The sequence below is a fragment of the Microcaecilia unicolor genome, chromosome 8 (genome assembly GCF_901765095.1).
Source record: "Microcaecilia unicolor chromosome 8, aMicUni1.1, whole genome shotgun sequence".
Classification (NCBI taxonomy): domain Eukaryota; kingdom Metazoa; phylum Chordata; class Amphibia; order Gymnophiona; family Siphonopidae; genus Microcaecilia; species Microcaecilia unicolor.
In genome coordinates, this window is record NC_044038.1 from 164,890,693 (window position 1) to 165,119,520 (window position 228,828).

General features: G+C 44.0%; 1 protein-coding gene across 3 annotated transcripts; it reads right to left on the minus strand.

Moving 5' to 3' along the window:
* Positions 1 to 305: 305 nt before the first annotated feature.
* CNOT6 (CCR4-NOT transcription complex subunit 6) lies at positions 306 to 119,749 on the minus strand. 3 transcript variants are annotated; one of them, XM_030210959.1, is made up of 12 exons: positions 119,345 to 119,749; positions 95,439 to 95,552; positions 65,210 to 65,396; positions 46,494 to 46,579; positions 40,566 to 40,655; positions 40,400 to 40,468; positions 30,791 to 30,948; positions 21,818 to 21,972; positions 18,910 to 19,064; positions 16,937 to 17,167; positions 15,723 to 15,925; positions 306 to 4,263 (listed from the first exon to the last, which is right to left on the minus strand). In XM_030210959.1, the coding sequence occupies exons 1-12, from the start codon at positions 119,406 to 119,408 to the stop codon at positions 4,051 to 4,053; spliced, it is 1,725 nt and encodes a 574-aa protein (XP_030066819.1). In that variant the 5' UTR covers positions 119,409 to 119,749; the 3' UTR covers positions 306 to 4,050. The 3 variants fall into 3 exon arrangements, with proteins under 3 accessions (XP_030066819.1, XP_030066818.1, XP_030066820.1); XM_030210958.1 differs by having other exon boundaries at positions 40,551 to 40,655; XM_030210960.1 differs by lacking the exons at positions 95,439 to 95,552; positions 119,345 to 119,749 and adding exons at positions 77,173 to 77,177; positions 81,799 to 81,802 and having other exon boundaries at positions 40,551 to 40,655.
* Between the last annotated feature and the right edge of the window lie 109,079 nt (positions 119,750 to 228,828).

Here is a 228,828-nt window from a genome sequence, read left to right on the forward strand (position 1 = left end):
CATGGGAATTGGTAGTGTGGCTTTGTAAAAGAAGCCCTCAGATCATCAGCCATCCAGGGACAGGGAAATGCCCAGTGTACTTGAATGTAATTCATTTTGAGCTACTACTGAAAAAGGTGTGAGCAAAATCCAAATGAATAAAGAATATGAAAACACTGCTTCATCCAAAAATATGCAAATCATTTCAAATGTGAACATCTTACCATAGTCTATTGGACCAAAGTAGCAATTACATCACTATATCAATAGTTGCACATGAAAAAATTTTTTTGTATACACAGAGGAAAAATAAAGATCAACTGGACTGGTTTCAAACAGATATTGAATTTATTGGTCTGCTATGAATAGGAAAATACATTGGTAAAGAAAAAAAATCCTGTATATAAATAGACTAGCTATTTCAAATTTAACCAAGAAGTTCCATGGAAAGAACATTAAAAGCCCTTGTTTACCATCAGACTGTTTTCAGGTTCCCACTTATTGTATTGAAGAGCTGCCTTTAGATAAATGCAACATTCTTTGAGCTTAGTGCAGATAATGTGCTGGTTTTTGTACATGAATGGTAAACAAGAGTTAGTCCAGTGCGTTCACATCATACATAATAAGTACTCTGAATAAAGGCTAGATACTCTATTTGAGACACTAATTTAAAAAAACAAACAAAAAAACAAGACACCTATTATATCTTCTATTAAAAAAGGTAACTGAAAAAATAGCAGTATTAACAGGAATTAAAAATACTGTTGCAGTCTGGTTCAGAAAAGCTTCCAAACTGAGCAGTTAATTGAAATAAGTTCATTTACAATGTGTAAGATTTAAAGCTCAAAACAGCTTCACAATCTGATCTCTCTGCCCATTTTGCTCTGACATTTTCAGTCTACTTCTGCATATGGTCATGGTACCAAGAAAACAGAAACCCTTTTATTTCATATTCAAAGTCTGTAACTTAGATGTATGCTGAAAATTTGTTTAAATAAGCAGAAAAACACACACTGCATTTGGGAACATGTAAAACCATAAAAAGGTTATGACATCTAATGGGAAAAACATTTGTCAAACAGATCTGATATTATGCCCCATTTGTTGGTTCTTATAATAAAAATGATGATGATGATAATAATTTTAAAAGATGTCAATCACAATTCATAAAATTGAAAAATATTTCAACCCCCCACATTTTGAGAAAAGTGTGCCACAGAACAAGTTATAAGAACATTTAGGGGATGTAAAAATAACTGCCACTGGGGTGGCAAACTGAGAAGCACGAAGCTTGCAGTATTTTGCAAAGGTAATTAATGCCTCAAAGTAACTAACAACCCTAAATTTTACTCTTCAAATGTTTGTGTGTGCACGCTTACAATAAGAAATCTGACTATACATTAGGTCACAGCACACTTAATAAATAATTGTATTCTTTGCAATTTATGAAAAACAGGCAAGTTATGGTACAGAATACTTAAAGCAAAAATCCACACATAAAATAGGTGGGTTTTTTTTATTGCAAGTTTGTCAAAAATGTATGGTTTAAGTTATATTTTGGGTTAGCTTCATATTACAAAACATAAAATTTTCTTTTAAAAGGCAGGTAGTGTCTTGCAAAATTATAGCCTCATGTTTATTTTGGTGTCTTTCCACTGTGAGTTCTGAAATATGTATATTCACTGTGCCTGGATCCCACAGCTTTCCAACTGGCAATGTTTCCATGACCCCATTTCTTTTACCAAAAAAAATGGAAAAATTACAAATGAGCCACATGGATTTATCTTATGTACAGTCCAGGCAAGAACAGTAAAAGATTTTACCATGCTGCTACAAATGCAAATATTACTCAAATTCATAACAAAACCAGGCAAAAACATAGGTAAAGCTCAAACCTTAAGAGTCTAACAAGTGCACTCAAACATCTATTTAACTATATTGTTCTCCAGCTAATAGGAATAAAATAGTGCTTCACCCTCTTCTCATGAAAAATAATAATTAAAAAACCCCAGCCCAACACCTTTCTGGATGTTTTCATAATCCAGACAACAAAACAGTTTAATCGGTTTGACAAAGCTAACTTATCACTGAAAATTGTCATGATGCACAGTACCAGCACATTAAGGAAAACATTAGTAAACATATTTTATTCACACTTCACAAAATGAACTATGCTTCTACATCAATACTACCAGTATTTCAATGTACCGATTATAAACTGGACACATTTGGTATCTGCACAAACTAAACAGAAAAAAAAAGTCAGGTCCCAGACAAGGATTCAAGATCAAGAAATTTTCTTCTGAACTTTAAAACACACAAACTTTTTTTTTTGCCAGTATGAATTCTGTTTGCAATTTTACTTTTATTTAAATTTAAAAACAGTATTGTTTTTAAACACATCTAAGTGCTGACAAAAATTTAATTTTCATAAAATTTCAAGTCATTATTTGCAACGACCCATTCTATGTATAAAAAAAATCATTTATGACATTCAGAATGTTTATCTTAATACTCAGTTTCCTTTTGCTTCCCTGCCTGCAGATGAAACAAAAGCAGCTACAATAAGGAACATTGCCACTTCACGGATATCTAAAAGTATACTGCTATAGGATCAGAGTATACAAAGTACACCAAGAAAAAAAAACCACAACGATTTTTTTTTAGTTGGCTTTGTAACATTCTATTAATGGCACTATGATCAAACTAGAGGGTTTAATAGAACTTCAGTTTTGCTTGACACATTAAAACAGGACTTGGTCACTTTAAAATGATCTGAAGAATTGTCTAAGGGACCATTATTGAAAAACTAATCTATTTTAATTTGCACCGCTTCATAACAAAATATTGTTAAGATTCAAGGAATGTTTCCCTCCTAGAGGCTGAATAAACAGACTTGAAACAAAAATCGATTTCACATGATAGTAGCATTTCGTAGTGAAAGACGGCGGCACTGGGCAATAATACACAGAAGCAGTGCTTGGACACGAACAGTTAAGAGCCGAGTATCCACTGTCCCAAAAATGTTATATTCAATGTTTTCACAAAGAAAAGAAATGCCACAGCTTATACAAAAGTATCTGCATAAAATTTCCACAAATATAAACAGTATAAAAAAAAAAACACCACACACAAATACAATAAAAGACGATGCTTAGGTTTTTTCCACATGCACAGGCAGTGCTATTTGAGAACAAAGTAAGCACAATGAAAACCAGATTCGATGCGATTTAAAAGCAGTTATTCCCTGTAAATCATCAAACCTGTGAAATGACTATGGTCTTGATAGCAGGGTCAAGCAAAAATGGTAAATAGAAATTGAAAAATTTCAACCACTGGCAAGGTAAGGTGTGCGTCTGTCTTTAGAGAAAGACAGTTTGGGGAGTTTAACAACTGATTTAAAAATGTGATGTTCTCAATTTAAAAGAAAGCAGTACAAAAGGGCTCATACACCCCAAACAGTGCAAATCATCAGCAGAAAAAAACCCAAGCAACTTCTTTCATAAGCTGGCCTTTACAATACATGAAACAGATAAAAATTTAGCCTTGAGTTTACGATACAATCATTTCATTTCCCGAATGTGATTTTTTAAAGTACAAAATCTCATAAATCAGTTCTTTTGTGGTTCATATACAATCCATAAAAGGCTAAATTCTAATTCTATACTTTACAAACAAGTCTGAAAAAGCAGGGAGTGAAGTACAGAAGCATGTCTCTTACTACTGGCCTCAAAATAGTGCTACAGATCTTCTGTGCAAAGAGAAAATAGCTGTTATAATAATTCCTCCGCTTCAAGGCATGAAATTATTACATCTGATAGAAGAAACAGGAAGTTTAATTGTAACAATTCCAGAATGCTACACATGCACCCATCTTAACAATATAAAGCATGTTTGGGGCTCAGAATTTTATTGTCTGTTGATAGCACCTGGCTTTCACTGTGTCTTTATCAAATAATTAAATTCACAATTAAGAAAAGATTCCCTGTTGGCCCTCTCTCACTTCTCTATATTCATATTTTACAAAATTTACAGAGTTGATGAAGGAACATCCCCTCCAGCTATAATCTACTACCTCCTGCTCGGTAGATGGATGCCATTCACAAGAGGCAAGAAAGGCAAAACAAGTTCCAGTTGTGAAAAGAGAGAGAAGTGGTCCGAAGGAATGAGTGGATGTGGACAGCCGCTTACGTTGTTTTCCACTAGCCAGTGATGATCCAATGGTCCAAGAGTAGCTAATACATTCAACTGGGGTTTAGAATAGAAGATGTAGTCTATTATGCCCTAAAAATAAAGAAAGAAAGTATGAAGCCGGTCATTAGTGGGGGGATTCTATGAATGGTGCGCAAAATTTGGCACCAGAAAAAAAAAAAAAAAAGAGCCAAGCACGTGTCCATTACAGAATAATGCTCAGCATCGATTCCTGTGCCCAACTCTGGGCACCAGACTTTTGCCTGCTGAAACCTGGTGTAAATCCCGACACCCAAGTTGGCCACAGATTCCATGAATTCTAAATTACTGCACCCAATTTTTTTGGAATGCCCCTGACCTACCCATGTCTCCCTTTTTAGGTTATGAGCTATGGGATTTGGGCACCCAGCATTATAAAATAGTGTGCAGCCAGATGCGTATACAAATCCCAATTGGTGCCAATTGACGTCATTAATTGGTTATCAACCAATTATTGTTCATTAATGGCTCATTATCCAATTCACCTGCATGTGTATCTTGGATTGGCGTCCAAATTTGGGCAACATATATAGAATCCAGGGATTAGTGTCTAGCCTGTATTTCAGGTATTAAACATGAATTATTTCCCCACATTCTTGTTAGTTTTAAACATATTCCCTCCAATTTTCCCTCTGCTAGTACAGTGGCAACTGTATATTTCAGCTGTGTTATATGTTTTGTATAATCAGTTTATACACAGTTATGCGTCAACAAAACCAAGAAACACATGCTCCCTTTCTTAGGAGGAGCAGCAGAACAACTAGATCTTATTTCTTTTTTGGTTGGTGATCAAAGCAATGGCCAAAATAGGCAAAAAGATATAGAAGAAAGGTTCTAGAAGGAAGGATAATCAAATTTAAGGAAAATATTTCTTTACAGAAAGGGTAATGGACATATGGGTCAGTCTGCCAACGAAGGAGGCAACATAAAAAAAATAAATAAACAAATATAGTGCTCATCCAGCCTGTCTTCTGTTTGTTTCACATTCCCTTCCCATCCCATGCATTCTTCAGTTGGTACTCTCACCTGTCATTATGTTCTATGTTTCAGGAAAAAATGTTATGTCATTCCTTGATGAATCTTTTCAACACTGAGCTAAACCTTTATAGTTGTGGCTCAAGCTGGAACTGTGTGATCTGTAGTAGAGCAGAAACTAGTATGTGTACTACTGCAGCTGTGAAGCACAGCTGTAAGCCTGTGCTTTGTTGTGCTATCACTAACATTTAGATTGAAATTGTGCATCCCAGGCATTCCTCCCTGGTGTATTGTAACCCCTGATGCAGCCCATACATGGGTAAAACGCAGACCACGCCAGATATTTTTAAATAAAGGCACCATTTTATAAACTGGATTTGGATCTTCTGTTTTGCATCTGCTCTACTGAGGATCTGTGTGGCCACTTTGTGGACTCCAAAAAGGCAGTGGTTCAGATTTTGAATAGACTATCAAGTCAGAAACTAAAGCTCAACAGTGTCTGTGAATGTTTAGTACACAGGAGCTCATTTTCAAACCACAGACTTAAAAAGCAGACTTACAAAGTTACATAGAGGGGCATAATCGAACGGGGCACCCAAGTTGTCATGAGGGCATCCTCGCAGGATGGCCCCGTAAAGGGGTGGGGCAACCCGTATTATCGAAACAAGATGGGCATCAATCTTTCGTTTCGATAATACGGTCGGGGACACCCAAATCATGAAATTTAGGTCGACCTTAGAGATGGTCGTCCTTAGGTCATTTTTGAGATGGGCGATTTCGGTTTTTGCCGATAATGGAAACCGAGGACGCGCATCTCTAACACAACCAAATCTAAGCTATTTGGTCGTGGGAGGAGCCAGCATTCGTAGTGCACTGGTCCCCCTGACATGCCAGGACACCAACCGGGAACCCTAGGGGGCACTGCAGTGGACTTCACAAATTGCTCCCAGCTGCGTATCTCCCTTACCCTTCGGTGCTGAGCCCTCCAACCCTCACCCCCCAAAACCCACTCACTGTCACGTCTGTGGCCGTGACCACCCCTCAGACTTACCTCATTTCTGGGGGCCAGCAGCTCTGCTGGCTTCTGTCTGTCTTTGTGTTAGTCTTGTCTCTGGCTCTGTGTGCTGATTACTTCACTAGACCTCACCTGTGTGTGCTATGCCTCTCTGGAAAGCCAGCATCTAAGATGGCTGCCACCGGCTCTGTGCCAGCTTCCAAGATGGCTCCTGCCTGTCTTTCCTGTGAGCTCACTTCCTATGTGTGTCAAGCCTCTCTTTGGGGTCAGTGTACTTCCTGCTTTTGTCCTGCTGCTGGTGACTCATCAGTGAGAGCCTTCATACGGAAGGGCTGTGCTTGCAGACAGGGCCTTTGCATAACTGTTATGCTCTTAGGCCAGGTCAGGTTAGTAAGTGTCTGCTGCACTACTGCTTAGCCTCTCTCTGGGTTCCAGCCCAGTTTCTTTCTGTGTCTTTGTCTCTGTTGTCCTTCCGTGGGGGGTCTTCCCTGCCACTGTCTGTCTGTGGGCTGCGGGTCCTTCCTGGCTTACCCTGTGTTTGGGGTGAAGCCTCTGTTCCTGGCTTACCCTGTGTTTGGGGTGAAGCCTCTGCTCCAGGCTTACCCTGTGTTGGAGTGAAGCCTCTGTTCCTGGCTTACCCTGGGTTGGGGTGAGGCCTTTGTCCGGGTTTGTCTGTATGCGAAGCCTCAGCCTTTGTGGGTTCCCCAGTCAGTGTGTGGAACGGCTGTGGCTTCAGACCCTTGACCTGTTCTTCCTGGTTACTCTGTTTGCTGTGCTGCCTGCCCAAGACTCTTGGCCTGTTATTCCTGGTTTGCTCTCTTTACCCTGAACCCTGCCTTGCCTACCCTGCTTGTATATCCTGAGGGTATATCCTGAATCCTGTATCTGTCTGGCTAGTGTGTTTTCCTGGGTGATTATTCCTGTATCCTGTCTTCATCTAGCTAGAGGGGGTACCCTGTGGGTATTCCCAGATCCCCTTTCTGCCTAGTGTGTTGCTGCCCTAGTCCTTGCTCCTGCTAGCTTCTGTTCGCCTTGTGTTCCTTGGTCTGTCTTCTGGGTCTTGCTAGTGGCTGTGCAGCAGCACACTGTCTGAGTCTAGTTCCGTGCCCTGTCGCCCTCGTGTATCCCAGACCCAGGGTGGGTCCTCTGGATTCTCAATTCCTGCCTTATCCTGCAAGTCCTGCCGGCCGCCTGCACCGGAGCTCAACTCCGGAGAAACAGTGGCTAGGTGCAGGTGAAGCTGTTCCTGTCTCATCTGTTCTGGTTGCCTGCCTTGTACTACTCCAGTCCAGAGTTCCAGTACTGCTCTTCTGTGTTTCCAGTCCCGAGGTGGTCTTGCCTGCCACTGCCGCTCCTCGGCAGTGGCCCAAGGGCTCACAAACTCAGTCCTGTCTCGAGGACCTGACAAAATGCCAAGGCCCTCGAGAACGCAACACTCGCCACAACTGTACACCACTACCATAGCCCTAAGGGGGGGGGGCAACCTACATGTGGGTACAGTGGGGGGGGGGGGTTTTTGGGGGGGGGGGGGGGTTGGAGGGCTCAACATTTACCACCACAAGTGTAACAGGTAGGGGGGGGGCCTGGGTCCACGTGCCTGAAGTGCACTGCACCCACTAAAAACTGACCTCCAGGGACCTGCATACTGCTGTGATGGAGCTGGGTATGACATTTGAGGCTGGCATAGAGGCTGAAAAAAATGTTTTAAAATTTTTTTTTTAGGGTGGGAGTGGGTTGGTGACCACTGGGGGAGTAAGGGAAGGTCATCCCAGATTCCCTCCGGTGGTCATCTGGTCAGTTTGGGCACCTTTTCAAGGCTTGGTCGTGAAAAAAAAATGGACCAAGTCTGTCAAATGCTCGTCAGGGATGCCCTTCTTTTTGCCATTATCGGCCGAGGACGCCCATCTCTAAATCGCGCCCCAGTCCCGCCTTCGGTACGGTGCCAACACGCCCCCGTGAATTTTGGTCATCCCCGCAACGGAAAGCAGTTGAGGACGCCCAAAATCGGCTTTCCATTATGCCGATTTGGGCGACCCTGAGAGAAGGACGCCCATCTCCCGATTTGTGTCGGAAGATGGGCATCCTTCTCTTTCGAAAATTCACCTGCTAGTAACCTATATAACTTTGTAAGTCTATGTGCATTGAAAACGAGCCTCTGTGTACTTCATTTTACTAGTATATTTTGTTATTCACATTTGTTTTAAACTCAAAAATACTTGGGGAAGGAGTGGGGGGAAGCATGAACTAAATGAAGGTTTATGTATTGGCTTATTTTAGGGAGTGAAGGCTTCCACAAGTAATGGGAATGAAAAGTAAAAAGAAAATCCTCAAAATACTGCCTGCAGACTTCAAATCTATACTGTTTTAACCGTGCTTCTGTTTTGCCCCAGGGTTGAAATTGCTGTTTACGACGAGCAATATATGGGACTTACAAAAAGGATATATAGTACTGCCACCTTGAACAATGTCAGTTTTAGAACCTTTGAGTAAATTTGTGGACATTTTTTGAAACCAATGGCGCAAAAGGTGAAGTCTTATCTTCAGGATACCAGTCATTTATTGCAGGAGCTGCAAGGGGTCGGTTTATCTCTATGCAGCATTTTTGAATCATTGGATGTTGCATCTCTCTATACAATGACTCAAGAGGAGGCTTTAAAGATCATTTATACTACATTAAATGAAGGGGTGGGCAACCAAAGGATTTCTACTGAATTTTTGTGCAGAGTTGGTTATTCAAAAATTATTTTTGGTATCATGGACAATTTTATGAACTATGGGGAGTGGCCATGGCCCCCTCTGAAGCAACACTGTATGTTGCCCAGTTTGAAGAGCGATATGTGTATCCGTCCCATTAGTTTTAACAAGTTCCATTTTAGAAACGTTTCCTGGAACATATTTTCTTTATCTGGGAAGAAACATATAGTCTTAGTCAGCTTTCAACCACCGCAAAAACTAACAACACATACAGTTTACCAGCAGTTATGATAAGACCAGTATGGCTTGCTTAGATGTGCATATTTATAGAAGTAGGAATATATTACTGACCACGCTTTTTAGAAAATCGGTGGATAGAAACACTTTTCTCCATTTCAACAGTTTTCATTCTTATAAACCAGTTCAGCTTGCCCATTAGTCAATTCTTAAGATTACGACGGATATGATCTACTGATGAGCTTTCATGAGCATGCATATGAATTATGGCAGAGATTTGCTGATAGGGGTTTCTCTAGATCAGTTTTAAGGAAGGCATTTTTGTGTGCCAAGTTTGTTCAGAGGGATACACTTTTATAGTATAAATCATCTTTTACAGAGGATCGGCTAGCGGCGGCATTTCTGTTCACTGTGCACAAGAGCCTCGGTAGTTTCACTACTTTATAAATATTGGCCTCTTATTTTTACATATTGCTTTCTAAGAGTCTCCATTAATACCTTATAAACGTGGTAGCAATGTGGAGGAAATTCATACCTATAAAAGGCTTGATTACATGATGATTCTGAGTTGGTCGGTCACACCAAGTGTGGACTGTGTCAATCGTGTGACTTGAAAATTGAAGGGATGGACTGGGTGGACATTAATGCTGGATATAAAATAATAGTGCAAATACCACACGTGAATCAAATATTGTCTATTTAATACAGAATCCTTGCAAATTACTGTACGTGAGGCATTCACATCACCCAGTGACAGAGCGTTTGAATGAATATAAATCAAGAATAAAGGGGTTTTGTCAACCTCCCTAGTGGCCCACTGGCTTGAGAAGAAGCACCTGATTACGGATACAATATGGAGGATAACTGATAAAATCGAGATGGAGTGGCAGGGTGGCAACTCTGGTTAACTGTTAAACTATAAACACAGATATGGGGTTTTTTTTTGTTCAAGTCAGTAACCCCAACAGGCCTGAATTTGGAGCTTGAATGGGCATATTTACTGTGATTGGTGCCCATCAGCTATTTAAAAGAGTTTCACACCAGCGCCATTTTCAGCGGTATATTCAAACACTGTGAAGGCAGCACTAGCAACGTAATACATTAATTGTATTTATGGGATGCAGACTTTAGAACATAAGAGTAGCCATACTGGGTCAGACCAACGGTCCATCTAGTCCAGTATCCTGTTTCCAACAGTGGCCAAGCTAGGTCACAAGTACCTGGCAGAAACCTAATTCATGACATTTCATGCTACAAATCCCAGGGCAAGCAGTAGCTTCTCCATGTCTGTTTCACTGAACTTGAGCTTTGTTTATATATATATATATATATATATATATATATATATATATATATATATATATATATATACACACACACACTAGTAAAAAAGGCCCGTTTCTGACACATATGAAACGGGCGCTAGCAAGGTTGTCCTCGGAGTGTGTATGTTTGGGAGAGTGTATGTGAGAGACAGTGTGTGGGTGTGAGAGAGAGTGAAAGTGCGTGTGTGTGTAAGAGAGAGAGTCTGGGTGCGAGTGTGTCTGTGAGAGATTGTATGTGTGAGAATGAGAGTGTGTGCAAGTGCTTATGTGAGAGTGTGATTGTGATTGTGTTTCACACAGATTCAGTGTGTGCGTGAGAGTGTGTGTGATACTCAGATGCTCTGTGAGACTGATTGTATGAAACCAAGCGAGTGTGTGACAGACACAGAGAGTGAATGTGATACACTGTGAGACAGAGTGTGTGAGAGAGACAGAAAGACATTGTCTGTGAGAGAGAATGTGTGTATGTGACAGAGATACCACCCTCCCCCTCCCTCTCTGGTGTCAGGCCCCCCCCCCTCTATCTTTCTGGTGTTTGAGATTCCCGCCACTGCACCCAAGCAATTGGTGTGCGAGATTGAGTGTGTGTGGGGGGGGGGGGGGTGGGGGGGTTCAGGAAGCGCTGCCAGATGAGATAGTGAGTGAGTGTGTGTGTATGGGGTTTCAGGAAGCGCTACCAGATGAGAGAGAGTATGTGTGTGTTTGGGGGATGTGTTGTGGTGTCAGCTTTGAAGAAGAGGGGTGTGGGGGGGGGGGGGGGGGTTCAGGAAGCGCTGCCAGATGAGTGAGTGTGTGTGTGGGGATGGGCGGTTTATCAAGCACTGTCAGATGAGTGTGTGTGTATTTGGGGCATGGGTTCAGGAAGCACTTGCAGAAGAGTGTGTGTGTGTGTGTGTGGGGGGAGGGTTGAGGTAGCGGGGCCAAATGAGAGTGAGTAGGTGTGTGTGGGGGGGAGGGGGGAGGGGTTTAGGAACGGCTGCCAGATTAGTGAGTGTGTGTGTGTGGGTGGGCAGGGGTTTCAGGAAGCGCTGCCAGATGAGAAAGTGAGTGTGTGTACGGGGTTTCAGGATGTGCTGCCAGATGTGAGAGAGTGGTTTGGGGGGGGGGGGGGGGGGGGTTCAGGAAGCGCTTCCAGAGTGTGAGAGAGAGAGAGAGAGAGAGAGAGAGAGAGTGTGTGTGTGTGTTTGGGTTTTCAGCAGGGAAGAAGAGAGGTGTGGGGGGTATGGAAGCGCTGGCAGTTGAGTGAGTGTGTGTGTGAGGGTGTGTTTATTGTGCGTTTCCACATGAGAGTGAGAGTGTGTGTGGTGGGGTTCAGGAAGCACTGCCAGATGAGAGTGTGTGTGTGTGTTGGGGGGGGGGGGGGGTTCAGGAAGTGTTGCAAAATGAGAGTATGAGTGTGTGTGGGGGGGGGGGGGGGGGTTGCAGGAAGCGTTGCCAGATGAGTGAGTGTGTGTGTGTGTGTGGGGGCAGGGATTCCAGGAAGTGCTGCCAGATAAGAGAATGAGTGTGTGTGTTTTGGGGGGGTGTGGGCGTTGAGGAAGTGTGGCCAAATGAGAGTGAGTGAGTGTGTGTGTGGGGGGGGGGGGGGGGCAGGAACGGTTGCTAGATGAGTGAGTGTGTGTAGGCGGGGGGGGGGGGGGGCAGGGTTTTCTGTAAGCGCTGGCAGATGAGAGAGTGAGTGTGTGTGTGGTGGTGGGGGGTTTGCCAGATGAGTGAGTGTGTGTGTGGGGGGGGGGGGGGGGGCAGGGATTTCAGGAAGTGCTGCCAGATGAGAGATGAGTGTGTGTGTGTGTTGTGGGGGGTGCGTTGAGGAACTGTGGCCAATTGAGAGTGGGTGTTTATTTTTTTTTTGGGTGGTGGGTTCTGGAATCGCTGGCAGATGAGTGATTGATTGTGTGTGGGGGGTGGGGGCTGGGGTTTCATGGAGCGGTGCCAGTTGTGAGGGTGTGTGTGTGTGTGTTTTATATTTCATTTGGGGGGAGGGGATTGTAGTGTGATGAAGATGGAAGGAAGCGGAGGCTGCTTTCAGGGGTTGTTTGTTGTGTGCCGTCTCTGCTTCCTCCGCGTGACGCACCCGCCGCCACTGCACGTTGCCCCCCCCCCCCCATCCCACCCTACCGTGTCGTAGTTTTGCTGGCGGGGTACCCAAAATCCCGCCAGCAGAAGTCCTTTGTTGTGTGCTGTGCTGAGTCCCGCTTGATCTTCAGCATTGCTAGCCTGTGCAGGATGGGGTTATGTGCGGTCCTGCACGTGCAGGACGTTAGACACACAGAAGCCCTGCCTGCAGAGGCTAGTAATGCTGAAGATCACGCCTGAGTTTGAAGACAGGATGTGTTCATGCGGGGTTTCGGGTTTCCCGGCGGCAAAGCTACACGTCGGTGGGTGGGTGGGTAGGGGTGGGTGTTGTGGGCCTTATTTTTTTTCCCAGGTTTTTCGTGGGTGGCTTGGGGTGGGAGGGGCGGCGCGGGGGTGGGTGTTGCACCAGCAGCATGTGTAAGGGTTTTTTTTGTTTGTTTTTTGGGGTTTGTCGTGGGTGGCTTTGTCGTTGGGGGGGGGGGGGGGGGGTTTGTTGCACATCCTGGGGGAGGAGTTACTGCTCCCCCTGCTTGGTTGTGTTTCTTTCGTTGACTTGTACTATTTTCATACGCTCCCTGAACATTCTTGTTGCCAAGGTTCTGAACTCAGAGCAGAACGTTAAAGGGTTTGTTTGAAGTCATGACGTTTGATGCAAGGGCGGGGCACAGAGTCATAGTGGAATGGCTTCACCACCACTAAGTTATGAACCCTTTATCGTTGTGCTGTGAGTTCAGAACCTTTGCCCTCAGAACGTTCAGGGTGCGTTTTATTATAGTAGATATTTTTTTTTTTTAGGACCTTCCCTGATGCAGAGTCAAAACATGGCCCATGATTGTTCCTTTTACAGTCAAGTAAAAGATAAGTTGATCTTTTGAAGACTTAAAGTGTCTACTTACATTGGGTTAAAAAATGATGCATATAATCTTACAACTTTTAATTGGAGCCAATGAAAAATAAGGCAAGCCATGTGAAACGAGTGATCAGTGAGGCTTCTGTAGTTCTGAAAGAGCTAAACTGGATATAGACGTTGGGATGCTTTATACTATATAGGCATAGATGTGTAAAGTAATCTGAGAAAGCTGAACAATATAAGCATATAAATTTCTTGCAATAATTTTCAAAGTTAAAGTACATGCATAAGTTCTGAAAGTTTATCAGTACACATACTATGTGTGTGTGTCTATGCAGTTAGGAGATTACCTGCTTAATTAACAGCAAGTCAAGAGGACTGAGGAGTAGAAAGACAACTTAAATTTCTCAACTCAATTCTCTGCTATTTTAGTGGCATATGCTGTACGATTTGTACTTTTCTAACTGTTCATTTACCTTTGATTTTGACCTTTTTAGGGGAAAATGTGGCACTGAAGGGTAACTAAAGAAAACAAAATGGAAACATCGTTGGGACTCTTCACTGACAATCTGATGGATTTCCTTCAATCTGTGACCAGAATTTTAAATTAAAAACAGACTGGATTCCTGATTTTTAAACTTGTTAGCAAACTACAGAAGTCGTCCTTAGAAAAACAGAGGCCTACAATGTGGAGAACCTGCGAAGACATATTTTAGGCTGTAAAATAAAGGTAACAAATATGACTGAAGGTTAAATTATACACTGCTCCTACTGTCTGGCTCAAGCTGGACCCACACCCTCTTAAAAAGCCATTTCATCCCCTATTTACTAAAGTGTGTTAGGGTTTTACAGTTAACATGGTTTACTGTCAAAACTAAATATGGTAACTGCAAAAGCCTTCTGGTGCATTTCCAGCCATTTCCCATTAAATTAATGCCAAGAAAGAATTTTTTTTTTTTTTTTTTTTTTTTTTTTTAAGTGTTAAGAGCATTGCAGTAATGTGATGAAGTTAGTTACACGTATTCAAATGGCATTAAGTGCACATTATCTGCTGTGTTAGCTGCTAACGTCTTATAACTTACTAGCCGTTAAGCCCGTTAAAACGAGCGAGATTTGTGTTTTGCAAAATGTAATAATTCTCACCTCCATCCATCCATGTGCAGCAAACCTCCTCTCTCCCCTGCCCTCCCCTCCCCATGTCCAGCAACCCTGCTCTCTCCCCTGCCCTCCCCCCCATGTCCAGCAGCCATCCTGTATCCCCTGGCCTTCCCCCCCGCCCAGCAACCATCCTCTCTCCCCTGCCCTCCCCCCATGTCCAGCAGCCCTCCTCTCTCCCCTGGCCTCACCCCGTCCACCGATCCTCCCCCCCATATCCAGCAACCCTCCTCTTTCCCTTGGATCTCCCCCGTCCACCAACCCTGCCCTCCCCCCATGTCCAGCAACCCTCCTCTCTGCCCTGCTCTCACCCCATGTCCAGCAACCATTCCCTCTTCCCCCATGTCCAGCTACCCTCCTCGCCGCCGCTCCCTCCCCCCTCCGTGCCGGGCCCCCTGCACTGACCTGACAGCGCTTCTCACCTCCATGTGAAAGCTCTGCTGCTGCCTGCAGCGCTTCCACACGGAGGTGGCTGAGAGGCGCTCAGCTGTCAGGTCAGTGCAGGGGACGGGAGCGGCGGCAGGGATGGGGGGGGGAGGTTGGTGCTCGTGATGTTCGTTTCCAGGCTCCAGCGGCAGCGTCAGACTCCGTTTCCCTCTCTGTTCCGCCCTCTGACGTCATCACGTCTTGACGCGAGGGTGGGACAGAGAGGGAAGTCTCTACTGCGCATTTGCAGGTGAGTTGGTCACTTGCCATTTATATGTTTGATTGCTCATGAACTGTATAAGGCAATGTCTCCACCCATTCTACAGTACCTGTTAGTGCGCGCGCCGTTAACGGTTATCATGCCGCAAAGCTGTTAATCCTGCCGTCAAGCTTATTGTTAATGTGGTAGTTAGAATGCACTCACAGCTAATGCAGCTTTGTAAGGAGAGCTCTTCTTATTGTGTTTATATTTAAGTTTTACTGCATCATATTGGATCCAGGTGAGTCCTAAATAAAACTGTGTACACTACAGCTAGTGAGCAAGCCAGTCTCTGGCTGGCAATCACACCACCACATTCACCTAACTTTCAGATTGGCACACACTAGTTTTTTGGTCTACACAGCAAAGCTTGTGGCTTGTGTGTCAAATCAGCTGAATGCTTCAACATATCAAAAGAACCAGCAAGCTCTTGATAACAAATTAGGTGCTATGGGACTGTGTTTAGAAAATGCACTGAAACTTGAAAATAATATTGCCTACCTTAAAATCAAAGGTGTAGTTTGTGTAAGGCATTAGGCCATTCTCATAGGCACTCTTTAGGTTGAAACCATGAGTAATCCTTCCATTGGTGGGTCCATTTTTTCCACCACAGCTGAAGTTAGTAAGACTTTCGTTATACCGTAGTTCTTTAAAATCTTTGTGGTTTGTTTCAACTCCACCAGTACTCAGGTACTCAACAACACCTGTTTTGAAAGAGAGCCAGGGACATAAAACCAGACAAACTATATCCCATAACATTTTTAGTTTAAAAAAAAAAAAAAAAAAAAATGTATATTTCATACAGTACAACTCAAAAACCGATAGTAAAGAAAACGGCCTAAAAAATGTTAGAATTTAAATTTCCTGCTCTTCCACTGGTAAAATTTTAATAGTGATTTAAGAATGTCACATGTGAAATAATATTTAGCACATTTCAAAAGGTTGCAGTCGCTGTGTGGAAAAGGCCAAGTCATTCAACTTGCATTCTGACCATCTATAATGGGCTCTTGGCACTTTAATACAGCAAAAAGTAGCCTAACTGCTTTCATGTGTTTCACAGGTCCCTGAAGAATACAATACTATCATTACATGAAAGTACTTCAATTCTAGTCACTAGAATTCTAGTCCCTCTGCATTACAGTACAGACAAGAGCCTTGAAACTCTGGCCAAGGCTCTTATGCCTTATGGATCAAGCTTAGAGCACCGAAATGTAGTAGGGAGATAGGAAAAAAAATTGTTTCTTTAGCAGCTACAGTATGGAGACAGGCAACAGCAAGGTGAGGAGACCAGGTGGCAGGATCCTAGGCCCATTAATTGCCAGAGAGAGAGAGAAGGCTGGGGGAAGAATTAAAGACTGAATGTGAGATCCGATTCCAGACCATGGAGGAAGGTGAAGCAAAACCACAATTGCCCATTTACTTCATCTATCAACGCAGAATGGAAGTTGTTGGCACCCTAAGGGACTGTTTACTAAACTCTCTCCCCATAGACAGAGAATGGCAAAATGGGGATAGAGCCTTTGTAAATCAGTTTCTAAAAGAGCTGCTCCCCCCCCCCCCCAAAAAAAAACCAAACAAACCCAAAACACACACAAAAAAAAAATTCTTCAGTGGGAGAGGCAGGAGGTTTTAGCAGTTGGCTCCTAAATTTGAGGCCTGACATAATTGCCCATGAATCCTGATCAAAAAGTCACAATTAGCCCAATTGTTAGCACCTGAATCTGGCAGAGAGTTGAGATCAGCACACAGTACAAGTGGAATGGCTCCATATTCTCCTGACACTCCAGGCTTGAACAAACGTGAGGCTTTATCAATGATGTTTTTCACTTCAGACAGGAACATCATAGTCTGGACCAGTTTCACATCAGAATACTCAGGATCCCAGTGCATATGTGCATTAGCCACAAGTATAAGTTGCTTCTCTGTCCCATGATATGGCTTCTCAGCTGCAAATGAAAACATTAAACGGTAAAACATTAAGAAGTACTACGTCTTATAAGTGCTAGAAGATAATGCCTTTCAAACATATAGTAGTAAAAGTGCCTTGAAAACAGCTATTTCCATTTTTTTTTTTCAAACCTCTAAAAAAGGTTAAGTGCTACTTTACGAGCAAAAAACATCCACAAATATGAAGTTGGTTCAAACGAACAAATCAAGATACTATAGACCTGCTCTTCTGGGCCTCCAGCTCAACTGGAACCAGTGCTGAAATCTGAAGTCATGAGAATTAATTCACCACTACACACTTTAAAATTCCCAACCAGCTCAGTCCAGACACTACAGCAACAGACTTTGCCAACCTGCAATAAATCTGTTCTGAGTTGAAATTTTTTTTGAATTAGAAATGATATGGAATGGTCAACCTAATCTCTTGAGAGAAACGCAAAGATCTTCAGATGAATAAAATGAGATCATTCCATTTTGCTTCAAATTTGACATATCTAATTTATTTCCTCCTACCTATAAAATATTAGTTTTATCTAGGTTGAGTTTCAACACATTAAGAAGCATCTAAGTATAGATTTCATCAAACATCCTAGTCAAAGTGAGTATTTCTTGTATGGTCTCTTGACAGGAAACAAATTTGTAATATCATCTGCATAAGAACAGTATCACCTCAAAAGAGTTAAGTATCCTATACAGTCTGAGACATATGTTAAACAAAAGGAGAAACTGGGGAGCCTTGAGGAACTCCCCTCGACATCTTTCATGGTTCAGATGTTCATTTGTTCCATATAACTGTATGGTTCTATGCTGTAAAATACCTATGAACCACCTCAAGACTTCAACCAGTAATACCAAAAGCACTTAATCTACCTACAATTACTTCATGACTAACCAAATCAAAAGCCACTGACATATCTAATTGCATAATCAGAGTCTGCATTAATTTATCCAGATTCCATCTTAAATTTGTCATCAAGGCTAGCAAGACTGTTTCAGTACTGTAATTACAACAAAATACTGATTGCACTAAATCAAGGACTTGATGTTGAAGGAGATATTCTTGTAACTGTAGCTTTGCCACTGCCTCAACTAACTTTGCTTAAAAAAAAAAAAAGAATGCTGGCCACTGGTCTACAATTTGAACAGGTAGAGTCAAAGGTTTGGTGTGACGACTCCACAACCCTGGCTGGTGCTTATCTATCGGAAAGACCATTTCTAAATATTTGTGATTATTTATCCACTATCAGTCTACAAATGGAAAACGTTGAAGACTGACATAACTCTACCTAGGAGTAGCTGACCTGCAGAGGTCCCCACCCCCACCCCAAAAGCAAATCAGAAAAATCATACATGAAGTCACAAAACTCTCTTGCTGAGAAGATTTTGTGTGTCAACCATCAGAAAAAGACTGAACGGTAATGGTATCATTGCTTCTCAGGGAGGTGTCACAGTGAAATTTTCTGGGAAATAAATATTTTTTTTTGTCAGTTGTTTATTCAATGGGGTTCTCTTATCTTACCAGTTTTTAAGATACGATCTAATCATGTGCTAAAAACTCAAACCATTCTGAGGCATTCAAAAAATTTAACATCACTGTATGTGTGTAAGGATGCTCAAAAGTTCAAGGCCATAATGCTCCTAAATTTCCATCTTGAGGTAAAGGAAACAGAGATGCCTCTGGAAAAAAAATCTGATCTAAGATTAATTTCAAAGTTCAAAACCAACAGAAAATGCAGCTTACATGATATTTCTATCAATTCCTTCCGAACCTCTAGCAACACTGCAACTCCAATGTTATCCTTCGTCATTACTCTGTTCAACATAGCTTCAGACCCTTCAGAATTCGCCATAGCTAACTGGTTGAATTCGACAGTGTGTTTCTGCACCAATGTGAACCTTAAAAGAATAAAGTGAAATTATTTTCTGTTTAAGATACATATTTTTTGCATGTCTATATGGGAAGAGATATCAGGACAGAGATTAATATCTGCCTGATGGCAGTAATCCATTGAGCACTTCCCTGACACAGCTAGAAGTGAAACATGTGGCCCTTGTTGGGGTTATTTGAATGACTTTTGGATTATGTTGGACTGAGTTCTGAGCTGTTTAAGCTGCTGCCAAATTCATTTTGAGGATTAGATGCTCAGGCTGCACATCAGGTTGTAGAAGTGAAACCTTCTACAATAGGTAAGTGCTAATTTGTGCGATACAAGTAAAGCAAATATAATTTTTTTTCATTTTGTGGACTCAAAACAAGTACAAACAGTGAAATCAAAATTGAGAAGTTTGTGTTTGAACTCTTTTTTTCTCCCTTAATTTGAGTCTCCCCCCCCCCCCCCCCCCCCCACTTTGAGTTTTTCTCCCCTAATTTGAGTAGTTTTTCTGGCTTCAGGCTCTCTCTCTCTGAGGAGAGGGGGGGGGGGGGGAAGAGGGAAACACTTGGATCACTGATATGAAAAGGTGCCTCAATTTTTAGCCTTGTGAGAGAATACAGGCATTAAGGGGCTTTGATGTCCATAATCCCCCAAATTTCAATAGTTTTTGATAATTCTGCTTGTTTTGAAGGTAGTGTGTAAGGTTCACTTTACTACAACTTTAGTTATTTTGGAAGTAGGTAACTAATTACCTCATGATGCCACACTGAGACAAGCAATGATCTCTACTCATCATTAAAACACTTACATGCTGATCAACAATTCTATCATTGCAGCAAATGGGCTGAGTCACCAGCTAATTATGTCAGAAGCAAAGATAACAGCAGACTGAATTCAATAATCGGCCAGGGCCTTTTAAAAAAAAACAAGCAAAATACAAGTGTAAATCCAATAATGTTCAGGTGGCATTCCTCCCACCCCATTTTGCTTCACAATGTGCATCTTCAGCAGCTCTGTAGTATGACTGCTGGATCAAGCTGCAGCTACGCCTCTCTGAAGCTGCATTAGCCAGGCGTGGAATAGAGGCTGACTGCGGTTAATTTTCAGATCTGGATCCAGAACTATCACCCCCCCCCCCCCATCTCCTCAAAGTTGAAGCATGTACTGCCATTTTTGTAGCTATGGAGAAGGGGTAGTTAGTATACAAGTGAGATCACTCACATATGCCCCACAAAGCTTTCTAGGCTCTGGGAAGTGATGTCTGGACTGGCGCCATCATGTGATGTCAATTATGTACTACTATTACTTATCATTTTATTCAAAACAAACAGTATTTGTGTGGCCAATTATCTTGCTGTCCACAGAAAAACCCATTACAGGTAAGGAATCTCACTTTACTGCACATTGAAATAATGTAGTAGATAAATGTAGACTTCCAGTAATATGTCTAAACCTCTCAGCTACATTAACTGCTTTCAGCTATGCCTATACAGGTGGCGATAACTTGAAAAGCAGTTCAACTCAGTCCTCGGGGCACACTACTACTACTTATTTGTATAGCGCTACTAGCCAGTCGGGGTTTTCAGGGTATCTCCATGAAAACCTCTCTGTTTTACCTGAATAAGGAAACTGTTTGGGCATTCAGAGCAGTTAGTAAAGATTTTTTTTTGTTCAGCAACACACAATTTGATAATTACCATTGCAAAGCAATGCTGATGTTGGAGAACTTACAGTTTAGCAGTACAGATAAAAGAAGCACATTTTGACACATTACCTATGTATATGTTCCACCTCTGCTTATATCCTATGCCAGTGATGGTGAACCTTTCAGAGACCGAGTGCCCAAACAGCAACCCAAAATCTAATTATTTATCGCAAAGTGCCAATAGGGCAATTTAACCTGAATAACAGAACTTTAAAAGCATTTGGCATGCTTTTGAATAATTATTGTGATTTTTGCTGTTGAATGCATGCTGATAACTCCCTTCCCCTCCATCCATGTGCATCTCCTTCCTGTCTTCCCTTCCCTCCATCCATCCATGTCCAGCAACCCTCCTCTCTCCCCTGCCCTCCCCCCATGTCCAGCAACCCTCCTCTCCCCTGCCCTCCCCTCCATCCATCCATACCCAGCGATTCTCTTCTCTCCCCTGCTCTCCCATCCATGTCCTTCATGTTAATCTTTTTTATTACTTCTGTTGAAGCGGTCGCGTCTTTGAAAGCTTGCCCCTCTCTAGCTTTCCCCTTGTGAGTTCGTTCCCTCAGAGTCAGTCCCGGCCTCACGGAAATGATGTCAGAAGGTGGGACTGACTGAGGGAACAAACTCACGAAGGGAAGGCTAGAGACAGGCAGGGCTTTCAAAGAAGCGGCCACTTCAACGGAGGTAATCAGCGCCGGCGGGGAGAACATGCGAGGGGATGTTGGGTGGGCGGGCCTGGAGGGAAAGTGGCTGGGCCTGGGCCCGTCCAGGCCCCCCGTGGCTATGCCCCTGGCAACGACGTGCGTGCCCTCTCTGGCACGCGTGCCATAGGTTCGCCATCACTGTCCTATGCTGTCATGTTAAGATGTTTTAACATGTATTGTGTTGGCATTGTAAGCAGCATTTTATGTCATAATACATACTGTTAGCTGAATATTTTTATTGCAGTAGTTGTGTATTGTTCATTTCCGGATTTTATTTTTGTAAATCGTACACCCCCTTTAATTTCTTCAAGGTGGTGGTAAATAGTCCTAATAAAATAAACAAAATAAGATGAAAAAGATCTATTGGGCGCTTACTTTTCTGTCTTGAAGAATATTGCACAGCCATCAACATGCTTTCTTTCCTGTTCCGACATTGTCCGAGCTCTAGACTTTGGACTGAAGAATCCATCATATCCACGTTCTTTCAGTTCTGCCAGAAAAAAGCTGTAGTATTGTTCGGTTTCAACTTCCTGGAAAATAAGAGCACAACAGATCAAATTGTTAGGGTGTGCTTGTCCTTCTACATCTCTGTGGATTTGCTATGCATGATCACCACCACTGTCAGCAGCAAATTGGTTGGGTTATAGGGAGTTGAAGCCTGTAGGTACCAGCACAGTTATCCTATTGTTCATTATTTTATTAGGTTGTGTTATCTCTCCTTATATTTGTTGATAGTACCTGGCCAGTTCCAACTAGCACCTTTCCTCTCCAGTTACAGAAAATTGTTGGACAAAATAGATAAAGAAAGCACAACCTATGTTCTCCTTATTCCCCCCCCCCCCCCCTCTCTCTTTCTGGAAATACAGAAGTAGAAGTAGGAGCTGGCTGCACCACTGCAACTCGCTAACCTTGTTCCTCTCGCTGTCCTTTCTATCTGCCTCAAGTGTGCTCAATGTCCATCACCAGTGCTAGTAGTACTCATGTTCATTCTGAAGGATGAACTCTAGTGGTAATACTGCAATGCAATACTAAGGACCACAAGCACCATTTTCAAAACTGGAGCCAGAAGGCACAGTAATAGAGGGGTTCCGCTCCTGCTTTGTTCCACTAGTCTAACAGGAAATCCCTAGGGTGTGTCAAGGACTTGTGTAGGGGTGGAGACGGGGTTTGAATTCCACTGCCATGGCTCCTGATCTCTTAGGGTTTGCACCAGGGCCTGTGTGGTAAATGATGGGCAGACACTGAACATGCATTACCACATAAGTTTTGCGCTTACTGAGCCTAAGGTTTTGCAGTTAAAATGTGGTAAATGCAAAAAGACAACCCCCCCCCCCCAAAAAAAAAAAAAAAAACACTTTAGTAAACTGGATTCTAAATGAAGGAAGATGTAAAGGAACCACCCATGCCAGAAATTACTTTAAAAGGAACAGTCTGGAGGAACTGAAACAAATTTCAGTGAACCTGGAATATGTACTAGAAGAACTAAAAAATGAAACTACATACCAAATATTTGTAATCTGTAACCTATCACTAAAATAGTGTACAGTACCTGAAAACGGGAGTGTGACCACTGTAATGACAGTTCTTAAAAAGGGCTCCAAGGGGGTTATCTGGGAAACTACAGACTGGTGAGACTGATGTCAGTGCTAGGTAAAATGGTAGAAACTATTATAAATAACAAAATTACTAAACACAGACATGGTGTAATGGGACAGAGTCAGCACAGATTTAGCCGAGGGAAGTCTTGACTCATCAATCTACTTGATTTTTTTTTTGATTGTGTGAACATACAGATAAATGTTGATATCTGGATTTTCAGAAAGCATTTCCCTCATATAAGACTCCTGAGGAAATTAAAAGGCCATGGGAAGGGATACAATGTGCTATTGTGGATTAGGAACTAAGGTTTTAAGATTTTATCTGATAAACTGCCTTCTATCAACAGTTATCATGGCAGTGTACATACAGTAAAATTAAAGGATAGGATAAAGCAGTACAAAATAATAATACAAACGGGGAAAAAAGTGAGGGGGAAAAACATGAGGATAGGATTAACAATCCAAGTAAAAAATAATAGTTCAAAATTTCAGCTAACCGTTAAAAACAGAGGAATGGGGGGGGGGGGGGGGGGGGTTTAGTTAAAACAGAAAACAGGCATTACGATTAACCTATTTTCTCAATAGAGTAAGGTAAATAGTGGAGTACCCCAGGGATCTGTACCAGGGCCAATGCTTTTAACATATTTATAAATGATCTAAAAATGAGAACAACTAGCAAAGTAATCACATTTGCAGATGACACAAATGATTCAAAATTGCTGAAATTGTATGTGGAGTCAGAGAAACTGCAGGACTAACTTACAAAACTTGGCCTCCAAACAGAAGATGAAATCTAACGTAGACAAGCGCAAGTGATGCACACAGGGAAGAATAACCCAGAAGCAACAAGATGCTAGGTTCCACATTAGGAAATACCATCGAGGAAAAGGATCTAGGTGTCATCATAAACAATATGTTGAAATCTGCTCAGAGTGCAGCAGAGGCCAAAAAAGCAAACAACATTGGGAATTATTAGGAAATGAATAGAGAATAAAACTAAGACCATCATATTGCCTCTATATCACTCTATGGTGTGACATCTTCAGTACTGTGTGCAATTCTGGTCACCACCTCTCAAAAAAAAAAAATAGCAGAATTAGGAAAAAGTTCAAAGAAGGGCGTCCAAAATGATTAAGGGAATGAAACTCCTCTCAGAGGAGAGGCTTAAGAGGTTAGGGTTGTTCAGCTTGGAGGAGTGGCCTAGTGGTTAGGGTGGTGGACCTTGGTCCTGGGGAACTGAGGATCTGAGTTCGATTCCCACTTCAGGCACAGGCAGCTCCTTGTGACTCTGGGCAAGTCACTTAACCCTCCATTGCCCCATGTAAGCTGCATTGAGCCTGCCATGAGTGGGAAAGCGCGGGGTACAAATGTAACAAAAAAAAACAAACAAAAAAAACAACCATGGTAGCATTTTTAGTTTTTAGAAATCAGCTCGGTGCATGGGGCAATGGAGGGTTAAGTGACTTGCCCAGAGTCACAAGGAGCTGCCTGTGCCTGAAGTGGGAATTGAACTCAGTTCCTCAGTTCCCCGGGACCAAAGTCCACCACCCTAACCACTAGGCCACTCCTCCTTTAGTTTGCAATCCCATGTCAGTTTGAGAGAGCTGTACAGAACTGCAAATCTATATCTTGGGCTAAATAGCCTACTGCAAATCCCACTACATAGATTTGGTTATAAAGAGTTTGGTCAGTTTCAATTTATACAGAATACAGTAGCCTATACTGTGTTAGCATAAAATTATCTGATCATAGTACAGCAGCATTACACCGATTAGATTGGTAACCAATGGAGCTAGGAATAGTTTCAAATCCATGACTTACAAAATTTTTGTGCAATACAGAACAGACTTACAATAAAACGTTAGAGTCTGCTCTTCACAAGATAGGTTTGCTTTGATTCTGGGACTTGAAGTAACCTTACCGAGTATAATAAAAGAGTACTTTACTCTGAGGTTGTAGAATTTCCCTTCCCAGGCAGCACTGATTTTGTAGGGATTATTTATTTAGAACAAACATGTGAAAGTCTGATTATTTTGAGCTAGGCACTGCATGATCTAACTGGTATGTATTTGAATTGGCCAGAGCTCACTATACTTTTCAAGGGCAAGTACCTTTTGTTAGCAGTTTTTATTTTTTGTTTATGAATATTTGTATTTGAATTATGTGCTTCTTTCCACTATTCCAGAACAACAAAAAAAAAAATATATATATATATATACATAGAAAAGAAATGTCAGTCTTAGAGCTTGAATTATGATATATGTTAAGCTTGTTGTTAATTAGGATTATTAGTTTGTTACTAATTATTGTATGCTTGATTTGCCGTGCTTTCCTATCAATTATTGGATTTCCTAGATGTTATTATGAGTGTTTTTATATGTTTTAAATATTTTTTCTTTTATGTAAACCGTTCTGTTTTGCTAGCAATAAGTAACGGTATAGTAAATAAACGATATAAACCTGGAGAGCAGGTATCAGGTCACCATTAATGCAACATCCAACTTTGTACTTTCTCTCTCTTCTCCATTCTCCCATCTTTCTCCTTTTTTTCATTTTTCTTCCTGTCTCTTTCCTATCACATTTGTCGTTTCTTTCTACATTTTACTAATGGCAATTACTGTAAACCGCCTAGAAAGTATGCTCATAGGCAGTATATCAAGAAATAAACTTGAATTATCAGCCAGCAGGTGGAGACAGAGAACTGAAAACTGACCTGAGACATTCTCTTTCATCCAGTCCAGCTCCTCAGTATTCAAGTAGACATACAGTAAGGAGAAACTCCGAATAAACACAACCAACTTAATGTGTGGACCTCTCTCATCTCTGGATAACTTGTAGAGAAAAAAGAAATATGCAGGAAGCACCATGCGGTGATAGTCGTCATTTCACCCATTACTTCGCACTGACTAAACATCTCAGAAACATTGGATGGGCCTCTGGAATAGTGGGAAGGACTAATGGAAAGAAATATCAGGTAAGATCTAATTTCTCCTTCCATTGTGTAGCTTCCCATTGTTCCAGAACCTGTGGGCCATTCAAAAGCAATCCCTAGAGTGGGTGGGATCCTGGCACCACTGTCCTAAGGGCCCAAGCTCCAAAAGTGGTTGAGTGTGCCATAACGTCCACTCTGTAGTGCTTGGCAAAGTTAGCAGCGTCAACCACGTCACCACCTTGCAAATATCCCCACTGTTGACAGTAAGGGAGTCTCTGCCCCAAATGTTGCTGTACGCCTCGTAGAATGAGTCTGCAAGGCCTGAGGGGCCAGCTTCCACGCAAGCAAATAAGCCGACGCAATAGTCTCCTTCAGCCATCTAGCAATTGTAGGCTTGGAAACCAAGAGGACAATCTTCTGCTTACCAAAAAGCACAAACAGTCTGTGGGATTTAGCAAAACTCATTCGTGATGTCCAGATATCTAATGAGGACTATGCACATCGAGAAGCTTCAAGGAAGAATACTGTGCCTCTTTGATCCTCTCTGTGAAAGGACGACGGAAGCTTCACAGATTGGTTGAGATGAAATACAGATACCACATTCGTAAGAAAGGAAGGAAGGAATCAAGCACAGGGAGACCCCTGCCTCCAAAAAGTGGAGAAAGGGATCCCAATTAGAGAGCCTGCAGCTCTGAAATCTTACATGCCCATGCAACCGCCACCAAGAATGCTGTCCTTAGCATAAGATCTTTCAAAGAGGCCTTCCGGAGTGACTCAAAAGGAGGCTTCTGAAGAGACCAAAGAACTAAATTAAGGTTCCACTCTGGCGTACAAAAGGGAGGCCCACAAGCGATCCTCTCCCTGCAAGAAATCAAGTGATGTCTGAGTGAGTCACAAGAGACGTCTTCTGTAATTGGCCCCCCAAAACAGGCCAAAGCCGCAACCTGAACTTGAGAATCCAGCACCAATCCTTTCTGAAGACCTGTCTGGAGAAACACTAGGATGTGCATGATCTGACAGGAGGAGAGAGAAATCCTGCGCTCAGCACACCAGCTCTCGAACGTCCTCCACATTCTCAGAAATAAGGAGAACCCAGGTCCTCTTTATAACTTCAATATTTTCGGGTCATCTCGTTCCTCTGAATAGACCGAAGCCACATCGGATAAGGAGGGAGAAGCACAGACAGATCTCCAGGACTGGACAGATGAGGCTAAACGAGATCTCTCAGGAGCCAGATGGACAGCAGGGTGAGAAACTGAAGCATCTTTAAGCAACTCTGACTGTCCCTACTTCAATAAATAAGCCTGGTGTAACAGCAATAGAAACTCCGGAGAAAACAAAGATCCTGATATAGCTAAATGCTCTGTTGGGCCATGAGATTGTAAAATGGCAGCAGTACTAAATTGCCGGCCTGCCCTGTTGGAAAGCCACAACTCCCCGGCAAATTCGGATGCTGCGCCAAATCCAAAGATGTGCTGCCGCCGACCGTTTTTCTCATATCTCATGGAATTCCCAGCTTGCCTGCTCTACAACTACTACTACTAATAATTGACATTTCTAAAGCGCTACTAGGGTTACGCAGCGCTGTACAATTTAAACATGAAAGGACAGTCCCTGCTCAAGGAGCTTACAATCTCAAAGACAGGTGTACAATCTAAAAGACAGGTGTACAATCTAAAGACAAGTGTACAGTCAAAGGACTGTCTCTCCGGGAGTTGCCATTCACCCTGACTGGCACAAACACAGCACATGTCCCAAACAGTAAGTCAGAATCCCTTCCCTGCACCAAACAGAACTTGCAGCCCTCCAAACGGTTTCGAGTTCAACTTTTAGTTGGACTTACCACTGCTGGCTGTTCCCCACAAGCTCATGATTTCCACAAAAGTGTTACCCCAGCTGAGAAAGAATCAGGACCGATACTCTGTCCTACACTCTCCAGTAAACCTCTTTCCTGCTTTTTCTTTTTTTAAGGTTGATGTGCTGGAAAAGGAGAGCTCCACAGGAAACAGGGGAGAGGTGAAGGGAGGGAAGAAGTAAATTTGCAAGGCACCAGACAGGGATCTGAAGACCTCCAGATAAGACGATGCAGACTTAAGCCACCCACAAAGCTCAACTGGGAACCAGCTGACCAACAGGATTAGGAGCAAATCACTCAGAGCCAGAGGCCCATCCACCTGCAGAAGATAGAAAATCCTGAGAAACTGGACTGGGTGCGAAGAGAGATGTCTCAGCTCAGTTTTCAGTTCTCTATCTCCACCTGCTGGTTCATGTATACAACTATCCCACGGGTTCTGGAATAGTAGGAAGCTACATAATAGAAATTGTTTTTGTTATATTGCAAAACTTTCCAAACCTCTGTGGGACCCCAGTCAGGTTTTCATGAACATGCTCGAGATAAATATGCATACAATGGAGCCTACACATTCAAATCTCTCATATGCTTATTAGGTACCAACTCCCCCCCCCCCCCCTTTTATTTTTTTTGCTTTGTATGGTGCTTCGAGCATCTTCCTGACTTTAGAAGTTGGAAAACTTGTTTTGAGACTTTCACTGTAGAATTTATGTAGCAGGTCCTATATATCATTGGGGTAGATCTTGTTGTCCTTGATCTCATCATGGGTGTATGGCCTTCAAAATTGAACATTCAAGGTGTTGACTCCTTAGGGACTTATGCTAAGGAAATATTTTCTTTTCTCCTGTTGATATAGTTGCTTAGGCAGCTAAGCACATCATTACACTTCCCTGTTGCATTATTGTACTATCATCCATAAATTCATCTGAAATGATTAAGCATTATTTTCATGTTCAATAGTTTGCAGTTATTGCTCTAAATAAGCTGTTAGTGGAATTCAGCAACCCTAAAATGATCTTGCAATCTTTAGCACAGTAGCTCATTTTTAAAAGTACACTATTCTTCCAGGTTTTTTAAAGTTCCTGTTTATTTTTTTTTTCATGCCTTCTAGCATGTCTACTTACAGATTTTTTTGTCACCTGCAAGTATATTTTTCCTTCAAGTTCTTCATGATACAAATAGAGATAGTGAAGAGAACCCCCCTAGTATTGTTACACCTCCAGAATGATCTTCACTGTTGCAGCCCTCTGAATTCAGTTGCTCAACCACTTTCTCACTGAAGTCACAACTTTGTTCCAAAGAATTACCATGCAGCTTCTTTAACATACATAAGTAGCACATAGTGCTCTTTTTTAAATTACACTATAAAATAACAAAAGCTATAGTTCTTCAAACACCCCAGGCTCCCTACCTATACCAACCGTTAACAAAACAAACAAGCTAAGTCTCTTACAGAAGCATGCATGATAAATACAAGGATTAATCTACAGCTTGCATAAGGTCAACAACCTTTTTTGTTGTTTTTTTTTTTTAATTTGTCACTGTAGATGGTCTTGCCTTCTTTTGGATTTGTTGTTTTACATTATCTTTGCTTGTCTAAGTGAAAAGGATATCAATGCCACACTTCAGCTTCTACAATCTGTGACTGGCTGTGGATTTTGACTGTAAAAACATAAGGAGAACGTTGATGCCATTTTGTTCTAATGCAGAAATGAAGCGTATCACCAGATGATGGAATCAGCATGTTTAAGTATCTCTGATGCAGATCAAAATATATGTCGAATACACTGCAGTATTGAAAAGGATACAGCAAATACTTAAGATAAGTGAACTGGTTGAGCCCCTTTTTTTACATTTAAGATAAGTGAATTGTGATACTTCCATGATATGGGCTGAAATACTGTGCAACATTTATATCTGGCTGAAGTTTTCAATTAACATGCATCATAGAAAAGAACATATCGGATAGACCAGGGGTGGACAACCACAATCTGAGGGCTACAACCCAGTCATTATTTTTTTAAAGAGTTCCTCAATCAATATGCATGAGATTGATTTGCATACAATGGAAGCAGTACATGCAAATCAATCTCATTGTGAAAATCTTGAACTCGACTAGGTTGTGGCCCTTGAGAGCCACAACAACATGGTAACTGTAAACCAATGGTAGTGCTAAACTCATTTGGTTGTATGCCAGGTGTGAAGGTCCTTTATATTTGTTTTAATTAAAAGTATTTAGAAGGGGAGATATTTGGATGACACTTTAGGGAGCTGCATAGTTTGGATGTTTTCCAAAACATTAAAAATATGCCACACTATAACTACCGTACTGGAATGAAACTTACTTTGAGCTACGAACTAAATAAAAAATATATCTTGGCAGGAAATAGTTTATTTTCTTTCATAACCATCCTTGTAGAGTTCTCCAACAGTTACTTTTACACAGTCAAATGCATTTTAAAATTTCAATTGAGAAAAATAAAATAACTGCATGTTACTGCAACAGGGTTGGGCTTCCTAATACAACTGATAACTGTGCACAGCAAATTTCAGATGAAATCAACAGAACAGAGAAAATAGTACAGAAACACTCAATTTTATTTATGATTGTTTACTTGACTAAGGAAAGTAACAGACTCATTACATATAATTGGGTCTAGAAAATGAGTACTCATCTATAAACTGTAGAATAATTCACTGATAGCTTTACATAATAGTTTAAATAAATTTTCTGTACTGTTGAGAGAGGTAACAGAACTTCAGTCTAATATGTTCATAAGAACCTCAATCTCATCAGAATCTACTGTATGTAAAATACATGTCATGAAAGATGTGTGAAAGGTTAAGTACAGTCCTCCTGTACTTGAGCGATACAGTTATGGAGGCACATATTGCTTGATCATCCTCTGATGCATCTTAGGATAAATTTAAAAACCCCCACAAAAACCTTAACTCCCTATTCTTACCTGAAGGCTTACAATGTCGGCATTGCAGCTCAAGATTTCTTGCATGATGGCTTTTTTTCTATACTCCCAGTTCAAAGCCCAGGACGGACAGTAGCCGTATAACTGACGAGTGGCATACTTATCACAAAGCACGTTGTAACACATGACAGAAAATAAGGCTGCAGAACAACAATTTTAATTAAACAATGATAAACTAAAGAATGTAATTTGTATTTAGCATAATGGTTTTAAATATCTGTTTTATTTGCTTGAAACAAAGCATGACATAACAGATGCAAAAATACCTTGCACATCATACTTCTTAAAATTAATCAAACTGCAGTTTTAAGATTCAAATATTCAGCACATCACAGAACACCAGAAGATTAGTGGATTAGGAAAGTAAATATAAAACATTTCAAAAGTCAGTTAGTGGAAAATTAAAAAAAAAAAAAAGGATCTAAGGGATATATTAGGCACACTAGTAGTGTATTTTTAAAGGCTACTAACTCCTCTTGTTTTTTTGAAAAATATATAATCCAAATGAAAATTCTCCTTTAACGAAACCTAGCAATACTACCTTGAGGTTATAACCTTAAAATATCTCCCTAGACAACTACGAAGTAGATTTTTTTTTTTTTAATGAAATGCATTATAAAAAGGTCACACGAAGCAAGTTACATGTGAGCTGCAACCGAGTAAAGAAAATTAAAAAAATATTTTCACTCTAAGGATTTCCCAAAATTTTTAAAAACTGCATATAAAAGACCTTCTGATTCCCCAAGTAAGACCTTCTCCTACAATCCTTGAACTGGTAGACTGGTGGCATCTTAATTTCTCTCTCTTTGGCTGGCCAGAATGTCAAGGGTGGGGCAAATTACATCCAAAGCCCAAACCAGCCAATGGTATCAAGCAGAACAGAACCCCTGATGCTTCTTTAAAAGATGCCCACTGTTCGATCCACCAATGTTAACCTCTTGATTAACATGCAAAAGAGACTATGATCCCTAGCTTTGCATGTGCCCTGCTTATGTCATCATTAGCAAAGGCTCAATGTCCCAGACATTTCAGACCTTTGCTGATTATATCAGAAGAGGGTCAGCAAAGCCAGGAAAGTTGTGACGCTATGGGTTATTTGCCCTGCTTTGAGATGCCAAAGCCCTGAGCAGTTGCAGTCTGAACAGAGATTTTTGTTTGAATTGTAATTTGGGTTGGATGTGCATTCATTTTTCTTTTTAAATTAGCCTGAAACCATTATTTATTTATTTGTTGCATTTGTACCCCACATTTTCCCACCTCTTTGCAGGCTCAATGTGGCTTACATAGTACCGTGAGGTATTAGCCACATAATGAAACCATTATGTGCTCATGTCCCCTAGTCTTTGTACATTTAGAAAAAGTAAACAAATTGATTAGCATTTACCTGTTCCACTTCACTATCATATTTCTCCTCAGCCATCTTTTCTCCAAATAGAAGAGCCCCAGTCTCCTTAGCCATTCTCTGAAAGTCGTTCCATCTCCTTAATCATTTTAGTCACCCTTCTCTATCCTTTCTAATTATGCTCTGGAACCAGCGCAATCAGAAGGACTAGCAGGCGAGAACCGATGAGTAAAAACAAAACGGTGTAACACAGTACACCAGATTATAGGACAGGCCAGGAAGCGAAGTGAAGAGAAAAAGGATAAAGACCCTTGAGATGCAGGAGTTGGCAGTTGAACCTCTACCTGTGTAGGGTTCTAAGAAAGACTACTTATGCTGACACCTGACACCTATAACACAAAGTAAATATGAATAAGGTCATAAACCGCACAAAGGTACTATAAATTGATGATATGGCAAAAAAAACTAAAACAAAACCAAAACATGCCAGAGCATGTCCACCCAACAAAGATAAGAAGGCCTTCTCCTCAGAAAACATATAGAAGAAAAACTTTGTGCAGAGGTGTCGCCAGTAAATGACTATTCTAACAGACAGAATGCCTAAAATAAGTGCAGCATGTTTCAGCTTGCAGTTTTCAATCTAACTGAAGATAACCTTAAATACACATCCTCTACAGAGCAACAGCAGAAGCTCAAAAGCTACAGAAACGTGAAAAAATAGGAAAGAGAATTACTTAGGCAGAACCAAGGGCAATTCTACAGAGAATTGGGGAAGGAATATTAGAGCAGTAGAAGCACACCCAGTTTGTCATGCCTCATTTCACTTCTGTTTTGTTTGCATGTAACCCACCAAGTACTCTTATTAATTCTTTGGGCTATGGATTTAACTTTATTCCTAAAGATGGCTGCAATCCAGAGGTTACATCACCTTGCAGATGACCTGAAGCTCTATATAGAAACATAACGGCAGATAAGGAACAAATGGCCCGTCCAGTCTGCCCATCCTCAGTAACCACCAACACCTCCTAAGAGATCTCATGTGCCTGTTTCACGTTTTCTTAAATTCTAACACAGTCCTGGTCTCCACGACCTTCATCGGGAGGCCATGCCACGCTTTGATTTTCTAACATCATTTCTTGCATTTCTAAGATTCAATTGTGGGCTGACAGATTTTGGCTGAAGCTTAATTCTTCCAAGACCAGGCTTTTATGGTTTGGAACACAAATTCCATCTTTTCCACCTTCTGTCTCACTTGAGAAAAATATTTCTCTTCCTTTTGAGGGTACGTCAAAGGTTTTGGGAGTAATTCTGGACTCCCTTCTCACCTTTCAACCACAAGTTAATAGTGTAGTACAAAAAAAGTTTGTTTGTTTTTTGTTTTTTTTAAACTTAGGCAATTGAAATCTGTAGAAGCACTTTTTGAACAACGTCATTTTGTGATCTTAACCCAATATATTATGTTGTCCTACCTGGATTATTGTAGTTCATTGTATGTTGGCATTTCTATAGGTTTGCAAACTCCAAACTCCCTCCTCAAAGTGCCCTCCGCTCCCCCCCCCCCCCTCACTCTCTCCTCAATCACTGGCTACTTCCGCGATAAAGTGCAGAAGATCAACCTCGAATTCACCACCAAACCATCTCCTCCTCTTCATCCTATAGCCCACTCCCTCAACCAACCAACCCATGCCTCCTTCTCCTCTTTTCCTGATATCACCGAAAAGGAAACCGCCCATCTTCTTTCCTCCTTGAAATGCACTACCTGTTCCTCAGACCCCCATCCCCACCAACTTAACACCATCTCTCCTACTGTCACCCCCCCCCCCATCTGTCATATCCTCAACCCCTCTCTCTCCACTGCAACTGTCCCTGACACCTTCAAGCATGCTATAGTCACACCACTCCTCAAAAAACCATCACCTGACCCTACCTGTCCCTCCAACTACCGCCCTATTTCCCTTCTACCCTTCCTCTCCAAGATTCTTGAACACACCGTTCACAGCCGTTGCCTTGATTTTCTCTCCTCTCATGCCATCCTCGATCCGCTTCAATCCGGCTTTCGCCCCCTACACGCGACAGAAACGGCACTATCTAAAGTCTGCAATGACCTGTTCCTTGCCAAATCCAAAGGTCACTACTCCATCCTCATCCACCTCGACCTATCCGCAACTTTTGACACTGTCAATCACAATTTACTTCTTGCCACACTGTCCTCATTTGGGTTCCAGGGCTCTGTCCTCTCCTGGTTCTCCTCTTATCTCTCCCACCGTACCTTCAGAGTACATTCTCATGGCTCTTCCTCCAGCCCCATCCTGCTCTCTGTTGGAGCTCCTCAAGGATCTGTCCTTGGACCCCTTCTTTTTTCAATCTACACCTCTTCCCTGGGCTCCCTGATCTCATCTCATGGTTTCCAGTATCATCTTTATGCTGATGACACCCAGCTTTAACTCTCCACACCAGACATCACTGTGGAAACCCAGGCCAAAGTATTGGCCTGCTTGTCCGACATTGCTGCCTGGATGTCCAACCGCCACCTGAAGCTGAACATGGCCAAGACCGAGCTTACTGTCTTCCTACCCAAACCCACTTCTCCTCTCCCTCCACTCTCTATCTCAGTTGACAACACCCTCATCGTCCCCGTCTCATCTGCACACAACCTCGGAGTCATCTTCGACTCCTCCCTCTCCCTCTCTGCGCATATCCAGCAGATAGCCAAGACCTGTCACTTCTTCCTCTACAACATTAGCAAAATCCGCCCTTTCCTCTCTGAGCACACCACCCGAACTCTCATCCACTCTCTCATTACCTCTCACCTTGACTACTGCAACCTACTCCTCACTGGCCTCCCACTTAGCCATCTATCCCCCATTCAGTCCGTTCAGAACTCTGCTGCACGTCTTATCTTCCGCCTGGACCGATATACTCACATCACCCCTCTCCTCAAATCACTTCACTGGCTTCCGATCAGGTACCGCATACAGTTCAAGCTTCTCCTACTAACCTACAAATGCACTCGATCAGCAGCCTCTCCTTAACTCTCTACCCTCATCTCCCCTTACGTTCCTACCCGTAACCTCCGCTCTCAAGACAAATCCCTCCTTTCAGTACCCTTCTCCACCACCGCCAACTCCAGGCTCCGCCCTTTCTGCCTCGCCTCACCCCATGCTTGGAATAAACTCCCTGAGCCCATACGCCAGGCCCCCTCCCTGCCCATCTTCAAATCCCTACTCAAAGCCCACCTCTTCAATGTCGCCTTTGGCACCTAACCACCTCACCTCTACTCAAGAAATCTCGACTGCCCCAACTTGTCATTTCGTCCATTAGATTGTAAGTTCCTTTGAGCAGGGACTGTCCTTTTTTGTTAAACTGTACATAAGTAATGCCATACTGGGAAAAGACCAAGAGGCTTATTTTCAAAGCACTTAGCCTCCCAAAGTTCCATAGAAACCTATGGAACTTAGCCTCCCAAAGTGCTTTGAAAACATGCCTCTATGGGTCCATCGAGCCCAGCATCTTGTCCATGACAGCAGCCAATCCAGGCCAAGGGCACCTGGCAAGCTTCCCAAATGTACAAACATTCTATACATGTTATTCCTGGAATTTTGGATTTTTCCAAGTCCGTTTAGTAGCGGTTTATGGACTTGTCCTTTAGAAAACTGTCCAACCCCTTTTTAAACTCTGCTAAGCTAACCGCCTTCACCACATTCTCCGGCAATGAATTCCAGAGTTTAATTACACGTTGGGTGAAGAAAAGTTTTCTCCGATTTGTTTTAAATTTACTACACTGTAGTTTAATCGTATGCCCCCTAGTCCTAGTATTTTTGGAAAGCGTGAACAGACACTTCACATCCACCTGTTCCACTCCACTCATTATTTTATATACACCTCTATCTTGTCTCCCCCTCAGCCGTCTTCTCCAAGCTGAATAGCCCTAGCCTCCTTAGTCTTTCTTCATAGGGAAGTCGTCCCATCCCCGCTATCATTTTAGTCGCCCTTCGCTGCACCTTTTCCAATTCTACTATATCTTTCTTGAGATGCGGCGACCAGAATTGAACACAATACTCAAGGTGCGGTCGCACCATGGAGGATACAACGGCATTATAACATCCTCACACCTGTTTTCCATACCTTTCCTAATAATACCCAATATTCTATTCGCTTTCCTAGCCGCAGCAGCACACTGAGCAGAAGGTTTCAGTGTGTTATCGACGACGACACCCAGATCCCTTTCTTGGTCCGTAACTCCTAACATGGAACCTTGCATGATGTAGCTATAATTCGGGTTCTTTTTTCCAACATGCATCACCTTGCACTTGCTCACATTAAACGTCATCTGCCATTTAGCTGCCCAGTCTCGTAAGGTCCTCTTGTAATTTTTCACAATCCTGTCGCGAGTTAACTACTTTGAATAACTTTGTGTCATCAGCAAATTTAATTACCTTGATAGTTACTCCCATCTCTAAATCATTTATAAATATATTAAAAAGCAGCGGTCCTAGCACAGACCCCTGAGGAACCCCACTAACTACCCTTCTCCATTGTGAATACTGCCCATTTAACCCCACTCTCTGTTTCCTATCCTTCAACCAGTTTTTAATCCACAATAGGACATTTCCTCCTATCCCATGACCCTCCAATTTCCTCTGTAGCCTTTCATGAGGTACCTTGTCAAACGCCTTTTAAAAATCCAGATACACAATATCAACCGGCTCCCCTTTGTCCACGTTTGTTTACTCCTTCAAAGAATTGAAGTAAATTGGTCAGGCAAGATTTCCCCACACAAAAGCCGTGCTGACTCGGTCTCAGTAATCCATGTCCTCGGATGTGCTCTGTAATTTTGTTTTTAATAATAGCCTCTACCATTTTCCCCGGCACAGACGTCAGACTCACCGGTCTATAATTTCCCGGATCTCCCCTGGAGCCTTTTTTAAAAATGGGCGTTACATTGGCCACCCTCCAATCTTCCGGTACCACGCTCGATTTTAAGGATAAGTTGCATATCACTAGCAGTAGCTCCGCAAGCTCATTTTTCAGTTCTATCAGTACTCTAGGATGAATACCATCCGGTCCAGGAGATTTGCTACTCTTCAGTTTGCCGAACTGCCCCGTTACGTCCTCCAGGTTTACCGTGAAGTCAGTAAGTTTCTCCGACTCGTCCGCTTGAAATACTATTTCCGACACCGGTATCCCACCCAAATCTTCCTCGGTGAAGACTGAAGCAAAGAATTCATTCAGTCTCTCCGCTACGTCTTTGTCTTCCTTGATCGCCCCTTTTACCCCTCGGTCATCCAGTGGCCCAACCGATTCTTTTGCCGGCTTCCTGCTTTTAATATACCAAAAAAAATTTTACTATGTTTTTTTGCCTCTAATGCTATCTTTTTTTCGTAATCCCTCGGCCTTCTTTATCTGCGCCTTGCATTTGCTTTGACACTCCTTATGCTGCTTCTTGTTATTTTCAGACGGTTCCTTCTTCCATTTTCTGAAGGCGTTTCTTTTAGCCCTAATAGCTTCCTTCACCTCACTTTTCAACCAGGCCGGCTGTCTTTTGGAGTTCCGTCTTTCTTTTCTAATTAGCGGAATATGTATGGCCTGGGCCTGCAGGATGGTATTTTTGGACAGCGTCCACGCCTGTTGTACAGTTTTTACTCTCAGTTGCCCCCCTAAGTTTTTTTTTTTTACCGTTCTTCTCATTTTATCATAGTCTCCTTTTTTAAAGTTAAATGCTAACGTATTTGACTTTCTGTGTACATTTACTTCAAGGTCGATATCAAAACTGATCATATTATGGTCACTGTTATCAAGCAGCCCCAGTACCATAACGTCCCTCACCAGATCATGCGCTCCACTAAGGACCAAGTCTAGAATTTTTCCTTCTCTCGTCGGCTCCTGCACCAGTTGCTCCATAAAGCTGTCCTTGATTTCATCAAGGAATTGTATCTCTGTAGCGTGTCCCGATGTTACATTTACCCAGTCTATATTTGGATAATTGAAGTCACCCATTATTATCACATTGCCCATTTTGTTCGCGTCTCCGATTTCTTTTATCATTTCTGTGTCTACCTGCTCATCCTGGCGAGGCGGACGGTAGTACACTCCTATCACCGTTTTTTTCCCTTTTATACATGGAATTTCAACCCACAATGATTCAAAGGTGTGATTTGTGTCCTGCTGAATTTGTAATCTGAGTCAAGGCTCTCGTTAATATACAATGCTACCCCTCCACCAGTCCGGTCCACCCTATCACTACGATATACTTTGTACCCCGGTATGACAGCGTCCCACTGGTTATCCTCCTTCCACCGGGTCTCAGTAATGCCTATTATATCCAATTTTTCGTTTAGTGCAATATATTCCAACTCTCCCATCTTATTTCTTAGACTCCTAGCATTTGCATATAGACATTTCAGAGTATGTTTGTTGTTCTTATTTGCATGACGCTTAGTACCTGACACTACTGATTTGACATCTTTTGTCTGATCCTTAGTTGTATTTAAGGGCACCTGGTCTACCACGGTGTGTTGTGCAACCTCAAAGCGCTGCGTAACCCTAGTAGCGCTCTAGAAATGTCAAGTAGTAGTAGTAGTAGTAAGGTTGCAGCTAGTTCAGAACACAGCTGCTTGTATGATTTTTAAAGAAATCAAAATTTGATCATGTGTCACCACTTCTGAGAGAATTGCATTGGCTTCCAGTGAATAGGAAAATAGATTTTAAAGTTTCTTGCTTTGTGTTTAAAATTTTTTGAGAAGACATTCCAGAACAGCTTATAAGTCCAGTTTCCTTCTCTATGGGTAAGTTTTCTGTCAGATGTTCAAGGATTTTTAAGTTCATGTACCCTTCTTTCAAAGGTGTCTAGTCTAAAAAAGGTGGTTGAACAATCCTTTTCATATAAGGCGATGTGTCTATTTGGAATGCTCTTCCTGAGGCCATTACACTTCTTGTTTCTTATTTTACATTCAGAAAATGCTTAAAGACGTATTTTTTTCACCAATAATTGAAGCCTTTTTGCTATTTTTATTCTTTATTTCTTTTTTTATTTTTATTAATTGTATTTCTTTGTAATATGTTGTAAAACAATTCAAACCTTTTTTAAGGGTATAAGTGGTATATAACATCAATGAATGATGTGCCTGTGCAACTACTCCTTTCGAACTCCAAGAGGCAGCTCTTTTTGGTACAATGAAAAAAGTGTTGAGACAAGTATTAGCAGTGAATCTGAAAGTCTGAGATAAGGCTCATTCCTTCATGATATTCATAAAATTAATCCATTTGGAGGCACTACCCCCACAAGAGGAAACAGTACCCTAATGTCACAGAGGTGCATGCTGGCATACATGCCAATAACAGCAGAGAGATGGCAAGGATTATAGTAAGTAAGCATGCTGATCTCAATGGTTAGAAGTAATTCCTCAGAGAAATAAAAACCCAAAATGTATCTTCTACCTAGGCAAGAAGCATAATATGTGAAAATCCTTACTGATTGTTATGATGGCGGTCTACCTTTTCCTTGTTTAAGTGAAAAATGTTACCTAGGTTTATATTAGGGCTATACCGAATATTTATATTCAATTAGATTCGGCCCCAAATAGATTATTATGGAAGAGTAGTCTAATGGTTAGTGCAGTGGACTGAGATCCTGGGGAACTGGGTTCAATTCCCACTGCAACTCCCTGTGACCATGCGCAACTCACTTAACCCTCAAGGCCCCAGGTACAAAAACTTAAGATTATGAGCCCAGCTGCATAGACGTACAGCACTGCGTACATCTAGTAGCACTATAGAAATGATTAGTAGTCGTATTATTCATATTCAGTGATTTAAATTCAAATACGAATACTCCAGGGCTCTACTGTGCTAAATCCTACTGAAATAAACACTTGATCTCTGATTTCACTTTACATCTATCATCACTTGTTATATTAAAGCTAAATACTCATTCGTATTTGGTATATGGCCAAATAATATTTTCAATTATTCGCATTTGGCTGAATAGTAAAATATGCTTTTCGGTACAGCTCTAGTTTATATTTAGTTGGGTTTATAATTGGGTTTATAACTGAGTATACATGGTACTATTACACTGCTGCAGAGAACTAGAAATCTTAAAAATACCCAAGACTCAATTTTTTTTTCAGCTACCAGTTCTACAGCTACCACTGCTGACACAGTATTTTTCTGTGTGTACATATTCTCAAATCAAAGTATCAACAGCCACATCAACCAAAGAAGAAAATTTGTGACATCCTGTTACATACCTATTGGCCTTGTCCGGTCAGGCTCTTGTAACATAATCCAAGATCTTGGAGGTGGCTGTTCAGATGAAACTGAAATATTTAACATAAAAATGTAATTCTCCTTTCTTTTAAGTGTACAAACAAACAAAATTTCAAGTAGATTGTCACTTACTTCTTTTTGCAGTACCTGCTAAATTATCAAGCAAATAATTCAGTAGCCTTCGAGTTCCATCTGGCTCCTGATACAGTTCCAATATATCATGTGCAAGGGGATTTCCTAGGAGCATATCAGTCATGTCACACAAAACAAAAAATGGTACTAACTGCAATCATTGCTAGGAGGACGACACTAAGAGATTAAGTTTACTTTTAACATTTTCTATATGTCAAATTTCAAGACAGAAGATGGATTAATAGAAATTGTGGTGGCAAAGAAATTTGCTAAGGTCTAAATAATTTGTTTTGTTTTAACCATTGCAACTTTATTTTTATACTTTCGTAAATCTTTTACTAGTTTTAACTATAAGACAGACATTGAGTATGGATTTTAATTTTACCCACAAAAAGATGTGACCCAAAGGGAAATTAGATTATGCTAATACAGGGGTTCAAAATAGATATTATGGATACAGTTTTAACTTGGATAATCAGTATTTTTATATTCTGCAATCTGAGTGAACCTCCTCAAAATTGTGTGATCTTAGTATTTTAACACAGGGACTAACAAATCTCCAGGCTGCCATAACAGAAATTTCTACCTGGCACCTGGGATTTTCATGCCTCAGTTTGTGGCAGCCGTTAAGAGTAGGATCATCATCCTTTTTTCACCTTGCTGCTCTGCGCAAATCTGAGTTGCACTATGCAGAAACTCTCACACTTAACTTGCAAAGCATGAGAGTCAGAGACCAAAGTGAGTTTATTTTCACAGTTATTTGCACAGTTTAAAATAAAATCAAATCTGAAGGTGAATGAGAAAAAAAAAAGGAAGGGAGAAACAAAGTACTGCAGATCAACTAAAGGCCTAAGTGAAGAGCAGAACCTTTAATCTGAGATAGGAGATCTCTAAGCGAAGGGAAGAGAGTTACAGAGAGAGGGGACCCAGGAAATTGAAAGATGATTTGTGTGAAATTATTAAACAAAATACTGGAAGAGAGGGCACCACAAGGAGATTTGTACCATAAGAGCGAAGTGGGCACGATGAACTGTAGGGGAGAATAACTGAATGGCGATAAGAAGCAAAGAGGAGGTGTGATTTGAAAACAAGACAGAAAATTTTAAATTTGATCTGTGCAGATATGGGAAGTCAGTGTTCGGCATGCAAAAGTGGGAAAACATGATTGAAGCGGTGAGCAGCAAAGTTTTACAGCAGCAGACTGAATTAGTTGAAAGCGCATAATAGTGTAAAGGGGGAGACCGGCATAAAGAATTGTAGTAATCCAACCATGATATGAGACAGACAGAAGTGCTTGAAGGAGTGAGAGACCAAAGTAGGGGTGGAGAAAGCGGACACGATGGAGAGAAAAGAATGAAGAGCATATAAGGGAATCAATTTGAAACTTGAATGCAAGCTTAGAATCAAATGTGACACCTAGGATCTTAACAGCATCAGAATAAGGGAGGAGGTGGCCATAAAGAGAGGGATGAGGCGGAAGGTCAACACCAGGATTAGTAAAGGAGATGGACTCACACTTAGAAGTGTTAAGAGCTGGTTCTGTTTAAGCAGGGAGAAGTGACAGACAGTGTTAACAGTGGAGAGTGCTACAGTAGGGTCAATCACCTGATAAAGGACCTGGATGTAATCTGCATAGCAGAATGGTAGACACCCTTAATCCTGTGTCAGAGTTAGAAGGGGAGAGAGGAAGACATTAAAAAGGGAGGGGGCCAGGGTGGATCCCTGGGGGGGCGACACCCCAAATGACCAAAGAGGCAGCAGATAAATGTGAAAGAGTTGTAAGGAAAAACCAGAGAGATAAATCAGTGAACCAATCAAAAATGAGGCCAGTTACTCCTAGGGAATGAAGTCGGGACAGGAGAAGAGTGGTTTATCATATCAAACGCAGAGGAAAGATCTAGTGAGATGACTATGACAGAGCAGTATTGGTCAAGCGCTGAGTGGACAGTGTTGTAAAAATAAAAATAAAAAATAGAAGAAGGGCATCAGTGCTGTGATGATGGAGACAATCTTGGTAAGGGTGAAGTACATTGGTAATTTCCAGGAAGTTGTCAAGCTGAGCAAAGACTATCTTTTCCAGAAATTTGGAGAAAAAGAAGGGTGTTAGAAATGGGGCGGATGTTGGAGGAAAAGGGGCTTCGGCAAAGGGCAAAAAGGGTGTGTTTCCAAAAGGGTGAGATTTGAGCTACAGAAAGACTGAATTACAGCAAAGGAAACAGAACTGGAGCAAGGAAGGAGAAAACACGCTTTACTAAGTGATCGAGCCAAGGATCAAGATGTGAAGAAGGTGATGTGATGGATGGAAGACTGAAAGAGGACCATGAAGCAGAAAGAGTCATAGTGGATGAGGGAGGTACAGAGTCAGTGGGGAGACAAACAGGCTGATGAGAAGGCGAAGGTGGTAAAAAGGGGTAAGGGGGGCAAGGAAGGAGCAGCAAGAGAAGAAGGTGGTGGAGTGAACAGGCTGACACAGATTCTCAAGTCTGGCAAGCCAAGAGGCAGCAAGGTCATCCAATGAAAGCACAGTAGGGTCATAAGAAGAGGGGCTAGTTCAGACAGTATGTGGTGGACGATTTGCGGCCGACTGATGGCCGTAGTGATACGTTTAGAAAAGTACTCTCATTTGGCCTGAGTGGTGTATAATCCTCCTTATACTGCCATGTTGTGTGGTTATGGCCTGTATAAAGAATCAGCTGGATCTCAGGGCTCAGCTGGAGCTGGATACCAAGGCTTAGCAGGCTATCCATATGATGGGCCAGCAGGCTCCCAGGTTTTCCTAACCTTGTGTTCCTGCAGTTGTACTATGCTTTCTTAGGATATGGGATATGCATGTTACATGTCAAGGTGACACAAGGAAGGAGCTGGGGCCCCTGCAGTCCATGTATGGCAGATATAATTGGATGTAACCTTGAGACTGAGGACCATGTGAGCTCAGGATGTTGCTATGGAAATATGTGCTCGGAGTGGAAGAGACACCAGGTGTTTCATGATATGTACTAGCTGGTTTCATGGTCTTTTGCTATGAGCACAGCCATGCTGATAAGAACTAAGTTAGTGGTCACATGTGCATATAAGAGGAGAGGATGATATAATGTAGGAAATGTCCATATATGTATACATATAAAGAATAACAGAACATTACAGGAATATCCATATATGATCATAAGTTAGTTTGGGAGAAGTCACATGATTTCTGGGAAGGCAGAACTTGTAACAGTATTTATGTGATGTCCTGGAGATGTTAGCTGAGCAGTCCTTGTCTTTCAGGGTGCGCACCTGACTGACAACCTGCTCCAGAGAGAAAACAATTATTTTGTATATTGGCTCTGTGAGATATAAATAAAGATATGGCTGATTGCACCTAACTGAGTCTAAGTTTTCTCTCTTATTTTTTTACAGCCTATGAGGCTGTAATGCTTCCCCCCTCCCTATCAGGGCTAGGAGATGGGAGAAAACACAGTGGAAATACGAAATTTCTTAAGAGCTGAACGAAAAAGCTGGAGTGCAGCGACAGTCTGGTGTTTACGCCAGAGTTTCTCAGCACAATGCAGATAACGCCGGAGGCGGAGCCCGGCAGAGAACCAGGAAGCCGAGGCATGAAGAGGAAGGGGGAAGAAGGGGGTATTCAATCATCTAGAAGAATGCAAAGAGAGGAGTCCAGGGCAGACATCTGATCAGTAAGGAGCATGGAAGGAGAGTAAGGGGCAATGGAAAGGACGAGTTCTGACAACTGGGTAAGGGCATGGTCAGTGCCTGCGAGTAAAGGAACGTGACTGAGGGGGGAGGGGAAGAAGACGAGAATGGAGAAGATCAAGAGAAAAGGAAATCAAGCGATGGCTAGTCCAGGGAACAGTGAGGGAGGTGAGAGCGTTAGCTAAAATACTAAGCTGTGGAGTAGGTAAACATAGGTAAAATTAGTCCTTAACTGATAATTTTCTTTCCACCGGAGACGTTTGATTCCCTCACACCACAGCCAGGATTATAAACTGGCATGAACCCACTGCACTAATGTGAGCAGGCTGTGAGGCAGGAGAGGGAGCCAGAGCAAATCTCAGTCAAGTTACCTGAAGGCACACTAGGAGGGGACCAATGGGGGGAGGAAGGGAGGGACCTGGCACCACAAGGCTTACACCTAAGACCCTAAGCCTGGGCCGCCTCAACCCCCAAAACTCTACCAGACCTGGGAGACCAGGCTAGGAGTCAAGCAATCCAGAGATGCAAGGTTAAGACCATCCACCTGCTAGATAGAGCGAATACTGAGGTTAAGGTGGCTGCACAAGACCACATAGAAATTCAGAAGTTTACTTCCCTATCTCCACCTGCTGGCAGGAGGACATAACCCACAAGTATCTGGATTGATCTGTAGGATGCTATGGAAAAGTCAAGTGTGTTACCAGCATAGTGAGTTCTGAAGGATACATGTTGGGTCAGAACAGCAGCCAAGGTAAAGGAAAGAAAGAAAGGAAGGAAGCAGAGTGGTCAGAGGGGGGGGCAAATTGAAGTCTCCAAGAAATAAAAAAAAAAGAGGAGAAAATATAGTACTGAATTCAGAAGTACGAGACATGAGATTGAGGGAAACATGCAGAGAAGCAGGCCACAACGCCACCATGGTGGGCAGGATGAGGGAAATAGAGTGCGTGGATATCCAGAGGATTCAAGGAGAGAGGCAGTGTCATCTGGACATGGACATCCAGAGGATTCAAGGAGAGAGGCAGTGTCATCTGGACATGGACATCCAGAGGATTCAAGGAGAGAGGCAGTGTCATCTGGACGGAGCCAGGTTTCGGTCACACAAAACATATCAAGATCCACAGTAAGGGAGCACTTGTGATGAAGAGAACGCGCAATGATGAGGCCAATGCACAGAGAGACAATGCCTGAGGGAGGGAGAGGACAGTGGGTGGGAAGAGGGACCAAGAAAAGAAAGAAAGGCCGAGGGTGGAAAGGAACAGGTCTGCGAAAGCCAATATGTACCAGAATAGTCTGGGTTGTGAGGGAAGCCCCTTGAGGGCTGTCGGTGGATAGATGAGCCATAGCAGGGCGTGGGAGCAGGCAGAGAATGGAAGAGACAATAAAAAGGAGGAGCGGCATGGGGTATGCCAGGAGGTCCCCAAGGATGCACCCCAAGGAGTGTACAAAGAGAACAACCTGCTCCTTGTTATGTGTGCCCCCAGCGCAAGAACCTTGGCAATGAGATCCAGAAATAGCGCCACCTTGTTTGTTATGCAGGGAGGAATTACCATAGGAGATGGCAGCTGAGAGGACAGTGAGAGATCTGCACAGTTCAGACTCACACAGAGCTGCATGGTGCAGGGAGGAGGAAGTTCCTGTGGTGGCTGTAACAGAGAGGAGGTAGTTCCTGATCTGCTGACAGCAGAGTGAGGATCAGTGGGGGTATTGGGAGAAAGGGGCGAGCCTGACTGGCTTGCTGGTGCAAGGATAAGGGCTGGGGGAGATGGCTGATTGGCTTGATGGGTGGTAAGAGCTAGCTCTTAGATGGTGGTTAATTTAATGAAATAGGGAGATGGTGTGGAGGAACTGGCTAAGGGAGGTGCTGCTGGCTTTGTATCCTGCCAGTGGCCTGGAGGGCTGCATTATGGGCCTGATTTACTAAACTGTCTTTTCCTTTAGACACAGAATGAGAAAGCAGTCGTAATAAATCATGGTCTAAAAAGAGCTGTGGAAGACCTCAGAAGAAATAACCATCCTCTCCCAGCTTGGGAGGGAGGAAAGTCTCAGCCACTGGCTCATAATTTTTTGGGCTAATTTCTAAATCCAAAGAAAATTTACAAAGGCCTGCTGCATCGCTACTCACAATACAATGTTATCAAACGACTCTATATACAAAACACAACCTCAACCCACAAATATTAGAAGTTGCCGAGAATGGCAAGAACATGCAGCATAGAAATTTTTAATAAATATAAAAAATATAAAGCATACCTTTTAGACCTAATGTTTGTAGCTGGAACAGCTTTCCCAGTTCAAAAGGAATAACTCGTAATAGGTTGTTATTTAAATGGAGTTCCCTATTAATAAAATAAAAATCATGACATGAGAAAAACAGATTTACATGAACTTGCTGTACTGATCCTATTTTCACCATTTCATATGTGCTGCATTGATACTCAATTCTATAGTAGTCAAATTTAAAATTTGAGGTTCTTAATAAATATCATTTATGACTGCATTGGTAACATTCTTAAAATGTACAGGACTCCACATGTTGGAATTTTGCATTTGGAGTCTTTTTTTTTTTTTAACATTCCATTAGTTTATGCTTTACAACCACTGAAACATATGCTTACTATACCTTTGTAGTAGCAGCGTTTGTTCTGCTAAAACCCCTTTAGGAAGATTTACGAGTTCAGCATTTCTGTCTTTAGACAGGTTAAAGGCTTTCCCTTTCTCATCCATGCATCACTTGGTTGTCATCCCTTTCTGGATGTAATTCTGATTTTCTTTTTTGGCTTAAGTGGCCCCAAATGTTCAAGAGCTGTTTTTGTTATCTTTAATGTGAATTTGATATCATCTTGTTTTATTGGGATTTTGTGTTTGTGATTATGAATGTAAATTTTACCTCAGTAAGAATGGTTGACATTACGTGCATTAACTTTAAATACCACAAAATTTCCTAAAATGTAACTGACAAGCTTGATGATCTTCCAGAATCACAGTATTCTAATGTAAAAATATGATCAAGAGATGCTAAACTTTAGAATGCCTGATAAGAGTCAGAGTTTATATATATTTATAAGCTTTACAAAAGATTGACTAAAAGTACTAATATCTTGGTTCAAAAGGAGTTCTAATTGCACAATTAACCCCCCTATCAATTAAAAAAACAACCAAAATACAAAACAAACCACCACACACACAGCATCTCCTTGCTTTCTGAAGCTTGGCAATGATCAATTAAACATGTCACCTTGGAAGTCAGAACACAGTATCGTTAAAATGCATAGATTAACTTAAACTGTTCATCTTCTATAAAAGCAATCTTATTGTTCCAGGTTTCACATTAAGCAGCACAATATGCCTGAATTAATGATCTACTGCATACGTTATACAGCTAGTGCTGCATGGAGTAAGTACTCCCATCTGGATAGTAACACTACTACCTACAACAGTGTTTCCCAAGTCTGGCCTGGAGAACCCCTTGGCCAGTCAGGTTTTCAGGATATCCACAATGAATATGCATGAAAAATGTACATACAATGGACGTAGTGTATGCAAATAAATCTCATGCATATTCATTGTGGATATCCTGAAAACCTGACTGGCAAGGGGGTACTCCAGGACCAATTTGGGAAACATGACCTACAAAAAGTCACTGGAGAACAGTTAGGAACCAGTCCCAGTTCTTATGAAACAGGAGAGTAAATCTTGTGAACTTTTGTTTTGTTATTGCTTCATTTACTTTTAATCTTATGTTTTCACAAGATGTGATCTTGGGCAAGTCACTTAAACCCTCCTCTGCCTCAGGTACAAATTAAAGGGTCCTTTCACTATGGTAAGCTACTGGATTTAGCACACTAACAATTAGTGTATGCTAAATGCCATGCAGCCCATTATATTCCTATAGGATGCATGGCATTTAGCACATCTTAATAAAAGGACCCCTTAAGATTGTGAGCCCTCCAGGGACAAAGTGCTTACTGTATTTGAATGTAAACTGATTTGATAGCTTTCTGGCTTACAGGCAGTATAAAAATAAATAAATTAAAACAAAGAATTGGTTCACACCATATCCCTCCAGACATTGTCCTCCACTTCCACTCTTCCTCTGTAGCTCAATGGTGACCTCACCCAGCCCCAGCAGCCATTACTGCATTTAATGGTGTCCACTCAGTTTCTTTCCAGCTGTGCAAAAAGTCATATTTTCTTATAGATTTACAGAAAATTGAAGCTTAAAGCATATGTGAATTCCAAAATAATGTTTTTATGATCTACAAACTGACCATAGTAGGAACATAAGTGTTGCCATACTGAGACAGACTGAAGGTCTATTAAGCCCAGTATCCTGTTTCCAACAGTGGCCAATCCAGGTTACAAGAACCTGGCAAGATCTCAAAACAGTAAAACAGATTTTATGTTGCTTATCCTAGAAATAAGCAGTGGATTAGTGGATTTTCCTCAACGGACTTTTCTTTTAGGAAGTTATCCAAACCTTTTTTAAACCCTGCTAAGCTAATTGCTTTTACCACATTCTCTGGCAACAAATTCCACAGTTTGATTAGTAAGCTCGACTCAGGAGAGAGACCTTGGGGGGGTTGGTCTCAGAGGATCTGAAGGTGAAGAAACAATAGGACAAGGCCATGGCCAGAAGGATGCTAGGCTGCGTAGAGAGGGGCATAACCAGCAAAGAAAAGCTACGAAAATGGTATGGGATTTGCTTTGCAAACCGTACTAGGAGAGACTTGCTGACCTATACCTTGGAGGAAAGGAGAAACAGGGGTGATATGATACAGACGTTCAAATATTTGAAAGGTATTAATCCGCAAACTAACCTTTTCCGGAGACGGGAAGGCGGTAGAACTAGAATTGAGGTTGAAGGGGGGTAGACTCAGGACTAATGTCGGGAAGTATTTTTTCACGGACAGGGTGGTGGATATATGGAATGCCCTCCCGCGGGAGGATGGTGGAGATGAAAACGGTAATGGAATTCAAACATGCGTGGGATGAACACAAAGGAATCCTGTTTAGAAGGAATGGTTCCGTGGAATCTTAGCAGAGATTGGGTGGCGACGCTGGTAATTGGAAACAAAACGGGAGCTGGGCAGACTTCTACGGTCTACGCACTGATCGTGACTGAAGAGACAGGGATGGGCTGGAGTGTAAATTTTAAGGGGCTTCGATGTTAGCTTCAGAACTTAGTACAAGAACAGTACTGGGCAGACTTCTATGGTCTGTGCCCTGAGAAAGGTAAGGACAAATCAAACTTGGGTATACATATAAAGTATCACAAACCATGTAAAATGAGTTTACCTTGTTGGGCAGACTGGATGGACCGTACAGGTCTTTATCTGCCATCATTTACTATATGTTGAATGAAGAAATATTTTCTCTGATTTGTTTTAAAATTTACTAAATCGAAATCAGTCATTGTACAGCAACAGCTAAACAAGTTTTGAACACTTTCTAATAAGTCAAAAATGTATAATGCAGAAAAAAAAAAATCCATTCAAGTGCAATTAAATAGCACACTGGCATTCCTTCGAATGAAGTAACATTATAAAAAGTGAAAGGTTGAGATGCAGTTACTATATGTGAACCTCAATTGTGTACAGGTCATCTAAGTCTGAAAAGAGATGTCCAAGTTGGGATGTTCACAGTTTGCACCATGTTTTACAAAAGACTTGCTAAATTGGGCGCCTTGTGTAAAATACGTATAATCAATCCTGAAACCTCACCACACTCATACCTCTACTCACAAAAAAAAAAAATGTATACCATATGTTTTTTGTTATTATATATTGCCCTTTAGCTCCTCGTTGTTTCCTTCCAATGTTTCAACGTTCTTTTCCATTGATATATTCCTTAACGATACTTTGATTTTGTCTCGTATAACTCTTCACAATGTAATTCATAACCGAATTGTAACAAAATGTATTTCCATCATTCATAATGTATTGTAAGCCACACTGAGCCCGCAAAAAGGTGGGAAAATGTGGGATAGAAATGCAATAAAGTAAATAAATAAAGTTGTGGAAAAACATGCATGTATTTGGTAAGTACAGAAATAAGTGATTTTACGAAACACATACCCCCTTCAAAAAATGGTTTCACTTGAGTCTTTGAACATGTAAGCATTGGCATTTACGCATGTAAGCAGTGGATTTTGCTAAACTGCCCATCCAAAAGGGAACCAAATGAAGAGCCAAAGTCCAAAATAATTCATATACAATTTTAAGGTCTTCCTAAACCACACCCAGAATACACCCCCTTCAAAACTGGTGTATGTCAGATGCATACACGTGCAAAGTTTACTTTTAAATAGGCATTAAGCACGATTTTAAAAAAATGATACCTTTATTGGACAAACTTAATACATTTTTTTGACTAACTTTTAAAGGCAATACCACCATCTTCAGGTCAGATATGAGAAAAAGATGACAAATATCAGAATATTTAAGAGAAACAAAAAAGCACTCCACTGACAGTCTCAGATAGAAAGGTAGGAGTTGAGGATGGGGGTGAGAAACAAAGAGAGATGTATGGGTGATCAGAAGATGACAAAGCTGTATAATTTTATGGTTTATAATGCGATAGGAAATCCAGATTTTTGTTAGGTCCTTTCAGGTGGGTGTCACAATATGTCATCATTTTAACGTCAAAGGTCTTACATTCCTGGACTATTCTGAAATTGCCCTTTAGTATTCTGATGCAGTGTTCTGCTCTTGCAAAGTGCTCTCCCACTGAGGTGTCACCCTGGTTAGTTTTGTGGTGGCTAATGTGGTGCATGGGTAAGTTAATTCTTATCTTAAGCAACTGGCCTGTCTAGAAACCAGTTTTGCTGGAAGGTCTAAAATGTTTACCTGTCTACAGTGGAATACTTACAGTGAACTCCAAAATAGCGGTTTAATTTCCTTCCAATGTATTTCACTGGAGAATAAATTAGTTGCTATGATCAATCTTCTTAATGCCAAGCCTAACCACTGAGCAAAAGCTCAATAAAAACAGCACTATAATCAGAGAACACTATACTCTGCCTTTATCTACAAACGCATGAAGAACTGAACCATAAAAAGAAAGGTAAAATTATGTATCATACCTGATAATTTTCTTTCCATTAATCATAGCTGATCAATCCATAGACTGGTGGGTTGTGTCCATCTACCAGCAGGTGGAGATAGAGAGCAAACTTTTGCCTCCCTATATGTGGTCATGTGCTGCCGGAAACTCCTCAGTATGTCGATATCAAAGCTCCATCCGCAGGACTCAGCACTTAGAGAATTACACCCACAAAGGGACACTCTGCCCAGCTCACCACCGCCGAAACGGGGGAGGGGAATTAACCCAGCTCATCCCCACACAAGTGGGGGAGGGGAATCCGTCCAGCTCATCCCCGCGGAGCGGGGGAGGGACACCACACCCGCCGATGCGGGGGGATCTGGCTTATCCTGCAACCGCAACCGCGGGAGGAGCTGACTGACCCTAACACCGCCGAAGCGGGAGGGGTACAAAGCTGCCCCACAGCCGCACGAAGCGGGAGGGAGTGCCGGCAGAATTTAAGTCTCAATCCAGCCCCGTAAAACGGAGGGGAGAGGAATGCAGCAGCTCACTGTAACACAAACTCGTCTCAACTCTTGAAGAATCCAAGTGAAAAAACTTGAACACGAAGTCCTCCTGAAGTAACTGAAGACTAAACTTGAACCTAAAAATTCAACCAGAATATAAACAGTACAGATATCTGGGAGGGGCTATGGATTGATCAGCTATGATTAATGGAAAAAAAATTATCAGGTATGATACATAATTTTACCTTCCATATCATCAAGCTGATCAATCCATAGACTTGTGGGATGTACCGAAGCAGTACTCACCCAGGGCGGGACATTGAAATCCCTGACCTCAACACTGAAGCTCCAAACCGGGCCTCCGCCCGTGCCGCCACAGTCAAGCGGTAATGCTTGGAGAATGTATGGGCCGATGCCCAAGTTGCCGCCTTGCATATCTCCTCCAAGGAGACGGACCCGGCCTCTGCCATCGAGGCCGCCTGAGCTCTAGTGGAGTGAGCCTTCAGCTGGATAGGTGGCACCTTCTCTGCGGCCACATAAGCCGCTGCAATGGCTTCCTTGACCCATCTTGCCACTGTAGGCTTAGCAGCCTGCAGACCCTTACGAGGACCTGCAAACAGGACAAACAGATGATCCGATTTCCGGAAATCATTGGTCACTTCCAAGTATCTGATGATGACTCGTCTCACATCCAGATATTTAAGAGCAGAGTATTCCTCTGGGTAGTCCTCCCTACGAAAGGAAGGGAGACAGAGCTGCTGATTCACATGGAAGCGAGAAACAATCTTGGGCAGGAAGGAAGGCACTGTGCGAATAGTCACTCCTGCCTCAGTGAACTGCAGAAAAGGCTCTCGACATGAGAGCGCCTGGAGCTCGGAAACTCTTCTGGCTGAAGTGATAGCCACCAAAAAGACTGCTTTCAACGTCAGGTCTTTCAGAGATGCCCTCGACAAGGGTTCAAAAGGCGGCTTCTGTAATGCTCTTAGCACCAGATTGAGATTCCACGCAGGCACCACCGAGTGCAGAGGAGGGCGCAGGTGATTAACTCCCTTGAGAAAACGCACCACATCTGGCTGCGAAGCCAGGGAAGCACCCTTCAGGCGGCCCCTGAAGCAAGCCAGGGCCGCTACCTGGACTTTAACGGAACTGAGCGACAGGCCTTTCTCCAGACCTTCTTGCAGGAATGCCAACACTGAAGAAATTGGAGCAGTGAATGGAGAAAATGAGCCTGCTTCACACCACGCTGCAAAGGTACGCCAAACCCTGGCGTAAGCAGTAGAAGTAGAGCGCTTCCTCGCTCTCAGCATAGTGGCGATGACCTTGTCTGAGAAACCCTTCTTCCTCAGACGCTGCCGCTCAATAGCCAGGCCGTAAGACCAAAGGGGGAGGGATCCTCCATCACCACGGGACCCTGATGCAACAGGTCCTGCTCCACTGGCAGCCGCAGAGGATCGTCGACTGAGAGCCTGATCAAGTCCGCATACCAGGGACGTCTGGGCCAATCCGGACCCACCAGGATTATCCGGCCTGGATGCTTTGCCACCCGGTCTAGCACCCTGCCCAGCATGGGCCAGGGCGGGAACACATAGAGAAGCTCTTGTGTCGGCCACTGTTGGAGAAGAGCATCTACTCCCAGGGATCGAGGGTCCGTCCTCTGCTGAAAAAGTGCGGCACTTGGCAATTGGCCGATGACGCCATCAGATCTAGGCTCGGCTGGCCCCAGCGCTTCGTGATGTCCAAGAACGCCTGAGCAGATAGCTGCCACTCTCCGGGCTCCAAGGTATGGCGACTGAGAAAGTCCGCCTTGACATTCATGACTCCGGCAATGTGGGCCGCTGACAGCTGTTCCAGGTTCGCTTCCGCCCACTGGCATAGACTCATAGCCTCCTTGGCTAGAGGGGCGCTCTTGGTACCTCCCTGGCGGTTGACATAGGCCACAGCCGTGGCATTGTCCGACAGGACCCGTACTGGCTTCAACGCCAGTACCGGGATGAACTCCAAAAGCGCCAACCGAATGGCTCTGAGTTCCAGGAGGTTGATAGACCACTTTGCCTCTGCAGGAGACCAGAGCCCCTGCGCTGTCCTTCCCAAGCAGTGGGCTCCCCAGCCCGACAAAGAGGCATCTGTCGTGACAACAATCCACTCCGGGGTCACCAGAGGCATTCCTGCAGACAACCTGTCTGTCTGCATCCACCAGCTCAGCGCCTTGCGCACTGCTGGGTCCAAGGGAAGGCGCACAGCATAATCCTCCGACATCGGAGTCCAGCGCTGCAGCAGAGAGTGTTGTAGTGGTCTCATATGAGCCCTGGCCCAGGGCACTACTTCCATCGTGGCCGTCATAGAGCCCAACAGCTGCACATAGTCCCAAGCCCGAAGAGGAGAGGCTACTAGGAACTGGTCCACCTGAGCCTGAAGTTTGACAATCCGATTGTCTGGCAGGAACACTCTGCCCACTTGGGTGTCGAATCGAACTCCCAGATACTCCAGGGACTGAGTCGGGCGCAGCTGGCTTTTTTCCCCAGTTGATGATCCACCCCAGGGAGCTCAAAAGAGCAACCACCCGGTTCACAGCTTTGCCGCACTCTGCATAAGAGGGGGCTCGGATCAACCAGTCGTCCAGATAAGGATGGACTTGTACTCCTTCCTTCCTCAGGAAGGCCGCGATGACCACCATGACTTTGGAGAAGGTCCGCGGAGCAGTAGCCAACCCGAACGGGAGGGCTCTGAACTGGAAGTGTCGGCCCAGGACTGCAAAACGCAGAAAGCGTTGATGGGGAGGCCAGATGGGAATATGCAAGTACGCTTCCTTGATGTCCAAGGATGCCAGGTACTCCCCTGCCTTCACTGCCGCTATAACAGAGCGGAGAGTCTCCATGCGAAAGTGCCGAACTTTCAAGGCCCGATTGACCCCTTTGAGGTCGAGGATAGGCCGTACAGAACCTCCTTTCTTTGGTACCACAAAGTAAATGGAGTAACGTCCCTTGCCAAGCTGATTTTCTGGCACCGGAACGACCGCACCCAGGCGGATCAGATTGTCCAAGGTCTGCTGCACTGCCACAGCTTTGACCGGAGACTTGCAGGGAGAGAGTACAAACCCGTCTCTTAAGGGTCGGCAGAACTCTAGCTTGTAGCCGTCTTTGATGACTTCCAGCACCCAAGCGTCTGAAGTTATTGTGGTCCACTCGCCCAGAAACGAGGACAGCCGTCCTCCAATCTGCACTGGGGTGTGGACCCAGGCCCCGTCATTGGGTACGAGACCCTGGGGGAGGACAGGAGGGAGCACCTCCGGGACGGCGGTCTCTGCGAAAGGAATGCTGCTTGGGGGAGAAGTTCCTCTTGAAGGAAGAGGAGGCAGAAGAGCCCGACTTGCCCGGGTGGTACCGACGGGCTTCCTGAAACCGTCCTCTGGAGGTACCGGGACGAGTACTAGCCCGAGCCCTGACCTCTGGTAACTTCTTGCCCTTAGACGTGCCGAGATCGGTCACAATTTTGTCCAGCTCGACCCCAAAGAGCAGCTTGCCTTTAAAAGGCAATTTCGCTAGGCGGGATTTAGAGGCGTGGTCAGCAGACCAATGCTTCAGCCAAAGCCACCGCCGCGCAGAGATTGTCTGAGCCATGCCTTTAGCTGAGGCCCTCAAGACATCATACAGCAAGTCTGCCAAATAGGCCAAGCCCGATTCCAGGGCCGGCCAATCAGCCCTCAAGGAATGATCCGAGGGGGAAGCCCGCTGCACCAAAGTCAGGCACGCCCTGGCCACATAGGAGCCGCAAACTGAGGCCTGCAAACTTAAAGCAGCCGCCTCAAAGGACGACCTTAAGGCCGCCTCCAATCTTCTGTCTTGGGCGTCCTTTAGGGCCGTGCCACCTTCCACCGGCAACGCCGTTTTCTTAGTCACCGCAGTGATTAAAGAATCCACGGTAGGCCACAGATAGGCCTCACGTTCACTTTCAGGCAAAGGATAGAGGCGGGACATAGCCCTAGCCACTTTAAGGCTCGCTTCCGGAACATCCCATTGAGCCGAAATTAAGGTGTGCATGGCATCATGCACGTGGAAGGTTCTAGGCGGGCGCTTCGTCCCCAGCATAATGGCAGAGCCAACAGGGGCTGAGGGAGAGACGTCCTCCGGAGAGGAAATCTTCAAAATGCCCATGGCCTGCACTAACAGGTTGGGCAAATCCTCTGAGCTAAAGAGCCGCGCTGCAGAGGGGTCATCCGCTCCATCCGAGCGGGGATCCGTCTCCTCCAAGGAATCCGCAAAGGACCGTTGGGAGAACTCAGATACGCTGCCCTCATCTACATCGGAGGAGACAAAGTCCTCCAAGGCCTGGGAATCAACCCGAGGGCGTTTACCTCCGGGGGCCTCAACCTCTTTGCCAGACGAGGGAGCAGGGGCAGCGTTTTGCATAAGGAAGGCCTGATGCAGCAGCAAAACAAACTCGGGGGAGAAACCCCCCAGACTGTGCACTTCCGCAGCCTGGGCTACAGCCCTAGACGCACCCTCAACCGGCGCTCGCAAGAGCGGGGGAGAGACATGCTGCGCATCCAAGATGGCGTCCGGCGCGACACTCCGCGAAGGAGCCGCGCGGGAAGAACGGCGCTTAACTTTAGCCGCTTCTGTGCCGTCGCCCAAATTAAGGGCGTTCATGGCATCAATGTCTCCCACCTCAAGGGCGGCCCAAGAAGAAGCTGTCCGAGCCGCGTGGCCGACCAATATGGCGGAGGCGAGCCGCGGGGGATGGGCGTTTATGGCGGGAAAAACCGCCACACCGGAGGAAGGACCGGGACACTCATCGGTCACGAAACTGTCACCCAACAAGGGCGAATCAGACTAAGACCCCCGCATCCCCTCTGGAAGCGCACACGCGATCCGGGGAGCGACTCTTTGCGCCCTCGCCCTCCGACGCCATGGGCCACGTGGAGACCAATCGGGGAACCCCCTGCCCGCTATAAAAGGTAAAAATTACCTGCTGTCCGCTCCGAGCTGTAACGACCTGGTGTCCCAGTGAGTAGCTGCAATAAACGTTTAAATAAAAGTCGAAATAAACGCCTTTAAGGACGTTCAAAATTTTTTTTTTTTTTTAAACGGAGCCAGCGGGAGGGGGGAGAAAAGGAGGGACCTGGCGCCATCAGGTTTGCACTTGCTCAAGAAGAGCCCTCAACCCCAGGCACTCAACAAAACCTAAAAATTAGGCTTGGAGGCCTTAGCAGAGCTGCTGCTGTGTGTGACCACCACCTGCTGAGATAGAGAACATACTGAGGAGTTTCCGGCAGCACATGACCACATATAGGGAGGCAAAAGTTTGCTCTCTATCTCCACCTGCTGGTAGATGGACACAACCCACCAGTCTATGGATTGATCAGCTTGATGATATGGAAGATGTGATTTAAAAATAATGCATACACTTTACTTGGTGCAATTCTTAAGTTGCTGACATATATTTAACAGAAACCATACCGCTTATAAAGTCTCAAATACATTTTCACTATAACAGAGAAATTCTCTATATTAAAAAAAAGGGTTGTACTGTATCCTTTCTACTTTAGCATAAGCCCCTGCATAAATGTATACAAGTTTTCTGGTATCACCTCCAAGAAGCCTAAATATGCAGATGTGTATGCTGCAAGTGAAGGAAAATTTTGTTATCTGCTGATTTTCTTTCCTTGAGTCATACCAGACCAGTCCAGATGAATGAGTCATGCCCCTCTACCAGCAGATGGAGAACAAATTCTTGCGAGCCTGAGCTCTGGGTGGGTGGGTGGGGGGGGGGGGGTGGGGGGGGAAAGACGAGAACCACAGTCTACAACACTGCTCACCCCACCCCACCCCCATCAAATTGAACAGATATCTTCTTCTTACCTTTTGTCAAGATCATGGTGCTGGCCTAGGGTTGCCAACTGGCCTGTATTCAGCTGACCCAGTCAGTTTTTCAAATTGACAGCACAGTACAGCTGCTCGCTGGTGATGACACTAGCCTGCCCTCAGTGCCCCAACGTAAATCCAACTTGGGAGTCAGTCAGGTCACTCGCCACTCACAGTCAGCTCAGCCTAGAGTAGACCCTCCCTCTTCTCTCCTCTCTCCCTTAAGTTCCTCCTTCTCCCTTGTCCCCTCCTCCCCGTAGGCTAATTTTTATTTATTTTACTTACAAGGCGCTCATTGCTTTAAATTCCAAGGTCCTTCCTCTTCTGGGCTCCAGCTAGCCATGGGACCTCAGCTAGTGGTCCTGTTGATGTAACTTCATTTCTGCAAATGCAGGCTTTATCAGCAGAGACAGCGAGCTAGCCAGTCAGCTAACCTGTGTCAATCATTGCCAGTCCAGACCTGCCACAGCACAGCCTGACACAGCCATGAGCCACAGTGAATCAGTGCCCGCAATGCAGACACAGACCAGCAATTGCTTGCTGCCACATCTCCAGGCTACTACTGTACTTCTGTGGAGCCATGCAGTGCCAATCCAAAAGGCACACTGGTGTAAAAAAAAAAAAAAAAAAAAAGTACAAAACTGCAAATAAATTGTTAATGCCGCAAGCCGTTTATAGTGTAGTGGGTACTGGCCATGCACTGCAGACTGAGGGGTGTTGTTGTTGAGGTCGGTTAGAGACAGTGCACAGTAAAGGTTGGAGGGTGGAACCAGGCTTCCTAAAAAATTGAAGTGCCTCCAATAAAGCACACCCTAGACGTCAAAAAACCCAGTGTTTCTAATAATAGTCCAGGCAATTATTAAAAATACAGTAGGTGCAATCTGGCTGATTTATGGGAAAATTGGTGGTGGGGGAAGACATGTTTTGTTTGATATCTCTGCAATGAACTTACTATCTTTTGCCTCTGAAATATTGGGGGATTACTAAATAATAATTATAATTTTAAAAAAAAAACTTAATGGATACTATTCTGGTATTCACAGCAGGTTACAACCAAACATACACAATTAAATTAAACACAATATGCATAGTGGATTACAACCAAACACATAAAATACTTCTAAAGGGGCTAAGCAGAAGTGCAATATACATCATGATGGGACACACTACCTAGATTACAGAAAGGCACTTATTTTTGAGCATACAGGGACTTACTTCCTTCTGCCACTGCAGGGCAGCATAGGTTCCCCATTGACTCCTCAGTCAGAAAACTGAAATCATCAGATTACAACAAGGGGTGCTCACCACACACCCTTGAAAACTGGCTAGCCCTGCCACTTGTCTTCAGTATGAATGTATAGCCAGGGATTGCTCAAATTCTCCTGTTCAAAGGCAAAAAGGTACAGTTATAGAGGCTTGAAAGTGTTGAGGTTTCTCGCCCTGATTCTTAAGAGAAAAGGCCTTTCCATCTAGGGAGGAAGGTAAGTTCTATACCCCAGGCTATACCTTCCCAGCAGGAGTCACCAATCCTCCTACTTTGAGCCTGACAAAACTCAAGCACCACAGCCTGCCCTGCCAATCCAGAGAAAACAGTCTTAGACCCAATCTGAGTCACCAGGACTAAACCAAAAGGAGAATCAGGCCTCCAGGAAAGCTACTGTAACAAGGCCAGAGAAACCTTTGCAGGAGGTCACCAAAGAACCTGGTTTATTTATTTATTTTATTGCATTTGTATCCCACATTTTCCCACCTATTTGCGGGCTTAGGGTTAGGGTTGGAAGGACAAACGCTACTCTTTTTTTGTTTGTTTTGTAAAGTAGGATTCTGCGCACTTCAGCCCAAGTCCAATAGGATCAAGGTTAGAGAATCCAGCCAAGCATGAGACAAAGCCAGTCGATCACTTTCATTCTCTCAAGCTCAGGAGGCATCTGCTCAGAGTACCAGAGGACTAATGGAGCCCTTGCAATACATGCCAAAGACAATACCAGACAAGAACCACCTGGAGCCTTTGGTAAGTCCCTTGCAACCTACACGTGCCTTCCTACTGAAGATCTAAACCCCAAAGGTGCACTAGAGAAAACATGACAGCCTGCTTCTGAACTATGGCCTTGAGGCCCACAGAGCCATCCAAATGACTCTCCAAACCATCCAAAGTCCCAGCCTCCTAGTCTCTGACAAGGACCACCGGCCTTGTGCCACTAGCCTCTGGAAGACTTCTCAAATCAGCCAGCCTGATGACTGCTGCTCTCCTATATCTACTGGGGACTTCCAGCTCTAAACCTGAGCTTAGCACTAGTCTATGGCCCCCAAACTACTCTGGCCTCCGCAGCCCAAGGAAGCCCGACACCCTACTCCATCCCCATGCCAACACACACCAAAAGAGAGGCTTCCAAAGCAGACTCAAATGTGCCCCTGTACATGGAGCCACCGACCGCAGAACCTGAAAATGGCCCTCACAACAGGATTCAATTTAGCCCTGAAAATGGCACAGTCTTTAAGGGCTGAAGTGGTCTGCAAAATAGTCCAACTCAGAGATAGGTCCCATTTGAACTCACTTCTCAAATTGCTGCCGCTACCACGGCATGAAGGCTCAAGAGCCACAGCCAAGCTGAAATGCCATGCCCTGCACTTTCACGGACACCCAACCTAGTAACATCTTGGCTAAAGTAACACAGGACCTAATAGCCAGCTTCCTCATCAAGCATAAGTTTCCCACCAAAGAAACTATGCATTCAGTTTATGCTCCTCATGCCAAGACAGAGAGGAACTACATCATCTATATGAAGGGAGGAGAAGACTAGTTGCCACCACTCCACTCACCCTTTGACAAAAAACACCTAACACCATTCTTTAAAAGAATCCTCTCCAGCGGTTGAAATGTAGTCGTCAACACAGCCAAATCCGGGCAAAGACAACAGCATTCTGAGCACTGTTCCTTCTAAGCTGAGTGGGAGTCCTCCACCTACAGTCATGCCAGAGGGGGGTGATATTTCACTCATTTTCATTAGTGAGGGACAGGCAAGCTCTGCCCCCCTCTAGTGACAAACATTTTATATTTAAGCACCCCCCCCCCCCCCAACTGGCAGCAACGCAGTTGAAGGACTCCTGCTCAGCTTAGAGGGAACATTTATTATGGGGACATGATGGAAATTCAACCATGTATCTTTGACTGAGAAACTTGTCAAATCCTGGAAGGCTGACATTATTCAGAACTCTCTGAAACTGGATAAAGTCCAAGGAGGGGCCCCTTAGCCCAACAATGGGTAATTTTGTAGTGTCATTAACAGTCACCAGGACACAACCTGTCTCAAACCAGTGCCCTCTGGGTTAGAAGCATTTGTCATCTGGGGAAGAACTATTTTGCCTCCTTATTACCAGAAAGCACAGTGGAACAAAGTAATGCAGCTTTGCTGAAAACTAGGTAGGCCAAGAAAATATCCCTTGTGTGGGTGAAAACAAGCTTTGAAGAAACCTGCCTTGCTGGATCCTGGCCTGGAGACCACAATGGCCCAATACTTAGATTTCTGAATAATCACAACAAGGACTATTTCACTGGCAAATTCCATAGACTAAAGCAGCTCTTCAAATTCTTATCTGTCATCACAATCTGGAGGTACCAGAGCCACCAGACCAATATCACCAACACAAATCCTCTGATGGAGACCTACATGAGATTGCACCAAGTCACTGCCTGGAACCCTAGACTCATCTCTAACTCAGTGACTGCTCTAAGAAATAAGGCCCTCCCTATGGCAGTAGGTCTATCAGTTAACCTGCACCTCCCAGTGCTGATACTGCTGGCTGCTTGCATTTCCTTCTCTTGATGGTGCTGCCATTTCAGGAAGGTGTCAAAACTACTCTCCCCTACAGAATGCTGTCATGGTTTGCCTGAAATGCCATTTCTTGGCGCAATCTGCTGCTATTATGCTGTTCTCAGCATGATCTGCTAGTGCTGCTGTTTGTAACAGCACTCCCAGCACAGCTCCCCAAAACAAGGTCTTCTAATCCAGTGCAGGAGATCCTTCTTCTGCCCACCGTGCTGAAGCTTCTTCACCTCCTACAACTAAACCTCTCCAAAATGCTTCAATGTACCTCATTAGTTTCCTCCTTCCCTCCCTCCAATTAAGTGTGTGTGTGTGGGGGGGGGGGGGGGGGTATATGGGAGCCCCAACGGCACATATGACAGCCAGTTCTTCCTCCAAAATTTAAAGCAGCAATAGGGATGTCTGGAGTGGGAAAGGGATCTGAACTCCCCCAAATATTTCCTTAGGGCATACGGAAAGGTAAGCTAGGATATTTCAACTGTTTAACCTCAACTGTGTACTCAGATCTTTAACTGGGCCCAGGAGCAAGTCCCAGATCAAATCTGATGCTGCTGACTGACCCATCTACAGTGGGGGAAATAAGTATTTGATCCCTTGCTGATTTTGTAAGTTTGCCCACTGACAAAGACATGAGCAGCCCATAATTGAAGGGTAGGTTATTGGTAACAGTGAGAGATAGCACATCACAAATTAAATCCGGAAAATCACATTGTGGAAAGTATATGAATTTATTTGCATTCTGCAGAGGGAAATAAGTATTTGATCCCCCACCAACCAGTAAGAGATCTGGCCCCTACAGACCAGGTAGATGCTCCAAATCAACTCGTTACCTGCATGACAGACAGCTGTCGGCAATGGTCACCTGTATGAAAGACACCTGTCCACAGACTCAGTGAATCAGTCAGACTCTAACCTCTACAAAATGGCCAAGAGCAAGGAGCTGTCTAAGGATGTCAGGGACAAGATCATACACCTGCACAAGGCTGGAATGGGCTACAAAACCATCAGTAAGACGCTGGGCGAGAAGGAGACAACTGTTGGTGCCATAGTAAGAAAATTGAAGAAGTACAAAATGACTGTCAATCGACAAAGATCTGGGGCTCCACGCAAAATCTCACCTCGTGGGGTATCCTTGATCATGAGGAAGGTTAGAAATCAGCCTACAACTACAAGGGGGGAACTTGTCAATGATCTCAAGGCAGCTGGGACCACTGTCACCATGAAAACCATTGGTAACACATTACGACATAACGGATTGCAATCCTGCAGTGCCCGCAAGGTCCCCCTGCTCCGGAAGGCACATGTGACGGCCCGTCTGAAGTTTGCCAGTGAACACCTGGATGATGCCGAGAATGATTGGGAGAAGGTGCTGTGGTCAGATGAGACAAAAATTGAGCTCTTTGGCATGAACTCAACTCGCCATGTTTGGAGGAAGAGAAATGCTGCCTATGACCCAAAGAACACCGTCCCCACTGTCAAGCATGGAGGTGGAAATGTTATGTTTTGGGGGTGTTTCTCTGCTAAGGGCACAGGACTACTTCACCGCATCAATGGGAGAATGGATGGGGCCATGTACCGTACAATTCTGAGTGACAACCTCCTTCCCTCCGCCAGGGCCTTAAAAATGGGTCGTGGCTGGGTCTTCCAGCACGACAATGACCCAAAACATACAGCCAAGGCAACAAAGGAGTGGCTCAGGAAGAAGCACATTAGGGTCATGGAGTGCCCTAGCCAGTCACCAGACCTTAATCCCATTGAAAACTTATGGAGGGAGCTGAAGCTGCGAGTTGCCAAGCGACAGCCCAGAACTCTTAATGATTTAGAGATGATCTGCAAAGAGGAGTGGACCAAAATTCCTCCTGACATGTGTGCAAACCTCATCATCAACTACAGAAGACGTCTGACCGCTGTGCTTGCCAACAAGGGTTTTGCCACCAAGTATTAGGTCTTGTTTGCCAGAGGGATTAAATACTTATTTCCCTCTGCAGAATGCAAATAAATTCATATACTTTCCACAATGTGATTTTCCGGATTTAATTTGTGATGTGCTATCTCTCACTGTTACCAATAACCTACCCTTCAATTATGGGCTGCTCATGTCTTTGTCAGTGGGCAAACTTACAAAATCAGCAAGGGATCAAATACTTATTTCCCCCACTGTATATCTGCTGGAGACAGAGAAACTGGCTGCATGGTGTCCTATAAGGGTTGAACTCAAAAGTTTATTCTCTACCTCCATCTGCTGGTAGAGAGGCACAACCCATTCATCTGGACTGGTCTGGAGGAAAATATGCAAAACTAAAATAATGATCATGCCATAGGGAATTTAGAAGATGGCACAAGGTACCTTAATATACAATATTTTACAGTTTAACAATGTGGAACATTTAATGTTCATGCATTAACAATTTTAAAAGATCAAGATGCAGAACTGGGGGTGTATATTACTTTTAGAAAAATATTTCTAACTAGAGTCAGGCTAACAGTAATTTTTTTTCCTATGTTCAATTCCCAGGCCTGGCAGGGGCTGGGGACAAAAAAAAGAAAGAACCCAGCAACTCCTCAAGAACAACTTAGACAGACTAGCTCACAGGAATGCTTCTACCAATTTCTATTGGGAACCATAGTCAGAATCCCTTCATTAGAGGGCCAACTACAGTAAGTGGGGGGTGGGGGAAATAATCACACCCATGATAGAACTGGAACAGAAGGAAGATGCTACAAAGTTTGGGGTGGAAATCAGGGGGCTGGAAAATAATCAAAACCACTGGATTTCATAAAAGGCACAATTTAACAGAAACAACCCTTTCAAATGTACTTAATTTTTTTTCTGCATGTAAAACCTGTTTTTTTTTTACATTGAAGAGGGCTTTTATATAAGTTGTACAACAGTATATGTGTTTAAAAAGTATGTGCATGGAAGCGAGCCTCCTTGTATGTCACCTCCAAGGCACAGTTTGGGCAGAGAGGAGGTGGAAGCATGATGTATGTTCATATTTTTTTTTAAATAGGCATGTACACACAAATTTGCAGCTTCTTTGGAGCTGGTGAAAATTTGTGGGTTAGCATGTATGCGTTGCTGGGGCTGGCTCTGGGTGCCTATTTTATAAAAGGCATGTTAGCATTGGCCTTGAATGGTTCCTTTTTGATTTCTTACATAGGCATCCTGTTATAAAATTACTCCTTAATACTGTTAAAAACATACCCTCTGGCACAAAATTATTTAGTGACCATACATACTAAAGAAACATTCTCAATAATTCCATAAGGAGAGTAAATAATAATATGGATACACACATACTTTGCAGGTGGGTTCAAATAGACAGGGTCTAAGTGGAATGTGGACATGAAGCACACTTGAACAAAAAGTTATAGAATATTATTATGTGTGTACTTCCACATCTAGGCATATTTACACCAGCTCCATGGCTTATATTAACACACACATGAATTTAACCAGTTATATTCAGATACTTATGTTTCTTGATAGAATAGGACCTAAATAGGTGCCCTCATATTTCATTTATTTAATTTCTTATGTGTATCCTACAAGCCTCAAACCTATTAGTGTACATTCAGGTACAGTGGATATTTTATTTATAGAATTGCTCTCTGTGTCTATGGGGAAAATGCTTAATACATCTGGCCCACAGTTAAAACAAAATGCAAGCTAACGTATCTTTAAAAAACAACAACAAAAATCACAATCAGAAGAAAAAGTGTAACACACATACCTGAGTGATACCATGTTCCCAAGCTCTGCTGGTAAACTGCGAATTTTATTAGAAGACAGGTCCAAATAGACTAAATTGTGAAGCTTGGCAATGTCCGGAGGAATGCGAGATAAGAAATTGTCACTAACATGCAATGCTGTCAAATGGGTCAATGACCATAGAGATGAACTTAAACTTCTAACTTTCCCTGAAAGATCAAAATGACAAACCGAAGCTGTAATTCAAAAAACAGTTCTTTATACATCTAAAGTTAATATGAAGCAGAAGACAGCAATTATGATCTGATTTTTGCACATTGTATGCTCATTGCGTTAAAGAAAAAAAGGAGTGTTCTGCAGTATAGTAACATAAAATAACATCTTTTATACAGAAATTACCAACGTGTAATATTAACGTGCTCTTAAAGTATGTTTGGACATGTTCAATTCTGCTCACCTATAGCAATAGTTTGTACAAGGTCCTTTACAAATTATAATTAAGCTTGATCCACCGCATTCTGCTTTCAAAAAAATTATAATTTTTTTTTAATGATCTTGCTAGAAATAATTACTATGCATCTTCTACAGCTAGTCAAACATATGCTCCACAATGTTTTGTTAGCATGCTTCAGATATCTCTCTGGAATAAGCTATCAGCGGTAATAGCTTAAAAATATACAAAAAGCTGCATATCAGTAGATATTCGTCATATGGCATGTTTCCTCTTGATGTAAAAAAGAGGCTCAAGAGTTGTCTGCAGGTAGATTTAGCTTTGTCCTATAGAAACTTAATTGTTTGCATAATTGTTTTTTGCACACTGCCATATTTCAAAGGCATGAGAATGCATAAACACAGCAATATCACCTAAATAAACTCAAAATAGCAGCACCAACTTACTTTTACCATTGTAGTCAACCCTGAAGAACTCTTATCATACTATCACAGCTAATGATTTATTTATTTGGATTTATTTACCGCCTTTTTGAAGTAATTTACTCAAGGCGGTGTACAGTAAGAATAAATCAAACATGGGCAATAGGCAATTACAGCAGTAAAAATATTCAAGTATTAATACAAAATATGGCATGGTATACTACTTTTCCTTTAATTGGGTACCTTGGTTTACTATATTCTATAACAACCTACCGGAGAAAGTACTACCACAAACCTCACGGGCTCATGAGTAGGCACCAGCCGGCTGGAGAAGATTGAATTTAATTCAGTTAAGTGCATTTTTTCATGGGACGGAAGGAAAATGTGGACAGACATGAGTAATAGAAAATGAAGGTATGGGGATAAGGGTTCTCCGTTTATACATTGTAGTTAGGATACTTTTATGTAAGATGTGAGAGTATGTGTAGATTCAGGTCAGCCAATGCAAACAAAGTAGTTTTTATTGGTAAAATACAAGTAGAATTTTTGAATATTAATTAAATCATGACCCATGATAAGAAATAACCCCACAGAATCCCTGGTATCCTTTATATAAAGGTTCTGTTTCACCAATCGGTGTTAGACCAGGGGTGGAGGTATTGAGGTCAGTTTGATAAATAAATAAATTGCAGCATTGGAGGTCCGGGTCAATACATACGTTAATCCTTGGGAATAGGTTGTTATAGAATATGGTATACTACTTGCAATGACAACACAATACATAATAGAACATTATAATTGGTAGTGAAGGGTAAGGCAAAGTTGTAACATATAGATGAATAAGAAAGTAGGAAGAATTAGAAAGTAAGGTGATTGATTTGAAGAAAGTTGCACGTGAGGTCACAGAGATGGTTAAATATTATCTCAGCTAGGGTAGGAGTGGATAAACATGTCCCGCTGCAGTATGTGCAGCCCGAGTCAATCCTTGTGTGTGTGAGTGAGACTAACAAGTTAGTTACTTCTTCCATTAAAGGCTTGGTTGAAGAGCCAAGCTTTCAGCTGCTTCCTGAAGTAAAGGTACTCTTGTGTTAAGCGGAGCCTTTCAGGCAATGCATTCCAGTGTGGGGGCTACTCCGGAGAAGGCTCGCTTGCGGGTATCACATCGTGTAATGACTTTTGGAGAGGGTGTAGTTAGTGAAAGTCCTTGGGAGGACCTTAGTGTCCTTGGCGGTGTGTGGAGAATCATCCTATACTCAGGGCCATTTCCTTTCAGGGCCTTGAAGATCAGAGTTTTAAATTTACCCCTGTATTGTACTGGTAGCCAATGAAGTTTTTGCAAAAATGGTGTGATGTGGTCACGTCGCTTGCAACCTTCTATGAGTCTTGCTGCTGCATTCTGAATCAACTGGAGCTGCTGCAGGCCTTTTGTAGTCAGACCATTGTATAGTGTATTGAAGTAAAGCGAAGATACATACCTGTAGCAGGTATTCTCAGAGGACAGCAGGCTGATTGTTCTCACGATTGGGTCGGCGTCCACGGCAGCCCACACAACGGAATTTTTCAAAGCAAAAAATCTTCAAAGCTTTGAGAGAACCTCCTGGCACGCGGGGTGTGCGCACTGCACATGCACAGCCGTCTTCCCGCCCATCGCGCGAGAGACCTGCTCAGTTATATCCAAAAGCAAGAATTGAAAGAACTCCTCCTCCTCCAAAGGGGAGGTGGGCGGGTTTGTAAGAACAATCAGCCTGCTGTCCTCGGAGAATACCTGCTACAGGTATGTATTTTCGCTTTCTCCGAGGACAAGCAGGCTGCTTGTTCTCATGATTGGGGTACCCCTAGCACCCAGGCTCACTCAAAACAACCAAGAAATGTCAATTGAGCCTCGCAACGGCGAGGACATAAGGATTGACCTACAAACCAGAACATTTAACTGAGAATGTAGCCTGGAACAGAATAAAAAATGGGCCTAGGGGGGTGGAGTTGGATTCTAAACCCCGAACAGATTCTGCAGTACCGACTGCCCAAACCGACTGTCGAGTCAGGTATCCTGCTGGAGGCAGTAGTGAGATGTGAATGTGTGGATTGATGACCACGTCGCAGCCTCGCAAATCTATTCTATAGTGGCTGACTTCAAGTGGGCCACCGACGCTGCCATGGCTCTAACACTATGAGTCGTGACATGACCCTCAAGATTCAGCCCAGCTTGGGCATAAGTGAAGGAAATGCAATCTGCTAGCCAACTGGAAATGGTGTGTTTCCCGACTGCGACTCCCCTTCTGTTGGGATCAAAAGAAACATTTGGGCAGACTGTCTAAGGGACTTGTTTGCTCCACATAAATGGCCACTGCTCTCTTGCAGTCCAAGCTGTGCAACTGAAGTTCAGCAGGGCGGGTATGAGGACGGGGAAAAAATGTTGGCAAGACAATTGACTGGTTCAGATGGAACTCCGACACCAAACTACTCTGTTGTGATGAAACTTGAGATAAGGAGCACGCACGACCAAGGCTTGGAGCTCACTGACTCTACGAGCTGAAGTAACAGCCACCAAGAAAATAACCTTCCAGGTCAAGTACTTCAGATAGCAGGAATTCAGTGGCTCAAAAGGAGGCTTCATGAGCAGGGTGAGAACGACGTTGAGATCCCATGACACTGGTGGAGGTTTGACAGGGGGCTTTGACAAAAGCAAACCTCTCATGAAGCGAACAACTAAAGGCTGTCCAGTGATAGGCTTACCCTCTACATGTTGATAAGCACTAATTGTGCTAAGATGAACTCTTATGGAGTTGGTCTTGAGACCAGACTCTGACAAGTGTAGAAGGTATTCAAGCAGGGTCTGTGTAGGACAAGAGCGAGGATCTAGGGCCTTGCTATCACACCAGACGGCAAACCTCCTCCATTTGAAAAAGTAGCACCTCCGTGGAATTTTTCCTGGAAGCAAGCAAAACCTGGGAGACCCTCAGAGAGACCCAAGGAAGTAAATTCTACGCTCTCAACATCCAGGCCGTGAGAGCCAGAGACTGGAGGTTGGGATGCAGAAGCGCCCCCTCGTTCTGAGTTATGAGGGTTGGAAAATAGTCCAATCTCCAGGGTTCCTTGGAGGACAACTCCAGAAGAAGAGAGAATCAAATCTGATGTGGCCAGAAGGGAGCAATCAAAATCATGGTTCCGCTGTCTTGCTTGAGTTTCAGCAAAGTCTTCCCCACCAGAGGTATGGGAGGATATGCATACAGAAGGCCTTCCCCCAATAAAGGAGAAAGGCATCTGACGCTAGTCTGTCGTGGGCCTGAAGTCTGGAACAGAACTGAGGGACTTTGTGATTGACCTGAGTGGCAAAAAGATCCACCGAGGGGGTGCTCCACTCTCGGAAGATCTTGCGTACGATGCCCGAGTTGAGCGACCACTCGTGAGGTTGCATTACCCTGTTCAATCTGTCAGCCAGACTGTTGTTTACGCCTGCCAGATAAGTGGCTTGGAGAAACATGCCGTAACGGCGAACCCAAAGCCACATCCTGACGGCTTCCCGACACAGGGGGCGAGATCCGGTGCCCTCCTGCTTGTTGATGTAGTACATGGCAACCTGATTGCCTGAATTTGGATAAGTTGGTTGGACAGCTGATCTCTGAAAGCCTTTAGAGCGTTCCAGACCGCTCGCAACTCCAGGAGATTGAGCTGAAGACCCTTTTCCTGGAGAGACCAAAGTCCTTGAGCGTGAAGCCCATCGACATGAGCTCCCCACCCCAGGAGGGATGCATCCGTTGTCAGCACTTTTTGTGGCTGAGGAATTTGAAATGGACGTCCCAAGGTCAAATTGGATTGAATTGTCCACCACAGAAGGGAATTGTGAAAATTGGCGGACAGCTGGATTGCATCCTCTAGATCCCCTGCAGCTTGATACCACTGAGAAGCTAGGGTCCATTGAGCTGATCTCATGTGAAGACGGGCCATGGGTGTCACATGGACTGTGGAGGCCATATGGCCTAGAAGTCTCAACATCTGCCGAGCTGTGATCTGCTGAGACGCCCTGGAAACTAGAGACAGAAGATTGTCTGCTCTCGCTTCTGGAAGATGGGCACGAGCCGTCTGTGAGTACAGAAGAGCTCCTATAAATTCCAGTTTCTGAGCAGTGAAAAGATGGGACTTGGGGTAATTTATTACAAACCCGAGTAGCTCCAGCAGTTGAATAGTCATCTGCATGGACTGCAGAGCTCCTGCCTCTGAGGTGTTCTTCACCAGCCAATCGTCGAGATAAGGGAACACATGCACTCCCAGTCTGCGTAGCGACGCTGCAACTACTGCCAGGCATTTTGTGAAGACCCTGGGCGCAGACGCCAGACCAAAGGGCAGCACACAATACTGGAAGTGCTGCGCTCCCAGACGGAATCGAAGATACCTCCTGTGAGCCGGAAGTATCGGGATGTGTGTATAAGCATCCTTAAGTCCAGGGAGCATAGTCAATTGTATTCCTGAATCATGGGAAGAAGGGTGCCCAGTGAAACCATCCTGAACTTTTGTGGCACTAGGAATTTGTTCAGGGCCCTCAGGTCAAGGACATCCCCCCTGTTTTCTTTTGCACAAGGAAGTATCTGGAATAGAATCCCAGCCCTTCTTGCCCTGGTGGAATGGGCTCGACTGCATTGGCGCTGAGAAGGGCGGAGAGTTCCTCTGCAAGTGCCTGCCTGTGCTGGAAGCTTAAGGACTGAGCTCCTGGTGGGCAATTTGGAGGTTTGGATATCAATTTGAGAGAGAATCCTAAACAGACTATTTGAAAAACCCACCGGTCGGAGGTTATGAGAGGCCACCTTTGGTGAAAAAATTTTAACCTCCCTCCGACTGGGAAGCCGTCCGGCACGGACACTTTTACAGCGGCTATGCTCAACTGGAACCAGTCAAAAGCCCGTCCCTTGCTTTTGCTGGAGAGCTGCAGGGGCCTGCCTTGGCGCACGCTGTTGATGAGAATGAGCATGATGGGGATGAGCCTGAGAAGGCTGTCGAGAAGGAGGATCGTACCTACGCTTGTTATAAGCATAGGGAGCATTCTTCCTTCCCCGGAAAAATAGTCTACCTGATGAGGTAGTAGCAGAAGGCGCCCGGTGGGAGAGATTGCCCATAGCAGTTTCCCGCTGAGTGATCTATCAACCACTTGTTCGACTTTCTCACCAAAAATATTATCCCCCCCCCCCCCCCCCCACAAGGAACATCCGCAATCCGCTGCTGGTCTCGATTGTCCAGGTCAGAGGCACGCAGCCATGAGAGTCTGTGCATCACTATAACTTGGGCAGCAGTTATGGATGCAACATCAAAAGAATCGTAAGCACCCCTGGACAGGAATTTACGACATGCCTTCTGCTGTCTGACCACCTCCTAAAAAGGCTAGGCCTGCTCCGGAGGGAGCTTATCAACCAAGTCCGCCAGTTGCTTCACTGTGTTCCTCAAGTGAATGCTCGTGTAGAGCTGGGTAAGACTGAATTTTGGCCACGAGCATAGAGGCCTGATACGCCTTTCTCCCAAAAAGAGTCCAGGGTTCTAGATTCTCTCCCCGGGGGCCGCCGAGGCGAAGTCTATAGAACTCCTGGCTCTCTTCAGAGCGGAATCCACAACCATAGTGTTGTGAGGTAACTGCGACTTCATCAGCTCAGGTTCTCCGTGAATCCGATATTGGGACTCTGCTTTCTTGGGAATGGTGGGATTACTTTGTGGTTTCATCCAGTTCCGCATAAGTGTCTCCTTGAGCACATTAAGCAAAGGAACCGTGGATGACTCCTTAGGTGGCAAAGGATAGTCATGGACCTCAAGCATCTCAGTCCTAGGCTCATCCTCACAGGGAAGGGAATAGCCACAGACATTTCCTGGACAAATGAAGAGAAAGAAAGGCTCTCCGGGGAGAAAGCTTTCTTTCTGGAAAAGGAGTAGGATCAGAGGGAAGACCACAAGACTCCTCAGAAGAGAAATACCTGGGATCTTTCCCTTCATCCCACGAGGCATCGTCATCGGTATCGGACAAGAGTTCCTTAACTGCAGTCTGAAACCGGGCCCCGTCTCAACGCCGAGGAGCCATGTCCTCAATGGCGATGTCGAGAAGTCGACTCCCATGCCGGCGGCGATGAAGCTCCCTTCAGCGATGTCGACGGGGAGTCGACCTGGGTGGCAGCCGAGGCCAATGCTGCAGCCAGCATCGGCGTAGGAGACTTCACCACAGGCGGATAGCCCGCTGCCACTTCCATCGACGGTACGGAGGGCGCAAGCACCCCCCGGTATCGGAGCAGACTGACACAGCAACTCTTCCAGAAGATCTGGAAGATTGGCTCGGATGCGCTCGTCCAGAGTCGCTGTAGAGTAAAGCTGCGGGGTTGGTGCAAGAATCGGCATCAGAACCTGTGGAGGTTGAGGAGGCGGTACCGGGCTGCCCGAAGACCGACACCTCTTGAATGGAGGGTGAGCATTCCTCCTGGCGTCGATGCTTCACGGGTGCCGAATCCTTCGATGGCCCGGAGCTCCCAGTACCGTGCTTGAAAGGAGACTGACGACGATGCGTGTTCACCTTCGCTCAATGGACGTCATCGATAGTCCTCGGTACCAACGAGGACGTGGAATCCACACACCTCCTCGGGGTTGGGTCCGAGAGTGGTTGGTCCCGGTGGGCCTGCACCACAGGAGTCAAGACAGGTGGACACCCACTCGACGGCTCACTGCTCCCAGCGTGATAGTCTCCAGACAGCCATTACCTGCGCTCCTGAAGTTGATGCCATCCCGGTGCTGATGTTGACGCCGAGGAACCGGACGAAGCTCCGAAAAGACGGTCCCGAAGAGCTTGTCTCGGCACCTGTGTCCGCTTTTTCAAGCTAAGACACAACTTACATGTGTCTGGGCGATGGTCAGTCCCAAGGCACTGAAGACACCATGCGTGGGGGTCGGTACCCGAGATAGTCCGGTTGCACCGAGTACACTTCTTGAAGCCGCTGGGAGTCCTCGATGACATGGACGGAAAAATAGCGACGGCGAGATCAAAATTCGCGATTGTGCCAAAAGACAGAGCACAAAAAAGAGAAACCGGGCACGCGGCAGAAGCAAAAGGAAACTTTAGAGGGCAAAAACTAAGAAGGTAAAGGATTCTTTTTTTTTTTTTTTTTAACTTTAAAAGGCAAGGTAGGATGAAAACTAAGATACTTGAAGAAAACCGGAGAAAAAACTCCGGAAAACGGTGGAAGGCTCTTTGAAGGGGACAGAAGAGACGCAAATCGCTGCCTCTCTTCACCGCAGAAAAAAGGTAACCGAGCTGGTCTCTCACATGACGGGCGGGAAGACGGCCGCGCATGAAAAGGTTCTCTCAAAGCTTTGAAGACTTTTTGCTTTGAAAAATTCTGTTGTGGGGGCCGCCGTGGACGCCGACCCAATCGTGAGAACAAGCAGCCTGCTTGTCCTCGGAGAATCCAGTCTTGATGTTACCATGGCATGCACAACTGGGATAAGAATGATCTTCTCAAAGTAAGGAGAGAGGCAGCGTATCTGTCGCAAATAGTAGAAGCAGCTCTTGAAGGCTGCTTGGATTTGGGGAATCAGATTAAGAGTTGAATCTAACTGTATTCCAAGGTTCCTGACTTGTGATTTGAGCGGGAGTTCATAATTCCCAAAAGGGATTTTGATGTCAGGTATGCATCCACGTATTAGGGACCCAGAGAAGCTTGGCTTTACTTGGGTTTAGGACTGACTGATTCGTCCAGTCCTTCCACTTATTCTGGTTTACATTACTAAGATTATACAATCTCAGTTGCCACTGGTAGAAGCAAGCCTGCTTAGAGGAGATTACTTATTAACAAAGTTAATTTTTGTTTTCTTTTTTGTTGGTTCTTTATCAGGGTGATGAGCATGGATGTTCCAGTACTTAAAATGGTCATCCTACCCATGTAGCCAAAAAGCTTTCTAATGTCTAGGCAGCTACCAAAATAAAGGAGACTGTTGCCTGAACATTTGGCCATCCAATTTCCCATTATTTTGCTGTATGGTACTTGGCCACCACCATTCTGCTAACATTGACCTAGTTGGTTTATGGGAGTTAGAGCTTCATGATTCCTATAGTGGCCTATAGTATTACTAGGTCATGCTTACATTTATCTGCCGTTTGTCTTCTCATCTTTTTGTACAGTGCCAGACCATCAACTCAATTTGTTTCTGAGAAGCAGTAGCTTACTAGCTCCAACTCAGCTCCCTGTGAGCCATCTGATATCAGTAGGTCATGCTCTCTGCCACAATTAGAAGCTGCTCAATGTTTATTAACATAAGGTGCCAGAACTATTGACAGTGGCCTTCCTGCCTTTCCTCAAACACAGATCTAACCTTTGGCGTGCCAGATTGCATATTGCTCCACAGCAGTCACTGCAAGGATATACAGTACAACTGAAGAGGAAATCCACTAAGCCTTTTAAATAAGAGGAAAAAAAATGTTTAACAAACTCTCTGATGCTTCTAGATGTACACCACCATATTATGGTACTACATAGTCTCACAGTATTTCATTGACTGCATGTCTCCTGACTTTGGGGACAGACACAATGGAATTCCTTCCTTCTGTGACTTGGTGGAAGAGGCTTCCAGCTGCACATGCTGAGTAGTAGAGACAACCTTTCCCGCTCATGAAATCTAAAATTCTACTTACATTCAGAGAGTAGTTTTATAACAGGTCACCTAACTTTTGCACAAATATATGTTAGACCATTTAACAGGAAATTAGGTACATGGGTTTCGTTTGAAAATTATTCTGCAGAAAAGTGCACCTATTACATTTACACCTCTTTAATATGTAAAAAATGTTCCAGCTTATTTTACTTATCCATCTATCCATCATTTGATATTTCAGCATTTAAAAATGCAAGATATGGTTTATGTTTTTTTAGGCTTGATAGTTTGCCTTTTCTAAGTACCAACGAGGTTTACAAAGTTTTCAATTAAAATCTTAGAAAAGGAAATACTTAGGAGTCCTTTTATTAAGGCACACTAGCAAGCAGCCAGCGCTGCGATTGGCATGTAGGTTTGCTGCGAGTTCCACCCACTTTCTAGTGCGGCTGAAAAATGGCCACGGTATAGGAAAATTAGGTTCTTACCATGATAATTTTCTTTCCTTTAGTCATAGCAGATGAAGCCATTATGTATGGGTTGTGTCCATCAACCAGCAGGGGGAGATATAGAGCACTCAATTTTTCACAGTGCCTCATGGCCAATTAGCTCCATTGCCTCTTCAGTATTTGAAGCTTCCAAAGCAGTATGGCAAACCGCAATGGGAATAACATGAACTTTCCTCACAGTGAACGATGGCCTATTAACAAGGGCATAAACTCCAAAAAAGGAGGGAATGAACTCATCCTCCTGGAGGGAATAAACTCGCCCTCCACTTTGTATAAACGGAGGGAATATTTGCATCCTCCTGGAGGGAATAAACTCCTCCTCCCAAAACATGAACTGGAGGGAATGAACTCATCCTCCTATAACTGTAACAAGAATCCTGAAGACTGTTTTCCGACTCCCCAAGGAAGGAATATAACTTCAGGAAACAAGAACAGCACCTAAAATCAGAATCACTGCAATACAGACAATCATACAGGGAGGGCTCATGGCTTCATCTGCTATGACTAAAGGAAAGAAAATTATCATGGTAAGAACCTAATTTTCCCTTCCTTGTCATCAAGCAGATGAAGCCATTACATATGGGATGTAACAAAGCAATCCCTAAATAGGGTGAGAACAAGCCACACCACGCGCTAGCACCTGTACTCCAAAACGCGCATCCCTCCTGGCAGCCACATCCAGCCTGTAATGTCGGGCGAAAGAGAGCTTAGAAGGCCATGTTGCAGCACTGCAAATCTCATGAAGAGATAGTGCTCCAGTTTCCGCCCAGGAAGAGGAAATCGCTCTTGTGGAATGTGCCTTAAAGGCTTCAGGCGGAGCCCAGCCAGACAGCAGATATGCTGAAAAGATAGCTTCTTTGAGCCAACGGGCAATTTTTTTTTTTTTTGTTACATTTGTACCCCGCGCTTTCCCACTCATGGCAGGCTCAATGCGGCAGGCAATGGGGGTTAAGTGACTTGCCCAGAGTCACAAGGAGCTGCCTGTGCCGGGAATCAAACTCAGTTCCTCAGTTCCCCAGGACCAAAGTCCACCACCCTAACCACTAGGCCACTCCTCCACCCTTTAGACGATGAAGACCCTCTGCGAGGACCTGCAAACAGCACAAAACGATGATCAGAGGTCCTGAAAGAATTTGTAATTCGCAGATTCTGCAACAGAGTCCTGCGCACATCCAAAAGGTGCAACTGCCCAAATGAACCTGGAAACTCCTCCTCAACAAAGGAGGGAAGAAAAACAGGCTGGTTTAGGTGAAACGCTGAAACCACCTTAGGCATGAAGGAAGGCACGGTTCGAACCGTGACCCCTGACTCAGAGAATTGCACAAAAGGGTCTCTACAGGACAGTGCCTGGAGCTCTGACACCTGTCTCGCCGAGGTAATGGCCACTAAATAGACGGCCTTCAATGTCAAATCTTTCTCTGAAGCGTGCCTAGCGGTTCAAAGGGAGCCCACTGAAGGGCCTTCAATACTAACCCCAGGTTCCAAGCTGGACAAGGTGCCCGCACGGGAGGTCGGAGCCGAAGCACCCCTCTAAGAAACCGTGCCACATCTGGATGAGCAGCTGAGGACACGCCTTCAACCTTGCCACGCAGGGAGGCCAATGCTGCCACTTGCACCCGCAGGGAATTATAGGCCAAGCCTTTGTGTACACCATCCTGCAAAAGTCCAGAATCGGCAAGACAGGAGCCCGCAACGGAGAAAGCGCTCTTGAAACACACCAGACTTCAAACTGGCGCCAAATCCTGGCATAAGCCATGGAAGTAGAGCGCTTACGTGCCTGCAGGAGTGGAAATTACCTTATTTGAGTAGCCTCTCTCTCTCAATTGCGCCCTCTCAATCGCCATGCCATAAGACCAAAGCAGCAGGCGTCCTCCATGGCCACCGGACCCTGTGACAACAGGTGCGGAACCAGAGGTAACGGAAAGGGAGCCTCCAATAGCATCTGTCGGAGGTCCGCATACCAACGCCTCCTGGGCCAATCTGGGGCGATGAGCACCACTTCTCCTGGATGCAGCCGAATCCGCAGGAACACTCACCCTATCAAGGGCCACGGAGGGAAGACATACAGCAAGCCCAGGGGCCAGGGTTGAGCCAAGGCATCCAACCCGGCAGAGCAAGGATCCCTCCGTCTGCTGAGGAAGCACGGGACTTTGGCATTGGAACTGGTCGCCATAAGATCCATCACGGGCTTGCCCCATTTGGCACATATCTGCAAGAATACATCGTCTGCTAGTTCCCACTCCGCTGGATCGATCTGATGCCTGCTTAGATAGTCGGCTTGCACGTTGCTCTGACCTGCAATGTGAGCTGCTGACAGGGACTGTAGATGCAGCTCGGCTCAGTGGCAAATTTGTTCGGCCTGCGCGGCTAGAGCTCTGCACTGAGTGCCGCCTTGTCGATTTATGTAGGCCACTGCTGTCGTGTTGTCAGACATCACTCGGACAGCCAATCCTTCCAGGGTCACTTGAAAGGCCAGAAGAGCCAGAAACACCGCTTTCAACTCCAGACGGTTGATAGACCACTCCAACTCCTCGGGCGTCCACAGACCCTGGGCATGCTTCCCCTGGCAATGTGCACCCCAGCCCTTCAGGCTGGCATCTGTCACCACTAGGCACCAATCGGGGAGCGCCAGCGGCATTCCCCGCCGCAATATGCTGTCTGAGAGCCACCACTCCATACTGAGGCGGGCCCGCAGGGAGCCAAGAAAGTCTGCACTGATAATCCTGACATACTGGAGACCATCGTTGAAGTAGAGAATACTGTAGAGGTCTCAGGTGCGCTCTCGCCCATGGCACCACTTCCAAGGTGGCCGACATCGATCCCAACAGCTGGACAATGTCCCAAGCTCGCAGGCGGGGCATCCTCAGGAGCAGACGGACCTGATTCTGAAGCTTGCACCGCCTTTGCTCGGGAAGAAACACATAGCCTGAGGCTGTGTCGAACCTGGCCCCCAAATATTCTAGAGATTGCAAGGGGGTCAGGTAACTTTTGGCTATATTGACGACCCAGCCCAGAGATTGAAGGACTGAAACCACTCTGGCTGTAGCTAGATGACTCTCTTTTTCTGAGTCTGCTCTGATGAGCCACTCGTCTAGGTACGGGTGAACCCGGATACCCTTTCGCCTGAGAAAGGCAGCTACTACCACCATTACCTTGGAGAAGGTTCGGGAAGCTGTGGCGAGGCCAAAAGGCAAGGCCCGAAACTCAAATGTTTTCCCAACACCACAAACTGTAGAAACTTCTGGTGCGGGGGTCAAATTGGTATGTGCAAGTAAGCTTCTTTCAGGTCCAGAGACGTGAGAAACTCTCCTGGCTATACCGCCGCAATGACGGAGCGCAGGGTTTCCATGTGAAAATGCCGCACTCTTAAGGACCTGTTTAGCTCTTTTAAGTCCAGGATCGGGCGAAAAGACCAGCCTTTTCGTGGCACCACAAAGTAAATGGAGTAGCGGCCTAGACCTTGTTCGGCGGGAGGCACCGGGGTCACAGCCCCTATCCGGCACAGACTGTGCAAAGGCTCCTCTACCGCTGCCCGTTTGGCGGCAGAACCGCATCGGGACTCCACAAACACATCTCTCACCAGGGCATCGAATTCTATTCGGTATCCGTCTCTGATCAGGTCCAAGACCCACTGATCTGCGGAGATTTTGGCCCACTCCTCGAAAAAGAGGGAAGTCTTCCTCCGATGACAGGAAATGAGGGGGGGGGGTGCACCATCATTGACAGGGTCACCCCTGAACTCCAGGCCTTGAACCGGCAGCTGCGGAATGTTTGCCCGAGCGAAAGGAGTTTCTCTGCTGAAAGCGGGCACGCGAAGTGAACCCAGCAGCACGCCCCGGGCGGTACCTTCTAGCTTGATGGAAGCGAGGTCTGTAAGAGGAGCGGACCGCCTGACCCTTGGAGGAAGGCTTCGGCATATCTTCGGGCAAGCGCTGAGGTTTGGAATCCCCCAGGCCTTTAACAATGTTTTCCAGCTCCTCACCAAACAGAAGGCCTTGAAAGGGCAACTTCACCAACCTTTGCTTAGAGGCCATGTCCACCGCCCAATGTCGTAGCCAAAGAGTGCGGTGAGTCGCCACTGCTACAGCCATTTGTTTAGCCGAAGCTCTGACCATATCATAAAGGGCGTCAGCCAAAAAGGACAAGGCCGACTCCATCCGCGGAGCCACTTCAGATAAGGTCTCCGCTCCATCACCGGTCTGTTCCACTGCCTGCTGTAACCAAGCCAGGCAGGCTCTAGCAGCATAACAACTGCATGCAGACGCCCGAACAGTGAGACCTGCCAAATCAAAGGACCGCTTCAGAGCTGAATCAAGCCTGCGGTCTTGAATATCCTTCAGGGCAACACCTCCTTCAACAGGGAGGGTAGTTCTCTTTGTCTTAGCCATGACTAGGGCATCCACTTTAGGCATTGCAAAGCAAGCCAAATGTTCCTCACTCAGAGGGTATAATTGCCCCATAGCCCTGGCAACCTTCAAAGGTCCCTCAGGGTCAGCCCATTGAGCCGAAAAGTGAATGATACATACCTGTAGCAGGTGTTCTCCAAGGACAGCAGGCTGATTGTTCTCACGACTGGGTGACGTCCGCGGCAGCCCCCACCAACCGGAAGAAGCTTCGCGGGCGGTCAGCACGCAGGGCACGCCCACCGCGCATGCGCGGCCGTCTTCCCGCCCGTGCGCGACCGTTCCCGCCAGTTGAATGACAAGCAAAATTATGAAAACGCAACTCCAAAGGGGAGGAGGGAGGGTAGGTGAGAACAATCAGCCTGCTGTCCTCGGAGAACACCTGCTACAGGTATGTATCATTCACTTTCTCCGAGGACAAGCAGGCTGCTTGTTCTCACGACTGGGGTATCCGTAGCTCTCAGGCTCACTCAAAACAAGAACCCAGGTCAATGGAACCTCGCAACGGCGAGGGTATAACAGAAAATTGACCTACGAAGAACAACTAACAGAGTGCAGCCTGACCAGAATAAATTCGGGTCCTGGAGGGTGGAGTTGGATTTAAACCCCAAACAGATTCTGCAGCACCGACTGCCCGAACCGACTGTCGCGTCGGGTATCCTGCTGGAGGCAGTAATGTGATGTGAATGTGTGGACAGATTACCACGTCGCAGCCTTGCAGATCTCTTCAATAGTGGCTGACTTCAAGTGGGCCACTGACGCTGCCATGGCTCTATGAGCTGTGACATGACCCTCAAGAGCCAGCCCAGCCTGGGCGTAAGTGAAGGAAATGCAATCTGCTAGCCAATTGGAGATGGTGCGTTTCCAGACAGCGACCCCTAGCCTGTTAGGGTCGAAAGAAACAAACAATTGGGCGGACTGTCTGTGGGGCTGTGTCCGCTCCAAGTAGAAGGCCAATGCTCTCTTGCAGTCCAATGTGTGCAACTGACGTTCAGCAGGGCGGGTATGCGGCCTGGGGAAGAATGTTGGCAAGACAATTGACTGGTTAAGATGGAACTCAGACACCACCTTCGGCAGGAACTTTGGGTGGGTGCGGAGCACTACTCTGTTGTGATGAAATTTGGTATATGGAGCATGAGCTACCAGGGCTTGAAGCTCACTGACCCTACGAGCTGAAGTAACTGCCACCAAGAAAATGACCTTCCAGGTCAAGTACTTCAGATGGCAGGTAGTCAGTGGCTCAAAAGGAGGTTTCATCAGCTGGGTGAGGACGACGTTAAGATCCCATGACACTGCAGGAGGCTTGATAGGGGGCTTTGACAAAAGCAAGCCTCTCATGAATCGAACGACTAAAGGCTCTCCAGAGATGGCTTTACCTTCCACACGATAATGGTAAGCACTAATCGCACTAAGGTGATTCCTTACGGAGTTGGTCTTGAGGCCAGACTCTGATAAGTGCAGAAGGTATTCAAGCAGGTTCTGTGCAGGGCAAGAACGAGGTTCTAGGGCCCTGCTCTCACACCAAACGACAAACCTCCTCCACTTGAAAAAGTAACTCTTTTTAGTGGAATCCTTCCTAGAGGCAAGCAAGACACGGGAGACACCCTCAGACAGACCCAACACAGCGAAGTCTACGCCCTCAACATCCAGGCCGTGAGAGCCAGAGACTGAAGGTTGTGGTGCAGCAACGCTCCGTCGTTCTGCGAAATGAGAGTCGGAAAATACTCCAATCTCCACGGTTCTTCTGAGGACAACTTCAGAAGAAGAGGGAACCAGATCTGACGGGGCCAAAAGGGCGCAATCAGAATCATGGTGCCGCGGTCTTGCTTGAGCTTCAGTAAGGTCTTCCCCACCAAAGGTATGGGAGGATAAGCATACAGGAGGCCGGTCCCCCAATGAAGGAGAAAGGCATCTGACGCTAGCCTGCCGTGTGCCTGAAGTCTGGAACAGAACAGAGGCAGCTTGTGGTTGGTCTGAGAGGCGAAAAGGTCCACCGAGGGGGTGCCCCACTCTCGGAAGATCTTGCGTACCACTCTGGAATGAAGCAACCACTCGTGCGGTTGCATGACTGCTCAGTCTGTCGGCCAGACTGTTGTTTACACCTGCCAGGTATGTGGCTTGGAGGAGCATGCCGAACTGGCAAGCCCAACGCCACATCCGGACGGCTTCCTGACACAAGGGGCGAGATCCGGTGCCCCCCCTGCTTGTTGGTGTAATACATTGCAAGCTGATTGTCTGTCCGAATTTGGATAATTTGGCAGGACAGCCGATCTCTGAAAGCCTTCAGTGCGTTCCAGATCGCTCGGAGCTCCAGGAGGTTGATCTGCAAATCCTTTTCCTGGAGGGACCACAGACCCTGGGTGTGGAGCCCATCGACATGAGCTCCCCACCCCAGGCGAGATGCATCCGTTGTCAGCACTTTCGTGGGTGAGGAATTTGGAATGCACGTCCCAGGGTCAAATTGGTCCGAATGGTCCACCAGAGCAGTGAAGTGCGGCAACTGGTGGAGAGGCGGATGACATCTTCTAGATTCCCGGTGGCTTGGAACCACTGGGAAGCTAGGGTCCATTGAGCCGATCTCATGTGAAGACGAGCCATGGGAGTCACATGAACTGTGGAGGCCATATGACCCAGAAGTCTCAACATCTGCCGAGCTGTGACCTGCTGGGACGCTCTGATCTGCGAAGCCAGGGACAGGAGGTTGTTGGCCCTTGCTTCAGGAAGGAAGGCCCGAGCCGTCTGGGTATTCAGCAGAGCTCCTATGAATTCCAGAGACTGTGTTGGCTGGAGATGGGACTTTGGGTAATTTATCACAAACCCCAGGAGCTCCAGAAGTTGAATAGTGCACTGCATAGACCGGAGGGCTCCCGCCTCCGAGGTGTTCTTGACCAGCCAATCGTCGAGATATGGGAACACGTGCACTCCCAGCTTGCGTAGATATGCCGCTACCATCACGAGGCATTTTGTAAACACTCGTGGGGCAGAGGCGAGCCCAAAGGGCAGCACACAATACTAAAAGTGCCGTGCGCCCAGGCGGAATCTGAGATACTGTCTGTGAGCTGGCAGTATCGGGATGTGAGTGTATGCGTCCTTTAAATCCAGGGAACATAGCCAATCGTTTTTCCGAATCATTGGCAGAAGGGTGCCCAAGGAGAGCATCCTGAACTTTTCTTTGACCAGGAATTTGTTCAGGCCTCTCAGGTCTAGGATGGGACGCATCCCCCCTGTTTTCTTTTCCACAAGGAAGTACCCTGCCCTTCCTGCCCGGGTGGTACGGGCTCGACCGCATTGGCGCTGAGAAGGGCGGAGAGTTCCTCTGCAAGTACCTGCTTGTGATGGGAGCTGAAGGATTGAGCTCCCGGAGGACAATTTGGTGGCAGGGAGGCCAAATTCAGGGCGTATCCGCACCGCACTATTTGGAGAACCCACTGGTCGGAGGTTATGAGAGGCCACCTTTGGTGAAAAAATTTTAACCTCCCTCCGACCGGCAGATCGTCCGGTACGGACACTTTGAGGGCGGCTATGTTCCCGTGGATCCAGTCAAAAGCCCGTCCCCGGCTTTTGCTGTGGAGGCGCAGGGGGCTGCTTAGGCGCACGCTGTTGACGAGAACGAGCGCGCTGGGGCTGTCCCTGTGCCTGACGAGGCCTTCGGGCCGGCTGGGTGTACCTACGCTTGGCAAAAGATTAGGGCACAGCCTGCCGGGCCCGGGAAAAACGTCCACCTGCTGAGGTGGGTGCTGAAGGCGCCCGGTGGGACAGCTTGTTGAGGGCGGTTTCCCGCTGATGCAGTTGGTCCACCAGCTGCTCGACCTTCTCACCAAAGATATTATCCCCCCGGCAAGGGACGTCGGCCAGTCTCTGCTGGGTGCGGTTGTCCAGGTCAGAGGCACGCAGCCATGAGAGCCTGCGCATCACTATACCTTGGGCCGCAGCACGAGATGCCATGTCACAGGTGTCATAGATACCCCTGGACAGGAACTTTCTGCACGCCTTCAGCTGCCTGACCACCTCCTGAAAAGGCCTGGACTGCTCCGGCGGGAGCTTATCAACCAGGTCCGCCAGTTGCTTCACATTGTTCCGCATGTGGATGCTCGTGTAGAGCTGGTAAGATTGGATGCGGGTCACGAGCATGGAAGATTGGTAGGCCTTCCTCCCAAACGAGTCCAGAGTGCGAGACTCCCGCCCCGGGGGCGCCTAGGCGGTATCCCTCGAACTCCGTGCCCTCTTGAGAGCAGAATCCACGACCGCCGAGTCATGAGGCAATTGGGGCCGCATTAACTCTGGATCCGAGTGAATCCTGTACTGGGACTCTGCTTTCTTGGGGATGGTGGGATTAGATAATGGTCGCATCCAGTTCCGAAGCAGTGTCTCCTTAAGGACATTGTGCAACGGCACCGTGGAGGACTCTCTAGGTGGTGATGGATAGTCGAGGACCTCGAGCATCTCAGCCCTCGGCTCATCCACAGAGACCACGGGGAAGGGAATGCAAATAGACATGTCCCTGACAAAGGAGGCAAAGGAGAGGCTCTCAGGAGGCGAGAGCTTCCTCTCTGGTGAAGGCGTGGGGTCAGAGGGAAGGCCCACAGACTCCTCTGAGGAGAAATATCTGGGGTCCTCCTCTTCCCCCCACGAGGCCTCTTCCTCGGTATCGGACATAAGCTCATGCAGCTGAGTCCTCAACCGGGCCCAGCTCGACGTCGAGGCACCGAGGCCTCTGTGTCGAGCGGTGGACTCCCGCGCCGGCGGGGACGTAGCTCCCTCCATCGACGTCGACGGGGACTCCACCTGCGTGGTGGTCAAGACCAGCGCCGCAAGCGGCGGCGGTGTCGAAGGCCTCGGCACCGGGCTAGAGCTCGCCGGCGCCACAGTCAACGGCGCCGAGGGCGCAAGCACCCCCGGCGCCGGCACAGCCTGGCGCATCAGCCCTTCCAGGATCCCCGGAACGATGGCTCGGAGGCACTCGTCCAGGCCCGCTGTCAGGAAAGAGGGGGGGGGGGCCAGTAGAGGCGTCGGTGCCGGAAGCTGCTCGGGTCCAGGAGACTGCACCGAAGTGCTGGGGCCCTGACGCGTCGGTACCTCCACTACCGAGGGGGACCTTTCCTCTCGACGCGGACGCTTCGGCGTCGATTCCTCTCCGGCACCGAGGTCCAGGCGCACCGATGGGGACCGATGACGGTGCTTCTTTTGTTTCTTGCGATGCCCGTCATCGGCGCCAGGTGGAACGGAGGAGGAGGAGGTCGATCCCCCTCGGTCTCGAGGGGCCGGGTCGGACAGGGTTCGGTCCCGAGGGCCATGAGCAGAGGGAGTGACCGGGGCCGATTGCCCACGCGGCCTCTCACCCCTACCGTCACTGGAGGACTGGCGGGCCGACGGGACCTGTACTCCTGGGGTCGATGCCATCTGTGCCGATTTCGCGGACACCGGTACCGGTACCGAAGAACCGGCCGTCGATACCGATGAGGTCGACGGGCTGGCGCAAGTTCCAAAAAGACGGTCCCGAAGAACTTGCCTCGTAACCTGAGTCCGTTTCCGGAGACCAAGACACAAAGAACACGACTTGATATTGTGCTCCGGCCCGAGGCACTGGAGGCACCAAGCGTGGGTGTCGGTCTGCGAGATAGGCCGGCCGCACCGACCACACTTCTTAAATCCACTCGGGACCTTCGAGGACATCGACGGAAAAATCGCGTCAGCGAAGTTAAAGTCGTCGATGGTGGCGGTAAATCACACCTCGAAAAATAAAGCGACCGCGCGGCCACAAGGCCGCAATGCGACGCCCCCGCTAGAAAACGAGGGAAAAATTCAGCGCGTTCTCTTCCTTTTTTTTTTTTTTTTTTAAGAAAGGGAAAAGGTTTGAAGCGCGCGGCAACAAAAAAACAAAAAATAAGCAAATTCGTGGACAACGCGACGGTTTTCCGGGGCTGACTAAGAGAGAGCGGCGACGCACGACTCTCTCCAGTGCGGAAAAGAAAAGACTGGCGGGAACGGTCGCGCACGGGCGGGAAGACGGCTGCGCATGCGCGGTGGGCGTGCCCTGCGTGCGGACCGCCCGCGAAGCTTCTTCCGGTTGGTGGGGGCTGCCGCAGACGTCACCCAGTCATGAGAACAAGCAGCCTGCTTGTCCTCGGAGAATAAGCTCTTGGATGGAGTCATGCAAAGGAAAAGCTCGAGCAGGCTTTCTGGTACTAGCCATTCTTGGATTAACAGAGGAGGCTGTGCCACTCCCAGGATCTTCAATCGAGAGGGCTTGTAAGGCATCTGAAATAAGTGCTGGCAGCTCCTCGCGGTGGAGAATCCTCACCGCAGACGGATCATCAAGCTCCTGTGGCAATTCTCCACCCGACTCTGGCTCCTCAGCCCAAGAAGTTCTGCCAGACCCCTCACAGCCCGACCACAGGGGGGGGGGGGGAGGGGGGCCACACTCAGAAGGGGAATTAGCCCTTCTGCGTTTATCAGGAGGATAAGAAACAGGCAAAGCCAACTCCAAAAGGCTAGGATCCACCGGGGGGCAGGCAGAGGGTCCGAAGAACCCTGTGGAAGAGCTCTTTTAAGCATGTACGCCCTATGCAGCATTAAAACAAAATCAGGGGAGAAAACCACTCCCTGACCGCCCAGATCCTGCCCAGGGCTATCAGCTCTATTATTAGCCTCACTCAGAGGACCCCCCCCCCCCCCCGGATTCAGGGCTCTCCGTCGAATGGAGGCCACGCCATGTGGAAAATCCAAAATGGCATCCGCTGCCAGCTCAGACCGCAAAAGATCGCTGCTCGCCATGCTCGGGCCGGCTCTACCGTCTGTACAGCACAAATTAAAGAGCCCCCCTGCTGATTTGTGCTTGCCACATTTAGAACAGCGCTTTACAGTCTCCTCAGCCATCGCCGAAAACGGCGGTAAAATTAAAAAATGGCAGTTCGCGCCAAAAACGCCCTGATCGAGGGCCCACCCCGGAGGAGTCAGAAAACACTCTTACCTCACTAGACCGAGTATCACAGCTCCAGTCCTGCAGAAGAATCTCAAGAAAAAAACCTCTTTTCCAAGACCGCTGCAGTAAAGCAAGACGCGACTTTAATTATATTTTTTTTTAACGCTGTGAGGAAAGCAGAGGCAAAAGAGGTAAATAAACACACTCCAGATGCTTAGATAAGTGGGAAAGGCAGGGAAAGGTGAACCAATGTGCCTGCATCCATTGAGTGGGAAAGGACAGGGAAAAGCAAGCTAATATGTCCACATCCACAGGGGCATAGGTAAGGCAGGGAAAGGGCTGACCTCTGTGCCTTCAAAGTGAAGCTGCTATAGCCTCTAACACCCCGGCTAACAACTGGCAAGCCAGGAGCCACCCCCAGGCAGATTTTTTTTTCCCAATTTAAAGTTTTATTCAACATTATAAGGATTATACAATACACATATTCGTGTAGCTTCTAGGCTACCATTTCTCATACAAAACAAAACCCACAACTTCAACCAATATCCAACATTATATTATTTTCATCCCCTTCCTCCCCACTCCCCCCCCCCCCCCCCTTGTCATGGCTCTCACTCCTGCTTTTCCTTATCAGTGGTCCATAGGCCTTTTAAATGAGACCATTCTGTTGCATCCGGTTTATACCTCCCGTTCCTCCGATCCGTCAACTTTTCTAATTCTAATGTCTGAGTCCTCATTTTCCAGTCTTGGCTAGAAGGTCCCATCTGCTGCTTCCAATGGGCAGCAATCTCCAACTTAGTTGAGGCCAAACAAATTCTTTTCACTCTCCTCTGCCATTTTTGCCCCCTTTTATTTCCCCAGCCCAAAAGACACCATTTTGGGTCCTTTGGAAATTGAGAGTCCAAGAGGAGTGTCATTTGAGTAACTACTTCATCCCAGAAGGGTTGCAGTGTTGGACAAGTCCACCAAATATGTATAAAACTTCCCCGTTCCGTTGCACATCTCCAGCAACGGTCAGAAGCTTTAGGGAACATATTTTTCACCCGATCCAGCGTATAATACCACCGGCTTAAAACCTTGTATGCATTCTCTTTTATTAGAATACAAACTGAGGCTTTTTTAACCTCCTGGCACACTCGCTCCCATTCTTTCAAACTCAGTTCACCATTCAGATCCCTTTCCCATGCTTTCATGTAATTTAGTCAACGTGTCCCCCCTAAGATATCTGTATATCTTAGAAATTCCCTTCTTCCCGTGCTTCGAAGTCACCCATAGATTTTCCATCGTTTCCCGTTCCCTTGGGTCAGATTGCAGCCACCCTTGGCCTCTCATGTAATGGCTAACCTGCATGTATGCATAGTAATCTTTCTTTGGGAGATCATACTTCCTTTGCAGCTTCCCAAATTCTCGTAAGTGCCCGTCTGATAAGAAATCTCGGAATGTCCGCAATCCCTTCTTATATCATCCTCGAAATACTCCCCCCTCCCGCCCTGCCGGAAACTCAGCCTCCTGGACAACACAGGCTAATGTGGAGGTATTAACCTCTCGTTTAAATTTACATTTCATGGCATCCCACATTCTAAGTGTACTACAAATGGGCTTGTTGCTTGTCGGTTGGGGGAAAACATCTTGCCGGAACCCCACAAACCTCCCTCTAGATTACATTGGGGTTCTAAATTCTGTTCTAGAATTGCCACCTGCGACTTTTGTTTCTTACTCCATTCTGCAATCATCTAACTGTGCCGCTTGATAATACCATGTGATATTTGGTAGCCCTCTCCCCCCCTCATCCACCCCCCTCCACATTATTTTTTTCGATAGTCTAGCCTGTTCCCCACCCCCCCTCCCCCCCCATATAAATTTTGAAATGTCTTTTTGCATTTTGTTCAGTGCTCCAGCTGGTATTTCCACTGGCAAGGTTTGAAAGAGGAACAACATCCTTGGGATTAAATTCATCTTGGCTACCGCTATTCTACCCCACCAAGATAACAGTCCATTTTTCCACCTACTTATATTTGTCCGGATTTCCCTAAACAGTGGTTCATAATTCAACCCATATAGACGTAGCAGATCCCTTGGGAGATGAATGCCCAAATATTTAAAACTGGTCTGTACCTTTTTAAAAGGGAAATCCCGCAACCTCTCTTCCAGCTCTTCTGCGGTACCTACTATTCCCATCAATTCAGATTTATCATAATTGACTTTAAACCCTGACACCTCACCAAAAGTTCTAATTTCACTACTAATATGGGTTAGTGTTTCTCCTGGATTTTTCACGTAAAAGAGGATATTGTCCGCGAACAAGGCTATCTTATGTTGCCTACCCCCTATGCTAATCCCTTCAATAAGCTCCAAGTCTCTAACCTTTTGCGCAAATGGCTCAATCGCCATAGCAAACAATAGAGGCGAAAGTGGGCAACCCTGCCGAGTACCCCTTTGTATACTCACAGATTGTGAGAATCCACCATTTACTTTTATCTGTGCTACCGGAGCACCATATAACCCCTTAAGCCATTTTAGAATACCCGGGCCGAATCCCATTTTCTCCAACACCTCCCATAGATAATTCCACTCAACTCAATCAAATGCTTTCTCCGCGTCGGTTGTTAAGAGCGCAGAAGATTCACCCCGCCGTTGGGCTTCTCAAATAATATTTAAGGACCTCCTAATATTGTCTGCTACTTGACGTTGTGGGATAAATCTGGACTGATCTTCATGAATCAACTGAGGCAATATTTTATCTGATCCGCAATAACTTTGGCCAAGATTTTGATATCCAGATTTATGAGGGAGATTGGTCTGTAGGAATCACAAAGCGTAGGGTCCCTCCCTGGCATAGGGATCACCGAGATCCCAGCCATATACATACTTGCCGGGAGCCTTCCAGATTTGAAACAGTCATTGCCTACCCGCACCGAGAGAGGACCTAGCACCTCCCCTAATAATTTGTAAAATTTTGCCGTATACCCATCTAATCCGGGTGCTTTCCCCCCTTTCATACCTTTGATGACGTGTTACTTCCTCTAAAGTTATGGGTTTATCTAGATGAACGTTTTGCATCTCAGTTAGTTGTTGAAGGCCCAGCCCTGTTAGATATTCTCGTATCTCAGCTACAGACACTGTGGTTTCTTTAGCATACAGTGGTGGAAATAAGTATTTGATCCCTTGCTGATTTTGTAAGTTTGCCCACTGACAAAGACATGAGCAGCCCATAATTGAAGGGTAGGTTATTGGTAACAGTGAGAGATAGCACATCACAAATTAAATCCGGAAAATCACATTGTGGAAAGTATATGAATTTATTTGCATTCTGCAGAGGGAAATAAGTATTTGATCCCCCACCAACCAGTAAGAGATCTGGCCCCTACAGACCAGGTAGATGCTCCAAATCAACTCGTTACCTGCATGACAGACAGCTGTCGGCAATGGTCACCTGTATGAAAGACACCTGTCCACAGACTCAGTGAATCAGTCAGACTCTAACCTCTACAAAATGGCCAAGAGCAAGGAGCTGTCTAAGGATGTCAGGGACAAGATCATACACCTGCACAAGGCTGGAATGGGCTACAAAACCATCTGTAAGACGCTGGGCGAGAAGGAGACAACTGTTGGTGCCATAGTAAGAAAATGGAAGAAGTACAAAATGACTGTCAATCGACAAAGATCTGGGGCTCCACGCAAAATCTCACCTCGTGGGGTATCCTTGATCATGAGGAAGGTTAGAAATCAGCCTACAACTACAAGGGGGGAACTTGTCAATGATCTCAAGGCAGCTGGGACCACTGTCACCACGAAAACCATTGGTAACACATTACGACATAACGGATTGCAATCCTGCAGTGCCCGCAAGGTCCCCCTGCTCCAGAAGGCACATGTGACGGCCCGTCTGAAGTTTGCCAGTGAACACCTGGATGATGCCGAGAGTGATTGGGAGAAGGTGCTGTGGTCAGATGAGACAAAAATTGAGCTCTTTGGCATGAACTCAACTCGCCGTGTTTGGAGGAAGAGAAATGCTGCCTATGACCCAAAGAACACCGTCCCCACTGTCAAGCATGGAGATGGAAATGTTATGTTTTGGGGGTGTTTCTCTGCTAAGGGCACAGGACTACTTCACCGCATCAATGGGAGAATGGATGGGGCCATGTACCGTACAATTCTGAGTGACAACCTCCTTCCCTCCGCCAGGGCCTTAAAAATGGGTCGTGGCTGGGTCTTCCAGCACGACAATGACCCAAAACATACAGCCAAGGCAACAAAGGAGTGGCTCAGGAAGAAGCACATTAGGGTCATGGAGTGGCCTAGCCAGTCACCAGACCTTAATCCCATTGAAAACTTATGGAGGGAGCTGAAGCTGCGAGTTGCCAAGCGACAGCCCAGAACTCTTAATGATTTAGAGATGATCTGCAAAGAGGAGTGGACCAAAATTCCTCCTGACATGTGTGCAAACCTCATCATCAACTACAGAAGACGTCTGACCGCTGTGCTTGCCAACAAGGGTTTTGCCATCAAGTATTAGGTCTTGTTTGCCAGAGGGATTAAATACTTATTTCCCTCTGCAGAATGCAAATAAATTCATATACTTTCCACAATGTGATTTTCCGGATTTAATTTGTGATGTGCTATCTCTCACTGTTACCAATAACCTACCCTTCAATTATGGGCTGCTCATGTCTTTGTCAGTGGGCAAACTTACAAAATCAGCAAGGGATCAAATACTTATTTCCACCACTGTATAAAGCTGAATAATATTGTGCAAACCTGTCCCTAATATCCTTATCTTGATGTAACATCTGATCTCCTCTGCCTTTTAATTTTGTAATCATATAGCTCACTCGCCGCTGACGTAACAAGCGTGTTGCATCCTCCCTGCTTTGTTACTGAATTCAAAAAATTTTTGCTTAATTAATTTTCTTTGAAATTCCATCTGTCTAAGTTGTATTTGCTGCAGCTCCCTCTACATTCCTTCAACTCCTGAAATATAGATTGTCCTCCCCCCCCCTTTGATGCTGGGCCTCCAAAGTGGCTAATCTCTGTCTCACTCTCAATTCTTGTACTTGTCTCTCTCTTTCCCTTTGGGTTCCCTTTTTAATCAAGTGCCCTCTCAACACATCTTTAAGCGCATCCCATAGGGTTCCTTCACCAACATCCCCCGTGTCATTATGGAGCAGGTAATCTTGTATCACCTCCTTTAAGTTCTCACAAGTTTCAGCCTCATCTAACAATGACTTATTCAGTCTCCAATATGTACTACACTTTGCCCTCCCTAATCCCTTCCAAGTGGTCCATACTGGAGCATGATCAGACATGTATATTCCCAATGGAAGAGTCCATCAACTCCCCCCACGTTGCGGGTACACCAGATCATGTCTATTCTCGTGTAAGTTTTTTGCGCATGTGAGTAGAAAGAGTAGGTGTGTTGCCCAGGGTGCTGAATCCTCCAGGGGTCAATAAGATCCAGATCTCTAAACAATCTTGTTAATTTAGCCTTATTCGCCCGTCTATTTCCTTGTGCCCCCTTCGAGTGATCTAAATCCGACACTGTCAGGTTAAAATCCCCACCTATAATTACATCCCCAGCTACAAACTGTATTGATTCCAACCTCAGTGCCTCAAAAAAGTCTCCTTGCTTCTCATTTGGCACATATATGTTCACAATTGTAATTGGTTGGTTATTTATGGTGCCTTTAATAGCTATACATCTCCCTTGGTTTTCCATATAAGTGTCTTCATGCACAAGTGGGACCCTTTCATTAATGTATATTACTAATCCCCCCTTCTTCCCTCCCCTGGGGTCAGCAAGAATAAAATTTTTGCCCAATTGCCTAAATTGAAGTAGTCATGTATCTTTCTTTTGAACATGTGTTTCCTGTAACATAACTATGTCCCACTGAAATTTTTGAATCTCCCGAACTATGATATTACGTTTCTCTGGCGTGTTAAGGCCATTGACATTCCATGAGCCTACAGTTGCCCCCCCCACCCCCCTGTGTTCCCCTGTAACTGGCCGCCACCCCTCGCTGCCAGCTCTGTCCCTAAGAAAGTGTCTCTCCGTTGGGGTCACTATCCCCTATTTGTTCCCCGTCCCCCTTATTACAATTCTCCAATCATACAGTGCAATTCCCCACACATTGACGCTTATTATAACAGTGCACATTTCTAAAATAGATAGCTTTTAAACTGTGTATTTATACCAACTTAAACACAGGCTCCCGCCCTCCCAGGTTGTCTGAGTTCAAGTGTCCCCCTCCAAATCTTCTCCACGCTCCTCTGTCACTGATCTCTTGTTGCTCCGTGGCCTGTGTGGTGTAATCCATCCATTGGAAGCCGTCGATGTCTCTTCTGCTCTCCCTTTAGGGGATGATACTTGTATCGCTGGTAGATCCATGCAGCTCATTGCAGCCAATATCTTCCACGCTCCCTCTGGTTTTTGCAGCTTCTGCGTTTGATTGCCCACCGTAACAATTAGCCCTCTTGGATATATCCAGCGGTAGCGCAAACCCATTTTTTGTAGGTAGCGTGTTATGTCTTTAAAGTCCTCTCTCTTTTGCAATGTGCGTTTCGCAAGATCCTGAAAAATTTGCACTTTCACATTTTGCCATAGGATCTCCCCCATTGCAAGCGCTTTTTTCCATAACTGTTCTTCAGTCTGGAAATCATGAAAGCAGACGATTATATCACGGGGGTAGTCTCCTCTTTGCGGTCCTAAGCTCCGATGTGCTCTATCAATTTTAATGTCCGCAAAAGTTTGTGATTCTTGATTCTCTCCTTCTTGGGAGAGGATGAAGCTGCTGATATCTTGTACTACTTTAACCACATCTTTGTATTGTCCCTCTTCAGGGATTCCTTTAATCCTCAGATTACAACGTCTGGACCAGTTCTCAAGGTCCTCTATCTGCTGTTCCAGCTCCAGTACTAGTTGTTTGTCTTTAAGCACACTTTTCTCTAGAGTCTGTAACTCTCCTGCTACAGTCTCCACATGTTCTTCAGCTTCTGCCACGTGGTTACCTATCTCTTTCACCTCGTCTCGAAGTTCTGTAACCGCTGCTTGTATGCTTTTCCTAGTGTTTATCATCTCCGCTTTCAATTCCTTGAACCAGCGGATTACTTCTCACTTTTCAACTTCCATCTCCCCAGTACTTAGCTCCTCTGGATCATATTCCGATTCTGTATCCTCCGGCGCCATTTTGTCTCCTCGTGGAGGCAGTGCTGGGCTAGCTCTATTCGCCGTTTTCGCCGATTCCGTCGCGAACTTAAACTTTGCCAGTTTTTTCTTCGCTGCCATTATCATTAGCGATTATACTCCGCTATATAATCAGGGTTGCACTTGCTTTTTATGGGGTATATTTCACTTTTTGCCTCACGATCCCGCTGAGCTCAGCTATTAAGCTTCCATCTGCAACGGTGACGTCACTTCCTCTCCCCCAGGCAGATTTTTGATGGAGCTCGAAGAAGCTGCAGCCACCCTGCTTGGGGAGATAGAGAATACTGAAGAGGCAGTGGAGCTAGCTGGCCATGAGGCACTGTGAAAAATTGAGTGCTATCTCCCCCTGCTGGTTGATGGACACAACCCATACATAATGGCTTCATCTGCTTGATGACAAGGAATTTATTTATTTTAATGGCTACATGCTAATTTCCTCATTAGTGTGTCTAGCACGACTTACCGCCAGGAGCTGCACTACCCAATTACTGCAGGCACGCCTACTCTCTGCCCCAACACACCTCCCATGACAAAAAATAAAAAATATATTTTTTACTGCAGGAATAGCGCACATTGTTGGCCAAACTACTGTGGGACGCCTCAGCACATCCTGCGGTAGTGCCCTTTTACCGCTTGGCAGGCCCTATTTAGGCCAACCGAGCCTTAGTAAAAGGGCCTCTTAGTTTGTTAATGTAGTGGGAGATTTAGCCTGCCATCACTAATGCTCAGCTCATCTCACCTGTCTCCTAAATATAGGAAGGTGTACGGGACCAGAGCACACATAAGACAAAGCAACACAGCAGTTGCAGGTGAAGGAAAAATACCTTAAATATGTTAGGTTAGGGGTCCTGTTCCATTCACAGGTAGGAGACAAAGGCAACATAAAACTAGTCCGTAAATGTAGATGTCCTCGTGTGGCCTGCTCCTGCAGAGCCACTGTGTACCTTACTACCTTCTCAGCAGAGCAACACACTACTTGTCCCTGGCCTAATTCCTCAAAGTTAGCAGTGCAGTCTCTAGCAATTACTCGGGTCAAAACTACAAAATCTGAAAGGCTTCAAGTGGAGCTGGACCTGTCTGACTACTACTACTACATCACTTCTATAGCGCTACAAGGCTATAGCAGATAGAGGCGTATGCCGTGGGGTGTCACTGCTTTCTTATGAAGGATTGCATACAATGGAGGTAGCGCATGCAAATTTCTCTCAAGGATACTTATTGTGGATATCCTGAAAACCTGACTGGCTGGGGTGTCTCCAGGACCAGGTTTGGGAACCACTGATACTTTCTGGACCATGCCCTCCTAGCTCCACCCTTGGGCAGGGCTGTAAGTTTTAAGGTGGCTCTGAGATTGTGAGTTAATGCTATCAAGGGAGAGGGGCAGCATCTTACAGACTCACTCACAGAAGCGTACAGGCGTGTAAATGCTAATTTCAATCCTGTCTCCTGGGCACACCTCTGCTCAGTTTGGATAACATTATGCACAGTCTGTACATGCACACTTTTACCTACAGATAATGTGAGCAAATTTTGAAAGAAGCAATTTCTACAAATTCACCTGTTATATGTACATGATAATTTTGAAAATTAAGCCCCTTATGTGCAGATAAGGGTCAACTGTTATGGAAATGTAATATATTTAAAGTTAATAAGATAAAATGGCCAAAATAAAATTCAATATGCATCACATTAACTATTATTCTAGAAAGGAATTCTTCCTTATTTAGTGGTCTTACCACTTATTTCAAGCTCAGCCCACTGTGATTTTTTCCCATTAGCTGCTTCTTCAGAGGACATAATTGTATACATTCTCCGTGGATCAGGGGGATCATACTTTTCTTTAGGCATTCCTGTTGACATTTTAAAAAAAAAAAATTATAACAGGCATTTAAATGTTAAACAGTTTCATAACCTTAAAAATTCTAAGCTACAGATTTTCTACTCTTAAAAACTGCTCATCTCAATCAGTAATTTATTTATTTGTTGCATTTGTATCCCACCTCTTTGCTATTAAGAGTCCAAAATCTGGAAAATAGAAGTCTCAAAGTCTTTGGGATTTCTAAATAGTTTTATAATATCCTGCTTAATTATACATCGTCACCAAAGGCATATTTATAAGACATTTCCTGTTTTTTGGACTGTGCTATAAAAACCAGGTGTCAGGTCTTTGAACTTTGCTTACCAGTATCCACCATCATCTGGAAAGAAATCTTTTGTAACATGATCACCAGCTAAATTTAGCAATACAACAAAATCATCATTCCCCGATTTGACTGTAGTGGACTAATGGGAAAAAAATCAAGTTATGAATCTTGGCCGTACAGCCATTTCTTAAATAAAAAAAAAAAAGAAAGATCTACCTTTTATCAGCTGCGGTAGAAGGGGGCATCGGCACGCGTCAAAAACACTTGCCGATGCCAGCGCAGGCCCCCTTTTGCAGCAGCTTGGTAAAAGGGGCCCTAAGTTTGGGACCTATTTATTAAAAAGGTATTCTCTAATCTCATGTCTATTGGAAAAATGCTTAGTAAATGGGGTCCCAAGAATTGTCTTTTAACCTTTTTTAATAAAAAGGACAGTTTTCAATAATATTAGCCACACTACAGGAAAAAGATATTTGCTTGTAAAACAGGTCTCATTTTAAGCAGTAATAATGCACAGTTGATGCCATTCTATGGAAAATGTGCTCCTGCATGGTTACAGCACAATCTTGGTACACGGTTGAAAATTAAGCATAATTTAAGAGACTTTCGTTTCTTTTAAAGAAATCAGAGCTGCAAATTCCTGCAGGACCCTAACATACAGCACAAACGTTCCTTGACAGCAACTTACATGATTGTACATGCCTCCCTAAAATGCACATTAAAATATATATATTTTTTTTTAATTAAATTTTCTTTTTTATACTGTACTGCATTTTGCCTTGCTCTTCTTTGTCTTAGCTCCTGCAAGTGCTGCAGGTGTCCCCATTTTTTTGAAGCTGAACTCCAATGTTCACTTTTTCTTCGGGTCCTTCAGCCAGTATATTCCATTCTGCGTCCACCCACGGCCAACACTCATTAATTGTTTAAGATTTATTTTGCTTCATTCTTGGTCTTGTACAATCATTTTGTTAATTTTATTTACTGCTTTATACTAATATGTATTTTGGGTTTTTTTTGTTTGATTATTTAAAATTTTTAAAAAAGACTTTAAGTAGGGTGCTATATAACTAAATTTTTAAATCTGTTTCTAGAGAATGACATGGGGAGGGGAACAGCAGTAACCACGGGGATGGGGACAGGGGACAAACTTTGATATTTGTCCCCGTGTCATTTTCTACTTTGAAGTTTGTTAATGAATTGGACTGTTATTTATGTTTAAGTGATGCCTACAAAGATATTTTGATTTTTTTTGGAAAAACAAGCAAACATACTGGCCACAACTAGCAAAATTTGCATGTGGGATCCTGTACATCCTGCTACCAGCACATTTTCTAAGAAGACAACTAGTATTCCAGGAAGGACTGTGGAAGACAGGAGAGCTAGACTGAATCCTGAGATTGTTGATGACTTATTTATCCACAGATTTAAAAAACATAACAGTGCTTTATAAGGCATATTTTTCCCCTCTAGGGCATATAGAATGGGTTGTATTTTATACCCATGGACATTTTAACAGTGTTAATTAGGATTCCTTGGTGTAGTAGAAATCACCTATTGTTGGGGTTGGAAGGGTAGAGGGTGGTGGGGGGAAGGAGGGTTATTATAGCTGCTCATTGTTATTATTGTTCTCTATTTGTAATTTATATACAACAGTTGCACAGCATATTGTTCCTTTTTATACTTTAATAAAAAGATTTAAATATAAAATCATAAGTGTTCAAGGCTTCTGCAGATGAGGACAGAGCCCATGGGGCAGGGACGGTGACAGAACCTGTGGGGGAAAGGCGGGGATGGGGACAAAGCCTGCAGGGACAGGGTGGGGATGGAGACAGAACCTGCAGGGATGGGGATCCCTGTGTCATTCTCTTAATAGTAGATGCACAATGCAGTTCTAAGAAAGCCTTTTCAAAAAATTCTTTTTATTACCAATACACAACAAACAATGCTGGTTGGTACAAAACTGCAACAATATATACCAAATTTGACTGGGAACATAGCAGCTGACCAACATTTTTTCTGCTTTAAAATAAAAAAAACAATACTACTCTATGAATTCATTTTAACATCTTCATTTTGAAGTCTGTACTGTTGAAATGCTAGTTTAGCAAGGTCAGAGGTGAAGTGGGGAATAAGCACAACTATACAAATTTTGTCATACTACCAATAAAATATTCTGCCTGTTTTTATAATTGCTATATATAGTTTCCTATAAACCTATTTTACTTGTATACTGTTTTGTGTTGTTCACAGAAGGCAGTCTGTAAATGTTACATAACTACTATTATCCATGTTAAATGTCATGCAAGATTCCAGGACAATAGAATCCATGGTGAGTAATCTAAAGTCATTTGGTTTGCACAGAACCTCGGACAACAACGATAACATATTATTATAAGTGCACAAAAATAGAAACTTAAGTATGGTCTTCAAATCCATGCACATAGGTTATCTGTGCACGCTGCTTCTGTTAAAATGTTTTGTTACAAGTGCAAACTACAGGCATTACACAAAAATGCATTTTTTTCTGTATTCACTCCTTCCATGGCTTCCCCCAGCAGCAAGTTAGCAGACATTTCAAACATCAGTGGCACCAACTCCCACTGTGCCTCTCACTGTCCAATAACAACAGTAGCAATGGTGCCACAAGTGCTTTTTCACACACTGTCTGGTAGTAGTAGCTTAAACTGCTATATGGATTCCTCCAATTGATGTGCAACCACGTATAAGAATAGATGAACGACTGAAGGCACCTCCCCCACCCCCAACAGGCGCTCTTGCTATAGTTAAAAAAAAAAAAAAAAGCACACTAAGGGCCCTGCTTACTAAGGTGTGCTAGCATTTTTAGCATGTGCTAAAAATTAGCGCTTGCTAACCATGTAGACACCCACAGGAATATTACAGGTATCTACATGGTTAGAGCGCACTAAAAACGCTAATGCACCTCTAGCACGACTTAGTAAACAGGGCCCTTAGGTTTTAACAATGAAGTTTAGTAGTCTTACATCAAAGTTCAATAAGACTGATCGTCAATAAAACAGATTTTGTTATATATGATTAACGTAGAAGTCTAAAACTAAATTTAAATCTCCTATATTAAATTTCAAGATGTATATCAACTATGGAAAATCTGAACACAGCTCAGTTCAACTAGATCTCACCAAACTTTTATCCATCAAAATTGACTACTGTTGCTTCAAATGACATTTCTGTTGCTGCTATCCCATGGAAGAAAATTAAATATAGGCTCAAGCAGAGTTACTATGTAGAGGTCTAAAGATAAATTCAGACAATAAGAAGCCTATGCAATAATGATAAAACAATCACATTAAATAATATTAAAGGGGGTCTGGACAGATTTCCTGAAGGAAAAGTCCATTGATCGTTATTAAATTTTGGGGTTTTGCCAGGTTCTTGGGGCCTGGATTGGCCACTGTCGGAGACAGAGTGCTGGGCTTGATGGACCTTTGGTCTTTTCCCAGTGTGGCAGTGCTTATGTACTTATTTGAATCATGCTATTGGCTGGAGAAGCAGATCATATTTATAGGTAAATTGTTACTCTTTTTCTACATGTAATGTGCCCTAAAACTTACCAAGCTGCAAATTATATCATTTGAAAGATATGAATTGCTTTGTAAAATGTATTCTATGTACACTTTCTACCATCATAGTATGTGATTTTAAAAATATATAAATTGTAGAAAATGTAAAGTTGGTTCAAATCTGGTCCCACTACTACTTCCTGGGTAAAGCCGTCCTTGGCAAGAGATCCAGTTGGAGCTTCCCTCCCTCTACCAGTTTTCATTCTGGGGGAGCTCCAGTTGGACAACAGCAAAAGTGGCCTATGCATGGATATATCTGCACCATGTCAGATGTTACAGTACCTCCCCATCCCCACCCCTCTTTTTTTTGCCAATAGCGCTTTTAAATAAGAACAGATTGCAGTGAATAGCAGCAGGGTATCCAGTGATCCATGTTTCTCCACTTATTCTAGTTGCATGGTAAAACACAAGCTTATCCCAAGGCATTCCTAAAGAAATTTTACCTGGCTACAGTGGTAATTTGCTAAACTATAGGCCTGTATCGGACCTCCTTTTTTGTTCAAAAATTGTGAAGAGGGCTGTTTTTCTTCAATCGTCTTCTTTCTTGGAGAAAACCAATGTACTACATCCTTGGTCAGTCAGGTTTCCTTGAAGCCCATAGTACTGAGACAGCCTTACTGTTTTTAACCAACAAAACTGCTTTTCCTTGATTTGCTACAGTTATATCTTACTTCTTTTAGAAATGTTTGCTAAATTTGACCTCAGTACTCATCATCAAAGGCCTTCAGAACTGGCTTTAGATTGGTTTAGTTCTTATCTGGACGCTATTACTGTGGATTGAAGGTACTCTCCTACCACACTAACGTTTAGAATCCCAGAGTTCTACAGTATATTGGCTCCAATTCTTTTACAACATTTTCCTACTCTTCTGGCCATTTTAATACTGTTTTGGTATCAGCTGTTAATCTATATGCAAAATATTTTCAATTAGCTGCTATGTAATTCCCAGGTCTACCCTATTACCAGTTTATGGGGCTTTTCCTCCAGGAGCTTGCCCAAACCTTTTTTTAAGCTCATATTAACTGTTTTTACCATGTCCTCCGGCAATAAGTTTCAGAGCTTGTGTGTTGAGTGAAAAAAAAAAACTCTCTCCTATTTCTTTTAAATGTGCAAGTGTGTTAACTTTATGGAGTGTCCTCTAGTCTTTGTAGTTTTTGAAACAGTAAACAACCGATTTGCATTTACCCATTTCACTCCAGAGTTTTATAGACATATCTCCCCTCAGCTGACGAGCCTTAACTTCATTAGCCTTTCCTCGTATAAAGAGTTGTTCTATCCCCTTAATCGTTTTGCTCGTCCCTTTCCAGTTCCACTATATAATCTTTTCAGAGATATGGCAACAGAACTGCACAATACTCAAGGTGTGCTCTCATCATGGTAGGATAAAGGAATTATGATATTCTTTGCTTTATTCTCTATTCCTGTCCTAATAATTCCTAACATTGTTTACTTTATTGGCCGCAGCCACACACTAAGCAGATTTCAACTTACTGTTAGCAACCTTATAGGCTTTCTAAGCTCCGTCTACTGAAACAGTTATGGTAGTATATAATGGCAAGAAACTCAGCAAATTCCCTATTAGTGATTTGTAAGGTCCTATCTGATTCTTTCCTTGTAGTTTGGGAACTCCTACAGTTATCCAACTTATGTTATAACCTATTCTATCAAGCAGAAACTTCTATGCAATACCACTCTGTATTCCACTTTACCATGTATGTGCCTTAATGCAATACCATTTGTAATTCTTTACCCGGTAATGGTGATTGCCATTACGGCATAATGAAAGCCACATTGAGCCTGCAAATTGGTGGGAAAATGTGGGATACAAATAATAATAACAAAGACTGGAAACAACTACAAATAAAATACAAATACACTATCAGACAAACTAAAAGGACATTACAAAACCAAAATAGGACCAAACTACAAGGATACACACAAACTCTTTTCACTAGTAAACAATCTCCTAAATACTACTACGGTGACCTCCAACAACACAGACACCCCATCAGCAACCAACTTTGTAAACTACTTCAACAAAAAAATCATAAAGCTCCGACTCATGATACCCACCAATATAACGGATTACACAAATATCCTTGAATGTTTAGACCCAAAACCCGGGGAATCCCCAGCAGATCGATCATGGACCAACTTTGAGATGCTCTCACCAAATGAAATCTCATACTGGTTCGGAAAATACGCCAAATCGCAATGTAAATTAGACATTTGACCTACTAGTCTGATAGGATCCGCACCCAAACAATTCAAAACAGACCTCACAAACCACGTAAAATCACAGGCTTCAAAATGGGCTCTTTCCCACATAAAAAGGAAACATCCTACTTACTCCTATGCCGAAAGATGCTAAGAAAAGCACAATGGATCTAACCAATTACCGCCCAGTAGCATCTATTCCACTTATAACCAAACTCACGGAGGACATAGTAACGAAACAACTTACTGAATACTTAACTAAACACTCAAAATCTACACAAGTCTCAATCAGGATTTCGGACAAATCACAGCACCGAAATTGTTCTAGTGTCTGCAATGAACTCATTCAAACAAATTGCAACTGGAAACAACATACTCCTCCTACAATTCGACATGTCCAGTGCCTTTGACATGGTTAATCATGGAATACTATTACATATACTAGAATACTTCGGAGTAGAAAGCACAGTTCTCAAATGGTTCAAAGGATTCCCGACCACAAGATCATACCAAGTCACAACGAACACGGACAGATCACCCCCATGGATACCTGAATGTGGAGTCCCCCAAGGATCCCCCCTCTCACCAACTCTATTCAACCTAATGATGATACCTTTAGCCAAACTTCTAGCCAATCAAAACCTCAACCCCTACATATACGCAGATGATGTCACAATTTACATCCCGTTCAAACATGACCTAAATGAAATTACCGACGAGATCAACCAAAGCTTCCAAATAATGCATACCTGGGCAGATGCATTCCAACTAAAACTTAACGCAGAAAAAACACAATGTCTTGTACTCACCTCACAACATAACACAAAAAAACTTCTCCACCATGATCACACCATACTGTTCTCTTCCTATCTCAAAAAAATTGAAAATTCTTGGAGTCACCATTGATCAAAACCTCACTCTTGATACCCACGTGAAGAACACGACGTAAAAGTTGTTTTACTCTATGTGGAAACTCAAGAGAGTAAAACCTTTCTTCCCGAGACACATCTTCCGCACCCTGGTACAGTCAATGGTAATAAGTCATCTGGACTACTGCAACGCACTGTACGCTGGCTGCAAAGAACAGACTATCAAAAAACTCCAAACAGCTCAAAACACTGCTGCTAAACTCATATTTGAAAAAAACAAATATGAAAGTGCAAAACCCCTAAGAGAGAAACTACACTGGCTCCCACTTAAGGAACGCATTGCGTTCAAGATCTGCACGATTGTACACAAAATCATTCACGCAGAGGCCCCAAGTTACATGCTAAACCTCATGGATATACCTCCCAGAAACGCCACAAAATCATCCCGCAAATTTCTCAACTTGCACTTCCCCAGCTGTAAAGGACTAAAGTACAAGCTGATGCATGCCACTACCTTCTCTTACATGAGCACGCAGCTATGGAATGCACTACCTACAGACCTGAAAACAAATCGACGAAACAACTATCTTTCGCAAATCTTTGAAGACATACTTCTTCAATAAAGCCTACACTGAGAACATATAACCTCACTATTCCACCTCACCAACCAACTCAGTTATGAAAGCCCACCTTCTACACCTACCCTAATTACTCCCTTCTTTCTTCCTTTATGTAATCTCTGCACATCACTAACTGTATCTGATATCCTGCAACGACAATGTAATAAAACTATGTAAGCCACATTGAGCCTGCAAATAGGTGGGAAAATGTGGGATACAAATGCAATAAAATAAATAATAAAATGAAGCATAAGCTGCAGAAAATGTGTAGTCTAACAATGAAGCATCATACAATATGAGACTAACAAGAAAATCTTAAGTTTAAAGGCTATACTGCTCTTCTACCAGTTAACAGCTATAAAGCTCTACACTTTTTAAAAATTTTTACATGCTCCACTGAAAGTCATCATTTCAAGAAAGCAAACAAATGGGTGATTTAAATTTAAAAGTGAAGAACATAAGAACTGCCACACTGGGTTAGATCAAAGGCCCATCAAGCCCAGTATCTTGTCTCCAACAGCAGCCTATCCACGTCACAAGGTACATGGCAGGATCTTAAAAAGTAGATACATGCTATACTGCTTACCCACAGAGATAAGCAGTGGCTTTCCCCAGGTCTACCGTAGTAATACTTTATGAATTTTTTCTCAAGGAATTTGTTCAAACCTTTTTTCAAAGTCAGTTATCAGTTTTTACCACATCACCAGGAGCAGCTCAAGGTGAGCCAGGTGAAACATTGGCTCAGGGTGAAAAAAAACTCAAGAGCACCAAAACTTGCCTCACCAGCTCAGCCTTCACAACAGTTAAGAGCATATTTTGCTCTCACTGCTGTGCATGCACTCTTTTCTGCACAGCCACCTGCATAGCTGTGGGTTTTAAATGCAGGAACAGGCACTTCCTGTTCTCATGTTTAAACCTGAGGTAGGGTCAGCAAGCAGTGCACAGCAGTGAGAACAAAGCAACATGTCTTGCTGCTGTGCAAAGCCGAGCCAATACCAGCAGCAGGACCTGGGTGCCAGAACAACAACAACTGGCTCAGGGCACTGCAACCCCTTACGCCAGTACTACAAAAAGAATTCCAGAGCCTATCCACCCTTTTAGTGAGAATGTTTTTTTCTCTCCTACTTGTTTTAAATATACTACACTGTAGCTTCATGGCATATCCCCCTACTTTTGGGCTCAAAGAGTAAACAATTTGTGTTTACCTGTTCCACTTTTATACACCTCTATCATATCCTCCCTCCCCCCCCCCCCCCCCCCCCCCCCCCCCAGTCTTCCCCAAGCTGAAGAGCCCTAACCTAACATTCTGATTATTCTAATTACTATTTTGGCTGCTACCACACACTGAGCTATTATTTGGGTTATTCTTACCCATGTGCATCAGTTTACTTTTGTCCACTTAATTCCATCTACCATTTGTATGCTCACTCTTCCAGTCTCAAGACCCTCCTAGAGTTTCTGCATGCAATTTAATATCTTTGAATAATTTTGTTGTATCTGCAGATCTGAAAATGGTAACAGAGAGCAAATTTATGTTAAAAAGCATTGGTCCTGATATGGATTTCTACGATATTCCACTATTTGCCATCTTCCACTGATAAAGTGGGCCAATCTTTTATGCAGTTGAAAATCTAACACAAACTTACTCAGCTTGGACTTCAAACTCCTAATGCCATAAGACTTTTGCAGGCACCCTAAGCCAGAGGTAGGCAACTCCGGTCCGAGAGCCGCAGGCAGGTCAGGTTTTCAGGATATCCACAATGAATATGCATGAGATAGATTTGCATACCATGGAGGCAGTGCTTGCAAATCTATCTCCTGCATATTCATTGTGGATATCCTGAAAACCTGACCTGCCTGCGGCTCTCGAGGACCGGGGTTGCCTACCCCTGCCCTAAGCAAATCATGAAGGGCATCGGACAAGAAGGCCAAGCCCATCTCAATCTTCACCACCTCCTAAGGAAAAATCTGCTGGAGACTGAGAATACTGAAACTTGCTAGGGCTGAGCTAGGCTCTTAGTGGTTCTCTCAAGAAACATTGTTCTCAGTCTTCACCTGCTGGAAGGCATGCCCTTCAGTTCTGCTGGGCTGGTCTAGAGGGAAACTATGGAATACATATTGAAAAACATGATTTCTCTATAGACTCCAAATAAGAAACTCCTTAAAAAATACAGATTCCTTCCACAATACCACAAGAGAAAAAGTATGCCCAATTCAGCGAGAATCATCCATGAGAGGTAGACAAACTCTTCATTAAATATTTCCACAAAGTGTAGAATTCAAACACCAAGAAGTCCATACTAGGGTATGCAAAAGCAAGATAACAGGAAAATGATAGCGCCAGTGCTAGAAAATAAAGTCCAAACCAAAAGGACTTCGGGATTACAGTTTATTGTCTATTGAAGGAATTAAAGTTTTAAAATCGAGACCAATGGCAAACTGCTCAAGGATTACTTTGTGTCCATCACCATCTCCGAATTCTATTTTTTCCATCTTGTGGCAACTCTTCTAGGATATGGTACAACACCAGTTCTTCCCAATAATACTCTTGCAAAGTTTAGCCATATTCTTTGCAATAACTATATTTCCTGAAACTACTTATGGAGCTTCAGTTTAGTCAAGACAAATAAGGCAGGGATTGTCTTATGTGTATCTGTAGAAAACCATGAATGTCTGTCAGCACTACAGAAATGAAAAATAGGAGACAAAATGACAGAGAAATGATAGATGCTGATGGCAGGGAGGTTAGTCAATTTGGAATCACTGCTACCCCTTTTCTTCTTCTTTTGGCCTTCATGAATGGGGGAAATGCAAGGGGTGGAAAGGTTTCTTACACAACAGTGACTTCTTTACCTATTCCTTGTATTCCTGGTGTTATAAACACCCTTTAAGGTCAATATGGAGGCAGGGCTGGTCTTTCAAGACTCAACAACAGCTTTCAGCTGGTTATTTCCAAGCCAGAATTTCTGCCCCAGCAAAATCCTTATGGTCCACTGAGATAACTTCTGTTTTTCTATTTGCTTGCAATGTGTTCTGGTTGTTGCATAAACTGTCCAGGAGTACTGGAGGTAGACTCCAGGGAGCCAAACTGTTTCTGGGACTCTGTGATAGCTGAAGGTTATCAGTGCAATGTACATACTTGGCAGTGTCACTGGAGGAGAGCACTCAACATGCTGAAGCCAGAGCAGCTGGACAGTAGAAGAGCACCTTTGGACCTGAGGGGGAGAATGATGCATACATCTATGGAGAATGGCAATATAATTCAAGTACTTCATTACATTTTTTTTTAACCTGGTAGATGTTCTTGGCCGATACTCAAGGAGGAAAGACTGATAAGGAAGTGGCCCCTAAAAGAAAAAATACTCAAGATAATCACTGGTAGAAGCCAGCCAAAAACAAAACCGCCACCCAAACCATCTGAAAACTTTTGGCAAAAACAAACTGCAGCCAAACTCATCGATTGATTTTCAAAGTCTAAACCAAAAACTCAAGTTTGGTTGTGTAAATGTGAATCAGCGAGGGCTACTGGTGATTGTCAGAACTTGCAGTCTGCATCCCTCTACTAAACCCACAGTATCCAAGCCAGAATATAATTAAAACAATGAAAGACTGTATTTTACTTCCAAGTAAAAAAAACAGCCTCCACACATTTGGACTGCAGCTAATAGAACTGAAATTAAAAGCCAGGATACTTTCATATTTGGCTGACTCTGTCCCACACAGAGTGACAGCTGACATCATGATTCCACAGAGAGGCTAAATCCTAAGGAGTTTATCAACTCAAATTTACAGATTTAAATTTCTGCTAAAAATTGGTATCAAAAGCATTTATTTAGAGCACTCTTTACCATATAAACTATTATGTAAAATCATAATTGCATTACTTGAAATCAAAGCAAAAAAAAAAAAAAAAAAATACAAAAAGTAGCCCCCCCCCTCCCCCCAGGACTACCTTATAATCCCTGGTGGTTTAGTGATATCGTCAGGGCAGAAGCGATGCCCAGTCACTCCAGCCATGTTGAGAGCAGAGCTGGGGGAGGGGGGAAGACATGGGCCAAAGAACAAATTTTCAGCTTCCATAGAAAATACATGGTAATTTTTGGCAAAAACTGAAAATTTGGTCAAAACATTAAAGTGACCTTTCAGCTGAAACCAGGCAGAAAGGATTTTTGGCTGGTTTTGGTGCCATAAACAAAAATGAAATTTGGTTGGCCTCTCATCTCTGGTGTGGAGGCGGTGGCCGTGATGGCAAAGGTTTTGGATCAGAACATTCAAATGCTCAATGCAATTTTTTCTTCTGTCAACAACTTGCAGTACAAAGTCTTAACAAAACAAAAACATACTGAGAGAATTTTAAAATACTTTGTGTGTTTTTCAAAATTTAAACTCTGTGATTGATATGTGGCATTACATCCTTATTCTGGAAATCTAAAGAATTGGATTAAAGATAAAAATCAAGATGTTTTATTTTGCCGGATTAGAATTCATTATTACTATTTAGATTTAGTTCATGCCTTTTCAGTAGTAGCTCAAGGCAAACTGCAGTATTTCACTGTTCCCAGAAGGCTTACAGTCTACATCATTGATGCTTGTGATCTTTTAGAGGTTTTGAAAAATTCCAATGATTTCTGTACTATCTATAGCTAGGTCTTTCTATATCCTAAAATAGACACCCAAAAGGCACAGCAGATCAAAATAGGGAGGTGAAGACATTCAGCTGAGTGTCCCTTCAGACACTGTCCTAAATAATGTGGGATGTATCTAACATTTTCAAGAGCCTTCTTACCTTGTCACCCTCTCCAAAGCTACCCTGGCTGTTGAAATAGCCTTTCATATAGATAAGGTAGGTAAGGAAATATTAGAAAACTCTTGTTGAAAGTACATTTTTTTTAACTTTAAAATGTACCAATGTTTCCAGACATGTCTAAAACCATTAAGATTCAGAGAAAAAGCTTAATCTATGTGAAATGAAGTTTCAGATATGGGAGCTGTTTCTTCTTCATGGTACTCTACTAAATGTCAGTTAAGATGCAGAAATTATGTTTATGATGCAAACAAAATAATGTTTTCTGTGCAAGCCAAAGACTGTGACCTGATTTAAATTGCTCAGTTTATTCCCCTCTTCTAGGAATTTTGCATGCTATTAACATGCTCCTTGTTTGTAGTACAATTTGGTGTGTATATAACTTATTTTACCCTTGTACAATGGCATAAATTATACCCAGGAAAACACAAATAAGAGTCTACACTCCGCAAACAAGGAAGCCAAAGAACAATGGGGAGTAGACGAAAATAGCTGGAGGTTCTTTATTAACAATTCTTCAATATGACTCGACACGGACTGCGTTTCAGCAACAGGCCATGCGTCAGGAGTCTATAGTTGTCACACAAGAAATACAGGTCTAGAAACAAACTAGACCTACATATGAACAAACCTTTCCAGGTAGAATAATCAGTCAAATACCGTTCAGAACCCATTTCTCAGCACCACTCCTTTAATGTATGCCGAGTCGCTTTAAGAGGCTTTGCAGTAATGTAGTGATAACCATGCATTAAATGCTTTTTGTGTCAGGGGCCATGGCAGATGTTTGGCAATTAAGATGCTGCATTTACCATGCACCGACTAGTTAACATGGGACTACTTACCATCTCCTATAGAAGATGCTAGGGAATAGAGTGTATAAAACGTCTAAAAAATTGGTGCCAAAACAAAATATGCTTAGGTGTATTCTATAAAGTACACCTAAAATTAAGCGCACTTTTCGGAATATGCCTAAAATTTCTGCGTGGTTTATATATTTAGTAGCGGGCAGTTACACAAGTTCTATAACCACATGCCTAGATTTTAGAAACGACCATGACCTGCCCGTTCCACACCCCCCTTTCAACTATGTGACTTTGAATTTACACACATCATGCTACACAATACACCAAGACAGCTGAGCGCACATATTCTAATGCCAAATAGTGCCAGTTGCGCAACTGGCATTTATCAGTACAGTGTCACGTTAGTGAGGATATGTGAGCCCTTGGGCCGCTGCCGAGGAGCGGCAGTGGCAGGAGAATCACCCCAAAACAAGAGACAAGGCAGAACACAGACAGTCTGATACAACCAGGACTGAAGCTGCAGCTGAAGTAGAGCAAGCTGGAACAGGCAGGGCAGGACACAGTAGAGGCTTCCAGGAAACCAAACAGAGTCTGGGGCAGGCAGCGAGCCGGAGAAGTAATCAGGATACCAGCAGAAGTCAGGGCAGGCAGCGAGCACGAGAAGTAATCAGGATACCAGCAGAAGTCAGGGCAGGCAGCGAGCAGAGAGTAGTCAGGGCACCAGCAGAAGTCAGGGCAGGCAGCGAGCAGAGAGTAGTCAGGGCACCAGCAGAAGTCAGGGCAGGCAGCGAGCAGAGAGTAGTCAGGGCAGGCAGCGAGCAGAGAGTAGTCAGGGCATCAGCAGAAGTCATGGCAGTCAGCGAGCAGAGAGTAGTCAGGGCACCAGCAGAAGTCAGGGCAGGCAGCGAGCAGAGAAGTAAACCAGGGAAACAAGCAGGGCCGGTCCACCACAGGATAAGGAGATCAGGAAGCACTGCAACAACTCTCACTGACGAGAAGTTCATCAGATGACCTCTGTTGCCAAGGCAAAGTAGAAAGTAGCCAGGTGGTTCATAAAGACAACTGACAAGGGAGTTCATCAGGTAAGGGTGCTGCTAAGTTCCAAAAGTCCCTAGCCAGTCTAGAAGGCTGGAAGATCCGGACCGGAATGACTTCTGGAACAGGGGAAACAACAACCAGACAGCCCGCTGCAGCCACCAGGTGGCAAAATGAATGAGCGCATGAGACATGGCCACAATCGTGACACACAGATTGGCTTGTTAACTAATTCAGTTGCGCTATATAGAATCTAGGGGTAAATGTTTCCACATCAGCAAGGAGTACTACGTGTTAATGTGAGTATTAAATGCACAGCCTGCAATACAAAACACTGGTACCTGCCTCAACAGATGCTATGTTACATTTGATGCTACGAGTGATGGTATATCAAGTTTTAATAAAATAATAGTTGTGTGTAAATATATATCTATATATATATATATATATATCTCCTTGGTACATCACCAAAACTGTACCTCAAGTGACTCTCCAATACCATAAAGACTGCAATTTTCTTTTTGTTTCAAATAGGTAAAAATGTATTTACTCTTGGAAGAAAATAAAAAAAGGGGCACTTGTTGGCCAGCCTCTACAACAAGTGCCCCGGCCGGGCGGAACGCCGGCCATCTTGGTGGGCCTGGCGCTCCGAGCATCACCTGGATCATCTGATGTGGAGCGCCGACCATCTTGGCAGGGCCGGTGCTCCGGCAATCGCCCCGACCTTCGCGTCCGAGAGTCAGATTTGCTACCTGCCCTGCCGTCCGGGAACACTGGGTTCTTCGCCCTGCCTCCTGCTCCACAGGATTGCAGCCTCGCAGCCAGACTCCTCCTCCTCCTCTGACAGACCAGCCAACAGGAGGCTTTGCTTGCCAGCTGATTCCTTTGCCCCTGATGGTGAGAGCTATTTCAGGAGCAACTCCTCTCCACTTCTTCGGCTTCTACTTTGGAAGGTTGTACTTAGTGCTCTTAAGTGACTCTCTGCCTGCTGCCTGACCATCGCCTGAATCTGGATTACTCTCTGCCTGCTGCCTGTCTCTATCGCCAGAACCCAGATTACTCTCGGCCTGCTGCCTGTCTCTGACCATCGCCTGAACCCAGATTACTCTCGGCCTGCGGCCGGTCTCAGACCCCTGCCTGCATCCAGAAGTCCAGTCGGCCGGCCGCACCTAGGGGCTCAACCCTTGGGGAATGGCGGTCACCACAGGAGAAGCCTCAGGGTTGCCCGGCTGTCCAGCAGAGCTCGAGTCCTACTCCTCTGTGCTCCGCTCGGCACAAGGACTCATGACCACGACAATAACAGTGCACATGCTTTCATGCCACCGAGGAAAGGATCACGCTCAGAAGCACAGGGTAGTTGGGAGTAGCAGATGCACATGTTGTATAGAAGGAGTAGAAGTGAGTCGACATTTTTACTCTTTTAAAAAGTACAAAGACTAGGACACACTCAATGAAGTTACATGGAAATACTTTTAAAACAAACAGGAGGAAATATTTTTTCACAACAAATAGTTAAGCTCTAGAACTCGCTACCGGAGGATGTGGTAACAATGGTTAGAGCATCTGGGTTAAAAAGAGATTTGGACGGATTCCTGGAGGAAGAGTCCATAGTCTGCTATTGATATAAACACGGGGAAGCTACTGCTTACCCTGGGATTGGTAGCATAGAATATTGCCACTATTTGGATTTCTGCCATGTACTTGTGTCCTGGATTGGCCACTGTTGGGAAAACAGGATATTGGGTTAGATGGACCAGTATGGCTGGCTACACTTATGTTTTCCCTCCCTCATCATTTCTAACAATTTCTTCTGCTAGTATGTGTATTATATGAGGGCAATGTTTCACAAGAGCTGAACCCATAAAAAAATAAAATTTACAGCTAAACAGTTATCAGTACATATTTATGGAGTTTTATCTGTCTGCTGGACCACTAAATACATGGCCCTAAACTCAAATGGATAAACACATGTGGTTGATCACCATTGCTTACCAGATTAATTTAAGCAGAGCCCCAAACACTAAGTTAAACAGAAATTTTTATATCAACTTATATAATATTAAATGCTGAGATTGGTAAATTGGGTATAAAATTTATAATGCAACATATGAATATTAATTCATTTAAGTTTTCTCTTTAGCTATATTATGGAACATGGGGCCCTTTTACTAAGCTGCGGTAAGTGCTAGTGCACGCTTACCACAGCTTAAAATAGCTTAATGCGGGACATGCTCAGGCATCCGACCAGTAAGTTTCAAATCAGAGCGTCCTAATCACACGCAAAAACAAAAGAAAAACATTTATATATATTTTTTGTTGCTGTTGTTGTTGGAGAGGGAGTGTCTTGTGTGGGACCAGGTATATTCTGTAACAATGCACATAGATTTTAGAAATGCCCATGACCTACCTATTCCAAGCCCATAGCCATAACCGCTTTTCAACAATCGCCTATGTTTACTAAGGTGCGCTATAGGCACATAAGCATGGTTAATGCACGTTAATGGTTAACGTGTGTTAAACACTAACATGCCCATAGAAATGTATAGGCGCTTTAGCGTTTAACGCACCCTAATTTTAAAGGCTCATTAAAAATGCCAGCGCACCTTAGTAAACATACTCCTTAGAATTTACGCACAGTTCTACATGTAAATTCTAATTAATGTGTGTCAATTGCTTAATTGGCAATCAGCAGCACTTATTGGCTTGTTAACCAATTGGGTTATGCACATTGTTATGGAATATGCTTCAATTTCCGCACACAAATCTTGGTGCGACATACAGAATCTGGGGGTAGTACTTATCTTTATTCCTTTTACATCTCTTCTTCATTTCTTTTATATTTAAAAGCCAAAGATAAGTCCTACACATACTATAATGCTTGATTGGAGTCATTTGGATCAGTGAAGATTATAAGTACACCCTGTTGCTATCAAGTTGTTTAAGGGGCTCAACGATACCATTCTGATGGATCCAACAACGTTATAATTCTTGTTAAAAATTAGATGGTCAACATTCGCGCATAGCCATTAATGTGAAAAACAGAAAATCGGCCATTTTCAGGCTGCAGTAAAAATGGCTTAGTGTGTGGGAAAAAAACATTTTCTTTTTAGTACCCTCCCTATGGGATTCCTAGAGATTTACATATAGAGGCATCTTACCACAAATTCAAATCTGCCCTAAAGACACTTGTTTAAAATTAGCCTTTCCAGATTACTTGTAGGCCTCTGTTATGCTGGGATCCTGTCTGCACTTCTGTATTACAGTCCTCCCTTTCCCTTTGTTATCTATGTCTTTTCCATAATTAATTGCCAATCCGAATTCCTATTCCTGTATTCCCAAGATGATTTAATAACATTTTTATTGTCATTAAAATATGCTTGTCCCCGAGATCCATTTAAAATTAGGATGTTTATGAGATTCTTAATATAGTTGCTATTTTGTAGTGCAACAAAAGCAGTCTGCATTACACACAAGTACAGTAGGTATTTTATATGACACTGAAACCCTGGGGGTCCCTCTTAATAAAGTGTGTTAAAGGGGCCCTTTTACTAATGCACGGTAAGCCTAATGCAGGCCTACCGCAGGATAGGCTGAGACGTCCTGAAGTAGTTTTGGAAGCAGGTTGCGCTACTCCTGCCGTAAAATTTAAAAAAAAAAACTTTTTGTCACAGGAGGCATGTCTGGGGGTGGAAAGTAGATATGCATGTGCTGATCGGGTAATGTGGGCACAATACTGCGCGCTACCTGATTAGGAGGACTGCGGAAGCCCTTACCACCTTCTAAATAAGCGACAGTAAAGGCTCCCACGATAATGGGGAAATTAGTGCATGGACATTAACCCCCCCCCCCCCCCCAAGACCATGGCATATTTCAGCCATGCTAGAAAGTGCCCAAAGTGCAAAGCAAACCCATGCACTAACCACAGCACCAGCCACTTTCTAGCATGTCTTAATAAAAGGACCCCTAAATATGCGGTAGCTACTAGCACACCACAAAGCCCTCTAACATCGTTGCATTTATGTAGTTATCAAATGTTAGACTGCTCATCGTGCTTTTTGTGCCGGGCAGGGCATGGTCATAGAAGGCTTTTTGTAGTTATGTAGTTATTGCATGTTAAACTGCTCATTGTGCTGGACAGGGCATGGTCATGGAAGGCTTTATGTAGTTAGATTGCTGTACTTAGCGTACACACATGTTTAGCATGGACCACTTAGTGCTTCCTAAATAGTAGGTGCTTAATGCCTCCAAATTAACTTCAACCTGTGTACTATGTGCTAACGAGCATTACAAAGTGGAAACTGCAGGTTACATCCAGGGCACACTCCCCACTAGATACTACATTATTTTTGCTCTTGGAACACACTAATTTCCTGCAATAGAGTGAGTTAGGTGCAAAAACCTAACGCACTTTAGTAAAAGGACATCTTATTGTTATAAAGAATACTAGCACTGAGTTTTATTAGTCTTGCACAGCTATGGCCTTACTGATCAGCATTTCAATTACCTTACACTTAACTTTATGAAATAATTAACAGCTGTTCCTTGAGCAACTATAGCTAACAGAAACAGTGACTATATTTACCAATACATAAAGACATTAAAATGTAATTTAAAGGACAAATGTTCTGAACTTTCCCTTTGAAACACTGGTAACATAGAGGCTCATTTTCAAAGCACTTAGCCTCCCAAAGTTCCATAGAAACCTATGGAACTTAGCCTCCCAAAGTGCTTTGAAAATATGCCTCATAGTAACATAGTAGATGACGGCAGAAAAAGACCTGCAAGGTCCATCCAGTCTGCCCAACAAGATAACTCATATGTGCTACTTTTTGTGTATACCCTACTTTGATTTGTACCTGTGCTCTTCAGGGCACAGACCGTATAAGTCTGCCCAGCACTATCCCCGCCTCCCAACCACCAGCCCGAATAGGAAAAAAAAGGTCTTAGCAAAATCAGGCCCAAAACAAATCTGTAAATACTGAATTCACCATAAATGATATAATACCACTATTTCCCATTAAAATTGATCTTAATTGTACATTTCCCTTTAAAATGAAAATAGTTCCATATGCATAGGACATTACCACTTTTCACTGTAAAGGCAGAATACCTCCTCCCCAGATCATACATCTGGTCCAATTTATTACTATTATTAACATTCCTGTCTTGCTTTGCTAACTAGCACAATGGTTTGCCACATTTTAAATAACTCTTAACTACATTTATATGTATGTGATTCTTAATATATCGCCTTTCTGTGGTACAACCAAAGTGGTTGACGTATTACATACACAGATACAGTAGAAATTTTGTGATATATGAACAGATTGATCTACCAAAGGGTTCCTTCCATTTAGCAATTATGGGAATAAGCTTACTACATAGGGCTTTAAATCATGCCACAGAAAAGCTCCCAAAAACAAACTATCAATATACAACATATCAAGCTGTTTAAGAGCCGAAGTATATTATTTTGATGGCTCCAACAATGTTATAATTCTTGTTAAAAACATACATAAAAACCTTCCTCTACCTCATGAACCCTATTCACAACATCTCTTTTTCATTCAAGCACCACAATTTCTCATAAAATATGTAGTAATCATTACCACCCAAATAGCAGATCAGAAATGTTTGGTGGTTTATGGTTTATTATCAGTATATGTGACAGATTACGTCAAAGTGGCACTATACTTATCAATTTACACAAACTCTACATCATGGTTGATGGACAGAGGGTGGTGATGAATGGAATTCGCTCGGAGGGGAAGGTGAGTAGTGGAGTGCCTCAGGGATCGGTGCTGGGACCGATTCTGTTCAATATAGTCTAACCGAAGGGTTAGAAGGTAAAGTTTGCCGTTTTGCAGACGATACTAAGATTTGTAACAGAGTGGACACCGAGGAGGGAGTGGAAAACATGAAAAAGGATCTGTGGAAACTAGAAGAATGGTCTAAGGTTTGGCAATTAAAATTCAATGCGAAGAAATGCAAAGTGATGCACTTAGGGAGTAGACATCCACGGGAGAAGTATGTGTTAGGCGGGGAGAGTCTGATAGTTACGGACAGGGAGAGGGATCTTGGGGTGATAGTATCTGAGGATCTGAAGGCGACGAAACAGTGTGACAAGGCGGTGGCCATAGCCAGAAGGTTGCTAGGCTGTATAGAGAGAGGTGTGACCAGCAGAAGAAAAGAGGTGTTGATGCCCCTGTATAAGTCGTTGGTGAAGCCCCACCTGGAGTATTGTCTTCAGTTCTGGAGGCCGTACCTTGCTAAGGATGTAAAAAAAATGGAAGCAGTGCAAAGAAAAGCTACGAGAATGGTATGGGATTTGCGTTAGAAGATGTATGAGGAGAGACTTGCGGACCTGAACATGTATACCCTGGAGGAAAGGAGAAACAGGGGCGATATGATACAGACGTTCAAATATTTGAAAGGTATTAATCCGCAAACGAACCTTTTCCGGAGATGGCAGGGTGGTAGAACGAGATGACATGATATGAGAGTGAAGGGGGACAGACTCAAGAAAAAGTCAGGAAGTATTTTTTCATAGAGAGAGTGGTAGATATTTGGAATGCCCTCCCCCGGGAGGTGGTGGAGATGAAAACGGTAGTGTGGGATAAACATAAATGAATCCTGTGCAGAAGGAATGGATCCTCAGAAGCTTAGCCGAGATTGGGAGGCGGGGCTGGTGTTTGGGTGGTGGGGCTAGTTCTGGGCAAGACTCCTATGGTCTGTGTCCTGAAAATGGCAGATACAAATCAAGGTAAGGTATACACAAGAAGTAGCACATATGAGTTTATCTTGCTGGGCAGACTAGATGGACCGTGCAGATCTTTTTCTGCCATCATCTACTATGTTACTATCATGCTTATTAAATTATTTTATGGGATTTTGTCTACTGGACAGCTAAAACTGGTGGAAATTCAGTTATGCAGCAAAACAGACACCAAACTTATGACTGATAAAAAGACTTCTGTAAACATGCCACATGGAAAATATGCTAACTATAAATAATCTCATTCAAAAATAAATCAGGGCTCAACAGAAGTACAAGGTAGAATTTTCCACAAAAACAAGCACCAGAAGTCACAGACTGACATTTGAGAAGGAAACAAAAAAGTGGGAGGGTACATTTTACAGTTAGGGCAGTGGATGTCTTAACAGCCTACCATCACTAATGGCAGTTGCAAAAACAGTGACAGAATTCAAGCACACTCAGGACAACCAGGGCTATTGAACTGTGGTACCACATTGTCATGCACTAGCACACATTAATGAGCACTATTTACCACAAATTCCATTTTATACAATAGGACCTATTTGGTATCTGAATTCAAAAGAGCTTGGGGCAAGTCCATAGGACCTCTAAGGGAGTGATAGGGAGAGTAGATGGGCAGACTGGATAGGCTATATGGTCTTTATCTGCCTACATGTTCTATTTATTAACAATGTGTGCTAACACAGTAGTATACTTTAGTAAATAAATCTAACACTTGGTGATATAGTCAAGGGACAAAGCAACTGGCTTACAAATCATACTATGTGCAGAACATAGTAACATATACATAGTAACATAGTAGATGACAGCAGAAAAAGACCTGCACGGTCCATCTAGTCTGCCCACGATAAACTCATGTGTATACCTTACCTTGATTTGTACCTGTCTTTTTCAGGGCACAGACCATATAAGTCTGTGCAGCAGTATTTCCCGCCTCCCAACCACCAGTCCCGCCTCCCATCACCGGCTCCGGCACAGACCCCGTATAAGTCTGCCCTCCCCCATCCTAGCCTCATGAGAAACATTACCCCTAGATAACTAATGTAGTGTCTTCTGCGTCAAAGCAAGCAGATGCTAGTGGGTAGGCTCAATGTATGACATGGTCCTTTATCTGCTAACTGCATTATTTAGTGTTCACAGCCTTCACAATTACTAGTTTTTAATCTCTATTAAGGATTTTCTTCCTTTCAGTTATATATTAATTCTGATTTCATTACAACCTTAAGCAAACAACTTTGATCCCACACATCAAACCAAGAAGCAAACAGACCAGCACAAAATGCTTGACTACTTTAAACATTTACAAACCATAGCAAATTATCATAGCATTCAACTCTGGAGAATATGTTTCACCAATGATGTAGACACAGGGCGGCCTTTGAGGCCTGGTTCTCCCAATTTGGGTTCAGGCCTCCCTAAATTGAGGCGCAATCTGCTGAATTGGCTAGCAGGGGTCCACAGGCCACACCAGCAAAAGCCCTCCTGCTCGCAAAGCCAGGTAGTTAGCACTTTTCCTGGACCGCTGCCAAGTAGATCGCCCTCCCCCCCTGCATATGCTTAGTTTTTGTGAAACTGAGCATGCATGAGGGAGACCCTCCAGGTACATACGCAAAAAACAAGCATGTGCAGGGTGCGGGCCTCCCTCATGCATGCCCAGTTTCATTTAAAAAACAAGCATGTGCACGGAGGGGGTGTTCAGCTGGAATGGCAGCCACCAACTGCCTGGCTTGACAAGGAGGGCTTCTGCTGGCAGGGCTTGGATAATCTAGCCAGTTTAGGAATGTGAATGTGGCAAAATTTTGCCCCCCCCCCCCCCACCTCCCCTTCCTATATCTGAGGTCTGCATACGTTTTCTGAGGCCTGCAAACTTTTAAAATAATTTAAAGTATTAATACTTAAAAAGAAAAAGGGAAAATAAGGCAATATAACATGTTGTACTATGTAAACCGCATTGAACCTGCTAATGAGTGGGAAAGTGCGGGGTATAAGCGTTACAAATAATAATAATATATATTTCTAATGGACCAACTTACTACATTTTTTACCAGCTTTCAGAAGGCTAAACCGCCTTCTCCATGTCAAAACAAGCTAGACAAAATATGTTAAGTTAGTCCAACTAAAGTTATCATCTTACTTTCCATGTTTGTTAACCTTTTATAGGATCTTGCCAGGTACTTGTAATCTGGATTGGGCTTAATGGACCTTCGGTCTGTCCCACTAAGGCAATACTTATGCACTTTATCCAAAATAATTTCATGCATTTATTATGTAACTGTAATTAACCTGTGATCTGAAAAGTGTAAATTGTCAGGACTAGAAGCACAGCATACTTTTAACTACTCGTTTCACGCCATAAAGTAGGGAATTTATTACCAAAACCTTAACTAGTGCGTCAATAGGCACTTTCCATACATAAAAACAAGTTAAACAAAACAAAGTTAATGTTGCATTGCCTAGTCACTAAAGTTTCCTTTTGTGGAATGGAAATCGTCAAACTGCAAGAGTCCAGCTATAGTCCATAAAATCCTCAAAACAAACATAAAAGGTAAACAAAAACATTTCCTTTCGTACATACACAACGTAGAACGAAAACCTGCTGCATCCACACATAGTTATCACAAACGAAACGTGCTCATACGCAAAAAGAACCTGCAGGGGGAGAGGAAGGGGCTCACCTCTGTCACCATAAACAAAACGACCCCAGCCCCGAGAGCTGCCCAACCCACTGGAAACAGGAAGGCGGAAGAGGCTGGAGCCATTCCCACCTCTTCAATACCTGTTTTTCTGAAGCGAAGCTCAAGCTCGGTCCCAAACAAACGTGAGAACTTCTTGTAAAGCATCTGAATCCGGGGCGGGACGAATCCGGTCGTCAGGCCGCCCGCTGCCACCTGACATCCAACTCCGGGTTCCCTGGTCGATTCCTGCGCTAATGGCGCGCTACCGTCCTCGCCAGCAAATTTTTAGCGTTCCCCTGTCTCTGCTATTATCTTTTTCACCGACCCAACCCGGAGCGCCCCGGCTCCAGTCGAAGATGGCTGCCGAATGAAGCCGCGCGCGCAACTCTCGCCGACTTCGTGCGCCTAGCGCGAGCCCGTAACCAAGCGAGCACTTCTTCTGTGTAGGTAGAAAGAGAGAGCGTGAGCGAGGAAGATTGGCCTCAAAGAGCTCAATAAACCTTCTTGATTGGCCTCCTCGGCTCGCGGTGGAGCACGTGACCAAGAGCAGGGCAATTTCCTGTTTTGATTGAGGAAGCTGGAAGTACTTCCTGTTTACCTGAGGGAAGCGTGCTGGGGCGGATAGTAAATGAGGAGGGTTTTAATGACAGAAGACGGCATGATGTCAAATGGGTGAAGCCAACCTCTCTCCCTCCCTGCTTAGCCGCCATCTTGGGAAGAACAAAACAAACTGTCAGCTGCTGTATCTACGACCACGTTATTACAGTTCATTGTTATTTTATTTCTGTTTTACTTAGACACATGCCGGCTTGTGCAGCATATGGATGTACACAGAGGAAGTATCACAACGGAATAACCTTTCACCGGTTAGAATAGTCCTAAATCGTAATCAGTGTGTCATTTCGAGGGACTGGTTAAAAGGCAATTTTTTTCACCTAGTAAAGGGCCACCAAAACAGACATCATGTTTTTATTTTTAACTACAAAGGTTGTTTTAAACCTTAATTAGGTTGAAACCTGGGAGTATTTACAAATCTTTTTTTTTCCTTGCCTAGATCAAAAGTGAAAAATGGTATGTGGGAACATTCTCCTTTTGTTTTGTGGAATGCAGTGGTATATTATAAAATGCAATTGATATTTTTTATAACTGCTATTTAAAAGAGAGGTACTGAATAATGAAGGAAGCACTACCTTCATGTATAAGTCCACAGTCTAAACAGGGCTGCCGAGAGGAGGGGCAAAATTCCCTGGGCCTGGTCTGCCTGCTTCAGGGTCTGTTCCCCCCTGCTCCTGCATGCCGCCCAGGACATGGATAATTGCATTAGCATGATATTGCATTAATGCAATCATCCGGGTCCTGACTTCCGGCACAGGCAGAAGCAAGCACACAGGAAGCGGCTTGCCGGCCCTCCCCCCCACCCTCGGAGGCAAAGACAGTAAGATAAAGGTGCGGGAACAGTGGTGTGAGTGAAGGGAGGGAGGCTTGCAGCAGTCCAGTTCTGCCCCGGGCCCGGCTATGTCTCTTGGTGGCCCTGAGTCTAAATGTTCCAGTTCTGTAACTGTTGTATATATTTATTTCTTCTTAAAGTCTGTTTGGATATAAATGCAAGCAGCACATTATTAGCTGCCAAGTTCATACAAAGTTCATTATTATCAGTGGAAAATAAATCTGTTGGCTGCCTGTTATGTGAATATTCCATCACTGTTTCATTATTTCTACCAAGTATTACACATTTGGGGTGTTTGCTTAAAACTTTAATGGTTTTAATTTGTTTATGCAGACTTCAAATGCGTGGTTGAACAATTAGGTATAAACTGTGTTGTTTCTGACTTTATTTGGTTTGGACTGCTTTGGATCCTACTGATCTGTGCATCTGCTGTCTGGAATTTTGGAAGATGGAAAACAGGAAATAAAAAATACATTTTGGATGTAATCTGATGAAGGTTTTGGGATGAGAGCAGGCATATAGGTAATACATTCTTTGCTTTTAGCTGTAGATATTTTATAGGAGAGTTAGATGTCATCCTAATTCTTTTTATTATTTCCAGGTCCACATCCTGATGCAGCTGGGGTATATTACCCTGTGAAACATGGTCTGTGTAGGTAGCGGATCTGGAGACCTGTTATAAAAGGTAAGTAATATAATATAAGCAGTGAGAAGAGTAACATGTTTAGATATTACAGAAACAGAGCCTGCATAGAGTTTTTTCAAGACCAATGAAGAGGCAGGCGAGTCATAAGCTGATAGCTCATGTGAAAAGAGTTGCCGCTGATGTCATTGATACACTTTTAAACATGAGCATTGAGCGTTTAAGTGCATTTACTACTATAGCTCTTGGAAATAGGTGTATTTGACCAACTTATTTGATTTAACTGCCTACAGTTAGGCACATTTACATCAGCTATTGAGCTAGCATAAGTTCTCGCAACTAAAGTTAAACTAAACTAAGCTTGAAAAACTTGGACCGGTGAAGAGGCAAGTGGAGATAAGAAAATTTCTGGCTCTTAACAGATGAGTCACCGCTGAGGTCCATAGTATAAGATATGCAAAATTGTCTTATTAAAAATATCAGTATGAAGACATCAGGCGCTGAGCTTTCCTTTAGATTTGTTGATCGTAACTAAAGTTAGGCATGTAAATGCAGACTTATGGTAGTATTTGTGTGCATAACTGCTGTTATAGAATTTGCAGTTAGCACACATTTATTTTTATTTATTTTATTTCTGCATTTATATCCCACATTTTCAAATTGATATTGTTTCAATGTGGCTTACAAACCAAACAGAGTAGTTACATTTGATAGGAAGATCTGTGTCGGTGATAGGACAGAGAGGTGGAATACAGATTAGAGATGAGAATCAAGTTTACAAGGATTTATCTGAGTAACAGGTCTGTTTGGGAGTTCCCCTGAGTCTTCATAGAAGAACTTTTTGTAAAAGAACGTTTTGAGATATTTTTGGAAGTTCAAGTAGTAGGATTTCGGGAGTGTGTTCCAATTCTGTGTGTATAGATATGTGACGCATCATCCCAGCACCTAACTTTAGGTGATCTATAGAGAATTACCCCAAAATGGGATTGTTGGAAGCACTGACTGCAGCTCAGGACTATACCTCCCAAGTGAACACCTTTCCCCTAGTCCAGCAACTGACCCATGTTTTAACTGTGAATACCCAGGACGCTTTTACAAGGAGTGCCCTTTTATGGAACACAATTATGGTTGTGGGAGGCAGGGGAGAGAGTCCAGTTGGTAATTCTGGTCCACTGGAGTTCCTTTGCTCGAGACTCTAAGAGGCTCGGGCAGCTCCCATATTTTATTCTGCACCACACTTGTGAAATCACAGCTCTGGTGTGATTCTCAGCCCATGCAGGTCCAGTGTATGGGGTGGTACTCACGCGTACCCTTGCAGCTGAATGAATAGAGAGGATTCAAAGTCAAATGAGAACGGCCATAGGTGAGAGACCTTCTGTTTTGACTAGTGGTGGCTCATGGTTGATTAGATGTTGAGATGCTGATTCAAAGACAGAATAATTAGATTCTTACTAGGGCAATATTCAAGGAAACAAAAGAACCCAAGTTCTTCCCTCCAGGTGAGATATTCCTGTAAAAGGCAGGTCCCAAAACTGGGAAGGAGCACTGATCTTGATCTGGTGGCCTAAGGATTCTTAGATACCATTCTCCTAGGAAATAATACTTGGTCTCCCAGGGATTGCTTTCCAGCCAACTCTTTGCTGGCTGTGTCAGGTGCCATTTAGTGATATGCTCACTGGCCTAGCAGAAACCATCCCAGATTGGTTGGGGTGCTTCTTCCTCACCTCTAGCCCTGCTCCCTGCTGGGTCATTGTTTCTTTGCTTGATACCTATGTTCCTGGATCTCTGTACCTGGTCTTGTCTGCTGTGTGTTCTCATTTTGACTTCTCAGCAGTAGAACCATGAGACCACTGCTAGGAGTCGCTGCTACCATTTTGAACCCTATGCTGGCAGGAACAGGAGCAACTGGGGATCACTTCTGCCTCAGAACCCCCCCTAGATCACCAGGATTTGCAAAAGATGTATGTGGAAGGTGGGGATCTTCAGGGAGGGGCTCCATAGGGAGGTATGTTCAGGGGACGGAAGAGCAAGATCTACTCCGACCTCTTTAAGCATTGGGCCACGGGTTAGTGGTCTGATTCTCCAAGACAGGAAATATAATGCCGGATAACTTTCCTATGAGGAAAGGCTAAAGAAATTAGGGCTGTTCAGCTTGGAGAAGAGACAGCTGAAGGGAGATGTGATAGAGATCTATGAAATACTGAATGGAGTGGAATGGGTTGAGGTAAATCGCTTGTTTGCTCCTTCTAAAAATACATGGATTAAGGGCCTATAATGAAGTTACTAAGTAGTAAATTTTAAAACAAATTAGAGAAAAAGCGGCTGAGGGGTGATATGATAGAAGTCTACAAGATAATGAGCAGAGTAGAGCGGACAGATGTGAAGCGTTTGTTTACACTTTCAAAAAATAATAGAACCAGGGGGCACAAGATAAAGCTAGAATATGGTAGATTTAAAACAAATAGGAGAAAGTTTTTCTTTACTCAGCGTGTAGTTGGACTCTGGAACTCGTTACCGGAGAATATAGTGACAGCAGCTGGCTTTAAGGAGTTTAAGGGGGGTTTGGACAAATTCCTGAAGGAAGAGTCCATTGAACATTATTAATTTTTTTTTTTGGGGGGTGCCGGGTTCTTGAAGCCTGGATTGGCCACTGTCGGAGACAGGATGCTGGGCTTGATGGACCCTTGGTCTTTTCCCAGTATGGTGGTGCTTATGTGCTTATATATGTTCGTCCACAGAGCTGGTAGGCAGATGGGGACTGGGTCGCAGAGGGGGGACTCAGATGGGAGAAGGGGACTGGGTGGGGGGCTCAGATGGGAGTAGGGGACTGGGACGGGGGGGCTCAGGTGGGAGACCTTAAATGCCACTCTCTCCTCTGCACTGGACACCCTTGCACCATCCATCTCCCATCCCACAAGGCGTACTAATCCCCAGCCCTGGCTGACCCCTTTAACCCGATACCTTCGCTCCTGCGCCCGATCGGCTGAACGCCTCTGGAGGAAATCTCGCACCCATACTGATTTCATTCATTACAAATTCATGCTATCCTCCTTCCAGTCCTCCCTATTCCTCGCCAAACAGGACTATTACACCCAGCTGACTAATTCCCTCAGCTCTAACCCTCATCGTCTCCTCAAAGTGCCCTCCGCTCCCACCCTCCCCCCCCCCCACTCTCTCCTCAATCACTGGCTGATTACTTCCGTGACAAGGTGCAGAAGACCAACCTCGAATTCACGACCAAACCATCTCCTCCTCTTCACCCTTTAACCCACTCCCTCAACCAACCAACCCAGGCCTCCTTCTTCTCTTTTCCTGATATCACCGAAGAGGAAACCGCCCATCTTCTCTCCTCCTCGAAATGCACCACCTGTTCCTCTGACCCCATCCCCACCAACTTACTCAACACCATCTCTCCTACTCTCACCCCCCCCCCCCATCTGTCATATCCTCAACCTCTCTCTCTCCACTGCAACTGTCCCTGACACCTTCAAGCATGCTGTAGTCACACCACTCCTCAAAAAACCATCACTTGACCCTACCTGTCCCTCCAACTACCGCCCAATTTCCCTCCTACCCTTCCTCTCCAAGATACTTGAATGCGCCGTTCATAGTCGTTGCCTTGATTTTCTCTCCTCTCATGCCATCCTCGATCCGCTTCAATCCAGCTTTCGCCCCCTACACTCGACAGAAACAGCACTATCTAAAGTCTGCAATGACCTGTCCCTTGCCAAATCCAAAGGCCACTACTCCATCCTCATCCTCCTCGACCTATCCGCCGCTTTTGACACTGTCAATCACAATTTACTTCTTGCCACACTGTCCTCATTTGGGTTCCAGGGCTCTGTCCTCTTCTGGTTCTCCTCTTATCTCTCCCACCGTACCTTCAGAGTACATTCTCATGGTTCTTCCTCCACCCCATCCCGCTCTCTGTTGGAGTTCCTCAGGGATCTGTCATTGGTCCCCTTCTTTTTTCAATCTACACCTCTTCCCTGGGCTCCCTGATCTCATCTCACGGTTTCCAATATCATCTTTATGCCGACGACACCCAGCTTTATCTCTCCACACCAGACATCACTGCGGATACCCAGGCCAATGTATCGGCCTGCTTATCCGACATTGCTGCCTGGATGTCCAACCGCCACCTGAAACTGAACATGGCCAAGACCGAGCTTATTGTCTTCCCACCCAAACCCACTTCTCCTCTCCCTCCACTCTCTATCTCAGTTGATAACACCCTCATCCTCCCCGTCTCATCTGCCCGCAACCTCGGAGTCATCTTCGACTCCTCCCTCTCCTTCTCTGCGCATATCCAGCAGATAGCCAAGACCTGTCGCTTCTTCCTCTATAACATTAACAAAATTTGCCCTTTCCTCTCTGATCACACCACCCGAACTCTCATCCACTCCCTCATTACCTCTTACCTTGACTACTGCAACCTACTCCTCACTGGCCTCCCACTTAGCCATCTATCCCCCATTCAGTCCGTTCAGAACTCTGCTGCACGTCTTATCTTCCGCCTGGACCGATATACTCATATCACCCCTCTCCTCAAGTCACTGCACTGGCTTCCGATCAGGTACCGCATACAGTTCAAGCTTATCCTACTAACCTACAAATGCACTCGATCTGCAGCCCCTCCCTACCTCTCTACCCTCATCTCCCCCTACGTTCCTACCCATAACCTCCGCTCTCAAGACAAATCCCTCCTTTCAGTACCCTTCTCCACCACCGCCAACTCCAGGCTCCACCCTTTCTGCCTCGCCTCACCCCATGCTTGGAATAAACTCCCTGAGCCCATTTGCCAGGCCCCCTCCCTGCCCATCTTCAAATTCTTGCTCAAAGCCCACCTCTTCAATGTCGCCTTCAGCACCTAACCACCATACCTCTATTCAGGAAATCTAGACTGCCCCAACTTGACATTTTGTCCTTTTAGATTGTAAGCTCCTTTGAGCAGGGAATGTCCTTCTCTGTTAAACTGTACAGCGCTGCGTAACCCTAGTAGCGCTCTAGAAATGTTAAGTAGTAGTAGTAGAAGGGGACTGGGTCTGGGAGGGGGGCTTAGATTTTAAGAAGGGGACTGGGTCTGGGGGGGGGCTCAGATGGGAGAAAGGGACCTGGTCTGGGGGGGGCTCAGGTGGGAGAAGAGGTCTGGGGGGGACTCAGATGGGAGAAGAGGACTGGGTCTGGGGGGGACTCAGATGGGAGAAGGGGACTGGGTCTGGAGGGGCTCAGATGGGAAAAAGGGACTGGGTCTGGGGGGGCTCAGATGGGAGAAGGGGACTGGGACTGGGTCTAGGGGGGCTCAGATGGGAGAAGGGGTCTGGGTGGGGTGGAGAGGGGCTCAGATGGGAGAAGGGGACTGGGTCTGAGAGGGGGGGTTCAGATGGGAGAAGGGGCCTGGGGTCTGAGAAGGGGGCAGGTGGGAGAATGGGTCTATGCCTGGGGCAGGTGGGAGAATGGGTCTGGGGCTGAAAAGGAGGGCCCTAATGCAAGGCATGTGGATGAAGGGGACTGGAATAGGGGTCTGGAACTGGGGGCTGAAAAGGAGGGTAGGTGGGATAAGGGGGCTAGTACTGGAACTGGGGGCTGAAAAGGGGACAGGGAGAAGTGACTGGGGCTGAAGCTCGGGACTGGTGGAAGAAAAGGGCTGAGTTGAAACTGGGGACTGGGGGCTGAAAAGGGGTCAGGAAGAAGTGGCTGGGGGCTGAAGCTCGGGACTGGTGGGAGAAAAGGGCTGGGGCTGAAACAGGGGACTGGTGGGATACTGGGGCTGAAACTGGGGGCTGAAAAGGGGGGCAGGTGGGAGATGTGGGCTGGGGCGGGAACTGGAACTAGGGGCAGGTGGGCTAATGGGGCTGGAACTGGGGGCCGAAAAGAGGGGGCAGAGAGAGAGAGGACAGATCCTGGATGGAAGGGGGAGCAAGAGAGAGGACAGACCCTGGATGGAAGGGGGAGTGAGAGGGAGGACAGTTGATAGGATACTGTAACAGCACTATACTGTATTGACCTGAGGAAGGAGGTTTTGGCCTCTGAAAGCGAAATGTATTAGGCCAATAAAATGGTATTATTTTATTTTCTATATTTGTTTTATTTCTATTTGTTAATTTGTAAAGTGGTGATTGGTATTTGTTAGTTTTTTTCAAATTTACATCTGCTGTCTTTATATTTTGCACAGTATTAGGAGACATTTTCTGTTTCTGTGGTGTTGCATTGTATGCAGAGTCTGGCATCTTGGGGGTTCAGTTTAATTTTTGTCTAAATAGAAAGTTTATGATTACTTATTCTATAGTGGATTAGGGTCAGTGGTGTGCTGGTAAATGTTTAACAACAGGCTCTCTCCCCGGTCCCCCTCTGCGCCCCCCCACCCCAAATTGCAGAGCTGGCTATAGCCAGGGAGAGAGCCTGGGGGGGGTGGCAATGCATTACTCCAGTAAAAAACAATTAAATGATCCCAGGTTCCAATCTAATTCATGTTTAATGTGTCTTAAAATGCCATAAATAAATAAATAAATATATAAATATAAACTTTTAATGTTGAGCACCTGATTCTCAAAGTGAACATATTCCAAACACTATAATGAAAATAAAATGATTTTTTTTTCTACCTTTGTTGTCTGGTGGCTGTTTTTCTGATCATGCTGGCCCAGTATCCGATTCTGCTGCTATCTGTCCTCTTAACTCCGTTTCCACGGCTTCCTTTCCATTTATTTCTTTCCTTTCCTCCTTTCTTCATTTCTGGTCCTCAGCTTCTGCCTATTTTCTTCATCCATGTGCAGTTTTTCTCCTCGCTTCCTTTTCCCTCATCTCATCTCCTTCCTCACTCTTCCCTCCCCTCTATCCATGTCCAGCGTTTCTTCTCTCTCCCCTCCTCTCCCCTGCCCTTCATCCACCCATGTCCAGCAGCGACCCTCCTCTCCCCTGCCCTCCATCTACCCATGTCCAGCAGTGACCCACCTCTCCCCTGCCCTGCATGCACCTATACCCAGCTACCCTTCTCTTCCCTTATCCACAAATGCCCAGCGACTCCCTTCTCTCCCCTGCCACCCCCTCCCGAGTTGTTCCACGAATTCTCCTCCCTCCCTCCGGATCCGGTCCCTCTCCGCCTCCTTGCCCTTCGCATTCTTCGGGGCAGGCAGTCTTGCCTGCCCGCTACCAGCGCTGACTCTTCCCCGCTGCCAGTTCGCGCTTCAAAATGGCCGCCAAGACTTCAGCAGAAGTCTTGCGAGGCCGCCTCTGGAAGTCTCGGCGGCCATTTTTAAAGCGCGAATCAGCAGCGGGGGAGAGTCAGCGCTGGTAGTGGGCTTCGAAGAATGCAAAGGTCGGTGAGGGACGAATACGGCGGGAGGGGGGGAGGAGAGCCGGCTCGCGGTGTTTAACAACCGGCTTGCAAGTCAGAAGGAAAATTAACAACCGGCTCTTGCGAGCTGGTGCGAGCCAGCTCCAGCACACCACTGATTAGGGTGTATCTGTGTTTGTGAAAAAGACATGGCTTTCAGTTGGCACTGACTGTGCAGGATCGACTATTCTGTCTGGTTTCATTTTACAATAGGTGAATTGATGTTCTAGTACTCACTGTAGTGTTTAAGTTGCTTTCCTTTTCCTTGTGTGACTTGTAGAAATTACTGTTTATGGTATGCTAGAATTGCTCTATAGGTCCTGAGAGTGTTTTGTAGTAAGTACATAAGTATTGCCATACTGGGAAAGACCGAAGGTCCATTAAGCCCAGCATCCTGTTTCCAACAGTGGCCAATCCAGGTCTCGGTATGCCTAGTAGTGGATTTTGGAGGGGGGTGTTAAAAAATGACCAGCCCCGGGTGTCAACTACCCTAGGTACGCCACTGAATCTGTTTTACTCTTTTGGGATCTTGCCAGGTACTTGTGACCTGGATTGGCCACTATTGGAAACAGGATACTGGGCTTGATGGATCTTTCGTCTGTTCCAATATGACAACACTTACGTTCTTATGGCTTTGAGATGGTGGTGTTTTTCCTGGAATAGTGCAGTTTGCAGTGTTCATCACAAGCTGTGTTATTTGATGTATATAATAATTAAGTGTTTTGTATATATTTGCATGCTTTGCATCTCATTATTATATTTCCCACAGTATTCTAAACTGTGTTACAGTAATATAATACACATTGCCATTTAATGCATGTTTAATGCCAGACTGAACTCTTGATGGCATCGATTTGTTATGTTGGCAGCAAACCAAATCCCCTGAGGAAGCCGAGTGGTGAAACAGGTCTCCGTTGGGATTATTCGGGACCATTCGATTGCCTCAGATCGCCTCAAGCTACGTTTAGCTGTTTAGCAACATATCTTTATGTCCTATACGGAAGTTGTGCATGTTGAAGAAGATTGACCATGCTATAACTCTATTTAACAAAAAAAAATGTTCACACAAGATTTCTAATAAACAGTTTGGTTGGGATTTTTTACTACTACTACTACTACTTAACATTTCTAGAGCGCTACTAGGGTTACGCAGCGCTGTACAATTTAACAAAGAGAGACAGTCCCTGCTCAAAGAGCTTACAATCTAATAGACAAGTGAACGGTCGGTCCGATAGGGGCAGTCAAATTGGGGCAGTCCGGATTCACTGAACGGTAAGGGTTAGGTGCCAAATGCAGCATTGAAGAGGTGGGCTTTAAGCAAAGACTTGAAGACGGGCAGGGAGGGGGCTTGGCGTAAGGGCTCAGGAAGGTTGTTCCAAGCATAGGGTGAGGCGAGGCAGAATGAGTGGAGCCTGGAGTTGGCGGTGGTGGAGAAGGGTACTGAGAGGAGGGATTTATCCTGTGAACGGAGGTTACAGGCGGGAACGTAAGGGGAGATGAGGGTAGAAAGATAGTGTGGGGCAGCACACTGAGTGCATTTGTAGGTAAGAAGGAGAAGCTTGAATTGAATGCGGTATCTGATCGGAAGCCAGTGAAGTGACCTGAGGAGAGGGGTGATATGAGTATATCGGTTCTGGTGGAATATGAGACGTGCAGCAGAGTTCTGAACAGATTGAAGGGGGGATAGATGGCTAAGTGGGAGGCCGGTGAGAAGTAAGTTGCAGTAGTCCAGGCGAGAGGTAATGAGAGCGTGGACGAGAGTTCGGGTGGTGTGTTCAGAGAGGAAAGGGCGAATTTTGCTGATGTTAAAGAGGAAGAAGCGACAGGTCTTGGCTATCTGCTGGATATGCGCAGAGAAGGAGAGAGAGGAGTCAAAGATGACTCCGAGGTTGCGGGCAGATGAGACTGGGAGGATGAGGGTGTTATCAACTGAAATAGAAAGTGGAGGAAGAGGAGAAGTGGGTTTTGGTGGAAAGACGATAAGGTCGGTCTTGGACATGTTCCGTTTCAGGTGGCGGTTGGACATCCAGGCAGCAATGTCGGATAAGCAGGCCGATACCTTTGCCTGGGTCTCCGCGGTGATGTCTGGGATTTTTTATAGACCAATGATAGAAGCTGTGAACTGTGGTTCGAATATTATGATACCTTGATATGGGGTTATTTGACTGATACCATCTGAGGTCTTTTTTCCCCCATCATTCTGTTTTTATTTTTATTTTTTTTATTAAAGTGAACTGGCTTTTCGCTCTTTCCTTGATTGAGTTTATGCATGTTAAGGTGCAAATAATATGCTTTACTATATCTGAATGCATTCTTGCATAGTATCACTAACTGTTACAGCAATTCTAAGTCCTTTAGAGTTGGAAGCAATGTGGTTTCTAAGGAAGAAACTCATCTTGGTACCTACCTCCCTTAGTCTGCATCCTTATTATAGCCTCTCTGTTCAGTTCTGTTTGATTCCCGATTTTAGTACTTGTGCTTTATGATGGTGAATGCTAATGGTAAAATCTATTCCTCTTCATATGATACATTTTTAATCTTCCACTTTATAGGCTGTGGCTCTGTGCTGGTTTTCCTGAAAAGTGCACAGAGAGCTGTTAAATGTGACCTTAACAAGGCATGCTACATCTATTAATAGACAAGTTTAATTATTTAAAAAGTAGTTGCTTCCTTCATAGAAAACTGATTGAAAAACAGTGGTGCAGAGCATCCTGACTATAGTGTTTGTACTCTTCATAGTGAAAAAGTCTGAAATATTTATAGAGTGCAGCCCACTTAAAAGGGAATTGTAATGTTTTATAAAAACCCTCTGCAGGATGCCCCATCATGTGTAAAGACGACTGAGTGACAAACTTTTTCATTTTTATTTTTGACCCAGCAGTTTCCTTCAGCTACGTTAAGCTTTCGACTCAATCAGAACTGACTTTTCAGTAGAGGCAGACGAGCAAAGGAAGCCAAGGAGGGGAAAGAAAAATTAGGAAAGGAAAATATGGAGGAGCAGGGAAGGGAAAAATGAAAGGGGGGAAGGAAGAGGAAAAAGGGGGTGGAAGGAAGGAAAGAATAAGCAGCCCTTAGTGCAGGGGATTTAGTTGAAACACGTCCTTGTTGGGTTGTTGAAGTTTTGATTTAATGAAGGTCTTTATTTAAGGCTCCTTTTACTAAAGTGCAGTAAGCACTAGCGCATGCTTATTACATCTTAAAAGGACTTACCGCAGAGTGCGCTCAGGCATCTCGCGGTAAATCTGTAATTTGCACATGTACACTGTGCGCTAAAACAATATTTTCATTTTTCTGAGAAGGGTCGTGTCTGGGTGGGCAGAGAGTGGATATTTTTGTACTAATCAGTGCAACTACATTGCTGTGTGCTAACTGATTAGCGCAGGATTACTGCGTGAGCCTTTACTGCCTACAAAATAGGTGCCAGTAAGGGCTTACAATCTAATTTTTGTTAAAGGCCGTTCACTAATGGCAACATTAGCACATGGCCATTAATTGGGAAAATAGACATTTGGCCATTTTCTGGCTGTGATAAAAATGGCCTTAGCGCGTGGGAAAGGCTCATATAAGAGTGCGATAAGACCACTTTTTATATCACCTTTGTAAAAGGAGCCCTTAGAATTTAGTAACAAAAATATGGAACAGCAGTCAATTACTACAAACATTCCACTGAGTCCAGTAATGTTAAATTAGTACGTTAAAAATGATTGTAATCAACCGTGTGGGTTGTTGGATGCATTCTCTATGCATTCGGTCGTGAACTAGACTGCCAAAATTGTACAGATCTGTCATGAAATTGAAGACATGGAGTTAATTTTGCTGCTCAGTTTAATATTTTTCTCTCTCTGTCACCTGCTGTTGTTTACAGTTATGCTGATGACATCCTGGTACTGGCTACTTTTGACCTACTATAGCTGAATATATGTTTATTTATTTATATGTTGCTCACACCTTTTTAGTTGTAGCTCAAGGTGAGTTATATTCAGGTGCACTGACTATTTCTCTGTCCCAGGAGGGCTCACAATCTAAGTTTGTACCTGAGGCAATGGAGGGTTAAGTGACTTGCCCAAGATCACAAGAAGCAGCAGTGGGATTGGAACCGGCCATCTCTGGATAACAAGACCAGTGCTTTAACCACTAGGCCACTGTATCACTAACTAGTTATAGCAATTCTAAATCCTTTGGAGTTTGAAGTAGTGTGGGTTCTAAGGAGGAAAACTTCCTTGTGTGCTGCTGGTAATCCTATTTCTGTAAAAGATGAAGTAACTATCTTTGAGATTCAAGTACACTCTGATTTAATTGTGTTTATTCATTTGGCACGCGAAGAGAAATGGTGCAAAAAAAAGTTACCGCAGCACTTGTATTGATGAGAACCGCGTGTGATGTTACACTCCATTGGAGATTGGCTGCAATCTAATCGTTCTAGGAAAATATACTGTTTCACAAAATTCCTAGACCCCTGACGCAGACCAGTAGGGCCGAAACATGACTCGTGTGGGGTCGTTTTTGTTTATTGATTTGAATAAAGACTTTGTTGAGAACACCATCTGAGAGAGGTTTTTTTTGCTCCATTTTTCTTCGTTTGGCAATTGATCTTCAGTGGAGAGGTTACCTTCTGTTGGTGTTATTTATTTGGATCATGCCTTTTTCAGTACTAGTTGAGGGTGAACTACACACAGGTACAACAAGTATTTTCCTGTTCTCAGAGGGTCACAATCTAAGCTTGTACCCAAGGCAATGGAGGGTTAAGTGACTTGTCCAAGATCACAAGAAGCTGCAGTGAGATTTGAACCAGGCTCCCCTGGATATTAGGCCAGGCGCTCTTGTCCTTTCCAGATTTCATCACTCGTATGGTCTGGTGTTTTTGGCACTTCATCTTTAAGATAATTGAAAATTAGGTTTTGCTTGAATAATTAAAAATGGTTACACATGCACTTGTCCTAAATAAATTGGACTTGTAATTCAATCTAGAGTGGGTTGAGTCTTGCTTCCTTTTAACAGCTACAGCTAGTTCAACATACAGTTAGAATTCTGGCAGTGGTGTGATTTTAAACCATATTACTTCTCTGCTTATTTCCTTTCTTTGGCTCTCTGTTGTCTTTGGGGTCCAGTTTAGAATTCTCCTCACCCCGCTGTACATACCAGATTTCCACTTAATTTATTCATGTTTTTTTCACCATACATTCCTTCACATTCTCTTCAGTCCTCTGTAAGCTGTTGTCTTTACATCCCCCTCCCCCCCCCCTTCCCCACCACCACCACCACCACAATTGCCCAAGTCATTCTGCTGGAGCTTACTTGTAAACCATCTTTTTCCAATCTTGCTTCACCTTTATGGAACTCCTTACCAGTAGCTCTCGGGTCTGAGGGCCCGATGCACAAAGCTTACTGTGCTGGGTAGCCAGTCTAAAGCAAATCTTATTTAGGGAGTACTGCACAATGTAAAGGGGTCCGCTTCCTCCACTCTGGGTTGGGGCCGGCAGCCCTGTTAGGCTCACAGGTTTCCAGTAAAGAACCAGACTGCCATATGGACTTAAGACCAAAGTGCTTTATTCTCAATTCAGTTCCACTCTCAAAATTGAAATGCAGTTCTATTAGATTGTCTATTAGATTGTAAGCTCTTTGAGCAGGGACTGTCTCTCTTTGTTAAATTGTACAGCGCTGCGTAACCCTAGTAGCGCTCTAGAAATGTTAAGTAGTAGTAGTTCACAAACAGGGTTCAGGCTGGGTTCCAAACTCCAGCCAGCATTCAGTTCCTTAACAGTTCAGGCCCATTTCCTTTGCACTACTTTCCCCTCTCCCTCAGAAGGGCTCAGTCACAGTTCAGCCTGCTGTTCTATACATCCCAATAATTCAACCCTTTCACAAACAGTCTCTTCAAAGGAAACCACTACTTAATGCCCCTGTCCTCTTCACAGCACCCAGGAGGACCCTGTACCAAACAGGGCTGGCAGCTTTCCTCCTACCTCACAGCACCACACCCCTGTGGTCTCTCACACTGCCTTCATGTGCTGGACAGGACTACATTTACATTCTCACACTCCATGGCAGCTTACTCTTTTCCCCCCCCTCCAGGGAAGCTCCAGTGGCAGGCCTTTCCCGTCCTCCACCTGCTCCATGGCAGCTTCTCTCTCAATCAGTTTCCTCTCCTTCCTGGTGGCTGGGAGCCACCCAGAAATCTCTCCCCCTCTCACTTCTGGAGGGAATTATATACTGGCAATGCAGCTAAGGGACTGAGCTTCATTTTCCCCTCGCCCTCTAGTGGGGAAGGGAGTAACTGGCTCCCCTAGCACTGAGCCACTGCTCCCCCTGCTGGGGTTGGAAATACGTTCCACCCTTTTGGGGCTACCCTCCTCTCTCCTGCTTGCAAGGGCTTCTGGGAACCGTAGTTCAGGGATTAGCTGCTTCTCTGTGGGGCCCTGAGTGCTAGCTTTGTCACAACAAAGGTGTTTTCTATGTCTCTAACATGTGCCATTAGCAGCCACCGAGAAACCCATGCAAATTTATTACAATGAGCTCATTAGTATTCTAATGAGCATTCCGGGTGATGCAGAGCTACAGAGCGCCTAACTTTTATGAGCTAATTTTACAGCTGCTCTGGGACTGTCGAAGAGAAGGGAACACAAAGAGGCAGCAGCAAAGGCTGCCTGCTTGTGCTCCCTACTTCTCCCCTCCTGACCCCCCTTCCTGGCACCCCCGTGACCCTCCAAATCTTTAAAGATTTCCCAGTGGTCCAGTGGCCCCTGCCTCCCACTGACCCCCCACATCCAACCCCCCCCCCCCCCCCCGCACTCCCAAGCAACAATTCCTTGGTGGTCTGGTGGTCCTGCCTCCAACGTTTTAAGATGGAGGGGAAGGGAGAGGGGATCATTAGACCACCAGGTAGGTCTTTGCTTGGGGAGGTCCAGGAGGGAGTGCGTGAGGGGAGGGGTTGGGTCCAGTGGACCACCAGAGTGATTTTACATGGAAGGAGCTTGGATGGTGTGCGGGGTCCACCGGACCATCGGGGGCCTTTATGCGTGGGTTCCGGGAGGGGATGCAGGGAGGGATCAGGATCCACTGATTTTACTTGGGGAGGAGGGGTATGAGGGGTGCGGGATCCACCAACCAAGGAATTTTTGTTCTGGGCGGGAGGGTCAGGAGGCAGTCCACTGGACCACCAGGGATTCTTGAAAAGCTGTTAAATGTAATGGGTGCCACTGTGCATCAGTCCCTGAGTCTCCATATATAAAGTTTAAAGTGGGCCTTAAGACCTAGTATTTTACATTAGCTTTTTTGGGCAGGAGTTTTACCCTTTCTGTAGCCAGCTTTAGGTGTTACCTAAAGCCTGGGGCCTGCATTTTATTTTAGATTTATCTCACACCTTTTTCACTAGTAGCTCATGGTGAGCTAAATTCAAGTATACTAGGTATTTCCCTGTTCCTGGAGAGCCTATAATCTAAGTTTGTATTTAAGGCAATGGAGGGTTAAGTCCAAAACCACAAGGAGCTGCAATGGGATTTGAGCCAGGCTTCCCCAGTTGTCAGCCCAATGCTATAGCCACTAGAATACTCTTCCTCTCAATGGTTTACATTCCTTTGTTTTTACATACCATGAGGCATATTTTCAAAGCACTTAGCCTTCCAAAGTTCCATAGAAACCTATGGAACTTTGGAAGGCTAAGTGCCTTGAAAATATGCCTCATGCATGTGTCTCTTTATGTGATTTCCTGTATCATTTTTTCTAGTTGTAATAGTTGATTGTTAAATGTTTTAATACTCGTTTTATTTGTATATTGTCTTTTTTATATTTTACATTGTACACTGCTCTGATGTTATTTTTTGAAGAGCGGTCAATCAGATCTATTAAACATAATTTAAACAATGCTTGCTTGCTGACACTGCAATGTGAACCAGCATATTCAAACTGTAAATGGATTCACAAAGAGAAATGCAATTATTTTTCAAAAGTAAAATATAGTTAGGATAGTTCAGTTTTATACCATTTTAAGCACATATTTTTTTTAGGAGTTATGGGTTGTAGAAAAAGTGCCCTACCTGTGGTAAGAGGCACTTGATATACTCCATGCCTTAAAAACTCATCCAGAATACTTATTTATGGACCACTAACGACACGATTAATTTTGTTCTCATCTGGACCTGCCAAGTTACTCAGTTCCAGGAATGAGATTTTTTGGTGAGTCCTGTGTTTCTGACATCCTATCCTGACATATTATGGGACTTCGAGGACTGTTTCTCATAGGTAAAATTATGAACCACACTGTTTGGCAGGACTGGCAAAAGAATAATCTCACAATTTGAGAATGGATAACCTGGCAACTGGGCTTTTCAGAAATATGTTTTTTTTGTTTTGTTTTGTTACATTTGTACCCCGCACTTTCCCACTCATGGCAGGCTCAATGCGGCTTACATGGGGCAATGGAGGGTTAAGTGACTTGCCCAGAGTCACAAGGGGCTGCCTGTGCCTGAAGTGGGAATCGAACTCAGTTCCCCAGGACCAAAGTCCACCACCCTAACCACTTTTATAAAAGAAAGAAGATCAAAGATAATTTGGCTCATGCAGTGATTTCTTAAAAGCAAATTTATTTCCATGAGTAATTCTTGAGATATCATTTAAAAAAACATTAACCTTTTCATTCTATAATCCTATGTGCACATTTTCATGCTTTGCAGGTTATAGAATGGTGCTAGTCAGGTACATATGCTAACTGCTTAATTAGTTTCAAATTGAGACTATCAACCAATTAACGATTATTGGGGTTAATTTGCAGTTATGTGCAAAACGGCACTTAGTTACTATTCTATACTGTTAGTGAGAGGAGGGTGGGTGGGGCAAGGGTCATTCCAAACAGTTATACACTAACTCCCGGATTCTATATATGGCACCTGAAAATCTGCATGGAAACCGAAGCATATTCTATAACAATGCACATGACATAATTGGTTAGCTAATCAGCGCTGTTTATTGGATGTTAAGCAATTATCAGCACTAATTGGCATTAATTGAGATTTACGCGCTCAACTCGCTAACAGGCTTATTTTCAAAAGAGAAGGGCGCCCATCTTCCAACACAAATCGGGAGATGGGCGTCCTTCTCTGAGGGTCGCCCAAATCGGCATAATCGAAAGCCGATTTTTTGGCATCCTCAACTGCTTTCCGTCATGGGGACAGGCAAAGTTCACGGGGGCGTGTCAGCACCGTAGTGAAGACGGGACTGGGACGTGATTAAGAGATGGGCATCCTCGGCCAATAATGGAAAAAAGAAGGGCGTCCCTGATGAGAACTTGGCCGACTTTACTTGGTCTATTTTTTCTTGCGACCAAGCCTCAAAAAGGTGCCTCAACTGACCAGATGACCACCGGAGGGAATCGGGGATGACTTCCCCATACTCCCCCAATGGTCACCAATCCCCTCCTACCCTAAAAAAAACACTTAAAATGTTTTTTTTTTGCCAGCCTCTGTGCCAGCCTCAAATGTCATACCCAGCTCCCTGACAGCAGTATGCAGGTCCCTGGATCAGTTTTAGTGGGTGCAGTGCAATTCAGGCAGGTGGACCCAGGCCCACCCCCCCCCCCCCACCTGTTACACTTGTGGTGGTAAATGTGAGCCCTCCAAAACCCACCCGAAACCCACTGTACCCACATGTAGGTGCCCCCTTCACCCCTTAGGGCTATGGTAGTGATGTACAGTTGTGGGGAGTGGGTTTTGGGGGGGGGGGGGTTGGGGGTCTTAGCACCCAAGGTAAGGGAGCTATGCACCTGGGAGCAATTTATGAAGTCCACTGCAGTGCCCTCTAGGGTGCCCGGTTGGTGTCCTGGCATGACAGGGGGACCAGTGCACTATGAATACTGGCTCCTCACACGACTTGGTCGTTTTTGAGATGGGCGTCCTCAGTTTCCATTATGGCCAAAAAACGGGGACGACCATCTCTAAATTTGACCTAAATGTTGAGATTTGGGCGTCCCCGACCATATTATTGAAACAAAAAATGGACGCCCTTCTTGTTTCGATAATACGGGTTTCCCCGCCCTTTTGTGGGGCCATCCTGCAAGGACGCCCGCATGAAAACTTGGGCACCCCGTTCGATTATGCCCCTTCATGTGTATTCTGTAACATGGTGCGTCTAAATTCTACGTTCCATAGTTGAATAGGGGGTGGGGCTATGGGCGGGGCGTAGGCGTATCTAAAATCTATGCACATTATAGAATACACCCGATCTGCGCCTACTTTAGGAATTGGGATTTACACCAAGGAAAATGTAGCCTAAATGGGCACAACCAAATTTGGTTATGTGGTGAGCCACTCTGCGTATTCTGTATACTGCATGGAAATTTAAGTCTCTTCTATAAAATTTAGGCATACTTTAGAGAATATGCCTAGGCGTCGTTATTTTTCCACAAAGATTTTTCAGGCACCATATATAGAATCTAGCCCTAAGCTTTTAAATACGGTCAGTTACGCATGTAACTGCTGTATTTAGGCACAAGCATAGAGCTAGCGTAAGAGCTTGCAATTCAACTTATGCCCATAACTGTGGATTTACGTAAGCATTTTATAATGTAGTCAAGCACAGAATTCGCACTTAGCGCACCCACTTTAGGTGACCTGTACAGAATTATCCCCTAATTGTCATTGAAGTTGCATGGAATCTTGTTCTGAGGTCTGGGATAGTAAGATGTGATAAACTTGACCTACCAGTAGATGCCACTGTTGATCTTAATTATTCTGCTGTGCATAGAGGCTGAGAATACTTACTCTTGGATTGTTTTATTTACTTTTGACTTTATGTATGTTTTAGTGTTTATGTGTTATTGCAGTGGTTCCCAAACGTGATCCTGGAGGCATCCCAGCCAGTCAGATTTTCAGGATATCCACAATGAATATCCATGAGAGAGATTTGCATGGGTTGGGTTGTGTTTTAGGTAAGAGAAGTTCCCCTGATGTGTAAATGAAGGGTCTTACTTGGAGGCCCCTCATCCCATTTCAAGACTCTTACAGGGCAGGGACTTTACTTTCTTAGTTAAGTCATCCATTTCCAGAACTAAATCCCACTAAACCTTGTTGATTGTAGCCAAGTCTCTTGATTGTCTGTATGTCTTGACCGGATTGTAAGCTCCACAGAGCACAAACCATTTCTTATATGTCTTTGTAGTGCTGCACTATACCCGTGATTAATAATAGCAGAAGTAGAACAGCACCATCTTGGCTCCTTGATGCTTTTTTGCTCTCCACAATGTGACAGGTGCTTCTATATATTTTGGGCCATGACTCACAAAAAGTTACATAAAGTTATATAAACTGTTATGTAAATACATATGATGATTATTTTGTGGGGGGGGGGGGGGGGGGGAAATGATTTTATGTATGGGGATGTATTTTTTAGGAATATGTAATGTCTTGTTAGTATGTTGTCAGTCATTTCATGTTCAACTTATGGATGCGATGTGTTGTAAACTGTGATATAAATAAAATTAGCCTGGTATGTATTCTTTTAAGCCCATACTCGGCTGTCTTTCAGGCCCCAGATATGTTTTATATAAGCCTCTAGGTCCTAGGGATCCCTAGTGGGGGATTCTTTCTTTAGGAGTCTACAGGAAGAAGTTAACGAAGAAACACAATACCGGGTGAGCTCTCAGATTCTGTGGAGAAATTCAGCTTTCCATCTTGCTCCTGCCATGGCTTTTCCAGCTAGATGCTAGGAGAGCAATGCAGCACAACTCAGAAGATGTCTCACATGCTTGGAAATGTAAGATCTGCGGTGTGCTTCAGCTGGCTGAAGTTCAGGAATTTGGCATGTGATCTCAAGGAGACAGAAGTTTCAGCCCCCGCTCCTTGAGTCCTTGATGTTTCAAGAGGAAATTGTGCTAGATCTACCCAGAATAAATGCTGCAAGATTTGTGCATATCATGCTGCTAGTAATTCAGAGCAGTACAATTCATTCCTGTGAGCTGGCTGTGCCATCATCTTTACTCCTGTAAAGAAGCACCACTAAACTATGGAACAATCTACCGATTGATCTTTGTGCTGGAGGCTCCTAACTTGGTTTTCAGGGGAAGAAAACCTCAAAACTTGGCTATTAGAGAAACTCTTGGGCAGGCTGTGATTATTTATGTTTTTGGGATCTGTGATGGGAGAACATGCGAGTTTGATTTGTATTACTTTATGTTTTATTATTCACCCTATGTTTTTATGATGTATTATTATGTTTTATATGCCACCTATTTGCTGTTTTTTGAATAGTGGATTATACCAAATTCAATCAAGGCTGTATCCTGTCCTTTTAGTTAGGAGTATTTTTACCCAATAAAGACAAAACTTGGAGACTCGCCAGTGTAAGCTTGCTAGTCCCAAAGGGCTCTACTGAATGATTTACCTTGAGTTGGTCCACTCCACCATCTGCTTGACCAAAGCCTACTAAAGAACCCCTCATTCCCTTTCCTCCTTTCCTGAAGTTACTATTGAGGAAACTACACTTCTCCTTTCTTCCTCAAAATGTACCACCTGTTCCTCTGATCCCATTCCCACCCATCTTCTTAATGCCATCTCTCCTGCTCTTATTCCTTTTATCTGTCACATTTTCAACCTCTCACTTCCCACTGCGACTGTCCCTACCGCCTTTAAACATGCTGTGATCACACCTCTCCTTAAGAAGCCTTCACTCGACACCTCTCCTTAAGAAGCCTTCACTCGACCCTACTTGTCCCTCTAATTACCGACCCATCTCCCTCCTTCCCTTTCTCTCCAAATTACTTGAGCATGCTGTTCACTGCCGCTGCCTTGATTTTCTCTTCTCACATGCTATTCTTGACCCACTACAATCTGGTTTTCGCCCTCTCCACTCAACCGAAACTGCGCTTACTAAAGTCTCCATTGACCTATTACTGGCTAAATCCAGAGGTCAATATTCCATCCTCATTCTTCTTGATCTTTCCGCTGCTTTTGACACTGTCGATCACAGCATACTTCTCGATACCCTGTCCTCACTTGGATTCCAGGGCTCTGTCCTTTCCTGGTTCTCTTCCTACCTCTCCCTCCACACCTTTAGTGTTCACTCTGGTGGATCCTCTTCTACTTCTATCCCTCTGCCTGTCGGCGTACCTCAGGGTTCTGTTCTTGGTCCCCTCCTCTTTTCTATCTACACTTCTTCCCTTGGTTCACTAATCTCATCCCATGGCTTTTCCTACCATCTCTATGCTGATGACTCCCAAATCTACCTTTCTACCCCTGATATCTCACCTTGCATCCAAACCAAAGTTTCAGCATGCTTGTCTGACATTGCTGTCTGGATGTCTCAACACCACCTGAAATTAAATATGACCAAAACTGAGCTTCTCATTTCCTCCCCCCCCCCCCCCCCCCCCCCGTTTTCTATTTCTGTTGATGGCTCTCTCATTCTCCCTGTCTCCTCAGCTCGAAACCTTGGGGTTATCTTTGACTCTTCTGTCTCCTTCTCTGCTCATATCCAGCAGATTGCCAAGACCTGTTTTTTCTTTCTTTACAACATCCGTAAAATCCGCCCCTTTCTTTCCGAGCACTCTACCAAAACCCTCATCCACACCCTGGTCACCTCTCGTTTGGACTACTGCAATCTGTTTCTTGCTGGCCTCCCACTTAGTCACCTCTCCCCTCTCCAGTCGGTTCAAAACTCTGCTGCCCGTCTCGTCTTCCGCCAGGGTCGCTTTACTCATACTACCCCTCTCCTCAAGTCGCTTCACTGGCTCCCTATCCGTTTTCGCATCTTGTTCAAACTTCTTCTACTAACCTATAAATGTACTCTGCTGCTCCCCAGTATCTCTCCACACTCGTCCTTCCCTACACCCCTTCCCGTGCACTCCGTTCCCTGGATAAATCCTTCTTATCTGTTCCCTTCTCCGCTACTGCCAACTCCAGACTTCGCTCCTTCTGTCTTGCTGTGCCCTATGCCTGGAATAGACTTCCTGAGCCCCTACATCTTGCCCCATCCTTGACCATCTTTAAATCTAGATTGAAAGCCCACCTCTTTAACATTGCTTTTGACTCGTAACCACTTGTATCCACTCGCGTCCACCTACCCTCCTCTCCTCTTTCCTCTACACATTAATTGATTTGTTTGCTTTATTTTTTGTCTACTAGATTGTAAGCTCTTTGAGCAGGGACTGTCTTTCTTCTATGTTTGTGCAGCGCTGCGTACGCTTTGTAGCGCTATAGAAATGCTAAATAGTAGTAGTAGTAGGGATTAGAACCTACCTACCAACAAAGAGCTACATACAGCTTCTAAAATGTAAGATCATATATTGTTCATATTCAGGAGGAAAACTTTGTCGGCATTTAATCCACTGAAGACATTTTTAAATAGGTTCAAATCAAAGAAGGTTGATTATCTGCACTGTACTTTCCCTCTTTATATCAGCCACATGGTTATATTTGAGCTTGGAGCATATTTCTGAACAGAAGCAAATTTTCATTTGCTTTGTTACAAGAAAGACCAGTTGGACTTAATTATGTAATTACATATTTCTCCCACAGTACAACAGTTTGTCAGTACTTCTAATGGTTTCAAGGCCTCAAGATGAACTCTGCTCCCTACCAGATAAATAGTAACAGTAAGTTACCCAGGGAAAGATGTCAGGGAAAGATGAGTGGAATTTTAGCTCTACGCAATGGGTTTGTGGCATAAAGCCAGTTATCCTTCTTTCAGCACAGGGCACCCTGGCGGGTTCATTTCCTAAGACAAGAAGAACAATATTGGTATCTGGTAATAAGAAGATACAATTCAGGAGAATGACATTACATAGATTAATTTCAATAATATTTAAGACACACACTTTTGTGTGACCTGCTGCGTATACTACCATTTGGCCCTTAAATTTTTAAACATATCTATAGATGTCTGAGGGTTCAAATACAGTTAATGGGGTAATAGTGCAAAAGATTTAAGGCCCAATATTCAAAGGATTTCTGCTCTTAATTTTTAGAGTTATACTCTTAAACTGACCTTTTTAAAAATTTAATAGGGGTGAGTGCCTAAATTTATATTCAAAGTTTCACTGAGGCCTTTATTTTTGGAAGCATCCCCACATGTAAATGGCAGCATTTAAACAGCTGGAGAAGCCAGATATTTAGGGCTAAATTCTATATATGGAGATTATAAAATCTAGGCATGTTCAATTTATGCGCCTAGCAGTATTCAATAAGCCGCCGGAGGTGGTAGAGATGAAAATGGTAACGGAATTCAAACATGCGTGGGATAAACACAAAGGAATCCTGTTTAGAAGGAATGGATCCACGGAATCTTAGTGGAGATTGGGTGGCAACACCGGTAATTGGGAAGCAAAACCAATGCTGGACAGACTTCTAAGGTCTGTGTCCTGATCGTGACTGAATAGATATGGATGGGCTGGAGTGTAAATTTTAAGGGGCTTTGACGTTAGCTTGAGAACTTTTAGTACAAAAGCAGTGCTGGGCAGACTTCTACGGTCTGTGCCCTGAGAAAGGCAGGGACAAATCAATAGGCTTAAAGTGGCTTACATAGTTCCGGAGAGGTTGTTATAGACTCGAGTGTGAACAAATACAGTATAGGGGTACTATTACAGTGACAAGTACAGTAAAGAAGTATCGGTAAATAGGTTGGGGTGATTCAGACAAAATGTTAGGGTGTGATCATGCATCAGGATTGAAAACTGTCCGTTTCCTGATTAAAATGTCATATTTCATTATTCGGTGTTTATACTGTGGGGTATGCCATATACATATAAAGCATACTATGTAAAATGAGTTTATCTTGTTGGGCAAGGACGATACTGGTCTTTATCTGCCCTCATTTACTATGTTTTAGAAAGCTGTTTCCAAATCTTGGGGGGGGGGGGGGGGGGGGGGGGTTGTATATTAGTTTTCTCGGTGTGTGGCTTTATAAAATAGCTGCTCCCTCTGTACATGGAGACATTTTAACAAGCAGTTCTGTGCTTATTTTACAAGAGTCTCTGCGTGCCAGGGCTTCTTGCAAGACAGTATGAGAGAGGCAGGTATTTTTGTGATGACAGTATAACCTATTCATCTACTTCTGGGTGCTGTTATCGACTTCCAAACTACTAAACACTGAAAGAGAATGTCTTACATTTATTGTAGAAAAAAAAACTGCAAAATTTAATACACTTCAGTAAAAGGACCCCAAGTTTTTCCCTGTGTTTCATCAAATCAAAAAGAGTAACAACACAAACATATACTACCTCACGGGTCAGTTTTTTCTCTATAATAAATGTAGGGGGGCTTATGCTGTCATAGCATCAACAAGGCATGCTTCTAATTGGACTGGCAGCCCAGAGTAACAGGAAGGAGTTGTTTAGCTCAAACGATATTTAAAAAGTGGTCAAAGATGAGGCTGGCACAGAGGCTAAGCAGAGCCACCATGTTGGATGCTCATGTTCGTTTCCTATACCTAGTAACTGTTCTTTTTTCTGGCAGTGATTGAGAGTGCAACAGTGGTTCCCAGGAGCACAGCCGTATCATTGCACAACTGTGATACCTACTGATCATGTTCAATGTACAGAAAAAGAGAGATTTGGCTCCAGGACAATTGATGTAATGGCTGGCCTGCAGAACTATCCTATTGTTTTACCCACCCTCTTCACTATCATGACTGTAGTTCCATCCCTCCTGCCCTTACTACATCATGTCTCATAGGTTATGTTTTTCACTTTTTCATCTTTTCTTTCTCAGTATTTTAGATTGTAAACGCCCTGAAGGCTTCTGTAGGGCGGGGTAGCAAATGTTAAATAAACTTGGAAACTGTACCATTGGAGAGGAGGATGTAAAACTGGAGAAAGAAATCCTCAGAATAATAGACAGAGTAACCTATGCCTTGAAAATACACCTCACTGTCAAAGAAGATGATAAACTGATTAGTAAGGAATACAAAACAAAAATTAGGTTACTTTTAGAATAGGCAAGTGTGTAAAATAAAGTTGTAGTTATGTAAATATGTGATGTTTGTTTTGTAAACCTAGATCAAATTTATAAGGTTGATATTTGTTCATGCAAAAGAAAGAGAGCGAATGATCATAATGTTTACAGACTCATTCCACATGCTAGCCTTTCCCCTAATTGGATTCCTTTTCTTTGATGCACAGTTTCCTCCTGCTCTTATGGGCTTCTAGCTCAATCACAACTACCAGAAAGGCATGAGCTAAATTCAAAAAAACCCAAATCCTTATGGCTGGAATCTGGCATGAAGAGCCTTCATTTACCGCTGCCCTGAGGTTTTTCCCTATTGTGTATCCCTTCCCCGCTCATTTAGGGGCCCTTTTACTAAGCCATGGTAAAAAGTGGCCTGCAGTAGTATAAGCGCGTGTATTGGGTGCACGCCAGGCCAGTTTTTACCCCATGTGTGCAAAAAATGGCTTTTTTTAATGGGACGGGAAAAGGGCTTGCGGTAAAAATGAAACCAGCGCACGCCCAAAACCGGCCTGAGCCCTTAATGCTATCCATAAGTATATAAGTATTGCCATACTGGGAAAGACCAAAGGTCCATCAAGCCCAGCATCCTGTTTCCAACAGTGGCCAATCCAGGTCACAAATACCTGGCAAGATACCAAAAAAGTACAAAACATTCTATACTGTTTATCTCAGAAATAGTGGATTTTCCCCAAGTCCATTTAATAATAGTCTGTGGACTTTTCCTTTAGGATGCCGTCCAAACCTTTTTTAAACTCCGCTAAGATAACTGCCCCTACTACATTCTCTGGCAATGAATTCCAGAGTTTAATTACACGTTGAGTGAAGAAACATTTTCTCCGATTCGTTTTAAATTTAGTACATTGTAGCTTCATCGCATTCCCCCATTGATCTAGCGGTAAAGGCTCATGTACTACACGCGTGGTGACCGGTCAGCGCGTGCCAAGTGCCAATTACATCACATTGTATTTGTTCACACCGGAAACGGCAAACGCCTTTCCGGCACTATGTAAGCCACATTGAGCCTGCAAATAGGTGGGAAAATGTGGGATACAAATGTAACAAATAAATAAATAAAATTACTGCCGAAAACTACGCACATAGGAGGGAATAAATAATTCATCCTCGTGTTTTGGGCATGCACCAAATCTGAAATTACCGCCAAGAGGGTGCACTGGTCTGGTAGTAGTCTCATTTGGGTGTGAGCTGGACGCATGTAGAGCTTACTATGGCTTAGTAAAAGGGCCCCCTAGCCCAGTGATTTTAGCGATGGTATTTTGCCCAAGGGCCTTGCACCAAGGCTCTTCAAGAACCCTGCAAACATGGGCTCAAAATGTGTCCACTAGATATCACTTCTGCACATGGATGATGACACCCCCCAACCCCCCCCCCCCCTCATCACAATATTGTTTCCGTAGCATCTCTAGCCCTGGCTGAGTTGGGGAGTGGAAAACCTGAGCCAGACATTGAACCAAGGTCTATCTGTGTGGTGAGAAGCTGCACTGCCACTGGGCTAACCCCTAATTAAATTCTTACAGGAATGATCAGCCAGTTTTAAGATGGATTATGACAATGGTGAACCAAGGAATCTGACTTTATCCAGATGTTTATTGACACAATTTAGTGGGGAACTCTGTTTGTGCTCAGTATTATTCAATCCTAAATCAAATCATATAAAATAAAGTCCCTGATTAAAAATCATAGTTTTAACATGTTAAGGGAATAATATGTTTTTGTCAAATAATGTAGGTTAAATGGCAAGATTGTGCATTCGTTGCCCTTAACATGCATTTTCTTAGCACAATGCATGGCAAATAATAATTAGATGCAAATCAAGCAAATGTATGCAAAGCATCTCAGTATTATGCAACATGAATAAAATAGCTTGCATTTAATCTCTCAAGCTGTGTTATTCATGGAAAGATCATTCCAGCTTTTAGCTGGCATTATCTTTCCTCCCCGTGGACATTGGTCCACTAACACATGGCCTGATACTCCTGAGGAGCCTCTTGAATGGGCCATTTTCAGGAACAAATAAACCCTCTCATCAAAGCCCCCATTCCATGACAGATCTATTTTTTCAGCACCAGAAAAAGTGTGCTTTGGGAGCAGGCACTACTGTCAGGCTTCTACGGTAGCCCGGTGGTAGCGCCGGCTTGGTCCTCGGCAAAGCAGCAGTACATGTACCGCCACTTTGTAAAACAGGCCCTAAGGCCAGCCAGTAGGTGTCCTCATTGCACAACTCTTCTAGGGTCTATAAACACTGTCTGCACAGCATCCCTAGCTGGGCCAGTGCAGTGGTGTGGTCAAGAGTTCTTTTTTTGGTGGGGTCCAAGATTAACATGGGTGAGTAATAGGCAGTGCAGATGTTATTGACCTGTGCTGCTGCCAGTAATTGGGTGGACCTGAGTCCAAAGGGGTGGGGGAGACCAATGACCTATCCAGGCCCATCCTTGGCTATGCCACTCTCCCACAGAGCAGAGTCCTGGTTCAGAAATTCAACCCAGGTCCTCTGCATGTCAGCACACAGCATTTGCTACTGAGCCATTAGGCCAACTCTGTTCATGCATACTGCAATAAACCTGCTAACATGCGTCATAATTTTAAGTGGGGGCCGGCAGCAAGTCTTCTGGGAACCAAAGAGTTTCTGAGACATTTTAAACATAAGATGTCATTTTTACTTACCAAACTTGACAAGGAAATTTTTGTCAGGACTTTTGCAGTGGCTCATCCCACATAGGCAGTTGTGCTCTGCTCAAGGCCACTTACTCACCATTCCCTCTTTGCTCACAAAGTGAATGGTGAAATGCAGGTCTAGAGCCTTTTCAGTTGCCTGGGGAACACTACTACTACTTAACATTTCTAGAGCACTACTAGGGTTACGCAGTGCTGTACAGTTTAACAAAGAAGGACAGTCCCTGCTCAAAGGAGCTTACAATCTAAAGGACGAAATGTCAAGTTGGGGCAGTCAAGATTTCCTGAATAAGAGGTATAGTGGTTAGGTGCCGAAGGCGACATTGAAGAGGTGGGCTTTGAGCAAGGATTTGAAGATGGGCAGGGAGGGGGCCTGGCGTATGGGCTCAGGGAGTTTATTCCAAGCATGGGGTGAGGCGAGGCAGAAAGGGCGGAGCTTGGAGTTGGCGGTGGTGGAGAAGGATACTGAGAGGAGGGATTTGTCTTGAGAGCGGAGGTTACGGGTAGGAACGTAAGGGGAGATGAGGGTAGAGAGGTAAGGAGGGGCTGCAGACCGAGTGCATTTGAAGGTTAGTAGGAGAAGCTTGAACTGTATGCGGTACCTGATCGGAAGCCAGTGAAGTGACTTGAGGAGAGGGGTGATATGAGTATATCAGTCCAGGCGGAAGATAAGACGTGCAGCCGAGTTCTGAATGGACTGAAGGGGGATAAATGGCTAAGTGGGAAGCCAGTGAGGAATAGGTTGTAGTAGTCAAGGCGAGAGGTAATGAGAGAGTGGATGAGAGTTCGGGTGGTGTGCTTAGAGAGGAAAGGGCGAATTTTGCTAATGTTATAGAGGAAGAAGCGACAGGTCTTGGCTATCTGCTGGATATGCGCAGAGAATGAGAGGGAGGAGTCGAAGATGACTCCGAGGTTGCGGGCAGATGAGATGGGGACGATGAGAGTGTTATCAACTGAGATAGAGAGTGGAGGGAGAGGGGAAGTGGATTTGGGTGGGAAGACAATAAGCTTGGTCTTGGCCATGTTCAGTTTCAGGTGGCGGTTCGGATAAGCAAGCCGAAACTTTGGCCTGGGTTTCGGCAGTGATGACTGGTGTGGAGAGGTAAAGCTGGGTGTCATCAGCATAAAGATGATATTGGAAACCATGAGATGAGATGAGGGAGCCCAGCGAAGAGGTGTAGATTGAAAAAAGAAGAGGTCCAAGGACAGATCCCTGAGGAACTCCAACAGAGAGCGGGATGGGGGTGGAGGAAGAACCATGAGAGTGTACTCTGAAGGTACGGTGGGAGAGATAAGAGGAGAACCAGGAGAGGACAGAGCCCTGGAACCCAAATGATGACAGTATGGCAAGAAGTAAATTGTGATTGACAGTGTCAAAAGCGGCGGATAGGTCGAGGAGGATGAGGATGGAATAGTGACCTTTGGATTTGGCAAGGAACAGGTCATTGCAGACTTTAGATAATACCGTTTCTGTCGAGTGTAGGGGGCGAAAGCCGGATTAAAGCGGATCGAGGATGGCATGAGAGGAGAGAAAATCAAGGCAACGGCTGTGAATGGCGCATTCAAGTATCTTGGAGAGGAAGGGTAGGAGGGAAATGGGGCGGTAGTTGGAGGGACAGGTAGGGTCAAGTGATGGTTTTTTGAGGAGTGGTGTGACTACAGCATGCTTGAAGGTGTCAGGGACAGTTGCAGTGGAGAGAGAGGTTGAGGATATGACAGATGGGGGTGGGGTGACAGTTGGAGAGATGGTGTTAAGTAAGTTGGTGGGGATGGGGTCAGATGAACAGGTGGTGCATTTCGAGGAGGAAAGAAGATGGGCGGTTTCCTCTTCGGTGATATCAGGAAAAGAGGAGAAGGAGGCCTGGGTTGGTTGCAGAAGTGAATATTTTCTCCTTTCAGAAACAACTTAAGACCCTGCTTTATTCCAGGTAGTTTAAGGGCAGTAGTATGGACCATCCCTGCTTAAGTGGTCTTAGGATGTCCCAATAGGGCCAAGTCATGTACAACTGAGTGTGTGTTGTGTGTTTATGTTATGCTTGTGTTAAGGAGTTTTTTCTGTTAGTGCATATTGTAAGTAGTATATTATCTACCTCTATAACGTTATGCCAAGAGAAACTCAAGTGTTGTTCTCCCAGCGTGTGTCTGCCTTAGCTTCACTTATTTTAATTTATTTTAGCTGGACCTCAGTGCATCCACCCTTGGCACTTCACCTTTAAGGCGAACAAGCCCTTTCATTACAAAAGGACGCCAAAGTTATCAATGGAGCTGATCCTATCACAGGTCCTTTTTTTCTTTTTTACCCCGACCGGTAGTTCAGATACCAATGTAAAAAAACTCCTTTACTGAGAAAAACCATTGGATATCCTACTATCGGTCTCCTTGCAAATAAACACACCCTGTGAGAACCAAACATGTTATAAATTCTGAACTCTAACTTCTCTCAAATATACTGATGACGCCACCTTCCCTGAGGATCTTAGCACTTCTACTGCCCACCATCACCCCGTACTTATCTGATTACACTGCTTTTATAACACTGCACTGTCCTTCATTGTTCTTGTTGCAGTCTTTGTAGTGTCTCCCAGCCGGCTGGTGCATTCCTAGTAGACTCTCTGTGCCGAGTCTTCCTTCAACGGGTATGCACGCTGTTATTGTTTCTTCTCATAAATATCTGTTCCTTCTACAAGAACGTCTCGTTTCGCGAATTACTTTGCTGCTTCAGGAAGAGAACTTTTAGTCAATCATGTACTCAGTTCGGTTCTCTGCATCAAGATGGCTGCGGAATTTAAACGAACGCCCTCCAGCGTTGTTAACCAATCACCTGTTGTAGATTACTTAAAGGGCCATCCTAATAGAATGCTTTCCACTCTATGTTCTTATTCATGCCATATTCTTATTCATTATGCTTATAAATACAGAACACAGTTTTTCAAAAAGTAAGTCAGAGTTTATCTGATTAAAGGAGGAAATCGCCTCAAGAATGAGCCCCTCCCAAAAGTTACAATATGGGATAAAGGCTACGACTTCATCATCATGGGCGTTTCAATAAACCTCCTCTTATTCTTTTAACGTTTTTTTGAAAATTATTTTTCTAAATGCTCTAAAAAAGCCACTCAGCCATATATACAACTGTTCAACTTAACTTTGGCTGGCTGTAGGCTGTCTCCTCTCGGACCGTGGTTTAACTGTGGTCAACGGTCCCGTTTCACATTCCGCTGCTTCAGGACCACAGCTGTCTAATCACCCAGTTGTCCGGTCACATTTCAATCCGTTCATTCTTGCCGACGGTAGCATGAAGCCCTTCATGCTACCGTCGGCAAGAATGAACGGATTGAAATGTGACTGGACAACTGGGTGATTAGACAGCTGTGGTCCTGAAGCAGCGGAATGTGAAACGGGACCGTTGACCACAGTTAAACCACGGTCCGAGAGGAGACAGCCTACAGCCAGCCAAAGTTAAGTTGAACAGTTGTATATATGGCTGAGTGGCTTTTTTAGAGCATTTAGAAAAATAATTTTCAAAAAAACGTTAAAAGAATAAGAGGAGGTTTATTGAAACGCCCATGATGATGAAGTCGTAGCCTTTACCCCATATTGTAACTTTTGGGAGGGGCTCATTCTTGAGGCGATTTCCTCCTTTAATCAGATAAACTCTGACTTACTTTTTGAAAAACTGTGTTCTGTATTTATAAGCATACTGAAGAAGAATTGGAACCAGTCTCCCTGTGTTTATATCTTTAGTTTGTATCTATATTCTTATTCATGCCATACGGTGTAACTGTATTATGTTGAAATATCAATCTCTGCTCTTTTTGCCATAGCTGTTTTTTAACGTGGCAACATGGCCAAAAAAGAATAGAAGTGAGGGGGACTACGGACTGCGATTCGATGAATGTGATCTATGCATTCCGGTGCCCCTGTAGTAAAATTTATATTGGGCACACATCTCATAGGTTTAAAACATGAGTAATCGAACACAAGCATGGCATAACACATAGAAAACCTGAAGCACCTATTGCACAACATTGTATGAATGAAGGACATACGTTTGACCAAATGAAATTCATGGTCATAGAGATAATACAGAAGGGTAAGAGGGGGGGGGGGATATTAAAAAACAGCTATGGCAAATTTCAACATAATACAGTTACACCGTATGGCATAAATAAGAACACAGAGTGGAAAGCATTCTATTAGGATGGCCCTTTAAGTAATCTACAACAGGTGATTGGTTAACAACGCTGGAGGGCGTTCGTTTAAATTCCGCAGCCATCTTGATGCAGAGAACCGAATTGAGTACATGATTGACTAAAAGTTCTCTTCCTGAAGCAGCAAAGTAATTTGTGAAACGAGACGTTCTTGTAGAAGGAACAGATATGTATGAGAAGAAACATTAACAGCATGCATACCCATTGAAGGAAGACTCAGCACGGAGAGTCTACTAGGAACGCACCAGCCGGCTGGGAGACACTAAAAAGACTGCAACAAGAACAATGAAGGACAGTGCAGTGTTATGGTTCAATAATTTTTATTGTTGAAAAACCTCAAAACAACATTTCCAATAGGGTTTGAACAGTTTACATATCTAACACAAACACTCTAGCATCTAGATCATTGTGTTGCATTACCTAGCTTGCAGTTCCCCATGTTCTCTGCTGTTCACCCTAATCTGCATTACTGCTCGCTCTCCAACAACTTTTTACAGGTTTCTCCCCCCTCCCTCCCTCCCTCCCTCCCCTTGCCCCCCTCCCTCCCTTCTCTCCTATCACAGTTATAGTCCGCATCCCCCATGCTGTGATTACTTGGCTGCCACTCCCCTATCACATGTTCATTATCTGTCCTCTGGCTTGAGGTGTCAAAGTCAGCCAGAAAGGAGTCCAGCAGTGCCAGAAAGTTTTTATGATCTGCGGCCTTCGAGCTCCCAGTCTTGTTCTCTCAGTGCGCAACAAGTGGATCATCTGTCCTCTCCACTGAGGGAGTGTAGGGCCGTCCGCAGACAGCCATGCCAGTAGTATTGTCCTCTTTGCCACCATTATGGCTCTTGATATAAACGCCCGGCATCCCCTTGGCAGGTATCCCGTCAGCCGGGGGTGTCCAAACAGAAGTTTAGCCTCAACTTACTAATGTATCGCCCAAATGACGGCAGTCTGCTGAGCCAGCATTCTCCAGAAGATTCTCACTCGCGGGCAGCCCCAAAACATATGGCCCAGAGTTGCACCCTCCCCTTTACATTCGGGGCATGCTCCATCTGGTGACAGTCCCATGTGAAACGCCCTTCTTGGGGGGATATATGCTCTCATTGTAAATTTAAATTGAAGTTCCCAGTAGTATGTTTGATCTGTATTCTTGCAATAGCCTAATGTGTTCCCGTACCATGGTTGCCATAATTTCGGCTTCCAGCTCCGTGCTCCATCTGCGTGACAATGTCTCAAAGTCTGGCTCTTTTGCCATGTCCTTTAGATGTCTCTGGTAATACGTTAGCGGGACTTTCTGCTGTGCTCCCAACGAGAGTGCTGACCCCAGTTCCTCCTGCACATCTTCTGTCAGTGCTTCTTGTGGAAGGCTAATTATATAATGCTTTAATTGATAGTAATGGAACCAATCTGACGGGTTCAGAGAAAACTGGTCCCTAAGCTCCTCCCATGACTTGATTTTTCCCTTTTCATCTATCGCCTGTAGGAGGTACTCCAGTCCATTATTCCCCCATCCCTTAAAGGCCGCATGGCTCTGTCCCGGCGGAAATTCCAAATTACCCCAAATTGGAAGATAGGGGGTCATGCGAGCCAAGAACCCGTGGTGCCGGCAGAGCCAACGCCACACCGCTTGTGCCGCCGGCAACAATTGCGCCTCTACCAGTAAATTGGTCTCTCCCTTGCTTTTCCTGTGCAGCAGGTAGCCAATATGTCTCCGCTTCACCTCCGTCAATTCCATTGTGTACCTCTGAGCCAATCATTCACGTGTCTCAGTCCACTAGCAATTGTCATATAGCATAAGTTCAATAGTCCCAAGCCTCCGAATTCCACCGGCAGGTACAAAGTTGACATTCCTATTCTCGTCTTACATTGCTCCCTGCTTGCCTGTTCCTTACAAATCCCACATGTTCTTCCCCGATGAGATCCGGGAGCAATTATCCCAAGCGAGTGGCAAGTATTCTAGCCAGGATCTTTACATCGACATTGATCAAGGAAATGGGCCTGTAGGACCCTGGGAGTTCTCCATCTTTCCCCGGTTTGGGTATCAGCGTGATCAGGGCTTCATTTGCATATTGTGGAAACTCCCTATCCTCAATCACTTGTTCCAGATATTTCCCATAAAGCCATCCGGCCCTGGAGCTGAACTCAAGGCCAGTGCTTTAATGGTATCCTGCACTTCCTTTCCAGTAATGGGCCTATTTAGCATGTCAATGTGCTGTGCCTGGAGTCTGGGGAGTCCTACCCGCTCTAAATAGCCTGCTAATGGTTCTGTGTTCCTTCCCCGTGTCTCCCCATAAAGCGTACTAAAGTAATCATAGAATACCTGCCCTATGTCCTCACTTTTATGCTTTGTCACCCCTCTAGGGTCCCGTATAGATGTGATCACCCGTCCCGGCCCACCTGTTTTTATCAGTCTTGCTAGCATAGTGCCTGCTTTATTGCCAAACCGCTGCAATCTGCACTTATAATATAGCAGAGATCTCGTGGTTTGGCTATGGATGAGAGTATTAAGAGTCACCTGGGCAACTAAGTACTGTTCTTTATTTGCCGCGGTTTGGGTCTTATGTACTTTCTTTTGCTCTTCTGGAGTTGAGCTTCCAACTGTAAAATCGCCCTAGCCTGCTTTTTCTTGCGCGCTTGAACAAAGTCTATTATGTCTCCTCTCATAACCGCTTTGGAGGCCATCCAATAAAGCTTTGGTTCTACTGCATGCTGCTTGTTAAATCTCTCATACTCCTCCCATTTAGTATGTAGATAATGTGTGAATTCTTTGTTCCTATATAAATATCCCGGGTATCTCCATCCCCCTGTATGTTGATAGTATTCTGGGATTTCTAATTCCAGCCATACAATCGCATGGTCCGATACCTCTGTAGGGCCTATTCCTGTGTTACGCACCCAGGAGAATGCCCGACTATCCATCAGTATGTAATCAATCCTAGAGCTGGTGCCATGGGCCCTAGACAAATAAGTATAGTCTTTTGTTTCAGGGTGCAGAACTCTCCAAGCATCCATTAGGTTCAGGGTGCGCATAAACGTCTGGAGGGCCCTTTTTCTACTCCCTCCCTGTGGTGCGTCCCGCGGATTTGTGGTGTCTATCTCCGGGTCTGCTATTAAATTAAAATCTCCACTTATGTATAGTACATTAGAAACGTTCTGTAATACTGTTTATACTATTGTGCTGTACCATATTGAGGTGTCAATAAACTAGTTGAAACATAAATTAAAATCTCCACAGACCAGCAGTTTCAGCGAGGGGTATGGAGCACACTGCTTTATTATAGACTGAAAGAAAGTTGGTGTGTAAATATTGGGGCCGTATAGGGAGACCACCAGGAATTCCCTGCCCTGTAGCCACAAGTGAACCAGGACATATCTTCCCTGGGGGTCTGCCGTAACTAGTTCTGCCTTTGCCGCAATGCCTTTCCTGACCAAAATAGCCACTCCCCGTGCCCTGCCCTCAGCCGAGGCTACAAAGACCTCCCCCACCCACGACCGCTTCAGCTTACAATGTTCTGCCTCCGAGAATCGAGTCTCCTGGAGGCATGCTACATCCGCTTTGTGTCTCTGCAAGGCCTCTAATATTTTTGATCTTTTCACTGGCGTTGCTATGCCCCCCATGTTCCAAGAAATAATGCGAGTCACCCTGGCCATAATTGTCTAATGTTTTGGGCAAGTGTTCTATTACTTTCATTTTGAGTGTATGGGACACGGGCGCCCAGCCTCGCCCGTTCCCTTATTGGTCTATGTGCGCATGTGGGTGCGGAAAGCTGTTGTCTACTAACTTCCCCCCTCCCCTCTCCTCTACTCCCTCTCTCCCCACACTTGCCCATCCCCCCTTTCTTCATCCCTTCCCTCCTTCCCTCCTGCCCTTTGTTTAATCCTAAATAACTCCCATTTAGTAGGAGCATAGAGGTCTCATGATTTCGGGTTCCCCCCTCCCCCGTTGTATAAGAACTGGACCTTTCTGCGCCGGGTCTATCTCCTGTCTATTTCCTTTGCTAAGCCCCACTTCTTCCCCCAGGCTATCCGCCCTTTATGGTGATGTCCATTCATACCAGCTGTTATAAAATTACTTCGCCTCAATCATCCCCTCCCCCACAGTCAACTCAACCTTTCAAACAACTCAGTGCTCTTAATAAACCTTGTGTTCTCATATAGATATCTTCCCTGAAGGAAGGTGGCCTTGTGCTTCGCCAAACCTGTTTAAGCGTTTCTGCCAGGCAGTTTTCCGTGGCTCCACATAGTTAGTGTCTCACTCAGCTATTCTGGTCCACTTCCATGGGTGGTTCGTTTTGTAACAGGACTTGTGCTTCTTCTGGGGTTCGGAAAGCCTGCCAGCCTCCCTCCTGCAGCACTTTCAACTGGGCTGGGTAGAGGAGCATAAATCTTTGATTTTTCTGGGCTAGCTGGCGGCACATAGGGGCAAAGGCCTTCCTGCGCTCCTGCAAAGCGGCGGAATAGTCCTGAAATATCTTCATTGCTGCGCCGTCATAAGCCAGGGTATCCCACTTCGCTCTGACTCCTCTCAGGATTTCCTCCTTATGGAGGAAGTTGTGTACCTTGATTATAACTGCCCGGGGTCTATTTCCAGCAGCGGCCTTCCGTCCCAGCCGATGCGCCCTCTCCAGGCACAGAGGTCCAAAGCTATCTGAAAGTGCTAACTCCATTTTCTGCCAGCGTTCCAACTGCATCGCTAGAGACCGGTCTGGGACTGATTCGGGAATGCCAATCAAGCACAAATTCGATCGTCTCGATCGATTCTCCATATCATCTAAATGTTGCGTTTGCCTCAGCAGTTCTTTTTGCAGGTCTTGTATTATCATATCCTTGGCAGCTCCTGTGTCTTCCAGTTCAGCTACCTGGACCTCCAGCTCCCCTATCCTGCGGGTTGTTTCATCTAAGTGGGCTTCTACCCCTGCCAGCTGGTCTGACAATTTGGTGAATTGGGGCTCAAGTGCTGTCTTCACCGCCTCAATGAGCTGCTGCAACTGCAGCGGGTGGAACTGTGGCAGCGGTTTTAATGTCGGGTCCGGCACCATCTTGTTTTCTTCGGGTCCACGCTGCTTCTCGCCGCTTTTTTTCGCCATTCTACTTGGCGTCGGTCTCATTTCTCGGGTGACAAAATGATCCATATGCTTTCCCACACAAGCGGTGCCGGTTAAGGAAAGGTACAGCGGCGTTTATCCGTTGTTTTATCGTGAGGGGGGGAGGGGAAGTCCCGGAGAGATGGAATACACGACTTCCTCCCTCAAACCATCATGTGACCTCCCGGACAGTGCAGTGTTATAAAAGCAGCGTAATCAGATAAGTACGGGGCCGATGGTGCGCAGTAGAAGTGCTAAGATCCTCAGGGAAGGTGGCGCCGTCAGTATATTTTAGAAAAGTTAGAGTTCAGAATTTATAACGTTTTTGGTTCTCACAGGGTGTGTTTATTTGCAAGGAGACTGATAGTAGGTTATCCAATGGTTTTTCTCAGTAAAGGAGTTTTTTACACTGGTATCTGAACTACCGGTCGGGGTAAAAAAAAAAAAGAGAGAAAAAAAAGGACCCGTGATAGGATCAGCTCCATTGATATCTTTGGTGTCCTTTTGTAATGAAAGGGCTTGTTCGCCTTAAAGGTGAAGTGCCACGGGTGGATGCATTGAGGTCCAGCGGTCGGGGTAAAAAAAAAAAAAGAGAGAAAAAAAGGGACCTGTGATAGGATCAGCTCCATTGATATCTTTGGCGTCCTTTTGTAATGAAAGGGCTTGTTCGCCTTAAAGGTGAAGTGCCAAGGGTGGATGCATTGAGGTCCAGTTAAAATAAATTAAAATAAGTGAAGCTAAGGCAGACACACGCTGGGAGAACAAAACTTGAGTTTCTCTTGGCATAACGTTATAGAGGTAGATTTAGAACCAAGGGACCCCATAAGTAAAATAGAGAAGTAGTATATTATGCCATACATTTTATTGTTATTTTAATATTTTTGCTGCTGTAATTGCCAATTGCTCATGTTTGATCTATTCTTACTGTACATTGCATTGAGTGAATTCCTTCAAAAAGGCGGTAAATAAATCCTATTAAATAATAAATATGAATCTTATTTTTATGTTATTGTAGAATGTGGTGAATAACATTTAGCTAGGATGGAAAAATGGAAGTTTTAATAAATGAAATTAAATATTGTGACTTTGACATGCTAGTTGCCCCGTCAAGGCAGATTACAAATATGTAAATAGTACTTTAGTGGCATTTACATTTCTATGCCAACAGCCATACTTCACATTTCAAAAAATCCCAATCATTTAAAATAGGCAAGGATCTTCTGTTCCCCCCATGTACCATTAAACCCAATTTGCCTATAGCCAGGGCCAGCTCAACCTATGGAACGGGGAATAGAGAGCTGAAAATCTTCTGATTTCGAATTGTCTTTTGAAATGGTGATGCTAGCAACAGTTGTTGTTTTAGTGTGTTAGACTGGCCCAGATATAGCAAAGCAGTCTTAGCAGTTATTATTATTATTACATTTGTATCCCACATTATCCCACCTTTTTGCAGGCTCAATGTGGCTTACAATTCATCGTGGATACTGGAAATAGAAAAGAATGTACATTTGGTTTTACAGCAAGTTTTGGGTACATGATGGTGAAATGTATAATATTGGAAATAGAAAAGAGTATACATTTGTTTTAGCAGAAGTTTTGGTTACATGATGGTGAAATACATGATAGTGTTAAAGCCATAGACATTGGGTGCATAATAGTGTGAATGCAAAAGACATTAAAGACCATTCCTGGATATCTTAAAGAAAGTAGAGGTGAATTCCTGTAGGATTTGAAAAACTAAACAAGCCACTTTGAACCTGAGTCTTTCTGCTATGGGAAGCCAGTACAGTTTGTTTAGATGACTTGAAACACTAGTATATCTATTCACTCTGTATATAAGTCTAGCAGCTGTGTTCTGTATGATTTACAATTTTTTTCTGATATTGACAATACCAAGAAATAGAACGTTACAGTAATCCAAATGAGGTAGAACTAACATTTGGACTAGTAGTGCGAAGGCTTTTTGGTCAAAGAATGATCTGACTTAGACGTAGCTGTCTCATTTGAATAGTGTTTTATTCCATAGCTGGTTAATATGGGAAGAGAAGGTGAGTGAAGAATCAAGCAAGACCCCTAGTCAGTGCTTTTTTTTTGTAGAAAAAAAGGTGCCGGTATTCATTGTGGGTGGAGTCACCACATATGACCCCACCCCTATTATAGCCACACCCACATTTGCCACACCCCTTATACCAGCCATAGCGCATATAAACAGACATCATTGAAAACATTATACTAGTATAGGAGAAAAAATGTATTTTTTTTCATTATAAATAATTTCTGTAAGCTGTTACAGCTCCAGTATACCCAGTGCAAAATAAGACAGCAGATGTAAATTCCCAAATTGGACATATTGCAGACACTAATATTGCAGACACTAAAATGAAAATAAAATGATTTTTCCTACCTTTGTTGTCTGGTGACTTTGTTTTTCTGATCATGCTGGCTCAGTATCTGATTCTGTTGCTATCTGTCCTCTTAACTCAGTTTCCAGGGCTTCCTTTCCATTTATTTCTTTACTTTCCTCCTTTCTTCTTCATTTCTTGCCCTACATCCATAAGTAAAAGTTGGGTCCTTTGCAGACTTGACTGTCTAGTGGATCCAGCTTCTGCCTATTTTCTACATCCATGTGCAGTTTTTCTCCTCGCTTCCTTTTCCCTCATCTCATCTCCTTCCTCACTCTTTCCTCGCCTCCATCCATGTCCAGCATTTCTTCTCTCTCCCTTCCCTCTCCTCCATCCACCCATGTCTAGCAGCCCTCCTCTCCCCTGCCCTCCCCTCATGTCCAGCAATCCCCTGTCCCCCCTGCCATCCACCCATGTCCAGTGACCCCCCTGCCCTCCCCTGCCATCCACCCATGTCCAGCAACCCCCCCTGTCCCCCCTGCCATCCACCCATGTCCAGCGAACCTCCTGTCCCCCCTGCCATCCACCCATGTCCAGCAACCCCCCCGTCCCCCCTGCCATCCACCCATGTCCAGCGATTCTCTCTTCCCCCTGACATCCACCCATGTTCAGCGACCCTCCTGTCCCCCCTGCCATCCACCCATGCCCAGCAACCCCCCTGCTCTCCACCCATATCCAGTGACTATCCTCGTCTCCCTGCTCCCCCTCCCTCCAGCCACCCATACCCATCTGAGCCCCCCTCCCCGACCCAGTCCCCACCTGCCTACCAGCTCCGTGCCGACGACCCTCTTCTCCTGCCACCCGGCACCGTGATGACCCAGCCTTTAAAAAAAATCAACGAAGCGGCAGAGCGGTGCCTCGCGTCTGCCTGTAAAAGAAGAAAAATAGCCTGGTCAGCCGGCCTTCCCTCACTGTGTCCCGCCCTCTGACGTAACTTCCTATTTCCACAAGGGCGGAACACAGTGAGGGAAGGCTGGCCGACGAGGCGATGTTTCTTCTTTTACAGGCAGACGCGAGACACCACTCCGCCGCTTCGTTGATTTTTTTAAAGGCTGGGTCATCACGGTGCCGGGTGGCAGGAGAAGAGGGTCGTCGGCACGGAGCTGGTAGGCAGGTGGGGACTAGGTCGGGGAGGGGACCTACAAAAAAGATGCCGGTACGCTGTACCGGCGCGTACCGGCACAACAAAAGCACTGCCCCTAGTACTCTAGTTTCAGATTCAATTGTAAAGGTTTGACCATTGGTCAAGGATATAGATGATGGAACCTCAACTCCCTGATTTCAGAACCAGAGGATCTTGGTTTTTTGCGCATTCAATTTCAGTTTATTGGTCAGGGCCCAGGTGCTAACAGCAGTCATACCATTCGCTACAGACTGAGTTGGATCTATTTTTGATGCTGCCACTGGTAAAAGAAGCATGATGTCATCCACATAGGATAACAGTAGTTCATTAAGTCAAATTTATGACAGAAACTTTGGTCAGGTGTGGTTTTAATATAAAGAACCTAAGATTTTATTCTTATTCTTTTTATTTTCTCAACACAAACAAGTTTGACAGCATTCCTGTGACTGGGTGAGGGATTTTGGAATTTATGATCCTGTTCGTCAGCTCAGTGACTCCCTTATGAGGAGCAGTCAGAAACTGAATCACTACTTTCAACTTCCAAAGCATTTTTACCATATGTGTAAAAAATGACAATGCACTGCAGTCAATTTTCTCTTCTCAAACTGTTTTAAATGAGCCATATTTACAGCTTAACAAACCCACTTCAAAACCTGAAAGTTCAATTACAATAAAATATTATTTTTCAAGGACCAGCTCAGATAATTAGCTTTCCCACAAGTGGGTGATATTGAGGGGCATAATTGAACGGGGCGCCCAAGTTTTCCTGAGGTCATCCTTGCAGGACGTCCTCGGGAAGGGGTTGGGAAACCCATATTATCGAAACAAGATGGGCGTCCACCTTTCATTTCGATAATACGGTCGGGGGACGCCCAAATCTTAACATTTAGGTCAACCTTAGAGATGGCCGTCCTTAGAGATGGTCATCCCCGGTTTTCAGTGATAGTGGAAACCGAGGACGCCCATCTCAGAAACGACCAAATCCAAGCCATTTGGTCATGGGAGGAGCCAGCATTCGTAGTGCACTGGTCCCCCTGACATGCTAGGACACCAACCAGGCATTCTAGGGGGCACTGCAGTGGACTTCACAAATTGTTCCCAGGTGCATAGCTCCCTTACCTTGGGTGCTGAGCCCCCCCAAAACCCACTCCCCACAACTGTACAACACTACCATAGCCCTTATGGGTGAAGGGGGGCACCTACATGTGGGTACAGTGGGTTTCTGGTGGGTTTTGAAGAGCTCACATTTACCACCTCAAGTGTAACAGGTAGGAGGGGATGGGCCTGGGTCTGCTTGCCTGAAGTGTACTGCACTCACTAAAACTGCTCGAGGGACCTGCATACTGCTGTCAGGGAGCTGGGTATGACATTTGAGGCTGGCATAGAGGCTGGCAAAAAATATTTTTAAAGTTTTTTGGGGGGAGGTGGGAGGGGGTTAGTGACCACTGGGGGGGGGGCCGGGGGTAAGGGGAGGTCATCCCCAATTCCCTCCGGTGGTCATCCGGTCAGTTCGGGCACCTTTTTGAGGCTTGGTCACAAGAAAAAATGGAACAAGTAAAGTCGGCCAAGTGCTCGTCAGGGACGCCCATGTGTTAAGCACGCCCCAGTCCCGCCTTCGCTATGCTTCCAACACGCCCCTGTGAACTTTGGTCGTACCCATGACGGAAAGCAGTTGAGGATGCCCAAAATCGGCTTTTGATTATGCCGATTTGGGCGACCCTGAGAGAAGGGCGCCCATCTCCCGATTTGTGTCGAAAGATGGGCGCCCTTCTCATTTGAAAATAAGCCTGAGTATTGGTTAGTAGAGTAGAGGAGTGTGGTAGCCGTGTTAGTCCACTCTTAAGGTTATCAATAGAAATCAAACAAAATAAAACATGGAAAAGAAAATAAGATGAAACCTTTTTTATTGGACATAACTTAATACATTTCTTGATTAGCTTTCGAAGGTTGCCCTTCTTCCTCAGATCGGAAATAAGCAAATGTGCTAGCTGACAGTGTATATAAGTGAAAACATTCAAGTGGATAGGTGAGGGCAGGGTGATCACACCTATCCACACCCATCCTGTTAGAATATCAATGATATGCTTTGATGTCCCCATGCATACTTCCTACCCACCCCCCTCCTCCCACCCTGTCAGACTGTCAAAGTAATGCTTGAATGTTTTCACTTATATACACTGTCAGCTAGCACATTTGCTTATTTCCGATCTGAGGAAGAAGGGCAACCTTCGAAAGCTAATCAAGAAATGTATTAAGTTATGTCCAGTAAAAAAGGTATCATCTTATTTTCTTTTCCATGTTTTATTTTGTTTGATTTCTATTGGTTAGTAGAGGAAACAGTTATTTAAAAGAAGAAATACATTATTATAACATACAAAAGGATTTTCTCTGTGCTATATGTCTTCAGTTTTGGCTTTTTGTGGATTCTTCTTCTATCAGATGAATTAAATACATTTATTCTATTCGACTTCTATTTCTAAGCAGCTCTTAATTTGTAAACAAAAAGGAAGTGAAACTGTGGAGCCAAGGATGTGGCAGGTGGGATATGGGTAGGAGCAATAGGAGAATGGGGCCTGGAGTTAGGGGTAGAGTAATTCTTGTCTGCTGTGCTTCAGGCCTGCCCTCCACTCCTCTTGCCTGCAGGCTGCCTGGATGGGAGAGGGCTAGAGCAGAACACCCCTGCTGCTCTGGAGTCTTAAAAGAAGTGGTGTTCTCACAGAATTACACCCTTTTGATACGCCCTACAACAACATCAACAGTATAACCAGCAGTGGCATTCCTAGCTTGTTTGCCACCTGGGGTGGGTCGCTGCCGCACCCCACCAGCGTGTCACCCCCCCCCCCCCGAAAGCGTATCACCCCCACCACCTTTCCTCCTAGCAAGGGGGTGCGTGGAACAGGTGCATGGCTGCCGGCTCTGCTCAAGAGCTCTGCCAGTCTCCTGCCCCAGAACAGGAAGTAATGTCAGAGGCGGCAGGGGACAGGCAGAGCTGACAGCCAGGTTCCTGCCCTGCACATCCCCTTGCTGCCTGCACCTGGCCCTAGTGGCCCGCCCTTGGTACACTACAGATAACCAGCAATGATTTTGCCACATACTTTGCCAACAAAATGAAAGGTCTCCATCAGGACCTACAGACAGTCCTATTGAGCCTTCCACCATAATAAGAAAACTCACTCCTCGCCATGCACAGCCATTTTGGACTCATCCAGCCAGGTCTCATAAGAGTCTCTTGAAAAGATCTTGAAAGGTCTACAGCCGACATCCTGCCCTCTTGATTCCTGCCCAACGAAGGAACTACAGCTAACAAGTATAGGCCTCATTGAAGGGGCCTCTAAAATTGTTAACTTCTCTCTTGTACAAGAACAGTTGCCAACATCACTAAAAAGGGCTGTAGTGCGCCCCCTACTGAAAAAGAGCTTCCATAACCAGGACAAGCATGAATGCTACCCATTACTGTGTATCCTGCAGTAAATTATTTTTAATGTGTGTTACGGTAACATAATCAATTTTATAAAAAAATAACTTAGAAGGGAGAACTAGAAGAGATACAAACTCAAAAGTTCTGAGAAATCTAGAAAGGATTATAGAACTGTGGAACCATGCACTATAAAAGTAAAATAATTTTGTTTGGGATAGTGTACTCTTTTTCTTGGAAGAATCAAATGAAGGTTTCCTGAAGAAGGATTGGTCGTGTCCAAGATGGAGCTCAGTTGGACCCACATTTTCAGAACATAGATTTGCTTCATTTGTGAAGATAAGTGAATTTTCATATCATTATTCAACTATTTTGGCATTTAGTATAGATCACTGTTTTCACGTTGTTTAGCACTTTAAACCTTTGCATTATTTTTAATTTTTGAGATCAGGACTTTCTATTCTATATTATAGACTGTTTGAGTGTTTAGGGGCCCTTTTACAGAGTGGTGGTAAACCCAATATGGGCTTACTACTCGCTAATCTGGGACTACTACCGGCCCAACGCAGGCACCAGTGGTAGTTCCATTCCCAGCGCATGCCATTTGCCGCACTAGGGAAAATAGCTAGCTATTTTCCAGCGTGGACCTAACCCAGAGGTAATCGGGCAGCGCTGCGTGCTACCCAGATACCACCAGGTTAGTGTGGGAGCCCTTAATTCCACCTCAGTGGGTGGTGGTGGTAAGTGCTCCCCACCCCACATGGCATTGTGGTAAGTGAAACTACAGTGATACAGGGACATTCTCTAAACATACTTTATGGAGAGGCCACTTGTTCATTTTCATCTTAAATACAATAAAACCATTTTGACTTACCTACTATTAAACTTCCATTATTTGGATACAGGAGACAGAACACTCCAAAAAGTACTCCTCAACCACCATCGGCCGAAAAAAATGCCAGCACGTGTGCAGAAGCGTGCAAATGATTCTCAGCAGACACGATTCCCCACCCTTTAATTGGCTGACCAGTCTATCTCGTTATTGAGACCATGTGGTATCACGATTTTCCATTTAAAAATAAACCTTTGTTCTTTACACACCAGCAATTGAATGATATCCACCCCCCCCTGGGATTTAATATTTGGCATAATATCACAAATTGTAACTCCTATAGTTGATGGTAAGCAGTGATCCAATGTGCAACCGGGGGGCTTCTATTCATTGCACCCTCAAATTGCTCAAGTGTCATTCAATCCTATGTTTGATTTGATGCATGTTCATTAGGGGATATCCTGAAAATCTGGTCTGTTTGTGGTCCTTGAAACTGAACTTGGACAAGCCTGGTTTACGCTCATTCAAGAGGAGCTGCATTCACTAAGTTGGCGTCATCTTTACGAGAACTGCTGACACACATCCAACTCCTTCAGTCTCTACAGAAAACTCCCTCAGATTTTACTTTCTGTACTGGAGCTTTCTAGTATGTCTTAGCTAGGCTGTTAACGTCTTCTACACAGTCCAGTTAGTACCAGGGGAATAAAGATGAGCACATCTGGAATTTTCCATTTATACAAGCCCAGGCACTACTCTCAGTTTTAGAACAGATTATTGATCTAATATCACTCGTAAGATTTGATGTCTTTTCCTGGATTGCATCATGCACATTTGGAATAGAAGTAAAAGGAATACTGCTGAGAATCCTCCAGCTGCTGCTGTCAGAAGAGAAGAAAAGCAGGAAACCTAGAGCCCAGACTCATAAGATATGAAAAACTTTTTTCCTATTTCCTGCCTCAACCCCAGGTATGGGAGTAGGAGTGACTTGAGTAAGAGCAAATGCAAGACGTTTCAGTCTCCCTCTTTCCCACCCTCTCTCTCTTGTCTCCTCTTTTTCTCACACACACCCATCCACATAGGGTCCTTTTTACTAAGCCGCACTAGAGGTGCGCTGGCGTTTTTAGCGTGCAAACCATGTAGATGCCCATAATATTCCTATGGGTGTCTACACAGCATGCGCTAATGTTTAGCACATGCTAAAAATGCTAGTGCACCTTAGGCCTGTGATGGGGTGAATTCTATAAATTGCGCTTACATCAGCACAGAAGAAACCTATTTAAGTGCTATTCTATAAGCCGAGCCTAAAGTTAGGCGCAATTTGTAGAATAGCACTTAAGCACAGGGGTCACAAATTTAGGTATGTCCATTTGCACAAACAAAAATGTGCAAATGCTCCTGACTAAATTTATGTGCAGAACCCCCTTATTCTATAATTGCATGTGTAACTGGAATCCATACCCAATCTCCGCCCCAAAACACCTATGACCCTCCCATTTCTGTGCCTCCTTCTCTGTGACACAAGTAAAATTTAGGCGCAGATCATGCACCTAAATTTATATGTGTACATATTAATTGATTTCAATTAGCACCAATAATTGTTTAAAAACCCAATTATTGGCACTAATTGGTTCATTATTCAATCGAACTGCGCGTGCAAATTTGCTTGCACAATTTTTGACAATGTTTATAGAATTAGGGGAATATATATAGATATTTAGATTTAGAAGTAAAACAGTCATTTTACATGGAAAATGACCCTTTCTAGCCTCTCAAATGACATAGGGGACCACAAATCTGGTAAAATCTATTTTTACTTAAAAAAAACCCGGAAGGAATAATGATTCTGTAAGGCATCGTTTTACCAGTATCACTACTCAAGGAGCTGGCTATCCATCTTTTTATATGTATTAATTTATATATATATATATATATACACACTTTTTATCTGTATTATATAAGTACATAAGTAGTGCCATACTGGGAAAGACCAAAGGTCCATCTAGCCCAGCATCCTGTCACCGACAGTGGCCAATCCAGGTCAAGGGCACCTGGCACGCTCCCCAAACGTAAAAACATTCCAGACAAGTTATACCTAAAAATGAGGAATTTTTCCAGTCCATTTAATAGCGGTCTATGGACTTGTCCTTTAGGAATCTATCTAACCCCTTTTTAAACTCCGTCAAGCTAACCGCCCGTACCACGTTCTCCGGCAATGAATTCCAGAGTCTAATTACACGTTGGGTGAAGAAAAATTTTCTCCGATTCGTTTTAAATTTACCACACTGTAGCTTCAACTCATGCCCTCTAGTCCTAGTATTTTTGGATAGCGTGAACAGTCGCTTCACATCCACCCGATCCATTCCACTCATTATTTTATACACTTCTATCATATCTCCCCTCAGCCGTCTCTTCTCCAAGCTGAAAAGCCCTAGCCTTCTCAGCCTCTCTTCATAGGAAAGTCGTCCCATCCCCACTATCATTTTCGTCGCCCTTCGCTGTACCTTTTCCAATTCTACTATATCTTTTTTGAGATACGGAGACCAGTACTGAACACAATACTCCAGGTGCGGTCGCACCATGGAGCGATACAACGGCATTATAACATCCGCACACCTGGACTCCATACCCTTCTTAATAACACCCAACATTCTATTCGCTTTCCTAGCCGCAGCAGCACACTGAGCAGAAGGTTTCAGCGTATCATCGACGACGACACCCAGATCCCTTTCTTGATCCGTAACTCCTAACGCGGAACCTTGCAAGACGTAGCTATAATTCGGGTTCCTCTTACCCACATGCATCACTTTGCACTTGTCAACATTGAACTTCATCTGCCACTTGCACGCCCATTCTCCCAGTCTCGCAAGGTCCTCCTGTAATCGTTCACATTCCTCCTGCGACTTGACGACCCTGAATAATTTTGTGTCATCGGCGAATTTAATTACCTCACTAGTTATTCCCATCTCTAGGTCATTTATAAATACATTAAAAAGCAACGGACCCAGCACAGACCCCTGCGGGACCCCACTAACTACCCTCCTCCACTGAGAATACTGGCCACGCAATCCTACTCTCTGCTTCCTATCTTTCAACCAGTTCTTAATCCATAATAATACCCTACCTCCGATTCCATGACTCTGCAATTTCTTCAGGAGTCTTTCGTGCGGCACTTTGTCAAACGCCTTCTGAAAATCCAGATATACAATATCAACCGGCTCCCCATTGTCCACATGTTTGCTTACCCCCTCAAAAAAATGCATTAGATTGGTGAGGCAAGACTTCCCTTCACTAAATCCGTGCTGACTTTGTCTCATCAGTCCATGTTTTTGTATATGCTCTGCAATTTTATTCTTAATAATAGCCTCCACCATCTTGCCCGGCACCGACGTCAGACTCACCGGTCTATAATTTCCCGGATCTCCTCTGGAACCTTTCTTAAAAATCGGAGTAACATTGGCTACCCTCCAGTCTTCCGGTATTACACTCGATTTTAGGGACAGATTGCATATTTCTAACAGTAGCTCCGCAAGTTCATTTTTTAGTTCTATTAATACTCTGGGATGAATACCATCAGGTCCCGGTGATTTACTACTCTTCAGCTTGCTGAACTGACCCATTACATCCTCCAAGGTTACAGAGAATTTGTTTAGTTTCTCCGACTCCCCCGCTTCAAATATTCTTTCCGGCACCGGTGTCCCCCCCCAAATCCTCCTCGGTGAAGACCGAAGCAAAGAATTCATTTAATTTCTCCGCTACGGCTTTGTCCTCCTTGATCGCCCCTTTAACACCATTTTCGTCCAGCGGCCCAACCGACTCTTTGGCCGGTTTCCTGCTTTTAATGTATCTAAAAACGTTTTTACTATGTATTTTTGCTTCCAACGCTAATTTCTTCTCAAAGTCCTTTTTTGCCCTCCTTATCTCCGCTTTGCATTTGGCTTGGCATTCCTTATGATCTATCCTGTTACTTTCAGTTGGTTCTCTTCTCCACTTTCTGAAGGATTGTTTTTTGGCTCTAATGATTTCCTTTATCTTACTGTTTAGCCACGCCGGCTGACGTTTAGTCTTTTTTCCCTTTTTTCTAATACGTGGAATATATTTGTCCTGAACCTCCAGGATGGTGTTTTTAAACAGCATCCACGCCTGATGCAAGTTTTTTACTCTGCGATGCATTATTTTATGATTTACTAGTAAAAAAAGGCCCGTTTCTGTTTTAAAGGAAATGGGCGCTAGGAAGGTTTTCCTCGGAGTGTGTATGTTTGAGAGAGTGAGACTGGGTGCGAGTGTGTGTGTGAGAATGAGAGTAAGTGCCAGGTTGCCCCCCTCTCTCCCAGTTCCAGGGTCGTCCCCCCCGGAATATCTCCCATTTACAGGGGTGTCCCCCCCCTCCCTCCCTCCCTTCCTCCCTTTTTCCCAGTTGCAGGGTCCCCCCTCCTCCCTTCCTCCCTTTTTCCCAGTTGCAGGGTCCCCCTCCCTTTTTCCCAGTTGCAGGGTCCCCCCTCCTCCCCTCCCAGTTGCAGGGTCTGTGTGTCTCCCCCCTCCTTTTGTCCAGTGGAAACAGCTGTAAAAACGGCAATGAGAAGCAGCTCCTAGGTTTCCTTTTTTTTTTTTTTTGAGTGTATAGGAATGACAGCTGCTTTGGGGAGTGGAATCAGAGATTAACCAATGGGCTTCCTTGCTTACCATATAGACTTGCTTTGTTCACTTCCACTCCTGTCTATTGAATGTCCTGCAGCATGTCATAGCAGCCAATCAGTGGCACTTCAGGAATGACATCACTTTTATCTACTCCACTTTCCTTTTCCACGGTTCCAGGCAGCCTCAGAATGTTGGAGGTGAGAATTATTATAAAGGAAGATTTGTTACTTATTACTACTACTACTACTACTATTAAATATTTCTATAGCGCTACTAAACTTACGCAGCGCTGTACAAATTAACATGAAAAGACAGTCCCTGCTCAACAGAGCTTACAATCTAAATTGGACAGACGAACAGACAGCTAGGGGTGGGGAAATTGCAGTGGTAGGGGTGATAAGTGAGGGTGTTGAGTAAGAGAGTCATGGTTAGGAGTCGAAAGCAGTAGCAAAGAGGTGGGCTTTAAGCCTAGACTTGAAGACAGCCAGAGACTGAGCCTGATGTACTGGCTCAGGGAGTCTATTCCAGGCATAGGGAGCAGCGAGATAGAAGGAACGGAGCCGGGAGTTAGCAGTGGGGGAGAAGGGGGACGACAGGAGACATTTACCCAGCGAACGGAGTTCACGGGGAGGAGTGTTGGGGAGAGATGAGAGCGGAAAGGTACTGAGGAGCTGCGGAGTGGATGCACTTGTAGGTCAAAAGTTGAGTTGAACTTTGTTCAGGGAAGACAATAGATTAATACATTTTGTGAGCCCATTAGGGATGGAGAAAGTATCTGTGATTAGTAAGTGTAAACCGCTTTGGTTGTACCATAGAAAGTCAGTATATGAAATCTATTACCCTTTCCCTTAATTATTTTATTTGGTTTTGGTGCCTCAAAGGTTCTTCAGATGGGAGTTACATAATCACCAAAAGGTTACATCTGAAATTTTACATGCAAGATAATATAACATAACTCAAATGCCCCACATACCGAGCATTTTACCGATGGTCCCTTTAACATGGTCAGTCTTTAATTTAACTTGTGGCAGATGATTGATAGCAGTAATTACTTGTAACACTGATGGCTGAATGTTATTTAGGGGCCCTTTTACTGAAGGGCATTAAGACCAAACATGCGGTTAGTGTGCCAAAAAAGGTTTACTGCAAAACATATTAAAGCATTTTGCAGTAATTTACCTGTAAGCACATACTAATCAAGCAGTACTTTTTTTGTTGTTATTTTTTTGGGAGGGTGCATTGCCATGGCAGGGAATGGGCATGGAAGTGTTATCCATAAGGCTGCCAACTGGATCCAGATTTGCAACACAGGGTTGATCCAGTCCTGGGTTCACCCCAGTGCATGCTGGGACTTGTAGTCTTGCTTTTCATAGGAAATGCAATGGGGAAATCAGAAGTACAAGTCTCTGCAAGCAACAGGGTAAACCCAGGACTGGATCCACCCTATCTTTGGAATCTGGATCCAGTTGACGTCTTTACCTAGCACATTTTGATTAGCATGCACTAACCCCTTGATTCTATATAGCGTGCCTAGAGATCTACGCCAAAATCCAGGCAGATTTTATAACAACGAGTGTAACATGGCAGCTAGGCTTATATTTGGAAAAACGCGATTTGAAAGTGCAAAACCCCTCCGCAAAAAGCTACACTGGTTCCCAATCAAAGAATGCATTGCTTTCAAAATCTGCACCCTGGTTCACAAATTAAATAATCTACGGTGAAGCCCCGGGATACATGACAGACCTGATCGACTTACCAACCAGAAACATATCCGAATCAACACGAACATTTCTAAATCTTCACTACCCAAGTTGCAAAGGTCTTAAATACAAATCAACCTATGCATCCAGTTTCTCCTACATAAGCACGCAATTATGGAATGCATTACCAAAAGCCTTGAAAATGACGTACAACTACCTAAACTTCCAGAAATCACTAAAGACTTACCTGTGCCAAAAGGCATACCCTACCGACCCAACTTAAATGCCTGAACTCTGCTACACATCAAAACTCAAGTACATAATGGACATTACTCAACACTTCCCTTCTACGACTCCCTAATGTGACAGTGCTACATGAACTCTATCCTATCACAACATTACCTTGTATTTGTTCACTGGAGACTTCAAAGCCTCTCCGGTACTATGTAAGCCACATTGAGCCTGCAAATAGGTGGGAAAATGTGGGATACAAATGTAACAAATAAATAAATGACTTAATTGACAAGCTAATTAGTGTTGATAACAGCACTTAAGCAATAATGAGCACTAATTGGCAATAATTAGAATTTATGCGCACAACTCACTAAGCGTATTCTGTAACTCACTGTGCCTAACTTCTAATGTGTGCAGACAAAAAGGGATGTGGTTATGGGTGGGGAAATGGGTGTTTCATGGGCATTCTGAAATTTACACATGTAGTGACAGAATATGGCTCACTCCACCTAACTCTTGGTTCTAGGATTTACACTATGTTTTCATTAGTGTAAATGGACACACGTAGTTTTAGGCACTGGGATATCAAGTAAGCATATTCTATATACCGCGCTTAAATCTAGGCACTGCTTGTAGAATTTCTCCGGTGGATTTTTTTGGTGTCGTATATAGAATCTGGCCCTAAGTGGAGGAGTGGCCTAATGGTTAGTGTAGTGGGTTGTGGACATGGGGAACTGGGTTCAATTCCCGCTTCTACCTGATGGTCGGCAGTGGGTTGAGACGCTGGTGAGCCAGGCTTAATTCCCTCTGCAGTTCTATATGACCCTGGGCAAGTCACTTAACCCTCTGTTGTCCCAGGTATGACAGTAGTACAATGTACTACTTAGATTGTGAACCCACTAGGGACAGACCCAGTACCTGTAAAATGAAACTGTAAACTGTTTAGGTATAAGCAGTATATAAATACTGAAATGAATGAATGAAGTGGATAACATGGACTTATACTCTGCCCATGTAAGTTCCCCCTTGCACTTACATGCTCTGTCACCTATGTGTACCCCTACAGAATGACAGTCGATTTGCTATTACCTGTGTGCATAAATGTACATTTACCTGTGAACATGCTCAAGTGGCACATAAATGTTAGCACCCGCTTTATAGAATTACCCCTATAGAGGGAGATTCTATATACCGTGCCTACAAATTCTGCGCAGAAAACATTTCCATCTAAGACTATTCTATAAGAGGTGCCTAGATTTAGGCACGGTATATAGAATTTGTGTAGTTGATATTCCAGTGCCTAAAATGTCATGCATCCACTTACACCAATGAAAACTGACCCACAGACCTTCGGATTTACTTGCTCTGCCTCGCGGAAACATCGACGACGATCGCACCGGACAGAAGAAACCAGAGACTAAGTAAATAACTTCCTTACTTATAATTGGGTAGATAAGCTCACTTCCAACCCTGTCAATTAAACCCATGCAGTAGCTCATAGGTTTACAAACTCTGCCTTGAATGAACTAGATGACGGCTGGCTAAGGAGGCAGAAAGAGGGACTGACCAGACTGGCTTCATAGCTTACATTGGACTAGACAGACTCACACCACTCTTGTCTATTAAACCCTATAGTAGTTCATAGGCTTGCATGCTTTGATTTGAGTGTACTGGATGACGGCTGCACACTATGGACTGGATATGGGAAACAAAAACTAAAACGACTGACTCCCTGCACACTATGGACTGGATAGAATCACTTCTACTCCAATCTATTAAAACCCCATATACGCATAATTAATGGAATACACTCCCACCACTGCCAGCCCACACCGAAGACCGATGAAAACTGTTGTTGCTAGGCAGCCTATGATTACAATGGACTGTGATTTTGTGTGCTTTATGATTTTGCTTGCTTTGTGTTGAGTGCACTGGGATGACGGCTGCACGGAGCAATAGATGAAAGCTGTTGATGCTAGACCGTCTGCGATTTCACTCACTTTGTGCTGAGAGCACTGCATAACGCTGCATAATGCTGACACTGCCTGATGTTCATATAAAATACCATTCACTAATATTCTCAAGCACAACCAAACACCGCAAACCATGGCCAACATGAACACCAATAAATTACTCATGATAATTTTCTTCCTCCCCCTAATCTACCATGCATGGACCACTCCCAACTTAAATAACAATCTACCCTCAATACACAAACCCTACAGACAACCCATCTACAGCTCACCAGACCAAAAGAACAATAACCAACTAAAAGGAAAAGCAAATACATACTGAAATAACCAGCAGAAAGGGAAGAAAGGAAACAACAAAACCAGATACCAAGAAAACAGGCAACTAATAAAAATTAACACATCTATGGCCCATACTGCACCTTACCATTCAATCCAACTGGGATACATAAACGCCAGGTCAGTAGTAAACAAAACAGAGATTATAATGGACTGGATCACCACAGACAATCTCGACCTCTTATTCATTACTGAAACCTGGATCCATGACCTTAAAGACCCCATAATCTTAGATCTATGCCCACCAGGATACAAAATTACCCACTGGACAAGGAACGGAAAAAGAGGAGGTGGAATAGCCATAATATACAAATCCGAGTTCACCATCACAACCACAGCTGAATCCATTCTACCACATCTTGAAATCGCCTCGGTAAGAATCAACCACCCAAACTTGCAGGAACACCTTAATGCAATCCTACTCTACAGACCACCAGGCAACTGGCAAGACTCCCAAACACACTTCATGGACTTCATTTCGAACACGTGTGTCTCTACCTCAAACCTCATCATAATAGGCGATATCAACTTACACCTTGAAGACCTCACTTTAACAAGCACCCAAGAATGCAAAGAATTCCTACAGCTATGGGATCTTCACGCACCAAATACACAACCAACTCACACTAAAGGACACACACTAGACATTGTCACACACAAATTCGATCCAGACTCAAACCTTATACTAACAGATACAAGATGGATACCTGCACCGTGGTCAGACCACTATAAAGCATACATCTCCCTCCAATGGCGAACGAAAGACACAATTAAAAAACAAGAACGAAAAACCTACACCATGAGAGGAAAAATAGACCCGGTAATATTTTGGCAACAGATCTACCACAATGAATGGACAATAAAAGCAAACCCAATCCAATTCCTTCTAGAATGGGACGACAGATGCAGAACAATATTAGACAGCATTGCCCCAATCCAAACCAGAACCTCACATAGGAAGAATTCAACACCATGGTTCAATGAAGAACTGAAAAACTTAAAACACAAGTTAGAAGGTTAGAACGTGCTTGGAATAAAAAGAAAGAAGACACCACACTTAATGCCTGGAAACAACTTCAAAGGAAATATAAATATACCATAAGACAAACTAAAAGACCATTTTATAAAACGGAAATGGGACCTAACTACAAAGACACACATAAACTCTTCCAGGAGGACCACGTGACGCTATGAGCTGAGCAAGACGTGTGGTGCTCTGGCTCCAGGGCCCTCACTCCTTAAACATCTATTTTTGTACTCGCAAGAAGCTTCAAACGCGGATTAGCAGAAGGCAAAGTGCTTATGGACAAGTATATTAACAAATCGCCAGCGGAGATGGCGCAAAGAACAACAAAAAAAGAAAAAACAAGGTCGGGAGCTCAAGACGGCAAAATGGCGGACGGACAAGCTGTGGCGGCAACGTCGATAAGCTTTTCGGAACAACAATTGATTCAGCTGACCGCTGCCACTAAACAAGCATGGGAGCCAAAGTGGTCCGAGCTCCATAAAAAACTAGATCATTATCAGACGGCGCTAGACGGCCTGGGAATTAGAACGGGAGACCTGGAGGCCAGAATGTCAGCGCTTGAAGACGAGACTCGGGAACACGGCCCAGATATTCAAAGTTTATATCGCCAATTAAAAGAACAAGGAGAAAAACTTGAAGACTTAGAAGGCCGTTCTAGAAGGAATAATGTGCGTATAGTAGGGCTGCCGGAGCAACTACCAGAACGGAACTTAAGCACGTGGCTAGAAAGTTGGCTAGCAAAGGAACTGGCCCTCACGGATTCGGCGGGATCCCTGGTTATAGAGCGTGTCCACCGTATGGGAAAAAAACCAGAAACAAATGCTAGACCACGGGTAGTAGTGGCGAAAATTCTTAACTATAAACACAAGATTGAGATTTTGCAAGGCTTTAAAGAGCGGAGAGACTCGCTGAAATATGGGGGCCAAAATATACTGATTTTCCAGGATTATACAATGGCCGTGCAAGAGCAACGTAAAAAGTTTCACCCCCTTTGCTCGACTTTAATAGAGAAAAAGATTAAATTTGCGCTGCAATACCCGGCCAAATTGCGCCTATTTCTGCAAAACAGTTGGCATTCTTACTCTTCAGCAGAAGAAGCCCGGAAAGCACTGATAGACAAACAGCTCCTAGAAGATCCTTGAATATTAATTGCATGTAATTGTAAGTGAAAGAGTAAAAGAATTTTTTGCAGTGGGAATGTTGCTTATAAGATGTTAGGGAGTGGGGGTCTCAAAGCGAGGGATCGTGGTTCTCGCTTTTTCGTAGGCTGAGTGGCCTGGGAGGAGGCTATAGGGAATACTGGAGGCGAAAGGGGAAGAGGGGGGTCCACGGGGAAGGAGAGGGGGAGGGGGGGGGAGGGAGGGGTATTAAGACATCAATATCCTCACCAGTGACAGGTACTAGATTTGCAAAGGAACACATAGATTGGCATTACATAAAAACTTGCGTTCTCGGGCGGCCCCTACCGGAGAAACCGGCAACAGATTACACTCATAGGCAGCTTTGGAAGTTAGTCATGATCTATTTAATACTACTGACATGCCTGCACGAATTATTACTTGGAATGTAGGGGGGATATCGTCCCCAATTAAGCGGGCAAAGATTCTAACGGCACTCCGTAGGCATGGCGCCGACATTGCCTGCCTACAAGAAACCCGACTTTCCAAGGCAGAACATAACAAACTACAGAGAATGTGGGTGGGGGAGGTCTTGGCCAGTTCCTCGTCAGGCCGGAAGGGAGGAGTGGTAATTTTAATTAGGAAAGGTCTATCGTATAAAGCCACATTACTAGCTAGAGACCAAGAAGGACACTATTTGTTAGTAAAAATATGGCTCCAAGGGTTAGAGATGAACTTACTAGTGGTGTATGGGCCAAACAGACAAGATCCAGAGTTTTATCAAAAAATACAACAACTAATTCATAAACATAGTGGTCTGCCCCTCTTGTTGGTAGGAGATTTAAATTTAATCATGGACCCAACCATGGACTGCACTAGCCCTACTTCACAATACTACCGAGGTAATAGAGGGGACATCTTGCCGAGTTTAGTGCAGGTCTTGGATTTGGTGGACACCTGGAGGGCACTACACCCATCAGAGAAAGATTTTACACACCGGTCTAGAGCCTATGGGACTCAGGCTAGATTGGACTATGCCCTGATAGCGCAAAACATGTTTCATAGAGTAACTAAGGTAACGATAGGCCCAGAGGAAATTTCGGACCACACCCCGCTGTGGTTAGACCTGGAAACGAACATAGAGGGGCTTGGAGAAAGGAGATGGCGGTTCCCAGCCTATTTATATAAGGACCAACACTTCCAGAAGTACCTTTCTGATAAATGGGAGGAATACGCAACACATAACGCCCAACACGAAGACCAGGCTTCTTTGTACTGGTCTGCCTCCAAAGCAGTTTTGCGAGGAGATATTATTGCATATGTGGTAAATATGAAAAAGAAAGCTGCGGCTAGTGTCCTGGGACTAGAAGCACAATTGCAAATAGCTAGGAGGGCCCACGCCAAGCATCCATCGGCACAGACACTCGAAACTCTAAAAGCTACACAGGTGACCCTCAACACATTATTACACGAAAGAGAAACACATTCTCAGTGGTATAGGAAATATAAATTGGAGCGGTACGGAAATAGGCCGGGACGGTTAATGGCCAGAATAATAAAGGCTGGAGGGGGTTCACGGGCAATAGACACGTTGAGGGACGACCGCGGAAAAATAACAAATCAACCTGCAGAAATCACTCAAATATTGGCCAAACACTTTGCTCAGCTGTACACCAGGAAACATTTAGGGAGCCCACAGGACATAGAGCAGTATTTGACACAGGCCAGGCTTCCAAAATTAACAGAGGCTGAGAGGCAGGCACTGAATGACCCATTGACAATGAAAGAATTGCAGGCAGCCGTGAACAAATTAAAACTGTATTCAGCACCAGGGCCTGACGGGTACTCGGGAGAGTACTTCAAGCTGCTACCATTGAAAGCTAAAGGTGCATTGTTGGAATACTATGATGAAGCCATAGAAAAAGGAGTCCTCCCGCGATATGCTAACACCTCCACTATCACACTTATCCCGAAGCCCAATAAACCAAAAGAGAAGGCCGAGTCCTATAGGCCGATATCACTACTAAACGTAGATACAAAATTAATAGCAAAAATCCTGGCAGAACGATTAGCTTTAGTTCTGCCTAGACTGATTGGGCCAGATCAAGTAGGGTTTGTCAGGAATCGGTCCTCCTCTTGGAATGTCAGGAAAGCGCTCCTGGCCATGGCCAGTTGTCAAGAAAGAGGAGACCCGGCGGTGTTGCTGAGTCTAGATGCAGACAAAGCATTTGACAGAGTAAGCTGGGATTTCCTCTTTCAAACTCTACAACACATGGGACTCGGGGATTGGTTCCAGAAAGCTGTAAAAACACTGTATAACCAGCCCAAGGCAACCATAGTAGCTAATGGGGTCAACAGTACAGACTTTAACATAGAACGAGGTACATGTCAGGGGTGCCCCTTGTCTCCCCTCCTGTTTATACTCTCCTTAGAACCTCTGCTGCACCACATAAATCAGGCAGAGGCGGTGAAGGGAGTAGAAGTGGCAGGACATCACCTTAAAACAGTGGCATATGCAGATGACTTGCTGATAATGGTTTCAGATGTCCGAAGTTCCCTCAAGCCACTGTTAGAGCTGTTAGAAATATACGGGAGAGTGGCGGGATTCACCTTAAATTTGAATAAGTCCCAAGCCCTAATACTCACATCTGACCTGACGACAAAAGAAATCTTGAGGCTGCCAATCCCAGCAGCGGAGGGAGTGTTGAAATATTTGGGTGTGTCGATCCCGGCGGTATTAGATCAGTTATATACAATTAACATTCGTCAGTTACTAAAAGACACAAGGCAGAAATTACAGGGGTGGGAGTCCCTTCCACTGAATCTTTGGGGTAAGATAGCAATGTATAATATGTTTGTAGTACCAAAATGGTTATATATTTTTCAATTATTGCCACTGTCATTGAAATTCAGTGATGAATGTAAACTGAATAAACTGCTGAGACGCTTCTTGTGGAGTGGAAAAAAAGCACGCATATCTTTGCAAGTTATGTACACACCAACTGAGTATGGCGGTATGGGACTAATTAGTGTAAAGAGCATTACCGTGGCAAGTAGTATGCGCCACATAAGGGACTGGTTCTGTCGGACATCTTATTACTCAAATACAGATTTGGAGCTGCAACTTCTGCCACAAGCGCACTTCAGTAACTGCTTGCATACAGGAGGAGCGGAGATTCCAAAAATTTTGAAACTAACAGGGATCATGAGTTCTGCAAAAGCAGCTTGGAGATGGATATGTCGTCTACATCGTTTCTCCGCTAAAGTAACACCGTTTTTGTCGGTGGCCAACAACCCAGACTTTCAGCCAGGGTGCCTTTATTCAGCCTTTAGTCGTTGGAAACAAAAAGGGATTATATACTTGTTGCATGTACTGACTGCGGATGGAAACCCTAAAACGTTTCAAGAACTGGAAACGGAATATGCAATGTCTAAAGCAGATAATTTCCATTATATGCAGTTGAGGCATTACCTCCAATCTTTACCTTGGACAGACTTAACGGAAGATGTTCAAGAAGAATTATCGTCAGCCTTTTCTCTGGAGGCACAAGTAAAAGTACCCCTAGCCTGCCACCACCGTCATATAAAGGATACGGTATCTGAAATGGATTACAAGCGACTGGCGGAAAGCTGGGAGAGAGACTTGTTAATTACACTAACGCCAGATCAACTTAGAGAACATATAATATCTATTCGAAGACGTTCAGTTTATGCTACCCAATGGGATATACAATACAAAATAGCTCTGAGGATATATATAGCACCAAGGAGGGCATTCCACATGGGAGTGTCCCCCTGGGGCGAATGCCCGAAATGCAAAGCAGAAGGAGCAACATTGGGTCATATGTTATGGTCATGCAAGGGTATCAGAACCTTTTGGAGGACACTTATGGCCCAAGTATCAACTTTATGGAGGGTACGTTGGCAAAGCGATGCCAGGCTGTTGCTGGGCCGTTGGTCAATTCCGCAACAGGGCCCAAAGGGTATGAAGGCCTTTGTGGAAAAATCTATTATAACAGCAAAACAATGCATCCTGGCTGAGTGGATTACAAATAGATACCCCACTTTGCAGGGGTGGAGATTGCGGATGATCCATTTAATTCGGATTGAGAGGATGGGCATAAAACAATTGTCCTCGGAAAGAGGCGAGAAGTGGATAAACTGTTGGAGCCTATTCATGGATACTTTGACACCAGCTGCTCGAAGCTGCCTTATGAACAGATAGTTGTTTGACCAATACTGGTAGAGTGAATGTATTTTGACTAGTTAAAGAAGGGGTTTAATGGGAAGGGTAGGGTGGGAAGGGTGGGATAAGGGAACGACTTTGACTCAAGATTGGGAATCTCATCTAGAAAGAGTAAGATGGAAAAGGTCAAGTCGGGGGATGGGGAGCTGGGGTATAAAAGTTTGAAAAACAAAAGATCTTCAAGTTATAATGTTATGTACATACGTGGTATGTTGACTGGTGAAATGTTTAGCTTGAAATGTCAGTTCTGTTGACTAATAAAAAATGATTTAAACATAAACTCTTCCAACTCGTGAATAAATTAGTAGATACCACACCAATCACAACCAATAGCACAGATACACCAGGAGCAGACGAACTTGCAAAATACTTCAATGATAAACTCATACAATTGCAACTCAAAATACCAGTCAGTACCACCGACTACGCCGAACTCCTTGACTGCCTAGATCCAGACCTAGGTGTATACCCAGCAGACAGAACCTGGACCAACTTCGAGATATTATCAGAGGATCTTATCTCACAAACGCTCAAAAGATTCGCAAAATCTCATTGCAAATTAGACATATGCCCAAACAACCTTATGACATATGCCCCTGAACAATTTATAACAGACCTTACGAACCACGTGAACTATATGTTACAAATTGGACTCTTCCCAAAGGAGAAAGGAAACATCCTACTCACCCCAATACCCAAAGACGCAAAGAAGAATGCAAGTGAACTAACCAGTTACAGGCCAGTAGCATCCATTCCCTTACTAACCAAACTAAAGGAGGGGATGGTAACCAAACAACTCACAGACCATTTAAACAAATTCTCAATCTTACACGACTCCCAATCAGGTTTCCGTTCTAACCACAGTACGGAAACGGTACTAGTTACTCTCATGAACAAATTTAAACAAACTATTGCAACTGGCAAAAACATACTACTTCTAGAATTTGATATGTCTAGTGCCTTCGACATGGTTGATCACGGAATACTACTACATATTCTCGAGTATTTCGGAATTGGAGGCAACGTTCTCAATTGGTTCAAGGGGTTCCTAACCACACGATCGTACCAAGTGACATCTAATTCAACTACTTCAGCTACATGGACACCTGAATGCGGAGTTCCACAGGGATCCCCCCTCTCACCGACCTTATTCAACTTAATGATGATACCCTTGACGAAACTACTATCAAACCAAAACCTCAACCCATACATATACGCAGACGACGTAACGATCTACATCCCATTCAAACAAGATTTAAAGGAAATTTCCATTGACATCAACCAAAGCCTACATATCATGCACACATGGGCAGACGCATTTCAACTGAAACTCAATGCAAAAAAAACCCAATGCCTAATACTCACCTCGCAACATAACACGAACAAATTCACCACCATTAACACACCAAAATTGAATCTTCCAATTTCGGACACCCTAAAAATTCTTGGAGTTACCATTGACCGACACCTAACTCTTGAGAATCACGTGAAAAACACTACCAAGAAGATGTTCCACTCAATGTGGAAATTAAAAAGAGTAAGACCTTTCTTCCCAAGGACTGTCTTCCGCAACCTGGTACAATCAATGGTACTCAGTCATTTAGATTACTGCAATGCACTCTACGCTGGCTGCAAAGAGCAAATAATTAAGAAACTTCAGACAGCTCAGAATACTGCAGCTAGACTCATATTCGGCAAATCAAAATATGAAAGTGTTAAACCCCTATGAGAAAAGCTACATTGGCTCCCACTCAAAGAACGCACCACATTCAAAATTACTACTACTACTACTTAACATTACTAAAGCGCTACTAGGGTTACGCAGCGCTGTACAATTTAACATGGAAGGACAGTCCCTGCTCAAGGAGCTTACAATCTAAAAGACAGGTGTACAATCTAAAGACAAGTGTACAATCTAAAAGACAGGTGTACAATCTAGAGACAAGTGTACAATCTAAAAGACAAGTGTAGAATCAATCTGATAGGGCATACTATATTTCTCGAAAAGGTTAGGTGCCGAAGGCAGCATTGAAGAGGTGAGTTTTAAGCAGAGATTTGAAGATGGGTAGGGAGGGGGTTTGGCGTAGGGGTTGAGGAAGATTGTTCCAGGCATAGGGTGAGGCAAGGCAGAATGAGCGGAGCCTGGAGTTGGCAGTGGTGGAGAAGGGTACTGAAAGGAGGGATTTGTCCTGTGAGCGGAGGTTACGGGCGGGAACATAGGGGAAGATGAGGGTAGAGAGGTAGTGAGGAGCCGCAGACCGGGTGCATTTGTAGGTAAGGAGTAGAAGCTTGAATTGTATGCGGTATCTGATCGGAAGCCAGTGAAGTGACTTGAGGAGAGGGGTGATATGAGTATATCGGTTCTGGCGGAATATAAGACGTGCGGCAGCGATCTGAATGGATTGAAGGGGGGATAGATGGCTAAGTGGGAGGCCGGTGAGGAGTAAGTTGCAGTAGTCAAGGCGAGAGGTAATGAGAGCATGGACGAGAGTTCGTGTGGTGTGCTCAGAGAGGAAAGGGCGAATTTTGCTGATGTTGAAGAGGAAGAAGCGACAGGTTTTGGCAGTCTGTTGGATATGTGCAGAGAAGGAGAGGGAGGAGTCGAAGATGACTCTGAGGTTGCGGACAGATGGGATGGGGAGGATGAGGGTGTTATCAACTGAGATAGAGAGTGAAGGAAGAGGAGAAGTGGGTTTAGGTGGAAAGACGAGGAGCTCAGTTTTGGACATGTTCAGCTTCAGGTGGCGGTTGGACATCCAGGCAGCAATGTTGGATAAGCAGGCCGATACCTTGGCCTGGGTCTCGGCGGTGATGTCTGGTGTGGAGAGATATAGCTGGGTGTCATCAGCATAAAGATGATACTTAAAACCATGAGATGAGATCAGTGAGCCTAGGGAAGAGCTGTCGATTGAGAAAAGAAGGGGTCCAAGGACAGATCCCTGGGGAACTCCAACAGATAGTGGGATGGGAGTGGAGGAAGATCCATGAGAGTGTACCCTGAAGGTGCGGTGGGAGAGATAAGAGGAGAACCAGGAGAGGACAGAGCCTTGGAACCCAAAAGAGGACAGTGTGGCAAGAACTAAATCTTGATTGACAGTGTCAAATGCAGCGGATAGATTGAGGAGGATGAGGATGGAATAGTGTACCCTAGTTCACAAAATCATCCACGGAGACGCCCCAGCCTACATGTCAGACCTGATAGACCTTCCACGCAGGAATGCCAAAAAATCATCCCGCACATTCCTTAATCTTCACTTCCCCAACTGCAAAGGTCTAAAATACAAACTAATGCATGATTCAACCTTTTCCCTTGTGAGCACACAATTCTGGAACACGCTGCCGCGCAACTTAAAAACGCTCTATGAACTAACCAACTTCCGCAAACTACTGAAAACCCATCTCTTTAACAAGGCATACCACAAAGACCAACAAATATGAACTCAAATACAAACATCCAGAACTGCCTTACAATATTTGCTTGTTAAACTACTAGTATGTTTTATCAATATCATGTTTGCTTGTTAAACTACTATTATGTTCTATCTTTTTCATGTACTCAGGATCCTTCTATAATGCTAAATGTATATCTTTTTAAATGCTTCCACTATTCATGATGTATTGTAAGCCACATTGAGCCTGCAAAGAGGTGGGATAATGTGGGATACAAATGCAATAAATAAAATAAAACATGGCGTAAATCTGAACACATAGATTTAGGCGCACTGAGCCATATTCTATAATTACTCATTTAGAACGCCCATAACCACACCCCTTTTTATCTACACGCTTTAACATTTAAGCACTGTACATTACAGAATATGCTTAGCGATTTGTGCGCAAAAATTCTAACTATTGTCAATTAGTGCTCATTATTGCTTGTTAAGTGATTTTAACAATGCTGATTGGCTTGTTAAGCCAATTAAGTTACGCACGCTGTTATAGAATCCACTTGGATTTTGGTACGGAATGCTAGGCGCGCTATATAGAATCTGGAGGATAGTGACTTACGTGGCCAAAAAATTAGCCATTTTCCATGCTGGTCTTTTTTTTTTAAGTCTTATGTGGCCAGCAACCAATGATAGCTACATAAGGGTTTTTGAATGTCAAGCCCTCTGTATATCAATAAAATATATTATTTGTTTAGAAATTTAGATACCGTCAGGTATAACGTTTAATATTTATTGTTTGTGTATACAAAGAACTTGAAGATCTTTATGCATCACTGTTTCTGATGAATGGTTAATTGTCCATTTTTCATAGGCAAAATATTTCCTGGAAATCCATGAATGACCTTTACACGAAGTGAAGTAACGTCTGTAGAAGGGAAAAGCCCATGAGCTGGAATGTGTATAGCCAATGTATCTGGGTAGGGAGGAGCAGTCACTAAGAGTATTCATCTAGGAAGAAACAACGTGGAGGGAAAAAGATTTCTCCATTTAGTAACATAGTAAATGATGGCAGATAAAGACCTGAATGGTTCATCCAGTCTGCCCAACAAGATAAACTAATTTTACATGATATGTGATACTCTATATGTATACCCGAGTTTGATTTGTCCCTGCCTTTCTCAGGGCACAGACCGTAAAAGTCTGCCCAGCACTGTTCCTGTACTAAAAGTTCTGAAGCTAACGTCGCAGACCCTTAAAATTTACACTCCAGCCCATCCATTTCCAGCCACGATCAAGGTGCAGACCATAGAAGTCCACCCAGCATTGGTTTTACTCTGCAATTACCAGTGTCGCCACCCAATCTCTGCTAAGATTCTGTAGATCCATTCCTTCTAAATAGGATTCCTTTGTGTTTATCCCACGCATGTTTGAATTCCATTACCGTTTTCATCTCCACCACCTCCCACGGTAGGACATTCCACGTATCTACCACTCTTTCCGTCACAAAATACTTCCAGACATTACTCCTGAGTCTGCCCCCCTTAAACATCAGTTCATGTCCCCTAGTTCTACCACCTTCCCGTCTCCAGAAAAGGTTTGTTTGCGGATTAGTACCTTTCAAATATTTGAATGTCTGTATCATATCACCCCTGTTTCTTCTTTCCTCCAAGGTATACATGTTCAGGTCGGCAAGTCTCTCCTCATACGGTTTGCAATGCAAATCCCATACCATTTTTGTAGCTTTTCTTTGCACCGTTTCCAGTCTCTTTACATCTTTAGCAAGATACGGCCTCCAACACAGTAAAATATGGCAGATACAGACCTGCACTGTCCATCCAGTCTGCTCAACAAGGTGGCCAGAGCATGCCCACTACTCTGTGCGGGCCCCAGTCACCCATGCTTAAATGCTGGTTGTCAAGTCTCCACCATACCAACCATATCAGCAGCCAAACATGATGTGGATAATATGTGGTTATAACCGATTGCAAGTATTTCTGACAGTATTCAATTTATCCTTCAAGATGTCTTTCCCTCCCCCCTGAGCTGCACAGCACCCTCACTCGCAGGATGTGACAATAAAGTGATCAACAACACTGGAGTTAATGACGCTTCACCCGTCTTTTGCCATTTGTGGGACACAGACTGTAGAAGTCTGTCCGGCATTGGCCTCAGTTCCCACTACTCTTGCCCAAGATAACACTTCAACATCCATGTTGCGTTTCCATCCTTTTTCTATTTAGGCTTTCCCTGTGTCTATCCCATGCATTTTTAAATTTGCTTACTGTTTACCACCTCTCCTCCTGGAAGGGCATTCCAAGCTTCTACTACCCTCTCTGTGAAAAGGTATTTAATGACATCACTCCTAAGTCTACCTCCTTGCAACCTCCATTCAGGTCCTCTAGTTCTACTGTTCCTACATCTCTGGAAGAGATTTGTTTGAATATTGATACCTTTCAAGTACTTAAAAGTTTGTCATATCACCACTCTCTACATATTCAAGTCCTCCAATCTACTACTACTACTACTTATCATTTCTAAAGCGCTACTAGATGTACGCAGCGCTGTACAATCTCTTCTCATATGTCTTATGGCACAAACCCTGTACCATTTTTGTTGTCTTCTTTTGGGGAGATATGATAGAGGTCTATAAATAATGAGTGGAGTTGAACGGGTAGATGTGAAGCGTCTGTTCACGCTTTCCAAAAATACTAGGACTAGCGGGCATGCGATGAAGCTACAATGTAAATTTAAAATGAATCGGAGAAAATGTTTCTTCACTCAACGTGTAATTAAGCTTTGAAATTCGTTGCCAGAGAATGTGGTAAATGCGGTTAGCTTAGCGGAGTTTAAAAAAGGTTTGGATGGCTTCCTAAAGGAAAAGTCCATAGACTGTTATTAAATGGACTTTGGGAAAATCCATTATTTCTGGGATAAGCAGTATAAAATGTTTTGTACATTTTTGGGATCTTTCCGGGTATTTGTGACCTAGATTGGCCACTGTTGGAAACAGGATGCTGGGCTCGATGGACCTTTGGTCTTTCCCAGTATGGCAATACTTATGTACTTATGTACTTATGAACCGCTTCGTCTTTTTATGTCCTTGAATAGATATAGCCTCTAAAACTGAACACAATACTTCAAGTGGGGCCTCACTGATGACTTTTACAAGGGCATCAACACCTCCTTTCTTCTGCTGGTTATGCATCTCTATACAGCCTAGCATTCTTCAGAAAACAGCTACCTCCTTGTCACATTGTTTCGGTGCCTTGAGATCCTTAGACACTATCAACCCAAGGTGTCTTTCCTGATCCATGTGTGTCAGTCTTTCACCCCAAGTTCATCACTTTGCACTTCTTTACATTAAATTTTAACTGCCAAACCTTCGACCATTCTCCTAATTTTTGTAGATCCCTTCTCATGTTGTCCACTATCTCTGGAGAGTTCACTCTGTTGCAGATTTTGACATCATTTAAAAATTGCAAATTGTCCATTTCTTCCAGGTAACAGTATAAAAACAAGGGTATATACAACAAGGTCACTAGAGCGCCATGATGCTTCAACCTTCTGTAATTTAGCTTTTGGATTATATTTATCTCGGTTCTTCTGCCAGTGATATGGTGTTATTTTTTAATGAAAAGGGCTCTCACTGTCTGTTCTATATTTGATGAGGAATTAACAAGGAGGTCTCAGGCCTCAGATGTTGCCTTCAGCTAACCTCAACTACAGCCATAACTCTCTGCATTGTGACATCACAATTTGTTGCAGACTGTGATGTCACACAGAGGATTGATGATTTCAAATGAAAGTAATTCAAAGATACAAACGTTTCCTTTTGAGCCTTCTTCCCTGCAATTTCCGATTATGACTCCTTGTCCTTGAAATTCCTTCTCTGTAGAAAATGTAACCTTTGTGATTTATTGAAGCCTGTCAAACTGATCTGCCATCTTCAACTTGAGTGTGTCCATTGGCCCACACAAAGCAACTGAAATTGGTGTGGTTGACAGGAAAACACATGATTTGTCTTTTCTTCTCTCCCCACAAGCAAGAACAAGACTGATTAAACTGATGCTCTGCTGTGAGAAAGTTTGGAAAAGTTTGAAAAAGCTGCTCTTAAAGCAACAAACACACAGCCTGTTGCCGTCTTGCTCTGCCTCTTATTTAACTACTTCTGATTCCATAGGGAATTGTCACGGATTTAAAGCTTATAGCTCATAGCTGTATTCTGGTTCTGAGTCTGCTTTTATGGCAGTGCTGAGTTAGTGCTAGTTAGAAACTCAAATTATTTAGAAGTAATCTTATGTGAAACATGGATTCTGATTTTGCCACATCATACAGTATGATCTAGAATGAAAATGGGGCTGGATTCACTTAATTTGTGACTAGAATTAAGGCCATCACAAATAGCTGGGAAAGATTAGTTAATTAAAAAGATGTGATTCCAAGCTTGAGCCGAGACTGTATTGGATGCCAAAATGTTCTAATTTGATCCCTAATGAGTATATGATGAAGTCTCATTACAGTGTGCATGGATCTCTTTTTAGCCATGGAAAGTCACTCTGGTGGCACTGATCCCTTATAGAAGAGGGCAGGAAAATACCAATGGATATATACAAGCTATGAAATTATAACACCTATGAGGCACTTCTAAGGCATGGGGAACTTGTTCATAGATCCATTTGTTCATAGATCCGCTGCAGTAGAAGATAGATGACAGAAGCCAATGAAAGGGGGAAGGGGTGGGACTTGATATACCGCCTTTCTGTGGTTTTTGCAACTACATTCAAAGCGGTTTACATAGTATATACAGGTACTTATTTGTACCTGGGGCAAAAGAGGGTTAAGTGACTTGTCCAGAGTCACAAGGAGCTGCAGTGGGAATTGAACCCAGTTCCCCAGGATCGAAGTCCATTGCATTAACCACTAGGCTAGTCCTCCATTAAGGGGTTCTTTTTACTAAGCTGCAGTAAAATGTGGCCTTGGTGCGCCCTTATGCCAGTCTTTTCCACGTGCTAAGGCCAATTTTACTGCACCTGGAAAATGGCCAATTTTCCATATTCCCAATTAATGGCTGTAGGAACTAGAGAGAAAGAATAAAATGCTCACAGGCCCACTTTCATTCTGAAAAAGTGAAGATCTTGGTGGAAGACGTTGTGACTGCAAGCCTAAGGTTATGCATCAGTTCTTTCTAATCCTTAGCCATCTATGCCAGAAGTGCATGTAAGGCACCAGGTTAACAGTTGTTGGCACGTTCTATAATCTCGACTGATTCTTGTCTAAGTGCATCAACATCAATGCTGAAGTTGAAGACTGGTCAGTACAAACTTTGTTCGCAGATGCTTGAACAGATACTGTAGAATGGAGTTTGTATAATGATGAAGTTGTTAGTTATTGTCATGACTCTGTGGGTGTGAGTCCTGGCCCTTCTACTGAATGACATCCCAAATCTTCAGCAGTTCTGTCTATGCTGCCTCCCCAGAATTACCATTATCAGATGGGACCACTGATAATTTGCATTATGTAATATGATAGACATTGATGTAATTCTAATAGTATTTTGACTTTGTTAGGCTGGCCATGTTCTATGTATGGACAACAGGTATATTTTCAAGAAAATTATCTTTGGACAGCTGGCAAATGGTCAATGATCCTGAGGCAGACCACAAGAAGGCATGAAGACAGATTAAAAATCTATTCAATTGTATGTGGCTTCACCACAAAAAATAGAAGATGTATTTACCAGTTTGAAAAGAATCACATCTTGTTGCTGATGGCATAATATTAGCATTGCAAAATACCTGTGTGTCCTTCCAAACCTTTGTTGCAGCATGATCTCTGTGGAAGACCATGCTGATCTTTATTCACATTAAAAAAAGGCATCGTGATTTGTTGATTTTTCATGTTTGCCCATGTACCTTCTTACTTTTCAATTGTTTGATTGTATTGATTAAAAGTTTTGAAAAATAAATAAATAAAGAGGCATCATCTCTGATGAAAGCAGTCAGTTGGCAGCTCAGCCCGGGACTTATATTTCCCAGAGCTGTATGGGGAGTACTCTAAAACCAACAAAGACAATACTACCAGACATCAGATACAGAGGCAAATTCATTCTTCTGTTAATAGCACTGAAGTGACATTCTAGAAGGTTGAGGAATGCAATCTCAAGTAGAGATATGTAAAATTTTAGGTCAACCGTAAGACCTTCACAGTCAGGACACATGGTAGAGGTTCTGAGGAAAGGTCTTTCCTCCTCCTGGAAATTTTGCCTCTTTAGGAACTGATTACCCAAAATACCATCCAAAGGCTGAAAGTAGCCTTGCAATCTCAGCCTGATAAGTGAAAAACTCAAGAGTACCTTTCTACAACTAGGCTACAGATCTAACACCAGATATACCCTATGTGAAAGCTGAAAAGAGACTTGTCCAGCAAGACCTTTCCAAATGGGGCAAATGTTTCAAAATGGAATGCCGCATGTACCTTGAGTCTATAGTGCCACCCTTCAATGTGTCAGAAACCAAAAGAAGCACTTTCAGCCACAAGTGGATTTGAGCTGATATTAAAAGCATTTCTGCAATAAAAGAGTTTTCTGTTAGTGTATTCAGGTTTATCTTGAGCAAATCTAGGAGACACACAACCTTAGTAAAATCTTCAGACAAATCCTGAGGCAGATATTTCGTCAAAACAATGGCTGTGTTGGGTTCTGGTTCGGAATAAACTTTGTCTCCACATCCACTTTTGGCCGACAGTGCTTCTTTTAGCTTTTGACTACGGTTCTGTGCTAGTATTCCCCTCTGCTTTGTTACCATTATTAAATTGGACTTGGGGAAAATCCACTATTTCTGGGATAAGCAGTATAAATGTTTTGTACTTTTTTGGGGATCTTGCCAGGTATTTGTGACCTGGATTGGCCACTGTTGGAAACAGGATGCTGGGCTTGATGTCCCAGTATGGCAATACTTATGTATACCTATAGACTGCAATTTTTGGAGAGTGTGAGGAGGTTCACTGGCTGGGCAATGCTCCAAGGATCTTTTACTCCATGTACTTTGCAGGTGAAAAATATGTGGATGCAGAGAACACACCAAGATTTGAAAATGAAATCTCAGCATATATTTCAGCCAGCTTGCTCCAGTCCTGCCCATTTTTCCCCTGGGGAAAAATGTTTGCACTATTGACAGCACAGTACTTTTCCCATAGATGGGGTCAGATGATTTTTAAAAGGGAATTTTCTGTGAGATAATCATTTACCAGCAGAAATACATTGAATTACATCCCTAATGATAGTAGTGTACATCTGTCTTTACACAGTGTAGGATGATGTAACACATAGGAGTCGATATTCAGACTGTGGGAGTTTGCCAGTTATCTTCTATCCGGCCGAAGATATCCCACATGTTCACGGGGCCAAATATAACCGTAAAGTGAGACTGGACATCAGTGGATAGCCAGTTATGTCAACCGATATAACCGGGCACCTACTAACCGCTAACCGATGGTATTCAATGGGAGATAGCCGGCTATCCCTCGCTGAATATCACCAGATAGCTGGTTATGGTGCATTTAACCGGCCAGGTGCCAATCCTGGCTGACTAAATGCTTTTGAATATCGGGGGGATAGTCTTTAGGAATATCCCATATTGTTCTAGAAACTCTAAAGCAATAACAGAAGTGACTGTTCCAAACTCTGGATTCTATTTATAAAGATTTTAACATTTTGACTGTTCACTGGTGGGAAGAGCACATGCTGACCATACTCCTGAGGTTCCCATGTTGTTCCCCCCCAGACTTATTTTTATTATTGCGTAGGCCCTAGTGGAGTAATGCCAAAAGCTTGCAACATTTTTGTTTAATCAATTCAACTATTCATAAGCCTTCGGTCATGCAATTAGTTTGTACACAATGAATACTTTGTATTCATGATATGTAAACTAGATCCTGTTCTGGAAGCATGCTTAGCAAATTTGTCAAAAGGCAGTGAAAGACAGTGCCGACCTAATTTTAGATGAACTTACTCAGGTGGCCATCATACATCCCAAAATATTCTGTCCTGCAAAAAGTGACCAGGGGAAGCTCAAAAATATCAACTGTTATAAAAGTAGATAATTTGGAGAGATTCTGTCACAGCCTATATTAAAGATACTTTCAATACACAGGAGAAGGAGCTACCACAGATACTCCATCCCATCAACAGATATGCCCCAAATAATCCATTCACCCAAATACAGAAACACATTGTTGGCAGGCCTCAGAGCTGAATACATTCATTCTGATTGAGGCCGATCCATGCAAGGGTTGCTACAGCACTGTCATAGCCACAGAGCTCCCACCAGGACTGGACGTAAGTGTGACCCATAAGTAAGAAGTAAATTTTAGGTTTAATAGTTTCTTTCTGGTTACTTACAGACGTCCAAATATTTGAAAGGTATTAATCCTCAAACGAACCTGTTCTGGAGACGGGAAGGCGCTAGAACTAGAGGACATGAAATGAGGTTGAAGTGGGGGCAGACTCAGGAAAAACGTCAGGAAATATTTTTTCACGGAGAGAGTGGTGGATGCTTGGAATTCCCTCCCACGGGAGGTGGTGGAGATGAAAACGGTAACAGAATTAAAAAATGCGTGGGATAAACAAAGGAATTCTATTCAGAAGGAATGGATCCTCAGAAGCTTAGCGGAGATTGGGTGGCAGCGCTGGTGGTTGGGAGGTGAGGCTAGTACTGGGCAGACTTCTATGGTCTGTGCCCTGAAAATGGTAGATACAAATCAAGGTCAGGTATACATATAAAGTAGCACATATGAGTTTATCTTGTTGGGCAGACTGGATGGACCGTACAGGTCTTTTTCTGCCATCACCTACTATGTATGTTACTTGATCCCATATGTTATTACTCATAATCTCTGCTCATCCAATCAGAATTTTCTGGTTATTTCTTCCTTCCATCGGGTTTTTCAGACTGTTTCATAATTCCGTGTTTAATTTCGAAGGGCTCACACTATGGCACAGACTTCCCTCAAGTCTTCACATGGAGCCCTCCTTTCAAAATTTTAAAGCAGCACTGAAGACACTCTTGTTCAGAAAGTCATTTGCAGCGTAAAACTTTCCTTTTTGCTCTTTTATTTTTCAGGAGTTGTGGAGCAGTGGACCCACAGGATCCATGGTGAAGTGATGCTAATTTTTCTGTACTGTTTTTGAAGTTTTCTTCCTTTTTTTTTAAATATAGTTTTGTGTCGTAAACCGCTTGGATGACCTGTAACCTTGAACCTTGATGGTATATCAGGATAAGCCTGTCTAGAGCCTGGTCCTCTGTCCCCACCTTTTACCATAGTTTATGCCATCGGTGCTGAAAAATTGATCCTGGTTTCCGGTTATGATGTTTGCGATTGCAATGCTAGTAACTCCTTCACTTTTTGACGTGGCTTTCCTATTATTGTGGATGTTATGATATAGAATTCAGCTGGTATTCGTATTTGACCTTTATTTTTGGATAATTTCTTCTGTTGTTTTTCCTTGAATAGCTGCAGTTTTCTTATTGCAATGTTATGTTAAAATTCAAAAGATTCCTCTGCTTTGATGTGCTTCTGATTTCTTATTGTGGAAAGACAATCCTGGGTGCCCATCCTTCCTGTCATACCACTGTTCTCTTATTTGACCTTCAGACTGTATCTCTGCAGCATCCTACGTGAAACCTTGGCAAGCAACCTGGTTACAGGCCAGAAAGCTTCATCTCTGCTATCTCTTCTTGATGTAGATTTCTTCCAGATGCTTTTGCCTCATTTATTCTAATCTTAATGTGCACCATAATCACAGATGTCTTTATCTGTTCTTCATTTTATTTTTACCTCTATCACTACCAACGGATTTAACCTTGTATAGTTTCTGTGGGAAAGCAAAGACTCAGATTGAAATTCTGGCAAGACTCATTCTTATTTTCTGGCCAACCAAGGTAAGCATTTGGGTGACTTCATTTGGCAGCAGAAATATTAAACATTATTCCAACAGAAACAATGATGGCAATTCTCTAATTCATTTTCTTGTATAAACAAGACTTTATGAGCAGAAATGGGGGGGGGGGGGGGTGGGTGTCGATATTCAGAATGGTTTAGCCAGCTATGGTTAAATAGCGCTGACATTCAGCAGGACTTAACTTGAGAGTATCTCAAAACATAATATCTGACTGCCATCGCAGTATCCAGTTACTGCCGGGGTGCTCCGGGGCAGATCTAGAAGTTAGCCGGTAGCTGGATAACGTAAGATGCATAAAAGCACTCCTAACTATACCCAGTTAGTTATCCAGGCATTTGGCACTGAAAGTTGGCCGGGTAACTTCTGATGATCATGAAAGTCGTGGATATTCAGTACCATTACCCGTATTGGGCTAGATTCTATATATCATGCCTACGAAATTGGCGCCGAAAAAGAATACACCTATGTGTATTCTATAAAGCACGCCTAAATTTAGGCATGGTTTATAGAATATGCCTACATTTTGGCACAGTTTATAGAATATGCCGAGTGGCTGTCCGTGCGATTAAATTTAGTCATGAGCAGTTACGCCAACTAAAACTTGGCATAAATGTTGATGCCTAAATTAGGCACGGATCGGGTATATTTTATAACAATGCACATAGTTTTTGGAAATGCCCATGATCTGCCCATTCCACGCCCATGTTCACTCCCCTGTGCATTACTTTACAGAATACCTTTAGACAGTTGTGTGCGCAAACTCTAATTAATGTCAATAATTGCTTGTTAATTGGCAATTATCAGTACTGATTAGCTTGCTAGCTAATTAAGTTACTTGCACAAGTACAGAATACGACCAGATTTGCACGAGCAACTGAAGTCGCACTATATAGAATCCGAGGGAATAAGTCCAGAACTGAATATCTGGGTCCCAGCTTTTTAGTAGTCAGCACTTTAAAACAATGCCGATCACTGCTTTATTCACCCCTTTTCTGGCTCTATTTGTGCACGTCAACCGTTCTCTAACTGTTCTCACATTTTCAAGATGCCAATTCTTGAGAGAAATAAAAAAACATAATGAACATCAGATATAACAGAAACTGAATAATTGCAAACCTTTTCCAAAAAACAGCACTAGCTGTAACTTGCTTTCCATTTGTAAATTGTTTTAGAAGAAAGATTTAAAAACGTAAGGGAAATGCAGCTAATGCATGATGTCGGCAAGTCAGCAGAGTTATCCATTCTCCAGCCCAGAAAAACATTCCAGGGTTACAAGTCATACTCTGAGAGAAAATCCAGTCACCACAATACACATCACCAAAGGGGATGAAACAAGCTCTGGATTAGTTCCTCTCAATTCAATTTCCTCTTGCCACACAAAACTTGAATGCAGGCACCCACCAAAATGTCTCATTGTCTAAAACTGACCACACTGTGACCTTGGGGAAATGACACAGAGCAAGAATAGTGAGAAGAAGGGCTGCAGTAGTGGTATAAAATGTGAAGAACTGTACAAAGATGAAATAAAATAAAGGTGAGGAGAGCAATAGAAAGGATATACTTATCATCATTTTCATATGTTATATTGGTGGTCTTAGAATTCTAGAAAACACTTTGGACCCTGTTTACTAAGGCACACTAGTGTTTTTAGTGCGTGCTAAAAATTAGCACACACTAATGCTGGAGACATCCATATATTCCCATGGATGTCTCTAGTGTTACCATACACTAATTTTCAGCATGCGTTAAAAACATTAGCGCACCTACAGCACGGCTTAGCAAACATGGCCCTTTATTTTAATACTTTGGCTTATGTGGAGGGGCATAATCGAACGGGGACGACCATCTCTAAGGACGTCCCGGCGAAGGGGTGGGGAAACAAGTATTATCGAAACAAGATGGGCATCCATCTTTTGTTTCGATAATACGGTCGGGGATGCCCAAATCTCAACATTTAGGTCAACTTTAGAGATGGTGGTCCCCGGTTTTCGGCCATAATGGAAACTGAGGACGCCCATCTCAAAAATGACCAAATCCAAGGCATTTGGTCGTGGGAGGAGCCAGCATTCGTAGTGCACTGGTCCCTCTCACATACCAGGACACCAACCGGGCACCCTAGGGGGCACTGCAGTGGACTTCTCAAATTGCTCCCGGGTGCATAGCTTCCTTACCTTCGGTCCTGAACCCCCCAACCCCCAACCCCACCCCAAAACCCACTCCCCACAACTGTACACCACTACCATAGCCCTAAGGGGTGAAGGGGGACACCTACATGTGGGTACAGTGGCTTTTGGGTGGGTTTTGAAGGGCTCACATTTACCAGCACAAGTGTAACAGGTAGGGGGGTGGGCCTGGGTCCGCCTGCCTGAAGTGCACTGCACCCACTAAAACTGCTCCAGGGACCTGCATACTGCTGTCATGGAGCTGGATATGACATTTGAGGCCGGCATAGAGGCTGGCAAAAAAAATATATATATTTTTTTTTAGGGTGGGAGGGGGTTAGTGACCACTGGGGGAGTAAGGAGAGGTCATCTGGTCAGTTTGGGCACCTTTTTGAGGATTGGTTGTGAAAAAAATGGACCAAGTAAAGTCGACCAAATGCTCGTCAGGGACACCCTTCTTTTTTCCATTATTGGCCGAGGATGCCCATCTCTTAATCACACCCCAGTCCCGCCTTTGCTACAGTGCTGACACGCCCCCGTGAACTTTGGTCATCCCCGCGACAGGAAGCAGTTGAGGATGCCCAAAATCGGCTTTCGATTATGCCAATTTGGGTGACCCTGAGAGAAGGACGCCCATCTCCCGATTTGTGTTGGAAGATGGGTGCCCTTCTTTTTCGAAAATGCCCCTGATAGTGTCAGTTATCACAAGAATGAGTTTAATATAGCGAATAAAGTTGTGATGGCAGAGAGAGACCTAAAAATCCATGCCGTTTGTGGATTTGTCTCTGCGGTAATGCCACAGACTCTACTTGGTCTCCAGAATTACTGTCACCTCTCCACAATCCACAGACAGAGTGTGTTAATTCTTGTAACACTATATAATGGTAGCACTGTACACCATGAAGCCAGAAGCGTAGCTAGGTTTTGACGTCAGGGGGAGTGAACTGTTTAAATAAATAGGTGCCAGCACGAGTAGGTTTTTAAAACCACATAGGCACCATTTTCATCAGAAGTCTCTTTGGGGGAGCAGTTGCTCCCCTTGCGCCCCCTCCAGCTGTGCCTCTGCATGAAGCAATATGAGTGAGGAACTTCATAAATGTGTACTCTGAGCAAAATGATGATGTAAACACCAGTCTTTGCACACTCAAAATCACAAAGAAAACAGAGATGACGACACAAGAATATGGTCTTTAGACAATGTTTAAAAAGTCCAAATTTATTGTGTAGCTCACAAGATTCAAGAAGTCCAGATCAGTTATGTAGCTCAAAGGACTCGACACAGCCGTATTTCGGCCAACCGGCTTGCCTCAGGAGTCTTTGCAGTCTTTTAAGATTGTCTATGGACTCTTCACTGCCGATCCTGCAAAGCTTTGTTCTCTGAGCATTGAGTAGGCAACTTTTGATTGCCGATCTTGAAATATGTTGCTTTTTGAGCATCGAGTTTCATACACAAGGTTTTTATTTGACAGTTTATCGACAGACACATGATTTCTCCATAGACAATCTTAAAAGACTCCTCCCCCCACCCCCAGCCAATCAGGTTTTCAGAATTCCACATTGTATAATTATGAGACATAATTGAATGCATTGTCTCCATTGCATGTATATTTCTGTCTTCTATATTCTTTGTAGATACCTTGACACCTAACTGACTGGGGGCTCCTAAGAGAGATTTGGAAACGTCTGGTATAGAGGATTTATTTAGCGGACATAAATGAGTGCAAGTATTGGTTTGAAAACTGTTTATTATTTTATTTAATGTAAAAGACTTGTGTTAGTTAATAGTTTTATTTTTATTGCTCTAAAAGATTTCTGGTTGGTCCTCAGTCTGGTGGCCTATAGTGGAAGGATTATGATTTTAGTTCTAGAATAATATCACTAAGTTGATACTGGATTTTGCTTTTTTTTGTTTCCTTTTCTTGTTTAAGGACCTCTTGCTTCTTTTTAATGTGTTCTTGAATGTATATTTGATATGCAAATAAAAAAGGAAAAAGTGAGAGGACCTTCTCAAAAATTTCTACAGGTACATGCGTATATATTATAAAATACTAATAATGATTTTATATACAAACACTGGGTGTCAGGTCTGGATTTTCACAAAAGTAACATAGGGCACTGATATACACCAAATCATTAGCCAAAGAAAACACTACTATCTGTTCTATGGTTGTGCACCTGTCCTACTTCATAGGGATATCATTGTGGCATCTTCTCTCTAATCACTGAGGAGACCCCCCCCCCCCCACATACTCCAGAACCTGGGGACTCCCCCATCCCTGTTCTTTGATCTTGCCTTTGGGCATCAAAATCTTAAATCCAACACTGCAGAGAGTTTTGAGGACACCATGACTACAGTTCTTGCTCCGCCCATCACTATGTTCCTGAACCTCAGCCCTTGAGGACCCAACATAAATAAACATAGTTTGAAATCTACTGCTGACAGAATAATCCCTATGACTTCATAATGCTCCACTACAGACGTTAACTAAGAGTTTTCTTACTCTGTGACACAAGTGTTTATTCAGAGGTATAAAATTTAAAATGCACTATTTCTCAATATGTGCTAATCAACCAGCTTCTTCACTAAACATTCTAGTCCCACCCTTGTCTAAATGATGAAAATTATTGCTTGCAGGAGTCAGGACCTTTAAATCTTTTGACACTAATTAGAACCAGATTGCAGCACAGAGTCCTGGGGGTAGAAATGAAATGCGTCACCAATAAGTACTCATAATGGCAATACTCTGAGGCCGTCTCCCACCACCATCATTCAAAGTGTTTTTCCTACTATCTGAGATAGAATTTGCAAATGAAAACAATAAATATAATGACGTATTTGTAGGAGGGTGGGAAATTGCATTCCAGGGGTGTGGGTGTTCATATGACCACTATCAGAGCACCACCAGGGAGAAATAATATTTGGAGCCTGCCCATGTGATATGATCCCTACCAAAGCCAAATTGCAACATTATTGTTGCTCTGGGTGTTGAGATTTGTTCCTTGGAGGAACTGGTCTTCAGAGAAGGAAACCAGATGGAAAAGACAGACAAACAAAAGAACAGCAGATTTCATCCTGGCTGCAGTAACACATTTGCCCAGATTCATTTTAGTGGTCAAGCTACTCTGTATTAGTTTACATTTAGATTATAAAGGTAATCAATAGAAATAGAATAAAATAAAACATAGAAAGGAAAATAAGATGATACCTTTTTTATTTGACTAACAATACATTTTTTTGATTAGCTTTCGAAGGTAGCCCTTCTTCGTCAGATCAGAAATAAGCAAATTTTGATAAGTAACAGCATATATAAGTGAAACATCAAAGTATTTCAGCGACAGTCTGAAAGGATGAGGGAGTATTTCAGACTGTCACTGAAATACTCAGATGTTGCCTTCAGCTAACCTCAACTACAGCCATAACTCTCTGCATTGTGACATCACAATTTGTTGCAGACTATGATGTCACACAGAGGATTGATGATTTCAAATGAAAGTAATTCAAAGATACAAACGTTTCCTTTTGAGCCTTCTTCCCTGCAATTTCCGATTATGACCCCTTGTCCTTGAAATTCCTTCTCTTCAATAATTATAAAGGTAATCAATAGAAATAGAATAAAATAAAACATAGAAAGCAAAATAAGATGATACCTTTTTTATTGGACTAACAATACATTTTTTATTAGCTTTTGAAGGTAGCCCTTCTTCGTCAGATCAGAAATAAGCAAATTTTGATAAGTAACAGCATATATAAGTGAAACATCAAAGTATTTCAGGATAGTCTGAAAGGATGAGGGAGTATTTCAAACTGTCACTGAAATACTTTGATGTTTCACTTATATATGCTGTTACTTATCAAAATTTGCTTATTTCTGATCTGACGAAGAAGGGCTACCTTCGAAAGCTAATCAAAAAATGTATTAAGTTAGTCCAATAAAAAAGATATCATCTTATTTTCTTTTCTATGCTTTATTTTATTCTATTTCTATTGATTACCTTTAAAAGTGGACTAACACGGCTACCGCATCTCTCTATTCAATAATTATGGAAGGATATTAGTAGTGACATAGCTGGAAAATCCCTAAGTGTTCCTTATGGGTGTGTTAACTTTTAGTGTTTTTAATGTGGACAAGCCTGATCTCTCTTCCAACCCATTACTTTCTCATACCTCCTAATCCACTTTAGATGTAGGTTTCTACATACACCAGCAAACCTAAGTATATGGATGGATGGACAAACAGACAGTCAGACCTTCTACAATAGATACTAGGGATTAGCAGCCAGAAAATTTTCATTTGATATAGTTTCTCATGTCATTTCTGGGAATGTTTGTTATATTCATTTTCTTTTGGTCATTTTTTGTTGTGGGACAAAAATCATTGAGGGCGTACTATGTGCAAAGAAGGTGAACTCTTTCTGAAAGAGTGTGCACCATGCACGCATGCACAGTGGTTTGGATCTGACTTTTTGCTAATCAGATTTGAAGGCTCACATCGTCTTTTATAAAGGTCATTTTGAAATGCTTCACTTGCGAAGATTTTAAGAACTGTTTATTTAGATGACTCCTGAAGCAGGCCTTTTGGCCAAAACACAGCTTTGTGTCGAGTCTTTGATCAATAAATCTTCTTAGGCATAAGATTGTCCTTCTTGTTTCTGGAGCTCATTGTCCTTTTCCCACTATCTCCTCCTTTTTCAGTGGTTTGCACATTCACAATGAACGCCCTCTTGGTAAATAGCATGCACTCTCTTGAAAGAACACAGACTACTATTGGCAAATGATAAAACATTAATTTTCATGTTTTGTTCTGCTTGTTTTTGTTTGATAACAAAATGCAGTGACATGGGATATAATGTTGCATGGGATATGATTTCCCATATCATTGCAAATGAATGCCCATCCCTATTGTGTATATTTTTGATACTGTTTCACACTAGGTCTATTATTAGGTTTCAAGTTAGTGTTTTCAAGTTTACCTCGTTTATTGTATTTAATTTATTCTTGGTTTTTTACTATTGTTATGCTGTAAACAAAATTGTAAGTTTTATGTTAAACTATACCCGCTGTACACCGCCTTGGGTGAATCTCTTCATAAAGGCGGTTAATAAATCCCAATCCTATATAATAATTTGCTCCTCCGTCTGGATGCCTGGGTTCGTAACACAGTTCCCATTGGTCCGCCCTGGGGATGACGTCACAGGGCGGACCAATGGGAAGTGAGAGGGAAGGGAACCCAGCACCAGCAACCGGAGGTGAGTACAGAATCACCCCTCCGAGTTCCATGACCCCCTCCCTCCCTCCTTCCACTCACATCCGAGTTCCACGGCCCCCCTCTCCTCCAAGTTTCGCCACCCCGAGTTCCATGCCCCCCTACCTTCTCCCTCCTTCCACTCCCGTCCGAGTTCCATGACCCCCCTCTCTCCTCCGAATTCCACCGGCCCGTGCAAGTTCCACCGCCCTGAGCCTCCCTCCCTCGCTCTGTGGCCGAGTGCAAGCAGGATGTGTGCGGCTGCCCCTCTTCTTCATAAGGGCATGGGACGAGAGAGGGGGAGGGGGGCACAGGACGAGAAAGGGGGAGGGGGCTCGGGACGAGAAAGGGGGAGGGGGTCCTGGAACTCCACCGGAAGGGGAGGGCCGATCCTGGAACTGGAAGGGGCGGGACGGGTCCTGGAACTCGAAGGGGGGGTTCCTGGAACTCGGAGGAGAGGGAGGGAGACAGGTAGGGGGGCATGGAACTTGGAGGGGAGGGAGGGAGGGAGGGGGCCCTGGAACCTTGCTAGCGCCCGTTTCCTTTCTGTTGGAAACGGGCCTCTTTTACTAGTAAATAAATAATAGATACCACCACTTGAGTGAAGGGAGCCTAAATTTCTAAACACTTTGGTTCCATCACTGATAGAAGTATAGAAACATAGAATCAAGACAGCAGATAAAGGCCAAATGGCCCATCCAGTCTGCCCATCCTCTGTACCCCTAACTCTTCCTTTTCCTAAGGGATCCCAAATGCTTATCCTACGCTTTCTTAAACTCTGACACAGTCCTCGACTCCTCGACCTCCACCGGGAGGCCATTCCACACTTCCACCACCCTTTCCTTGAAATAATACTTTCTTAGATCCTCAATAAGGGATCCTCGCTTCCTTTATATCATCTCGTCCCCCTGTCAGTAAAAAATTCTTCTCTTTTCCAGACGCCTGGAAAACAAAGTTAAAGGAAAACGTCAGCACTCATTTAATATATCTGAATTACAGGATCATTCAGTACAGTTGCAGTATGGAAAAATGTATTTTCTCTATCAAACTCAATCAATCAAATTTATGTTAATATTCCTGCTGTGCTCTGGCTAAACCTGAGTATACAGTAATATATTCAATCAACAAGCCCAGATACTGTATTTCCTATCAGTATCTATGAAAAGCTCTGGTTCTTAATCAGTCACAAGTGAATAAGAATCTTAATTAAGGGTTGCAGGTGCACTGTTCTTCGTGCCTCGGGCTGAATTGGGGCCACGCCTCATTATAATGGTATGTAAAAGACAGAAGGGCTATATTTCTAGAAAGAAGGTGCGAACATATACATGTCAAATATGCATATAAATGACCAGAATATCTGTATATATGCACATATGTGAACACATAGGTGTGTTGAATACTCACTATTCTGTAAATATCCACATATCTTTCACAGCGTATATTCTATAGATAGGGGTTCACATGGGTACAGTCTGGGTGGGACTCACACTTATAGAACTTATAGAATAGTAAAAATGATATGCAAATCTCCTGTCTCTAGGCGCAAGCATGTTCACCAGCTCTGCGGCTGATGCAAGAGTACACGCTTACGTGTATACACATGCGTATAACCAGTTACATTAATATTCTATAAAGCAAAGAAGTTTTGCACTTTTTTCTATTATTTTAGTTTGTAAACTGCTTCAGTTTGGTTCACTTTAGAAGTGGTATATAATGTATACTAATAAATAATAAACACAGGCGCCATTTAGTTATCCCCTTATAGAATTGCCCTCCCCTAACTTGGCACCTAAATTTACATATGCAAACTTACAGACTACTAGCACCTACCTGAGCAAGTGTACACTTATGCGCAAAAGAGTTAACTGAGCACTTAACGCCATTCTATGAAAGATGCATGCAACTTGCTTAGTGCATAAATGCAAGGAGGCATTCACAGGGGAACAACATAGGCGGAATATGGGTGAGACCAATATTTAACTTTCAACTGTAAGCTATGCTCTAATGTGCTGCATTTAAGTGTGCCCACTTATGCCTGCCATGGCGTAAATGGATGCTTAAAATGATGCTGATTTATAGTAGTACTAGTAAAAAAGGCCCATTTCTGACACAAATGAAACGGGCACTAGCAAGGTTTTCCTCGGAGTGTGTATGTTTGAGAGAGTGTGTGTGAGAGTGACTGTGTGAGAGAGAGAGAAAGTGAGACTGGGTGCGAGTGTGTCTGTGAGAGAAAGAGTGTGTGTGTGAGCATGAGAGTGTGTGCCAGGGCCCCCCCCCCCTCCATCCCAGTTCCAGGGTCCCCCTCCCTCCCTCCGAGTTCCAGGGTTGTTGTCCCCCTCCCTCCCTCCCTCTGAGTTCCAGGGTCATCCCCTCCCTCCGAGTTTCAGGGTCCCCTCCCTCCCCTGCATTATGCTGTCTCCCCTGCATTCATCCATATGCAGGCAACGTCCTCTGTGCCCTGCCCCCTCCATCCACCCATGTGCAGCATCTCTCCCCTGCCCCCTCTACCTCCCTCCGAGTTCCAGGCCCTCCTCCCTCCCTCCCCCCTCCGAGTTCCAGTGGCCCCCCCTCCCTCTGTCCCTTCATCCCTCCCTCCCAGTTCCAGGGTCCCATGGAACTGGGAGGGAGGGGGGACAGAGAACGTTGGAGGAGTGACGTCAGCATGTGGTTACAATCCCAGTGACACACATTGGAACGATGGAGGAGAACGTTGGAGGAGTGATGTCAGCAGGTGGTTACGATCCCAGTGAGACACATTGGAATGTTGGAGGAGCAAATTATTATATTAGATTCTATAACAGAATCTTGGCGCCCAGATGCCACTATAGATTTAATGCTCAGTATACTGCATCTAAGTGCCTAAATTATGGTGCCCAGGAGTCCAAACTACCTGTACTATTCTAAAATCATAAGAATAACCATACTGGATCAGGCAAATGGTCCATCTAGCCCAGTATCCTGCTTTCAACAGTGGCCAATCCAGGTCACAAGAACCTGGCAGAAACCCAAAGAATAGCAAGATTCTGGAATACCAAATAGTAGCAACATTCCAGAATCCTAAAGACTAACAACATTCCAGGCTACCAATCCCAGGGCAAGCAGTGGCTTCCCCCATGTCTATCTCAATAATAGACTATGGAATTTTCCTCCAGGAACTTGTCCAAACCTTTTTTTAAACCCAGATACACTAACCAATGTTACCATATCCTTCAGTAATGAGTTCCAGAGCTTAACTATTCATTGAGTGAAAAAAATACTTCCTCTTATTTGTTTTAAAAGTATTTCCATGTAATTTCATTGAGTGTCCAAACTACCTGTACTTTTTGAAAGAGTGAAACATTGATTCACTTTTATTTGTTCTACTCCACTCAGGATTTTATAGACCTCAATCATATCCACCCTCAACTGTCTCTTTTCCAAGCTAAAGAGGCCTAATCTCTTTAGTCTTTCCTCATATGGGAAGAGTTCCATCCCTTTTATAATTTTGTTTGCTTTCCATTGAACCTTTTCTAATTCTGCTATTTCTTTTTTGAGATATGGTGACCAGAATTGAACTCAAAGTAAGGTCGCACCATGGAGCAATACAGAGGCATTATAATAGTCTTGGTCTTATTTTGCATCCATCTCCCAATAATTACTAGCACCCTGTTTGCTTTTTTGGCCGTCGCCACACACTGGGTAGAAGATTTCAGTGTATTGTCTACAATGACACATAGATCTTTTTTTTGCATATTGACTCCTACTTTAGGGGTCCTTTTACACAGGAAAAAGGGTCCTGTGGTAGCAGCAGGGGTTGTTTTCCCCATGCGCCAGGGCCCATTTTACCGCAGATGGCAAAATGCCCCCAAAAAATGGCCACGCAGTAAGATAACTCTTACCATGAGGTCATGCGGTGGGGAGCACTTACCGTCACCCAATGAGGTGGCGGTAAAGGCTTCCATGGTAACTGGGCAGCATGTGGGGATGCCTGATTACCTACCCACCAGGAGGTGGTAGTTCCCCTGGCCTAGAGATTCATGTAAAAGCATTTCTTGTCTTTGCCTTTCTCCTTCTGTACTGCTCAAAATGTTGACCAGAGTCAATCCAATTAAAAATAAAACTTTAGCTTTCCCCAGTAATGAAGCACATGTGAAGCGTCTGTTCACACTTTCCAAAAATACTAGGACTAGGGGACATGCGATGAAACTACAGTGTAGTAAATTTAAAACAAATCGGAGAAAAGTTTTCTTCACCCAACGCGTAATTAAACTCTGGAATTCGTTGCCGGAGAATGTGGTGAAGGCAGAGTTTAAAAAGGGGTTAGACGATTTCCTAAAGGACAAGTCCATAAACCGCTACTAAATGGACTTGGGAAAAATCCACAATTCCGGGAATAACATGTACAGAATGTTTGTACGTTTGGGAAGCTTGCCAGGTGCCCTTGGCCTGGATTGGCCGCTGTCGTGGACAGGATGCTGGGCTCGATGGACCCTTGGTCTTTTCCCAGTGTGGCATTACTTATGTAGATTCACCAGGTTTTAAGCTCTATTTCTTGCTAGAACAAATGATTCACAGAAATATGAGAGCTGCCAAATTAAGGTGGGACAGGGAGAGTTGAATAGGCAAGAAAATTAGTCTTCATACATGGGACTTGAGGCAGTGAAGAACAACTCACCCTGTAGGCTTGAGTGATCTAAAATTGGTATTAGGTTTTTAAAAGGCATCTAAGCTTTCAAAGCTATTCCAACAGGTTTGTCACATTGATAAATACCAGAACCATCAGAAAGGTCACGCTTTTACAGTATCTAGATTGGCAAACATTTAGGCACAGTAAATCAATCATTTATCTCTTGGGAGACTGGTTACCAGTGACAGAACCAGTTTATCATTGTGGATTCTAGTTGCTGTGTTTAGCCCCAGAGCAGTCATGTAACCAGACCTTCAATTTTGGCTGGACCTAACTCCAAAGTGGGGAACATAAAATTTTGCCCTGCCCTCCCCGCTCTTCGCTTTGTGGCCTGCTCCCTGTGGTTCCCCCCCCCCCCCATTCCCTGCAACCTCCAAATACCTGAGGTGGCAGAGATTCCTAAGCTCCACCAGTGGAACAGGTCCTCCACTAGCGGTCTGGCAGTTGGCATCACTTTCCATGTGCCACTGCTGCACCCCCTTCCCCCATGCATGCTCAGTTTTCAAAAGTGGTGCAGACTGCCAGGCTGCTTCTGAAGAACCTGTTCTACTAGCAGAGCTTGGGATCCCTGCCAGACATAACAGCAGATGGTGCCACAATTTTGGGTGGGCCTGAACCCAAATTGGGGAACCCAGGCTCACTCTATGGCTACACCACTGCCATAGAGAAATGTTGATTCTTTCCTAGTTCTGATTCCTTTTCATTGAACCACAAGAACATACTGAACCATACCCAGGTCTATCGAACCCAGCATCCTGTCTCTGATAGTGGCCAGTCCAGGTCACAAATTTGCTGTAGTGTGCTGGATTTTAAAAGAAACCCTCTCTAGATCCCTGCCAAGTATCGACCGGTATCCAATTTGTGTTTCATATGTCCTTGAAAAAATTGTTTATTTATTTATTTGTTACATTTGTATCCCACATTTTCCCACCTATTTGCAGGCTCAATGTGGCTTACATAGTACCGGAGAGGCGTATGAACAAATACAAAGTGATGTTGTGATAGGATAAGGTTCTTGTGGAACAGACACATTAGGGAATCGTAGAGCGGAAGAGTTATGTTTGAGTAAATTGTTGATGTTTTCCTGTTCAAAACCCATTTTAGTACAAAAACAATCATAGTGGCTCTTCTAAGTGAAATTTACTCTCATCTTGACAAACATAATATTGTCTTAACTGTCTCACTTGATCTCTCTGCTGCCTTCGACCTGGTTAATCACCCTCTTTTGCTCTCTTCCCTCGGTATAACTGGAACTGTTTTGACTTGGTTCACTTCCTTTCTCTCGGATTGCTCCTATAAGGTCATCAGAGCCTCCTTCATGTCATCCTTTCATCACTTAACCTGTGGTGTCCTCCAGGGCTCTATTCTATCTCCTCTTCTCTTTAATCTGTTTTAAAGTCCTCTTGCTACTGTTATTCAATCTGCTGGCATTTCATGTCATTTGTATGCAGATGATATATTGTTGATTTTCCCACTAACTCTTGGTCTCCTACCATCAATCCTCTGTCAGACTGCCTAAATTTAGTTTCTACATCGCTTTCTGATCATAAACTGGTTCAAAATAAACAGAAAATGGTAACCTGGTAGCTCTCCAGAGCTACCAGAGCGTGTTCCACTAATCTGGTACCAACCAGAAAAATGTGGTATGGCACACAGACTTTAACCTAACACTAGACACAGATGGAACCACTAACCAATCATTTTCTTCTTGCAGCCTGGGCATTTTTTAAAAGCTGGTTTCTTTTGTGCAGGGTCTGCCATGTTGTAGAGAGAGCAAGAAATCCGACCGTTCGCAGGGCGGATAAGGTAAACTGAGGCAAGACGCTCAAGCAGGGACATATATAGTGCACACTGCACATGTTCAGAGGGACCTGCTCAAAAGGTTCCTTTGAGTTCTGGGAGAGCGAATCCGATTCCGGATGACATCACCAGTGTGTGGCTGACTCATCCTGCTTGTCCATGGAGAACATATGGAACTGTCAAGGCAGCCAGATAAGGAAGGTAAATGCTTATAAAGAGCATTATCAGCCTGCATCAGCACTTTAAACTCAACCCTGACACAAACTGGGAGCCAGTAATACCGCAGTAACAAAGGCATTATGTGGGCAAACCATTTTGTAGAACTGGTAAATGTTTTAAATTAAACTTAATAACTCCAGTATAAACAATATTACAATAATTGATCTGAAAAGTCAACAATGCATGCAGAAAAGAACACATAACAGAATCATTAAAAAAAAAAACTGAACTGAATGCAAATGTCGTAGAACAGAAAAAAACCTTTTTTAACTACTGTTCAATACAAGTGAGCTGGTAATCAACCAGAACTCCCAAGTACTTGAAAGAATTCACCACCTTCACAGAAACACCAAACAAGAATCAAGAAGGTTGCGACGGATGACCTGCAATCTAGCACACCAAGTTTTTCTTGCTATTAAGCAACAAATGATGTTTAAAAGCCACTAGCTGTCACATCAAGGCAACATTGTAAAGGGCCGAGATCTGAATTTTTGCAGAGGTGTAAGCTACAAGAAGAATATCATAAGCATAAAAATACATACCGACTCCAAAATCCTGTATAATACCCAGCTAGAGGACTCATGAGAATATTGAACAATGGTGACAAAACTGAACCTTGCAGGACCTGACAAATCAAAAAATATGACGAAGAGGAAGACAAACCTGACAGAACAGAAAATGATTGGTAGCATGGAAAGTTGCTACTTTTTGGGGTTCTACATGGAATCTTGCTATTCTTGGGGATTCTGGAATCTTGTTACTCTTTGGGGTTCTGGAATGTTGCTGCTAATTGGGTTTCTGCCAGGTACTTGTAACCTGGCTTGGCCACTGTTTGGAAAACAGGATATTGGGCTAGATGAACCATTGATCTGACCCAGTATGGCTACTCTTATGTTATGTTATCTTCCAAGTCCAAATTTTACTCTTAACTTTCTTTTTCTGCTCAGATATCTAATTCGTGTAAGGCTGGTTTTTATACCCTTTGACAGTTGCATTCAGTCAGATGATTTTTTAACCATGATACCCTCTACTCCCTCATTCTCTCTCTATTGATTACCAGACTAGATTACAGTAATATAGTCTATCAGGGTTGCTGCTGTTTACACCTAAAGAAATTACAAACGCTCCAAAACACAGCTATCAGATTTCTCTGCCATGCCCAACGATATAATCATGATTCCTCTTTAATTCATGGTCACCATTGGCTTCCAGTTGAACAGCTTATAATATTCAAAATTCTTATGTTTTTAAGTTGCTTAGGATAGGCCTTCCTCTTTACTTATCATCTCTCACGATTCCATATTCCCCCGCCCATTTGCACTGCTCTATAAATGATCGACGCCTAGTATTACTGGTCCTAAACAGGCCTGCTTAGAAACAACCAGACACCATACTTTCTTTTTTGTGGTCCCTTTCCTATGGAATTCTTTGTTCCTTTCCATTTGAACTGAACCATCCCTTAAAAAATGTAAATCCACCTTAAAAACCTGGCTTTTTCATCATGCATTTGACTCCACCTAGGCTGATGCAATCTTCTGTCATTGTGTATAGGTAAGTTCTCCTCTTCTTTCTTTTCCTTACTCTCCTCCCCTCCCTATCCTTCATCTTCCTTCCCTAGTTCTATATTGCCTACTTCTTTTACTTACAATCATTCCACTTCTTTTGCTTTTCTTGTTTTCTTTAGGGGAGTAGTATAGCAGTAGCCTAGTGGTTAGTGCAGCAGCCTGGGGAGCTGGGCTCAATTCCCACTGCAGCGCCTTGCAACTATGGGCAAGTCACTTAACCCTCCATTGCCCCAGGTACAGAATAAGTATCTGTATATAATATGTAAACCATTTTGACTGTAGCCACAGAAAGCCAGTATATCAAGTCCCATCCCCCATCTCTTTAGGCCTTAATGGTTCTGTGTGAAAGGAATTACTCTTTCCTATCAATTTTTTATAGTTCTCTTTCGCACTGTTGTAATTTTAGCCTGTAAACCGCCTTGATCTGCAAGTTAGCAAAGATGGTATAGCAAATGTGAATACATTTTAAATATTGGCAGATCCCCAAATAGATCAATACAATTCCTCGCAGTCCTCTGCTATTCAAATATAAGACTTATCTAAGGATAATGATATAATAGTATTTCAGGGCCACATACATCCCTTCTTTGTATCTAAAGGAAGTCATTAGGGGGGCAATTTTCAGGTAGCTTGCATCATAGTTAAAGAGTATGTGAATGCTTTTACTGTGCATATTTTACATGAATTTTCAAAGATCAATTTATTCTTTATTTAAAAATTTCTAAGCTGCCTACAACTAGGTGGAATACAAAAGAAGTCACTGATCATACCCAGTCCATCACAGAGGTGTTAACCCCAGGCCTTCTTTTTGCAAACTGTTCTAAACTATTGCACCTTCTCAGGTACCCTGGTAAAGCGTTCCAAATCTATGAACCAGCAATCGAAAAAGAAGCTGCTGTTTGAAAATAAGATTATAAAGTATGTGCAGTAAGAGCACATGTGTACTTTGCACCCGCTCATACTTGCAAGCAAGAGCGATAAAATATGTTTGAAAATGTTGTATACCTGTGAAGGACAGTTCTATAAATTGGGCACCCACATATACACGTCTTATGAGCACAAATTGATTTATTTATTAGGATTTATTTACCGCCTTTTTGAAGGAATTCACTCAAGGTGGTGTACAGTAAGAATAGATCAAACAAGAACAATAGACAATTACAGCAGTAAAAATATTCAAATAACAATACAAAGTATGGCATAGAGGGTCATAATCGAACGGCGCCGGCCAAAATAGATGGCCGGCCATCTTCGGGGCCGGCTCCGCAAGGGGGCGGAGCCAACTGTATTTTCAAAATATGGTTGGGGCCGGCTAAATCGATCGCCAGGTTTAGAAGAGATGGCCAGCTTTGTTTATCAGCCATAATGGAAACTGGGCCCGGCCATCTCAAGCCCAGCGAAATGCATGGCATTTGGTCATGGGAGGAGTCAGCATTTGTAGTGCACTGGCCCCCCTCACATGCCAGGACACCAACCGGGCACCCTAGGGGACACTTCTAGAAATTAAAAAAAAAAAGCTCCCAGGTGCATAGCTCCCTTACCTTGGGTACCAAGCCCCCCAAATCTACTACTACTACTACTATTTAGCATTTCTATAGCGCTACAAGGCGTACGCAGCGCTGCACAAACATAGAAGAAAGACAGTCCCTGCTCAAAGAGCTTACAATCTAATAGACAAAAAAAAAAATAAGACAAAAAAAAATCCCCACCAAACCCCACTCCCCACAATTCTACACCATTACCATAGCCCTAAGGGGTGAAGGGGGGCACCTACATGTGGGTACAGTGGGTTTTGGGGGGGTTTGGAGGGCTCAACATTAACCACCACAAGTGGAACAGGTAGGGGGGGATGAGCCTGGGTCCACCTGCCTGAAGTGTACTGCACCCACTAAAATCTGCTCCAGGGACCTGCATACTGCTGTCAGGGAGCTGGGTATGACATTTCAGGCTGGCATAGAGGCTGGCAAAAACCTTTTTTAAAAAAATGTTTTTGGGGTGGGAGGGGGTTGGTGACCACTGGGGGAGTAAGGGGTGGTCATTTGGTCAATTGGGGCACTTTTTTGTGATTTGGACCTAAAAATAAATGGACCAAGTGCAGCCGGCGAAATGCTCGTCTGAGCCGGCCATCTTTTTTCCATTATGGGGTGAAGCCGGCTATCTCGTAACCACGCCCCCACCCTGCCCCGTCCCGCCTTCTGTACCCTCCCTTGAAGGTTGGCCGGCTCCGCAACGAAAAACAGTTGGGGCCGACTAAAATTGGCTTTCGATTATACCGATTTGGCTGGGATTAGGAGATCGCAGGCCATCTCCCAATTTGTGTCGGATGATGGCCGGCGATCTCTTTCGAAAATAAGCTCAATAGTATGCTACTTACAATGTCAATACAATACGTAATAGAACATTTTAATTGACAGTGTAGGGTGGTGATGGCGAACCTATGGCACGCGTGCCAGAGAGGGCACGCAGAGCCCTCTCTGTTGGCACGCGCGCCGCCAGTCGCCTCACCCAAGACTTTCAGCCCTCCCACCCACCTGGCGTCAAGCATTCCTCCCTCCCTCCCACCCGGCACCAGCCCGCCCGGCCTCCATCCCTCCCTCCGAACCCGAAGAAATTTAAAAGTCTTCCCTTGTCCAAGTAGGTGGCGTCAGCATCAGCAGTAGCAGCGAAAAGCGTGCTGCTGGTTCGGCGCGTCTTCAGCCTTCCGTCTCTCAAGCTCTCTGGTCCCGCCCTCATTTCCTGTTAGGGCGGGACCAGAGAGCTTGAGAGACGGAAGGCTGAAAACGCGCCGAACCAGCAGCACGCTTTTCGCTGCTACTGCTGATGCTGACGCCGCCTATTCGGACAAGGGAAGACTTTTAAATTTCTTCGGGTTCGGAGGGAGGGAGGGATGGCGGGCTGGTGCCGGATGGGAGGAAGGGAGGAATGCTTGATGCCAGGTGGGAGGGAGGGAGTGAGTGCTGGTGCACGCCGGGTGGGAGGGAGGGAGAGAGCGAGGCCTGGTGCTTGGGTGGGAGTGCTGGGTGGGTGGGAGGGAGGGAGGGAGGTCTGCCTGGTGCTTGGGTGGGTGTCCTGGTGCTTGGGTGGGAATGCTGGGTGGGTGGATGGCCTGGTGCCTGGTGCTGGGTGGGAGGGGGGAGGCTTGGGTGCTTGGGTGGCCTGGTGCTTGGGTGGGAGGCCTGGTGCTGGGTGGGAGGGAGGGAGGCTTGGGTGCTTGGGTGGGAGGCCTGGTGCTTGGGTGGGAGTTCTGGGTGGGTGCATGGCCTGGTGCTTGGGTGGGAGGGAGGGAGGCCTTGTGCTGGGTGGCAGGCCTGGTGCTGGGTGCTGGGTGGGTGGCCTGGTGCTGGGTGGGAGGGAGGGAGGCTTGGTGCTGGTTGGCCTGGTGCTGGGTGGGAGGGAGGCCTGCCGCTGGGAGGGCAGGGGGGAGAGGAGGGTGGCTGGACATGGGCGGCTGGAGGGGACATGAGGGTGGCTGGACATGGGCGGCTGGAGGGGAGAGGAGGGTGGCTGGACATTTGTGGCTGGAGGGGAGAGGAGGGTTGCTGGACATGGATGGAGGGCAAGAAATGAAGAAGAAAGGAGGAAAGTAAAGAAATAAATGGAAAGGAAGCCCTGGAAACGGAGTTAAGAGAACAGATAGAGAGCAGCAGAATCAGCAACTAGGACCAATATGGATAGAAAAACAAAATCACCAGACAACAAAGGTAGAAAAAATCATTTTATTTTCATTTTAGTGTTTGGAATATGTCCAATTTGAGAATTTACATCTGCTGTCTTATTTTGCACTGGGTATACTGGAGCTGTAATAACTTACAGAAATGATTTATAATGAAAGAAAATCATGTTATTTTTTTCTCCTATGTAATGGTATCAGTTTATTACTAAAATATGTAGCATGTTTGCTGGATTATATATACACCAATATATTTGTGTATCTTTTGAAGATATATGTTTGTGCAGCTTTTGGAGAATAGTTTCATTTCAAGCCCCTCTCTCTCCATTCCTTTTTCTGTGAACTTCTGAGAGCAGGGATCACAAACACTTAACAAATACAAAAGAGCTTCCTCTGCCCTCCCACCTAACAAAAGATGGACTAAGGTGGACACCTGAATAAAACAAAGAACTCAGGAGAAGCATAAACAGGACATTTGCTTGTCAAAGGTATACCTGCCCCTTCCATCAGCTTCCAGACATGTGCAGAAAGGAAGGACTTGTAATGTGTATCTGCCCCAGAGACTGAACAGGACATCAAAAGAAAATCCAGACTGTAAGTCTCGTGATGTCATACCAGGACTCAGGGGTCGTGTGCAGACATGAGACCAAGATACCACAATGCTTTGCAAATGCTCAGGGGTCGTGTGGAAACCAGGAAATCAGGACAAAGATCCACATGGCATATCCTCCTGCAGCTTGCAAGATATAAAAGCAAAAGCTGTTTCCCCAAGAGTCAGTTTTTCTCTTCACTGCAAGCAACTCAGATCCATATACTGCAGAAGCCCTCCTGTCCTCAACATGTGCTCATCAATCAGCTGGACCACAGCATGCTTGTAACAAGGACTTGTAAGTTAACCTACCTGCTACTTTGTTCTATTTTTATGCACAGATTACCTGTAAAGATCCTTAAAACCTACCTCTCGTGTGCAATTGTCTATTAAATCAACCTTTTTGAAGCTAAAAATACGGTCTCTTTGTGTTCTGAGTATACTTAATTTATTTAATTTATTGCAATTATCACCTTTGGTGATTGGTGGAGAAATCAATATAAATACAGCACCTGCTCTTAAATTATAAGCAGTGGCGAGTTGCTCTCGAGCTATTTTCCCCAAAATAAATCATTTCTTCTAACACCTATACTAGTATAATATTTTCAATGATGTCTGTTTATATGCGCCATGGCTGGTGTAAGGGGCTGTGGCTATCATAGAGGTGGAGTCATATGTGGTGACCCCGCCCATAATGAGTACCGGCACTTCGCGATGAGTAATTAGATTTTGGTTTGCTGTTTGGGCACTCAGTCTCTGAAAGGTTCGCCATCACTGGTGTAGGGTATAAGCAAAGATGGAACATATAGATAGGTAAGAGAGTAAGAGGAGTTAGAAAGTAGTGACTAACGTTTAGAATACTAGCACTTAAGCATGTATGTGCATACATACCCAAGTAAATTCTATTCCGCAAATATCTGCTTGACTAACATAGCACTTACGTGCTGGTCATCCAGGTAAGGGCATTCACTAGAGATGCACGCAGTATTATGGAATTTGGGGGATCTGCGGCTAATTTACACGCCAGGATTTACACTAGCTTTTGTTTGGTGTAAACGCTTGTCCCTAAAAATTGGGCGTGGATCCCAGAGATACATATTCCCAACTTGGATCACTGTTTATAGAATAGCGTTGAGTGTGGTTTTTGTTCAGCGCCCAAATTTGGGTGCCATTTATAGAATTTCTTCCCTCAAATGGCTAAGTTATATATTTAATGTAGGCCTGTTGAATAGTGCCAGCTATGGTGATCGCACTATCCGTATATTTAGTGCTGCAACTTAATGTGGATAATATTGTCCAATATACGGATTAGTTTAAATGACAGCACACTGGATTGTGTTTCATTCTTACCAGTTTTAACAGAAGCTATGCTCATACTCAAGAAGTTACTAAAATGTGCTGTAGGGTGTGAGAAAAGCACCATTTGGACAGATTTCTTCTCAAAATGTCCAAATGGTATTTTCAAAACATATTTTGCAGTGTGGCCAAATCACAAGTGAGCATGTTGGGGGCGTTGCAGAGGTGGGATTAGGGTGGGCTTGGATGTTTTACAGCCATAATGGAACATAATAGTCTAGACCTGTTTTTATAACGACTATGACACAAAAAGGTGCCCTACATGACCACATGGCCATTGGAGAGAATCAGGGATGACCCCCCCCCCCTTACTCACCCATTGGTCATTGACCTCCTCCCACCCCAAAAAATGTGAATAAGAATAGTACTTACCGTCCTCTATGACAGCCTCAGATGTTATAGCCAGGTCCATCAGAGCAGCATGCAGCCCTGGAGTAGTTTAGTGGTGGGTTCAGTGCCCTGGAGAGTGGACCCAGGCCCGTACCTCCCCCTACCTTTGTGGTAGAAACTGTGAATCCTCCAAATCTCACCAGAAACCCACTGTACCCACATATAGGTGCCCCCTTCACCCATAAGGGCTATTGTAGTGGTTTACAGTTGGGGGTTGTGGGTTTAGGGTGGGTTTTAGAGGGCTCAGCAGACAAGATAAGGGTGCAACAGTGAGATGTGTACCTGGGAGCATTTATATGAAGTCCCCAGCAGTGCCCCTTAGGGTGCCCCATTGCTCTTCTGGAATGTCTGGGGGACCAGTCTGTTAAAAATACTGACCCCTCCCCATGGCTTGATTTTCTACATTTTTCACTTATACTTTTTTTTTTAATGGCTTGAAAAAATAAATGCACAGAGCACAAAACCTTGGTACAAATGATATTTTTGAAAAAAAAAAAACCCATAAACATTCTGCGGTTTCAAAAATGGCCATATTTCCTATTTGGATTTTAGACGTTTAGCACAAAACATCCAAAGTCCGACTTAGATGTCATGTCGAAAATGCCCCTCCATATGTTTTCTGTGAATTCTTTTGAGAGCTTCCTTTTAAACTTGCATTCAGTCTCAGCTCACTAATAAAGCCCCGCCCCCCCTAACTAGAGCAATATTTTGGGATGCTGCTCCAAAGTCTACTCCTTTATAACCTCATACCATGATCTCTCATTCTTGAACTTCCTTCCCACGAAAGAAGATTTGCTTCTTCTGCATTCTTTATACTTGTGAAGTATTTGAACATCTATATCATATTTCCCATCTATTCCTCTCCTTTAGGTTATACATATTTACAGTAGGTCCTTGAGTCATGCCATGCCCCATTTTTTAACCTTTTCTCTAGAACACACTTATTCTGCCTACATCTTTTCAAAAATAGAGTCTCCAAAGCTGGTCGTAATTCCCCAGATGGTGTCTGATCAATGACCTGTACAGAAGACTTATTGCCCCCTTTTCTATTAGTTATACAATTCCCTATCAGGTTTATTTTCGAAAGAGAAGGGCGCCCTTCTTTCGACACAAATCGGGAGATGGGCGTCCTTCTCCCAGGGTCGCCCAAATTGGCATAATCAAAAGCCAATTTTGGGTGTCCTCAACTGCTTTCCATCACGGGGATGACCAAAGTTCATGGGGGCGTGTCGGAAGCATAGCGAAGGCAGGACTGGGGCTTGCTTAACACATGGGCGTCCTCGGCCGATAATGGAAAAAAGAAGGGCATCCCTGACAAGCACTTGGCCGACTTTACTTCTTCCATTTTTCTTGTGACCAAGCCTCAAAAAGGTGCCCGAATTGACCAGATGACCACCGGAGGGAATCGGGGGTGACCTCCCCTTACTCCCCCAGTGGTCACTAACCCCCTCCCACCCTAAAAAAACATCTTTAAAAATATTTTTTGCCAGCCTCAATTGTCATACCCAGCTCCCTGACAGCAGTATGCAGGTCCCTGGAGCAGTCTTAGTGGGTGCAGTACACTTCAGGTAGGCGGACCCAGGCCCATCCCCCCCACCTGTTACACGTGGTGGTAAATGTGAGCCATTCAAAACCCACCAGAAACCCACATGTAGGTGCCCCCCTTCACCCGTAAGGGCTATGGTAGTGTTGTACAGTTGTGGGGAGTGGGTTTTGGGGGGGTTTGGGTGGCTCAGCATACAAGGTAAGGGAGCTATGCACCTGGGAGCAATTTGTGAAGTCCACTGCAGTGAACCCTAGGGTGCCCGGTTGGTGTCCTGGCATGTCAGGGGGACCAGTGCACTACAAATGCTGGCTCCTCCCATGACCAAAGGGCTTGAATATGGCCGTTTCTGAGATGGACATCCTCGGTTTCCATTATCGCCGAAAACTGGAGATGACCATCTCTAAGGTCGACCTAAATGTTGAGATTTGGGCGTCCCCGACCGTATTATCGAAATGAAAGATGGACACCCATTTTGTTTCGATAATACGTGTTTCCCCACCCCTTTGCCGGGACGTCTTGCGAGGACGTCCTCAGCAAAACTTGGGCGCCCCGTTCGATTATGCCCCTCCACATATCCCAACTTTCCTCTGGCTCTGCATACTACCTTGTTTTGCTACCTTGTGACCATCACCCTAAGACCTCTCTCATGCTTGATACCCATTGATAGCTTAACCCCCAACGCATACCTCTCCCTTGGGCTTCTTCCTAAATATTACTTTGCACTTTTTTGCATTGAAACTTAATTATCAAGCATCCAACTACTTCTTGAGTTTTCTTTGATCGCGCTTCATTCTGCCTACTCTCATGAGTGTCCACTCCGGTGTAGATCTTATTGTCATGAACAAAAATGCAACCTTTTTCTACCAACCCTTCCACAATATTTGTAATGTTACATCATCTTCTTCTGGCAGATGCAGATATATAACAATAGTTATGAAAAAGGCATAGTTGTGTCATCTTAAATAGTTTGTATACTGGAAAACACATTTCTAAAGACAGTTGGTGATATTGTTTTATGATAATTTCTTTTCAAGTACTCCAAAGCAAATTTTCTTGTACATAGATTTGCTCTCAGTTTTCATTAGAACTTTGATAAACAAGTTTATCTATCTTCTGGCTATTCTTTAATGTTCTGTTTTGTTTGTCAGACTAAAGATATTCATACTCCCCTATTTGAACCAGGCTACTCTCAAACTTATCTCTTTCACATGCAAATAAAGTATTGTTCATGTGTTGACAGACTAATCAGTGTCCTGCCTTCCTTTTAGGAGTGAAAACACCCTATCACAGATTGCTGAAACTGATAAAATATAACAATAGAGAGGGTTTGTGTTAATCCACTTGAACGCAGAAAAATAAGGGCACTAAGTTTTTTTTTGTGTGTGGCTTATCAGTAGGATTACAGTAAGATCTGCTAACTAAGACCTGCTTTACACATAGCAAAAAAGATATAGCAGAATTAGAAAGGTTCAAAGAAGAGCAACCAAAATGATAAAGGGGATGGAACTCCTCTCATATGAGGAAAGGCTAAAGAGGTTAAGGCTCTTCAGGCTTGGAAAAGAGACAGATGAGAGAAGATATGATTGAGGTCTACAAAATCCTTAATGGTGTAGAACGAGTAGAAGTGAATTGATTTTTTTACTTGTTCTAAAAGCACAAAGACTACGGAACACTCAAGGAAGTTACATGGAAATACTTTTAAAACAAATAATAGGAAATATTTTTTTTGCTCAAAGAACAGTTAAGCTCTAGAACTTGCTGCCAGAGGATGTGGTTATAGCGTTTAGTTGGACAATTTCCTGGAGGAAAAGTCCATAGTCTGTTATTGAGGTGGACATAGGAGAAGCCACTACTGTCCCTGGGATTGGTAGCATGGATAGTTACTATTCTTTGGGATTCTGCCAGGTATTTGTGAGCTGGATTAACCACTGTTGGAAACAGGATACTGGGCTAGATGTCTGACCCAATATAGCTATTCTTATGTTCTTAACAACCACTTTAAAGTTATGCAAATATTCAGTAGAGCTATGTTCAAGTATGGCTGCCAATATATCAGCATAAAGTTAAATTAACAGCTGATCTATTTAAATTGATTCCTGCTAGTTTTGCATAAGTGTTTTTGAATTTTGGTACCTTTATTACCATTGCTAACTCATCACAGGACTCAGGGAAGGACTGAAAGCATTTTAAAATGCAGTAGAAAAATGGAAAGACATTTTAAATAAGCAAAACTGAATAAAACAGCATAACAATAGTAAAATGGCCAAATATAAGTATAAATACAATCCCTGAGGTCAACTTGGAAACAGGCAAATTGAATCCTAATATGATTTTTTAACAGAGCTGTTTTAATGTGTATATATGTGACACTGTATTACATTATGTTTGTTCCTGGGATTTAATTTGCCTGTCTCCAAGTTTACGTTATTGACTGTATTTATGCTTATGTTTGTTCATTTTACTATTGTTATGCTGTTAACAAAATTGTAAGTTTTATGCCATTTCATAAAGGTGGCTAATAAATCCAAAGAAAGAAAGAAAGAAATCTTTTATATTTAAAAGATAAGGGCATGCTGTTAACTAATCCAAGATATGCAATGTAAACCTTTACTTTTGCAGTGATGAGGTTTCAGTTTTAACAGGGCAATTCTATAGAGGTCTTCGGAGCCTATTTAGTAAAATAAAGTGGTTTCTTCTTTCCTTTACAGAATACTAATGTAATCGTGTATATATGCGTGTATGTGTTTAGGTGTGAGAAGAGCTGATATAAATGCTCACGGCTAGATTCAGGAGATACCCGTGTAAATTCTATGTTAGGGGTGTAAGTGAGCACCCACCAGTCTCAAAGTATACACCAAAGAAGATATGCATGTACAGTACAGTCTCAATTATCCAACATAAATGGAACCGGCCCATTGTCAGATAAATGAAAAGTTGAATAACACGGCACACATTGAAAGTACAAAGAAAATTTGTATTTCAGTTGCTGCAGTGAAAGCAGGATCTCAGTAGCCAGCAAAGCCAATCATTTTTAAGTGTTGTAGTGAAAACAGGGACTCATTAACAAATCCAAACAGAAGTAGATCTTCCCTTCCAATGAATTGGATGTCAGGAAAGTGTAAAAAAGCCAGGATGACATCACTGGGGGGGGGGGGGGGGGGGTCTGTCGGATATGCCAGATGGTCGGATTAGTGAAGGTTGGATAATTGAGACTGCACTGTACTTACAGAAACACATATGTGTCTTGACATACGTGTATAAAGGTCCAGTGTTCCAGCATTCATGTTTAGATTGCTTCTTACAGAATTGTCTCCTGAAAGTCAAGTTTTTACCTCCTTTAATAAAAGTACTTATTTTGAATATGTACAGACTTTACAAACATGCCCCATTTCTGCTAAAATCAGCTTCGGTTATGGTGTCAAAACAGGCCCAAAATCCTTTTTTTGCCAGTTTTGGCCGAAAGGCTATGGCCATGATTTTGGTGTTGGACGAAAATGACAGTATGTTTTCAGCAGAAGTCAAAAATATGTGCTTTGTTTTGTCTTCCTCACTCCCCCTCCCCTTTGTCCACCTGTAGGTGTCCTTCTCAAGCCTTGGTGGCTAGGGGTGTAATCAGGGTAGGAGTGTTCCCCAGTGGTCCTGGTCATGCTGACTCTACTCTCAAAATAGCTGCTATGACCTTTAAGGGCAATCTCATAAGAGTGCTGCAAGAGGTCATGGCAGCCATTTTGAGAGTAGAGCTGACATGGACAAAAGCCCATGGGGGGGGGGCGGGGAGGCTACTCTTGCATTGTTTTGTGTGTGTGTGTGTGTATGGGTAATGCAGTTATGATCTTGCATAGTAGTTTATATGGTAAATAGAGAGCTCTAAATAAAACCTTTTGAATATAAGTATGCAAATTTGGGATGATAAACTCCTTAAGAATTAGCTCCCTATGGTGATGTGACATCAGCTGTCACTACAAATGTAGCACAAAGTCAGCCATTGTAAAAGGATCGTGGCTTTTAGTTTCAGTTTTCATTAACCGAGGTCCATATGTGTGGAAGCTGTTTTGCTTGGAGGTAAAATATGGTCGTTCATTACTTATATTATTATGTATATTCTGGCTTGGATACTATTTGGGTGATTTTAAAGAATTTCCAGGCTCTGTTGGGTATGATGAAAATGCAGAGTTTTAATCAAATGCAGAAGCTGGATTCTGTGAGAGAGGAACCTGAAGTGATTGTTTTCAAGCACAAGTACTGGTCAGCTTATAGTGTTAGTAGGGAAATGATATTACAATGAAATGAGGTTTTTATATTAGAAAATAATTTGAGAAATGTATTTGCTCTTGATTGTAATTTTTCAGAGCATATAGTCCTTGCATTCAGACACATCAACAGGCTTTTTTTATTCTGGATTGTGCATCAGGCTGGTATAATGCCCATAGTATAGACCAGTGTCTGGACTTTTTTTTACCTTATTTTAGTAAGAATCTATATCATGCTTGTCCTTAATCAATTTTATAACTAAATACAAAATGGGGGACATCTGAGTGCTACTTTCTTTTGTCACTTGTGCACAGTCTGAGTAAGCATAAAATGCTGGAAACACAAAAAAATAGTCTAGGAAAAGAACTACAGTATTCGACAGGAAAGGATTTCCATCAGAACATTCTGACCAGTGCAAGTAAAAGCAGTAATAGGGAAGGGGGGGGGGGGGGAGAAGAAAAGGGTAAAGGAGAGGGTACAGGAATGGGGTAGCGGAAACAGGAAAAAATAGTGATACTTGATGCAAGCCTCTCAACCCCTCAGTTTACCCGATCGAATGCTTGTCTAAAAGGCCAGGTTTTTAACGCTATTTTTAAATTCTTAAAGGATAATTCAGAATGGATAGGAAGAAGGAGAGAATTCCAATAAAAAGAGGCCATAATGAATCATGGTGAAGGATGAACTCCAATTGAGCAGCTTTAGGATTAGGAAGAACCAGTCAATGGTTGTTAATTGAGCGGAGTCGGGTGGGGGAATACGGAATGGCTAATGTTGAGAGGTAAACAGGGAGATCCAGTCTATGGGCCTTGGAGTGAGGGTAAGTAAATATGAGATGCATATCAATATGAAGCCAGTGAAGTCTTTGAAACAGGAGGGAGATGTGATCAAACCTTCAGTCGTGGCAGATGAGTTTGATGGCCGTATTTTGTATTAACTGAAGTTATTTCATATTGGATTGAGAGCAGCCTATGTAGACTATCAGGCTCATTTTCGAAAGAGAAGGACGCCCATCTTTCAACACAAATCGGAAGATGGGCGTCTTTCTCACAGGGTCGCCCAAATCGGCATAATCGAAAGTCGATTTTGGGTGTCCACAACTGCTTTCCATTGCGGGGACGACCGAAGTTCACGGGGCGTGTCAGAGGCGTAGCGAAGGTGGGACTTGGGCGTGCCTAACACACGGGCGTCTTCGACCCATAATGGAAAAAAAAAGGGTGTCCCTGATGAGCACTTGGACAACTTTATCTGGTCCTGTTTTTCTTACGACCAAGCCGCAAAAAGGTTCCCTAACTGACCAAATGACCACCGGAGAGAATCGGGGATCACTTCCCCTTACTCCCCCAGTGGTCACTAACCCCCTCCCACCCTCAAAAAACATCTTTAAAATTATTTTGTGCCAGCCTATATTCCAGCCTCAAATGTCATACTCAGGTCCATCACAGCAGTATGCAGGTCCCTGGAGCAGTTTTAGTGAGTGCAGTGCACTTCAGGCAGGCGGACCCGGGCCCATCCCCCCCCCCCCCCCCCCACCTGTTACACTTGTGGTGATAAAAGTGAGCCCTCCAAAACCCACCACAAACCCACATCTAGGTGTCCCCCTTCACCCGTAAGGGCTATGGTAGTGGTGTACAGTTGTGGGTAGTGGTTTTTTTTTTTTTGGGGGGGGGGCGGGGCTCAGCACACAAGGTAAGGGAGCTATGTACCTGGGAGCAATTTATGAAGTCCACTGCAGTGCCCCCTAGGGTGCCCGGTTGGTGTCCTGGCATGTGAGGGGGACCAGTGTACTACGAATGCTGGCTGTTATGGCTCTGCTCTGGTATCATGCTCTCATTCATCTCGCCCCCTGGTGGTCAGACCTGGTGGTCTGTTGATGGTTTTCCCGGTTCCAGAGGTCATGCTGGTCCGGTCCGGATTTTCTAGCCTGCCAGTTGGTCTCGAGACTTTTTGGAACTAAGCTGTTTCCGTACCTGGTGAACTCCCTGGCTGTTGGCCTTTATTAACCACCTGGAAGTGTTTCTAGTTTGCCTTGCAACAGAGGTCCTCAGAGGTGTGTCTTCTGCGGTTGTTTGTTGCTGTGCTTTCTCTGCTACTTTGTTTCTGCCTTTCAATCTTTGCCTGGACCTGGACTTTGACTTTGCGTGCCGCCTGCCTTTAAACCTTTGCTTGGACCTGGACTCTGACCTTGCTTGCTGCCTGCCATGGAACCTGTGCCTGGAGCTGGACCTTGACTTGTTTGCCTGGCCCCGGTTCTGCTGGGTTCGTGGACTATCTTCCTGCTCCCTGCTGTGGCTTCTGTTTCCGGTAGGTGTTCCTTCTGCCGCTGCCGCCCTTGGCAGTAGCCCAAGGGCTCACTATCTAGTGTTCATGTGAAGCGTGACACTGGCTCCTCCCACGACCAAAGGGCTTGCATTTGGTCGTTTCTAAGATGGGTGTCCTTGGTTTCCATTATCGCCGAAAATCAGAAACGACCAAGTCTAGGGACTCTAAGGACAAACTAAATGTCAAGATTTGGGCATCCCCGACCGTATTATCAAAATGAAAAATGGATGTCCATCTTGTTTCGATAATACGGGTTTCCCTGCCCCTCCACCGGGACATTTTGCGAGGATGTCCTCAGCAAAACTTGGGTGTCCCTTTCGATTATGCCCTTCCACGTTGCAATAATCGAGCCTGGTGATGAGTAGGGAAAGAACTAGGGAGTGGAAGGTGTCTTTATCAAAAAATCTTTGAACAGAACTCAATTGACGAAGAATAAAAAAGCTGGTTTTGCATAGACTAGACACCTGTGAGGAGAACGTGAGTCATGCCTGCTTTCTCTGATTCATTGGAGCAAGAGTTTTCATTTAGATCATGTCTTGCATTTATCTTTCTTTTCATAAAATTTTATGAAATAATTACAAGTTTACAACTTTGTATACATTCCTAAACAAATGTTTTAGGACTCAAATGTAATATAATCTTTAATTCACAATATGAAAATACTTTGAAAGCTGCTTGCTCTGAAATAAAAAGAAATTGCTGAGTACACTTCATATATTCCCAGGCAGAAATGTTCCCAATTCCCCTTTCTGTACCCTCTATACAGCTGTGTGCAATTGTTGACAACATGATTTCAGAACCCAGCTGGTTTCACAGACCAAAAGTCTGGTATTCATTAGTGGAAATTTTCAGACTTCTATCCTTCAGCCCAGTGCAGGAAGTCAACATAAACGGAGTTCAAATCTCTCAGAGGGAAGACGTGAAAAGGTTTCATAGCTCTGCTCTGCAGAAGGAAAAACATGAGCTAAGTGAAAACTCTTTACTAGAGGCTTAGGGATCCTTTTACTAAGGTGTGCTGAAAAATGGCATGCGGTAGTGTAGGCGTGTGTTTTGGGCGCGCACAGAATTATTTTTCAGCGCACCTGCAAAAAATTCCTTTTTTAAATTTTTTGCCGAAAATGGATGTGTGGCATAGGCGGTCGGTGGCCCAGTTGTTTGGGGAGGCTAAAGGGGGCAGGGTCAGAGGCGGGGCTTACATCCATAACTTCTACAGAGTACATCCAAAACTAATTTTTATTTTCTCATTTCCGTCTTTCAAAATTCCAGACAGCAGATGTACAGAGCAGGACCCAAAGCAGTCCAAAACAAGTAAAATCAGAAATGGCATAGTTTATACCTCATTGCTTAACCAACCTTAGGCTTCACCTTTAGGTTTAAAAAGCAAAACCATGTGCATGTAAGGACTGGATAAACAAATTAAAACTAAGTTTAAAGCAAGTGCCCTTAATATATAATACTTGATAGCAGTAATGAAACAGTGATGGAATATTCACATAGCAAGCAGCTTGAGCCAACAGATTTATTTTCCATTGAACATAATTAACTTTGTATGAACTTGGCGGCTAATAGTGTGCTGAACTGGACAATGTTGGTACATTTAGACTGACTCGACAGACCTTCCACATGAAGGAAGCCCTTCCCTCATTATTCAGTACCTCTCTGTGAAATACTAGTAATAAAAAAGCAAGTGAATTTTTATAATATACCACTACAATCTACAAAACAAAAAAATCCACAAAACAAAAGGAGCAAGTTCCCAAAATTCCATCTTTTTCTTTTGATGTAGACTCCTTCAACCCAGTTAATATTTCTAAAACTTATACTCATAAATAGTAAGCCTGATTGTTAAGCATCTGATTCTCATAACATGATGTCTGTTTTGGAGGCCTTTTATTAAGTGAAAACATCTCTGCATGAATACAGGGAGTCCCTATAGCCAGCACCTCCAAATGACACAATGACTTAAAATTTAGAACAAATTACGTACTCTAACCGATAAAACCAATACGTCCTCTATGTACATCCTCATGCTACACAAGCTGGCATGATTAAAAATATAAGTGAGATCAAATAAAAATGCTACCAATGATAAAGAATGACAGTGGGGGATAGAGCAGGCTCTCTCCCTCAGTCCCATTCCTTGCTCCTTCCTCCCTCCTTGGTTCCAATCTCGCCCTCTGTCCTGAAGACTCCTGCTCCTTCCCAACCCCTCCCCCAAAGAAGCAGTCGGACTCGCTGGATACTTGCCTTCTTTTCTAAGATGTGGATTAGTTTGCAGCATACAGTGCTGCTGGTAGCGGTCTCCATCCTAGTGATTACAGCAGGCCTGCCTCGGGGATTCATACATCTTCCTGTGACACGTCCCACCCTCAAGGAACAGAAGCAAGAAGTAATGTAAGAGGAGGAGGCGGGTTGTGTGACGTCATAGGGGGAAGGTCGAGTAGCTACTGAGGCAGGCCTGCTGTAATCGCTACTACTGGCGGTAGCAGTGTGAGAGTTGAGGGAGGGGGGAATTGGAGTCCTGATCATTGTGGCGGCCTGGTGGTCAACTGTGCTCTGCAGCAGCGGGAGGTCCTGTGGCCACAGCTCTAATGGGCTCTTCTGTCTTCTTGCTTCTTCTGTAGTGTTCTGCTGTGCAGAATGCTGCTCCAGTTACCTTTGGGAAGGCTTTTGGGTTGGCTTGCGGCTGCCTCTTATACCGGGCGCCTATGATGTGCGGCAAAATGAAAATTGCTGCGTGTCCATTTTGGGTCTGAGACCTTACCTCCAGCCATTGACCTTGTGGTAAAGTCTCATGCGGTAACTGGGCGGTAATGACCTACGTGCGTCAAATGCCACTTGGCACGCATTGATACGCGCATCTGAAAATCAAATATATTTTTCAGACACGTGTGCCAAAAATGAAATTAGCGCAAGAGCCGTGTGGTAGCCGGGCGGTAACACCATTTTGGCGCGTGTTGGGCACGCGTAGAGCCTTACGTGGTTTAGTAAAAGGACCCCTTACATTTTATCTAATTTTTATGCAGGTTTTCAGGGCACACACAAAAAAAGGCGGGACTGCAATTTAGCTTCACATTTTTGATTAAGACAAATATAGTTTAAATTTCTGCTGTTTGGTTGAAACTAGGCAGCAAATTTAGGTATCTAATTTAGTAGACAATTATCAAAACTCCAGCACTAAAGTCAACAGCACTCACCCCATTTTGTCAGAACAGTGCATAAACCTAGCCCTCCAATGCACAAAGGAAATGGTATTTAAATTATATGCACGCTATGAAACCGAAAGCAAGGGGGAGGAATGTGCCTGACACATGCGCATAAGAGTTTTGCTGTAAACTCAGCTCGTGTGCACATGACCAGGTAAGACTGGAAGAACAATTACATATCAGCGCCATCCTTCTGCATCTTTAAATATAAACTTTTCAAAAATTGTTTTCACTTGAAATGCTCGTATTTAAGCACAGAAACAGGCCCAATGTATGCTTTCACTTTTGGTTTTGCTCGGACGCACACACATTTCTTTCTCACTATCCACTTTTATAGGCTGCACAGGCTTCCTTCTGCTTCTAGAAGAAGACAAAAGCAGCAGTTTAAAGAGAGAAATTTTAAAGAAATCCTCGCTTCAAAACCTTCAACGTCACCCCTGAGCTGATGGTAAGGTTCCTATCGTACATCGCCTTGAAAGAGTTCCTTCAAAAAGGCAGTAAATAAATCCTAATCTAATATAATAATTTGCACCTCCAACATTCTGAAGCTGACTCTGTGGCAGTGAAGCCTTGTAGTGTTCGTAGGGCTTGTAATCGCCCAGGGAAAGAAACGCGACGTCAGAAGGAGAAGAAACCAACCACAGGCCTCGGACTCGCTCTCAGTGCCCCGCCCTCGGAGAGAAGGGAAGGTTGCATATAATATTCACCCACCGGAAGTTCGTTCCCTCCCTCTGAGTTCCAGGGTCGTCGTCCGTCCCCCCTCCCTCCCAGTTCCAGCATCCCCCCTCCCTCCCTCCCAATTCCACGGTCCTCCTTCCCTCCCTCCCAGTTCCAGGGTCGTCGTCCCTCCTTCCCTCCCTTCCACTTCTAGGCCCCCTCCCTCCGAATTTTAAAAGTCATCCTGACTTACCTTGCGCGGTAAAAAGCGTGCAGGCTCTGCACTTACTTCAGTTTTCCCTTCTCTGTCTCTCAGCTCTGGTCCCACCCTTGTGGAAACAGGAAATGAGGGCGGGACCAGAGCTGAGAGACAGAGAAAGGAAAACTGAAGTAAGTGCCGAGCCTACGCTGTTCACTGAGCATTGGGAAGGAATACCAAATGACCTCATTAATGCCCAATTGAGCACATTTAAATACAATTTGTGGCCATCTTTGGCGCACACTGTTTCCCACGCCCTCTGAACATCCTGCCCACGTTAACGTGTGCACTAGTCCAGTGACAATTGCCTCTAACACCAGTGTTAGGTTATGAGCATCAGGGCATTAGGATCCTAAATTTAAGAGCTCAGCTTTGTTTGAATATCGGCATCTTTGTTTACTGAGCACTTGCTTTTCCATGTGCATATTCCCAGGTAATTTTATAAGCACCTAGACTGGAAAGTGCTCAAGTCACTTATAAATTTACCCTCACAGGGAGCAATATCCCCGCATTTTATATAGGCGTCCAATGATTTAGGGCCCCTTTTACTAAGCCACTTAAGCATCTATGTGTGCTCAACGCGCGCCAAATGGACTTACCACCCGACTACCATGTGGCTCTTGCGGTAATTTCATTTTTGGCGTGCGTCCGATTCACGCGTCTGAAAAATATTTTTTATTTTCTGACACACGTAGCGGACACGCACCAAGTGGCATCTGACACGCGTAGGTCAATACCGCCTAAATTCTTTACCGCTAGGTCTATGCCTGGAAGTAAGGTCTGAGACCCAAAATGGACACGCAGCAATTTTGATAAAGACTGTTCCTATAACTAACTAACCATGCCTAATTACTCTTGTAATCCACATGTTCATTAACACTCTTTTCCTGGTAATACTTTAATTGTATGTTAGCCACATTGAAACCAATCTTATTTTGGATAATATGGGATATAAATGTCAATAAATAAATAGA

Excerpts from the sequence above, each read along its gene's own strand:
- CNOT6 (XM_030210958.1), bottom strand. The coding sequence starts at position 119,408 with ATGCTTTACAAGAAGTTCTCACGTTTGTTTGGGACCGAGCTTGAGCTT. Across the intron at positions 40,656-46,493 it reads ACAAACATTAGGTCTAAAAG|GAAATCCCCTTGCACATGAT; the intron begins GTATGCTTTATA and ends ATATGCTCCTAG. Across the intron at positions 21,973-30,790 it reads CCGACATTGTAAGCCTTCAG|GAAGTTGAAACCGAACAATA; the intron begins GTAAGAATAGGG and ends CTTATTTTCCAG.